The 230,888-nt window shown below is 35.0% G+C and overlaps 24 protein-coding genes, 2 non-coding genes and 1 pseudogene across 39 annotated transcripts; 14 read left to right on the forward strand and 13 right to left on the reverse strand.

Moving 5' to 3' along the window:
* The first annotated feature begins 8,588 nt into the window (after nt 1-8,588).
* Nucleotides 8,589-23,706, forward strand: Alpha-man-ia (alpha-Mannosidase class I a). Its single transcript, XM_071711462.1, has 6 exons — nt 8,589-8,764; nt 14,397-14,610; nt 17,986-18,210; nt 18,590-18,795; nt 19,212-19,406; nt 19,858-23,706. Exons 1-6 carry the CDS (start codon nt 8,624-8,626, stop codon nt 19,978-19,980), a joined length of 1,104 nt encoding a protein of 367 aa, XP_071567563.1. The 5' UTR covers nt 8,589-8,623; the 3' UTR covers nt 19,981-23,706.
* A 1,079-nt stretch (nt 23,707-24,785) lies between these two features.
* LOC139775465 (xaa-Pro aminopeptidase 1) lies at nt 24,786-58,294 on the forward strand. Of its 5 annotated transcripts, XM_071711478.1 has the most exons (13): nt 24,786-25,422; nt 51,038-51,255; nt 51,732-51,773; nt 52,305-52,484; nt 54,812-54,929; nt 55,233-55,611; nt 55,900-56,020; nt 56,396-56,759; nt 56,983-57,216; nt 57,313-57,476; nt 57,598-57,693; nt 57,793-58,021; nt 58,102-58,294. In XM_071711478.1, the coding sequence occupies exons 1-13, from the start codon at nt 25,377-25,379 to the stop codon at nt 58,122-58,124; spliced, it is 2,214 nt and encodes a 737-aa protein (XP_071567579.1). In that variant the 5' UTR covers nt 24,786-25,376; the 3' UTR covers nt 58,125-58,294. The 5 variants fall into 5 exon arrangements, 4 of the variants coding, with proteins under 4 accessions (XP_071567579.1, XP_071567578.1, XP_071567581.1 ...); XM_071711477.1 differs by lacking the exon at nt 58,102-58,294 and having other exon boundaries at nt 57,793-58,081; XR_011718832.1 differs by lacking the exons at nt 57,793-58,021; nt 58,102-58,294 and having other exon boundaries at nt 57,293-57,476.
* Trnaa-agc (transfer RNA alanine (anticodon AGC)) lies at nt 50,694-50,766 on the forward strand. The gene has a single exon. It is a non-coding gene; the product is annotated as a tRNA-Ala (tRNA).
* LOC139775510 (small nucleolar RNA U3) lies at nt 53,849-54,064 on the forward strand. The gene has a single exon (XR_011718841.1). It is a non-coding gene; the product is annotated as a small nucleolar RNA U3 (small nucleolar RNA).
* Nucleotides 57,695-59,586, reverse strand: LOC139775466 (NADH dehydrogenase [ubiquinone] 1 alpha subcomplex assembly factor 4). 3 transcript variants are annotated; one of them, XM_071711484.1, is made up of 6 exons: nt 59,536-59,586; nt 59,166-59,322; nt 58,940-59,031; nt 58,595-58,823; nt 58,309-58,488; nt 57,695-58,071 (listed from the first exon to the last, which is right to left on the reverse strand). In XM_071711484.1, exons 2-5 carry the CDS (start codon nt 59,308-59,310, stop codon nt 58,319-58,321), a joined length of 636 nt encoding a protein of 211 aa, XP_071567585.1. In that variant the 5' UTR covers nt 59,311-59,322; nt 59,536-59,586; the 3' UTR covers nt 57,695-58,071; nt 58,309-58,318. The 3 variants fall into 3 exon arrangements, with proteins under 3 accessions (XP_071567585.1, XP_071567583.1, XP_071567584.1); XM_071711482.1 differs by having other exon boundaries at nt 59,423-59,581; XM_071711483.1 differs by having other exon boundaries at nt 59,166-59,337; nt 59,423-59,574.
* A 947-nt stretch (nt 59,587-60,533) lies between these two features.
* Nucleotides 60,534-67,488, forward strand: Vtd (RAD21 cohesin complex component verthandi). Of its 2 annotated transcripts, none has more exons than XM_071711535.1 (13): nt 60,534-60,694; nt 61,100-61,269; nt 61,472-61,701; nt 61,788-61,971; nt 62,350-62,509; nt 62,582-62,774; nt 63,112-63,335; nt 63,418-63,638; nt 63,723-63,908; nt 64,025-64,390; nt 64,568-64,702; nt 64,869-65,024; nt 65,116-67,488. In XM_071711535.1, the coding sequence occupies exons 2-13, from the start codon at nt 61,126-61,128 to the stop codon at nt 65,239-65,241; spliced, it is 2,325 nt and encodes a 774-aa protein (XP_071567636.1). In that variant the 5' UTR covers nt 60,534-60,694; nt 61,100-61,125; the 3' UTR covers nt 65,242-67,488. The 2 variants fall into 2 exon arrangements, with proteins under 2 accessions (XP_071567636.1, XP_071567637.1); XM_071711536.1 differs by having other exon boundaries at nt 60,546-60,704.
* Nucleotides 67,279-71,347, reverse strand: Cct1 (chaperonin containing TCP1 subunit 1). Its single transcript, XM_071711538.1, has 10 exons — nt 71,118-71,347; nt 70,181-70,266; nt 69,971-70,099; nt 69,789-69,886; nt 69,505-69,615; nt 68,999-69,404; nt 68,718-68,920; nt 68,023-68,215; nt 67,782-67,945; nt 67,279-67,701 (listed from the first exon to the last, which is right to left on the reverse strand). The coding sequence occupies exons 1-10, from the start codon at nt 71,188-71,190 to the stop codon at nt 67,491-67,493; spliced, it is 1,674 nt and encodes a 557-aa protein (XP_071567639.1). The 5' UTR covers nt 71,191-71,347; the 3' UTR covers nt 67,279-67,490.
* A 408-nt stretch (nt 71,348-71,755) lies between these two features.
* Mys45a (SDA1 domain containing protein Mys45A) lies at nt 71,756-77,870 on the reverse strand. The gene is made up of 10 exons (XM_071711500.1): nt 77,653-77,870; nt 77,412-77,507; nt 76,701-76,805; nt 74,513-74,611; nt 73,909-74,424; nt 73,591-73,825; nt 73,204-73,339; nt 72,801-73,116; nt 72,152-72,721; nt 71,756-72,077 (listed from the first exon to the last, which is right to left on the reverse strand). The coding sequence occupies exons 2-10, from the start codon at nt 77,496-77,498 to the stop codon at nt 71,877-71,879; spliced, it is 2,265 nt and encodes a 754-aa protein (XP_071567601.1). The 5' UTR covers nt 77,499-77,507; nt 77,653-77,870; the 3' UTR covers nt 71,756-71,876.
* Orc5 (origin recognition complex subunit 5) lies at nt 74,886-76,705 on the reverse strand. The gene has a single exon (XM_071711501.1). It carries the CDS (start codon nt 76,486-76,488, stop codon nt 75,175-75,177), a length of 1,314 nt encoding a protein of 437 aa, XP_071567602.1. The 5' UTR covers nt 76,489-76,705; the 3' UTR covers nt 74,886-75,174.
* A 497-nt stretch (nt 77,871-78,367) lies between the features above and the next one.
* Nucleotides 78,368-83,125, forward strand: Atf6 (bZIP_ATF6 domain-containing protein ATf6). The gene is made up of 9 exons (XM_071711529.1): nt 78,368-78,531; nt 78,648-78,840; nt 79,611-79,799; nt 79,866-80,041; nt 80,127-80,346; nt 80,676-81,229; nt 81,334-81,503; nt 81,816-82,432; nt 82,520-83,125. Exons 2-9 carry the CDS (start codon nt 78,756-78,758, stop codon nt 82,774-82,776), a joined length of 2,268 nt encoding a protein of 755 aa, XP_071567630.1. The 5' UTR covers nt 78,368-78,531; nt 78,648-78,755; the 3' UTR covers nt 82,777-83,125.
* Nucleotides 83,126-83,360: 235 nt separating this feature from the next.
* LOC139775507 (sulfiredoxin-1-like) lies at nt 83,361-84,770 on the reverse strand. 2 transcript variants are annotated; one of them, XM_071711533.1, is made up of 3 exons: nt 84,657-84,770; nt 84,020-84,324; nt 83,361-83,840 (listed from the first exon to the last, which is right to left on the reverse strand). In XM_071711533.1, the coding sequence occupies exons 2-3, from the start codon at nt 84,228-84,230 to the stop codon at nt 83,692-83,694; spliced, it is 360 nt and encodes a 119-aa protein (XP_071567634.1). In that variant the 5' UTR covers nt 84,231-84,324; nt 84,657-84,770; the 3' UTR covers nt 83,361-83,691. The 2 variants fall into 2 exon arrangements, with proteins under 2 accessions (XP_071567634.1, XP_071567635.1); XM_071711534.1 differs by lacking the exon at nt 84,657-84,770 and adding an exon at nt 84,400-84,593.
* Nucleotides 84,771-84,945: 175 nt separating this feature from the next.
* Nucleotides 84,946-88,873, reverse strand: LOC139775505 (uncharacterized). The gene is made up of 4 exons (XM_071711532.1): nt 87,400-88,873; nt 86,993-87,332; nt 85,834-86,138; nt 84,946-85,731 (listed from the first exon to the last, which is right to left on the reverse strand). The coding sequence occupies exons 2-4, from the start codon at nt 87,099-87,101 to the stop codon at nt 85,471-85,473; spliced, it is 675 nt and encodes a 224-aa protein (XP_071567633.1). The 5' UTR covers nt 87,102-87,332; nt 87,400-88,873; the 3' UTR covers nt 84,946-85,470.
* Nucleotides 88,874-89,008: 135 nt separating this feature from the next.
* On the reverse strand, nt 89,009-91,645 carry Tfam (mitochondrial transcription factor A). 3 transcript variants are annotated; one of them, XM_071711531.1, is made up of 6 exons: nt 91,365-91,644; nt 90,595-90,964; nt 90,411-90,509; nt 90,080-90,218; nt 89,536-89,762; nt 89,009-89,177 (listed from the first exon to the last, which is right to left on the reverse strand). In XM_071711531.1, the coding sequence occupies exons 1-6, from the start codon at nt 91,439-91,441 to the stop codon at nt 89,166-89,168; spliced, it is 924 nt and encodes a 307-aa protein (XP_071567632.1). In that variant the 5' UTR covers nt 91,442-91,644; the 3' UTR covers nt 89,009-89,165. The 3 variants fall into 3 exon arrangements, 2 of the variants coding, with proteins under 2 accessions (XP_071567632.1, XP_071567631.1); XM_071711530.1 differs by lacking the exon at nt 89,009-89,177 and having other exon boundaries at nt 89,333-89,762; nt 91,365-91,645; XR_011718840.1 differs by lacking the exon at nt 89,009-89,177 and having other exon boundaries at nt 89,623-89,762; nt 89,858-90,218; nt 91,365-91,643.
* Nucleotides 91,646-93,940: 2,295 nt separating this feature from the next.
* LOC139775486 (uncharacterized) lies at nt 93,941-104,030 on the forward strand. 2 transcript variants are annotated; one of them, XM_071711513.1, is made up of 10 exons: nt 93,941-94,397; nt 95,297-95,666; nt 96,108-96,292; nt 101,550-101,660; nt 102,087-102,189; nt 102,264-102,329; nt 102,483-102,596; nt 102,856-103,117; nt 103,216-103,384; nt 103,480-104,030. In XM_071711513.1, the coding sequence occupies exons 2-10, from the start codon at nt 95,323-95,325 to the stop codon at nt 103,494-103,496; spliced, it is 1,371 nt and encodes a 456-aa protein (XP_071567614.1). In that variant the 5' UTR covers nt 93,941-94,397; nt 95,297-95,322; the 3' UTR covers nt 103,497-104,030. The 2 variants fall into 2 exon arrangements, with proteins under 2 accessions (XP_071567614.1, XP_071567615.1); XM_071711514.1 differs by lacking the exon at nt 102,483-102,596.
* Nucleotides 104,031-105,563: 1,533 nt separating this feature from the next.
* Nucleotides 105,564-110,627, forward strand: LOC139775488 (uncharacterized). Its single transcript, XM_071711515.1, has 8 exons — nt 105,564-106,078; nt 106,509-106,699; nt 108,112-108,222; nt 108,636-108,738; nt 108,813-108,877; nt 109,011-109,149; nt 109,360-109,762; nt 109,863-110,627. The coding sequence occupies exons 1-8, from the start codon at nt 105,735-105,737 to the stop codon at nt 110,034-110,036; spliced, it is 1,530 nt and encodes a 509-aa protein (XP_071567616.1). The 5' UTR covers nt 105,564-105,734; the 3' UTR covers nt 110,037-110,627.
* A 1,156-nt stretch (nt 110,628-111,783) lies between these two features.
* Nucleotides 111,784-114,126, forward strand: Josd (Josephin domain containing). The gene is made up of 5 exons (XM_071711474.1): nt 111,784-112,058; nt 112,141-112,267; nt 112,479-112,693; nt 112,781-112,961; nt 113,054-114,126. The coding sequence occupies exons 2-5, from the start codon at nt 112,214-112,216 to the stop codon at nt 113,306-113,308; spliced, it is 705 nt and encodes a 234-aa protein (XP_071567575.1). The 5' UTR covers nt 111,784-112,058; nt 112,141-112,213; the 3' UTR covers nt 113,309-114,126.
* On the reverse strand, nt 114,060-116,824 carry LOC139775457 (probable cytosolic Fe-S cluster assembly factor AGAP009023). Of its 2 annotated transcripts, none has more exons than XM_071711470.1 (9): nt 116,591-116,824; nt 116,422-116,490; nt 116,224-116,332; nt 116,056-116,151; nt 115,823-115,975; nt 115,316-115,586; nt 114,994-115,242; nt 114,526-114,903; nt 114,060-114,451 (listed from the first exon to the last, which is right to left on the reverse strand). In XM_071711470.1, exons 3-9 carry the CDS (start codon nt 116,287-116,289, stop codon nt 114,210-114,212), a joined length of 1,455 nt encoding a protein of 484 aa, XP_071567571.1. In that variant the 5' UTR covers nt 116,290-116,332; nt 116,422-116,490; nt 116,591-116,824; the 3' UTR covers nt 114,060-114,209. The 2 variants fall into 2 exon arrangements, with proteins under 2 accessions (XP_071567571.1, XP_071567570.1); XM_071711469.1 differs by having other exon boundaries at nt 114,060-114,127; nt 114,209-114,451; nt 116,422-116,824.
* Nucleotides 116,819-118,444, forward strand: LOC139775463 (dynein axonemal light chain 4). Its single transcript, XM_071711475.1, has 2 exons — nt 116,819-116,976; nt 117,449-118,444. Exons 1-2 carry the CDS (start codon nt 116,917-116,919, stop codon nt 117,695-117,697), a joined length of 309 nt encoding a protein of 102 aa, XP_071567576.1. The 5' UTR covers nt 116,819-116,916; the 3' UTR covers nt 117,698-118,444.
* A 1,079-nt stretch (nt 118,445-119,523) lies between these two features.
* LOC139775458 (protein phosphatase methylesterase 1) lies at nt 119,524-122,468 on the forward strand. Its single transcript, XM_071711471.1, has 8 exons — nt 119,524-119,881; nt 120,005-120,197; nt 120,265-120,374; nt 121,104-121,337; nt 121,534-121,599; nt 121,688-122,016; nt 122,110-122,242; nt 122,394-122,468. Exons 1-8 carry the CDS (start codon nt 119,805-119,807, stop codon nt 122,410-122,412), a joined length of 1,161 nt encoding a protein of 386 aa, XP_071567572.1. The 5' UTR covers nt 119,524-119,804; the 3' UTR covers nt 122,413-122,468.
* Nucleotides 122,469-122,762: 294 nt separating this feature from the next.
* Nucleotides 122,763-126,902, reverse strand: LOC139775455 (kelch-like protein 5; annotated as a pseudogene).
* Nucleotides 126,903-127,570: 668 nt separating this feature from the next.
* On the forward strand, nt 127,571-133,141 carry LOC139775464 (kelch-like protein 5). The gene is made up of 10 exons (XM_071711476.1): nt 127,571-128,185; nt 128,599-128,760; nt 128,918-129,231; nt 131,013-131,108; nt 131,182-131,371; nt 131,523-131,789; nt 131,889-132,051; nt 132,224-132,436; nt 132,505-132,676; nt 132,766-133,141. The coding sequence occupies exons 1-10, from the start codon at nt 127,747-127,749 to the stop codon at nt 132,817-132,819; spliced, it is 2,070 nt and encodes a 689-aa protein (XP_071567577.1). The 5' UTR covers nt 127,571-127,746; the 3' UTR covers nt 132,820-133,141.
* A 527-nt stretch (nt 133,142-133,668) lies between these two features.
* On the reverse strand, nt 133,669-137,489 carry LOC139775456 (kelch-like protein 5). Its single transcript, XM_071711468.1, has 10 exons — nt 137,030-137,489; nt 136,466-136,627; nt 136,002-136,315; nt 135,689-135,784; nt 135,429-135,618; nt 135,020-135,277; nt 134,758-134,920; nt 134,374-134,586; nt 134,134-134,305; nt 133,669-134,042 (listed from the first exon to the last, which is right to left on the reverse strand). Exons 1-10 carry the CDS (start codon nt 137,130-137,132, stop codon nt 133,974-133,976), a joined length of 1,740 nt encoding a protein of 579 aa, XP_071567569.1. The 5' UTR covers nt 137,133-137,489; the 3' UTR covers nt 133,669-133,973.
* A 490-nt stretch (nt 137,490-137,979) lies between these two features.
* Nucleotides 137,980-142,316, reverse strand: LOC139775454 (kelch-like protein 5). Its single transcript, XM_071711466.1, has 10 exons — nt 141,269-142,316; nt 140,704-140,865; nt 140,238-140,551; nt 139,945-140,040; nt 139,682-139,871; nt 139,306-139,530; nt 139,044-139,206; nt 138,685-138,897; nt 138,445-138,616; nt 137,980-138,353 (listed from the first exon to the last, which is right to left on the reverse strand). The coding sequence occupies exons 1-10, from the start codon at nt 141,513-141,515 to the stop codon at nt 138,285-138,287; spliced, it is 1,851 nt and encodes a 616-aa protein (XP_071567567.1). The 5' UTR covers nt 141,516-142,316; the 3' UTR covers nt 137,980-138,284.
* Nucleotides 142,317-142,434: 118 nt separating this feature from the next.
* Nucleotides 142,435-148,443, reverse strand: LOC139775453 (mucolipin-3). The gene is made up of 4 exons (XM_071711465.1): nt 148,292-148,443; nt 147,910-148,215; nt 145,630-145,915; nt 142,435-145,316 (listed from the first exon to the last, which is right to left on the reverse strand). Exons 2-4 carry the CDS (start codon nt 148,050-148,052, stop codon nt 143,859-143,861), a joined length of 1,887 nt encoding a protein of 628 aa, XP_071567566.1. The 5' UTR covers nt 148,053-148,215; nt 148,292-148,443; the 3' UTR covers nt 142,435-143,858.
* Nucleotides 148,444-148,580: 137 nt separating this feature from the next.
* LOC139775451 (kelch-like protein 5) lies at nt 148,581-218,625 on the forward strand. Of its 2 annotated transcripts, XM_071711463.1 has the most exons (13): nt 148,581-149,349; nt 150,160-150,202; nt 165,487-165,707; nt 214,511-214,677; nt 215,803-215,964; nt 216,125-216,438; nt 216,656-216,751; nt 216,822-217,011; nt 217,163-217,423; nt 217,523-217,685; nt 217,858-218,082; nt 218,151-218,322; nt 218,414-218,625. In XM_071711463.1, exons 1-13 carry the CDS (start codon nt 149,345-149,347, stop codon nt 218,483-218,485), a joined length of 2,091 nt encoding a protein of 696 aa, XP_071567564.1. In that variant the 5' UTR covers nt 148,581-149,344; the 3' UTR covers nt 218,486-218,625. The 2 variants fall into 2 exon arrangements, with proteins under 2 accessions (XP_071567564.1, XP_071567565.1); XM_071711464.1 differs by lacking the exons at nt 148,581-149,349; nt 150,160-150,202; nt 165,487-165,707 and adding an exon at nt 207,131-207,612.
* On the forward strand, nt 153,012-159,681 carry Ktl (BTB/POZ domain-containing protein Ktl). The gene has a single exon (XM_071711473.1). The coding sequence runs from the start codon at nt 153,727-153,729 to the stop codon at nt 154,462-154,464; it is 738 nt and encodes a 245-aa protein (XP_071567574.1). The 5' UTR covers nt 153,012-153,726; the 3' UTR covers nt 154,465-159,681.
* Nucleotides 188,797-193,799, reverse strand: LOC139775459 (DNA damage-regulated autophagy modulator protein 2-like). The gene is made up of 7 exons (XM_071711472.1): nt 193,413-193,799; nt 191,067-191,399; nt 190,750-190,871; nt 190,127-190,353; nt 189,708-189,846; nt 189,482-189,633; nt 188,797-188,935 (listed from the first exon to the last, which is right to left on the reverse strand). Exons 2-7 carry the CDS (start codon nt 191,147-191,149, stop codon nt 188,831-188,833), a joined length of 828 nt encoding a protein of 275 aa, XP_071567573.1. The 5' UTR covers nt 191,150-191,399; nt 193,413-193,799; the 3' UTR covers nt 188,797-188,830.
* Nucleotides 218,626-230,888: the final 12,263 nt, after the last annotated feature.

The raw sequence follows: 230,888 nt of genomic DNA on the forward strand, positions 1-230,888 counted from the left end.
ATTATGCACGTTTATGCATTGTGACAACACATAACGCGATTAACCGTCTCGATTGCTTTAGTTTGTGAAGTCCTATTGTAAATCCTGATTTTAATCTTGATAAGCGTAGATGCTTGAGCAGACTCCTTTGACATCGTGTGTTGCCACGCGATATGTCTTATCTAAACTGCGAATGTAATGTCTCTATTCCACGAGTAGCTTCTAACTGGGAGCACTATCGGCATCGCTTATAAGTACGAAGAACGCATGCAACTCGTCGCGCACAAATCTCCTCGAGCGTACCAAGGCAGAAATTAGCGCGTCCCGCATCGTATTTCACAGCTGTCGGCTAGTAGTCGACTACTTTGTCTAATAACACATTCAATTCGCACAATTCTGATTCGAGCGTAATAAAGAGCTCCACTTTTTATGCGTTCTTATTTCACTTGAAACCCATTTGCATACATTCGCCCGTAAATTCGAATTAAGGCTTAAAAGTTAAAAATAACATTAGAAAATCAAATATTACTTTTTGTATATAATATATGTAAAGTATATGTAAAAAGTCAGCTCATAAAAATTGTTATTAATTACAACTGGGTTTGATTATGATAAACATCGCGTTTAATATTAACAAATTTAAAGCAGTCGTATATGTATAATGGTAAAATATGAAGAAATATAAACATAAATATGTATATATATTTGTACTCTAAAAGGCATAAAAATATGTCTTCATCTATTATCTTTTATTTAGCCTTCTTTCTCGCAAATGTCGATTGTTATTATCGAGAATAATCTGTGAATAATGGGAGAAAGGTCATCTCTCTTTCGATCTCCGTAACTCTCCCCTTCGAGAGATCTACGATCTTTTAGTGCATTCTCCACTGGCCTCGTTAAATACGCTCTCTTCCACCGAAAACCTCCTTCGTCTTACCCTCGGTGTAACAAATGTGCGGTAGTACTGTGAAGAATAGAACTGTCGGACGTAGAGCGTACATAATGCGTTAAGATCCTCCTCAGTTTAGTGTTCGATAGGGATATTAGCTAATGATTTTTTAATCGCGAACTATTATTAAAAAAATTGTACAATTGCAGTTACATTAATGAAGAGAATTTTTAACTTGAGTTTTTAGCTACTCGAATTTCTTGCCATTTTGTTGATTCATTGTACCGTTTGACACGTTAGAGAAGGAAAACGGAAAGGAGATCCCAAAAGGGGGGTTTTTGTTACACTTCGAAAGCCATCCCCTCGTCAACATGGCGATGCAACGCGCGGCATTATCGCATGGGTATAACACTTTTTCTTCCCCGCGGCAGTTTCCTAAGATAAGCGAATTCCTTCCCTAGGAAAATTCCTTTGTTACCTCACGTCAACTGGCCTAGGAGGGCAAACTATCGTACGGGGCTCCGACAAAAGTGGAGCGTGTATAAAGGCGTGTCGAAACTTGTTACTCGCGCGAGTGCTTTCGTGACTATCTGCCGAGCTGTGCAGTCTTGTACAAGTTGCCTTTACAAGTGGCGCAAAAGCATGCGAGAGCTTCTTGCAATCGAGTTTATAACGTGTCCCGCCTAATATAGCCGTGTAACCACGGCCGATGATTACGTTCAAGTTTTGTGTCCCTCTCGGGCAACTTTTTCATGAGAAAAACTCATAAAATGCCACGGTTAAAACGCGGAGGATCTAATAACGAAGATATTAACAGTTCAGAAATATATTAAGAGTGCGAAGAAGATTATAGATGTTACGATACTCTAATACTCTTGATAATTAGATAGCAATTATCATGTTCAGGATTAATTTAAAGGCTTTTTTAATCAAGCATAGTTATCTTCGAAAAACGTTAAATTGTATATCATAATATATACTTATAATAGTTAAAATTTTATCCAATTCAGTATTTTATATGATACAAATGAAATATTAAAATAGGCATGTATTAAATAATATATTAAAATAGGAATTGGTAACAGATCACAGTTTGTTCTATATAATGCGATATTGAAAAATGCTGAATATTTAATTTAAATCAATTAATCAATTTCGAAAAAATAATATATCACTATTTAATCGATATAAACAGAAAAAGTCAGAATAGAAACAGCACAAAAAGATGAACAAATGAATGATACAGAACAAGATGATAAAATGAATGAATCAAAACAAGATAAAGATAACGAATGAGCAGGAATTATCGCACTTTGGAAATATATTTGGTCTCCTCTTTGTTTACGCACTCTTGTTACTCTCCGCAATGTAATTTCATCCTATCTATGAAAGTCGCAGAACTTCTACAAGCGACGCGGTTGCAAGGCCAAACAGTGACCTATGCTTAAGGCCATGTTACATTTACGAGACTTTATGTTACCAAACTTATGTGGCTCGTTTTAGTGAGTGTAAACGGAGTTACGACGAAACCGCAACCAGTTCAACTATTGTCGGCTTTATTTTCGCTCATCTCTTTAATTGCACGTCCGATATTTTGTTCCCGCGAATCGTTATATATGAGTTTTGTATCATTTATATAAACTGTTTAGTCTTTTTTTAAGGACGAGTAAACTATTGCAATAAACTAACAATTTTCCTACGTTGGAGATTGCGATAAGTATTTTTGCAAAACCCATGTATCTTCCTACTTCCGTACTTTTTCCTGATTTTCGAGTGATCAATTTTGGCGCAGATAATGCCAAACAAACAAGTCTTAGGCTGCGTTCCGATATTCACTGGAAGTACTGAAAATCTATAGTTTACGTAACGTACACTATAGATTTTCAGTACTGACAGTGAATATCCGAACACATGCAGCCTTAGTAGACCGCTATTTACGCAATATTTAATTACAGTTTGTGTAATAATCATTTAGAGCATCGCAATTTTATGATATTTAGAAATGATCGACTCTGTCTCTCTTTCTCTCTCTTTTATGCAACTTTTTGAAAACCTTACTCAACGTATAATATAATAATTTAATAATTCACAGAAAAAAGTAAAATTATAGTTGTTTTAGGACCAAAGACGTTGCCAAGATCAGACAAAGATCAGACCATTCTTAAAATGTTCCAAAAATTTCAATTTCCCATAAGGCTTATGAAACGATTCCCAGAGATCGCATCGACACCTGTGATCCACTCGCGTGTCCAACCGTGACTCCATTATCTGTTAAAGAGCCCTCTTCGAACAATTGACTTCGCTCCTCACAATGCTTTTCACTTGAGTTGCCTCGGCACATTTCCGTTTACGACAGCCATACTCGAAAACGACGATATAATCATAACTTTCGCGTTCTCCGACAACGGTATCGGCTATACGGCTTTTTTGTAGAATGTATTTGTAATTGAAAACGTTTATTTTTACAAGTCAATAGGAAATTACCGCGTACATTGCGATTTCATGGCGTCCGACAGCCGACGTTCTCTTCTCGGCATAGGAAGATGAACGAGCAACAATTTACGGGGCCACGATATTACGTTTCGCACCGAAATGCCCGCAGCCTATTGGCCATTGTGCGCAAAGAGATACGCGAAACGATAAGGAGGATCTTATATAGAACTGACAACGCGTCTGCAAGGCGGCGGCGAGGACGTAGAGTGAGATTAGGAGGGACGAGGGTGCCCGACGTAGCGCTGAGCTAGTGGAAAATAGCGTGACGCCTAGCAGCCGGGGCTTCTTGTCTGGCTTTATTTCAACCGACGACTCCACCCCCGGAATCAGCGAGATGGGAATCGGATCGGAGAGCCGTGAAATAACAGTCCTGCGACGGGAAAACGTTTTTTTTTACAAATCCACTCTCAGCCAACAATTTTCTCGTTTATAACAAATAGAATATAGAATATTTTGCCGAGATTATATCGAATATGCTGCCACAAGTTGCGTGAAAAATATATCAGTCTCTCTCTGTATACGAGTCTTTTTAAACTCCCTTTCGAACCTTTAGATCACACAGAATTTTTAGACATTAACTCGAAGAAAAATCCAGTCAAGCATCTTTAGAACCTAGATTTCTTTTATGCAAAATCTACAGTGGTTTCCTACATGTCAAATTACACATATGTTCTAGAAAAGGAAACCTTTTACGAATCTGTTATTGCACTCTGACAGAATTTGTCAGACAGATGAATGAAAGAAAGAAGTAAAGCTTATCCAGTACTAATCGCCGACGGAATTTTAAGGTCGTTCGACACGCTACACGTTTCAAGCACCTGAATTGAAGCGGAACAGTGTGAATAATCAAAGAGATTCGCGTGCAAAATACCAACAGTTCATCGGATCCGTGCACTACGGCACGCACGTTCATGAATTCAAGAGAGGCAAGCCTGGATTGTATCGCATGCACACGTTACTACGAATATCAATGCGACCATGCGACGTTTGCTATGTGTATATGTGTGTGTGTGTGTGTGTGTGTGTGTGTGAGTAACGTTTTCATTAAAACTTACTACTGTTATTAGTAACTATACTATAACTATATGGAGCAAAATATTACCGCAAACAGGGGCTACCGTAAAAATAAAGTAGTATAGAGAAAAAAGAAAAAGAATAATAGATAAGTAAACAGAAAAAAGAAAAGATAGAAATAGAAAAGGCAAAAAGGCAAAAAAAGTAAAAAGAGATAAAGACTGTCACATCCACGAGTAGATGACACATATATATACATATATCTTGCTCTTTGAGAGCAAGAATGCGGATGAAATATTCAAACGTAAAATTAGACAATGACACTTTTTTGTGCATATATATATATATATATATATATATATATATATATCGCAAATTTGTCTAATTTTACATCTTAATATTTTATTATCGAGAATAAAATCTGATTGTGTTACTCAAGTACCTGTTCTTTGATGAAGAGCGGCCTTAATAAAGAATGTATCGTCATCAAGTTTTAGGTAAACGAGTCAATCAGCCACGCCTGACGAACCAGGAATAATGACATAACACGCATGATAGCCAATAACGTTGTCTCCATCTTTCTAATTGTAAGTCAATAACCTCATAAACCAGAGAAATATGTTAATATATGAATCACATAAATTCTATAAAAGGAAGTTGAGGTATTTCAAGGAATACCGAATAAAAATTCTTCAATAAATTCTTCTTTAAATCTGCATTCTTCGAAAATTTTTAGTGTATTAATATTCTATTAAATAATTGGCTAATATTTATTTGACTATAGATAAATACATATCGCATTGTAGTAAATCGATAAATAGAATTTGGATGGAATTTAGACAATCTTTTTGCATAGTAAAAGTATATTTCTAATTGTCGTCCTATTCAAAAATTTTTTATTAAATTGTTAAATTAATTTAAATTAAATTGGTAAAAAATGTATATAACATATATATTTATGTCAATTTTATATATCATTTTGTATTAACATTTTTAAATACTACAACTATTTCTATAGAAAATGATATCTACCAAATTACATTTTATAAAACATAAAAAGCTATTTAATTACATAATTACATATGACGTGATAGCCAAATTGGGTTTGCTAGAAAATCTATCTAAAGTGTAATTTAGAGTTGATAAGAAGTCTTTAGTCCCAGAGTATAATCGACGCGAAAATGTATCGCTTACGAACTTCCCACGGTACTTCCTATCGCAACGTGCATCATAAATGTCAATTAGCGCCACAATACCTCGCAAACGTGAGAACAACGCCAATTTACTTGCTTTCATGCGCCACACGTCATTATCTCTACGGTTCTGCGTCAGAGCGTTTTCAGATTCTCCTAATTATAAAGTAACTACTGAATGTTTAACGAATATACGACTACTATTTCGGGCGAAGAATTTATTTTACTGATGTAACAATATTTGGTAATAGCAGTCTTTATTCAATTTCAAAAAGAGTATATTGACAATATGATTTCAAATGCAAGCCTATAAATACATAATAGAAATAACATTTTCCAAAAACTCAATTCTCGTTTGATATAATTTTCAATATTTCGAACGGTTTTAGTTTATACAAAACTTGTTATATTTTTTAATTCAATTTTGAAGCCAATTCTGTGCTCACATATTTGATCCCTATGCTATTCTCGTGAGTTGAAAAGCAAAATTTGGTCCAAATGTAGAAATGTCAACCTTTTCGTCTGGCTAATTAGTGAGGAACCTAGCACGAATTATGCGGATATTTAAATGGCGATGAAAGCTTTGATTATGCATGATATGGTTGTCTGTGTCTCATTTTTAGCTGGATTAACATTCAGACTAGAACATTAACATTTATAGAATACGTGTACCATCGCCTTTGTTCTGCTATAAAATTTTTATACGACACTTATAAAAATTGCATTTGCAGAATCTGTATGTCTGAATTATCAGATTGTATCTTACATATTTTTATTATCATCGATTGCATTCACTGCACTCATTTAAATTTTGCAAGCTACGTAATACATATCAATCTTTTTATAATTCGCTACGACGTTTTTAAGAACACGAAATTTTATCATATCGTGTACAATGCATTTAAAAATATGCAGCAACATTTATGTACAAATGTCATTAAACATGACAACGAAGGGATTATATGAATAAATTAATTTCCAGGTTGTTGTTTATCATTGCACATTCGAAGGTGTCTAAACTATAACAGTTTCTGTGCAAAAGGAGGAAGAGACTATGGAACTACTTTAATCACCAAGTGGTCAATCGTTTATCAATCTAGCGTGTCATGAGGGTGAATGTATAATGTAATTATGACCGGAACATATACAACAACGCCTCTGACTATCATCCGCGTGGAATCACGCTCACGCAAATGCGACTGTCGCGATGCGTATCTTGATGCATCGACATTCGCTCTAAATATGTTTCGTGTACGTAACTAGATGATACTAAAGAGAGGTCTAATTATGTGTAATTCTTGAAAACCCGAAAAATGTGAATAATATAAAAATAGAAAAAAGGAGAGATTTTATATTCTTCTGTGACACATGATGCACAACCAACGATCGCTTCTTCCCATTTTGCGGCTGCTATAATACCACCAAGCTATCGCTTAGATTTATGCCACAGATCTGTCATCTCATTGATGACAATTTAACAGAATTATCACCGATGAGTGATCCGTTATGATCTATTACATATCAAGAAATATCACTATTTTTTCAAGCAGATATTATTTTATATCACGACATTTAAGTTATTGAAATAATAAAACTAATTGTAGCGTTGAATTTATAAATATTAAAAACCGTCGAATCGTAATATAATTTCGTTATCGAAAAATCATTTATTTGAATGTAAACTGTGAAGAAACATTTTATTTATTTTTCTTTCAAATATTACTGTTTCAGGTTACTGATAACTGTGTACAGAACGCTTGCTACATGAATAGTGCAATCCATGTATTTACATCGCGTAGATGACGCAGATTGAGTTTCTACACGATGAATGAAACTGCAATGCCACAAATCTTAGGCATAACACATACACGTGTACAAATACTCTCCTCATCTCCATTTCTATCTATTCAAACACAATATTTCATTGGATTTTGCCAAATAATTATATTTATTTGGAATACTTATATACGTATATATTGCGTATCGTTGCATTTTTTTGGTTCTCATGTCATAATTATTATAATTTTCAAAGATTAAATCATACAACACTATCTTACTAACACAATGATTTAGCATCGCGTTTTATTAATTTGTTTCTCTTTAATATATTATTTTTAAATTTTTATTAAAAACTGTTATTAGAAAAAGCAAAATGTTTATTTAATAATTGATTGTTTATTATCCCCCAAATGAGAAATAGTTACAAATGTCTCTAGTGCAAAGAATATTTACGAAACTTTATTTGTAATTAATCAAATTTAAAAGTAGAGCATTTAAAAATTGTTCACATATTATTCACCTAATTCTTTCATTCCTAAATTATTGAACAATTCAAAAAATATTTGTTTGTATTTTTTTGTACATTTTACATGACAAATAAAAACATTTCATAAAAACATTTTGACACTTTGATAACGTATAAGGATTTTTTTATACGTATTTTTTTATTACAGCTATGTACAGTAATTCGCACTGCAAAGTTAGACATAAAAATATTTTTTTTTTACCTTTGGTAAATGCACCTAAAATATGTTTAAAAAATTATAATTCCATAAGTTATAATTCTTATTGTAATAATTCTATTGTACTTATAATAACTTTAATCACCTAATCATAACGGTGCTAAATGAAAAACGAGAATGTGCTCTATATGTTAATATAAGAAGTTTTAAATACATATTAAAATACGTACGTAAAGTCTTTCGGGTCATCTATTATCCATAAGGCTAATGGGACCTAATATATATCTACTGCAGATATGAAAATATAAACCGCAGTAATATTTTATTTCATAATTCATAATACGTAGCCACATGGCTGCAATGTGAACGGAAAGGTTAATAAACGTATGTACCTATATATCCACTGTAATAATCGATTATATGAGAAGATGACGGATGCGTGTATGTATGTGTATGTGCGCGACCCGCGATATTATATACCACGATAATTCTTCCATCCGCGATTAAACGGCCAACGCGTTATTAATCCGAACGTTTTGCTCGTTTTGTTTCAGAACTCCGAAATATCGCTGTTTGAGACGAATATTCGTTTCATGGGAAGCCTGCTTGCCTGTTACGCTCTCACGGGAGACGTGATGTTCCGGGATAAGGCGGCGCAGCTCGGCGAACGGATGCTGCCTGCCTTCCAGACGGAAACCGGAATTCCTCATTCCCTCATCAACCTCCATACCGGGGTAAGTGCGGCTTTTCGTTGCCATAACCCGCTAGTGCCTCGCATCAACGCGCCGAGATGGGTTCGATGTACTTCGATATTACATTAACTTCGTTTCTCTCCCCGAAAAAAGAGCCTACTCATTAACTGGCATCGTGGTAAAAGAATAAAACAAGAAATCACGGATATGTAATATTATAAATTTATATAGGTTGTGTCAAAATCATATGTATATTTTAATGGGATTGAAATTAAAAGTCTGGGAGTCAAATCGAAAGAAAAACTTCTCGAGATAGTTCCTTTATTACCAAGATATTTAATATTGAAAGTTAAAAATTGTGATAAAACTTGATAATTAAAGTTGATAATAATTAAACTTCCAGTAAAGAAAGATTTTCAAGTTATATATAAAGCGAGATTATCTAGATAATGCATTTAAATAACGCAAATCTAAAGATTACTCTACAGATCACTCCATATCTAAATTGCTGATTACTGAAGATATAATGATTTGAGTTTTTGTGAAACTCTACTCTTTAATTTAATCTCGATATTTTATTTTTAATGAAATGTATTCTTGATGTATCGCATTCCTTGTTTATAGCAAACAAAGTTCTTGAAATATTATATTATTACTAAATTTTGTTAAATTGCTTAATAAATCTATGTATAATATATCACTTTTTTAATCAGGAAACTGTCATAAAATAATGAGTAATATATCTTATATATGTTTTTGTAAATCTGCTTGCTACAATTTTCGGCAGCGAGCAATCCGTTGATCTGTTAATGAATGAAACACGCAGTATAAATACAAAACACAAACACCTTGTTCACATGGCCATAACTTAAAAAAGCTACTCCAGGGCGTGGTGTTTCCGTTCTTGCGCACTTCTTATTAAGCATCGTATGTGGCAATGATGTTGCGCTTTAATTGAAACGATTCCATCAAGTCTGTCGAAATAGCGGCGCGCGATTAATATGCAAATTCTTAATTGGATGGATAATGAGGCCACAGGAGGCGGATACGGCCTTTGGCTTCCTCTATACGATGGACGATATGTCCGTTCATATATGTTACTGTCTCTTTTTTTATATCCGTTTATATCAATAATTTCGGAGACAAAATTACGTCAAACGATTGTCTAGAATTATTTATAAATAAAGAGAAATTCTCACACACATACAGAGAATTTCCCGTAAAAGAGCGGCCGATTAATTTCAATAAAAGAAAAACTGTTATTATTACTCTATTATTTCATTTGAAAAGAACATGTTCATTGACGAAAATAGCAGTCGTAAACAAAATAAATAATTTTTTATGATCAGCCTGAAGAAGAGAAAAACGTTATAATTAAAGTGCTTTTATAAATTGTTTCATATATTTTAGTTAAATAATTCATAACTGGAAATTGAAAGCAAATAGCGTGTAGTAATAATCGAATCTGATATGCAGTCTTATCGAAGGAATTAATTCGCGCGCACACACATGCTGAGAGTGCGAGGAATGGAAAGGACTCTGATTTAATTACGACGCGACGATAGATATGCCGATTGACTCTAACCCCTTAATGACTTCATAATTCGTATTAGCGTTTTTAATGAGCGCGACTAATTACCGAGTGTCTGTCTCCGCACCATAACATTATAATTTTCCATTAATTTGGAATGGCGTGAAAGAAAGGAATGATGAAAAATGTTTGTTGGTTCCAAAAATTTCATATATTTTATTATCCTGTCTGGCCGTTTTACTCGAAGCGCATTCTCTTCCTATCCGTTTCCTTTCATACATGAAAAAAATAACACGCAGTGGTATTTTTTCAATGCTCTTGCTGCTATCAATTTAAATATCTAATCGCATATATAAAGCAATAAAAATTGCAAAAATGTGTCGCTTATTACGCATGTTACAATTATATACGTAACATTTTTTTCATAATACATTTAACTACTTGCTACGAGTGCTACGTGTACTTGTAGCAATGAGAAATTTCAATTCTCTCTTTCCCTTTAACAACAGAAGACATGCAAACGCTACGTCGCACGCACACACTCGTCTATCTTACCGCGATGAAATTATAGCGGGCAGGAGTTAATTGGTTAGATTAAATTATAAAGCGATTATGCTTTTCCCACCCGAACTCCATCTATCCAAATCCTCGTTACAGTATTCGTCGGGCGATATCCGACGAACAGATTGCCTCTTCGTTTCTTTAGACGCTTCAACAATGGCTTTTGATTACTTAAAACCGCATCGGATTTCATTCTGCAAATTTTCCGTATTATTCTTTTAATATCATGATCCTACTCATAAAGAATTAGCATACTCTGCCTGCTCTCGTGGATTATACCGTTTGCATTGCGATCTATTTGCTTTTCATAAGTTCTAAAGAAATGGATAGTCAAATAAATTCCCTTTGCAAAATCTAAATTAGAACTGCATTCCAGATTTCTCTAATACGTTAGACTTATTATGAGAATTAATATGTGCAAATTTTAAATTTGCATACTTTCAAGAAACATCGAAGAAAAAATTTAGTGGATCAGAAACTTGCACATTACTTCCTCGTCATTTTATTTCCCTCATAAAGCTTCCTCTACGAGGAAGCCATACTATTTTATGTTAATAATTATGTTGCTCTACTTTAAAAACAAACTTGAATAGGAACAATGCTAAAAATCTTCAATAATTATGAGGAAGCAATGTGCAAGTTTCTAACTTGCACACTTTTAAAAAATATTTATTTTCTTGTTCGATTAAGATAGCTGACCCACGTATCTGATGTATTGCACTTCGGTGTCACAAATGCCTTAACATAGAAAGTTATACTATAATTCTAGGTATCGAGACTTGCATGTTGTATTTAAATTTTTACAAATAATTCAGAGAAATAACGCATTATTAAGAGAATGAAAGAAAAAGATCGCGCGTGTATGTATGTCATGGTGATCATAAGTTTGCTCATTTTAATATAGATGGCAAAAGATTTTGCAACAAATAAAATTTTCTAAATTATATACAGCAATATTTCGAGTGATGTTTGGAATTCTTATTTATACCACTTACCTTAATTATATTGTCCTGAGATAGTTTACCAATTCATAAGAAGCTAAGTGTTATCGCAGTTCAAACTATTAAACTTAAAGTTTTAAAAATTCTTAAAATTTTTAATTAATGCCAATTCTTAATTCATAACATTCTGATATTTTATCTATTTCTGAAAGCTCAAATTTTACAAATTTTGTCAAATAATATGGAAGGTTGAGAAAATTTTTAATGTCAGTAATTATTTAATAATTTTGTTTAATTATCGACATTTGGTAAAGTATAAACGACATTTTAAATTTATCAACTTTTGAAAAAAATTTCTTGCATCTCTCAGTATTTACCGTCAAAGTCGGAAAAGATTTTGGGTATGTGGCATGGGGCCACGGCCCCATTCAGATATCACTATCACTGGCAGTGAATGCGCGTAACCTTGTGTAATAAAAAGTTAATCCTCGGCAGAGGATTATAAATTATAAAAAAATATTTGCTAGATAAAGAGAGAATTTATCCATTTCAAGGCAATAGATTCTAATTAGTTCATTTGTAATATATTTTTATATTCTTATTAATCTTTAATGTTTTAATTTTTTCCGTGATAACTGTATAGGAATGAATAATATACTCGGATATTTCATTAAATTAAGTAATACAGAACACTTCACCGCTACATTAATTATCATTTTAAATAAAAATTTCGATGTAATGTCTAATAATTATGAAAAAGACTATTCGTGATTCTCTTATATCTCATTTCTCATATAGATACATTTTATTTACGTCTGTAATATAATTTTTACAAATCCATTGCCTCTCGATATCGAAATAAAAAATCACTCACCGGCCGATGCGCAACAACGGAGTTGTAAGTTGTAACCCTGCGTTGATCTGTAACATAGAAATATTTTTACATTAAAGCAAGTGTCCAAGATAATCAATACATAAAGCAAATAATTACGACCGTAATAAGAGAGGCACGACGTTCACGATCGACGTAACGTCTCTTTTCGCATATGTACCGAAGATCGAACTCCGTAATTGCGAAATTGCGCCGGAGTTAAACCTCGAACGGTATCGTACGAGTAATGAGTGTATCATGGTAATGGGCGAATCAAGTTGCGCTTGAGAAAGTAGCGGATTCCGCCGCAGGACTGACAAGAGTGACAGGACGAATAACAATTCAACTACTCACCCCACGGTCGCTCCGCCGTCGCCCGATGCCCCCCAGGCCCCCTCCTCCTCTCCTCGATCCTCCAGGTCCTTCTCCGTTGATCCGTTGTCGCATCTCCGTCCGGCCTCCATCGGCGCGCTCACTCGCGACTCACGACGCGACGCGGCGACGTTCACATCAACGATATCGTCGTTTATGATCGCGCGATATTTTCAACACTTTGCACGGCACTCCCGGTATATTAATCTCGCGACGCGACTTAATTACACGGCAACGGAATTACGGCGGAAAAGCTACGATTCGCCTTGACACCCGTGACGTCCCGCAGGTAGATGCGACGAGTGAGCGAGGGTGAGTCGAACATGGCGGAGAGAATTTCGTAAATCGCGCGACCAACTTCACTCGGCACTGCTCGCGCCACTCGTCAAACGCCAGGAGCAACTGTCGCGTAGACGCTACACTTGCTGCTCCCACCACCTGTACTTTTCGCACTTTGAACAAACGAATATAATGTCGAAATTACGTATACTTTTACGTATTGCAATATAAGCGACGTAAGAGTGCGTAAGACGAATAAATGATGTATGAATCAAGGTCAAAGAGAAATATCCGCGGGACATGCCGACCGAAAAGAACACGATCGCTGCTTTACTGATTGCGAGAGGCGATTATTTTGATTAACTGCAATTAAATCATCGATTTATGAACGCTGTGTCTATCCGCCACGATCGCCAAATATCAAAACATGATTAAATACGAGGTTAAACGCAATAAACACGTCGCGGCGTCACTCGATTTAGGGTCCGCTCGTATCCTTTTTATCCGTGTTTCGAAAACGACGGCGACTTTTCATACTTCATTCTAAAGCCGCGCGACACGACGCGACGCGAGACGCGACTGAGGGCGACGTCCCATGTTTTATACCGTTTTTTCTCTCTTGTTGTAACAAAATGTCTCATATTACTTTATTACTGTCTAAATATTGTAATTTTCTAGAATGTTATTTGAATGTTAGTACACGTAGAGAATTTTTCGTAATATTTTACCGTTAAATTCACTACAAACTTGGGAACCGATCAAATATTATCGGTAACAATAGGAATTTTTGAAATATACAAAAGACATTTTACAAACAACGTAATAAAAATTATTGAAATTTTACTATATATTTTAGTAAAATTAATCAAACATATCTTATATTTTATTGTAATAGATATTAATATTTTTTATTACGGTAGATATTAATCAGAGTAGCTCGCATAAAATTCTTCGTGATACACATGTTGTCCCAGGACTACCATGATTTTCAGGGTAAATTCTGCGAGAAAATTCTCTCTGTGTAATGTTACACATACTTGACCTATCCGTTTATTACTTTCAACATTTTATATCTCGCAATGTGTGTGTTCTAGCTAGAAACTTGCGCTTATTTTTCAGGCCAGCAAGAATTACGGTTGGGCGAGCAGCGGCTGCAGTATTTTATCCGAAATCGGGACGATGCATCTTGAGTTTACCTACCTGAGCGATATAACGAATAATCCAGTGTTCAAGAGCAAAGTTGAGAACGTAAGGAAGGTCCTCAAGAGTCTAGACAAACCGAAGGGTCTATATCCGAATTATATCCATCCGAGGACAGGAAAATGGGGTCAACGTAAGTGGAATCTCAACAATCTGCGTTATATTCATATATTTACCTCCTATATTTTTTTATTAACATTCGTGAACATATCGCTCCGCTCCAATTTCCTACAACCACAACGCAACTTAAAAATTGTCATTTTTTCGTTGTTTGCAAAAGAGTGATGAGAATTCAATGCACTGACTAAAGAGTTAATATATAGGTACTTTTGTTCCTTTACAGTCAGTTATTACACCACAAATTGCGTTTAAAATTAATATTGCAAAATTTTAATGATTCAAAACATTTAAACTCTCATTTTCTGGAAAACTTTCGTTTCTGAGTTATGTCATTGTTGCAGCAAACGAGTGATACATGCATACCCGAGCGTGTAAACGTAATTTTTGCTCAGCAAATTATTTACGAATCCTTTAATCATTTAATGGAAAGAAATACATTTTGAAAATGTAAAAAATTGCTTTTCTGTTATCCCTACGCTTTGTACATCCGTTTCTACATCACAGAATAACAGAATTAATTGTTTTATCCTCATTATTATTATTTTCACACAGACATCTGGGAGCAACATTTTCACGTTCATATGAATTCACGGATCAAAGTCTCCAAAAAGAAAATCGTTGAATGTCTTCGGCTGGGAAATTTCGAATCAATATAAATATATTATAAATGTAATATCTGGTGACTTATTACTATAATTTTACATTTAATAAATCTTCGGGCGCGTATTTGCACGAAACATTGCACGAGATAGATTTTTAATCCGACGGCTATCGATTACACCGCTACAATAGTTTTCGCACAGTCGCGAAGTGGAGAATCCGCGCGATTTCGATCACTTCGTTTTTTTTTTGTTTTTTTTTTACCATTTCACATCGCAAGCCTCGGCTCATGTCGCCTCGCGAAAAGATGCTCCGCGGCGTCGGCGCGGGTGTCGGCGCCGTCTTCGATCTTGAATATCGCATTTATCATCCTCTGCCTCGGGTCCTAAATCCCCCGCGCCTGCGTACCTTCTCATTGCACGTACGACGAGATCCTCGGGGATATATATCATCCAAACCGTTCGGTATCTAGCCTCATCGCACATATCCTTCCCACATTTTTCACGATTTCGCTCTAGCCCCGTACCAGTACTCCAGTAGTCCAAATAAGTACACCAAAAGAAAAAAAGCATTGCTCGAATGAAGAAAACTGACGTTTCGATGTTGCCAAAACGTATTTAAATAAATATACAGGATGTCTGATAATTACCGTCTCTTGTCGCTGAATTGGATGCTCATTCGCGGATCTTTATTAATTAATAACAGAACAAGAAGTTTGAGTCGCCAGTAGATAATTAAAAAATGTCTAAATTTTACCACCGCTCTGCTATGTCATGTTACAAACATTTCACGAAATATACCGTTCAACGAATTTGTTATTACTTAGATTCCGACGCACAAATATCTTTTAGATTCGGTGTAGTTAGGGCATTATGCTTGACTAATCGACATTTGTGAGTTTTGTATACACGCTTGAAAAGGACCGGATCCTCGGTCGAAACGTAGCGTTTTTCGATTAATAAATTTGGCCAGTTGGGTCGATTACAACATCTTTAGTAATTTTTTATTAATTAATTTCTCGTTAATTACTGAGAAACTCATAAAACGATAAAGGGACTTTTCTATTCAGTTTAATCCACTCTATCTGCCCACGAGAGGTGGCACTGTTCATTATCAGACACTCTGTATAATGAACCGAACAATTCATATAATTCATATAATTAATACGACAAGTATTGTACTACGTACTACTATAATAATTGTCATTATTTAATGCGACTTTACTGGCAAAATTTATTATCACATTAATACACAATTTGTTTGGCGAAACCTTTATATCTTTCTGAATGAGAACATCATCAATCTTGTTCGTTCGAGCACTTCTTTTTCTGAATGTATAACAATAAAAATCAATATATTATTGACTCTTTTTACAAGAAGATATAACGTGTTGTCTCTTTGCGAATAAAAATCAGTGTTCAAAATGTACACAAAAAAAGAAGTGTTAAATCAAGACTCATGTTCTTGTATAGGTATACGCAAGAATCTATAATCTTCTTAGAGATAGATAGAGATTATAAGAATTTTTATTTCAACTTTTTTTCTTGATTAAATTATGTAAATACCTTCATTCAAACAAGTTTTCTTTGTTTAACGTAATTTATATCTCATTTCAAGATTATAGATTCTTGCTTATATAAAGAATATGAGTCTTGATTTAACACTTGTTCTTTTTCGGTGTAATTTGTCATCTTCAAATTATAATTAACATTCGTTATTAAGCTCATGTGACTGGACCTTCGTGCATTTTTGCACGATAACATTCTTACCATGTTCCCGAGGAAATAGTGATCAGAGAGATAAAGCAAATCCGTACGTCCTTTCATCGCAAAACCTCACATAAAATGGAAACCGTGCTCTTAGCTAGCCCAAGGCACCTAGGAATTAACCCGGTAGATATCAAGAAATGTGCCCTTTGTTTCGCCCGCCTCAAACGTGATCGAAGTAGACCTGCAGAGCGCGGAGAACAAACCCCTCTTTTCCGCGGGGAAAAGATTCTTCCAGCATTCCGTTATCTCGTAGCGATTACCGTTGCTATCCGTTTTAAAGCGGTATCTCTTTTAAGGCAGTCGAACAGCCGTTTTATCTTGCAAAACGAGTCGTCCGCAAGCCTTTAATTTCGCTTCAACATGAAAGGAATGGAAAATAAGAGCAATTGGTGCACTAGAGATTTTTGAATGGGGGAAAGCAAATCTTATTTGTATTCTAAAACTTCCTTTGATATAACGCGTGCTAAAGTACGCTCGTTTTTAATCTTTTAATATTTACATGAATCATATTGATTATCTCAACTGTTATGCAGGATAAATTAATTTATGGATAATTTACTTCACCAAATATATCGATACTAATACAAATTATTATACCGATTACATAAATTTATTTAATTGTCAATTAACTTTGATATTTCAAAAGATATATGCACAGCATTTCTTTCTTTAATCTGAAGAGGATATAATAAGACGATATAATACACTTTAGATTCTCCATATTTTCCTTTCATTCCTTTATTCTTTAATCAAATCTAACAATAAGTAAAGTTTCTCTTTTATCAACTTAAAAACCTCTTAATCTCTAATTGCGCATAATGCAAAAGCTTTTAGCGGCCTAACATATTCATCCAGAAATTACATCAGAAACTAAATTTGTTAAAGAATTTATATAATATGAAAAAGAGATATATAGCGGGCCTGGCTTAATGATTTCCAGAGAAATATATGTGTCGTGAACCCTCTTGGAATTCGCATGGAATTTATTTACGACAGAAATATTTTCGTGGGAATTGCAGATCATATGTCGCTCGGTGGACTCGGTGACAGTTTCTATGAGTACCTACTGAAAGCTTGGATCCAGTCGGGCAAGGACGACGTCGAGGCACGTGAAATGTACGACGATGCTGTATCCGCTATAACTCAGCACATGATCAAAACATCACCTGGCAAACTTGTGTACGTGTCGGATTTAAAATACGACAGGCTTGAGCACAAAATGGGTCATTTAGCTTGCTTCGCCGGTAAGTTTTTAACGTAATTATTTTTACATCGTAATCGTCAAGCTCGAGCGATGTCGATACTCGAATACACGCCGCTAAATAATCTAATTATAAATACTCCGTTACTCGACTAACCGTTCAAGTTTATGATATTAATTATAAAATGCTTCCGGACATTTTCTACTAGTATGACTTCTCGACATTTTGGAACATTCTAAATCTATTTCCATCAAAATTTCGAAACAAATTTTTTTTACCATCACAAAGCTTCCTCTATAAGGAAGCAAAATTATTTTATTATCGCAAGAGTTATTTTATTTCTTTATCTCTCGATGTAAAAAGCGACCGATTCAACAAAAAAAGACAGAAATTTGTCAATAACGTTATCATGGCTTTGTAGGCGGTATGTTTGCTCTGGGCGCTAAAACTCTGGAAAACGAGTTGTCTGACAAATACATGAACATCGCCGCTGGTTTGACCAACACGTGTCACGAATCATATGACAGAAGCGCTACGAAACTCGGCCCTGAAGCTTTCCACTTTATCGAAGGCAACGAGGCCAGAAGCTTAAAGAATGGCGAAAAATATTACATTCTACGACCGGAGGTAAGTCACCCGCGTTTTCATTTGAAAGCAAAACTAGCGCGAATTGATAAAGCGTTTCTATCACAACTACATTCCTTCGAGAGAGAGAGAGAGAGAGAGAGAGAGAGAGAGAGAGAGAGAGAGAGAGAGAGAGAGAGAGTTTGTCACACTAAAAAATTATTTTACTATTTGAAATTGTTTTTAACCGCGAAGAGATAATGTACCTATATAGATTTAACTACTTCATATTTATGCAAATTAGGTATGGCATATTTTTTTAAATTATTAAGTATTAAATTTAATTATTTTAGTTATTAAGTTTGTAAAACAACAGAAATTATAAAATACATATAAAACTAATTTCTTAGCCTCCATTTTTTTTGTAAGAATCGGTAAAATTTACTGGATGAGATAAAACGAGATATACTTTCCCGCAGACCTTCGAATCCTACTTCGTAATGTGGCGGTTAACAAAGGATCCAAAATATCGCGAGTGGGGTTGGGAGGCGGTTCAAGCATTGGAAAAGCATTGTCGGGTTCCCGGAGGATTCACGGGGCTTAACAATGTTTACCTAGTCGACTCGGCGAAAGACGACGTCCAACAAAGTTACTTCTTTGCTGAAACATTAAAGGTAAGGGGAAACGAAGCATCGTTTCGACTTGGTTTACGCTACTTCTCGCTAAAGACCGAAAGAACTTAAACGTTTAATATTTACAGCTTTCCGACAACAGCGGTATCTCGCAAATTTACATTTAACATATGAAACATAATAAGATTTGATTGACTATATTTTACAATTAACTACAATTCTTTTTTATTTCTTATCCAATTTATATATTTTTTTCTGCAAACTAATTTTTATGATATAACGATATTTTTTTTAATAAGCATTGTAGAGACAAAAAAGAAATAGATATGATATTCAATAAGGAAACATTCCAATAAAGAATATTATTTAAGATTTAATCGTGACGCGAGAAGAAGAGAAGAGAGTTAACAAAAATATACGTATATTATGAAATATAATAATATGTATATAGGTATAAAAATATAAAATGTGAAAATATTTTATCTTTTTCCAGTATCTCTATTTGCTCTTCAGCGACGACGATCTCATAAGTCTAGACGACTGGGTATTTAACTCCGAGGCTCATGTGCTTCCTATCAAGGGCAATCCTCTGTACCGCCCAGCTCCCTCTTTATAAGCCAGACAAGTTCACAACAGATTGAATGATACTGACAATTCTCGTTTGGCAGTGATGGAACCGACAGAGATATATATATATATAATACGACGATACACAGTGGATCAGAATTAAATAGTGACAGAAGACTGAAGAAATTCACTTCGAATTATAACGAGGCGCTCTTTCCGTCAATTCTTTCTATACGTAATATTATATCGATTGCGAAAAAATTTATGCGACGAAACAAAAATGCAACTGCATTTTTGTTCCTCTATTCGTCCTTTATTCGTTATCCTAAAAGCGTTAACTTGACGATAATAAAGATGTTATTTGTATAAACAGCGTTACGCGATCTATTCCGATTTTGACCCATTGTGTAACACAATAAAAACTGCGAATTAATGAAGAGGACGAAGAAGAATTAGTCTGCCCTTCGAGTCGCGCTTAAAGTGAATCGAATACATTTTAAATTAAAATAATTATTTTAGGTAAACGAAAGAGAGAGAAAAAGTCAGAGAGTAAGAGAGAGAGAGTGAGAGAGAAAGAAAGAGCGCGAGGAGAATGAGAGAGAAAAAGCAGAATGAAAATGTTAACGAATGTTATTTAAGCCACACGTTTGTAAATAGCAAAAATAAGGAAAGTGAGAGTGAGAGAACGAGCGAGAAAGAGAGAGAGCTATGAAAATAGGAAAACATGTTGCGAGAATGTGAACGCTTCGCCCATTTCTTTTCCCAGCCACAGCGCAAAGCGATCTACTTTACACTTAAATGTATATTCGTAACGTTAACATTTTTAACATTCTCTAAAGATCACGGCAGGGTAGTCGGTGACAGCCGCGTTCCTTTCTTTTTCATCAATAGTTACTCTGGACGCACATGTAACTCTACCGGAAAGAAACGTTATTAAGACTGGAAATTTTATCACATATAAAATATGTGATACATTACATAGATTAGAAAAAAAAACATGATTGAATTAATAAATCAAATTGTTGTTAATGTTCGTTTATGTACAATTGTACAATATTAAGTATCTCTGTCAATATCCTTTCGAGCGTTAAATTTTGACGAGTTACACTGCGTACGAATTCAATGGATTGTCGTTGTTAATTGAAACTATGCGTGAATTGCTTTCATATAATATGACGAATGAGGATAAGTTTTACGTCGACAGCGAGCATCGATATAAACTTGTTTTGTAAAACTTCGGAAATGAAACTGTCAGTCAATCAAAAAAAAAAAAAAAAAGAAATAAAAGAAAAAAAAAGAAAAGAGGAAAATAGCGATAAATTGTCGAACCACCGTTTTAAAGAGAAAAAACATCCCAACAACGTTTTGTAACACTAACATTTAACACGCGTCTCTTTCCCCGTTTTTTATCGATGTCCCTCAAAAAGATTTTGACTATCCAACAATTTTGCTATCCTCGAGTCCCAATCTCTCCCAATTTCATCTCTCCAGAATTTTTTAACAAAGGAAAAGAGGAGAAAGTACACAAACCAAACTGTCATTCTCACGATTGCGGTGCGAGCGTGCGTGCTTTTTGTATGGCGAGCTAATCGAAATAGAATGAAATAAAGAGGAAACCCGGAGAGGGTGTGCACAGACCGAATATACGAATGCGGTCGCGCGTTCGCAACGATGGCGATCATCATTGCAAGTCAGTCGAATATCGTAGTTGTAAAGCGGTTAACTAGCGGGCGATTAACTAGCAAAGTCTATAATGAAAGGTAGAGACGTGTATATAAGGATTACAAGAAAGTCATATTCTATACGAGGAGTGCGAGGTATAGAGTGGGATTGTAGAAGCAACACCATATAATTGTATAGCGCTTATACCGAATGTAAAAATCGATTCGTCCAAATTGGATTCTACAATATCCAGCGACAAACAATTAGAAGCAGTAGCATATATCTCAAAGAGAACACGCGTTCTCGCGGTGTTCAGGGTCGAACTTACGATTGTAATTACACTTGCAGGAGATCTTTTCGGTGATAATCATGACGACCATTTTTATCGCAAGAAGACTCCGATTTTTTACGAATCCATCTCGTGAATGAGCTTTTGTAAAGCATATTCTCCTCCCAGTAAATTTGACCCTGCATGGTGTCTCTTAATGAATTTCCGAACAATCAGCATCGCACTCGTCGATGGTAAGAACGGCCGGAAAGTTACTTAATGTATACATATAGTGCAGAGTTATCGCGCTACGTTTTCCGGTAAGATGACGTTCCAAAGGCGAGACTTCGAAACATCATCTTCAAGCGCGAAATAGAAAATACACACACACACACACACACACACACACATAACACAAATAGACAGACAAATAGGATTTATATTATAACATATACACGCGCACAAACGCGTGTAACCATTCAGCGTGTGTAAACATTCACCCCGCGTCCGAATGAAGAGAAATGGTTAGCGAAATGATTTGCGCGATTATATGCGTTGAATTTCAAAGCGTGACAGTTGATAATAATCATGTTGTCGTTTTCGTTTTACGTCGAACCTCCAAGAGGTTCTATCATGATGCTTGTTAGATGTCAATGCAATTTTAGCAAGCATCTATGTTAAGAGAATCTAGAGAAGAGTTGCACCAAATTGGTCAACATCAATCGTTGCCGATTAAACCTTTATTTTCTAATTGTATCATAACATATAAGAATATGATTCAGAAAGGGATAAAATCCGAAACATCAAATGACATTACATTTAAAATAGTATCTTTATATATTCTATGCGCAGACTATTTTCTGCATACTGACTACCGTAGATGAATTACGATTAGTTAACCATCGGTGTAACTCGCTCGAGATAATTCACAAAACGATGTACAATATCTCATCCGAGAGGAATCTCATCAGCGAGAAAATTCATTTCGTAACACAAGATCCATTTGGTATCACAGATAATCATCCGTTGTTAATAACTGGAATGAATTATCAAAAATTAATCAGATTTTATGATGAACTTTTATAGTGTCGATGGTTACTTGTGATAAAGTATACCGTGGATATTTATAGCGATTTACAGATGACTGTCATCTCGATACTCCACGATTATTAAAATTCACCATAAAATCTCGCAAACTTCCAGCCCCCACATTGATAACACACAAGTACAGTAAGCCCTAGGCGGTGTGTATGTAAAAAATAGTGATAATGACATCGAGAATAACGGCGAGAATGGCAGTGTCCGGCGACGATGATGATAGTAATAATGATAGCCTATACATACATTTGTGAATAGATATTTAATAATTTATTGTTAACTAGAGTATTTTACTTGGACTACTTCACTGAACGGGGTTTTGGGTACAATAATCTTTTCTTATGGCGCTTACAGTTTGTTTAGTTGAGTGATAAACGAGAGAGAGGGAAAGAGAACAAAAACGAAACCTTAGCTTTACTCGCCTGATCTTTGTACGATGAGCGAGGATTACGCGCCACGGAAGAAATACATATATACATATTGAATCCGATATATATAAATATATATATATATATACTTATATATATATATACACACACATATATATATAGATATATAGATATATATATATATTAAAGAAAAGAAAAAATATGTCACATAAAAGGTTTTGTCAGAGAGAGAGATGCAAACTATACTTGTAAATATATAATATATACTCTAGTGATAACGGGGTTTTACTTTTAACAGCTTTACGTAATTATTACTTTGTCATGATCAGTGAAATAAATAAATATTGATAATACGTTATATTGCACATTTCAATATTAATTTCCATTCTCCAGAAGTTTACTTCAATTTTGAGAATCAGTATTGACTGACGGCAGATATAATTAAATGTATACAATAGTTTTATAAGCATGATGTAAAAACTTCACGAGTTTCGTTTACGTTTTAAAATAAGAAGCGTAATTTTAGATATAATAAAAAATCATATCTTGGAAGATTATCACCGATTGCGTTATTTATAGCAATGCTGCATCAGGATTTATTTATCGATCGTGAAATAATACACAGGCCAGCATTCATAGTCAGATCTTATATTTAAGATCGTCTTAAGTTTATCTTTATATAGATACTGAACGACTCGTTTCATTGGCTACGGAATATCTAAAGATAAACTTAAGACGATCTTATAGGTATACAAGATCTGTGTGTGTGAGACTGTGAATATCGGGCATAATCTCCTAAGTTACCATCCTTTAACGAATTCTCATAATAATACCTTATTAAGTAGATTCTTATTAATCAAATGATTACTCGGAAAACTTAAGATCGACTGTAAATTTAGAATGACTCCATTTTTACTGATTAATTTCAAAATGTATTTAAAAAATTATTTTCAAAGCATTGAATCGCTATCAATTCATCTCATTCTGCGCAATATGTCACTGGTCAATAATTAAAATGTATATTGTTTATATTGAATTAAAGTAAGATCCACATTTTTGATAACGCGAATTGTAACAAAGCAACAATTTTGCTTCACTGTAGCTGTGCAATCTATAAAATTTTTCATTTTTTTGATAAATGTATGGCAGCTATAACTGTACGGTATAGTGTAAATAAGAAATTGAAATTTAATTAACCACTGCAGCATTTATAAAATTTGTGAATTCTCTATTTCACTTATTTATCTTCGAGATACATTTTATTAATATCTTTCCGTCAGTAATACTGCTTTCCACTTTATGTTATAATCCTGCGGAAGCATATAAAAAATACTTTGAATTTTCAAGGAGGCACTACCACCTCCGTAGCTGTACTTGGCGGTCTAGCGGGAAGAAGTGAGGAGGAGGAAGAGACAGAAAATTAGAGTCGGGCGCGATCAGTCTCCCTCGTGTCGCGCATCGCTTCGACAGCGTCATTCGGTAATCGCGGCACGGATGATGTCTAATCGCGAATGTTTCTGTATTAATCACTTCGAATCAATTTGACTTTTCATTGTGATCAAGAGATTTCCCGCTCGAAAACACTTCACGCGGCAAGAACGGCGTTTTTCGTGTCAATTTCGTGAAAAACTAACAGACCGATGGAAATGATCTCAGTGATCCAGTTTAATTTATATAAAATATAAAGTACAATAAAAGAAAATTCGCCGGAAAAGAATAATTTAAGAATTGGATTAAGAATTGCCTGCGATTTTGGCTGCAAAATTGGCTCCCGATTGCATGGCATACAGCTGATATAACGAGACCGGAAGAGTACACCATTGCTTCGGTGTGCCGCGGCAAACAGTCTTCACTGTTCTCCAGCACCGGTCTTCCTCGGTACAACCGACGCTATTACTGAAGTGCGGTCTAAATATAGATAAGAACGCGTGTTTTTGACGTGTTTAATCGCGTCGCTCTTTTTATCCCGATTCAACGTGCCGCCGAGATCGAGGTTTACCCACCAGCGCTATCGGAGATTTTCATACCATGAAGAAGTTCGTCTGCCGAATTCTTCTTACGTCTTGCATTCTAGGTAAGTCTCTGCTAACTGATTTCGTACAGTTGCGCCAACAGTTTCGCTCGAATAAATTAGTAAATTTTAAATACATTTTGCTGTTTGAAGAAAAAAACATAAACAAAGCTAAACATTACATTCGGGACCTCTGAACAAATTTAGAAGTCGACACTTCTTTCGAAAGCGTTAGGTCCTAAAATTTACAGTGCAACGCCAACAAAAACATTTGCTAGACAGGCATGTGTAAAATTGCACGACTGCAATAAGAAAACGTGGCGGCGGGCGTACCATATCATGTTTCAAAATTAGCTTAATTATATTTAATGATTTATTTTTTGCTTATTTTTTTAAGTTAACGCTTTTCATAAAGTGTTATAATTGATCACCTTGTGGCTTTTCGACTCGTTACTTACTGATTGCACCGCATGACCCTCATGCACACACTTCATTTAATATTATGTAGATCCATCCTTCGTAATCCGTCACAGTCTACATAAAAATTTGACACGTGGCGAGTTGTAACAGGAAATTACCGCGAGACAGTCTCGCGAATCTGTTAACTAATTTATCCCTCCGTCTCTTCCGAGTTATTTTAATCTATATGAAACAAAGATTATTGTTTCCACGTGACAGTATAATAGTCGATGACAGAATTCATTATCATGTTTTAATATCACTGTTAACTATTAAAGGATGAAATTTGAACCAGTACCTTAAGTTAAATAACATTTTGTTATTTTTAACTACCATGTATGTCGAAATTTATTATTTTAACACACAAAACAATATTATTTTAACTCCATCTTAGTTAAATTTGTTCTAGTTAAACAACGACATACTGAGTAGAAGCAGTAGCGATCTATAGGAATGGTTAAAAAGCGACTCAAATTGAATATAATTTGACACTACGAATTTAACAGTGATGTATCGAAAAAAAATGTACCATATACCGCCTAAGGAAACAATCTCTTATTATATTAGCGAGTGAAGTAATTAATTTCATACGAATTACATACGTAACTATCTAGTTTTCTAATCGAACATCTGTGTTTATATTTACAATTAATTGTTACACTGTAATAAGAAATTTAAATTGTCGACTGTGCAATGCACGATAATTCGATTATAATAATCGAGATATCGATAGAATTAAAATAATATGTAATTTTTAACAGTAAAGTTTTTATTCGTTATTTAACACATATATATTTTGCAAAAAAATGCCATTGCGAGACCTATTATAACACGTTAGCTATTTTGTACGACGCGGCGACGTGTGTTTACGCTCATTTCAATCACGACCGGAAGTTATTAACGAGTTAAGTTCAATGTCGTATCCTTTATGAGTGTCATAAACGGCTGCAACACTCCCTAACTTCCCTTGAGGCCGGCATAATAATATTTTATGATCATGTCGTTTAACGTCACTATTGTTTTATTACTTCCGGATTCATTAACAGTAACATTACATATCACATGCATAATTTGTGCTCTTTGCGTTAGTAATATGAATAATTTATCATAATACATAAAAGATTATGACTTTAAGAATAAAAATGTAAAAATAAATCTCCCAATGCGATTGTTTTACTAATATTCTATAAACGAATCAGAATACAAGCGTATAGACTTAGCAAAAATGTCGCGTAACTATCCCGTCACTAGTTTATATTTATACACGTCGTCGTCATCTATCTAGAAAAAGCTTCTCCAATGAAGCACAGATACAGATCATCTCCCACGTCATTGCCAAAATTTTAAATAAACCATGATACATCGATGATAAGATTTCTAAAAAGGGTCACGCTTCAGCAAAATAATCTTTCCCATATAAATATAACTCTCTTTTTTACTCTAATGGAAAGCTTTTACGTCATATAAAATACAATAATTTGTTTTACGCAATATAGAAAAGAGTTTTTTTGCATCGTATGGAAATTATTTGAAAAAAATCGCGAAAAATTAGTGATACGATGCCAAGATTACAGATGAAATCCTCGCGACGATATCCTCCTGACTGTCCTGCGAAATTCAAATCAAAATATCGGATATCGCGTTTACGGTATCCAAAAATGTAATTTCGTCGGCGTCGATACGCGGCCCACATGCGTGAATAGATTCAGTAGCGCGAATTTCTTCGCATAACATATAGCACCTAACCGCACGCGTCGCGTAACATAATAAACGCTGGAATCTGGCTGCGGTGAACGTACCCCAGACGAGAACTCAGGTTGGCCTATAAATAACGAAACTTTGCGGTCGCGCCGGCGCTTGAAGTTTTAGTCGTTCGAAAATTGCCGGGTCGGCCGTAAAACCCATCACACCCGCGACTTTTCCCGCCGTTTATCCCACCGCGAACGAAACAATTATCCGCGCAGATAAACAGCCCGTAAAAGTCCGTATTAATTGCCCCGGGATAAAAAATGTATTTCCCACGTGACTTTTGCCTCGAGAACGCACATCAAGCCGAGCTGTCGCGTTAAGCGCGGAGGTCGGATTATCAATGATCTACCCGTTTTGAACGCAATTAAAGTTACATAGTAACGGCTCTGTGTCTTTCGGTATAGATGTACGCGCCTAGGTTCCTTCTAGGTTGAATTCGCCAATATAATCGTGTTATTTAACTAAACTCGAGCCGAGCAAGACCAAAGCGTCGTTTCATCCACGATTTTTTCCCACCGCTTCTCTTAAATCTCCTTTCTACGGTTTCCACGGTTTCCATTAGAAACGAGCGCGCGATCGTACAAAGTTCGGTCCATCTCAATCGGTTTGGAGGAAGAGCGCGAGCGAGGCGATGCAAGTTGGAGCGGAAATTGATGCGATCGCCGATACTTCCGGATACTTCCGGATCGTAAAGTAACGATTTCGTCTCTCGCCGCGCCGCGTCGGTTGAACGGAGCCTGTTTACGCGCGCGGATACCTCGCTCGCTCCGCGAATATATACGATGGTGGCTAACTGCGAGCGAGCTGCAAACTCCGTGCCAAACTATGCGGAGTCGGCGTACCAGAGATTCCTCTCGCAAACGCGAAAGATAAAGGTCGATAATTTCGACGCTTCCCAAGCACTTCTAAATTATGTTTGCGAATTCCGCGCCTCGGACCCAGAAATTTAGCTCCAATTCTCCTTAAATAAAGTCGGGAAAAAAGGGAAAGGTAAAATCCGAGGTAAAATCACGGAGTCTTTCCGCGCTACTCGAATTTTTTAAATTATATAATGCGACAATTTAACATTTCACTCACCGATACGATGCCCGGTCTTTTCGTCGTCCTCCTCCTCCTCCTCCTCCTCCTCTTCTGTAGCTCCTCGTCGCTGCACTCGCTGCTTCGTTGCTGCTCGTTTATAGCACTCACACAGTATATGACGTGACACTCACGAAAATACGATTAACTATGATTATTCGCGCACCAATTACCGAAATATGTCAAACACGCGGCATTTTCCCGGCCGCGGCGTTTGAATTTTCGGGCGATTGAACAGGTGCGCGAATTGTGAAGTGGAAATTTAAAAATCCACGGAATGTAATCCGGAAATGCGGCCGCGCGGCCGACCGCTTCGTACAGCGACAGATTTCGATCGAGCAAACTTCACGCATTACGCATTTTAAACAAATCACTGACGTGAAAACGCCGAATTTATGTTATGCGATTGACGAATATTAAAAATATTGAAAATTCGAAAATGGTATCGGCAACTTTACTTTGGGCCAATTCCTTAGCGACACAAGTCGACACAAACATCGTTCTATCCTTCTTGGCATTCAATGAATAACAAAGACAGAACGACACTTGTGTCGACTTGTGTCACTAAAAGGAATTGGCCTTTTGATATCGCGTGATACGGTGCAATTAATAAGAACGATTTAATGATTTATTAAGACGCGATGGACTGTCCAAAAATACACAAGCATTCAAAATTCAATAATATATATATTGCACGCATACTGTACATATTAAATCCCGTGAGATACACATATTATTAACAAACGGTCAACATACACGGCTTTTCTTTTTTCGATCGCTCGACCCAGGGAGATTCGTATCGTCTGTCAATCAGAAAATAGCGATCAAATTACATTTAAATCAACAGAACGTCGAGAGATTTCGAGTTCCTTTAAATACTGAATGAACAAATATATAAGTCTTGTCTATACGCTCGCGATTCGTTAATTCTATATAGGGACTAATTAATTCGCAGACTAATTTTAATTAACTATTTATGGAAAATGATTCCATTTCGGAAGAGTAACGATAATGTGACGAGGAGCGGCTCCCACCATACTTGCTTTCCCGAGCCTCGCTAAGCGAATGACAACGAACGTACGAATAATAGCGCGGCGACCTTGTGTATTAAACACAACACGCCGTACGCGCGCGCGTCGTCCAAGGCCTCACGCAGAGCGGTTCATTACTTTCCCGTTTGAATCTCGCTGCACGAATAATGATCTTATCTTTGGTTTTTCCACGTCCGCGTTGAAACGCGTTACGACATGTGTCATAGTGCGCATCTCCGCGTGTTCAATCAATCAAAGGCCTGCTTCTTCGACACATTCTATGACACGTTGTAGCTTTGAAATTAAAAAATTTTAATTATTTTAAACGCGCGTTACACAGTAACGCATCGTGCTACGGCTTATCGAATCTAATATCGGGAATAAAGAAACATGTCACTAAATGATAATATTAATTCTGTATATTATTTAATTACGTTACTCGTGTGGGGTGTAAAATACACTCCAGCCTTAGAAGTTTACTCACAGAGTTAAACTTTTCGTCAACCAAATGCTACACGAATAGTTTCACGATTAAAAGAACCTTTGCACTTATCTTTACCTCTGTATACAGAATATTATCAATCTCTATTTAATTGCAAATCGTCAAAGAGACACGTACGCTATAACGCACGACAATGTGCGAATGGAAGCTGAAAGCGAACCATTAATGACTATTTACTTGTTAGAAGTAACGTTGTAATAAGGAACAAATATAATATCGAGCTTGCTAACCGCTCGCCCAAGTCTCGTCACGCGAATGACGAAGGCACGCAGCGAGCCTGCGTATATATGTAACGCACCGCTGTAATCAAAACAACGTCAAGGCCGTACCAGTCGATTGTTCAGTTCATCTCGAAATATTAAAATGTTTTATAAAACAGATTTATCCCGAATTTTATGTTCTCTGCGTTAATCGTCATCGAACGTTCGACGCAATTATGGCCAATTTCCGTAATCTTCGCGATTCATATATGTTACTCCGCACTTTCGAAAGACAAACTAATTAGATTTGACTCGGCGGAAAGTTTGAAGCGCATTGCTAGATTATATTCTAAACAATTCCAACAATTACTGCCCGCAAATATCGCAATGGAACAATCATTCGTAATTCTTTTTCTCTGGCGTTTCGATTTGAATAAATAAATTGCGCGAAATTCCTTTCGAAATACCGTCGTTTTAATACAAATTGTCAATCGCGGAAATTAGGTAATAAATAAATTGATATTTTTGTTAAGGGAATTAGCGTGTTCGTACTCTTCTGAGTACTTCTCGCGATCATGCGAAAGTTTTTAAACGCGATGCAAAGATAAATTTGAATGCAACCATCGTTAAAATGATCTATCGATAAGTATAATAACTGATAAGTATAAATACATACTTCAGCGACCTAATTTAATTATTTCGATGGTGCAACGAAATTATTTTTAGATCTGTATCTAGCTAAATTTTTAGATACTTGAGCAAAACCGTTCTTTCCGTGTATCACAATTTATAAATCTAATTAATGTATCTTTTTATTCTTTGAGAAAAAGAAAGGAAAGATCGTAACTCGACTGATATTGATGAAAAGTCGATCATAAGTGACGCAACGAATCACACTTGCTTTTTATTTGAAGATTTTCGGGACTTTACGAATTTCATTCGTAATTATTAACTTTGCGCGGTTAACACACTTCGTAATCATAAGCCTGCACATTTTTGTAAGTTATTTGCTGTGAAAAATTACTGATTGTACCGTTTCACAAAACGCACAATAAGAAAAGCATGTTGAATTATCTAAACAACAAGTGTAAAAATCATACGATTCATGATAGAATATATAGGTACATTTTCGTTAATCGTGCATGATTTTTGAACCTGTTGTTCGTGTAATACTGTAATTAGATATATATTCCCTTTTATTAGCGCGCGAGAGAAACATTTATATGTCTTCCTCGTCCGGAAGTTAAGAAGACGGAGACGCCTGTCCTTCTCGCAAACGCGTTTTCTACCGTTCGACACTCCGTCTCCACTCGTCATGCGGTCCAGTTTTATGTTAATGAGTGGCAAATTATCGGAAAAGAGGCTGCCTGATGTAGCAGGCTACCATACTGCGATGGAGGTTGGCAGGACCTCTCACTCTCTCCCTCCTTTCGGCTTTCCTCGTCTCCGTTTCTCGCAATCGCAACGGTACTTTTGTCTCTTTTCGCTCCGCAGTGCTATCTCACTCGGAATCCGATGAATGAGCGTGTATCCAACATCTGTCGGGGCGTGCTTATGGTTATCGCGGGACGTGCCGCCGAACGCGGACGCCGCGAAACGGCGGTGACATCGACTATCGGCGATCAATGCGAAATTGACGAGCGCTGCGGCTCCCGATCGAACGGCTTCCTCCTTCCGCGGCTTTCCGTTCCTTCCCATGATCCACATTCTTCATTTATCGTATTATGTAGAATAAACGATTTCGCACTAACAATCATTTATATGCATGTTGCTTTAATAGCTTTATGATAACAAAATTCATGCTACTTGGTAAGCATTACGTATGTTCGACTTTTTTCGGAAGCAAGCATAAAAATCCGTGTAAGGATAAAAAATCTTACACTTAATCAATATTTTCTTTAAAATCTTAATTTCAAACTTAATGAAGTTTAAAGTAGATTCTTAAACATTAAAAACTGGCAATCATAATACTTAAATACTATAGAAACAAGTCTATAAATATTACAATAATTTCATATCCAAATTATCTGAAATAATTATTATCCGATTATTCAAATCTAGATATTCAAATTACTTGAATAATTTAAATTTTAACATAGAAAGAGTCGAATCTGCGAATTCGTAAACTCAAATATGAGCTAAAAAATTCGAAAATATTTTGTATGTACTTATCAATAATCAATATTGTATCCAAATTTTTAAAAAATTGGATAGAAAATTACTTCTCAGATAAATCTTTATTAATACGAATATCAATTTTTATGTCAACCTTTTGTGTTTTAAAAAGAAATCTTTAAAAAAGAGAAATTTTTATAAAATGGTACAGATTACTACTATAAATGATTGTTAATAACGTTATCGATAAGTAACTGAAGAAGAATAAAAGTCATTTTAATAAAATTAATATACTGCACATCACAATAATGTAATGTATAATGAAATAATAACACAATTGAATCAGTACTTATTTTATATTTTATTAGTCGTTCTAATTTATAATAATTACACATGTCAATACAGTTCTAAGGTCTTATAACATCCCGAAGTTGCTTCTCGACGGAGAAGCTCAAATAGTGGAGCGTTCGCATATAGAGCTTACTCAGCATACTAGAGATACTGAAATTGATATTCGACATTCCACAAAATTACTCTTATATTTTGTCAGTTGAAGTACAATAGAGCTTTAATCCATTTTTTTAACTTTAAATTTCACGATTGACTAAATTAAATTTATATCAACCTTTTACTCTTATTTTTCAAAAGTGACTTAACAATTAAACTCTTTAATTGTGAATTTAAGCCTCTCTTCAGAAAATACAATATGACTTCGAAGTTGTAATTGATGAAAAATAAAAGTGTCTACTTCTTTTCATTCTTATATATAAAAGTATTTTTTTATTGATAAATTATAAAGAACAAGAAAAAGAGAAGAAAAGCCACAAATTAATTTTTCGATGATATTAGCTCAAACTACAATAAAACAATGTTTGATTTGAATCAATATATGATAGATTTGACAATATAGTGATTATTAAAAATGTTGTCAAACTTCAGTCATAGCAAATAAAAACTTATATATCAAATTTTAGAAAAATTATAAGTAATCTAGTATATAATATTCTCATCCCTTCTAAAATTGTTTTCAATTATACGAATCTTATACAGCTGCTATATAATATACATGAAAAACAGCATGTACAAAAATAAAACCTTGTCTTACTACCTTTCTCATAACTTCTTATCTAGTTTTTGAAATCTACTACTTTCTATATTTTGATATTATCAAATATTACACATATATGTACGCAATATAAAATTTTATATTATATCTCCTGAATATTAAAAAAAAAATCGGACAAAAAGGGATTCATTTCTCGCGGAGCAGACGATTGCAGCATTCATTAGCCATGCACGCACCGTTAAGCTCGATCTCTCCTTGAGGGGGAAAAAGAGAGAGACCTTGCACTGCCTCTCCATATACGAAGACCCGTCGCGTTGCGTCGCATCGCATCGCATCGCGTCGCGGCAGGTATAGCATTTAGACATTCTACCGCGCTGGCCTAAGCTCGCTTAGCTCCTCTAGCCACCTTCTCGACTAGTCTGTTCCCCGGCTGATTCTAAACCGTGATTTACCAATGCGTGCCAGATAAACTGATGCTGGTTCACGGTCTACGCGCTACTCCTAATCCGCCTTTCTAATCTACATGCACAGCCGAAGTGTTCGACACGTAGTCGTGCGTCTGTGTAGATATGGCTATTTGCGCGTGTATATGTGTATAGTTTCCATGTGTCTCAGATCTCCTCACGCTCTTCGGCTCTTTCGTTCCAGCATCATTGCTGGACTGTCCAGGTTTATGTTGGATTTAATACCCGACTGAATTATCAATCTTTATATCTATTGAATGTAACAATTTTTCTTTAAGAGTTTTTTCAACTTTTCAATTTATTTATTATTCAACTGTGTTTGTTGTTAGTAACGTGTTGATTTTCTACTTGACTCTGCGATAATATTGTTAACTCTGTATTCTTCATTTTAAAAATGATACATAACGTCTCTTTAATCTTCAAGTTTACCTAAAATTATACTCTCTTCAATTAAATTTATTATTGCAACAAACAACTTGAATAAAGTTCAATGTCTAAACGCAGGAACGCAATGGTAATTTTATTATCCTGCTGATCTTCTTATACCGTATATCGATACTATTTAATGCGACTTATATGACTTCTTTATTTAATTATCCCTTTATGATTAAATGTAGATTAGAAATATAAAACAATGTCAAAAATAGTTTGATGTAAACTGAAATAACAGACTTTGAGATAATATAAACTGGATAAATGTCTGTATAGATTCTAAGCAAGATAAAGAAAGAATAACCGATGGCATTAGGAAAAGAAAATGTGTAAAATTTTTAATAAACGCACTTATACATCGTTTCGCATTTTTAATCAACAGAAATTGTTGAACTGGTTTTGCTAAGTGAAATCTTCGTAACGTAAACGAAGAAATCGGAATACGTTACGGAATTCGGCTTTACGTTAGCAGTCTTTCGCGTCGCCATATTCCGAAACATGTTTCAACCCCCGAAAGTTGGCCCACTGTCCCCTAAAGAGGTCAATGAAAGAAACGCCCGCGTATATAGGCCTATGTCGTTCAACCCCTCGCGCCTCGTGTTCTCCTGTTGCTCTGCATGTTTTTTCTTTGTTCAGCGCTTCAGCATTTACCAAGTATTATTATTGCGAACGTGCCCGTGATGCGTGCGACGCGACGGACGCGGACGTGCCGCATGAACGAGCGAAGTCGCGTCGCGCGTATCCGTACGTACATACGTACATACATATGTGCATGAATCAGGTACGGTGGAAGGAAGCGTGACACATCCTGCAACCCTAATAATGCGTGTGTGCATACGGTGACGTAATACGTCTGGCACGCGCAGCGGCTACGTATACAGAACCTCGAGAATAACGTAACGTCGTCAGTAGCCACCAGTCTTTTGAGCATAGATGCGTTGCTGTAATTAATAACAACAACACAAAAGCTTTTTCATATTAATAAGTTATTCAAAATAAATTCCTGCTAAAACAAAAATGTAATTATTCTCTGGTATTCTTATTTTTTTATTTTAATGTGTCTAATAGCCGTATTCATCCTTCCTTGAGGATAAGGATTCCTTGTTCCTTATTCTACATTTCATAAACCTTCTTTGACCGATCAAGAAACTTTAAGATTTATGAAATATAGATTGAGGAACAAGGAATCCTTATCCTCAAGGAAGGACTATGAATACGGCTATAAGTCACTCTAAGCTCAATGGTCAATCAAAAACTTAACAAATTTCATAATAACTGTTGAGAGTTAATTCAGAAATGAATAAAGCTATGCTTAACAGATAAATTGAAAACATTCTCTGGTTCGAATAAATAATTTCAATTTACTTGTCTGAATGACTGTGTGTGTAAAAGTAATAAGAAGAAGAATTAAAAAATAATTAAAAGGATAATTTTTGCATTGTTTTCTGTATAAAAAAGTAAAGTTTGAAGAAATGAAAAAAAAAATTGCTCATATATATAACTACATATAAATATAATAATAGTACATAAAATGTGATTATATATGATTATATATGCAATATCTCTTTGTATAATAAAATCGCAATTTTATTTTTTGTAAAAAACAATGCAAAAATTATTTTTCTAATTATTTTCCAATTATTCTTTTTATTACTTTTCTTATACATACAAACAGATATTATACAATAGAAAGAAAATATATACGAACATATTTCATACGTGTAATCATATATGAAAAATGTTTTATTCTCGAATAGATTATCGCTTCTTCAGCTGTTACACATATATTATATTTATTCCGGTTTATCACAAGCGTCCTACTTCCGACAGGCTCGATAAAGAGTATCGCGAAACAGATAACAACGAAAGCGTTACCTTCGTCGTTCTCGGCGCCTCGGATTCGCGTATGCGCCGACTACGCGCGCGAAGCATCTCGAGGATGCTGGTTGTTTATGCGTCCCGTGCACAGTTGGACCGCAGTCAGGCTTCGGCCTCGGTCCAAAAAGGAATAAAGGAGGAGCTGAAGGAGCGCGAGGCGGAGATCATGCTTCCCCGATAACCGATGTACGCGCAGTAGTGCGTAAAGCGAAGCAGTTTTCGCGCGAGCGTGTTGTGCCTATGGCCTATGGGGGAAACGCGTGCCCGCGTGCGTGCGTGCGTTACGTACGTGCTTACATACGCGCCGGCCGGCATGGGCGGCACGGCTATGCATGCGCGATGCCAGGCCGCTGCATACGACGAGGAGGAATCCTCGGGCCCTTCGAACACTCCCTGTAGGGGCTGATGCCTTGGTAAGGCCACGCATCGCCCCCCAGGCCCTTTATACCCTTTACATCAACGTCCTTGCGTCAATGTAAGACAAAGCGGTCGCGAATACCTTCTAAATTCACTTACGAGCAAACGGGAGTAGATTATATTTTATTTTATTGATCGCGCGTTGCCGTCTGCCCGTTTCCATTGTATTGATAAAGTCGTTGCGGAAGCACTTGAATATCCCAAAAAAACTCGACAAGAATTAAATACAATATTTATTAGCAGCATTGTCTCCTAAAATTCAGAAGAGATGATAAAATAAAACTGAAATTTGTGACACATGAGTTCTCGAAATATCTTCGAATCAATATCACAGTTAAAATTGGGGCCATACTCTATTTTTGTGAAAGGCCGAGGTCCATCTTCCTCGGCTTTACCTTGATTCTTATGAAACGTTCGTAGAGATATCAAAGAATAGCGCGTGGAACTCGCTACGAAAAGATCAACAAATGATGCATCAAGTAACATTTCGCGTGACGATGGGCTCGCGTGGGCGAGCGTGCCACAATGTGCAAACGTTACGTAACATCGCTTACGTAAATTACTATTAGGGGTCTCAATGTACGAGCGTTTCGCGAATGTGCCGATAAATCACGCGAGCACTCTTGTGAGCATCGAACGAACACGTATGTTATTAACCCGCGCATAAACACACTTGTAAATCTTACACAATCCATATTGCCGTCTCGTCGCGTTTTCACGTTTGCCAAGTTCCGTTACCCTCGAATTCGCGCGTTGACGCTGAAAATCAATCGCGAGAGAATCTTGCGAACACGTACGTATGATCGTACTGTTAGCTTTCTACAACAACTATTGTTAGAAACGTAGCCATCAAGTTTGACGACTAATTATATACAATTACACCTCTCTATTACATTCACTAGGAGAAATTCCTAAAAAATATAGACAAAAATCTTCATCGAGAAATCCGTCATTAAAATCCCCCGTGATAAAAAATGAAGTGACTTGCTCAAAGACACTTCATTTGCAGAACCTTGCTCATCAATGTATTCTTAGCTTAAATGAAAAAAAGCTAAAAGTAAGAACGGTTAATTGTATCGAAGTGTGAATAAGCCTGCGTGTCTCTTTCATAGTTTCTCTTTTTTTTTACGCGAAAGACACGAGATACGTTTCTCTCGCCGAGACTCGGCGGTTTCGCTGGGCCCGAGCGTCGGCGACGATACTATACTCCCACACCTCCGACCTCCTGTGCGCTATGCGACCCTGGTAAAAATTCTTGTTCTCTATTGTTCCACCCTAATTAATGTCCCCACTCGCGCTCGAGCGCGAACGACACTGGAGCGAACGCTCCTCCTTCTGTCCGGGACGCGATCCCCCTTGCGCGTTCATACGGCCCTGCTACGTCGCGCTGTCACTTATCCAATATCTGTAAACAAAAAATGGTCAGCTCGTCGGTGGGAGTAAGATGAATGACTCGTACCCGACGCATACGTGCAAACGTAAATGCACTGTGAATTTATACAAGTGTGCCAGAATGTATTTTTGGCGCACGCAAATCAGCACGTGTGTAACATCGACCGGTGAAGAGTCCCTTGTCATCTAATTAATCTGTAATTCCCCCTTGTGACAGTGACGTCATGAAGCAACATAATACTGAGAAAGCATTAAATAAAGCATAAGAAAACATTACCGATATTAACATACGTATCTTGCAAAGAGAACAAGTTTTTCTCTTTCCCCTAAGGATAAAAATAGTACATATTGATGTATTTTTAAACGGTAATTTCATATTTCAAGCAAGCCTTAGAATCCTCGATCTTAAGTTTAATGACGGATTCTTTAACCAGGCGGGAGTCGATTTTTTTAAATCAAAATATCGCGATACAAGTTTATGAGTGATAAACAGTTAAAAATCGAAACCTTCGCGCAACTCAACGAAAAACGAGGTAGATATAATGAATAAATAAGATAATCTTATAATTGGTTTAATTTCAATTCAGCTGGTTTCATCGTGAACGTCGTAATACGAACGCGATTGTTTGCCAGCCGATTGACTTACAAGCCGATATCGCGATAGAAATTCGCGCGCAATGGCCGCAGGTCGCGTTTTTTTAACACAAAATGTCGCATCGTGTACCAGGTTACTATGTCGGGCGCCGAGTTCCGTTTACAAATGTAACGCGACCGGGTTTTCGCCAATGCGCCTTCGTTGCAGCTTCTGTTTTCCTGTGTAATTGCAAACTATCGCTTGTTTACAGCAAATTGTTGCTACCCCTCCGTGCCGTTGTAACGGCAATTAAAAAAATTTTTTTTTCGACGGTCGCGCACGAGCGCGACTCGCGCGCGCTTCGCCCGTAATTTTGCAAGATGTCTTCCCCTCCCGACTGAAGATTGTTCCGTCGTTCTGTTTAGCTTTGCAATTTGCAAATTTAAAAGAAATACTATAATATTACTATTTTACAGATACAGATACAGATACAGATACAGAGATATTATAAATCAAATAGTAAAACTATTTTAAGATACCTCGCAAAATACAACTTACACGCGATTCAACGGCTTTTACGGTTTAATTTCTTTTAACGTTTAAGAATATGTCCGTCGTTATTTTTTACAAATGTTGCCAATTTGTTGCATCTGCATTACCATTAGAGATACATTATTATATAAATATAATAAATAAGATAAATAATAAAATATTACCGGTGTCGCTCGCGTTGCCTTTTTCGATACATTTCACTCGTCTTTAACACGCAGGGAAAATGCAGAATATTTTTATCAACAACGTTATATTGTTGCAATTACGCGCGACAATTACATATACGACGACGTATATACAGACGCACCGGGCGGGCGGCGCGAGCCGGAGAAACCAATATTATCTTCCTACACTCCTAATACTCGAGTGTCTCGTCTGTTCTAACCCATTTCTTCCTATGAATGACTTCGTCTCGGTTTGGCTTTTCCCCACGTGGGTCCCGCAACGAAATTCCGCCTGCGCATTCCACGACGCTGGTAAATCGCGTAGTCCAAGCTGGTAGTACCAATTTTCTCTCAACACGGCAGGTGGATCAAGTCGACATAGACTCCCGCAATGTTGATACTCCTCTAATATCGCGGTAACGAGCGCAGACCACCTCCTCGTTGTCGCGTCGTGTTAATCTCCTTGATAAAATCGAGTTCATAATGTTGCAACAGTAATCGCACGTTGTTTACAATCCTTCCAGCCGGGCTATACCTTTATAATATCTTACGTGTACGATACATCACGTAAGGTTATCGCACATTTTCGGAATAGTTACGAAATATAAAATAAAGGAGTTTTTTTATTGTTCAATCTTCAATGCATCGCCATCGTCATATAATAATAGTCACTCTATTAAAATTTTATTTTATTTTTATTATATTTTTTTTTATATGCCAGCTTTAATATGATTGCTCACGAAAATATTCACATTTATTAGGATTAATGCTCAGTCACAATGAGAAAAATAAGGAATAAGATAAAGAAATAAGGAATAAGACATGTTGCATCTCACTTTAATGTACATGTACTGAAGTGAGATGCGACATTCCCTTATTCCTTATTCCTTTATCTTATTCCTTATTTTTCTCATTGTGACTGAGCCCTTATAAATATATTATCATATATTTACATTTACGAGACACATCGCATTAATACGATTAATAAAAGAAAATTGTATATCGAATAAGTCTGCGTGCCATAATAGTATAAATATAAATATAAACGTATAAAATAATAATAAAATAATCATTTTACGATGTACATATCGGGTTTGTAACTGGAAGTAACAACAGTTTTATTAGTTTTTGTCGACATTGTTTGCATAAATGCATTAACGGTCGATATATAGGAAATAAATCATGTTGCTGCATTGTAGGCATTGAACTTTTTCATATTTCCTCTACTTAAATCAAAGCAAGTACAAATTCACGTTTTGGAAAGAAGGAGACGAGTAAAGACAATTAGACGAATGAAGAAAATTAGATTAAGGCAGAAGTTTACGGTTGAAACTTCTTAGACGTTTAAATATGACAGCGGTATGGAATATCAAATTATAGTCTCTTGATAGCCCGTTACGTTCGATTCAATGATTATTATTGGGAATGTAACGAATGATGTAAATCATTCGACGGTTTCACCGGTGATGGTTACAGCTGGAGGCCCTTCTGGTTGCAAGGGGGTACCGCGAACATCTGTCTCGGGCCGGCCCGAGATCGTCGGGGGCAACGAGACAATCCCCCCCTCGAGATGCCGATGACTGCGCCGTGCCATAGCGTTCCGGTAACCAACTGACTGCGTGAAACGCGCTACCCCCCTACGGGGGCGGTGCCTGAAAATTCACTCCCTGTACCCTCGTGTTACCCTGCTACCGAACCGCCCTTGTTTTCCAATAAATACAAAGCATTTCCGCCGCGATCGTCGCGGTCACGGCCGAAAAGAAATTCGAGCGCATATCCGACTTCCGATGCCCGCGCTCATCCCTACCTGCGCCCTGCGCCCGCGGCATCCTCGCGGATCCGCACCCCCGCGAGGGCTGCACTTATCTCGGGAAACCCGCGGGACGCCTAAAAACCTACCGTCGCCTGATGGCGGCCTATTCCGTTTCCGGTCGAGTTCCCATCGGACCGCGCCGCCACTTGGCGCGACTCGGCCTTCCACAATTTATCGATCTCCGTCTGTCACTGTCACGCCGCGGCGAGCGCGGTCACGGAACGAGTAAAATGTCACCTCTAACTCCGTATGCCATCCCGCTCCGCACGCCAATCGAGAATTCCTATTCCGATTCGATATTCCCATTCACTCGTCATTCACTCGTCATCGCGAGCCGTCGGTTCGTCTCTATAAAGTCGCGTCTCGGTGTCATCTCGTTTTATTCCGCCGACGACAGCCTCTCGATGCCGCAGTAACTTCCCACTTTAATCGCGCGGATGCTCAATAAACGCAAATTCAGTAGAGTAGAGCATCAATCATGATTATTATTGACAATCTCAACCTTCTTTTTTTTTTACAATCGCAATTATGTATTGCAAGCAATTTATACGATGCTGTAATTTACAAACTTTGTATAATATATCATGTTACCTATATATCACCTGCTTCTTTTAATGTTCATGATAGACGCGAAAGAAACATCTCGAATATTTTTTAGTTACGATTTCTTTACGGCCTAGTATATATTCGCTTTAAAAAAATAGAACAATCAGGGTAAATAATCTTAACTATTTATCAAGTAATACTAACAAGATTGGCAACGAGAGCCAGAGGTAATTAATGCGCTATATTATTTAATAGACTAATCAAATAATCTATCTAGAACAATCAAATAAGTTTCGATCCTTTTTTGGGTCATCCTCAGCGCATAAAATTAGTAGATAAACGTGCAGTCAATCATTTATCAGTTTGTAGATCGTCATTAACTTATGTCATCGTCTCTCACAAAACGAAGTAAAGGCGAAGTAGGCTCCGAAGCACATTCAAGTATTTTCGAGATGTTAAGTATATTTATTATCAACCTGTAATCATTTATTATTAATCATATTTTTACTACCTTCTTTCATTCTGTATTCCTGTGTAACAGGTAAGTCGAGTAGCAAACCTGTTGTCGCACATTCCTTTCGATTCTCTTCGACTGCGTCATCCTTCTGTCATTCAGATTTATATGCAACTAGCTGGTTACCCGGGCTTCGCCCGGGAGTCGTTTTTCTTAAAACGACTTCATTTATGTTTCAATATCCTTATTGTGAACAAACATAAAGAGTGTTCATGGATTAAACATGTCGTAACCAATCTTTTCCTACTCGGTCAATTATTTCCAGAAAAATTGAAAAAATTTCTGATACCGGTTTCCAAAAAGATCGATAACGAAAAATTATACACTTTATGGCACTCCCCGGGAAATTCTACTCCTGTTTTATATACAATTCTTTAAGATTCGGTCAATTATTTCCCAAAAAATTAGAAAAATTTCGGATACCGGTTCCCAAAAAGATCGGTAACGAAAAACTATACAGTTTATAGCACTCCCCGGGAAATTCTACCCGTTTTATATACAATTTTTTAAGATTCAGTCAATTATTTCCCGAAAAATTGAAAAAATTTCGGATACCGGTTTCCAAAAAGATCGGTAACGAAAAACTATACACTCTATAGCACTCCCCGGAAAATTCTACCCCTATTTTATATATTTTTGGTAAAAATTCGGTCGAATAGTTTAAGAGTGTATAAAGAACATACATACATACATACATACATACATATATACAGACATTCTATTTTATATATATAGAAGATTATGTACCAGATATTTTCTAAATAAATCACACTCGTGATCTGTAAAATATCGCGAAATGGAGAAAAATACATACTAGTAATATCTATTTATCGTGTATCTATTCGTCAATTCGTATAAAGTATCATCTATACAGGGTGTCACTGAAGAAATCAATTTTTTGACAACTGATGCAATAATTTTTAACCCATCGGTGCAAAGAGATGTCTAAATAATTTCCACTTACCCGCGTTTGGACGTCAATCGGAGCAACCGAACGCTCGAAATCCTCGTTACGGATGCTGTTGCCCGTACACGTGCCGTCGACACGTGTCGTCACGTTATCTATCAAGGCCGCACGCGCCGGCGGAAGCCGACCAATCGGCTCCCTCCCTCTAATTCCGCGCGCATCCATTGCAGCGGATCGGCGGCGCGCCATTGCCATTGCGTCGCGGCGCGGCGCGGCGACAACCTCCGGTTGCACGCGCACACCCCGGGACACCGCGCTGAACACCCCTTCACCCCGAGTGCGCATTCCGGGGGTATATCCCGGATATAGGGATGCACCTCCGCCGCGGGATGCTACCCTGGCAGGGTGGCGGGCACCGGCGACGCTTCGTCCGTCGGAAGGAGCCGCTAAAAACCTGGGGCCTGGGCGACGCATCTTTTTCGCGGCGCGACTTTTGGCCGGCGAACGCCTGGAGACGAGGTCTGCGGCCTTGGCGGCAGCCCGTGGCGAGCCACTTAAGCAGGCGACCATCTCACTACGGCCAGGGCCGTATAGCGCGCGAGGCGGTCGGTGGCGGGAAAACCGTTCGAATTTCCGTAGGGTGGAAAGAGAGTAACGACTCGACGGTCGATGGACACGGGGACGGCGGTGGAGAGGGTGGAACGAGGACGCACGGTCGGACGCGGCGGGGGGGATACACGGCCGGGAGCGATTTATGATGTCTTTTTACCCGTCCGTCTCCGTCTTCCTTTTTTTGCCCCCTCCCTCCCCCCCGTTCTTTTCCCGTCCGCCCTTCCATTCCGCCGCCCCCCCTCCCGCCCTCCCCCTTCTCCGTCGACCGGTGTGCACCACGCACACCAATTCCCCCGGGTTATCGATCTCCGCCGATGACGCCTGACGGCGCCAGCGCACCGTACGTCCGCTCTCTCGTCGCCCTTGTCGCCCGCGTGTTCATGTATGTACCCCGCGCATATCCGTGTGCATCAAACACGCGCGATGGATGCAGCTGCGTGGAAAGCGCGATGGGGGGATGGTCCGAACGGATACGCGAACGCGTATGCGCGCCGCAAATGGAATATTTTGTGCCCCTCCCCTTGCCCTCTCGGTTTCCCCCGTTTGTAGCAACGGGAACTGCAACGGGGGGTGCGCATATATATAGACGCATCGATATCGTTACGATAACGTTACACGGTCGTTTCTGTATTCCTCTTCCAATTAAAGTGGCATAGCAAGTCGACTGATGTATGCACTTTTGCATCTTAAAAGATAAGAGAGTGTGCAGATAACGACAAGAATCTATCTAATTGATTGTACTTTTTGTACTTGCGGAAGAGCTGCTTAAATTAATCTTTATTTTATTTTATTATTTATATAGTTTTTTGTTTTATTTATTATTCATATAGTTGGTCTAACATCTTTTGAAGGGAGCGTTTAAGCTTTTTAATCGCATTCGAAAAGATGTGTCTACTATTGCTAATAATTAAGAAATAAGAATTTTAATATGTCTATTGACATTTACTGTTTTTAACTTCAAGTTTTAATTCAAGTTTATCGTCATTAATGTAACGAGAACTTTTCGCATAGCCTCATATATTAAAAATATTTAATTTTTTTCACTCTCTATTAAGGAAACTCGATATTTTCGCGCTCTACTTTCACGCTTCTCATACATTTTATACTTATATACGTTTAAACTTGCCACAACGATGTTTGCCATGCGAAAAAGTTGATACAATAGAATCACCCTCGTATGAACGCCAACCCTGCTTCTACTACCCTGTTGCAAAAAGCCTCGAGCCATCCCAAATCGAAGCCGTATCGCGCGGCCTTCGAAGATGAACTCCTGATAGTTAAGCAAAGAGGAACGTTTGACCAGCTTTTCGACTTTCCGACTTTTTCAACATTCACACTATCTTGGCTGCATGAATCCCTGATCTGATTTACCCACGTCGCACTTCGCGACGCGAAACTTATACAAATTATAAGAACAAATCGATAACGCGACGTGAGACGTCGCGAGACAGAAACAGAAGCATAAGTAGCGAATAACGTCGAGAGACGCTCAAGATTACTGAAAGAGATCCAGGGGTGATAGGAGTCGCTAATAATTGTTTTACGAAAGGGAACGGATGAGGAAGATAATTGAAAACGAGGATTTAAACTGACACAACTATTAAGAGATGCAAATATCGTAAATTGTCTAACTTCTTACGGCCTATGTAATCCTGATCAATAGATACTGAACATCATCTCGAGACATCGCGCAACTAGTTCACAGATTCACCGTCTGTGTTAGCTCCTTATGCTTTTATGGTAGATAAATAGATAGTTTCCTGTAGAGGGACGGTTTTCATCACATTCTTCCGTAGGAGAGAAAGAGAGAAAATAACTTATATACGAGAGAAAATTACTTCAGGAAAATTAAACAATTTTCAGATTTTATTAACTTTAAATTTATTAGAAACATCAAATTAGAAAGCTTTTATAAATATTTCGAGGGACATTTGAATAGTATCGAAGCACATTTGTACCGAATTACATCGTAAGTATAAAACTGCTTATATAGGCTTATAATGTTCTTTTTATATTTGCATCATGCATTTAGCATAATTGTCTAAAGTTAGCTCTCGCTCTTTCTCTTACAACTTTTCCGTACAAAGATATTATTTAAATACAATAGTGATTGTATTAGCAATAGGACAAGAATACAAGCCGTTGTATATTTTTATTGTTATTGCTGTATACATATTTTAATATCATGTTTAATTCATGTGGCATTACATGATCCTTTCTTTCGCCCCACAAGCTTCATGTTGATACAGGTCACTTTGAAGTTGTGACTTGTAGAAATTATACATGTATGTATATGAATTTTCCGTCTGTTATCTCACCAACATATTTTTTGTTGATGATTAACGAAACAGCATGACATAATTTTTGTCATTAATTTTTACCGTTAAATCTATTTTGACTGCCAATCAACTGTCACGCTATGTTGGAGGCTCCCTCGGCCAGAACAGGAACTCAACACGTGTGCAATTGATATCCGTCGTGCGATATCCTAATCGAATCTCTGCTGCCAGACTGCTGGCATACTGCTAACAGCACTGCTAACATTTTGCTTACTAGGGGAGTAGCGACGTAAGAAAGAGAACTGGCGCTGTGAACCGCGAGTGCGGCAAACTGGTCCACAGACACCGAGATGAAATCACGAGTAGGTTTCTGCGGATCATGCGAGCCTGTTCGGTACATGCTAAAGATCATCTCAAGAAACAATCCAGTCCGCCAGCATCTTGATCATTTCTCCTCCTGCTCCTGTCATTCGATATTGCGCGCGCTATTTGCAATGAGGTATCTATGGCAGAAAGCCAAAATGTCACTTGAAAAGAAAAAAACATACGAAGATTCAGTTCGCATTCTCGCAAACGTCATTATTACTGCACAATAAATATTAGATCATTCATAAATGTATTGGTATAACCGATGAATTTAATCTCAAGCACAGTCAGTTCTGTGAAATACACGTTCTCATTATACGCATATCCAAGATTATTAAATTCATTATTAAATGATTCGTTATTTATTTACACAGTCGCACTTCTATCAAGCAGGACTAATAATTTTACATTTGCAGTAATACCCAACGTTAGACGTTGGCCTACTGAGTCGGCATGATATGAAAGTAACGCGACGTGTACTCGAAATGTCACAAGCGACGGTCATTGCGCCACGGGAGTGGCGCGCCGCGGCAATGGAACCGGCTTTAACTCTTCGTCATGCTGCCAGCCGGATCGGTCTGAAGCACGAAAGTGAGTGGTGAACAAATGGTAGATCGACAGCGGCAACGTGGTACCAACTAAGAAGGCGAATCGCTTCGGCCTCGTCGAGTTCACCCTCCGTGATGTCCCGTGAAAATGCCTTTTCTCCGGACACTCCTCGATATCGATTCTCGTGCCATTCGCTTCTCGTGTCGTTTCTCGAGGCTTGCGCCTTGTATCCTGCGTATTGGAGAATAACCGGAGATTTATGGTAGCCTGATATTTTTAGGAAAGAGACTCTACTGCTCGTCGATTCAGAGCGAGGCCGAGAAGAGCATCCTCCAAATTGGATTTAAAGCAGCAAAGGATAAATACCGCGCTTCACACGGAATAACTTGCAGTAACGTTATACAAGTAGCATTGTTACTTGTGTAATCCTTATAAATAGTTTCGTCATATGGAGCCAGGATTACATTATGCTTATAGAATTGAGAAACGTTTGTATTTTTATCGTTTAAGGAGGGTCCACATTATCGAGCAGAACCGCGAGCCGAACTTCGCCGCGAACCGACCATGCGTCCACATTATCGAGCCGAACTTTGTCGGCTCGATAATTTCGGTTCGCGGCGAAGTTCGGCTCGCGGTTCGGCTCGATAATGTGGACCCTCCTTTATTAGAATAAAAACTCACAGGATGGTGTTATAATCCAATATAAAACGTGCAAAAATCATGTACCTATTGTAAAATATATTATTTGTTACCTTTGTACAAGAAGTTATCTCGACACGTGCGGAGAATATAATTAAGAAGACATTTTTTTCTCATATGCGTCTCGAGTCTCCGTCATTCGGTATCGTTCCTTGAGCCTATATCCTTGCTCTACGTTCGAGAATAATCAGAAATTCATGGTAGCCTGATATCTCGGGAAAGCGAACTCTCCTCTCTATTGATTGCGAACAAAGGTGGGACAAAAAGAGCGCCCTTAAAATTGGTTTTAAAAGGATGGTCGTCGCGCTTGATACGGAACATATCTAATTTATAAGTAGCATTGTACAAGTAACATCATACTCGTATAAATAATGTCGTTATCTGAAGTGAAAAAGTAGAATATATTACGCTTATAGAAATAAAACGCTTGTATTTTTATCGCTAGATAACTGCACAGAATGGTGTTAATAAGGCATTAATATAATGCGCTAATATCTTATATTATAAAATATTATTTGTTACTTTTTTACGAGACATTGTTTTGACATACGAGAAGAATGTAGTGGTTGAAAATAATATATTTATACATTTATTTTTATCATCTTTATTCTTTTATTATTATATTTTAATTGTTATAGATATATTATACATTCTTGTGGCTATTACTTAAAATATTTTTTAAATATTTATTATTAATTGCATTTTTACATTTATCACATTATGTGTTGTGGTTTAATACTTCGACGTAGCTTAGAAAAGATTGCAAAGCTATACAAATAAATAGATTTATGTTTATATTTATCGCATAATTAATCGACAGTTATAAAACACGCAATCTGTGAAACATTTTACCATTTACGAAAAAGTTATAAATAACTTTAGTTACATTTATGATTATCATAAATATCATGTTAAATCCATTTTAATTTAAATCATTTGCTTTCTTTTGTCTCCAATGAGAAATAATGCGACACAATGCTTCACCATGAGACAATATTCTTCTTCATTCCTTCCATATAATCAAAAGCCTGTTATAGAAAAAAAAAAATGTTATCCTACATTTGAAATTATTTTATTGACGATATATATAAGCTCCACGTGCAATATATCCAATTGTGCGCAACACAACGGAATTTCTTTTCTTCGACGGCAGTTGTCTTCGAACAACTAGAAGAAATAAGGGATAAGGAGAGTTTCGCGAATGCCTAATGGGACGAAAGGGGTGAGGCGGCGTGACCTTTACAGTACACGGGAAAATTACAGGGAAAATTACCTGAGCTGAAAATTGTAAGGTTACATCGGAGTAAAACTTTCCTACTGCACGCTCCTACTTCCCTAGTAATATATTTAATATTACTTGATGTTTACGTTAAATTATTAAATTAAACAATACGCTGACCCGGTTACGATGCATTAATGATAAAATGCACGAGGGGGTGGGTACATGATCCTGGCCCGAATTATATTCGATCCGTTCTCCACACACACACACACATTCGCCCACGAAATTGATCTTCCATCGCGAACGGCGAAACGCGACGGCATCCTTTCAACCGCGTTTTGCCCAGGTAGACGGACTCTCGATGACGCGAGAAAAAAAAAGATAAATGAAAGGAAGGAGAAAAAGGCACGAGCGTGTTTAATCGATTGGTCGTATATACTACTTGGAAGACGCCGGCGAAGGTTCAGTATACACGTAACGATCAAAACGTGCGTTTCGGGACGATCAAGCTCCAAGTTCGATATGCTTTCCTGGTATACGAGCACCACTTAGCACACCCTCTGGATTCCCATGGGACGTGTACTACACGTAATGGAAATCAAACTAGTTTCCGGTTCAATGAAGTCACGTCACGTTGCTCGTTGTCCATTGTATAGAGTCGTAAGACTCTAAAAACGTCGTGCATCATGAATATATTGCTGAAACGTTTAAGTATACGAGAATCTTCAGTTTGCCAGATACTCGCATTTATCAATCGTTTCTCTCATGGATTATCAATTCAATTTTCTCGACTTGGTGAATTTCTGCATTGCTCTAGATGCGAACTGCTATAATTAATTCCTGATTAGGATTCCGAAATAACGGCTTGTGTTTTATTTTGTTTTGTTCCAACTGAATGCTTTGGTACGCGCATTTAATGCATAAAATCCATTTTAAACAATATATAATTCCTGTCAGGATTCACACACACAATAGAATTCTATTTATAATTTTATGCGACGTGTAATGCAGAAAAATTTAAAGAATCAGAATGCAAAAATATATAAAAAGTAACAAGTATCTCACACATATACCTAATTCAAATGTACGGCATGTAGGGCATGTACAATTATGAATAGAGTTCTAGTTCCAAAATCTAATGTAAATTATAGATTGTCTAAAGTACACTTCGAAATACATATGTATGTATTACGATTAATTTCGACGAAGGTGCATCCCTAATTTCCAGACTTGACAGACGAAAAATCCTCATAAGTCTCCATTTTGTTGAATCATGATATAATATACTGTAGCTACACAAAGCTGTTATAACAAAGTCATTAATTTAGAGACTTCTGTCAAACAAATCATTTACTTTTACTTAAATCTTATTATTTAATAGAACATTTTTATCAATAGATACACTTGCATGTGTATGTACGCTTTATCTGGAGTAACTCTCTTTTTTACACAATCAGATAAAAATTCTTCAAAAATCTATTTCGGTGAATTTACAATGACTAAATGTGATTTATGATAATTATTTCGTGTTCTAAATTATATATTATCTCGTCGTTTATACATATGTAAGGCTTGCACTTATATTTTGTAAATAAGTTTTGGACAAAAATAAATAATGTGATATACATAGTATAAATATATAGATACGCGAATATTTAATAATAACAATAATAGCAATATATACATATATACATATACATATATAGGTATATATGATGGGATAGATCAGTACTAATTAGAAATAGCCTTATAGATGGGGGCGTAGCTCAGATGGTAGAGCGCTCGCTTAGCATGCGAGAGGTACCGGGATCGATACCCGGCGCCTCCAACTCTTTTTTTTTTTAATTTGCTATTTTATTATATTAAAATTGTAACAGATTTACAGTATAAATGTTACTCTGTACAGTTTTTTATTATTTAAATTTATTATTTGTTAATTAAGATATATCTCTAAATTCTTACTCTAAAGTATACAAGTTACATTTCTTTACACCTTTCTTCCATCCTTCTTTAATATCTGTTATATCTATTTCCCGTTTTGCAGTTCAACTTCTTTTTATTAAAAATGTCAGTTGAGGAATGAAACGCATTTGCTGCAGGATTAACGAAAGCCGATACCAGCACACTGCCGGAGCATAATTATAATGGGGCCGAGAGATTATATTGTCCAGTGAACGCTTATGCCGAGAATCAACCGGTCAATCGACACGACAGTTCTCTGCGACTGAGACAACTGAGATCCGAGATGGTTCGGGTGGCGGCAGTTCAAGGACCACCTCTCGATGGTTACATCGTCACGTCGGACGACGAGCATCAAGTGAGTTATACCGTCGAAATTAACTCCACTCGATATTGACGATCATGACTTATCTGTCCAAAAGTCTATTCGTATCTTGATAATTGGCGTATCATTGGCGTATTGGTAGATTAGTCTCAATTATAAAAAAAGGCATTGCAATGGATATCACGATATCATGATCTGGTTTGCGTTCTTCATTTATCATTAAGATACGAAAGAATGTAAAGATGTAAAGAATAAAAAAATGTAAAGAAAATCAATGTATAAGTATTATTGAAATTGTGTAATCACTTCTCGAGAAACAAATAATTTACTATCGATTATTTCGCTACTATCTCGCTACTAATTAACTACTTGCATTATAAGAGATTAAGTTTGTAATTTTATTTTCATTAAATTATCTAGCCGATTGATAGCGACGTTGATATGTCCGCATTAATCTAAATCAATTTATCCTCAATGTTGTTCCTCTCATTATATGCTTAAATTTTCAGACAGTGAGCTTCGTTTCTCATGGCCGCGATGGCCCTTTAGAGGTATATTCGCGTGGTGTAGCATATTTGAAAGCTTCTCTTAGTATAAAAAATAACATTTTGCATAATTACTTTGGCTGATACGCTATAAACGGCCATTCCGTATTTACTAAATTTTTTTTAATGAGTTTTATTCTTTATTTTGAGTGCAGTGTCCAGTCTTTTGACTCCATGTTTCCCAACGTTTCACTAATTTAATAAACATTTCACTAATTTTAAAATTTAACAAAACAAGAAAAATATTTTTAGGTGTATCGAACAATAAAATTTAAAACTTAAAAATACACTTTACATATATACCTGTTAATTACTTTTAATTTTCGACGGTGAAGTGATTGGGGGACATCGATTTCAGTTGAAACATTATAGCTTTAGCATATTTTAATGCTCATTGAGCATGAAAATTCTTTTTCGAACTACTTCAATTAATATAAATAATAAATTGATATTAATATTAATAGCCCCCGGTTGTTAATATTAATATCAATTTATTATTCTTTTATTAATAAAACAAATCGTTTTCTTTTCACATAGAGCGAGGCCGTGGATCCACACGATATGAGAAGAGAATTCCTTACTGGATTCTATGGAAGTGCTGGAGAAGCTATAGTAACTATTGATAAGGCAGTACTTTGGACTGATGGTCGATACCATATTCAAGCAAACCATCAGCTGGATTGCAACTGGATTTTAATGAAGCGAGGTGAACGCGACGTGCGTAAATTGATTCAAATATTTTCATTATCTCGTATCGAACAAAGTCTATTCTATATCAAATTTACATGCTTGATCATCGTTTATTATTTATATACTTATTATTTTTGCAGTATACGTTATATTTTCTGTCTCTATAAGTCGTTAATGAAATAATCTAAATTGCCCATCACAATAGATGCCCAACTTCTTTCTAGTTAAATCTAAATAAATTCGTCTTTAATGCTCTTATTATTCATAACAACGATTTATACAATCCATTAATAAGATCTGAAGACAATAATAAAATTCAGAATAATAATAAATATAATATAGTTAGAGTAAATATATGTAGCATATTTACTCAAAATTTTATTAGAACTTTTTAATAATTACACCATTAAAAATAAGAGCATAAAAATAAATTAAATAATTTTTTTTATCCAACAAATTCAATTTGTACTAATATTAACAACCTGGTAAAAAAATTTATATAAAAATATCTATAAATATATATATATAATATGTTCAATATATCTATGTTTTCTCTCTTTTGCATAGTCTCTCCGTATATAGGAAAAATAATAGAAAGAATAATTTAAAAAATAATTTTTGCATTATTTTTTTTACAAAAATTAAAATTGAGAGATTAAATTATACAGTATTCTATATATAATCATACTTAACATTTATATATAATGAATAATTTTTTCTCATTTCCTCAACCTTTACTTTTTATAAAAAACACAATGCTATTAATTATTTTTTAAATTACTTTTTAATAGTTTTTAATTCTTCTTGTTATTAGTATTTTTCCTGTATATACGAATAGAGATTATATAAGAAAAAGAAAACACCTATATATGGGTATGTATAATTATATATAATTATATATAATTATACACGAAAAAAAAATGAAGTTGCTTCAATTAAACGTCGACGTCACTGGCTGCCACAAGCGTACATAGTTAATTCAATTGGATATTATTGGACCGAATATTTAAATTATTAAAACAATTATCTGATGTTTTTTGTTCATTAATATTGATGTTGCATCAATAAATTTTATCTCAATAACACTGATGCTGTTGATACATTATTTTTTTCCGTGTATATACATATTTATATGTAATATGTATAAATCTTTATATGAAAAATTGTTTACCGAGAATGCTTTCTGCTACATCGTTTATTCTCGATAGGTAACCTCATCGGTCCCCAGATGGCGATACCGTCTGGATTTAGAGCCAGACTGTTACGACTATCGCTCTCTCGCAAATTTAACTGCTCTGCAGTCTACTAGAGGGCTACGTTAAAGATCATTTTCTCGTATTTAAAATTCTGCACAACTGCTATATCTAGCCATGCTTGAGCGGTGAAACTTTAAGATCATACTTCACAGGATCAGTTCTGTAGGAGTTGATCTCATTCTCCCTCCCTAACATGGGAGTTGATGTAACCATGAAGATGAGGAATAGTCCTCTTCTCTGAGCGTGAGAACGACACGAATTCCCGACTCGTTTCGAGAATTCTGTCATCGATGATCGTTCGCCCTTCGCACCTAGTGCGAAGGGGGTGGGAAGAAGGACTTTCTGAGTGGTTACCTTTTTAAATAATAACAAAAATAATAAGTTTATTCTATATTGCCGTCTGGTAAACAATATACCAGGGTTGCGTGGTCCGATATTCACCGCCAGTAGTGAAAATCTGTAATATACGTAACATAAACTATAAATTTTAGCCTAAACAGAACATAACTTCTTGCGCTGGAATAAACAACGTGCGTAGCACAATCGATTGATATTTATTTCGAACGTAGGAATGATGCGTATATTAGCATGTCGTCTGTTTTGCTACAGTTTTATATACATTGTGTTATTAGTAAGTAAATACAAATTATATAAATAAAATAAATTAATTTTTTTATAAAGTATTTATTTATTAATGTGGTTATATACTTGTATTGTACAAAACAGTCTGTTTAAATTTTTTAAAGATATAATTTCAAGTAAAATAATATAAAATAATAATAATAATATATAAATTAGTATTTTGCAAATTGTTTTGGATGGATTGGGCATACACATCTGTGAATTATCAGCGCAAGAGATCAAAACAAAGCTCAACTAAAATCAGATTTACGATTAAAAAGGAGAAAAACATTATTTAATATAAATGGTGAAAAGATTCTATTTAACATTACGAATATTTTAAAAGGATCTATCGCCAGCAACGTTAATGAGAATTTATAAACAAACACTTAATAAAAAATTGCACATGTATTTTGTAATATTTTTAATATCGCAACATTCTTAACGTTTACTTAACTATTTCTGTTTAATGTTTAGGTGCCAACGATAACAGAATGGTTAATACAAGAGTTCGAAAATCGATCGGAAGTACGTATTGGTGCCAATCCGAAATTAATACCCGCATTTACGTGGGAGATATGGGAGAACGAATTGGGTAACGAGAAACATTATATCGAGCATTTCTTTATCGCGATATTATTTAAATATAAATCTTACACATTTTTATTGTCAAAGAAGATAGCTTGTACATAAATATAAAAATCTATATATTTTTATTATGTACGAGAATTTTGCTCTAATTAATTATAAAATGAATACTTTTCGGCTCAAGTTTCACTTTCAAGTCTCGAAACAAGTCCTATCAAAGTAGTATCGTTCTGTGCGAGGCCGAGGTGAGGCCGAGGAAGCCGAATCCGACCTTCTTTCACTTTCGACTAACAATCCTATTCGTGTTCAGCGAATTTGCCCGTAAGATTGGTCGGGGTCCGTAACGACCTGGTGGACTTGATCTGGCAGGTGGGCCGGCCTGAGTACAATCCGCACGCGGCCTATCCGCTTGCGGACGAGTACTCCGGCAAACCGTGGCAGGAGAAGGTCCGGAGTATCCGGCTGGAAATGGAGCTCACGTCGGCCGACGCGCTCGTCGTCACCGCCCTGGACGAGATAGCGTGGCTCTTCAACGTCCGCGGCTACGATCTGCCGCACACGCCCGTCCTCCGGGCATACGCGATCGTCACCCACGGTGATCTGCATCTCTACGCGCCGCGTCACAAGATCCTGCGGTCCGTCGACATACATTTGAAAGTCGACTCCTGCTCCCACGCGAACTGCGTCAAGTGAGTGATGAGTAGAGCCCCGGAAATTATGTCGGTGTCGAGAGAGAAACTCCTGGCAAATTAAGATAAAGGAGATGGGACACGATATAGACCAAGCGGGACTTCTATTACAGAAGTAGAACTCGCAGGATTCGGTTTCACTTTGAATTTTCAAGAAAGTAAAAGAGCTTAGTTTCAAACAGTTGTACAAACTCCAGATATTTCTGAGTTCTAAATTGTATAAGAATTGATATAACGGCTAACAAGACCAAGCAGACTTGCATAATGACCGGCTTTTTATCGTTGCAGATGGCACAATTACACGGACATTTGGTACGATTTGAAGACCATGTCGCAAGTTTGGAATACAGTTTGGCTCCCGTCGCCGTGCGGCTACTCGCCGGGTGCGTCCAAAGAAATATACAATTCCGTAAGTGTGACCGCGGAGATGACAGTCTTGCGGATATTTGGAACTTGAGAATACGTATAATACGTGATCTTCCTCCGAATAAGCGATTCTTCAGCATAATTATCCTACCTCAAGTTTGTTATCGAGCTTGAGCTGTCTAGATTGATATTATTTTTAGTCCAAAACCTTCCGAATATAAGAAACCGCTTTCTCTTACAAACAATGATTGTAAAGACTATAATTAGCCTTAATTTATTGTCTAATTCGATATTGTATAAATCAATAAAAGAAATGATATGTCAACGGATTAATTTTTTGAGAAAATGAATGGGAAATCGAATCGAGTGAAAATATCTGGATAAATACAGCTAACACGTAAGAATCTTTTTTTTACAGATTCCACCGGAGAAGAGGCTGGCTAAGGCCTCGCCTATAATCGATTTAAGAGCAAAGAAAAACAAAGTCGAAGCGGCAGGTATGAGAAGATCTCATCTGCGGGACGCGATCGCCATGTGTGATTTCCTGGCTTACATGGAAGAGCAGTACAAATTCGACTCCGAAGGATGGGACGAAATGCAAGTGGCGAGGGTGATTAATGAAATTCGTTATGAGCAGGGTGACAATAGGGGTATCGCTTTCCCGACGATCGCGGGATACGGGCCGCACGCCGCTATGCCGCATTACGAGCCGAATAACTTGACGAACATTAAAATCGGGACCACGTCCACATTAATGATCGACTCTGGAGGACAATACTTGGGTATAAAACTTCGAATCTTTTCACTCCGCTTTCTTAGAAAGTAACTAGTCGAATTAGACAGTACAAGAACTGATTTTAAATTCAAAATTAATTTTATAAAAAGACCTGAATCTCGCCCTTTTATTTTTACTTTGTTCGATTGCTCTTTTTTTCCCTCGCTTCCTCCAATTCTTCGCCAATCAAGTAACCGAGACCTGAGAAGCATGATGAAACTATTTGACAGATGGTACCACAGACGTGACCAGAACTCTTCATTTTGGAGTGCCGACCGACGAGCAGAGAAAAGCCTACACGAGAGTGCTGATCGGTTCGATCGAGTTATCGTCTTTGATTTTTCCCAGTGATCTGACGGTAGATCAATTGGACGCTGTCGCGCGGAGGCCGTTGTGGAGCACCGGTTACGATTACATGCACGGGACTGGTCACGGAATCGGTCACTTCTCTTCAGTTCACGAACGTTCGTAATCTGCAGTTTCCTGTAAAATAGTTGCGTCACGAGAATATGGAATTACAATTGATGAAAGCCATTCTAGTGGAACAATACGCGTTGCAGCGCCTATCAGCTTGTCGTATTTCGGATACAAAAATTCAATCGCAGGATGCTCCGTCAAGTTAAAGCCAGGATTCTTTCTCTCAAACGAACCGGGGTATTACAAAGAAAATGATTTTGGAGTTCGTTTGGAGAATGTCCTTGAAGTAATTCCGGCTGACAAATTGGTACATCTTGATACATTATTATCTGTATACTTTATGATTACATATAACTAACAGCCGCGCTACTATTTCATATTAGCAATTTAATTACTAGCTTTTAATTGTTAGCTGATAATTGTTTCAGGCTCATAATGAACGAAGATTTCTCAAATTCAGAGACGTCACTCTAGTCCCTTACGAACCGAAACTTATCGATGTCAATATGTTAACGCCGCTGCACGTAAGTTTTAAATCCATTACTCCACAGCTGTTGAATTTAATTATTATAACTACAGAAAATCACAGGTTCTTGCAATATTAATGTATCTATATCACATAGCGGCGTTGGCTAAATAATTACAATAAACGTATACGAGAAGAAGTCGGCGCAGAGTTGAAAAAAAATTTAAAAATGAAAGCATTTTACTGGATGATGGTGAAGACTACGTCCATTCCAGAAACAGGTTCAGGTGGCCACTTTTTTCCTGACTACTCTCAAGCGATACCGTCTACCAGTAGACAATTCCATGTTTTAGTTGTGATCGTTGCCATTTATCACGTTGTAGCAAGTAAGAGATATTCAAACAATTTATGCTTTCGTACGATTTATTCGTTGAGCCTAGAATAATAATGCCAATTTTAATTGCAGATTTCATGAGAATAAGCGACTAAACTGGGAAACCCGTCGATCACGTTACTCGCCGAGTATTCTAATACGCATTGTGAAACTTTTTTTATCATAAAATGTACATTATTTCCAAAGGTTGATATAGGGTATCATATAATTACATTTAGGCAGGAAAAACATAGAAACAAACTTTAATAAATTATTTTTCTATATACATGTCTGTATTACTTTTTCTTTTTCACGTCTCCTCTTCCTTTTTCATGTCTTCCTTCTTTTTGATCTTTTTGCTCTTTTCGATCTTCATCCTGTTTTGGTCGATTACTTCTTGAATTGGATCTGTTATTGGTTGTGGACTCTTTGCCCCGACAGCGACAGTCACATAAAGTTTAAAATATTTCAATATATCGTCTAAAAAATAAAAACATGTAAATCTATAAATGTTAAGATGTAAAGCAAATACAATTATGTTAAGTCTCAAGTTGATTTTACTGAAGAAACAGATGAAACTACATACCTACTACTTTCTTATCTATTTTATATTCGGAAGCTATATTTTCACTACTATGTGTTACTGGATCCTGTTTATGTTGCAAAAGAAATGTGAGAGCCTGTTTCAATGAGCACTTTCCCTCGGGGATCACTGTAGATTCGTAAGGCTCATACATAAATTTATTCTCCCCGATGTATCTATTCCGAGGTAAAGGCTTGGATTCTTTCGTCTCTTCTTTTGGCTCTTTTATCTCCTATACAATATCCCAAAGCTTTACATCTCGATAATTTCGATAATCAAATGTATTCGTATTCAAAAATTCTATTAAATAGGATTAGTATCTAAAAGTAGAAATTTAAAATGTCATACCTGTGGGTCTTTTGACGTAACGAAAACATCTTTCAGTCGTTGATCCAGTTGTATGTTTTTCTTGTAATGCTCTTCCAGGAAGTGTGGATTTACTGAGAAAGGAACAGAAAAAGGATTACGTGACTAAATTGAAAGTACGAATAAAGCTGATATCTCGGACATCATTTTTTAATTATGGCCACGTAATTACAATTTGGAATAGACATTATACTGACGACTCAATTACCTTCGTCCGTAAGCTTCCTTTGCTTTTCCGCGGCTGCATATTGAGGCGCGGGTATCGGCTTTTCTCGGGAAATGATTTTCTCCGCGCGATTTGCGATATTAAACGTGCGGATGGGTCGTGTAAACACCGAGTAAAAGTTTCCCATGGCTCGAGTGACCTGCCGCAAAACAGACTATTCGTTATCATGATGAAGATGAATACTAATAATGAATACAAATCATGACATAAGGTTATTGTTAATTTCAGCTGTGATATACCTCCTGCAGTCAAAGAACGCAGGGGTTCGTGTTTGTACAACGTGCTTGGACAACAATTGTAAAACATGCGATTGAAAAACAATCACATTTTACAAGAGAAGGTATATCTTAACCTTTCCGCGCCTTTCTGCTCCGGCTGCGTTCCGAAACTCACCAAGAAAATGGAGTTGCAGGAGCTCCCTGCCACGTCTGCGTTCCAAAACGCCCTAAAGAAGGGACATCCGAGTTTCTCGCCAAAAGAGAAAAAATAAACTATGGGCGCGTTCACCAGACCAAGCCGTTGAGTAGCAGTCGAACGTGATTGGCTCTTACCAAAGACGAACTCAACAGTTGTTTCTGCTGAACGCGGCCTATGCAAGAAGTTCAGCTAAAATAAACAGGGAGTCGATTACGGTTCTTGAAACATCTTGAAACGAGGTAAAAATTACAAAAGTGAACAGATTCACTCGATTTCAACCAATGAAATTATAGATACGCTAGTGAATTTCCTCACTTTTGTAATTTTTACCTCGTTTCAAGAATCGTAATCGACCCGGCTTAAGGGCCCGGACACACACTTTTTCGTAACAGTAACAGTAGGATTTCGACCAATCGCGTTGCTCGATTCGAGAACGTACGGCCGTACGTTTCCGAATCGAGTAACGCGATTGGTCGAAATCCTACTGTTACTGTTACGAAAAAGTGTGTGTGGCCAGCTTAAGGGCCCGGACACACACTTTTTCGTAACGGTAACAGTAAAGTTTCGACCAATCGCGTTGCTCGATTCGGGAACGTACGGCCGTATGTTTCCGAATCGAGTAACGCGATTGGTCGAAATCCTACTGTTACGTTCTACGGAAAGTGTGTGTGGCCAGCTTAAATCTTTATTCGGACAACCGATTGACACGTTCGAGAGGAGCGGGACTCAAATTGACCACGTCGCCAATTGGCTGATTTAAAATAAAAATATCTGATTGGCTGTGAGTGGCTGCGGTCAATCGCAACGTCAAACGGGACACTCGACACTCCCATGGCGCGCATGAGTATGAGATAGGTCACGCGAGGACGGGTTTCGGAACGGCGGTTAACGGTGGATTGCTGTTGCCATGTTGGTGCGAGTGGTCGCGCGCAATCGTGATGAGCACTGCGAGCAATGGTGAGTTTCGGGTAGTACGCGTCGGGGCGAGAGCGTACCGTATGCACCGATGATCTGAGAGACTCTCGCGACTGTGGTTTTTTTCTGTACGAGATATGTCGCGGCTCTGCGCGGCCTAACGACGGGACGGTATTTCGGTGAGTCTTTGTGCGTATCATAACGGAGAACTGGTATCAGGAGTTTCACGTTACACCGTAACCGCCAAAACTGTAGACGGAAACGCCATCTTGTGCATTGATGTTTATATTTTTCACAAATCGAACGACGTCCGCTGTGGATTTTTCACTTTTTCAGATACATTCAATTTAGACCGCGTGCCGATTGACACATTCAACATTGATCGAGAATCTAATGTTGAATTTGTTTCACATTATCTCAGACCAAATGTAACGTTTTATTGCCAGAAAAGGAATGTTTCATTGATGTGTTGGGTTTAGGCAGGATGGCGTTTACTAAACGTTTCCCTTTTTCTAACTACGCTTCTTTTGCTTTTGAACTTAAATTTCTGATGGTATTAATTCACTTATTTCATCTTTTTACAGATCAGTGCTAGGAAAATTCAAGAACCATGTTTTACGCACATTTTGTGTTGGCCAAGAAAGGGCCCTTGGCCCGTATATGGCTGGCCGCTCATTGGGACAAGAAATTAACAAAGGCGCACGTATTTGAGACAAACATAGAAAAATCGGTGGATGGTATATTACAACCGAAGGTAAACGTCTTGGTGATCAGTAAAGTCTCACAAGAGGCCTGTTTATTTTTGCTGCACTTCTGAACTAGTGCAATAAATTAGAATGATACAAATATATTTTCTTTTATTCTATTTATTGCACTAGCTCAGAAGTGCAGCAAAAACAAACAGGCCTAAGATGCCTTGACATATCGTTAAATCTTACATATGATATTTATAACAGGTTAAGATGGCTTTGAGAACATCCGGCCACTTATTACTGGGAGTAGTACGAATCTATTCAAGGAAAGCCAAATACTTACTGGCCGATTGCAATGAAGCCTTCGTGAAGATCAAAATGGCCTTCAGGCCTGGAATGGTAGATCTGCCTGAAGAACACAGAGAGGCAGCTGTGACGGCCATCACTTTGCCAGAAGTGTTTCATGATTTCGACACTGCTATGCCTGAACTTAAGTAAGATAATGTGCCATTAAGCTTTTGTCCAAGAACTGTATACGTATAGTATTTTTAAATATTTGTTAAATAAATTTTCTTTTCAGAGACGTTGACATTGAAGCACAGTTTAGTTTGAATCAATCTAGAGCAGAAGAAATAACAATGAGGGAAGATTATGGTAGTTTATCTTTGGTTACGCACGATCAGGGCTTTGGTGATATGAGTTTTGACGCTGAGCCACCAGAGTTGCTACGACATGGCAGTGGCATGGAACCTTCATTAGATCAGGTATTTATTTTACTTTGTGTTCTTATTTTTATTTATTTAACACCTCTGATTATTATATAGTAATGAGTAAAATTGAATGTGCTTTATAAGGTTTCTCAAAAGTAATTATACATTTTAAAGTAATATTACATGTGCATAATAGCAAAACAGTCTAAATATAATATTAATATTTTAAAAAATTATACAAGTTTTTGTGAAAATGTTTATAGAATGTGTTCTCAGTTTTGTTTATTACCGTGTATATAACGTGAACAAATACTTGTAAACATTTTCTAAAGATGTCATTTTTGTTAAATAAGCAACAAAACTAACAATTTTTATTACTTTTTTTTTAATAATGAACATTTTAAGATATTAATTATACTGATTTGATTTTAGAGTCACATGTTGTTCAGCGATGGCCCAGGAATAGAAACAGCATTAGAACAAAAAGAGAAAGAGCCAGTTGCAGGAACGTCCGCTACAGCACAACCCATGGACATCGATACACCCATCAGAGATGATGGTTTTGGTGGTCATCTTGGCCAGGATATCATATGTACGATAAAAATAATTAGTATTCTACTTGCAACTGGATCCGATAATTGTTTATAATTATTACGTGTTTTAGCGGGAGGTCTCTTTGAAGGTGGTTTATTTGATGAGGCTCCAATGGGTGAAGTACCCGTTCCTGAGGTCAGTTCGATAAATGAGCAACCGGAAGCAGGCGCGGCTCCTGGAACTGCTGCTTCCGTGCACGATGACTCTGACGAAGATATGGGTGATCATTTTGGTGGTCCAGCTTCTCCGATGGGAGGCATGAGGTATTCATCATTTCCCAAAAATTATAAGATTCTAAAATATGCAATTTAAAAAAGAAAAATTAAGTAATAATAGCCAAAGCATGGTAGGGCACAAAGAAATATTTGTGTAATCGGTCTATTCAATGATCGAACTTTATTCAATAAACAAACATATCCAATCTTGGATCAAAATGTACGTTTGTTAACAAAAGTGTTTATCAGATAGACCGGTCAATTACACTTTGATCTTTATTGCCTAATTTTCCTTTCTTGATTTATTGTTGATCTCGTTCTTTGCGTATTTTACTATATATGAAATGTCGATATTATACTAACGAATTGAATACGTTATGTATAGCTCTGACGGCTCGAGACCAGCTACGCCAGCTGCAGCTGGAGAGGAAATTGAAGGAAGAATAAGCGTTGCTAGTCGACGTTTTACACCAGCTCCGCCAGTTATACCAGAAGAACATGCCATTGACAATATAGAAGAACCACCACCTTTACAAGATCAAACCACATTATTACATGATGAGGAAGAAAGCTTCGCGCTAGCTCCAATTGACGCATCCGCTTTGAAGGGTAAATTTTTTTATTCTAACATTGATGTACGTAATATGTTGTAATTAATTTATAATTAACAAAAAGTCATCGGTTTTCTTAGGATTCACAAAAGCCAAGCGCAAGCGTAAACTCATTGTCGATGAAGTAAAAAATATTTCTGGCGAGGAAATGAAGGCACAGCTATCCGATACTAGCGATATTATCACAACGTTGGACTTGGCACCACCTACGAAAAGACTAATGCACTGGAAGGAAACGGGCGGCGTAGAGAAGCTCTTCGCTCTGCCAGGAAGGCCTATTCCGGCTCGTGTTCTATTTAAAGTAATAATATTTCATATTATACGATTGTTTGAATAACAAACTTCGAAAACCTATGTAATTATTTTATCTTCGTTACCAAAACAGAATTATCAAAGGCATTTGACGAGCAAGTCTTACGATCATGAAGATTTCGGGCGACTTGGAAATGAAGAAGATGGAATGTCTTTGGAACAAATGAGAGATGCTCCAGAAGCAGAAGTGTCCTCTTTCGAACAAAGTATTCTCAGTAAGCGTACAGGACGAAAACGGAAAGCACCACTGGATGATGAGGTCAGTCATAAAAATAACAATAAAAGAAAAATCTTTTTTCTTTAAAGAAAATAAAAAATCAGTCAATTTTAATGGCGTATTATAATTAATATTAATGTAAATATCGTTATGTTTAGATAAGGCAACCTCCTCAACCAGCCCAACCAACTCCAGACATCAGTCAATCGAATGAAGCAGACATTCCAAACATAATTGCACAACAGAATCTATCTTCAGAATCAGCTATACCACCCGAAGTATCTTTACCAGCAGAACCATCGGTTTCCGATATAAGCAGCATTGTGCCTTCTGGGGAACCATCGGAGGTTTTACCACCAATTACCGAAACGCCTTTGCTCGGCTCGGAAATGCCACAAATCGCGCCAGGTGAGGTCAGCGCACACGAAGAGCCCCAAGTACCATCAACGTCGGCACAGGAAGACGGGGCCACCACCGTACAAACATCCGATATGCCGCAGATGGAAAATATGGGTTACGATCAAGTGAGTTAAAAAAACTTTCATTCTGTGACAGATGCATGAAAAATATAGAATTAATTTATATTTCCCTAAGTCTTTGATTGTATCATTTGCGTTGTAACTATTGCTTCCTTAAACATTACATCTAGAAAACACACATTTTATATAGAAATTCTTATCAATGCTGCATAATTTCGATAGGCGCAACCGCAGGTTTCGTACATGGGCTATGACGAACAGCATCCCCCAGCACATACGCCTGGTGCAATTTCCGAAAGAGGACCCGCTACACCATGGAACCATGAGGATTACGAGTTTCCGCCATCCGTGGGACCTGTAATACTATACTTAATATTATTCATAAACTTATATTTTCGTTATATATTTCTATAAACAGTATAAATAGTTTTCTATTTTACATTTATTTATTTATCACAAGTTTTGATGGAAAATTTAAAAAAATCTATAACATTAATTGCTTATAATATGTTGCATTTTTCAGCAAGAGGAACAACAAATGGATGAAACTTATGAGCAGTTTGAAGAACGTGTTCTTAACAAAAGAGCAGCGCATATGTATCATGTTATTAAGAGCAAACTAGATACCAAAGATAAATTAACACTATCGGAGATGGCATTCAAAAACAATCGCAAACAGGTTGGTACTTTATTAAATCCATTATCCAATATCCAATATGTTCGTCTATACGAGATTTTTATATTGATAAAAAAATACTCTGTCTTTGCAGGTTGCACAGAAATTTTATACGCTGTTAGTTCTGAAAAAGTTCCAAGTATTAGAACTCAATCAAGAATATTCATATGCTGAGATTATAGTGACAAAAGGACCAAAATTCGAAAATCCTGCGTTGTAAAGGTTTATGCTCTCAATTACAAAACTGCGCGTATCAAGGAAGGACGTTGACACCTATCTTTACACAAATATCAAAATAACATTCACATTTTTTTATAAATCCTAAATTAAGATAGTAGGATTTTTATTGTTTTTCAACACTGAATGATTTGTGAGAAATGAAATATCTGATTTTTTTTATTCCCTGTCTTGGAAAGATGCATAATGATATTATTGTGTAATCATTTTAATCGCATTGCGTTCCTTTTTTCATACGTATATATATAAAAAATATTATTACTTTTTACTTAAATAAATTCTTATTAATCTTGTTAAATATTTACTCCTAACTTGTACTCCTTATTTTCCAAAATAGATTTTGTCTTGCATTATTCATCAATCCGAACAGGGTTTGTATATAAATATAGCAATAGTTGAAAAATATTTTATGACATATGTATCATCAATGACTTTTTAAGTCTATATATTGCAAAAAGGTCCAAAACTACAGGTACACTCTTGACATTAATCAATTTTGAAAATATTTTGTAATAAAATATTAATGCAGTTAAAGGTTTCTATATTTTCAATTTATAAAATTCAGAAACTAAAAAATTCGGGAATTTATTTATAGTACTTATATACATATTTAGTTGTACTGTAAACAGTTATTAATGGAAGAGTTAATTTAATTGTTTGTGAATAATAATTTTATGTATTATTGTCAGAAAGAATATATTTTCGATTCCTATCTATACGAAAATAATAAAAGATACAAGAAACTAAACATTAATTACGGAATTTGTGTAAACTTTTTGTTATATGCTTTACTTTTATCAATTGAGATCATATTAATATTGCGAAAATCATAATTATCACTTTTTTTCTTTGAAAATATCTACTTAAAAAGTTAATAAAAAAATAATTAACAAATTAATAAATAAGTTAACAAAATTTGATTATGGTGCTGTTTTTGGAAAGAATATTTTCTTTAGTATACTATATTTATCAAAGAAAATTGTATGTTTAATGATTTATTGTTGTATTTGTATGTCTGTCTCATGATGCATAAGAATAATACAAAAAAATGACAATATATTTTAACGGATTAAATGTTCGTCATTCAAATTTTGCAATAAAGTTATAAGTTTACACTGTAAATAAATACATATATAACATCAAGGTAACAAATCGTTAAAATATAATCGTAAGAAATAATTTAGTAATGTGTCATTAAGTTTAAAATCAGTTAACTGCCATGTAACAAATATATTGTAAATAACATCTATTTAACGAACCAGGTTTACTGAGAAAATAAATATCGTTTATGTATAATGTTATTTATAAACGATATTGAACCTACTGTGAGCATACATATCATATAATACTTAAAACTGTTATTCTCCATTATTTTCCATTAATGAACTGTTACACTAGATATATATTAGATAATAATTTATTTAGTTAGTAGAAGAGTTTCTTTTTATAATTAAGTTATCTTTCACATGCGCGATGTAATAGGAAAATATCATCTGAACTCAAAACTTATTTTAATATTTTACGACAAAATATTCATTCTTCATTATTACTGCATGTGGGATTTGTATGTTAAACACAATTTTATGACGAGTAACATACACATACACACACATTTAATATTAATTATTTATATAGTAGTATATTATTATATAATATTCAGTAATTTAATTTTATATTATTTTTATCCGAAGTAAAATATATTACATGCGTGCGTAATGTCATATTATTTAAGTCATATTCATTGTTAAATAATTACATAGACATTTGGATAAAATTGGTATAATTAGCATAAACAATATGAAATACATTTTCGATATACTGTAAATACCGTGATTATATTAACTACAAAATTCCCTTAAACATAGAAGTTTATTCATATAAATCAAAGAAATGTAAGTTTAAGAACATCCCTAGTTTTTAGTAATAAACACAAAATTAAATATTTCTCCTACATATTCTTTTTTATACAGATGTTAAATATCGTATTCTGTGGTATTAATGCAATCAAATAAGTATAACATTATGTTATAAAACAGCTTTATTTTAGCAGCATTTTACGCACGCGGACAATATACGAGTAGCAAGTTGTAATTAAATCTTTATTATCGCGTGTGATATTTGTATGCGCAGTGGAACATTTACAAATCTTTTACATTTTTCTCGTATAAACGCAGTGTATTCAATATAATATGTAAATATGTATCCAACATAATATATAAATGCATTTTGACATTACTCTTCCAATTCACCAGCGTCCATAGCGTCTTGATAAGACTTGGTCTTCGAGTGCTCAGGATCTAATCTAATCATATCATCGATTCGAAGAATGGTTATAGCTGCTTCAGTAGCAAATTTCAAAGATTTAATTTTTGAAATGGCTGGTTCTAACACGCCTGCTTTTTTGTTATCTCTTATAGTTCCCATGAGTAAATCAAGACCCACCCTGTAAAAGAATAAACATAATTCATATTATTTTATATGACAAACCATGACAAACTATGAGAAAGGCCAATGGAAACTTACCACTTCAAGTCGACAAGATCTGGTTTTGTTATACTGGAATTATGATAGGCTCGGAGCTTGGCGACAAGATCGGTTGCGTCTTGTGCAGCGTTTACGGCTAATGTTTTTGGTATAACTAATAAAGATCGAGCAAATTCCGCTATAGCCAGTTGTTCTCGGGAGCTCTGTAACATAGAAGCGTGTAAATATCTCATGCCAGGGAAAGAAAAATTGATAGTAAAGATGCAGAATTGAATTATACCAATGATGTCGCAAAGTTTTCCAAGTATATTGAGAGTGCGGCTTCTACGCAACCTCCTCCCGCGACGACGTTTTTACTTTCCAAGACTCTCTTGACAACGCATAACGCATCATGTATGGAACGTTCCATTTCATCGCAGTAATAATCGTTTGGTCCGCGTAAAATGATAGAGCTCGCTGTGCGTGCCTTAGGCCTTGAAATTTGAAAAAAAATCATCGATAAATAACAGTGCCTTTATTGCTATTTTTCATAATACTAATTGCGTTATGTGTGGTGACGCGTGGCTCATTATAAAAACGACCGACTGATAAACGGGGGGTCCCAAGTTCGAGTCCCGATCGTCACCTCGCATGCCTCGCAAAAGATACAGATCCTGCTTTACATTTTTTAAGCCTAAGGATCTGGAGGATCTGGAAGAATGACGAGCGGTCTCATAAACCTGGTGCAGAATACCGGCCAGGGATCGACAACTCAACCTCGAAAGCGGGGAAGTCACTTTTTAAATCTAAGTGACACTAGGAAACTAATTAGTCCCACCCGCTATTATTACTACTGCTACTAATTATGTTATACGAGAATTCTAGAAATATATTTCAGCAGATATATGTGAGACGGCAAACGTGTATAACTGACATAAGAACTATTCTTCTTTTCATGGAGCTTTACCGACATCTTATTAATAGCAAAATATATACCCTTTAATCAAAATAAGTTCGTCATCGCATATCATCTCTTGCACTACTTCGGCAGCCTCCCCCAAGAAACTGGCCTCGAAGCTCTCCTCTCCTTCCATGTTGGTCAGGGAAGTTACAAATTGCGCGCCTGTAGCTTTAGCGATTCTTTTCATATCAGCTTTCTTGCATCTGCGCACTACTATGGTCTTAGCTTCCACAAAATACTGTGGAAAGATAAAAAATTGAATATTGCGCTCACATCTGGAATCCATTACTAGAAATTAGAAATGTTACGACTGTACCTTTAAGCATAAATCGTCAATGCCGCCGGATAAAAGAACGACATTGGTCCCAGCAGCAAGAATCTTCTGAATGCGTTCCTTGGTGATATCCGCTTCGCGTTGACGAACAGCTTCGAGTTTCTCGGGATCTGTAATAAGTACTTCGACGCCCAACTTCATCTTTGCTTTCTGCAACGAGAAGTCTAGACACGCGATTTTCGCGTTCGCTATCCTTTTCGGCATTGCTTGAGAAGCGACGGTACAATTTAGCGCATATCCTTGAACTAAAACCGATTCTCGAACGCTCTTTCCGTGTGCCTTCAAAACATTGACTGCTTTTATAGGATATAAAAATCCTCCCTTGCCGTCATTGATTTTTACCGCGTTAGCAGCGTCGACCACCATGTTGCCAAAGAAATTGGCATCACTAATTATTAGTTATAGAAAATATTTCATACATTGCTTCTACCAAATATCGAAAAACAAACTGCAAACGATGAGATTATAAGTAACATCAAAAAGGATACGCTCCAATAATTTTGCTTGACATAGATGTTTTTGCAACATTAACCAAGCAATCCCTTCCGAGTTCGTCCACGCTGACAGTAAGGTGTTCCTGAATATACTTGCATGCTTCTCTAAAATTGATTTCATGTAAAATTGTATCAACTAAAATGTCTTTTTTTTTATTCGATAAATATGAAATACACTTTTATTCATTAATAATTTAGCTAATTAACATTAATCAATAATTCAATTGATTTCATATTAAAGGTAAAATGATTAATAAAGTGAATCATTGAATACTTACTTGCAGGCGAGTCTGTAGCCACTAATGACTGAAGTCGGATGTATCTTTTGTTTCACAAGCTCATCTGCATTTTTCAAAAGCTCGGCTGCTATTATGACCTTCAAAATATAAAATAGCATTTTATTAAATATATATTTAATTAAAAATTTTATTAAATGTACAAATATAATTGGATCACTTACCACTGAAGTAGTACCATCTCCAACTTCCTCATCTTGTAACTGGGCTAATTCAACTAGAACTCGCGAAGCTGGGTGTTCAACTTCTAACAAGCGTAAGATAGTCGCACCATCATTGGTAATAGTGACATCCTGAAAACGTCGTAATTAATATTAATGTTTTGTTCCAAATTCTTATGTTTATATTAAAAGCTATAAGAGCTAGATACATACACCAATGTCATCGACCAACATTTTGTCCAATCCAACCGGACCCAAGGAGCTTTTAACTATATTAGCGATAGCACAGGCAGCCATAACTGGAAGAGATATAAATAAATAATATATTTATATCATACATTTGCATGTACAACTCACATATTAAATTTTAACTATGTACAATTCAAAGATTATATATAAGCTATTTTCATTTTAAATAAAAATTATCAAAATATAGGCATGAAGTATTTATTAATTGTTCATATAATTAACCCTAGTAGTACAAATATGGGTATTCCATGTCCGATTGACTTCTATCCATGAAAAATTCTCGAAATTTCAAAGAGTCCCCAATTATACACTTATTTTTTTTCCAGAATAGAGTGCCGATATTTATTCCAGAAACTTGAAAGTATGTTCATGAATTTTTAGAGATTTTTTTAAATTACTTTAAATATGTGAAAAAGTGGTTGGACACGTTGATATCCATGTTTGTACGAATAAAGTGCCGTTTTTCACATTGTACTGTAAGAGAGTTAATTTTTTACACAATATACCAAGTTGCTTTGTACTCCTAAGAAAGCATTATTTTTATATTATTTGTCGAAGTTTATCGCACATTTATTTTTAAGCAAAATAAACCCAACTACTATTTGACACAGTCAACAAGTATGTACATGTGCGGAATCTATTTTACGTTAGGGCTAGTCGTCTATTTCCCGGTTGCAGGCCTCGATTGCCAACCGTGATTTCGTGTTATACGTAAAACGGGAGTAACAATATATTCAAGCGTCGAAGACCGCTTCTAATATCTACCGATTCCGTTTCATGGATTTCACGGATTTCTCGGTAGAAAAACGGCAATCGATACGAACGGCACGAATAAGGACGCGGAGTCCTCGAGGCCGCGCGGGACGCGATATAACCAAACTCCGCGGATTGATGCTCATACCATTTTGCGTTCGCACCGGGGCTCCCGACTGTCGGACGCCTCCGATGGCTAAAGCACTCGCTACCGTCGACATTGCGAGGGACTCGATGTTATTTCAGCACGACACAGAAACCACGTTGCTCGGTAACGACGCCGAGAAATCGGAGAAAGAGTCTTGAGTCTTGACGAGTCCAAGGAAGCCGCGTGCGACTTGGATGCTTGATGCGACTACGAATAATAATGATTATAATGACGATCAGCGCCAGCGCCCAACTTCGCCTCCTACTTCCTTTTACGGTCAAGTGCGACGTTAGCGGCTATTGGCCACGTCGCGTTTCATCTTCAAACGTGATTGGCGACGAGTTGGACCAAAAAGTAGCGCGTCTTCTACCAATTTCTTATTTATTTGATTTGATTTATTTTATTTTCTGACTGCGGAGTTTCTTGTTACGCTTATATTTTTTTAATTTTTAAAATTCTTCCTCGTGATTTTGTTATTAATTAATGAATTTTGCAAATTTTTCCCATATATTATTACCTAAGTTGTCGGCATATTCTTAATAAAATTATGACAATTATACAAAAGAAGGAGAGTATAACATAAAAGAGAAGGAGAATATAACTTAAAGGAAAGCACTATGTGCCTACAACAATATACGTACAGTTTTCAGTTTTTTAATTAGAATATAATGTATTTAAAATCATTGTACATTGTATGTACAGGCAAACAAATTTACTATTATTAAGAAAAATGCATAAAAGTTAATTACAATACACTAATTATTTCATTTTCCTTTGCTTTATCAGATGATTTTTAAGAGCTATTTGTTTCTCTCTGAAAGATCGTTTTACTTTCGTTTTCAATTTCTGCTTCAGCATCGAGAATGCCTTTCCTTTTCTCTTCTCACGATTTGTTGTACTGCACAACGGATTTTGTCGTCGATCTTTAAAACCGAATTTGTCCCGTGCTTCTTGTCCCTTCTGCAAATTCAATGAATGTCTAAGCTAATATTCTATTCCGTATATCAGACGGGAATACAACAGTATATACATACCTTCACAGATTTCTGTCGAGCAGCCTTATCATGCTTGCGTTTCTTATATATGTTTTCTATATCGCTAAGTTTTACCAATTCTCCACCTTGATTCGTCTCGATTTGATCACGCGGCCTCTTAACAGCACGCTTAACGTACGTTATGTCTTGCTTTGCTAACGCGACGTCAATTTTCCTGAAGTCTTTGTCCGTGAGTAATCGTTCGGTGGATATTACAGACGCTTTTGTCTTTCTCTCAGCCGTTAATTCTTCGTTCTTCTCGGACTCGTGTTTCGCCTTCTTCTCTAATTTCTGCGCCCTCCTCAGTTGTTTCGTTAAAACGTTTTTCTTTCGCAAAACTTTATCTGTTTTTTGTTCTCCGCTATTCGCTTCACAAGTATTCTGTGCACTGTTGTTTTCGCCATGCGATAACGTTGAAGTGTTATTATCCTCATTTTCGCTAGTGGAAGATCTCGCCGTTTCATCCAAATCAGCTGTCGACTCGTTCTCGCTTACTTCCTCCTCGCCGATTTCCTCCTCGCCGATTTCTTCCTCGCTGCTTTCACTTACGTCGATCCATTCGTCATCATCCTATATTTGAATAGATTTTTTAAATATAATTTTACGAAAGATAAGTAATTGAGAAAGCAATTTGGATATTTTCACTTACTTCTTCGTCACTATCATTAGTCTCTTCAGTATTCTCAGCAGATTGATTATATAAAACTTCTGCTCCTGGTACAAACTCGCTAGCCCGAATTTCGCCGTATTTGGACGACTTTATCATAACATTGGTTTCTGTAGGACGGCCTCTGTCTTTTTTACGCAATAAATCGGGCATTAAACGTCTAAATGTGCCAATTAAAGAATGCGCTGCCATCATGACGGAACGTTCCTTGTATTGCTTGTATTGTGTTAAATCCTCAAGCAAATCCTCACTCATGGCCAATGGACATCGTGTACATATCTCACGTACAGTATTTAAACTGTAAATATATATTATAAATAAATAACGATATAAACAACACGTGTATTCGTAACAAATAATTATTAAAAAATAGATATTTACATACCCAATAGCCATTACATCCGCAGAATTTCTTTCCGTTATGAAATTGTTTGCCAATGTCTTCAAAACGGGTTCTAACACCTCGGGTGGTACTAATTCATGTGAAGCCTGAGCTATAAACTGCAAAAGTTTGGTAACCTCTGGAAAAAACAAAAACGATATGTATAACATCTAAATAAAAAGTTAGGTGGGAGCTACATGCTCTTTGTATGGCTCAAAACTTAAAAAAAAATTAATAAAGTTTATATAACAATTAAATTAATAGTAATCAACTATGTAGAATAGATACTTAAAAAAAATTAAATAAAGGAAGATATTTAGTTAAAAGTCTAAATGTTAAGGAACTAGAGAATATTCGAATAATAACTTAATAATGCGTTATTAATCTCACCTCGTTGATGGGGCTGAAGGAACCTTTGTATATACGGATAAAAATTCAAGAGAAATAAACTATGCAGGCCAATAAGTCTAGAGACAACATCCAGAGTCATGAGCTTTACTTCAAATCTATCATTATTTTTTTCTATCTGCTTGAACAATCTTTCAGCAAAATCCTGAGGGTCGTGAATTAAATGCAACGCCGAAAAATTATATTGCGGCGCCTTAGATTTCTTCTTTTTGGCTTTCTGGAAGATACATTAAAATTAGAAGTTATAATTTACATTTCCTATAAATATTATGATAAATTCCATAAAATTAAACCACTTACTACGAATGACTGTTTAGCTTTCTTTAACTGCTTCTCTCGTTTCTTCGTTTTCTTGTTTACTTTATTGGCCAACATGATTTCCTTCATACTTGGCTCATCATCCGAATCACTATCGTCACTTCCTTTTTCCTCCGGGTCGGTTCCCAAAAAGAATTTCAAACTAGCGACCGCTACTTTTGTTATTTTCGAAAAGCAACCCGTTGCTATAACGTTAACAGTCTTGACGTCGTTCCAGACATTTTTATTGTACAATTCTATCATAATGTCCACAGACATCTTCGCGGCTCTGACATTGGGATCTTTTAGCATAGAGAACATAAAATTTTGTAATACTGTATTGACCTTCGCATTTTTATGCTTTGCATTAATATTTTTTATATCTGTAACTATATGCGTTTGGAGAAACTGCCTTAAGACCTTATCCTGACATTTTAAAAGTTCAAAAAATAAACTGAGAAGTGCAGTAGGTTCTAAAAGGGATTTGTTGCGTAGCTGGATCAACGCTTTACAAAACGTCTGTAAAGAATATAATTATAATGTAGTTGGTAATAATCACGCGCAATATTTTATAGCATAATTTAACTTCCATGCATACAATGCTTACCAATCGCATTCCATTGTCTAGTAGGACGTTATGAGTTTGTAATATATCGACAATCTCTTGGGGATATGTCTTCAAATCACCTGGATAGCAATGGGCTACCTGTAATAATACGCAAAAAGGTAGAGAAGCTTGTTCAGCACATGCATCATTTTATCGAGTGATTTTTAAAATGATAAAAATAGTAATTATGCAGTTCATACAAATTATTATCTATACTGTTATATACATTACTTATGCACGCACAATCGATAACTGTATTTAACTTTAATTTAAATATTTAAACATTAATGTTGTAAAATATTTCATATTTAATTTAATTCAAATTTAAATATTAATGTTATGAGATAGGAAATGTTTAAATAAATACAGTATATGTATTTGCAAAACTTTTAATAAAAAGAAAATCAAATTATCACATCAATTTACACACAAAATTATATTTCTCATATGCCAAACTTATTTTATGCATTACAAATTGTTACATACTAAATATATAAAAATAAAATCTTATTCTAATATAAATATAGGAATACGTGAATTGATTTTAAATACTTAAGAAATCTTCATACAATAAAGCGTTAGGTAAAGCTGTTAGAAACAAGCACACATATGAAACTGTAACTAAAGATGAACATAATGAATTATGTATATGAAGTATATTTTCAATTCATGTTCGTGCTCAAGTAATTCTTTACTTCAAAGCCAATCGTCTTAGCTACGACGATAATAAAGTCTTGGCTTGCGCAGCACTTGAATTTCGTTTCATCCAACTGCGTGACGTTATCCCCGACGATAGATAGTAGACCAAGCTGGCACATGGTAGATATTTGAGCTAGCAAATTGGCATTGATGTCTACCTTTTCGTCGAGAATAGCGCAGAAGATCGCGAGCATCCTCGAGATGGTGAAGACGCGAGATTTCTTTGGCGCATCTTCTCCCGTTTTCCTAATCGACCGCATCTTCTTTCGTTTCTTACTACGCTTCATAAAAATATGTTTGTCGTACTTCGCGGGATTGTACGAAGCTAGATACGCTGCGATTAGCATGTACTTCGCGTAAAACGGTAGTTCAAAACTCAAAGCTAGCTTCGTCGTCGACTCAATCTCCCGAGACATTTGATGATCGGGTTGCAAGAAATCGCCCGTAGAAACCCTAAGATAAATGATTTCCAAATTGGATCTCAGGGTGGCAGAAATGTTTCGCCACAGTGCACCAACGTTGTCCGGCTCAATTCGCTTACTCTCTATGGGTTCTATGTATTTAGCAAAGTTTATTTTGGCCATGTGCCGAAGCTCGTTTAGATCTCTACAAAATCGGAAGAATACAGAAAGAAAGAGATTCAAATAATTCTTATAAAAATCCGCTTCGTAATTCGCTGGCTTGTCTAATAACAGCAATTGGGCCAATTCGTCCTTCGTGTACTGGGGAAAATAAATCTTTATAGGCTTCAATGCGCCTATCTTAGTGTTAAATTTATCCCACACGATCTCGCTTATCAAAATCGTACATATATTAACACCGGATAATTCTCTGAGTCTTAAGATCGATGGCAAAAAGGTCGCGTCGAAGTGTCTTATCTTATGACATTTATCAAATACCAGCACGATCGGACGTTCATCGTTGTGGGAAATCTTTTTAAGCGCGAGTATAAAATCCATAATATTGTCGCAGCTGTATTTCAATTGTGTATCTGCGCTCAATTCTCTCGTAGATGCGGCTAAATCGTCCAGGATATAATTATATATGTGTTTGCTACCTAAATGCTCTATACAATTAACATAGCTGACGTTATACTTTAAGTGATTGAGCAGACTTTGGATAATTAACGACTTTCCAGTAGCCATATGACCATAAACGAATATGCTTTCTGGCATTGGTTCGTCCACTACGCCGATCAAGGAATACAGCCGTGCTATAATTTTCTCGCGGCATACAATGTTATCCTTTCTTGTCATCTTTTTTAAATATTTTTCCATGATTACGCCTTAAAATTACTCAAGAGATAAAACTGAGATACAATCAATTTTTAGTTTTTGTTGCTTATACCGTGTCACACTTATTTGAGAAAGGTAAACGACAGCTTTGGCAAAGCGCTCTTATAATGGATTTATGATAATACTTAAACTTAGGCAAATCGCATGTATATTTTCATCGCTTCTATAACTTAAGCATGTGTGTGTGCGCTAACCTGAGCCAAGAAGGTTATCAGCTCATCGAGACTTTTGTTAAATTGCGTGGGCTCCAAACGAAAAACTTCTAAAGTAGACTTGTAATGCTGATGTTGTTGAAGAAACTGTAAACAAACATATTACTTGAAACTTTTGAAATAACCACATGGTTATCCTTATTTATATGCAATTAACAAACAAGGATACACAGGAATGGCTCCTAGACTATATTAGTACAATATGCAGCAATATAAAATCATATTGTAACTAGTAACTCATAAATGCATGTTATAGATTTATATACATGTACAATCAATAAGGTAGCCAATATGTCAACAAAGAAAGAATAAAATATGATACAAAGATAAAAGGGTGAAGCATGGCTGTGTGAGACTGCTCAATTCATAGTTAGTGAGTCTCAGATTAGTCCCAACCCTCATCTCACGTATGCTTTGATTTTATATAAGAAAGCCTGTTCTTTTTAGCTGAACTTCTTGCATGGTTCATCTTTCCTCTTTTTCTTTTCACGTTGGAGAGAAAAAGAGAAAAGATGAACCGTGCAAGCTCAGCTTGCTCAGCTAAAAAGATCAGGCCTAGAGATTGATCGGAGAGTTGAAATAAAGGAGTATATGAAGCAAATATGGTAGTCCGTTTCGCAAACCTATATTCCATTTATATATGAAACATATAATGTAAAAAAATAAAACATACAGTAAAGATACAGAGCTTACCTCTTCTTTGTAAGACTCTGGATCACGTTTGATAAGATTCTGCAGTTGTGGAAGATTATCCGGTAATTGATTGTTATGTCTTACCATGTTTAAAACCTATATGAATAAACGACTGTGATCATTACGGGAAATACGCAATGGATTTTAGCGAAATACGGAAACTAACGCGGGGAAAAAGCGTCTTACCGTGAAAATAAGATCGAGCATGAAAATAATAATGTAGTGTCGTTATCATACTTACGTTCTACGCGGCTTCGAAAATAATTGAGCCTTATAAATCGTTTTCGGTCCAGTTTCGCGGTGAAACACTGCAATCTTATCCCATACGCCGTATGTTAAACATTAAATCAGCAAATTCCTTAAGCTTTAACAATTTTCCTTACATAAAATATCGTAACTTTAAATATCAAACACCGTTCTCTCATACTCCACGTGCAGGTGGAGAATAGGGAGGATTGAGGAGAATGAAGAATGAAGAAATACAAAGATAAGACAGTTGGTTGAATTTACAGAGTGCATTCAGTACTGCAATTGCTCACCGAGCGGCTACGTAGCAATTAAGTGTGATTGGTTGGATCCAAAGGTAAAAACCAATCACATTCAATTGCTACTTAGCGGCTCAGGCTGCATCCCCATGAGAAAGAAATAGCGGAAGGGAAATAAAACGGAATTACTCTGATTGGCTAATATCCCACCTGGAGAGAGCCCCCATCTGGAAATTAGCCAATCAGAGTAATTCCATTTTAATTCCGTTCCGCTTTTCCATAGCAGTCTGTGCATCCCCATGAAGAAAGAAATAGCGGAACGGAATTAAAACAGAATTCCTTTGATTGGCTAATATCCCATCTCTTGAGAGCCCCCATCTGGAGATTAGCCAATCAGAGTAATTCCGTTCCGTTATATCTCTCTCCATGGGGATGCAGCCTAAAGCTGTCAAGTGTCAAGGTAGTCACGTGACAGGAGTGATGGCCAACGTGGTGGGCAATGGGCATTTTCTCAGGAAACTGTCAGAATCTTGACGCTTATGACGCTGTCAACTTTTACGTCGAATGCTACGCTTATCACTTGAGATATAAATATACTTGTATCTCGGTGACGCCTATAGCCACTAATCGCAACGGTAAAATGTCACCACGAATATAAACATACGTTTAATGTGTATAATATATTTATGTTTTGTACGGTATACATGTTTACATTTTTTTTTCCGGTCCGTATACAATGAAATTCGCATAGCTCTCGATATATTATTAATTCGAGGTTAAATTTTTTCACCGTGAGTGTGTTCCAATATATAAAAAAGTCCGAGTTTACCATCGAGACACGCTTCGTTGGGCGGAAACAATGCCGAGCATCGAGTTTGGACAACGGAGCAGCGGCGGCATCGCGGCGTCGGAGGCACAGATGTTTTCAGAATTCGAATTTTTAGGTTAAGTATTGTATAGTATTTTTAGATTAAATGTTATTATATATTGATTATCTATGTGCAAAACGTTCAAGTATGTAATGTCATAATTTCACGCAATGTTTTGCACATAGATAACGGGATCTCTCTTGTTTACTTTTGTATATTGTCATCTCGCAATCTATTAACTCTTCGTAGTCCCACATGGGTCCATTGGACCCACACTCATTTGGATCTAAATATCAGCTAAATGCCTAGCTTAAAATGGGGCTTGGTCCACCATCTACAAGAGTTTGAAGTATCCTCTATAGGTAGAGACTGTTAATCATGTACTCGTTCACGATTTTTTTTTTCAACATGTTGCCATTTGATTTCTCACAAAACCACAGTTGTTTTATATTCTAGAATGTTCAAGGTATGTTCCAGAATTATTTGAACCCGATCGGACCGATACCATTAAAATGGCAACCATTCAAAATCGACTGGGTCTATATGACCCAGTATGACTAACACGGGATTCTAGAGAAGTGTGACTACGAAGGATTAATGCGCATTTTCCAACAAGGGACACAGATGACACAGTGTAACACAGTGAATCAATCCATCCTTGTTGTTTGCAAATGTTAAACAAGAATGAAGTGATTCACTGTCATCCGTGTCGCTTGCTGGAAAACGCCCATTATAACATTACAACATACAAGGAGTAAAATAAAATAAAATAGAATATCTGAGCTCGCATTGTTATGCAACAATTAGCCAGTAATTATCAATTTATCAGAATGTTCCTTTTGCAGAAGGAAGCAGTCAGTTTATTTCTGATGACCTTTTTCAATCATGGAGTTCCGAATTAGGGATACCTATCGTGCCAGAGGAAGATACAATCTTGGATTACGATAAAGATACGAATGAAGGGGTGAATAACATATTCGACTTATGGACCCCCTTTAAACAGCTCGACTTTGTTGGTGCACAAAGTAACTCAGGTACGTGTCAAAGTAACCAGCTTTTAAAACTTAATCAATTCTTTACCAACTGGATATTTTTTATAGGATTGGAAGAAATAGAGATACTAAATAAAATTAAGTTTGAACCTGAAAGCCCAAGTGCACTATTCCCATTATCGCCCAGTAGCCTCAATCATTCAGAATCTAGTGATTCAGATAGACAAGTGAGATGTTCGATGCAAGAATTGTCAAACTGTGAGATGCAAAATGTAAAAACAGAGGTATATGCTGCAGCATGTGTGTAGTTTCGACGAAAGATACAAAAGTCTGAACCATACTTAATAACTGAATTTTTTTTTCTTTCAGTTTACTTTAGAGACGCCGTTAATTTCTTCTCCGCAATGCGTATCTCCATTATCGCAATCATCTCAATCGTCTTCAGGTACATCAAGTGTAATGCAACAAGTTAAATTCATACCTGTTAACGAGGAAGACATAGAGCCTACAAAGTACATTCTCACAAAAGCGGATTCTGCGAAACGCGCTCATGTCCAACCCATAAATATTGCACAACATATAAAATATGGTAAAGATAGATTACTTTTTTATGTAAATATAAAACGATTCTCTAGTAACATGTTATTATCAAAAAATTTGTACTATCTTGGAAATTACTTAATTCAAGTACATAACTTACTATTAAATATCAGAATTATTGAAAGATTAACTCAGGTATGTTTCTTTTTATCTTAAAGAAACAGTTTTTATCATTATGAACAATTGATTATTTTCAATGTCATCAGTGAAGCTTGTAGTACTCAACGTATTTCATACTTATTGTTTTCAATAAACATAACTAGAGAATCATCTTTTATATGCATATATGTGAAGTATTCATATTTTTAATATCTACAGAAGAGCCTCAAAATACTATTTTCCTTCAAGACATCGCCACATTCGCACAGAATGCAAATTCACAGCACGTATTGTATCCCTCAAAACTTCGGATATTACCGAATAAACAAAAAAATTCATTGAATATCAGCACAAATGATAAAAAAACGAAAACCGCATCCTTTACATTACCGCAAAACGTAAAAATAATCAATACTGTATCAAACATTTGCCCAACAAATACTACCGAGTCAATAGACGCTTCTACTATTTTAAACAATGGATCTGTGAAATGTAACGACATTGTTGCAAACAAAACCATGAGTTATACGCCATTTCAAGTAATGCGGAATAGAATAAACTCCAATTCATTAATTGTACAGAATGAAGCAATTGATCTCATGAATTCGCCAAAAAATAATCAGGAATATAAATTGAAGGCATTAAAAAGACAACAAAGAATGATAAAAAATAGAGAATCTGCTTGCCTCTCACGAAAGAAGAAAAAAGAATATGTATCTTCTTTGGAGAAACAAATATCTGAGTTGAAAGAAGAGAATAAACAACTAAAATCGGTAAACAATCTATGTTTTATGCATGTGTAGATATATACATTACATTTTTATAAATTTGTAATAAAAAGTATAAATTATTTTTCAATAATATTACATTTTTTTAGGAAAATGCCGCCTTAAAACAGAGACTATCAAAAATGGAAAACAATATAATAGATAATAATAACGTACATAAAAATTTAAGTTTTAAGCCTTTGAAAAAGAAAGCAAAGGGAGGCATGTATCTTTGTCTTGGTATAATTTTTCTGATATCTTTCAACATTAATGGTTTTAAGTAAGTACTACAATGCAATCTTTTTGAAGAAATAGGTTTAGAGAGAGCTTAATTCAATTTTAACATTAACGTAATTGTTTTATATTTTTACAATATCTCTATACAATAAAATCTGAATATATTAGATATCTATTATTTTTCATGACACATAAATAAAAGAAGAAAAGTTTTTTCTTAAAATTTGAAATATTCTTTAAAGTCAATAGAAATAATTTGAGATTTTTTTGAGTTAAGCAAATTATTGTATATTTTACACAGATTATATTTTACACATGACACATAAAAATAAAACATCTTTTATTTCTGTTTAAGGGAACCGCTTTCACAAAATGTACATTTTAAAACTGAATCTGACAGTTTATCGATACCTATAGCAGAGGATAAACATAATAGAAGATTGTTCTGGTCGGTTGATGATAACAATATGGAAGATCAAATTGAAGAAACTTTTAATAAAAGTGTACCGATACACCACCAACCAATATGTCCGATGTATATTAATCAGAGTGAGTCGATACGTTTAGATAGCGAGTTGAGACGCTGGATCGTTGGTGAATCTGATCGAGATAATCAGACTGCTCCAAGGAAAACGAAGTTACAAACAGATTCGTTAAATGTGTCGTTGTCAAGGTCGCCACTGGTAGAAAAAGCAAGAAGAAAAGTGTATTTATCACGAGATAGGAAAATAAAAACTATGCACAAAATGATCGATATTCCTACCGTTGCTCAATATCCAGATAATAACGCGATTGAAATCTTTTCTCCGATATTGAGTGAACATGCGTCTTTATTTGAAGCTTTAGGAAGAAAAGACGATACATTTTATGTTGTCTGGTTTAGTGGCGAACATTTATTATTGCCGGCTTCCCGGAAAAATAACACAGCTAGACCTAAAATGTCTTTAGTTCTACCCACTGTGTCTATAAATGGTAAAGTAATGTTAATTTTATATGAATATACATACGACAATACGTAGCAACAATACACAGTATTACAATAACGTCTTTCTCTTTCAGGTACATTTTCGACGCCACCTAATCATATAACAATGATGCAAATTGATTGTGAAGTAACCAATACACAACTGCTACATTTACAACAGTCCATCATACCTGTCCATTTGCGAAACAGTAAACCTACAAGTCAATCAAATCAATCTAATTCTGTTGAGGATATAGACAATCCATCCACAGATAATACCACTAGAAATTATAAACCGTACTTTTTGAAAGAAACAAATCGAAAACAACGATATAGAAAGCACTTGCAATGATTATAAAGATTATAAAGGTAAAGAAATTTTGTTAGAAATTTTGAGGTTTTATGTAGATAATAAAAATACTTAAGCATATAAGTATGTTCCTAGTCCTAATGCGAAAAATATGAAAGATATTAATAATATACATTATAACGATAATATATCGTACTTGTTTATGCAATAATGCAATTATATTGTAATTATTATACTGTAGTTACACAATAATATATAATTATACTTCGAATCATAATGTATTTGCACCATTCTCTTCACGATTAACTTTTTCAAACTTTTCTCACTTATCGTTTTTAGAAGAAATGTTATGAAATTTATCGAGAAAAATATAAATATATTATTGTTTTTACATACTTATTATTTTATACGTCCCCCATTATGAGATAGGCTCCTAATATGCGACAGCGAAGTTTCTGCTAATGGGTTCTATCTATTTGTTCCATCATGAACTTATTGCCCTTAGAGTAAAACCTATTTAGTAGAAAATTCATTATTCGATCGTGCGTGCACTCGCCTCCTACAGTTTTCAATTCTGCACATAAACTTTCGGCAATTATAATAATAGCAAATTAATAACAAGTATAGTTTGCATAAAAATGGTTTTATTCCAAGTTAATTTGATCACCTAGCTTTCCAATCTTCATTACAAAAAATTATATTATTTGTAGAAATATATTTGACGCTGTAAATATAGCTTTTTTCTCAAATAATATGCGCAGCAATGTTACTATAAAATAAACTTAACTTTATTATTGCACATTAATTATTATTTTTCTTCAAATTATATTATGCAATGTGTATAATATAATAGTACGTAGTGAAAATATATATATTAAACATTTTTGCATGCTGTTCATATAGCAATGCAATTTAAGTCACATGCGCGCAGTTCATCTATAAATAATGTGTTTAGAATCACTTCAAGTCTGGAGTAGAATTTCCCAGATAACATCGTAAATCCGTCAAGGTTGACTGAATTATTTTGGCTTTAATGGACATTTTACCTAATCGTTGATGGGCGGTATAACGATGACAGCCACCAAAAGAGTAATAATAGTCGCCACCTAAAACACAATATGATAATTTTAATCGTCTCTCCTAGATCTACATGCTTCGCAATAGTCTAATCTCGTTTGTTTAAAAGTTTCAAGATTAGTTTCACGATAAACAATAATTCATAAATTCAATAAGAATTATAAGAACTATATACATTTCGCGCATAACTACTTTGACAACTTCCCACCTTCGGTCCCTTTAATCCACAATACGTCGATGGGCGGTACCGTGTGCTCAGTCTCGACGTTTTTCAACGCGCCCATCAAACTTTCGACCTTTTCCTCGTTCACCGCGGGGGGGAAAGGTCTGATAATTACGTCCATCGGAATGTCGTGCACCTCTGCGCGAGGACTCGAATGAATCGAGCTGGCTACTTGACACATACTCCTTCGTATCATTTTATATTATTTGACGCTTAGACGATCTCGCGATGATCTCACGTGGTCACGTGTGCATTGATGATTGTGCAAATAAACGATCAATCTACGGGGACTTCATAAAATCATATTATTAACTTGCGCTCTCGAGGAAAAAAACGGATTTATACTGAGCGATCGATTTTACTACCGCATCAGAAATTGAGGATGTTATATAACGAACAGGTTGAAAACACCTCAACTTCCGCACCAACCGGTGGGAAAGCAACAAAAAAAGAAATCAGAAATTAGGCCTGTTCTGTTTAGCTGAAACTTGTTGCACAGTTCATATTTTCTCTTTTTTTCTCCAACGTGAAAAGAAAGAGAGGAAAGGTGAATCGTGCAAGACGTTCAGCTAAACTGAACAGGCCTATTTACATCATATGTATATATACATACTATACATACACATGCACCGTGCACCGATAAGATACCTCCAGGTACCTCGGTGCTATGCTATCGAATGTCTCTTCTCGGTAGTAATCTCGGTTACAAATCAATACTATCAATATATAGATACGGTTGTATCTCGCGCCAACTTTCAAAAATAAAGAAGAAGTATACCCAAAAGAAATTATTTTGAAGAAATTTCAAACTAAATTAGAAAGCTATCATATACGTTTGTATATAATATCTTGCTTATTGTATTTTTTATTTATAGATTAGGATTATATAAGATTGTAATAAGATTGTAAAATTAGGTTTATCTCAGTTTTTTACTCATCTTTTTTTGTATTTACATATATATTTTCATAAAATAGAGAGAGAATATTGATTACATAATAATCCTTAATCAGTTGCACTTTGTGTTTACATGATCCCATCAAAGCGCTTAAAAATAAAGATAACTCTAGTAACCGTAGAAAAGAACAAGAAGAGATCTTAAAAACGTTGCGAATTTACAGCATCGACATAAATATGAGTTACAAAGAGTAATTACATTTATGTACAAAATCTATTTTAAAATTATATTTATTATAATTACATGTATTCTAGAGGAAAATTAATGTGTTTTTATACGATACTTGTACATGCTTATTCAGTCACGACATAATGAAGATGCAAAAAAATCTGATACAACTGTATGTTTTTAAATAATGCAATTTATAGAAATTTATATTCTTTTAAGAACTCTTGTCTTTTTAATATTGTACAAAATTTCCAACAATAAATAATTCCACTTTATTTCTGCTCACTCAATTATCAAACATAAATTATGCATTTATTGGTACTGTAGCATCGTGAGAGAGCAATAATGAATAATGACATAGCGCATCAATACAAAACTAAACATATATAAACCGAAATCATTGAGCACTATGGTAAATAACGTGAGTGATACTTTAAATATATAAATTAATCTAGGTTTGACATTGCACAATATCAAAGCAGCAACTAATAGATTGCCGTCTTGTGCCTCGTATAATGTCGTACAGCTGTACAGACGTCCTACCATCAGTAACAAATAAGGTATAATAACTGTCTGTAAGTATTAACAATACATGTAATAAGTTATTGACATGGATATCACAATGAAATATAAAGTAAGATTATATATATATATATATACACAATATATGCATACCTTCCCAAATAAATTGTCATATTTCAGCACTAGAAAAATATTGACGATCCCAGCTAGCAGGACAAGATTGATACGATTGAGTAATAATGTATATAATATAAATTTCGACTTAGATATTTGTCGTGATGAATGTATATTTTTATCTCTGGTATCATTTGAAAAGCCTTCATGTTCGTCGTCGAATCTTGTACAATCTTGCGGTTTCGTATTGCCACTGATATTGGATATAAGACCGTTTCTGATATTGTCCTCCTCAAAATTCGATTCCGCTTTAAGACTGTCCCTTTCCACTCGTGGATCGTTATCTGCAAAACATTCTTAAACTGCATCTGTGCAAGTATCAAATATCTACATACATTAGAAAGATATATAGTGAGGATAAATATTGTTCGTACAAAATATTTGAAGAAACCGCAACAAGAATAGATAAAAAAAAGTTTTCTTTCTATGCTATAACATGTTGCTCTAAAATGTTGTCCACGTTATACCGGGATAGGGTGTTTTATTAACATTTAAGCTTAGAATGCTCATTGTCAAGGATTGAAACCAATGTAATTTTGGTGGGCCTAGATTAATCTAAAATTAAATTCAGCAAAATAGTAATGGTTTGAATTCCTGGTTAATACATCAATGTTTTCTTTTTAGTTGCTATACGACGTAAGCATATGGCATCTTGTAACAGCTATTCCGAATTACGTTTGTTTCTTTCTACAACTTGACAAAATAATCCACATTGAGAAGACAGAAGGACAGATATGTAGATTAAAATAGGATGCGGTATGTACAATGGTTGGCAGAATGCTGTCAGAAACATAGTAAAGTTTATTAACAAAATAATGACGGCAGATTGATAACGGAAATCAAGCAGACTTTGATGTACCTGCTACATATACTTAATGTAGGGTCTGTTTTCTATTGCTGAACGGGGGACTGCACTAGTTCGGCAATAGAAAACAGACTCTTTGATCTTTTTCACTCCACATTGGAAAGAAGAAAATAAACTCTGAACTAGTGCAGCCAGGGTGTGTTTATCAAGATCTTTTGCGTTTAAAGTACCATTAGATTTTCGCAAAACTTGAATTGTGTATTTACTCCCGTGCGCCTCGTATTAAATCTGATTTCAAACACGTTCTTGCTTCGACGTGTTGGTTATATTTACCCTTGATTTCGCCCGGACTGATTCTCCCTGTAATTTTGCGTAGACGACTTTCTGAGTTTTCTAATATCCGTCGCCTCCTCGCTTCCCTCCTGGCTTCGGTCTCGGCCATCGTCGTGTTTAACAATTAAATTGAGTAGGTAGTTTAAATACGCGTCGACAGCTAATACGCGAGTCCACGGGGTCCACATGAGCTTTTTGCAACATATACCACATATGCCAAACTGCGCATCAATCGAGGAGGTTAGCGAAGCAAGGCATTTGTTCACGATACGAATGACGTGGAAGAAAACATGGTTTTGCCGTTCTTCTTTTTCTCCTTCTTCTTGATAGTAGATCTATTCTGTCAATATCAGATATTTGCAAGATCAAAAGATGATTTGAGGTTAGGTTGAATTGACTATATTCACCTTATCACAGCCTATCAGCGTTTTTACTTGAGCGATTTGAACAAGATGAATTCTCATGACCAAAGTTTCATTTGAAAATGTGTATTCCAGTGATTTCGAGTAGAGATTTTGCTCGAGACTTGTGTAGATTTGTCGTGGAATGCTTGCACAGCATTATTTAACGTTTTTCTAAAATATATTTCTAATTAACAACGGGCAATATCATGTATATTTAATTTCATTTAACACATGCTTATATATACATATCGCTGTATGCATCATCTTCATCTACGTACGGTTTAAAAATATGAAGCATTCAAGCACAGAACTAAAAATTAGACAATATGTATCAGAACTTGGATCTAACTCAAATTAATTTAATCGGCGCTCTGCATCGTTCTATTAATTATTTGGATAGAATGGCATTAATTTTTTTGTCATCTATTGAAACGAAGAAAAACTTAATTAGGGACAATAATTAATGAATGGAACAGAAATTTTGCCGCAAGGAATTCCGTCGGTTGGATTGATTTCTGATTAAGTTAATTGAAGTTTGATCAAAGTCATTTTTATATTAAACTAGAGAAAAAAATAGATATTTTTTTTGTCTTTGTGTTGCACAAAATAAATGCAACGCATTTGACTTGATACCGCTCAATTTCAAATGTGAAGCATATGTGACACTGTACTCAATACAATCGAATCTCCCTATTCTTATCTTGGATCAAACAATTTCTCTATCCTTAATCTTATCTTCTGTCTTTAATTCGCTTGTCATTCTACGCGCGGTCATGTAATCGAGCAACAGACGTGAAATAGAAGCAACGCAGGGAATAGTGTTAAGGATACGAAAATTCAGATTGTGAAGAATATAGAGAGGAGATAAGAACAAATGTTTAAAACGGGACAGTTCACTGTAGTCAATTTGATTGATCACGTTTGTTTTCTGGACGCTCTCTCTTTTCAAATGAACTGCACCTATATTCTGTCTATCAAACGCAATAAGCACATGTGTAGAACCAAAAGAAATTACAAAATAAAAATAAGAAGCTAGAAATAAGAAGTTAATTTCAATATATGAAGAACGCTTCTCAGTTCACAAAAAAAAAAAGAAATAAAGAATTGAGCTATAGTACAGTTTTTCCACATGTTGAATCTTTTATTCCATACATTTATATCCCTTCTTAAAATAGAGAAATTCGACTATTGATGTTGTAGATGTGAGAGCGCCGTGATATTTTGATTTCATGCTTTTCGAATATAAGTGGAGATCTCGAGGAAGAAACTCCGAAATAGGTTTGTTCAATTCCGAGTCAAAATTAGGAAAGTCGAATGTAAACTATGTAACATGGATATGGACGGTGATAAGGATGATATTGATATTATCTAAACTGAAAAAATATTGTGATTATATATGTAGAAAAGTATATTATGGTTTTTAGTTACTATATGGATTGTAAACATATTTATAATTCACAAACATATTATAAAATTGTACATACGCATATGAAAAAGAAATAGTAAGATGAAAAATAACTCATGTTATTTCAAGATAAATTTCACAATCCTTAATGATGTAAATATAATGAACATACAAATTGTACATACGCATTTGAAAAAGAAGAAATAGTAAGATGAAAAATAACTCATATTATTTCAAGATAAATTTCACAATCATTAATGATGTAAATATAATGAACATACAATATACATATATAAAATGTTGACAGTATAAACCATCATATGCATCTGCTGCTGCCATCATCATAATAGTCACCTCATTTGGGTTAGTATAATTTCTATAAAAAGCAAGAGGAAAGATAAGCTCGTTAGTATATGCACCTAAAAAATGAAACTTAAAGTATTGATATTTGATATTAATTTCTATATATTATGTGCAAAGGATTTATTAAAACTATTTAACATAATAATCAAGGAATATTTTACACAGAAATGACGGTTACATAAATTTATTACGGAAATAAAATATATTATATTGTACGTTACAAAGTGTGCATAATGTATAAAAATAAAATACAAGTTAGGTATCTAATAGGTTTCGGTATACAGGAACGGTGCTTACTTATACATAAGATCAAAAACGCAAAATATTGATATCAGAATACCAACCATGCCAATAAATATGTAGTCTCTTACCGTCTTCCAGTTTTCAAAAATCTCTTTTAGAACTGTCAAAACTCTTTTCCACGTAGAGACAAAATATGTATATATCTGTGTACGTATATGTGTATCATGAGGTTGTATAGTTGTCTTTTTAACATCGTTTATTGATGTATCCATTGCCGTATTCCGTTTCATCGCAGTTTGTAAACCATGTTTGCTAATGTAAAGTTCCAAGCCCTCTGCAGACCCGTGTCGTTGATCTAAATCGAACGTAAATGTTTTATTATTTAACAGCATAACTATAATTTAACTACATAAATATAATCTTTTCTAGTTAATGCAATCTTCTTATTACCAATGTTAGTATCGGGATCATTTCCAAATGTACACTGTGCGGTATCAGTGCCCCAACCTATTTTAATATTCTCTTTGTTTTTTATTCTAATATTGGAGAAATGTGCAGCAATGGACTCAGCGATGGGCATACTACATTGGTTGGGGCACTCCGAATCCTATTTTTCACGTTTACGAGTCTCGAGTTCACGTTTAACATTGGATTTTACAAAATTATAATGACCTGCTTTAATCATATCTTCCTCCCATTTTTTCCTCTCAATCTTATATCTTTCTAATAAATCTTTTGCTTCTGCGTTATACTTATTTTTATCTTCCGTCGTCATATTTCTCCATTCTTCAGTCACATTATTTATCCAATCCTAGAAATATGTAGAAAGAAGTTATTTAAAACATCCTTAATCCTTAAAAATAATCTCGAAAATTTTAGATACCCATCTTGTTATATGTGTAAAATTTTTATATGTGTAAAAAAATGTGCAAAAATAGAATAATATCTAAAAAAATTTATGTTAAAATAAGGCACAGACTTAAAAATCATGTAATTAACTTACTTTGTATAGTTCTTGTGGCTCTTTGGTAATCCTTTTATTTTGCAAGAATAACATAAAGGCAGATAATGGTCGTTTTGGTTTTCCAAGTTCTGTAAGTTTCTGCCAAAAAAATGAGAATATGTCGCATAATTTAGAAATATTTGTATATACGTATAAGTAATAAACATTATCTTAATATAAATACTTGTTTAACTTCGCCCTTGTTCAAAGCATATCCTTTCTTCAATAATTCTTGTACTATTTCCGTCTTCTGTTCATCGGTTAAAGAATTCTCATAATCCTTTAATTTCTGCTTGTACGCAGAACTTTGTTCAAAATATTGCTTCTGAAAGTCCTGCTTCTTCGTTGGGTCAATTTCCGCCCATTTCTCTGACGCCTTTTTCATGAGTTCTTTTGATTTACAATCGGGATACTCTTTTTGCAACTCATTTCTCACAGCGTTATAATATAACAGAAATACATTTGGAGGTTTTTTTGGTTTTGGTGGTAAGGAATCTTTTTCTATCCCGTGTTTCGATTCAGATGTAGTAAAATCTTGTGCAGAAGCAAATTCCCTGATAAAAAATTTTAGAATTTTATTTATTGTAATTTTCAAGATATCAAGTAGTCTTTTACATTGTATTTTATTTATATATAACTTGAAAATAGACCAAGTTGAAAAATATTACGCAAATGTGTTTTATCTGTTATCTTAATATCACATATTTTTCATGTATATTAATCTATCAAAATGTACTGTGGGGTCTTGACCTAACCACAAAAATTAAATTATCACATGGTAATCTCCATATAATTAAAAATCGCTACAACGATTTCCATGCTACCGGAAAAGTTTTGCTTGTTCTCATTTCATGAAATATTATAAATATACTGCCCCCGTAATTTATAAACATTTGAAAACTGTTATATAGATTTAGATTATCGACTATAGAAAAGAGAAATAATTTTCTTTACCTAATACAAAAGAAATTTAGCGGATTAAGCTGTTTCCTATTAAGAGGAAACAGTAACCTGCAGGTTGCCGTAATCATGATACACGTGATTTCGGTCAGACAATCAGGCAATCAGGCAATCTGAAACAACTTCGAACTACTCTTCCAGAGATACTTATTTCAATATTTCGCCAAGAAACGGATTAGAAGTGGTCAGAAGTGGTTACAACACGAGACCAAACGAAATTTAACGAGGTTAAGGTTTCCTCCTTAAATTCCGGTCTACAATAGGTGTTTTCCATAGATTGGAAATAGAAAGATAGAGCGCTGGGTCATGTTCCAAAACTCACTCTAGCTAAAATGCTATAGTGTACGTGACGTAAACTATAGATTTTAGTTACCCAGAGTGAGTTTTGGAACATGACCCTGGGGGTCGATTCTCTTGGGACGAGGTGAAAATTACAAAAGTGAGGAAATTCACTAGAGAATCTACAATTTTATTTGTCGAAATCTAGTAAATCTGTTCACTTTTGTAATTTTCACCTCGTCTCAAAATACAGAATCCTGGGGGTCGATTACGGTTCTTGAAACGAGGTGAAAATTACAAAAGTGAACAGATTTATGCGGGGTCTACAATGCGAGTCGCAAAGTCGTGAGTCGCAAGAATTGACCAATCACAATCGAATTTGAGGAGAATAATCGACTGTGATTGGTCAATTCTTGCGACTCACGACTTTGCGACTCCCATTGTAGACCCCGCATTACTAGATTCGACCAATAAAATCATAGACTAAGTTTACACGGCGCCGTTAATCGGGTTTAATAACATCGGTAGTTCTTAGACTAGCCAATCACACTCATTCTTCAGAAGAAGGGAATAGCTGTGATTTGCTAGCCTTAAGGCTGATTTATAGAGGCCGTTACCGTTAATTTAAGCCGTAATCTTTAAGAAATTGACCAATTACAGTCGATTGTTCTTCTCACATTCGACTGTGATTGGTCAATTTCTTGAAGATTACGGCTTAAATCAACGGTTACGGCCTCTATAAATCAGCCTTAAGAACTACCGATGTTATTAAACCCGATTAAGGGTGGCGTGTAACAGCGGTCATAGATACCCGAGTGACAATAGGCGATAGCGACAGCGATAATAGTTGCCGACAAAGGCTGCGGTCCACTTGATGCTACGAATGCTTCGAAGCATTCCTCTTTTCCTTTCTTTCAATAAAGACAGAAGGAGAAGAAGAACGCTTCAAAGCATTTGTAGCGTCAAGTGGACCGCAGCCAAAGCTATACCTTTGGGTGCGTCCCATTGGCTGCGGTCAGCCGAACCTCTGCTTCGCTAAGCGCAAAGTAGCATTTAAGTGTAATTGGTTGGATCCAAAGGTAAGAACCAATCACATTCAATTGCTACCTAGCGGTTTAGCTAGCGGAGGTTCGGCTGGACACGGCCATTGCTCGCAACGCTCGTGGAATCATTTTATCCTTGTTGTTTGTCAAATGTTAAATAAGGACGAAATGATGCTCGCGAGCATTGTGAGCGATAAATGGAACGCAGCATTTTATTAGAGATATTAGAGAAAAGGCCTCCGCACGATGAAAAATATAAGGAACAAGTACTACTCCTGCTGCCATTTACTACGTTTACGCGAGCGTTACTTCTGTAGTAATTTACGATATATCACTCGTTTACGCGGAGTAAATTATCGCAAGTTACTACAAAATCCCGTTTACGCGAAGGAAAATCCCGTTTACGCGAAGGAATTATCGTAAGTTACTACAAAAGTAATGCTGAATCCTCAATGCGAGTCGCAAAGTCGTGAGTCGCAAGAATTGACCAATCACAGTCGAATTTGAGGAGAATAATCGACTGTGATTGGTCAATTCTTGCGACTCACGACTTTGCGACTCGCATTGTAGACCCAGCATAAAGCCCGTATCAGACTACGGATTGGGATTGAGATTGGATTGAAATTTAATCAATCAGAACAGAGAAAACTGATCTCAAGTTTAGTAAACTTTGCTCTGATTGGTCAAATTTCAATCCAATCTTAATCCCAATCCGTAGTCTGATACGGGCATAACGCTCGCGTAAACGTAGTAATTGTAGACGACGCTTTACGCGACTTCTGTAGTAACTTACGATAATTCCTTCGCGTAAACGGGATTTTGTAGTAACTTACGATAATTTACTCCGCGTAAACGAGCGAATTATCGTAAGTTACTACAGAAGTAACGCTCGCGTAAACGTAGTAGTAGTACTTGTTCCTTATATTTTTCATTGTGCGGAGGCCTTTTCTCTAATCTCATTTATCGTACGATAAAGGCTGCGGTCCACTTGACGCTACAAATGCTTCGGAGCGTTCTTCTTCTCCTTCTTTCTTCATTGAAAGAAAAGAGAAGAGAAATGCTTCAAAGCATTTGTAGCATCAAGTGGACCGCAGTCAAATTAACTCGTAGATAAAATTCTTCAAGCATATTGGCCGCGAGATAGAGAATTTCTGGATACCCGAGAACCTCTCTATCCTACAGCCAATCAACAGGTCTGATACTTGGAAACTTTGTCAACACAAAGGGGGAAGGGAGGTCCGGTCAGTCCGGTGACTTGTTTGTCAGTTGGAATATGGCGAACCTGTTAAGTGTTACGTGAAAGTTCTGACAAGATATTAAGTGAATCTTTCCTATTATCTGGACGCTTTAGAAAATATTAGTGCTAATCATGAGCTAATATCCGGAGCTATGCCTATTTTGGACTCTTAAATATTCGAATCCATTATCTCTTGCACGGTTTTTCGTAGTAAGATTTAAAATTCCCATCAGCTTCTCTCAAGATGCACGAAGCTTGAATAGTTATTGGTAAAAATCTTCAGCTACTCCATTCTATCGAAGAGCCCATCTCCTTCGTAGCCTATTTACAATTTTGCTTGGCGAGTTTTGAAATTGGCTTATTGTCGCACTGGTGACAGAACCAGACGATTTTCTTAAATCGCTGTGCGAAGACTCAACAACCATTCCGGCCGGAATCTACTTTCCGCTTGCCTGCAAAGTTTTAACGGTAAGTATTTCTTTTCTTCAAATGAATGAAGTACGCCAAAATGGCTTACATAAGCCATTCCCAAGAGAAAACCAGTTTCATTTTCTGGAAAACTTAATCTTGTTTACTCTAACATTATGATATTACGGGTCTGTTTTCTATTGTTGAACTGACTGCGCTAGTTCTGAGTTTATCTTTTTTATTCCACATTGGAAGAAAAAAGATAAACTCTGAACTAGTGCAGCCAGTTCAGCGACAGAAAACAGACTTTACATAGGCTGCGTTCTCCAATATTTACTGCTAGCGCTGAGAATTTAGTTTACGTTACTACAGATTTTCAGTGTTGGCAGTGAATAAGAGAAAATTAATTGAGAAAAAAGAGTGATAAAAAAGAAAATACGTAATACTTTTATGCTGTATAAGTATGTGATAAAATAAAGAGAAAGAAATGTATGGTACGTAATCTTATCATATTTTATACATTAAACATGTAACTACATGATTCATATATTTTATGCAATTATGCAAATTTGTGTAGAAAAACTTTAATGCAACTGCTAATTTCTAAATGCATCATTGAACTCAAAGTAAAGAAATCTTATTTTGCATGCATTTATAAATCCCTATATAAATATCAAGCTTGGATATTCTTGTATTTTCTATATAACTATACTGTAATCGAAAAGCCCAGCTTTATTCCGAATGTACTGTTTCCGAGATGATGTGTTTATTTTAAATTGTTGAAGACGTGTAAGTTCAGAATTTTTTATCAGAATCACAATTTATATGTATATTAAATATAAAAATGCTTAACCATAAAATTCAATTTGTTATTAACTTTATAATAAAGAAGATGACGAGAAATATTTCCTGCATTAATTAAAATCTGATTTTTTGATAATAAATTTAATATATTTCAGCAGCACTTTGCTTAGTATTTCCGACAATGAATCCAATACGTTCGACAACTTTCCGGGGCGATGAGGAGTCAAGATCAACACGTAGTGAAGATCACAATACTTGTTCAGTTTTACGTTCAAGAACCGAAGACGAAAAGCAGAGACGTAGACGAGAATGGCAACGCCAGCAAGAACGAGAGAGACAACATGAAAAATTGAAACAGCAAAAGATTTTAGAATATGAAAAGAAACGTGCACAAGCTTTAAAATATGCTGAGGGAAAATCCTCGCGTCATAGTCGAAGCAAAAGCGGTAGTGAGTCTCCCTCGCATCTTCGGTATAGAGGTAGATCTACGTCAACTGCTTCCAAATCTGGTAGTTTGCATGAAAAGTGAGTTTACAACATACATATAACTATATGCCCCTATATCTTTATTTTGACTTGATAGAGATAAGGTGACCAAAACTTTCAAATATCTGAAAAAGATATTTCAATAAAATAAATTAGTATAAAATAATTTATTGATAGAGAAAATTGCTTACGAGTTGAGATATGTAAATAAATTCAGCTTAGCTTGTTAGTAGGGCTCGTTAACAGAAAACTATAATTTCAATGCCAGATCAGAATAAGGCGCAAGATGTACAGAGATAAATGTATGTTTTTTTCACTTTTAAAAGAATTTTTTTTAATTGTCTCACTATATTCATTATGTAAATATAGAATATAGAAATAGGACTATTTTCCTGGAATATTATATCTGGTTATTTTAATACAAAGAGTATATATAAGAATTACGATTAATTTAAAATATTATGATTAAATTCTCTTTAGATTAGATGAGCCTACAAGTGGAACAGTACCTTTGTTTAGAGGTCCTCAGAATGCACAGGTTAATACTATGGAACTACGTCGAATTAAAGTTGATATTCACAGGAATATTCCTGTACAAGGACCTGTTCCCGAATTACAGCGAGATATACTTAATCCTGAAGATGTGATCGTCAAGAGAAGAGAGGGTAAAATGTTACATTTTTCTAAAATCTTTGTTTCTCTAAATCCTTATTCTTTCCAGAAACTTAATTATTATCTAGCATTGCAATGAGTGCTGGAAGAGTTGTATTACAATCAAAGCATTGGCAGTAGTCTACAATAATATGTCTATTATACCAATAGCACAAAAGTTTTGTTATATTGGCACTAGGTTGATGCATCATAGGTTTATTCCTTACATCTATGAAGAGTTTATTATAAAGAGTCGATATAGAAAGCTCCATGAAGATAACATCGAGCAAGAGAAATACTTGTAATAATGAATAACATTTGCAAATCTAGTTTAAGAAATTTTTCAACATGGGAAGAGTGTTTTGTCTACTATATTTGATCTGTGGTTTTTTCTATAAGATATATAAAACAAATGTCAATTTAATTTAAAACGTCTCCTGAGAGAATGATATGCTGCAGATCCAACAGTTTAAAGGCCATTGTACGTAACAAAGTTTTAGTTATAATCGTAAGGCCATAAGAAAATAGATCAATCACACTAGATTATTCTTCGAGCGCGAGGAGAATAATCAACTGTGATTGGTTTATTTTCTTACGGCCTTACGATTATGGCTAAATCTTTGTTACGTGTAATGGCCTTAAGTATTTAAAAAATATTTAAAGAGTATCCAAATAATGTATTGTATATTTTATGTACTCTAGCTTAACGCATGTAAAAATTGCAAATATTATACATATATTACTTTGTCTAAACCATAACTAATTTTATTTAGATTTTTATACTTATTTTTTTTAAATAAACACCTAATTGTCTTATATTTGTACGAGAATTTATTTAACTTAAAGTTTTCTCATTGAAAGAAACTTGATGTAAATATAAGAAAATGCAAAGAACCTAACTTTATTGAAATTAGTTTAAAAAGATTAATCATTTCTTAAATAAATTTTTAATTTAAAGTAATAAATATTATCTAAACAAATATTTTATTGGTAGTAACATTATCAGAGAAGAGTATTACCAAAGAATTTATAGATAAGGATTATATATAATAGATTTCCTTAATATTTTTGGTATCATCTTTTCTTTTTTAAAATTTCCTTTTAATTTATTATTGCATGCATTTAATTCAACATTAATAAAACATAAAATTAGTCGCTTTTCGTATTTTTGCAAATTAAATTAATACGTTCATTTATATACAACATATATATAATGTACAATAATAATGAATATACAATACAATTAGGAATAGAACATGTGCAATATAGATACAAATAAGATTATGTATGTATTTTATTAGCAATATAAATATAATTATATTGTTAATTATGCATTGTCACATAAAGAAAATTATGTGAGTTTCTAGATATTTTAAAAATAATTCTATATTTATTTTTTAACATATTTTTATGCTATTAATATGTTTTTATGCTAATATGACATATATAATCGGAAAATCCTACTTCACAGAAAATATAATTATATTAGTGCTACAAAAATGATGAAATAAATGATCATCAAAGAAAGCCTACAATGAAGATGAGATTAAACTTTTCATGATTCACTAGGATGAGCAAAAGATGGAAAAAGATATGCAGAAACAGGTAGGGAAACATTTTCTCTTTTAGTAAATTGTTTTTAAAATTGATTTAATATAGTGAGAAAACAATACATTTTTAAGATTTTTCTATATCAAGAAAAATTTGAAAAAATTGCAATTCTCATTATTATATAGAATTTAGAATAATGTAATATTGTTGTATTAATAATTAATCTTTTTTACAAAATATTTATTTTAATTTAATAAATTTAAGCTTATTACATTTATGATTAAAATGTAAAACAAAAGATTTAATATGCATATGAAAAAGAAATTTTATGGAAGAGCTTCATGGAAGATATATCAGCGATAAAAGTAATAAAATTGAAGAAGCCTGCAATAAATATAAGATTAGATTGGATTTTTCATGAACAATACTAAAAAGAGATGATACATCGAATGTGAATGAAGAAGCTATTCGGAAACGGATATTCTACATTATGGAAGATATTCTACTTCACGGAAAACATTATGTCAACGCTAAAAAAGGAATGATACAAAGATGGTTGAAGAAAATCTACAATGAAGATAAACCTATCTTTTTTACAAAATATTTATTTTAATTTAATAAATTTAAGCTTATTACATTTATGATTAAAATGTAAAACAAAAGATTTAATATTAGAGTTTTATCGCTTTTTTACATTAAATTTTATATTAAATTAATAAATCTATTTAATACAACAATGTGTAAATAAATGTTGTCTATATATCTAATTTAATCATAATAAAAATATATTCCTGCTTACATTATAAGTCCTATGTATATTCCAAAAAAGCCATGTTTGTTTTCTCAGAAATTTTAAAAATAATTATGTAGTCTAATTATTTTTAAAAGTACACTGGGGAGCACAAATGGGTTTCCTTTCAGTGTAGATGAGTGCACCATTTCTAGGTTCGCAATTGGCTGGAAAGTAGAAATAATGCGCTCAGCTACACCGAAAAAGGAACATTTTTACTTTTAACAGTACATGGATATATGCATATGAAAAAGAAATTTCATGGAAGAGCTTCATGGAAGATATATCAGCGATAAAAGTAATAAAATTGAAGAAGCCTGCAATAAATATAAGATTAGATTGGATTTTTCATGAACAATACTAAAAAGAGATGATACATCGAATGTGAATGAAGAAGCTATTCGGAAACGGATATTCTACATTATGGAAGATATTCTACTTCACGGAAAACATTATGTCAATGCTACAAAAGAAATTATACAAAGATGGTTGAAGAAAATCTACAATGAAGATAAACCTATCTTTTTTACAAAATATTTCTTTTAATTTAATAAATTTAAGCTTATTATATTTATCATTAAAATGTAAAACAAAAGATTTAATATTACAGTTTTATCGTTTTTTTACATTAAATTTTATATTAAATTAATAAATCTGTGTAATACAACAGTGTAAATAAATGTTGTCTATATATCTAATTTAATCATAATAAAAATATATTCCTGCTTACATTACATGTTCTATTTATATTTCAAAAAAGCTACGTTTGTTTTCTCAGAAATTTTAAAAATAATTATGTAGTCTAATTATTTTTAAAAGTACATGGATATATGCATATGAAAAAGAAATTTCATGGAAGAGCTTCATGGAAGATATTCTACTTCACGGAAGACATTATGTCAATGCTACAAAAGAAATTATACAAAGATGGTTGAAGAAAATCTACAATGAAGATAAACCTAAACTTTTTACAATTAATTTGAGGATGAACAATGAATGGAGAATACTTGGGACAGGTATGATAATATCTACTTTTTATAACAATTTGTTAAAATTGATTAAATACAATGAGAAAAAGATATATATATATATATATATATATATATATATATAGTCCTTTTCAGATCTTTTTCATTAATGTAAAAATTTTAAAAATAATAATTTTATTCTGTATACTGATAATATATAACAACATACAATGACGTAATTAGGTATATGTTTATTTTTATGATTAATTTTTATCATATATCAATGTCTAATAGTTATAACACTCAGAACTTTTACGTCATGAATCTAATGATATTAATAGAATTTTAAACATAGTTAAAATTAATTAATCAGCCTTTATATAGAAATAGAAGAAGAATGTTACAATAAAAATTAGAGAAATTCATGGAAGATTTTACAATCTGATAGATTAAAAAATAAATTAGTAAATAGCGTATGACAAACTATTAAATGTTTTTCCATTATTTTTATTTAAATCTATTGGTTGTTTCATAGGAAATTTTGAGGATTTTACATTTATATGTTTTTATAAAACAAATATTTTCTGATGATAAAATATTGCATATTATTTTAAAATGTGATTATAAAAATGTGATTCAATATTGAGATATATAGATAGGATATCTATGTAAATATAAAAATGTATTTAATAATTAATTTTTTACAACTGTTTCACGGTATTATTTTTAGAAATATACATGTATTATGTAAAATTTTGCTTCACAGAATATATTATTAATACAGGATGATATAAACATGATTGAAGAAAGTCTGCAATGAAGATATGGGGATAATGTTAGTTCCGGGGCCCCTCAATTTGATAGGTGTATTTGATAGATCTTTCGCTGAGAAAAAGAATGCTGCAAACCACAATGCGCTACGATGCATAGTTTTTGAGATATCGATTTTTAAACGTAATAATAGCAATATTGTTGTATGGTATATATGGGGTTTGCAATTTATCACGTGTGGAAAGTTCACGCATGTACTTTGCAAGGCACACTACGTGTCTAGTTTAACAGTAGTGGAGCCCCCCGTAAGAATTTAAATTCTTAATTATTAAAACATAAGTTTCAAAGTATTGAGAAATATATTAATTTCACGATTGTAAGATATTCCAATATCACCAACGATTTACCAACAACAGAAGACAATATTTTTTGGAAGATAATTAATATATTTTTTCACTGGAAGATGGTTTTCTATTTACCATGGAAGTTACTGTTTCCTCTTCTCTTCACTCATGATTTTATAATCTATTACATTACTAAATATGAGCAAAATACATATTTATTAAAATATATATTTTAACATCTTGAAATATATAGATATACATATTTTAAAATGTGTTTAAAGATCATCGAAATTACAACGGCATTTCATATGCAATAATCTAATAATTCTCTCTGCCAATGTAATTTTTATTTTTGATTTATAATATAAATTCATAAGTACCTAATCATAAAATAATTTATAATATTAATAAGCGAAAAATATTCTACTAACTATCGTTTCCAATGTTTTAATAAATACAAATTATACTCATTGCACACTTTTGATGTAATATTTTACATCGAAATATTATACAACTTTTTATCGTGTTTTGCATTTGAGTCTTTCCATATCTGTTATTTAAATCAGCATACTTCAAAGTTGTAAAATATTGCTTTGTCCATAAGCCTAGCGAATACTAATTTTATTTTCCAATGTAATTTTTATTAATATTTTTACTTGCATACGGTGTCTATACCATTACTGTTGGCATAATAATAATCAATAAAAACAAAATATAATTTAAAGCGTGTATAAATCTGAGAAATTTAATTTAGATGAGAAAGATCTAAATTATTACCTGTATTTCTTTTTCACTTATGCATACATCTTATTAATTATATTATTAAACAATGTAATGAACTATATAGGAGAAGGATGTAAACCAATATTCGACAGGGAAGAAATAAAAAAGGCTACAATCAAAACTAACGAAATAGAAGAACGACGCACAGTTGTAGCTATAGATAAAGAACAATCGGGTATGTATTATATAAATAATTTTATTATATAATTATTTATTATTAATTCTTAAATTATACCAATTAAACTTGAATTAATGAACATATAAAATTACATTAGATAATTTTCGAAATACTCGAAATTCTTTGAATAAGAAAAGTACAACGTACATGAAATTATTCTATATACATTTATGATATATATAAAAATACATATAGAGAACTTAGTCATTGAATATAGAATATACATATAATGTGACTAATTTATGGTTATATATTTTATTTATAGATTATATCTTTAATTTAAAAAACAAATTATTTTATATATGTCAAGAAATAGATAAATATTTTAGTTTTCGGTGTTTGAGGCTCCATAATGAATAATACAACATAGCATTCTTTAAAAAAACATAGTATATACATATAACACTACATATAATATTACAGCCTCGACAAACAAATCACGTACTTCAAGGAGACGATCTTTATCCTTGAGTCCAATTAGGAATCATATTTATAGTTCCGGATATCCACCGTCTTATCAACCTAGGTTCGTTTCTCTCATGATGACAATATTCTTTATACTAGATATATATTCTTTAATGTATTTACTTATGATCTTAGACACCGCAAAGATTTGAAGCATCAGGATAACAAGACAGAAAATTGTGATATTCGTAAAAATGATGGGTAAAGCTAGCTTTAGTTGTAATTTATATATTGATGAAAAGAAATTCAACCTTGTTTTTAAAATAATCAAAAGCAAATAAGTATTATATAATTAAAAACAGTTAAATAGCTTTGGTATTTCTGAAAAGTATGTTCTCTTTCTATATTTTGTAGAGCAAGCGGTTTAGAGAAACGTAGAGAATATAAAGAGAAATACACAGAAAGAGATCTAAATAAACATGATGCTAATCGATCTCGTTCTAGAGAACTGCACAACTCATATTCGAGGTATGGAGTAAAATCATTAATATAGAATTTATAGATTGTTATTTAAAATAAATTAATATTAAAATAATATGGAATAATATAAAAATTAAATTAATATAAAATTAATTTCATTATTATAAATATTTAAATTATTTTTAATTTGTTACGATTTAGAGATATTACCAGGCTTGATTAATTTATTTGTAAAATGAAAAAAGGATGCCAATTAAACCATTTTTTAATAGTTATGAATAATCATTTCTAATCATTATCTTTACAGGCCGTTTATGGAAGAGAAATCTTATCGCGACAGATATCGTGAGAGATCAAATGAACGTTCCCATGAAAGAAAGGATAGAGATAGGGATAGGGACAGAGACAGAGACAGGGATAGAGAAAGGGAAAGGGAGAGGGAGAGGGAGAGGGAAAGAGATAGAGATAGAGACAGGGACAGAAACAAAGATAGAGATAGATCCAGAGAACGAAGGGATATAGCACCGCATTATATCGAATCACCAATACCCGTGCCTATCTATTATGGCGTAAGTAAAATGTATACAAACTATTGATCTAATGAATGTTCTTAATGAGAATTTGTTGGATTTCTAATTTATTTATTTCTTGGTAATATACTTTTTAGAGTCCCTTTCCTCCGAGACCAATTGTAGTGAGCCCTATGGTCCCATTAAGAGGACAGATTCCTCCTATGGGAAGAGGCAGACACCCTGCTTTAATGGCACCAGTCAGACCATTTCCACCACGATTTCCTCCAGATATGTACAGATTGGGACATCCACCCCCAAATCCAAGTAAATACATATATATGCATTACAAATAGCAGTACAACTGTATATGTATTGTACAATATTCTGTATACATATATATATACAAAATTCTTTCACAGGATTCGGACCATTTTAAAACAACGGACCATATTTCATACTTAAATAGCAATGAAAATAATGGTTTATCTTGGATACGCAATCAAGGTTTTATTATATTATAGAATGTAGTATTTTAAAATGAATTATAATGCTTGAGTGAATTAAATATATTATATATGTAAAGTCTGCATGAAATATAAATGGAGGAGTAAAAGCCATAGTGGTGTAACTCAAATTTTTTAAGATATTGACTCGTGTGGATAGATGCAATCTATACAGTATATAAATTGCACCTATGCACACGAGTCAATATTTTAAAAAAATTTGACCACTATGGCTTTTACCCCTCCAAATAATACAATTTATATATATTATATAATATAAAGTAATATAAAGTAATAATGCATATATAACTTATATATACTAATAGAACATATAACTTATATATAAAATATTTTCTATGTAATGTAGAGCATTTATACACGTGCATATACACATATTGTTCTTATTTTTCAATAATTTATAATTAGCGCTATGTATTCTGTAAATAAAATTGAAATGTTAATTTGTACGTAAGACTTAGGCATTAATTTTCTTTAAGAAGATCTATCCTATCCCTGAGATACAGTTACAATCTTTCCTCTTTCTTGTATTTTAGACCTTGAAACACAATAAACGCTTCAATACGTTTCAAATTCGCGCACTTTTTGGATGTGCATGTAATAGCCATGGACCACGGGGTCGGGGGTACATACGTTCATGTTGTTGCATCTCGTCGGTATGACGGGTTTCATAACCTCAATAGTCGTCAACTTTAACGATTGGCCGCAGAAGGAAGTGATCCGCGCAGTTCCTTGGGCCTTGGGCCCTACGAACTTACGGCTTCAACCTGAGTTCAAGAGTATTCAAGACACCGCAGACATACACATTACACATACAATTACACATACGCACATACATATACACTTTGGCTCGCTGACGAGAGGCGGGTGACTTCTTCTTCTTCTTCCTATGTAATGGCCTTCAAGCAGTGCTGCTCTAAAAACGGCCAGGGCGAACCACTAGTCTTATAAGCCGCAAGCGGCGTAATTACAAAGGTTGTAGGCCTCGAAAGGCGCCGATACAAGGTACTGATAGTTAAACAATGCAGACAAGTAACAGTCGCAATACTTTGAAAAAAATTTGCTTCCGGACAAAACACGTCCGAACACGATCGAGCTCGCCAACCGACTCTGAGAGGCGGGTGAAGGGTCTGCAGGAGACCCAGGCAAACTCAGGTGCACTCAGGTGCACTTTATGCACTAAGTGCACGTTAAACTGCACTTTAACTCCGTATTTTATTTATTATAAATTTTTAAGAGCAAAAATGCAAAATCGGGCTCTGTAGCGGACTGCATTATTATATAAAGAGTATATAAAAAAAAAAATTCACGAATCTATGTAACTTATTTTATGAGAAATCTTGTTATTACGAATCCGTAATTCGTAATATCTTTTTTTTTAGGCTTCAAATCTTACTTCTAATTGCACGATATTATTCCTGACAGTTTTTTGTAGAGGGCTGCATCACTATTTTCTATAGAAAAACTGCAGAATTTTTGTATAAAGCAAATATTGTCGTCAGGTAAAGACAATATTTATAAAAATAAAATTTTTGTTTAGTTTATCAGAAAAAATCATGTACAGCCCTCTACATTTTTGTGCGTACTTTAATCGTGTAAAAGGATTTTCCATTCTGTTCAGCCAATTCAAAGATATTGCTTAGACCGATTATGCCTTGTCGCTGTCACTCCAGGATCCCCTTAAGAAGAAGATGAGCTGTTGAGAATAGATGCGCTATATAACCCAAAGACAGGGTTGAAGGCGCTTCCGCTCCTAACCTAAAAGGAGCAAATAAAAAACTTTAACGATTAATATTAAATATCCCGCTTCGCGGGGCAGAGCAGGGCAGAGCGACACTTTTTTATGCCAGATTCTTTAGTTTCACGCAAAAACACGTCATTGAGCATAATTTCACCGATATTAGAGGTGAGGCCCCTAAAACTGTATAATTAACCATGAAATGATATGTAGAATAACCTTTATATATGTATTAAATGTAAAACGCTGAACATTACGATCTGAAATTGAATCATAAGATTCAGTTTGTTATTAACATTAACTGCAATGTATAATAAAGAAGATGACAAGAAATATTTCCTGTATTAATTAAAATCTGAATTTTTGATAATAAATTTCATATATTTCAGCAGCACCTTGCTTAGTATTTCTGACAATGAATTCAATATGGTCGACAACTTTCCGGGGCGATGAGGAGTCAAGATCAACACGTAGTGAAGATCACAATACTTTTTCAGTTTTACGTTCAAGAACCGAAGACGAAAAGCAGAGACGTAGACGAGAATGGCAACGCCAGCAAGAACGAGAGAGACAATGTGAAAAATTGAAACAGCAAAAGATTTTAGAATATGAAAGGAAACGTGCACGAGCTTTAAAATATGCTGAGGAAAAATCCTCGCGTCATAGTCGAAGCAAAAGAGGTAGTGAGTCTCCCTCGCATCTTCGGCATAGAAGGAGATCTACGTCAACTGATTCCAAATCTGGTAGTCTGCATGAAAAGTGAGTTTACAACATACATATAATTATATGCCCCTATATCTTTATTTTGACTGAATAGAGATAAGGTGACCAAAACTTTCAAATATCTGAAAAAGATATTTCAATAAAATAAATTAGTATAAAACAATTTATTGATAGGGAAAATTGCTTACGAGTTGAGATATGTAAATAAATTCAGCTTAGCTTGTTAGTAGGGCTCGTTAATAGAAAACTATAATTTCAATGCCAGATCAGAATAAGGCGCAAGATGTACAGAGATAAATGTATGTTTTTTTCACTTTTAAAAGGATTTTTTTTAATTGTCTCACTATACTCATTATGTAAATATAGAAATAGGACTATTTTCCTGGAAAAGGATATCTGGTTATTTTAATACAAAGAATATAAGAAATACGATTAATTTAAAATATTATGATTGAATTCTGTTTAGATTAGATGAGCCTACAAGTGGAACAGTACCTTTGTTTAGAGGTCCTCAGAATGCACAGGTTAATACTATGGAACTACGTCGAATTAAAGTTGATATTCACAGGAATATTCCTGTACAAGGACCTGTTCTCGAATTACAGCGAGATATACTTAATCCTGATGATGTGAGAATATGTGTCAAGAGAAGAGAGGGTAAAATGTTACATTCTCTAAAGCTTTATGTTTCTCTAAATTCTCTCTTCTCCATAGAAATTCAGTTGTTTTCAACATTGTAATGTGACAAAAAAATGAGATGTTTACTGAAAACAAATGCTCACGCTTAATAAAACAAATATTGCAATATTGTTACATGCAAATAATAGTGTTTTTGACTGGGCCGGGTTTGCTCGCTCTGGGAGCGATTAATGACGTTACTTCGGCAAATCGACCAATGTTATTGCTCGATTTCGACGTCCAGTCGAAAACGCTATAAGAAATTATACAGATGGTTACACGTGATTTTGTAACTGCAGTTGTTTATAGACTAGAAATCCTCATAAAAACGATAGAGATATTCGCTATATAATTATTGTTAATTCCATACTTGTTAACATATAGGAATTCAAACAAAGTAAAGAATATAGAAAATAGGAAGTGATCTAAAAAAAAATTTCGTACAAATTCAACACATATTTCGTATTTTAAAGTATCTTTGAAAGTAATATAGTTATTTTAAGTAAATTTAAAAAAAGTTTATATTTCTGCATTGATTGCCTGCATATAAAGAAATATCTATAGTGTTCAAGTGGCATTATATTACGATTTGATGAAAATTACTAATAGCTTTAAAGCTACAATTGCAATTTAAAGAAAGCAACGAAGATTTTATCCTACAAGACCAATTAGTTTTATCTATTTATAATAACATTTTTTTTATTTGCAGCGTATCTTTATATATTTACATAAAATTGTACTTATCGTAGAATCATCATGGAAGATACCTGCATTTTAGAATTTTCATCTGGAAGATCTTATCAAGATTTTGTTTCTAATACATATGTACAACATTTTAATGCAGTCGAGTAGTTCTTTCTTTTATTCTAATTTAATATATGTAATTTAACATAAAAATAATGGGTTAATAATTATTTAACAAATTATATGGAATTACAATCTTAATTTTATTTAAAATACAGAACCAATTATTTCTTAAAAATATTATGATTAAAAAATAATGACATTTTAATAACTTTTAATTTTATGTTATACAAATGAACAGTTATTTTATATCTCTTAATTTTGGAATGCAGTTTACTTCAAAGAGCTTTATGTAAATTTCATACAACTTACAAGATACTCTGGAGATTCTTGTTCTAGATCTTGGAAGACAACATATCAAGAGATATTAAGAGAATGGTGGCTAAAAAAATATTAATGTGGAAAGAATAATAGTATAATTAACTTTCGGCTTTTGTTAAAAAAAAAATGTTTATATCGTACACAAAATTCTTTCTTCTTCTTTCAAAGATGAAATTTTTCTTTTGACTAATGCATTAGACTTATCAGAACTGTGTCAATAAGAAATCACTAAAAGACTAATAAAATGAATAAAATAAATCATATAGGAGAAGGATGTAAACCAATATTCGACAGGGAAGAAATAAAAAAGGCTACAATCAAAACTAACGAAATAGAAGAACGACGCACAGTTGTAGCTATAGATAAAGAACAATCGGGTATGTATTATATAAACTAATTTTATTATTATTTATTATTAATTCGTACATTATACCGATTAAACTTGAATTAACGAATATATAAAATTACATTAGATATTTTTCGAAATACTCGAAATTCTTTGAATAAGAAAAGTACAACGTACATGAAATTATTGTATACATTTATGATATATATAAAATACATATATAGAACTTAGTCATTGAATATAGAATATACATATACATATGTGACTAATTTATGGTTATATTTATAGATCACATCTTTAATTTAAAAAACAAATTATTTTATATATGTCAAGAAATAGATAAATAGTTTAGTTTTCGGTGTTTGAGACTGCATAATGAATAATATAACATAGCATTCTTTAAAAACATAGTATATACATATAACACTACATATAATATTACAGCCTCGACAAACAAATCACGTACTTCAAGGAGACGATCTTTATCCTTGAGTCCAATTAGGAATCACATTTATAGTTCCGGATATCCACCGTCTTATCAACCTAGGTTCGTTTCTCTCACGATGACAATATTCTTTATACTAGATATATATTCTTTAATGTATTTACTTATGATCTTAGACACCGCATAGATTTGAAGCATCAGGATAACAAGACAGAAAATTGTGATATTTGTAAAAATGATGGTTAAAGCTAGCTTTAGTTGTAATTTATTTATTGATGAAAAGAAATTCAACACCTTGTTTTTAAAATAATCAAAAGCAAATAAGTATTATATAATTAAAAACAGTTAAATAGCTGTTTTATATTTCTGAAAAGTATATTCTCTTTCTATATTTTGTAGGGCAAGCAGTTTAGAGAAACGTAGAGAATATAAAGAGAAGTACACAGAAAGAGATGCAAATAAACATGATGCTAATCGATCCCGTTCTAGAGAACTGCACAACTCATATTCGAGGTATGGAGTAAAATCATTAATATAGAATTTATAGATTATTTTAAATAAATTAATACTTTTATTATTATAAATATTTAAATTATTTTTAATTTGTTATGATTTAGAGATATTACCAGGCTTGATTAATTTATTTGTAAAATGAAAAAATGGTGCCAATTAAACCATTCTTTAATACTTATGAATAGTCATTTCTAATCATTATCCTTACAGGCCGTTTATAGAAGAGAAATCTTATCGCGACAGATATCGTGAGAGATCAAATGAACGTTCCCATGAAAGAAGAGATAGGGATAGGGATAGAGACAGAGACAGAGACAGGGATAGAGAAAGTGAAAGGAAGAGGCAGAGGGAAAGAGATAGAGAAAGGAAGAGGGAGAGGGAAGAGCAATCTTACCGCGACAGATATCGTGAGAGATCAAATGAACGTTCCCATGAAAGAAGGGATAGAGATAGGGATAGGGACAGAGACAGCTACAGGGATAGGGAAAGGGAGAGGGAGAGGGAAAGAGATAGAGACAGGGACAGAAACAAAGATAGAGATAGATCCAGAGAACGAAGGGATATAGCACCGCATTATATTGAATCACCAATACCCGTGCCTATCTATTATGGCGTAAGTAAAATGTATACAAACTATTGATCTCTAATGAATGTTCTTAATGAGAATTTGTTGAATTTCTAATTTATTTATTTCTTGGTAATATACTTTTTAGAGTCCCTTTCCTCCGAGACCAATTGTAGTGAGCCCTATGGTCCCATTAAGAGGACAGATTCCTCCTATGGGAAGAGGCAGACACCCTGCTTTAATGGCACCAGTCAGACTATTTCCACCACGATTTCCTCCGCATATGTACAGATTGGGACATCCACCCCCAAATCCATTTTAAAACAACGGAACATATTTCATACTTAGTCAATAGCAATGAAAACAATGGTTCATCTTGTATGCGCAATCAAGGTTTTATTATATTATAGAACGTAGTATTAAAATGAATGATAATGCTTGAGTGAATTAAATATATTATATATGTAAAGAATTAGATTAGAATTAGGATTAGCTCTACACTGTTTAATCAAGAAAACAAAATTATACTACATATAGCTATCTGACATACATCTTTAAAACAATAAGTATCGAACGATCAAGTTTGTTAGACAAGAAATGTGTAGCGAAGAGATATAGTAGGTAACTGTTCGAGAGAAAATTAACGAGTGGCGTTGAAAATCAGGATTTTGTACTCGTTATTTGAGAATATTTTCGAGCCTTTGCGCCTCTGAAAACATTTCGGACAGAAGCAAATAGCTGATGAATCGGGCGAGTGGCCGATCACATAAATTTTTTGGCTGTACCATTTGAGACAAAGAAAAACAGTGGTCAACTGTTAGGCATGTATCGTTAGCTCAAGAAATATTTAGAAATTGTTAGAAATTTTTTAAAGGATGGAGACAAGCTTTCGTAATAAATTTCGTACGATTAATTTTGAAAAAGATTAATTGATCTGACCTACCAACCTGCACTGGATAGCGTAGTAGATTAACGGCAAAATACCCTGCAGGGTAAAGACCTATACGTCCAGCAGTAGTGAATGCAATCCGATGGATAGGTTGATGAAGAAATTGATTTGATTGATTCATTTACTATTCAGTACTAAACGAGTGTTAAACTCATCTTTTAATAAAAGTATGATTGTTCGAATCATTAATTATCCGAATTATTTTTATTATTATTGTCATATGAAAAGTGAGAGAACGCGAAATTCTTCAATAATTTTTATTATGTTTTCAAAATCGGTTAAGTAAATCAAAAACTCTGTTCATTATAACTGAATGTTTTGCATTTTTCTGTTTTTTTTTCTTTCCGATATCTAAATTCTATGCCTATTTCATTTTGAATGCGGAAAGTCTAATGTAAAGCAGCTATAAAGAACAGACTTAAAGATATATAACATTAAATATTATAATTATATTTAATTGATTTTATAATTATAATAATCAAAGTTTTGCTATTGCATAGTTTTAATCAAAATTATATAATTTTTCTCTTTATTATCTTTTTCGTAGAGAGAGAAGTTGCTTTTCATACCATATTATACCTTCCACACTGAAAATGAAAAGTATAAGGTACTAAAAATGTACAGTTTTTGTCATATATATTAATAGATTTTCTCTAAGTGTATATTGAAACAGAAGAAAAATCTGTAATAAAATACAAATAATTAATAAAAAATTTCTCTATACACAGATCACATTTGATCCAATACATTGAACTTGAGACAATTATATTAAAACGTAAGAATTTAATGAAATCTAATGTAACATAGCAAATGCCGGAAAAACAGAAAAGAAACAAATTATCATATTTTATATTATTCAAAGTTTTAAATCTTTCCGCAAACTGTTATATATATCAGAAAAGAATCTCTTAGGAAAAGAACCAAAAAATCGTCAACATAGCACGGAAGAGAACCACACAATTGTGGACGTTACCACAAAATCGATATAGCGCGGAAAAGAACCACAAAATCGTGGACATTACCTACGGGATTCATGTTTCATGGATATTGGCTACGTAGTTCGATGTCCACATTTTATGGACATAGAGGCGCTTCAAAATAAAGTAACAGCTGAATTGGGCTAAATCGCATCGCCCCCATGACCGCTCTCAAGACTTCTCTGATTCTCTTTGCTTCTGCACTTCTGCGTGCTTTCGAGTTTTCGTAACTACAACCGTGTGGCCGTATCAATCGAGTCTTTTGACACGCAGAATTTGTGGTCACTGCTTCCCTGCATTCCTGCGATTGTCGTCGCTGTCAGCTGTCGTCAGTCGTATGCGCTTTTCGTCAAATCCGGATGACATGTATCGCACGTTCGGCGAGCATTGATCAATTTACAAATAGCTGGGGATGGTCGTGAGTTGTTGAAGTGCCGTTGACGGTTCAAGCCCGGCGGCCTGCTGATGATCATTCGCTATTAAATTACACTTTCCTAAAGGTTTCCTCGAAAAGCACCGGCAGATTGATCACGCTTTCATACAGACGGGTGGGAAAGGAACTATGTAGTTGCGATGGTTGCGAGCACGACGACTGATATGACTGGATCTATATATCATGAACGACAAGTAACTTGTTAATGTTGTTGCATCCTTTCCGTAGATTGTCTTTAGGTTGCACATATATTGCGTAGAAAATTCCGTCACCGTAAACAATGCGAAGTAATTGTCAAATAGAATATTGATGGTTGAAAATATCTGCACTATTTTGAAAGGAGATGCTTTTTCTTTTTTTGAATTTATTTTGCACCCTTCACCAAAATTACAAACTGAATTGTAGGTGAAGGAGCTGTGTGCGTTACACGCGTTGAACAACTTGTTTCAAGAGCGTGGCTTTAGCAAACAGGAATTAGATCAGATCTGCTATAGTTTAAGTCCCGATGTGTGGATCAATCCTCATAAATCGCTACTAGGACTCGGCAACTATGACATTAACGTTATTATGGCCGCTCTCCAGAGAAGAGGACGTGAGGCTGTATGGTTCGACAAACGTAGGTCCGTACGTTCATAGGTATCGTGAAAAATATGAGCACGCAATTTATAATATTGTATATGTTCATTACATTATTCCTTCTATTTCAGGGATCCCAAGTGTCTTTGTTTAGACAACATCGAGGGTTTTATACTGAATGTCCCAACTGAATATAAACTAGGTTTTGTGCTACTTCCTTTGAAGCGACGTCATTGGATTGCTCTGAAAAAGATACACGGTGCCTTTTATAATCTTGATTCAAAACTGGACTCGCCGCAGTTAATAGGAAAGGTTATTACAATACAATGAAATATGCCGAAAGCATATAAAGGTATTTCCATATATTTTACACGTCATATTAATTGTGTCTTTTCTGACATCAGGACAACGACTTACTCATATATCTAAAGGATCAGATAGATAGCAAGGAGAAGGAACTATTCCTTGTTGTTTCTAGAGAGATCGATAGCAATCAAGGATGGTTAATAGATACATGTGAAAATAAAGATGACAATAACATGGATCATGATTCTATTAGATATATTGAGGACGGATATCCGGATATAGATTTGAAAAAGTCCGAGTCTAAGGAAATGAATGAAAACGAGGAATTCCTAGATAACAAAAATTCCAGATAATTGGGGCCACATACACCACGCTCCACTTGATTATTTATTTATTTATTCGCTTGTTGCAAATTTAAGGAAGGATGATTATAATTGTCGCGAGAAAAGACTTGGAATTATACAGGAACAAAAGAGAACGAAAGATAGAGCAGATAACGGAAATTACACATAATAAATGTTTCACTGAGCATTTCACTATAATGCTTTCATTTATATCTATGTGTTAACACAAGTGGTATTTTTATTTATTTATTTATTTTACTAGAGAATCATTCTCGTATATTATGTATATTACATACTACTTGTGACGTATGCGTAACAACGCATTTTAAGAAATAACGTATGTAAGATATATAGTGTTGTATTTAAAATGAAAATATTGCTTTTATTAAAAGTTAACGTGCATAAGAAGAGAACTCGTATTTAAACAATAGCTACTCATATGAATTGAAAGGTTATTAATGTGTATATCTATATTCTATCGTGATATTATTTATATGTGATAATCATATCTGTCATTTTAAAAAGCTTGTATAAATAAACACACTTGTAATATGAAATTGTTACAATACATTTTAGGTACAATCTCACGATTCTTTTTACACAATAAATATACTTGTAATTTGTTTCATAATGTAATTTATCCTGTATATATAGGACAGTATTAAGTAGACATTATTATTTATATTATAAGAGCGTAAAATTTATTTATATCACGTGCTGGCATATATTTAAGTTGTGGCTTTAAGTAAGCATCAAATAATTGACTAGTGATAATTTATTTATTTTTATTGTGTACCGCAAAAAAATAAAGTTAATCAGCCAATGAACCTATTGTACAAAACATACATATATATCATACAAGTAATAACGTCATTGTTATAGCAGTAGATATAACGTCGTTATTATTACATCACCACTTTATTGCGAGCGCTGTATTCATTTTTTGTATTTCGTGGTATTGTGTATTGAAATACGCGCTAACTTTGTCTGTATCCTCTCCTCCCAGCCAAGTTTTGTATAGATTCTGCACCACTTTGTTTTCTTCAGGCTTGCTTAGCGGAAGTTTACGATACATATTTTCTAATGTTGTTGCGAGTTCTCGGGGTTGAATGTTTCCGTCGGGTCTCACTTGTGCTCCTCCGTTTAAGCAACCTGATAATAATAATAATCATATTAAAATTTACTTACAACATTAGTGCATTATTTTAAGCAAAACAATAAATTACCACACGGGCATGCCATAATTTCGACGTAGTCGTAAACGCATTTGCCCCTTTTCATTTTCTGAACTATATTCTGTATATTCCTGAATCCATTAATAATAGCAAATTTTAATAACACTTGATCGTTTCTTTTCAATTCGGCTTCCTGGAAGTCGGGATTTCTAAGACTTTTGACATCTACTGTAACATTGTCTTCGTCAAAAAGATTCTTCGCCGCGTAACGAAAGATGAAGTCCGCGTAACCACCTGACCCCGAGCCACTATGACCCCACAATCTACTCGCAATTTCTTCACTGTAGAAGCCAAATGGTTGTTTAACTTCACCTTCGTCGATTTCGTTCAATACTAAACCGTCTTCACTCAGCATCTGTTCCAATTCGACTGAAAGACACAAAGTTGATACCGTAACTTACACCTCAATTTTAATAATTCTAAATATAGTTATATAGAAATATGAATATATGTATATACTTGATGTTATGACACAGTCTACGTCTCTCGTCTTTCTTTGCTGATTGTAAAAGTCTTCTCTGGAAGCTTCCAACTTCTTGTCATAGCAGGGCATTACAGTTACATGGTACATCTGTTCTGGTGACAGACCCATAGTTTCAGCTAAATGGTACTTTACTAATGATCCCATAATTTGTTGGGGTGATTTTGTAACACTTATATGTGGCAATATAAAATTTCCGTGAGTTTTTTCGGCATAACATACCCAACCTGTCACGGAAATAAGAATATTACAAATTTCTTGAATCGATCATTCATTTTCATAAACAAATATTCGTCTTACCTGGACACGAAGAGGACAACATTGGTAACTGATTTTTTATGCCTTCTTTACTGGCTTTATAACGTTCGACGAATTCTTTGGCAGCTTCTAATAAAACAAAATCGTCAGCCACCGTCATATCTAATACCGCATCAGCTCCCAATCGATAGAAAAATCCTGCGAGTTTACAGAGAGTTTGCTCGGGAGTAAGTTCATAACGCTGTGCCAGTGACAACACAGGTTGCACCGATAGACTTACTACTATATATTTGGAATCTGTATTTCCTACGTTCTACAAAAGTACAAAAAGTATTATGGTTAAGAAATCAAATAAATGAAGAATATATCTTGTAATTTTGTATATCTCACTATCAAAGATAAATATCAATCTGTAAAAGAATTAATAATTAACACCGCATATCTTCAATTCTCTAAGTATCGTTACAAATATCTGAATCATATAAAATCTCTTTACTTTTATATATAAATTAGAAACCTTTATATATTGTAGTAACATTTATTCTTTACCTGTTGAGCTACTTTCTCCTGGAACACCCTGAGCAGTTCTTCTTGACTTTGTTGCGTAACTAGCACGCTCTCAGCAGATGTGATACATCCACTGCACGCTAAACAGTCGGCAAGTGTGATCTCAACTTTTTGTAATTTTTCCGGTTGCCCAGTCTGCACGATAAAGCAAACTTTAGCGGAACGTTTTAAGCTAGAAATATATTTCAGCAAATAAATATTGTATAGACACTTACTTCATTCAGCGCCAAATGGGCATTATCCGCTTGTATTTTTATCTTCGCACCCGTCTTGCTCTTGCTCGCCTGCATTTCTATAGGTTTAATGCATTCCTGTAACAAATGTAATTAAGAGCAGCGCATGGAGATCTGGATCTAATCCAGAATGACATCGATCATCCATACCTGCGATGGAGTGATGAAATCATCCAGATTTGTAATCTGCAATGCTCCACTGAATCTTGATGCCATTTTTTTTCAAATGTTACTTCTTGCGTTCAGCTCCAGATATTTTCTGTAAACATACATTATATAAAAGAAACTTACGTACAAAATAATCTGTTTTCTCTCATAAATACAAGTGTCATTCAATTAAATAAATACCTCTTATTTTTTAAAGGAGATATTAGGAATGCTCCTACAGTCGTAGATTATCCTTTACAATTTACAGTTCTTCGTGAAATGATACAGCAACATTAATACAACAGTAAAAATGAAATTCTCAGCATTGATAAATATTAATGTCAACGTTGGAATAATTTAATGTGTTAACCTCTTCACTGCCTTTGGAACATAAATGGCTCACTGAATTTCGATTTTTCTGTAAATGAATTCTCCGTATCGCGCAGTTCTACGCTAAAACCAAAATTAACGGTTAAAAAGACATGCAGGAGGTGAGAGATATTTTCATGAAACTAGCGCAACACAATTTCTTTGTTGACAAGTAGGTAATTTATGAAATCATGACAATGTGCTCCCCTGTCACAAATGACTCACTGACCTGCGCCTGAGACACCGCAACCGTTCCACCGTGCACTGTGCAGGAGTAGTCGTGTTAGCATTGTCAGAGGGGCGCGATTTGCTTATAAAATTGCAACAATGACGGAAGTGAGGAAGGACGATGTTGTAAAAATTCTTCACACCTACCCGTTTTGCAGAGTGAGTAAAATACGCTGCCGTATTTCGTTGTGATTTATCGTACGGATTTGCGCTGCGTAAGTATATGCGAATGTGACGTTTGATCAATACGGAAAGCGTGCGTTTCACTACGCGTTCATTGCAATCGACGCCGCTGATTTAAAAATTAAAATCACGCGCATTTTTTATTTCAAATGAATGCCGATTTGTTGTCGAATTTGGTTTAGCATCCTGTTTATATCCGTTCTATTTATGAATAATTATTCCCTCATATTGCTTTGTATAAAAGCCTAATATTTCAATAATTTGATTTAGCATATATGTAGTAATACCTAAAAATTATTTTATGTAAAATGTACGAAACCTTTGAGAAAAATTATATTTGCTATTGCAAAAATTATCCAACTCGAAATAAATATACATTTATATAATACGCGAGTTGTTTACATTTTTTATTGGAATTCTTTTAATAATTTTCAATATCCATTTGCAGAAATGTGATATGTCTGATGAGATGAAGCAAGAGGCGATGGAATTATGTGTGACTGCGGCAGAAAAGTACGCGGACAACTATGAAAGCGTGTCTCGGATGATCAAGGAGACAATGGATAAGAAATTCGGTGCGTCGTGGCACACGGTCGTTGGCGAGGGCTACGGCTTTGAAATAACTTATCAATTGAAGCACCTCCTGTACATGTACTGTGCCGGCAATTTGGCAATATGCATATGGAAATCGGCATAGTACGGTTCGCTTGGCACCTATTTATTTATTTTTTATGTATTTATTTATGTACTAATATACATGCATATATATATGCGTTCGACTGTATATGTAAAATCATTTTTATGTACGTGTGCGAAGCGTGTATGCAAACTGTTACGAGAAAAGAGAAAGAACGTTTGTAACATCTCATAAGTGTGGGTCCAATCTGTGTTTAATTGTAAGAGTCAAATATCTTTGTTTATCATAATTAAATACATTCACATATTTGAAACAAAACTAATGATGATAATCCGATTCAGATATATCGAATAAAATACAATTAATGGAAATACTTTTCGGTGCAGATTATTGAATTATTTCCCTTACAGAAATTTAATACTGTAAGTGATTATTTGGCTAGTGATTAATTACTTATTTTGAGTATTAAAAGTACTGTTTTTAATGATTTTAATACTCAAAATAAGTAATTAATTACTAGCCAAATAATCACTTACAGTATTAAATTTCTATAAGGGTTATAAATAATATATTATTTAAGGAGCAATTTGATATACAGCATTATATAAGAATATGTAAGATCCAACCGTAAAATGTACTCCTTTGTAAGAAGACAGTGATATATAATATATATTTAGAAAATTCATATACATGACAGTATTTGAAAGTACATATTTATCTTTTTACACGTAAAATTCATCAAAAACCTGTAACCGTCCTCCATACAAGAACTGCTATGTTACCTCCAATAAACATATATAACAGTGATTTTTCTTGATATGTAGTTGCACACGCGTAAGCTTCCCCGACGACCACTTGGAACGGAGGCCCAAATTTTTTATCCAGATTATCCTTGATCATGCGAGCTGCGTGCTCGTAATTCTCTGAATATTTTTCCACAGCGGTGACACAGGTCTCCATGGCTTCCTGCTTCATATCCTCCGGCATGTCACTGTACTAGAGAGAATCTCTGTCGTAATTAAAATTGATATATCTTAATTCGAACATAAATATTATAAATTAGATCAATTTACCTTACATAATGGATATGTATGAACCATCAAAGCTGCAACATCCTTCCTTACCTCCCCAGCCCACATTTTACAGAAGTGTCTCAATTATTTTATCGTACGTTGCATATAACAGCAAAACTATGTTATTTGTGTTTTTAATATCCGACAAGATTCATATATTCAGTATATATATTTGGTTACATTAAATGTACATTTAAACAAATGAACGTATGACACTATACATTGAAATTTTCAAGTGTACACAGAGTACTGCATGAATTGAACAATATATAACTTTATATATATATTACATGTGTATATTAAAATTTTAATTTAGCTTAATTTTTCCCAACCGCTATACGAATTGTTATTGATTTTTAAAATTTGTATAATTGCCCCAGAGAGTGAGAAATTTGATCAAGATATGTTAACTGCTAAATGTCAAACTTTCATAGCCTGATAACAGTATTAATAGAAAATAAATTAATTAATCTTGAGGACTTGTATGTAACAAAGAGAATGATCTCAAACATATATAAAAATTGTTTATTTTCTTTCTTTCTCGCAGGTAGAAAGGTTATAAACACTTCTCTGCTCGGACCTCGACGAGTTTCGGATCGTATCGTACTGAAACGCGGGATTTTTACGGCGTTCCAAAACTCATCGGAAAAAGTCTTCGTCTACTAATGTATATTGTGTGTATTGACGTTTATTCAAGAAATAATTTAAGAAAGCTCGGTGATGCTGTTGCTCGAGGTAAAATCAGTTTTACCGAGTCGTAGGATCGAGTGTAACATTTAGGAGAAATAAGGAAAAGGGGGAGAAAGAATAGAAAAAAAAACTCGTTTCCGCCAATTCCGCCATTTGTGTTCCGTTCGCGTCGATGTGCGTCGTGCGATAGTGTTGAGTCTCGCGTCCTCGACGTTCCTTTCACCGGCGGGCCCGTTAACGTCGTACGTCGTACGCTTCTCACGCTTCTTTCTTCTCCCTCTCGTACATACGCGCGACCGTGCATCGCGAAGTGCTCCTTCCTTTGCATATATGACTGCGACCGAAGGCGAGTGCGAGAAGCGTTCCCGACACGACGGCATCACCGACGTCCGCGACACGTTAACATGTCTGCCCTTCAAAAGTCAATTTTGAAATCCAAATTACCACCGTCGACGGTCAACTTCTCGGCGTTGAACTCCAGGTTCGTGTGACCGCCCTCCATGAAAAAAAATCATCATGGGATTTTAGATTGATAAGTCGAAGGAAGTTGCTGTGAAATCAATACACAAAAATGTCTTTTCTCTCTCTCTCTCTTTTTTTTAAGACTTGGTAAGTCGAGGGGAGCCCAACGTAGGAGGGACTACGAGCCGGTGCAGTGGAATTCGTACTTCGATCATTCCAAGGATGTGCCGGTGGGAGAGAATGTTTTTCACGTTTACATCAAGGGCACTGAGGGGCCGTTATTAGTTTTGTTGCACGGTGGTGGTTTCAGTGGTTTAACATGGGCAGAACTTACAGTGAGTATCGTCTACGATTGCCAATAAACATGCTGGGAAAGAGATTTACACGCGTTATGAATTTTAGAAATCGATTATGACAATGGTGTTATGCAGAGTCATGGCTATTGATCTTAGGGGTCACGGAGACACTCATACCACAGAGGATGAGGACTTGTCGGCAGATACTTTAGCATCGTAAGTAAAATGTACATTTTAATTTTTTTTGCACCTTGATTATACATTTCAGATCGTATTTCAACCCCTAAGGTGCCTTTTCACGTTGACACTCGATCGGCTCGACGCTCATTTTCAGTGAGCAAAAATCTTCAGAAATAATATTTATATATATATATATATATATATATATTTGTAAAATATTACTACTTGAAAATAATTAATATTTTACGTATTTCGAAGTCTATTATATATATATATATATATATATATATTATTTTTGAAGATTTTTGCTCGCTGAAAATAAGCGTCGAGCGTCAATGTAAAATGGCACCTTTAAATGCACAGCTTTGCATATATGGGAAGCAATTTTTTGCTGGTTTGTGTACTTTTCCTTATGAAGTTCAAACATGTGGCTTTGTATATCTGTAAATGATCTTTTTTGACCCTTTTTTCCCTTTCCTTGAGAGGGTTCAACTCAGTAAAGAATTTTTAAAATATCTTTTTTAGAATTCCTTAATCAGTCATTATTTATTTAAAAAATAGAGTTCTACAAAAAATTGTGTATTTAAGGATTAATCTTAATCATAAATTTGTTAAAAACTTTCTGTAAATATATAAAAAAGTTTGTAAGGTTGTACATATCTATAACGGCTTATAAAAATTTTTCATTTTTTAAGTATATCATTTGATAAGTTGATATAAAATCTTATATCTTTGCCACCTTTGATAAATTTTTTTCTCATCCAGGGATGTTGCAGCTGTTATAGATTCAATTGCACATGATGTTCCAATAATTCTTGTCGGTCATAGCATGGGTGGTGCGATAGCTGTAAGAGCAGCTCCGCTAATTCCAAATTTATATGGATTAGGAGTTATAGACGTCGTAGAAGGCACGGCAATGGATGCATTAGCCTCTATGCAAAGTTTCTTAAGATCCCGGCCGTCTAGTTTTAGCACCATACCTCAGGCTATAGAGTGGTGGTTAGTATTCCTTATGCTTTTAATACATTTATTATTGTATCGTAACAAGTGTGCTTTTTAAACAATTTTTTTGTTACTTGAAAGTAACTTAATTTGATTCTTAATGATAATTTAGTTCTTTAGGCACTTCATTTTTATATATGGACAAAATAAAGTTTCCAAATAGAATTAAACAAGTTTTAATTAATGTTTTCAGCGTTCGTGGCGGACAAATTCGGAATCTACAATCGGCAAAGGTTTCGGTTCCTGGGCAGATAAAGAAGTTAGTGAGTTCTTAAGGATACTTAGGCTTTTATAATACTTTTATATTGATATTAAAATAAATCGAGTCATGCAACGTGCCATTTCAGCATTGAAACTGGCAAATTAGCTACTCATGATATTGACTCAGTGCCAACCCAATACAACACTGAATCTAATCCAGAACCAGTTATACCGCGAGATGATATTATCCAAGAGGAAGAGTCAGCCAGCATGCCACCGCCGCCACCTGCGTCTTCTGCTGTCACTACTAATAGAAAGTATGTCTGGAGAATAGATTTGGCAAAAACGGAACAGCATTGGTTCAGCTGGTTTAAGGGTTTATCGACGGCATTCTTGAATGTCTCTGCACCGAAAATGTTGTTGTTAGCTGGAGTCGATAGATTAGATCGCGAACTCACTGTAGGACAAATGCAAGGTATATAATTTTCAATGCTGACGATGTCTTGACGATGCATAATTTTTGTGTAATATTTTAATAAAATAATTACTTGCTTCCCCACGAAAATAGGTAAATTTCAAATGCAAGTATTGCCCGCTTGTGGGCACGCTGTTCATGAAGACGTCCCGGATAAAGTAGCGGAAGCTATTGCTACGTTTATGGTCAGGCACAAGTTTGCAGAACCAGCGTCAGATTTTCCACGGTAAGCTAAAGTATGCTCCTCTATCTTCGCATTCACAATTTCATCGATATCGACATTGTAATGTTTGTAAGATTCAGTTTCTATATTTATCATGATTTTACGATTTTTGTTTCTAATTTTGTGAAAACTATATAATTTATGATTGTTTCAGGACTTTTCTGGCTTGTTAAGAAGAGAATTAAACAGTTGTAATGTAAACGAATAAAATAATGTGGTTTTCTTTTAATTAGTTAATAATAATTTTATTTATTTCAAGAGATTATAACCACCAAATATAGAAATATATATCATACATGTGTAAATAAAGATATTTATCTTGATGAGAAAAATAAATTTGTTCTTATGTATGTATATATTCTTCCTTTATCAAACTTCAAGTTTATTAAATTTTGATTTTTATTGTCAGTATAATCTCACGCACAGACATCGCGATCACTCGAAGTATTTATATCTACAATATTAATTTTTTTCCTGTTTCTAGCACTCTTGGTTTATATCATTCATTTTTAATAGAACTGGATACAATTTATTACATATGATTTATTATACAAAATAATATAGACATTTATGAAAAACAATGTTACTTTTATGAGGAAACATGTTTATATGTATGTATATGTATATCTATATTTTATTAAAAATTGTACGTATATTCTATAAGTACTCTGTCCAATGAGAGAATACGGATGGATCGAAAACTCGTCCGTTTCGCGCAGATCTCCGTCCACCACAAATGTCTACTTCATTAACAACAGACATCTGTGGATTAATATGATGGACAAATTTCAACATTGTCATTTATTCATTACACTAAAAATTTATATAAAATCGAGGTATTATGTACAAATAAAGGTGGCAGTGAGTCTATTGGTAAAGCGCCAGATTGTAATCATAAAAATCTGGGCTTGATTCCACTCTGATCATGGGAATTTTAATATTCTAAACTGCCCTTTCGCACGAGAAATTAACGAAGGGGGGGGGGCTTTCAGAAAGACATTAAACCTTTGGTCCAAAAGATAGCTAAAAATTGATAGGTGTATCTCCTATTTGTCACCATGCCAAGGTGCTGTGAGCTAATCACCCCGTACATCTGAATTTAAAGCGATTACTGAAACCTCATAGGAGACCTCATGTTCCACTTAGGACTTAAAGGAACTAATCATTATCATCATGTACAAATAAGTGCCAAATATAATGTTTGATAGTTACAATGGTTGAAATGTTTTCAATACACCTAAATCATATGTAATTACAAATATAAATTGCATAATTAGCAAGTCCAATTACTGATCGTTTAGTAAGAATAATCTACATGTTATTGGTCAAATTTTTTACAACAACACAGGGTCCCGTACGGCCAGCGTTAAGAGGAGCAACCTACAAACATAAACATGTTGAAGTTTACGAAATACATTTACAATTATTTCTATTTACCATATTCAATTACAGGAATAGTTTATACACTCACAGGTTCCCATTCGTTGAGATGTGGATCGTAGGCTTCCACTAGTGTGAGATATTGTTGGCCGTCGTATCCTCCCACAGCCATAAGTCGGTCACCTAATATGCACACACCAACTGCATCCCGGGGCACACTCATTGGCGCAACCATAGTCCACGTATCGGTTTTAGGATCATATCTATATTGTTACATTGCATTATATATAACTTGAAAGCTTTAACATATAATGTAACAGCGGCTTTATAACTTTCTACACAGTCCAATATGTTAACATTGAGATTGCTAAGTGAAAAATCGTAACCACCGAGTGCATAAAGACAACCATTCACTACTCCTACGCCTACGTCGATTCGTCTCTTCGACATAGGTGCGCACGGTGTCCATTTGTTCGTGTGCGGATCGTAACATTCTACCGTATTTAAGCAGGAACTGATATATCTTCCTCCTACGGCATACAATCTAAAACATCATAAAAAATTTAATATCAAATTTATTTAAAAAAATTTAATATTTAATAAGATTTAAAGTTAATAAAACAATATTTATACGAAGACACGTACTAAAAAGGAACTTAAAATGACTGAAAACAGATATGACATATAAATTTAATAATTTATCTGTAAAGACTTACTTATCATTTAACACAGCTACACCGATTCCAGATCTTTGTACGGACATAGGACATGTTGAAATCCACTGACTTGTTCCCGGATCCCAATCTCTCTACCGCATTAAGAAAACAACGACCGTCGTAACCACCAACAGCATATAAAAGTCCACCTAAGACTGCTACTCCTGAGAAAGAATATTATAACGTATTTGCCAGGGTTTGATTATGAATAAATGAAATAAATTGCACATTAATTTTGCAAATTCTCATGCATTTGCACATACCTAATTTTTGTCGAGGAACATTCATACGCGGTAGACAGCTCCGCTTAAGAGTGGAGAAATCGAAGCATTCTACTGTGTTCAATGTTTTTGACCAGTCTCTACCGCCCGCGACAATCAATTTTTTATCGACTACTACTGCGCCAAAGTGTAATCTACGGCTTATGAGTGATACAGATGACCAGGGTTTATCGCAAAATTCATCTAGAGGTCTCCAGGCATTATCGCGTAATGAAAATCTCTCTATAGATGGATAGACATCTAGAAAGAACGTTGCAAATTATTTCGCTTGGAAAAACTAAAATAGTGCGACAATATTGGCATAATATATTGTCTTTACATTAATCGTGATCAATTAATTACCAGTTATCCGATTAATATTACATAATTCATTTTGGATATAATAAATTACCTTTATCGGCGTTCAATGTGTTCATCCTTCCGATAGCTAACAACGTATCCACAGTGGCTTTTCTGGGTTTCGTTCTGCCTGTTTGAAGCAAAGGTCTTCGCTCAGGCAACAAATGATACTTCAATGCTTCCATTACTAATTCCTGCGCCATTCTTTGGTCTTTGAACATTTCGTTACTCTCAATATTGTCAGCTATAAACTGTTTTGATTTATTAGTTGAACTAATGCACAAGTTCTGTCGAATAAAAAAATTGAGCTGTCGATGAACTTACCGCGGGTGATAGCAATGGTAATTTGACTAAACCTAATAATTTACTGGCATCTTTGCTCCTGTTTTCTGGATCATGTTCCAGCCAAGTCACTAGAGCCTGAAACAATAATGATAATAACGATTCTATTTATTTCTGTATCTCAGCTTAGAAATTTTAATTGCATTTGTATGAAATATTTGGTTAAGCAATTATAGAAATATATTTATGATCAATAGTATAAAAAACTTATAGCTATGATAACATCTCCTTAATATTTCATATAAATCGGTTCGCTCAACAAACAGTTGTCTTACATGAAAGATAGTTTCTTCCGAGGGGACATTAAGATCCTCAGATTCAAGTAACTTCGCAACTTCATTGGCAGATAGCAGTAAGAATTCTTGATTTTTTGTAACTTCCATGAAATGTTTGGTAGTGTATGCGTGTGCGTATTCAAGCAATTCCGAACAACCCTGCGTATCGGCGAACATCCGTATGCCCAGACAGTTACTTGGGTGAAGTTGTTTGACGAGAAACTGACAGCACGCTTTAATGACTGGATTCAATTGTAACTTACATGCTGTTGCAAGTAGAGTCTCTACGCTATCTTCCTGCAATTCTATGCAACCTGCAAGTATACAAAAAAACATGTTATTAAGAATTGACAAGAAATTCAAAAATTAACAAAAACGGCTTAAAAAAAATATCTGTAAATGCCTTTATCGTAACGTTAATATTCGTGAAATGTTTTCTTACATGAAACATATCTTCTCAAGCAGAATTACCTGTATAACAACAAAGAACCAAAGCCCATAAAGCATCTCCATCAACATCCATTAATTCTATTTCATTTTGTGCCGACTCTCGCAGAGGGTTTGTGAACATGGCAGCAAAATATTCAGAGCCAGCACTGAGTACTAATCGATGAGCTGGGACACGCTTATTTCCTAAGAAAAGCACAGAACAAAGAAAAAAAATTTGAGAAATGGCATGTCACAAGTTCGAGTGCGAAGAATATTTCCAATATGTTGTGCACAAAATATACTCTCTCTTCAATTTTTACTGGTTAAAAACTTTGAATAACAACTTTTAATAATAAAAAGAATTTCTCTTTGAATCTTGATATTATACATAAAAATATACATAAAAATATATATGAAAATGCACATATTTTATGAAAACATATTGGGATAAAATAATAACTCTCCTCGTTTTTATTAATTAAAACATTTGATTAACCATTATCATTAGAATCATTACAAGTCCAATTGACAGTTGACACATAGGTGCGTGGTTATCAAAACAAAAAGCATCCCGGAGCCCGGTAAAGGGCGGGTACACTCACCCGCGATCAGCGTGACGTCCGTCAGCTGTTGCTTGTGCAGATAACTCTCCATAATTCGGAGGCTACTTTCCGCGTGCTTCGGCAAGATAGACACGCATGACATTGTGGGGGTAATTATTTAGAATACGCGCTGCACCTCGAATATCAATAAAATTATGCTCATTCGACGAGTTTTTGATGAATGGTATGGTTTTTATAATTTAGTACGCCGTATGTTGCAAGGAAGAAACTAATTTATTATTATAATGAGACACAAAATAATGGCGAAGAAACGGCGAAAAAGAACAGAGAATACATAACTAACAGATAGTACGCTCTGCTGAAAAACATAAGACTTCTCTCTAAAGCTAAAGCCGCATTCTCATATCACGAGTGAAACCTTTATTGGCTTACAACCAATAGTTTTGACACGAAACGAAAGAATCTGGCAGAAAAATGCGGCGGTCTGCCCTACGAAGCAAGATATTTAGCGTTAAAGTTGACGACTCTCAGGTTAGGAATCCTGTCATACCGACGTGATGCAGCGACCATGAACATGCCCCGTGATGCCCCGCGGCCACATGTGCTGGCGATGCTCTGTGGCCACATGCGCATGCTCCGTGGCCGCACGCGCATGCAAAAGTACGCGAATTTGAAACGTAAGTATGCATTGGTCCAAAATATAGCTGAAAATTGAAGGTGTATCTCCTATTTGTCACTATGCCAGGGTGCTGTAGTAGGCTAATCACCCCGTATACATCTGAATTTAAAGCGATTACTGAAACCTTATAGGAGAAGTCAATATATCGATGAAATTGTGAATGCGAAGATAGAGGAGCATACTTTAGCTTACCCCGTGGAAAATCTGACGCTGGTTCTGCAAACTTGTGCCTGACCATAAACGTAGCAATAGCTTAATTCCGCTACTTTATCCGGGACGTCTTCATGAACAGCGTGCCCACAAGCCGGGCAATACTTGCATTTAGAATTTACCTATTTCCGTGGGAAAGCAAGTAGTTATTTTATTAAAATATTACACAAAAATTATGCATCGTCAATTACATCGTCAGCATTCAAATTATATACCTTGCATTTGTCCTACAGTGAGTTCGCGATCTAATCTATCGACTCCAGCTAACAAGAACATTTTCGTTGCATCAGGTTATGAAACCTGTCATACCGACAAGATGTAGCGACTACGAACATGCCCCGCGGCCACATGCGCATGCTCCGTGGCCGCAAGCGTATGCAATAGTAAGCGAATTTGAAACGTACTTTTTTCTGCCAGATTCGGTCGTTTTGTGCAAAAACGCATCGATTAAGCCTAAGTTCAACGAAATCGGTGAGGAGGCCACTATTCTTCAGATTTACCCAGTTTTCCTTTGTCTCTACTTCGGATATTCACGAGGTTTAGTTGTAAGAATAAAGTTTATTAAGTATACACAATCTTTTCAGTCAACCTCGCATCCAGAACAAACAGCTTTTCAAGTAGTGTCCACAATGTCATGCGTGTCCATCTCGCCGAACCACGCGGAAAGTAGCCTCCGAATTATGGAGAGTTATCTGCACAAGCAACAGCTGACAGACGTCACGCTGATCGCGGGTGAGTGTACCCGTCCTTTACCCGTACCGGGCTCCGGGGTGCTTTTTGTTTCGATAACAACGCATCTATGTGTCAACTGTCAATTGGACTTGTAATGATTCAGATGATAATGGTTAATCAAATGTTTTAATATTTTAATTAATAAAAACGAGGAGAGTTATTATTTTATACCGATATTTTTACATAAAATGTGCATTTTCATATATATTTTTATGTATCTATATTTTTATGTATAATATCAAGATTCAAAGAGAAATTCTTTTTATTATTAAAAGTTATTCAAAGTTTTTAACCAGTAAGAATTGAAGAGAGAGTATATTTGGTACACAACATATTGGAAATATTCTTCGCACTCGATAAACTTGTGACATCCTATTTCTCATATTTTCTTTCTCTGTTCTGTGCTTTTTTAGGAAATAAGCGTGTCGCAGTTCATCGATTAGTACTCAGTGCTGGCTCTGAATATTTTGCTGCCATGTTCACAAGCCCTCTGCAAGAGTCGGCACAAAATGAAATACAATTAATGAATGTTGACGGAGATGCTTTATGGGCTTTGGTTCTTTATTGTTATACAGGTAATTCTGCTTGAGAAGATATGTTTCATGTAAGAAAACATTTCACGAATATTAACGTTACGATAAAGGCATTTGCAGAAATTTTTTTTACGCCGTTCTTGTTAATTTTTGGATTTCTTGTCAATTTTTAATAACATGTTTTTTTGTATACTTGCAGGTTGCATAAAATTGCAGGAAGATAGCGTAGAGGCTCTACTTGCAACAGCATGTTTGTTACAATTTAATCCAGTTATTAAAGCGTGTTGTCAGTTTCTCGTCAAACAACTTCACCCAAGCAACTGTCTGGGCATACGGATGTTCGCCGATACGCAGGGTTGTTCGGAATTGGTTGAATACGCACACGCATACACTACCAAACATTTCGTGGAAGTTACAAAAAATCAAGAATTCTTACTGCTATCTGCCAATGAAGTTGCCAAGTTACTGGAATCTGAGGATCTTAATGTTCCCTCGGAAGAAACTATCTTTCATGTAAGACAACTGTTTGTTGAGCGAACCCATTTATATGAAATATTAAGAAAGAGATGTTATTGTGGCTATAAGTTTTTTATACTATTGATCATAAATATATTTCTATAATTGCTTAAGCAAGTATTTTAGTCCGGTCAACTTAGCCCAAAAAATAGGGGTAAGGTTACAATAATTCCGATAGAGCTGAAAATTCGTACGAATGTTCGGAACATCATTATAAATGAACTGTGAAAAGTCCCCATACATCCCGTGCCTGGAAAAAATTGTATTCAAGGTCAAAGGTGGCAAAAATGGGTTTTTTGTGTTTTTCAGCCGAATGGTAAGTTTTATCATAAAAATAGCTTAGACAATAATTGTAGATCGTGCAATTATCTATAATAATTGTCTCTATACTTTTTTCTGTAAGAGTCACCGTTTCCGAGATATAATCATTCAAAAAGTTGAAAAAACGGTGTTCTTCATAATATGCATAAGTACGCCGCGTACATACATCACTGGAAGAACACCGTTTTTGCTTCCTCATGGAGGAAGCTTTGTTTTCGTAAATTCGTATATGAACCTTTGATTGCGTATAAAGTTGGATCTAGTCAACCAAATTTAAAAAAATTATATAGGGATAGAAGAAACCAAAGAAAAGATTGGTTTTTTAGTTTTTTTTGCCAATATGTTCATATTGTTGTAAAACGTCGAAATATCGCCTAAAAAAAAATGTCGGTATGTATGTATGTGTGTGTTTATGTCTGTGCCAAATTTACCGAAATTTCTGTAACTCCAGAACTAATCAACCAAATCTTAACCAGATATATATGAAATGGGGGTAGAAAAGACTGAAGAATATAATAGAATTATTAAAAATTGTTAATAATAAAGGGATTACCGATTTTTGTTAAAAAAAGAAACAACCAAGTTTACTGAAATTTTTATATAAAAATTGTTAATAATAAAGGGGTTACTGATTTCTGTTAAAAAAAACAACCAAATTTACTGAAATTTTAAAAAATCCGTTCCCCGTTTCTCTTACTATCACGATAAAACTGTCTACAAAACGCATTTAATAAAACACGATAGAGGCAACCTATTCTCTCAAAAAGTCCAAAGTATGAGCGCAGAATACTCGCAGAATGCTCGTAAGAAACTTACGAATTATTACGATCTCTTAATCCTTTATTTCTTTTTTACTGTACGAAATTATGCGCAATTTTAAATTCCATCGATCAAAAATTTAGTCTATAAAAAAGACAACTTCATAAGTTGATAGTTTCACATATCAGAGTAGAAACCTTCGTTCACAAAGCTTTCTCTATGAGGAAGCCAAAAAAAATACTAATAATTACTTCTACTTGCACACTTAAGAACTATGAGGAAGCAATGTGCAAGTTTCTACTTGCACACTTTTTCAACTTTTTGAATGATTATATCTCGGAAACGGTGACTCTTACAGAAAAAAGTATAGAGACAATTATTATAGATAATTGCACGATCTACAATTATTGTCTAAGCTATTTTTATGATAAAACTTACCATTCGGCTGAAAAACACGAAAAACCCATTTTTGCCACCTTTGACCTTGAATAAAATTTTTTCCAGGCACAGGATGTATGGGGACTTTTCACAGTTCATTTATAATGGTGTTCCGAACATTCGTACAAATTTTCAGCTCTATCGGAATTATTGTAACCTTGAATGTCTACTTTGACCGGACTATTTCATACAAATGCAATTAAAATTTCTAAGCTGAGATACAGAAATAAATAGAATCGTTATTATCATTATTGTTTCAGGCTCTAGTTACTTGGCTGGAACACGATCCAGAAAACAGGAGCAAAGATGCCAGTAAATTATTAGGTTTAGTCAAATTACCATTGCTATCACCCGCGGTAAGTTCATCGACAGCTCAATTTTTTCACTCGACAGAACTTGTGAATTAGCTCAACTAATAAATCAAAACAGTTTATAGCTGACAATATTGAGAGTAACGAAATGTTCAAAGACCAAAGAATGGCGCAGGAATTAGTAATGGAAGCATTTAAGTATCATTTGCTGCCTGAGCGAAGACCTTTGCTTCAAACAGGCAGAACGAAACCCAGAAAAGCCACTGTGGGTACGTTGTTAGCTATCGGAATGAAGAACGCCTATCAAAGTAATTTATTATATTCAAAATGAATTATTTAATATTAATCGCATAACTGATAATTAATCGATCACGATTAATGTAAAGAAAATATGTTATGCCAATATTGTCGCACTATTTTAGTTTTTCCAAGCGAAATAATTTGCAACGTACTTTCTAGGTGCACCATCTGTAGAGGCATTTTCATTACGCGATAATGCCTGGAGATCTCTAGAATTTTGCGATAAATCCTGGTCATCTGTATCATTTGCTGTATCACTTATAAGCCGTGGAAGATTTCAATTTGGCGCAGTAGTAGTCGATAAAAAATTGATTGTCGCGGGCGGTAAAAGCGGTTTTAGGATATTGAACACAGTACAATGCGTCGATTTCTCCACTCTTACGTCGAGCACTCTACCACCTATGAATGTTCGTCGACAAGGATTAGGTATGTGCAAATGTGTAAGAATTTGCAAAATTAATGTGCAATTTATTTCATTTATTCATAATCAAATCCTGGCAAATACGTTATAATATTCTTTCTCAGGAGTGGCAGTCTTAGGTGGACTTTTATATGCTGTTGGTGGTTACGACGGTGATTATCTTCTTAATGCAGTAGAGAGATGGGATCCGGGAACATGTCAGTGGAGTTCAATATGTCCTATGTCCATACAAAGAACTGAAGTCGGTGTAGCTGTGTTAAATGATAAGCAAGTCTTTACAGATAAATTATTAAATTTATATGTCATATCTGTTTTCAATCATTTTAATTTCCTTTTTAGTACGTGTCTTCGTATAAATATTATTTTATTAACTTTAAATCTTATTAAATATTGAATTTTTTAAAATAAATTTGATATTAAATTTTTTATGATGTTTTAGATTGTATGCCGTAGGAGGAAGAGATATCAGTTCCTGCTTAAATACAGTAGAATGTTACGATCCGCACAAGAACAAATGGACACCGTGCGCACCTATGTCGAAGAGACGAGGCGGCGTAGGCGTAGGAGTAGTGAATAGTTGTCTTTATGCACTCGGTGGTTACGACGTTCCAGCTAACAATCCCAATGCTAGCATATTGGACTGTGTAGAAAGGTATAAAGCCGCTGTTACATTATATGTTAAAGCTTTCAAGTTATATATAATGCGATGTAACAATATAGATATGATCCTAAAACCGATACGTGGACTATGGTTGCGCCAATGAGTGTGCCCCGGAGTGCAGTTGGTGTGTGCGTATTAGGTGACCGACTTATGGCCGTGGGAGGATACGACGGCCAACAATATCTCACACTAGTGGAAGCCTACGATCCACATCTCAACGAATGGGAACCTGTGAGTGTAAACTATTCCTGTAATCGAATATGGTAAATAGAAATAATTGTAAATGTATTTCGTAAACTTAAACATGTTTATGTTTGTAGGTTGCTCCTCTTAAGGCTGGCCGTGCGGGAACCTGCGTTGTTGTAAAAAATTAACCAATAACATGTAGATTATTTTTACTAAACAATCAGTAATTGGACTTGATAATTATGCAATTTATATGTGTAATTACATACGATTTAGGTGTTTCAGAAATAAGACAGAATCTGCTCTCTTGTGATATTGCATGCATGTTAAAATAGTCACATTGTTATTATTCTGAAACAATTTTAGATTATTTTACATTTAAATAAGTATTATATTTCTTCTTAGCTTGTAACAATTTTTGTAGGATTTTTACACATTTTCGTACTGTATTGAAAAAATTTCAACCATTGTAACTGTCAAACATTATATTTGGCACTTGTTTGTACATGATGATAATGATTAGTTCCTTTAAATCCCAAGTAGAACATAAGGTTTCCTATGACGTTTCAGTAATCGCTTTAAATTCAGATGTATGTACGGGGTGATTAGCTCACAGCACCCTGGCATGGTGACCAACAGGAGATACACCTATCAATTTTCAGTTATATACCTTGCATTTGTCCTACAGTGAGTTCGCGATCTAATCTATCGACTCCAGCTAACAAGAACATTTTCGTTGCATCAGGTTATGAAACCTGTCGTACCGACAAGATGTAGCGATTACGAAATGCCCCGCGGCCACATGCGCATACTCCGTGGCCGCACGCGCATGCAAAAGTGCGCAAATTTGAAATATAAGTATGCATTGGTCCAAAATATAGCTGAAAATTGATAGGTGTATCTCCTATTTGTCACCATGCCAGGGTGCTGTGGGCTAATCACCCTGTACATCTGAATTCAAAGTGATTACTGAAACCTTATAGGTGACCTTATGTTCCACTTGGGATTTAAAGGAACTACTAATCATTATCATCATGTAAATACAAACAAGTGCCAAATATAATGTTTGATAGTTACAATGGTTGAAATTTTTTCAATACAGTACGAAAATGTAAAAATCCTATAAAAATTGTTACATGCTAAGAAGAAATATAATACTTATTTAAATGTAAAATTATCTAAAATTGTTTCAGAAAAATAACAATGTGATTAATTTAATATGCATGCAATATCACAAGAGAGCAGATTCTGCCATATTTCTGAAACACCTAAATCATATGTAATTACAAATATAAATTGCATAATTAGCAAGTGCAGTTACTGATCGTTTAGTAAAAATAATCTACATGTTATTGGTCAAATTTTTTACAACAACGCAGGGTCCCGCACGGCCAGCCTTAAGAGGAGCAACCTACAAACATATAAATGTTTAAGTTTGCAAAATACATTTACAATTATTTCTATTTACCATATTCAATTACAGGAATAGTTTATACACTCACAGGTTCCCATTCGTTGAGATGTGGATCGTAGGCTTCCACTAGTGTGAGATATTGTTGGCCGTCGCATCCTCCCACGGCCATAAGTCGGTCACCTAATACGCACACACCAACTGAACTCCGGGGCACACTCATTGGCGCAACCATAGTCCACGTATCGGTTTTAGGATCATATCTATATTGTTACATCGTATTATATATAACTTGAAAGCTTTAACATATAATGTAACAGCGGCTTTATACCTTTCTACACAGTCGAATCTGCTAGCATTGGGATTGCTAGTTGGAGTCTCGACACCACCGAGTGTATAAATACAACCATTCACTACTCCTACGCCTGCGCCGCCTCGTCTCTTCGACATAGGTGCGCACGGTGTCCATTTGTTCGTGTGCGGATCGTAACATTCTACTGTATTTAAGCAGGAACTGATATCTCTTCCTCCTACGGCATACAATCTAAAACATCATCAAAATTTAATATCAAATTTATTTAAAAAAATTTAATATTTAATAAGATTTAAAGTTAATAAAATAATATTTATACGAAGACACGTACTAAAAAAGAAATTAAAATGGTTGAAAACAGATATGACATATAAATTTAATAATTTATCTGTAAAGACTTACTTATCATTTAACACAGCTACACCGACTGCAGATCTTTGTACGGACATAGGACATATTGAACTCCACTGACCTGTTCCCGGATCCCATCTCTCTACCGCATTAAGAAAACAACGACCATCGTGACCACCAACAGCATATAAAAGTCCACCTAAGACTGCCACTCCTGAGAAAGAATATTATAACGTATTTGCCAGGATTTGATTATGAATAAATGAAATAAATTGCACATTAATTTTGCAAATTCTCATGCATTTGCACATACCTAATCCTTGTCGAGGAACATTCATACGCGGTAGACAGCTCCGCTTAAGAGTGGAGAAATCGAAGCATTCTACTGTGTTCAATGTTTTTGAACCGTCTCTATTAAAACCGCCCGCGACAATCAATTTTTTATCGAATACTACTGCGCCACATTGTAATCTACGGGTTATGAGTGATACAGATGACCAGAAATTATCGCCAAATTCATCTAGAGATCTCCAGGCATTATCGCGTAATGAAAATGCCTCTATAGGTAGACCTAGAAAGTACGTTGCAAATTATTTCGCTTGGAAAAACTAAAATAGTGCGACAATATTGGCATAACATCTTTTCTTTACATTAATCGTGATCGATTAATTATCAGTTATGCGATTAATATTAAATAATTCATTTTAGATATAATAAATTACCTTCCTTGGCGACCATCCTTCCGATAGCTAACAACGTACCCACAGTGGCTTTTCTGGGTTTCGTTCTGCCTGTTTGAAGCAAAGGTCTTCGCTCAGGCAACAAATGATACTCAAATGCTTCCATTACTAATTCCTGCACCATTCTTTGGTTTTTGAACATTTCGTTACTCTTAATATTGTCAGCTATAAACTGTTTTGATTTATTAGTGCTAATGCACAAGTTCTGTCGAGTGAAAAAATTGAGCTGTCGATAAACTTACCGCGGGTGACAACAATGGTAATTTGACTAAACCTAATAATTTACTGGCATCTTTGCTCCTGTTTTCTGGATCATGTTCCAGCCAAGTCACTAGAGCCTGAAATAATAATAAAACAATAACGATTCTATTTATTCTGTATCTCAATCTCAGCTAAGGTATTTTAATTGCATTTGTATGAAATATTTGCTCAAGCAATTATAGAAATACATATTTGTATATTCATGATCAATAGTATAAAAAACTTATAGCTATGATAACATCTCCTTCTGAATATTTCATATAAATTGGTTCGCTCAACAAACAGTTGTCTTACATGAAAGATAGTTTCTTCCGAGGGAACATTAAGATCCTCAGATTCAAGCAACTTTGCAACTTCATTGGCAGATAGCAGTAAGAATTCTTGACTTTTTGTAACTTCCATGAAATGTTTGGTAGTGTATGCATGTGCGTATTCAACCAATTCCGAACAACCCTGCGTATCGGCGAACATCCGTATGCCCAGACAGTTGCTTGGGTGAAGTTGTTCGATGAGAAACTGACAGCACGCTTTAATAACTGGATTCAATTGTAACTTACATGCTGTTGCAAGTAGAGTCTCTACGCTATCTTCCTGCAATACTATGCAACCTGCAAGTATACAAAAACATTAAGAATTGACAAGAAATCCAAAAATTAACAAGAACGGCTTAAAAAATATATCTGTAAATGCCTTTATCGTAACGTTAATATTCGTGAAATGTTTTCTTACATGAAACATATCTTCTCAAGCAGAATTACCTGTATAACAATAAAGAACCAAAGCCCATAAAGCATCTCCATCAACATCCATTAATTCTATTTCATTTTGTGCCGACTCTCGCAGAGAGCTTGTGAACATGGCAGCAAAATATTCAGAGCCAGCACTGAGTACTATTCGATGAGCTGGGACACGCTTATTTCCTAAGAAAAGCACAGAACAGAGAAAAAAAAATATGAGAAATGGGATGTCACAAGTTCATCGAGTGCAAAGAATATTTCCAATATGTTGTGTACAAAATATATTCTCTCTTCAATTTTTACTGGTTAAAAACTTTGAATAACTTTTAATAATAAAAAGAATTTTTCTTTGAATCTTGATATTATACATGAAAATATACATAAAAATATATATGAAAATGCACATTTTTTATGTAAACATATTGGGATAAAATAATAACTCTCCTCTCATTTTTATTAATTAAAACATTTGATTAACCATTATCATCTGAATCATTACAAGTCCAATTGACAGTAGTTGACACATAGATGTTGTTATCAAAACAAAAAGCATCCCGGAGCCCGGTAAAGGGCGAGTACACTCACCCGCGATCAGCGTGACGTCTGTCAGCTGTTGCTTGTGCAGATAACTCTCCATAATTTGGAGACTACTTTCCGCGTGCTTCGGCGAGATAGACACGCATGACATTGTGGGTATTTAGAATACGCGCTGCACCCTGCACCTCGAATATCAATAAAATTATGCTCATTCGACGAGTTTTGACACGAAACGAAAGAATCTGGCAGAAAAATGCAGCGGTCTGCCCTGCGAAGCGAGATATTTAGCGTTAAAGTTGACGACTCTCAGGTTAAACAAATTTTCCTTCCGGACAAAACACGTCCGAACTGGTCCGCGAACGTTGAGCGAATTGCCCCGCGACAACATGTGCATGCTCTAAAGCCGTGAGCCGTGAGCACACACTTCTGCACAACGCATAATGCGTAAGCATAAGAAAACTGATTGGTCCATATACATGTGCATAAGAAAATAGACCAATCAATTTTCTTATGCTTACGCATTATGCGTTGTGCAGAAGTGTGTGCTCCCCGCTTAAAGGCCATCGCACACAAAATGCATAGCTTAGCATAAGCGTAGCATAAGACCGCTAAACCAACGAGCATCCAGCATAAAGTCGCCATATTGATTTACATAAGATGCTCATTGGTCCAGCGGACTTATGCTATGCTTATATGCAACCTGTTTCCTTCCACCATGATGCAGCCTATGCAATTTTGTGTGCGATGGCCTTTAGCTCTGTGGCCACATGCGCATGCTCCGTGGCCGCACGCGCATGCAAAAGTGCGCGAATTTGAAACGTATGCATTGGTCCAAAATACAGCTGAAAATTGATAGGTGTATCTCCTATTTGTCACCATGCCAGGGAGCTGTGGGCTAATCACCTCGTACATCTGAACTTAAAGCGATTACTGAAACCTTATAGGAGACCTTATGTTCCACTTGGGATTTAAAGGAACTACTAATCATTATCATCATGTATATACAAACAAGTGCCAAATATAATGTTTGATAGTTACAATGGTTGAAATATTTTCAATACAGTACGAAAATGTAAAAATCCTATAAAAATTGTTACATGCTAAGAAGAAATATAATACTTATTTAAATGTAAAATTATCTAAAATTGTTTCAGAAAAATAACAATGTGATTAATTTAACATGCATGCAATATCACAAGAGAGCAGATTCTGTCATATTTCTGAAACACCTAAATCATATGTAATTACAAATATAAATTGCATAATTAGCAAATCCAATTACTGATCGTTTAGTAAAAATAATCTACATGTTATTGGTTAAATTTTTTACAACAACACACGGTCCCGCACGGCCAGCCTTAAGAGGAGCAACCTGCAAACATAAACATGTTTAAGTTTACAAAATACATTTACAATTATTTCTATTTACCATATTCAATTACAGGAATAGTTTATACACTCACAGGTTCCCATTCGTTGAGATGTGGATCGTAGGCTTCCACTAGTGTGAGATATTGTTGGCCGTCGTATCCTCCCACGGCCATAAGTCGGTCACCTAATATGCACACACCAACTGCATCCCGGGGCACACTCATTGGCGCAACCATAGTCCACGTATCGGTTTTAGGATCATATCTATATTGTTACATCGCATTATATATAACTTGAAAGTTTTAACATATAATGTAACAGCGGCTTTATACCTTTCTACACAGTCGAATCTGCTAGCATTTGGATTGCTAGCTGGAGCGTCGTGACCACCGAGTGCATAAAGACAACCATTCACTACTCCTACGCCTACGCCGCCTCGTCGCTTCGACATAGGTGCGCACGGTGTCCATTTGTTCGTGTGCGGATCGTAACATTCTACCGTATTTAAGCAGGAACTGATATCTCTTCCTCCTACGGCATACAATCTAAAACATTATAAAAAATTTAATATTTAATCAAATTTAAAGTTAATAAAATAATATTTATACGAAGACACGTACGAAAAAGGAAATTAAAATGGTTGAAAAAAGATATGACATATAAATTTAATAATTTATCTGTAAAGACTTACTTATCATTTAACACAGCTACACCGACTGTAGATCTTTGTATAGACATAGGACATATTGAACTCCACTGACGTGTTGCCGGATCCCATCTCTCTACCGCATCAAGAAAACTCCAACCGTCGTGACCACCAACAGCATATAAAGGTCCACCTAAGACTGCTACTCCTGAGAAAGAATATTATAACGTATTTGCCAGGGTTTGATTATGAATAAATGAAATAAATTGCACATTAATTTTGCAAATTCTCATGCATTTGCACATACCTAATCCGTGTCGATGAACATTCATAGGTGGTAGAGTGCTCCACGTAAGAGTGGAGAAGTCGAAGCATTCGACTGTGTTCAATGTTTTTAAACCGTCTCTACCGCCTGCGACAATCAATTTTTTATCGACTACCACTGCGCCAAATTGTAATCTTCTACTGCTCATGGCTGCTAAAGATCTCCAGGCATTATCGCGTAATGAAAATGCATCTATAGATGTTGCACCTAGAAAGTACGTTGCAAATTATTTTGCTTGCAAAAAGTAAAATAGTGCGACAATATTGGCATAATATTTTTTCCTTACATTAATCGTGATAGATTAATTATCAGTTATGCGATTAATATTAAATAATTCATTTTGGATATAATAAATTACCTTTATTGGCGTCCATCCCTCCGACAGCTAACAACGTACCCACAGTGGCTTTTCTGGGTTTTGTTCTGCCTGTTTGAAGCAAAGGTCTTCGCTCAGGCAGCAAATGATACTTCAATGCTTCCATTACTAATTCCTGCGCCATTCTTTGGTCTTTGAACATTTCGTTACTCTCAATATTGTCAGCTATAAACTGTTTTGATTTATTAGTTGAACTAATGCACAAGTTCTGTCGAATAAAAAAATTGAGCTGTCGATGAACTTACCGCGGGTGATAGCAATGGTAATTTGACTAAACCTAATAATTTACTGGCATCTTTGCTCCTGTTTTCTGGATCGTGTTCCAGCCAAGTCACTAGAGCCTGAAACAATAATGATAATAACGATTCTATTTATTTCTGTATCTCAGCTTAGAAATTTTAATTGCATTTGTATGAAATATTTGGTTAAGCAATTATAGAAATATATTTATGATCAATAGTATAAAAAACTTATAGCTATGATAACATCTCCTTAATATTTCATATAAATTGGTTCGCTCAACAAACAGTTGTCTTACATGAAAGATAGTTTCTTCCGAGGGGACATTAAGATCCTCAGATTCAAGTAACTTCGCAACTTCATTGGCAGATAGCAGTAAGAATTCTTGATTTTTTGTAACTTCCATGAAATGTTTGGTAGTATATGCGTGTGCGTATTCAAGCAATTCCGAACAACCCTGCGTATCGGCGAACATCCGTATGCCCAGACAGTTGCTTGGGTGAAGTTGTTTGACGAGAAACTGACAGCACGCTTTAATAACTGGATTCAATTGTAACAAACATGCTGTTGCAAGTAGAGTCTCTACGCTATCTTCCTGCAATTCTATGCAACCTGCAAGTATACAAAAACATTAAGAATTGATAAGAAATCCAAAAATTAACAAGAACGGCTTAAGAAAAAAATATCTGCAAATGCCTTTATCGTAACGTTAATATTTGCGAAATGTTTTCTTACATGAAACATATTTTCTCAAGCAGAATTACCTGTATAACAATAAAGAACCAAAGCCCATAAAGCATCTCCATCAACATCCATTAATTCTATTTCATTTTGTGCCGACTCTCGCAGAGAGCTTGTGAACATGGCAGCAAAATATTCAGAGCCAGCACTGAGTACTAATCGATGAGCTGGGACACGCTTGTTTCCTAAGAAAAGCACAGAACAGAGAAAAAAAATATGAGAAATGGGATGTCACAAGTTTATCGAGTGCGAAGAATATTTTCAATATGTTGTGTACAAAATATACTCTCTCTTCAATTTTTACTGGTTAAAAACTTTGAATAACAACTTTTAATAATAAAAAGAATTTCTCTTTGAATCTTGATATTATACATAAAAATATACATAAAAATATATATGAAAATGCACATATTTTTTAAAAACATATTGGGATAAAATAATAACTCTCCTCTCATTTTTATTAATTAAAACATTTGATTAACCATTATCATCTGAATCATTATAAGTCCAATTGACAGTTGACACATAGGTGCGTTGTTATCAAAACAAAAAGCATCCCGGAGCCCGGTAAAGGGCGGGTACACTCACCCGCGATCAGCGTGACGTCTGTCAGCTGTTGCTTGTGCAGATAACTCTCCATAATTCGGAGGCTACTTTCCGCGTGCTTCGGCGAGATGGACACGCATGACATCATGCTGGAGATGCTGTGCTCGCTGGCGTCTTTATCCAGGCCCAGCGGGAATTCCTGCTGCTGCTGCTGCTGTTGCTGTTGCTGTTGCTGCTGCTCGCCTTTGTTCGCCGCTCTCGCGGGAGAGCTTCCCGCTGCTCTCGACATGTTCACTCGCGGCCGCGTTGCGGTCCTTTGTTGCGGCGAGATCGCCAACGAGGAGACGGCGCCCGGCGCGAGTTCTTCAGGATGCGCCGAGATGCGCGCCGATGTAAACAATGGATCGCGTTCAACCGCGGTCAACGACCATCGCTACCCGTCCAGCCTGTCCTACGGGTCAGCGCACTCGGCACTCGGCAGTCTCGGCACTGACTACTGCCGTTCCTGCCAGCCCCAGCCGCATCGAGTCTCCCGTTGTTCGCTGCGCGACGCCCGTACGTCATACGGAGGATAAACAAAGAGCCAGGCGCATATACACAGCCGCCAAAGCGTGGTGGTAGCGAAAGCCCATGGAGCTGCATTAGCTGCATATACTTGCTCCTTTTTTTCACTTTGACACCTACTCTCTCCTTTTCACACGCCACACACGTGCATGCATATCTGCGTGTGTTACATATCTGTACACACTACAGATACTTTGCGTTGGAAGGTAGAATGTATTGGGAACGGGGCCGTTCATTTATTAAACATGAGTTTACGCAAATGTTCATCGGACTTGAAACTAGATTTGTTGATTTTTATTGTTCAAAACATGATGCCGACTAGTTTAAACTGCATTCTCTTTGTCACTGCACTGGAAACCTTGAAAGATCATTTCTGGTCACCTGATTCCTTTTTTTATATAGACTGCGAGTCACAGTTTTTAGTCACCCTTTTCTTACAAGTGAAAAAGATTTTAAGCGTGACTAATGCTGATCAAAGTTGATCACATTGACCTGTTAAAATAAATAATTCTTACATTTATTAATATATGTAATCCGATGGAGCACAATATTTCTCGCTTTAAAAAATTAAATAAAAGTATTTTCCTAATTTTATATCTAAAAGACATAAATACAGATACAAAAGTAGAGACGTTTACAACAGATATTAGAAAAAATGACGTTTATTGTACTTCAATGTAAATATAAATATATTTCTATGCATAAAGTTACTTTTGTGCAAGTTTATCTTACGCTTGATACAAAGATTTTTAATACAGTACACACACATATACATCAGAACTATGGCCATTATAATCATGTAATTTATTAATTGGATAATTTATAATATTCGATATTACTATGACATCAATTTTATGTGGAATAAGCTTATAGTTGTGCTTGATATACATGTGTATGTGTATGTGTGTACGTATATATGTACATATACATACACACAGTTTAATCACTTGGGTAATTTTTACTTAAATTATATATTCCATATTCTTTTTATAACTTTGGTATATAACACTGAATTGGTCTACGTAACAATTAAGCTGCAACTCTTGTATGAGATTTCTAATCACCTACTTTACTTTTTTCAAGACTATTATTTATTAATATTATATCTATCGCAAGAGCAATGTATGTTACATAAATTCTACATGGGTTCTGAAAGTGTAAGACATATTTACGGTTACGAAGTACAATAATAAATATGTAATCATATCATACATGCAAATGTACAAGAATTTTTTCGATGAAATACTGTACACAAATTTTTGGCCTTACTTTCCATCGGTTAACAATTTAGAGGTTCCGCTCAACGCTCTTTTCTTGTCGCGTTTGTTTATGCTTTGCGACACTTATTTTACGTATTTTTAACATGTTGAAAAAATGACTCAGTCAACGTGTTGGAAGTTAATGAACTGTTAGGAAGCATTCAGTAGAAAATTATCTAATTTTGCTTTTTCTGTAGCAATCAATTATTTTATATCTATAAAAAATCGAAATAAAAGGGGAACCTAATATAATCGTTTATATATAATAAATGTTTTTGTAAAATATTACATAAATTAAACTTAGATGGCAGTAACAGAAATGTCTCGCGTTGCATAAATGTGTCGCGATTGTCGAATAAATTTACTACCAATATTATAAATGTTCATGAAAATACTTCATCGATCCGATTGCACCAACATTCAATTACAACCAACTTTCTTCCTGAATGTTACTCGATAATTTATGTTTTAATACTTAAGAAAGATCGAAATTACATTAACAATAAAAAATATTCATTTTTACTTTGTAAAAGAGAACCTTCTTATTTTTAAAGAATTTTTAAAGAGTGTTACATTTTTTTCTAGTAATTATAATTTTCTTTATAAAGATACAATCTGTACCAATTACATAAAAAAAAGCCGAGTATAGTGTAACGAAATATTGTATACAATTAACTTTTCTTTATTGAAATTCAAATCAAGGCAAGAAATTGTAAAATGACTAAACTGAGGATATTGATGCAACCGACTTAATGTCGTACCGCGTATCCATAGCACCGTAACACTTCCAGGTGCTCTTCGTTAACGCGCTAGACGCAGATGGCTCCGCCGCATACTTGCTCGGATTTAGTTGAGGAGTCCGACTCTGAAAAGGATCCGTAAAAGGGCCTTTTCCGACAACAACAGAACCGATCAAACAACTCTGTCAAGTTGCTTCTCTCGGAGTCGTCCCTGAAGATCCCGCTTGATGCCTCATCTGTGCATGGAGCTATAAACGTCTGCAGGTCGTTCTTCGGGAAACCTTCGCGATAATAGATCTTGATCGTGTCGTACGCGTCCATTATCACAGAAATAAACAGACTTAGGACAACGTAAATGTACAGGGAGATGAACGAATATAAATAGATTCTAGAGTACCACCATAACACAGCCGATTTGGAAGACGTGATGGAAAACGTGGCGAACATGTCATCGCCGTTGATTAACGCAAACAAGCACTCAGAGGTGGTCGCGAGGGAGCGAAACTTCATGTTATATGGACCGAGCACCAGCCAGCCGCAGAATGTGAAACCGGCGTAAATAAGAATCGCGCATATCAAGAATCTTGCCACCTTCGGTGTCGCTTTCTTCAGAGTTAGGATGACAACGTTGTACGTCTTGAAGAAGCCAAGATAGCGCAACACACCGAACCACACAAGCAGGTTTCCGGTTCCGAGAAATATGCTGCAAATATTCCAGTGATCACTCTCGGAGTGCTTCCGTTCGATTTGTTCCTTTATGACGGTACCGATGATGATAAGTAGATCGTTGATAATGATCATGATGTACCAGAGGTTCAAGAATTCCAGTCGACCTTCGAGGCTTAGCGTTGTGCCGTACGTTTTCTTGAAGAAGTTAATAGTCTCGAACTTCAGTAACTGTGCTCTGTATATCGCTCGCGAGCACAACAGTAGAGAAATCGTACAGATCAGTATGACAAGTAAATTTAGCAGAGTCCTTAGCGCCGATTCGATGCGATTGTCCGTGATGTAACGGGTATCACCTTTGCATTGCAACTTCCTAGCCTCAGCGTCTAACGAGAGCAGCATCTGTCCATCGAAATCACGGTTGTCAAAGATGATCTTGATGTTGAAACGGTAACAATCGGGTGGTGTCATTGGTCCGGCCGCTTTCAGATTTACAGTCTTTAGAGTAAATTTGAGATGGGCGCGTACCAGCGCGGAGAAATTGACGTCAATATTTCTGTCCTGCAGAAGATTGTGCGACGAGTTAAACGTGTTGAAGGTCTCGAGACTGACGTTCATGCATGTTTCCACAATCTCGCTGTCAAACACGTAGCTCTCATTGAAACCGAATATGATGCCCTCCTTATACTGATAAAGACATAGGGCTACAGGACCGACCGAATTGTCTTCGGCAATGTAGGAGTACGAGCCGATAGCGTCGTCAACGTTGTAATAACCGTGTAGAGCGTAATCGATAGCATCGTAAAAATCGCTTCGCTTGTAGATAGCCAACGGTCCTGTCGCAGGTGGATATGCAGGTACCTGAAGCATTTACGAGCGCCATAAGTTTACATTTACATGCTTATTTTTATTTGATATAATAAAAAAGAAAGAAAAATATCAATTCAAATGGGATAATTTCTTATTACGCCATAATCTATCTAGGCGTTACGAATTAAGACACAAAGTGGTGAAAATATAGTGATTATTTAAACTTCTAAAACTATTCCGAGTTATATGATAAATTATATTATTGAAGTATCTTTCATGTTATTCTCATCTTCTGTTAGAGAGCATTGAAGAATAAACATCTAGATCTATGAATATATGAATGAAATGCAATCAAATTGCATACCTCTTGAGCAGATTCCCATCCCATTAAAAAAAGATGGGAGAACGTGATTCGGTTGTCCCAAGTGTAATTTACGTGCATATAATTGCTGTGTGCGAATAAACAGAGCTGTACGGTTACAAGGATGATCTTGATAACCTGGACGATAAACTTGTAAGGGAAACGTCGTTTCGCTTGCCACTTTTCGACCGGATTCATAAAGAAGAATCGCAGTTTGCGCCGCATTTTATCCTCCGCAAACGTCACAATTGGGCAAGTCTTGCATTCCAGTGGCGTAGAATGATTTTGCCTACAATACATAAAATGCATTTTACATTTATTATTTCTTATAGCATTTCCATGAAACTTTCTAAATATAATATCAGAGCTTATTATATTAAATCATGAGTAAAATTCTGTTATAATAAATATTGTTTTCTAATAATCTGTAATTTTCTGTTATAATAATAATTTTTTTTTGTAAAAAGATGTAATGCTTTTCGTCAAAGAGAATTTTTAATTATATTTAATCTTAGTAATAATATCATACATTAGTTTAGATATTTATTTATATTATTTTGCTATATTACTAATTTCCACTAGTTGTTACTGGCTTCTTTTTTCCTTCTTCATCCGCCTTACATTTTTGTAACTGATATACAGGAATAAATAAAAAGATTTTTTTCTATTCACAGAAAATTCAATCAATCTCGTATGCAAAGCTAAGGCACTCTTGATTAAAATATCTAGTTTGTGATAATGACGACATTTCCGAGTATGGTAAGAATGGTATAATATAATACTTGAAAATGTGATAACATGTATTTAAGCAGAGATTATAGGTATTCACGTAGGCGCAGCGTGGTAAAACATATGTCAGTTATTGTAGATAGTGACTTTTTGTTGATTGATCATAAATTACTTTAAATAAAAAAAAGTGCATATCTGGTACTTATCTTATCTGTGAGAATACGTCGACTAGTGAATTAGAAGTTAAATAGATTACATACAAGCAAGAAGTTATTAATAATACTATAATAACTTCTACTGAATGTTAATGCATAATTATGGCATTATGTCATATAAGAAATTACTCTTAATTTCTCGAATTATGATTAATTTGTACTAACAAAAATTATTTTTATCACATTCAATATTAACAGTAATGTTAAATGTATTTGCATAAAAATGCAGAAAAAATGCAAAATTAAACAATATAAGTTGGATTCATAAGAGTTGATTATAATAATGAATCAATGAAATTAGCACAGTAATATTACTGATTGAAAAACAATGTGTTTTTAACGATAATAATGTCAAATAGACGAATTTTGCAACATACCTCATTTCGATAGCATAAATATGAAATATCTAATACATTTATATTTGGTATAAGAATCAAAATACATATAAAGACTTGTATGATATTAAACGTGCATTGTATTCAATGCCAAGATTCGTGTTTATTTTTTCAACACAATTGTTGTTAAGAAAATATATGTAAAAGAAAATAGAGACGATATTATATACTTTGTGGTAAAAAATGATGCAATTTATAAATTCTCATTTATGTTTTTCGTTGACGATTATGTGGCAGATAAGCAAGTTTTTTTTTACATGGTCTGCTCATATATTCTCCGAACAGTCTCTAATACATGAAGTAGAATTGGTTGTGATTTCTTCCAAGCTATTGCTTAGGAATTTTATCGCGGAATATTCGCGCATTTGGATTGTAGAAACAAAAATGTCGAAAAAACTGAATAAAGCAACGTTTATTTTGGGAGCTTTCCAACAAGCGACACAAGTTGACACAAACGTCGTTCTATCTTTCTTTTTTGGCAATGAGTAACAAAGACAAAACGACACTTGCGTCAACTTGTGTCGCAACTGATATAAACGTTGCTTTGTTTACATATTAGGTGCTTTCCATTTACATCAAAACTCAGATAATTCTCACTTGTGACGTCGTTCTATCCTTTTTGGCAATTAATGAGTAATAAAGACAGAATGATGTCACAAGTGAGAATTATCTGAGTTTTGATGTAAATGGAAAGCATCTAATATCAACTTATATTATGACTTTATGTTATCAACGTTTATATGATCCACGTTTATATTATAAAATAACAGAGCAGAGTCCACTCGGTTGTGAGACAAAGAAATGCAATAATACCAAGTCTATTATATGCCATCAACCTAATTATCAATGTAATTTAATAGCGCTCGTGATAAGTGGCGAATACGATTACAACAGTCTTCGGCTCCGACTGATAATTTTGATAAGCACTCTCGCGTTACACGAACCTCTGCTCGCTGGTCTCGTTCAGCAATGTGTTCTCGCTGGCGATCTCTTCCTCCTCGCTGTCGTTACCGTAGCTCCAGGTGCGGTTCTGCAGCTTGTTCCCGACCGAGGTGTCCTCGTGCTGGGTCCTCTTGCGCGCCTCCATCCTCCGTGAAACTCCGATGTACGATCGAAGAGTGAGTCAACGACGAGCGTACGCACACGTGGAAGTGTCAACAAGCGAGCGGGTCCTATCCCGCGGAGTCCTCGTCGTCGTCGCTCCACCCTCCAACTGACGATGAAACATCCAGCTGTTCACATGCGTGGATCTGCGCGGACAATTTCAGTTCGGAATGAGTACCGCGTATTTGACGTCATCGCGCCGATAGATCAAACAATGCGTACCTGAGCGCGACGAGTATTTAGCAGCAGACGCAGCGACGTCGAATCACCAGCCATCGCACGCCACCCACCTCGATGCAACGACCGAGCTCGACTCAGCTCAACTCAGCTTGACTGCGCGCAGTGCGCGCTCTAGTGAGCGACGCCGCGCGCCATTGGCTCGAGGCGACGCCGCTGATTGGTTGCGCGCGCGGCGGAGGGAAGGCGAGGATGTGACGCAAGACTCGCAACTCGCAACTCTCGCAAGTCGCACTTCTCGTTCTTCCTAGAGACTCTCAAGGACTCGAGTACTTTTAGTTCTTCCGTTGCATTTAATATCGTGTTGTCACGGAACGTTATTATAGTTCGAAGAATCAATGATTATTGGCTGAGAACAGTAAGAACAATAGGTAGTACTATTCTTCGTCAGATGTACTACACTGTTCTAACGGGTGTCTCTTTTGCATGAAACGTTCAGCTGATAACATTTGTTCTACTGTAGGCTGCGCTCAGTCGAAAAAGCTCAGTAAGCATTCAGGGATTCTTGATTATTATATTGGTTTCTATATTTAGATCCGACAAAGAATTAAAGGCAAGAACAAGAACCATGAATTTCGCAAAAGTTTTCTACTCCTGTCTTTAATACGAGGTATAGAATAATCGGCACGAGTTTATTGTTTTTTTTTTCAATGCGCGTAAGGTGCACGGAAAGTGCAGCCACGAGCAACAGGTGTAGCATTGGCGCGCGGCAGGTTGTCCGTAATACGTGAAGTTGGCCGCGCGACTTACGAATTCCCTCCGTCGCCATATTATACGACGCCGATGTGGCGAGCGGACTGTGTAACTTCGTGCGTACGTGATCGCTACCTTATTCCCGCGTTATTCTTCCGTCGTGGTATAATAAAATGCGCGGCGCGTAAGATTAACGTCGGTAGTGCCGCGTGATGTGTCGCGCGTCCGCGATTAACCGTGTTTTCGCGAGCGAATGCGGTGCGCGTGCCACGAAGAAGGAGCAACGGGGACAGCCAAGGGAGGAGGAGGAGGCCGGGGAAGGCATCGGGCGACGCCGAAGCAATCATGGGGTAATTGTTACTTATCACTTTACCATATTAAGTGGCGGTTTTAAGGCCCCGACTCGATTCAATCCTACAATAATATAGTTGCTTTCCATTTACATCAAAGCTCAGATAATTCTCACCTGTGACGTCATAATTCGGTTAAACGCACGTTCTTTTTGCATGCTGGCAAGTGAGATTCAACTGAGTTTTTATCCACAATCGAGACCATGTGCTTTAATGAATCTAAAATAAATTCACATTAAAAGTGGGGCTATATGGATCTGTATTATTATGCGATAGCTTTGTCACCAAAATAAGCGGGTAAATACAAAATGACATGTCTCTACCTGAGTATAAAATACTCACATAACTGGAGTGACTCAGATCGTAAGTGGAAAGCAACTAATATATTGACGCACGCATTTACAATGTCTTTTGAGCGCGCGTATAGGCGCTTAAAGAAAAATCTGCCATTAAATACAGTATATAATATCGATAGAACGCGAATATGCGACAATACAGTCAAGTAAACTCCGTGTGACAGTATCGTTATTATCACACGTAGTACATCATGTCAATGCAAAGATGTAACAGTTTCGTGCGACTGTTATATTTCTCACAGATTGCTTTTATGTGAACGAGTCAATTAAAATGTGCAATAATGATAAGCGGTAATTATTTTTTGCATATCAGCATATCATTCAATTAAATATCTGTTTAGAAGACGAATAAAAAGTTTGAAACATGAGGAACAATTATTTTTTAAAATATTATCGACTACAATATTTAATTTTGAACACTGCTTTAATTTGAATATATTTGTATGTTATACAGATCAAGTGCTACAATTTCGCTGCTGTGTATCTCTCTCTTACCGGTGAGTGTTAAAGTATTTTTTACTTCAATCTTCTGCGCGCGCGGGCTCGATAGCAATATACAAATAAATATACATAAATAAGTCAGAGTACAAGCCTTTTTTACTCTTATTGACGTTTACCGTGCCATTTCACTTAGTAATTAATTTCACTTAATAATTAATTGAAATGTTCAATTTATTAGAAATTTTTTATCTGGTTTTATCTACACGCACGCATACATACGTGTAAATTGAATATTTCTTGGCATAAATCAATTTTTTGGTCCTGAAATTTGTCATATTTAAACGTTCGATTCTATTTAAAGAAACTAAATTTTGAAGCGAAAAATGTTTTTGCAAAGATAAATGTTTTTAGAATTGATAGTACGTTAGATAGGTAATCGGCGTATCTTTGTTAGATAAAGGAAGTCTATCCTTAGCTAACTATCGCACTTGCATAGCCTTGACTGAGCAAAATAAAAGCTTGCGCGTTCCAGTTTGGTATTGAATTCAGTGCAGTCTTCTCTATGATGTCATCATATGGTAGCGCTTGCGCGGGTCATTTAATCGCTATGACGTCATTTTCTTAATAATATTATTTAATATTAATATTATTTGTATGATGATTTATTTTGTTCTTTAACATTATGTTTATAAATTTTTACAAATTTTTACAAACTGTCACAGTCACAGTTCTAACTCATGAAAATATATATATTAAATGAATTTGTTGTGTGTATATGTATACACACACCGCAATGAATTTGATTTGGATGTATTTAACTGTGGACGCGAAGACATATAACGCTGAGTGTATAAATTTACGTCTACTCCAACTTTATTGCATTGCTTCTAATGTTTCTTTTAATTGCAATTTAATCTACTTCGCAATCGAATTGTGCAAATTAATTACAGATAGAAAAGTATTGCCTTTTAGTAATTGATTTTATTTATTGAATGAGAGAGATAATTGTATGGCTTTGAATGAAAGGAAATCAAGCTATGAGAAGAATATTATATTCGTTTTCGTAAAAAAATTTTGAGATTGCTTTTGAAAGGATTTATTTCTTATTAGGTCATGTGGCGAAACTTGCATCGTGGATTTAGATTTTATATAAGTTCTTTTGAAAATTTATACTATCCAAGTGTAATATACACTTTAAGAAATAATATTTTTCCAAGAAAATACGATATTACGCAATAAAATAAAGTAGCGTAACAAAATAAGGATTTATGTTTTATATACAGTTTTATATTACAGTTTTATTACTCACTTACACGCGCGAGCAAGCACACACATACACTGCATGTGCGCAATTTTTCTAAGCTTTCTATCCGTTTACTTTTGATCTCCTTTGAGATAAACAATTGCTATGTTTGTGTATGAGAAAATTACAATTTCATAAGACAAATATAGTTTCTTAACGAATGTCTAGATTGTCTAGAATTACGAAAAAGTAAATGAACAAATATTAATTGTATGAATAATTATAATACTTTCCAAATTTTAATTTATAAATCATATATAGTTTTATATTTTATCTCGTAGAAATATATTTTTCCTGACACATGATCTATATAAAAATCTTCATTTTTTCTGCTACTTTTATTTTATTACGTAATATTATACATTTTCTGAGAAACATATTATTTCTTAACAAATGTATATTACAAGATTGTATAAATTTATTGAAGAGAACTTATTATATCAAATCAAAGATATTTACGATGCAACTTTTCGCTGTAAGAATTGTAAAAAATAAATAATTGAATCTTAAAAAAGAACTTTGAAATCTTTTTATAAAAACGAATATAATTCTCTTCTCATAGCTTGATTCTCTGTCGTCGCAAGAACCATTCAGGCTGATTTTTTTCAATGCCATATATCAATATCGAAAATTACAACAGTTTGCAGTTTAGAAATTTGCAATATAACTAGACTAAACGTGATACACTTTATGAGAACTGAGCAATCGTGAGAGAAAAGTGAACAAAATATATTTGTAATAGTACTTATTAATATATATTGTTGTATTCATTTGTAATTATTTACATTTAAAAAAACAAGACAATATTTTCTCTTTTCGATTTATAAAAAAAAAGGAAAATTAGGATCTGCAATCAATGTCGAATGAAAACCGTGTTCTTTAAAAAATTTTGTCTATTTGTAATCAAAAAAAAAAATCTTGGAGAGTATCAACTAGACTAAAACGAGCATGCACTTATGTCAGTAATGTATAACTGTCTACGTGTGATAAATTAATCGCTTTGCATATTGACATTGTTACGTGTTCAATATTTGCAGATATTGAACGGATGAGAGATACAGTGTAATATAAGCATACATGTTATAATAGAACAATATCGAAATCTGCGAACGAGAGGATATCCGGTTTTTTTAGAGTGCACATTTTTCATCACACTTGTAGTTAGTGATTTCCTTCCGGAAAAAAAATATATACAATCACGAATCTCTCTCACGATTTGGGTGAGGTTCAAGCATCAGTAACTTGAGTCGCGTCAACTTGCTAGAGTATGACGGAATAAATCGGAGTAACCCAGATTACGGCAGAAGGACGCGACGAAAGATACGTCGAAATATGTCGGAACGAATCGCGGAGGATTTAGCTTGCGTAATCAGGATAGACAAACCAGAGTTAGTCAGGGTAGGCTGGAGATAAGCGCACCCTAGAGGAGTCCTGATCGTGACTAGCCTCGTCCGAGGGTGAGAATCGAATGGTTGACTCTTGGGGGGGTGGTGCGCGCGCGTTGTCGCGCGATAGCGGTGGCTGCGCGTTGACACGACGCGCGTACTCGCTGCGCCGGCAGCGCAGCATTACGTCCGCGTTACCCTCGCGACACGGAAGAGCGAGCGGAGCGGAGAGTGCGTCCTGACGCGCGCGCCAACCACTTAGGCGAGGAAGCGCGCATCAGCCAAGAGACCCGAGCGAGACAAGCTCCGGTCCTCGACGTCGCTCTGACGTGGGCGCAGTCGGTCGCTCCTCGCCGTTACGATCACTTCTGCGAGTAGCGGATATTAATTCGTGTGCGAGTCGCGCGCGAATAAATAACGTGTGTCGGAGCCGAGACCGGAATCCGATCAGCCCGGCTTTTCAACGAGCACCGCCGAAAACGTGTCATCACGTGCGTACACGACGAAGTTGGTCCTAGGAGCAGTCTGTTTTTCCTCATCGGTCAGAATCCCGAAGAGCGATCATCTTCCGCACTAGTCTGTCGCGATCGACTCCGGGATTTCCTAGGTCGTCGACCTGTGGTCTTCCTGCCTCTCGTCGTCCTGCGCGAGTGTCGCGTAACGTTTCACCGAGCAAAGTGCAGTTCTGTGTCGTCTTTTGTCGCGTGATCCTTTGTCATCTTTAATCCTCCTGGGAATTTCTCAGCTGTGAGCCTTCCACTTGTGGTGTCTGATCGTTTCGTCAGCGTCGACGAGTAGTTTCGTCGGTCCACGCGACCAGCTGCTACCGTCTTTCTCTGTCGCCCTCTTCCTCTCTCTCTCTCTCTCTCTCTTACGTCGCGCCAGTCGCAGCATGGGGGACCAGGAGCAACAGGAAACGAAGCCGAGCGTGGTAGAGTTGAACGTGGGCGGCGTCTTCTACACCACTGCTTTGACTACGCTGACCCGCGAGAGCGATTCTCACTTGGCTGCGCTCTTCACTGGCAAATCCGCTGTGGAAAAGGATGCCAAGGGCAAATATTTTCTGGACCGCGACGGCGTGCTTTTCCGTTACGTATTGGACTTCCTGCGTAATCAGGCGCTCGTTTTACCCGAGGGCTTTCGCGAGCGTGAAAGGCTCAAACAGGAGGCGAACTTCTACGGCCTGCCCGGTTTAGAGAAGGCAATTTTGGAGAATTCCGGCGGACAAGCCGGCGGCGCGACTTGCAAACGCGCGCCAGGATACATCACCATCGGCTATCGGGGCAGCTTTGCCTTCGGTCGCGAGGGCCTAGCCGACGTCAAGTTCCGCAAGCTCTCGAGGATCCTCGTATGCGGCCGCGTGGCACTCTGCCGGGACGTCTTCGGCGAAACGCTTAACGAAAGTCGCGATCCCGACCACGGCATGTCCGATCGCTACACATCGCGCTTTTTCCTGAAGCACAGCGTCATCGAACAGGCCTTCGATATGCTGCAGGAGCAGGGCTTCCGGCTAGCGGGTAGCTGCGGCTCCGGCACCGCCGGGAGCAACTCCGAGCAGCTAAAGCCCGGAGTGGATTCTGAGGAGAATCGTTGGAATCATTATAACGAGTTCGTCTTCGTGCGCGATTAAAAAGTTTCGCGAGCGAGTGAGATGTACTTTGGCTAAGCATCGTTGACGGCTCGCATTTTGCAAAAGTACGCGAGTGCAATTGCCGCGTAAAAGAAGACTTCTTCGGTTATTTGAAGCGATTCAGGCGGAAGTGGAAACATTCGCGAAAACACGTGTGCCAAGCGTGCGAGCGGATAACAAGATAAATACGGAACTCTCGTTTATAGCTTACTCCATGATACATAATGAGGTTGATGTGCAATATCAAGTTCAACAGGAACTTCGTACGAAAGCATCGGACGAAACATCGTTCCTATAAGTAATTTCGTCTCGTAAGAAAATTTCCCGAAGTCACCGCTATCATCAATCAACGTTGACGTAAAAGGAATTTGGGACACTTCGACGTTCGAGAATATTAACATCATCAGCTTTCCGAAACATTATATTCTGGAATTTTTTTTTCACTTTAATCGATTCTTTTACCGGAATGAGAAAATGGATAAGACATGACGAAGATAGATATCCGAGAACGGTCGCCTTTCAGAACCCTCGTCTAAAACATTGACAGCGCTGAAATAACGAGGAATTGGATTTTTGTATTAAGGAGAACCACGAACTCGTCGAGCGTGATCACGTTGGATCTACGGATACCATTTGCTTAATTCAAGATGTAACATAGAGAATTATGAGCGGCAAGTCAATGTCGAACTTAAAATTAGTCAATGTCGAAGATAATAATCCAGGGAACGTAACAGTCGTGTTGAAACCAAAGACGTTTCGTTAAATTCGTGATTATATGTTATTTTATGTGTTAACTTTATGTGTAGATATTTAACTGTAAATGAGTTTGATTCACAACTGTACAAAACAGAATCTAAAACTTTTCCGAATGCGGCGCGTTAGGATCTTCCGTAATCGAAACGTGCCGACGGCAGTAAGAAAATTGCCATTTCCGACAAAAATCTGACGTGCCCCTATCAGGGGCCGTTGCGAGGGAGAAACGTTTATTAAAAAGCAGTCTCGCGTGAATCCACGAGATGAAAGACGCCAATATCGGGCGTTTTTCATTGCCAGTGGACGCAAAGTAAGACGGTGAATGAAACGTGCGCAAGAAAAGCGGATCGGGGTGAAGGGATGATGTTGAAATATCTACGGGCGAAACGCGACTTGGCCACTTAAAGAGGTAACAATGTCAGATACGTCAGTGATAAATGTCGCTGGATGCAACGGGCGAGAAAATGTAAGGGAACACGTAAATGCAAAATGGACTTGACGTGGAATACAAGTATCGGCTGCTATTTAAAATCAGATTGAACGAATGACGCAATAACGTTTGCGTGTGTGTTTTATTCGCGTCTGACGCGCAAGAGGAAATTAAAGGTGATGAAAAATTTCAATTATTGTCTGATAACGAGACCATTATTTAAAGAAAGTCTCCGGTGTTAGTACGCCGAGTAGTTAGTACTGGTAAATGGTCGGGCCGAGTAGTCACTGCTAGATAACGGTCAGACCGAGTAGTTACTACTGATCGCTAGTCGGACCAAGTAGTTAGCGGTACGCTAGAATCGGATCTTTTCTTTAAGTAGAAAATACGCGGTGAAAGAACGGCGGCGAGAGTGATGTAGATATCGCATACCTATGCGTGAATTACCCTTTCTGTATAAATTCGGCTTAAATTAGGTGACTAGCACCATCCTCGAGATGGGCGGAGCGGCTTGTCGAATGCGTGTACTTACAACCCGACACGATGTCAAACGCGCTATATTCGAAAGACGGAACGCCCGAATAAACGTGATCTCTTCTAATGATTTCTTGTCAGTGTTTTTTTAAAAAACGAGTCTGAGTCGAATGCTTTTCTTTTTCGTTCTAAATTCTTTTCTCTGGAAAGCGGAACGTAAATATGGCAAGCAATTCATAACTTTCGATCTGTTGACTCGCGGAAATATCGGAACTCGGAACACGACGGAAAGCGAAATATTGTTGTAAATTTACAGTTTCGAGTTTCTCGTCGTAAATCAATGTATTTGTGAAAACATCTAGATAACCGAGATATCTTTTTCCTTCGTTATAATACATGTTGTGTTTTACGGAATATACTTGAAAAAAGTTTTAAACAATTTTTCAAATGAAAACAGAGTTACAAATTATAAAGAGTCGGCCACTTTTATTATTTCTTTTATTATTTTTTAAAATTTTTATTATCACAATTTTATTTCATACTAATACTTATTTATTGTTACTTTTAACGGATATTTCTTCGCATATTTTGAAGTTTAATTTATCTTACATACCTTTTTAATTTTTTTATTATACTATAGAATTAAAATATAAAGGAGCAGATTTTTATTTCAGACTTTCCAATTATTTCATGGTGAGATATTGTTTATCTATCTAGTTATTAACATTATTAATAATTGTTGGCATATTCAGAATGATGAAAGAATCGAAAAATTCATCGCGATTATAATCTTGTTGCAACAGGTTATCATGTAACAGACAATGTTTAGCGATTGTTCCGAAGAGTGCCGACGGCGTTGAACAGACGAGACAGGTATCGAGTTTCGCGTTAGCTGCTCGTTATCGTAGTACGCGTATAATGTCGAAGATTTTCTTAAAAATAACGGAGGTAATAAATCTTGTATCGTAGCAATGTCTCATATATCATTATCATTATGACACTTAATATGGCGATCGATGAATGTGTAGAATCACAATGAATAGAGTTATCTCAACTTTCAATGCACACATTTAACTTTTCGTAACTTGTTAGCGGAATCAAAATTATATATTCGCGAAAGATTTATTGCTACGAAAATTAAGACGAAAAATTTCACAGTTGGGTGCTTGCTCTTTATAATTTCGATATGCATTACGGTAATCCGAAAAAAGAAAAACAACTTCGGAGCGATGATGCGAATCAACCGTTATTGTTGGTGCATGGTTCGCTGTTCGATGAACGCGACGCATCTGCATTCGCAATGGATTGATTTATAATGACGTTATATGTTCGGCTTGTTGTGCGAGTTATGCGTGTCAATGCGAGGTGTTACATGTAACTGAGAGTGGACATGATAGCCCAATGGTGCGCTCGAGAAAATTTAATTTGTCTATACTGCGTGGCCCGCCACCGAAACTTCTAATTTCTCGCAATTGTGACATTTCATGAAAACTGATGCTGGTTGCTAAAAATCTATAAGACGACGTCCCGTTTACTAACAATAAGAGAAAACGTTATTATTGCGCAACATAACTCAAGTGAAACGCGAGTGAGCGACGTTTTCCAAGTTTGTGTCTCGTGAGATATCAGCTTTCAGATATGATCTGCAATTAATCATGATTACGACGATTGCGTTGAGCAACGCGTCAAATCTTGTTGGGAGCTTCTATTGATTAATGTGGAGCAGTGTGGCATCGTAATCGTTACGCGATTACAATTAGTAAATTGCCTACTTCCATTTACTCTGTACAAATGAAAGACATTCAGGTAAATCAAACTTGTAAGATAGTAGACGTTAATTGCACGACGTTAATGCAAAGAGTCTCACGTACGTAGGACGACTATAAACTTCGATTTGCTTTACAATAGTACAAATTTTAATCTTTACCAACAGATATGTGTCATTCAGACATTTGTTTTTTATGTATTAAAATTAATATTTGATACTTTTGGAATAATCATTTATTGAATTTTACGATTTTATTTGACGAAGTTCTATGTTAAATTACAACTAAATTACTTGCACAGCATATGCGAATATGTAAAATTGGGCCCACATAAATATTCATGCGGTAAATTCAGCGCGTTGGAGTTATTAATTATTGATATCTCATTTCGAGTCTCCGCAGTTGTTAAAATATCAATGACTGATTTTAGTCTACCATACGCGTTTATCTGTATAATGTCAAATAGAATTAAAATATATTTTCTGACCCTTTATTTCTCAGATATTTGGGACGATAAAAACGATTTTCATTCTGAAATATAGCAAAAAGACATGTAAACATTTTATATTTTGTTTATTTAAATATTAATATATTGGATTTTTAGAATTATGAGAATATATATTTATAACTTTTTGTTTAATTATATTCTGGTTTTGACAAAATTTTTTAGTTTTAGGTGGAAACAAATGTTGTATAAAATGCACTTTGGTTGTAAGTTTTAGAAGATATAAATTGTCTTTACACATCCGAGTGTACGCAATATTGTTTATTTATTTGTAGCGATATATTATATGTGTGCGTGGAGAACGATAGAGAATTGAGATTGATGATAAGATTCGTGATATAGAGGCTCTATTTCATAGATTAAAAGCAGTATTACGACTCGCTGCGAAAGAAAGCGAGTCACGAGCGAATATAAATTTGACAGAACTCAATTTTTTGAGTTTCATCGAATTTTAAAGAATTCGAATTTCATCAAAATTTATTGATTATTAAAATCTTTGTTTAATATTATAACTTTTGATAATTGAGAAACAACTATCCTATCGAATATTCTCTTTACTCTTTTTCCAGTTCAAATCTTTGTTCTGTTTCAGAAAGTTCAATATTTGATGGAATTCGAATTTCGCGAAGTTTGATTAAATTTTCTCTTAGCTATTTTTAATCAAATAAGCTTCTTATGAACTCCACCAAACTTCTTTCTTTGATGTAAAGTTTCTGTAAGTATCGCTGAAGTTTAGAGTTTGGTGTTGGCATTCTAAATTTTATTTGTAAGATATGATAGAAAACATAGGAACCAGAGTAGGAAAATAATGTAATTGACGATGTGATCGGATCATTTTTCAAATTATAACAATGATATACTGAAAGACATCTTTGCTATCTATAACGACAAAATGGTTTGCTAAAGTATTTTTTTAAATCTAATTAGAAGACATCTTGACCAATTGAATTTAGAAATATATAAAATATCTTTATATATCATTTAAAATGCGTACTTAATACTTATATTTATTGATACAAATCAGATGAAGGAACGAGTTTTTTTTCGCGCGCATTGCGTGCGATTTGACATTTTTTGAGAAATAGTCCGACCAGAAATTGCAACGCGCATCGTGGAAACGTTTTGATTCCCATATTCGAGACTCAGAATTTATTAAAAAGGATCCAACGAGTAGAAACAAAACTGTGTTAGGTAGCGTGTAAGACTGCGACGATATAAAATTATTGTACATGTATATACGTATGTCTAAGTAAAAAGAAGAGAAATAAAAGATTGAGATGATACGAGAATGAGCCTGATTAAGATGATCCTTGATCCATGTTTTTTCGTGACTTTTGATATTTTCCGGTCTTCAGATTAAGCTCCCGTCACTGCTTTTTCTTTTTAAATTCAGGTCAGGCAAATAGGAACAAAAAGTTACACGTAATATACAATTATGTAAATGTTTCAAAAGGTAAATTACGGCTGAATTTATAAAGCATAGTTAACATGCAGTAAATTATGTTTTTAAATTATTTCTCTAATGGAGACCGATGTTAAATTTTTAAAATGTCATAGTTAAAATTTTTTTACTATATGTGATTTGATTTTCTACAACTCGATTTTTATTTTTCTTTAAAAAGATGTTACATTTGCCTGTTTTTAATATTGGGTCGTAGTGTTTAGAATATGTCTTATTTAAATCAAAATTAACTTGAAATATTTGATTCTAAATGATACAGCAAACATGAAAAAATATATAAAATTTTAAACAGGAAAGATATATGTATTTTTAATGAAATGCTTTTATAATATTAATAGCACTTTATAATCATGCTTTTTAATATGAAAAATATAGAATATTGCACAATTTCCATTCTTTACGGAAAATTTAAATGCATGGTTGTAACTTGTTTTTAATACAGATTTTTGATACTTGTAGTTGAGACCGTTTATTATATGCTTTATGCATTTGGCGATATCCAGTCGAATTGAATAATAAATAAAATTAAAAATATGTCGGGTTACTTTTGAAGATAAGTAGAAGATAAAAGAAATACATGTTTTCTATCTTGAGTTAGAATATAATTGAAATTTATTGAAATCCAACAGAAACTGTAGCGAACGTTTCCCTTTAAACTTTCCATTATGGAGAGAAGTAATGATATTACTTCAAAGTAGTTTTTCAACCATATAGGTGTATGAATTAGAGAAGTGAATAATTTTTATATTACTGAAATTATAGGTATAGGTATAATCTGTGAGATAAAAAAATTAGGTGTTTGGGATTAAAACCTAAAAATTGAGATAATTAATTTACCTTCCGATAATAAAAGAGTTAAGCATGCACACACACACACACACACACACACACACACACACACACATTCACACGTACGTATATAATCTCCAATCTGTAGTAACACTGTACGTCCTATATATTTTTCTAAAGCGATAAGAAATTAATTTTTACAAAATTAATTATAAATCTCGCTTTTTGAGATAGATTAGAATAGATTAGAATTCTTCAAATTTGAATGTCATTGAGAGACAAATAAATTTAATTTATAAATCTCGCGCGTATTTGAGAGCCAAAAGATAGGGCTAATATAAGGTTGCTCTTCCACAATATAACATTATAACATCTTATTATTCTCTTTGAAACTTCTGATGGGGAATATATAAATTTTTATTCAGTCTGACGGGAATATCGGAAAAAAATCATAATGGCTGCACGCAACATCAAATTAATCGCAGCAAGAAGGGATCGTTTCGCCGCCAAACGGGAGAAGGAAGAGCCGATTCTCCTTGTACGATAGTTCTCCTGTCGAAGAGGAGATTGCGCGTTAACGAACGAAGCGCCCGCGCCGGAAGGTGGTGGATGCAAACTCGATTGCCTGTTTGAATGAACTGTCACACTTACACGGAAGCGAACGCCCAGCTCGTTGGATATAGCGAGGCTGCGTTGCACAGGGGAGCAATCTGTTGCTGAGTTTTCATCCGTCAGCGAGAAAGAGAGAAGAAAAAGAGGAAAGGAATGAGAAAGAAAGAATACGCGTCATCAGCGAGACGTAAGAAAAATCGAGTTTCTTTTTGACAACGCTTCATCATCGCGTCGTTGAAAATGCGAATAATATGACATTGTTTACTTTCGCTGTTAACGTTTCTCTTTGAAGCTTCTGATGATGATGTAAATATGTAAAATTTTATGAAGAAAATGATTTTTCTTGTGAAAGATAATATTACCACTTATGTACAGCTAAAGAGAGCTTTAGAAATGTGCTTTACGTATATACTCTTTATACACTTTAATGATTTTAATGGGAACAAGGAAGACTTTATGCTATTTTTCTTTTAGAATCGTTTATGAGATATTTGAGATAAAAACAGATAGATTTTGCAAATAATACCTAATGAAAAAATTAGTTAAAATAATAAGAAAAGAAACTCGCTAAAATTAAAAGCAAATTGAGAATATATACATTTCGGTCAGAACTTTAATTTTTTCTCATTTAATTTGAAACTAGATTAGTAATAAATTAATTAGTAATAATTAAAAATAAACTCCTGCCTTGTTTTTATTATTTTTAGTTTTTTTAAAGATAGATTACACACACATAGTCATCACAGAAAATAATATAAAAAAAGAATATGTATATTTATATATCAATACGTTGATTTTTTTCGAAACTTGTGAGCGAAAAATGGTTGAAGTCCTCCAGACCCCAGTGTGGCTTACACGTATGCAAAAAATAAGCCTGCGAGAGTTAAAAAAAATAGTATTAAATGTTTATAATATTACTCATTAAATAATACATTTAATAATATTTAATAATATTGATTAACATTATAACAAGTATAATATTACCAAATGGATATGTATTATATTTTTAAAATAGTCTTTTTAAGTGTAAGTATTAAAAAATATAAAAAATATATATATTGGTTAGATATAGGTGGGTTAAAAAGCGACCAAGAGGAGTCTTCCATTAGAAAATTTCGTCGAGGGCGTTTCTCTTTATCGCGAGATTTTGCCCATAACGTTAGTCTGGCAGGAAATATCGATTATTGGTTAGGTATCTCTCTTTTTCGCGTGCAATCTATAAATATTGTATGGGTTCTAAAAGTGTCTGTTCATTCTCGCGAAAATATGTGCCGGGGTATCTCGATGTATGCACGATGCATAGGTAGAATTTTAGGATTAATATGTTTTTAAAAAAGGTTACCGTATATATAAAATGCGTCTAGTAAAATAATTTTTTTGGTGTATGAATTTTCTTATTAAAATTGCATAGTTGTAAGTGTTGTAACATATTGATTTCATAAAATGCAAGTTAATATTCTTATATTTAAAAAAATGTTATTGCAAGACAAAAAAATGCAAATATAATTGAGAAATATATTTAAGAAACGTAGAATATAGGATAAACTCGGGTAAGATGGCCATAGAGGAAAGATGGCCAACCTATGTTCTTTCAATCTAGCTCGCCATGAAACATCGAATGAACATGGGTTGGCCATCTTTCCTCTATGGCCATCTTACCCGAGTTTATCCCTATATTATGTTTTAATTTATTTTATCCAAATTATATACGAAAGAAAAACATTTAGAAGAGAATTGTTATAGATTCGAGAATCAAATATTTTGTAACTTTGTAAGATAGGACTGTAAAAATATTAGATAATAACATTCGATGAACTTAAATTTTCGCACTATTATATTTTCGAAAATTTTTATCACAAGTTTTATATGTACATATGTATGTATGTGCACATGTTTAAATAAAAATCGGCTAATCTATTGAATGCACTCAGGCATTTTTTGGCTAAAAGAAAATTTGGCACTGATGCAAGCAGTAAAAAGAGAAGCGCAACAGAATGCAACGTAGTGACGTGCATTACGTCAATATATGTTTTTTTTAAATAAGATATTTGTTTAACTCATATTTGTTTAACTCATATAATCTTCCACTAAACTTTCTCCTCGATTTCATTGAGTTTTCTTAGCAAAGTGAATGTCTTAAGCGTTTCCTTGGTTTCTTCAAGTATCAAATTATATACGTATAGAAAGTCGATTCTGCCAATATTAGTTAATAATTGGGACATATTATTTGCACATTATGAATTCACGGTTTGTCATGTCATATCATTATCGAGACATGTGTTGTAACAAGTATGCAGAATTTATATTAATTATACAAATTGTGCATAATTACTGATAACAATGCACATTATGTAATTTATCTATATCTTGTATAATTGTTATATTACGGATTTATTCAAAAATATGATACAACAATATAAAAAGTAAAAACTTTAAAAATTATAAATATCTATATAATGTATATATATATCTATATATATTTATATTTGTAATTTGTAATCGTTTAATGGATATCTTGGATAAGATAATTTATTTAAAATATTTTTTATTACATTTAATACTGATATATGTGACGTTAATGTTAAACATTGTGATATTATTTTTTGCTTCCAGCAATTAAATAATATATTTTAGAAATTTTACATGATATTATATGTATCGTTAAACAACTAGATTATGCAATCAATAGCTTATATTGTATCTATGGCAAAATATTTTAAAATTAAATGAAATATACGGAAATAAATTGGGGTAATTAAAAATAACAACATTAAAAATAAGATTTAAAAATCTTATTTTTAATGTTGTTATTTTGGCATATAAAATATAATGGTGTATTAAATATAATTTTATGTATCTAATATTATCTATTACATGAAATAATAGATGAATTATTATTATTGATTTTGCTACATTACGTTTTCTATTCTTAATGCTATGTTTACGCATGTGATATTTATTATATCATTTATTTATCCGACAGATGCATGCCAGAGACAGCAAGTAAAAAAGTAACATAAACGCAAACAAAAGAATTTCTATCGGGTATTATATTACAATGAAAGAACGCTAATGAGAAATATCATGCGAGAAATGTCAGGTCTAAATTTAGTTTCATACGGTAACGAGTATTTTTAAGTAAAAAGTGGGCGATTTGTGCGAATCGCAAAATGTATTAAGTTGTATAGATATATGTAATGTTTTTGTCAAGGGTGAAAAATCGATCTTTAATTTGACCTTCATCTAAAAGTGTGTACCAATAGAAATTAAAACAAAAAAATACCGAGTCCAAAACAAGCAAACCGCAAACTCAGTGTCAAATAAAAACCTTGATAGCTCGCTGATTAAATATTTTCGTTTCCAACAGTAGATTGCTGTTTCGTGTATTGGGTTTATTGCGTGATGAAAGTAAATCAATAAATACTTTGAATGATGAATAAAGTGTCGAGCACAAGAAGTAGTGCGTGTCAGTTAACGTATAGTGATTGTAATCAATCGGGTTTCTTCAACATCCGTAATCTGTTGGTCAATTTTATACGGTTGGACGTATTGTTATACTGCAATTCAGAGCTGCGTGAATAAAAATTGTAGATAATTATTAATTATTTCGTCATATTATAGAAAATTTTTCTATTTCACGGAAATAATAGCTCTTACACAGTGTCATATTTTTTGTGATATATTGGAATTTAGCTCCCGTTTTAAGATAAAATGAAACGTAGAAGTAATATAAATCTGTCTAGAACCTTAGTATATATATTTTTTATATTTAAAACTATTTTAGTTTTGATGTTAGGTAAAGTATTTTCTAAATAATTTTAATCCCCTTCAGGTTTTTTAGATTTATGCAACTAAAATGTAAAAACACAAACAAATGTGAAAATTTAGCAAATAATTATAAACTTTGACAATATACAAAGAACAATGAAAGGTTTAAATGAATAAATAAAGCACAAGCGCGCTAAAAGGATTACATGAAAAATATTTGACGGTTAAAACCTGAATGCACCAGTTACAGCATTTTTCCAGGTTGCTTTGTATTCAGCCCTTCGCTTCGTCGGTTTATCAATTTTTCGGGCCATTTGTCGCGTCGTTCTAGTGCAAATAAAGCGACGGCGACGGACGCTCCCGTATAAAGCCGCCCGTTTATTCGAATTTCCATTTACCGCGCATATTATCATTGCCGTACAAATTTTCTCCGATTAACTCGTAATTATCCCTCTCGACCTAGGTCCCTGCCGTTTATTCCCCTGCGTCCCTCGTCCTCGCATCGATCGAATCGGATAATTATAACACTGCGGCCGGTGCTGCGGTTCGAAGGACGACGACGATGACGACGGCGATGAGGAGTGGTGTGGCGGCCGGAGTGAGAATTTCAATCTCGTGCTCGTTGGCGAATTTCGGATACTCGAGGTGCCAGCAATTTCCCCCGACGACAAATACAATTTCCAGGTAGGTACTCGCATTGAATACTGTTTAGGTGGGGTTACGAGAACCTACGGGGTCATCTTGTGGAAACTATTAATGAAGCTGCGGGAGAACATTCATCCTGGCACGTACGTGTCGATGTTATTGTCTCTCTCTCTCTCTCTCTCTCTCTCTCTCTCTCTCTCTCTCTCTCTCTCTCTCTCCTCTCTCTCTCTCTCTCTCTCTCTCTCTCTCTCTTGCTCTCTCTGTCTCTCTGTCTGTCTCTCTCTCTCTCTCTCTCCTTCTCTCTCTCTCTCTCTCTCTCTCTCTTTGTTTTTTTCTTGTTTTAGAATACATATTTTAAATATTTTAAATATGTAATATATCATTACGTAATATCTATTATTTTTAATAGAATATGTTTTGGAAGTTTGGATAATATTATAACTGGTAAAGAAACACGTGCTTTTATTCGGGTCTTTTATAAAATTTGAAGAGTTCTACTTAACAAAGTAGTTCGTTCAACTTTACCAACAATATATTGCTCTTGAGATTTGAAAATTATTTTTTGAAACGTCGATAAGTGTAATTTTTTACTTAAATAGGTTTCTAAGTTATATTGAAGTTGTTTGACAGTTGTGGAACGAAAAAAATTTGAAAATTTAGTAGTTGTCAAGAAAGCGAATTTCTTCCAGTTTTAGATTAAATCAACGTTATAGCATTTCACAAGGCTTCGAAGCCATTAAAGTTCAATGGAAGTGCTAAAGAAACCCTTTTTTGTGTTTTGAGTTATTTCAGTTTAATATAATAAGGTGTAATATATATGCTCGTCCCCGTTTATATTAAAAATAAAGAAGATAGGAGAAGAGAATGTATTGCGGGAAATCTGTTGGAAAATATTTGAATGTAATTTCAAACACGTAAGGTGCGCTTACGATCCTCTAAAGATAATAAACGATGCTCATCAGGTGCGATATAATAGCGATATATCTGCATAATGGTATTTGGATACACGGGCTATTTGATTCATATTAGCAAGACATGACTTTCCCGGCCAGGGAGAGCAAATTTGTATTTAATTAGACGACGATTAATAAGCGCGTCGTGTCGATGGGAGGTCTTTCGAAGGCAATTAGAGATTACGAGAAAATTAAACACAATTCAAATAATGTCCTTGTGCCGGATTTATCATATCGCGCGCTCCTACGTATTCTTCATATATATATTAGTCCGCCTCGCATTAATAACTCCCCCGCGCGGATAAGCGGATGTCAGAGAGAGATAATTTCCAAGTAGAACGCCCAGGAGAAAACAGATTTGCGACTAATTTTAGAGTACAAGTATAATCGGACTAAAATCAGACTTGATAACAAAATCCTTATCATGGAAATGAGAAATATGTTTTTTCCTAAGAAACATAGCGATGACGATTAAGTTTTAGATTTATTTCATACCTTTTTCTTTTTTTTTATCGCATAAAATTTTTGTGATAATAAATTTTTCCAGATAACATTACATATTGGATAAGATAAAATTATTTTAACAATTTTTTTTTAAGTTATTGTGTCAAAATAATAAGCTTACTATTTGTATTTGCTTGATATTATAAATTATGTGGAATATGTAACAGTTTGGAATTTTTCCAAACATTTTCTATATTTGAATATTTTTCATTGTAAAGCTTAATGCAAGCCAATTTTATTCTAAAGCCAAATGACAAACTTTGAGCATGATTTTGTTTGATCTTATTATGCGAAGTATGTATAGGCTTAGAATTTTTCTGAAAATCTTGCATTTGAATATTTTTTATTGTAAGGCCTAATGGCAAGATAAGAAATTTGAGAGAATTAAAATTGACTGTACAAATTGCTTCTTGAATTTCGCTGCATGGACAAATATCGATATCTAATGTATATGTATGTACCTCTGAAATCACTCTATTCGAATATCTACGTCATAAGGGATGATCGCTCTATCGCGATGTGCGCGTAATGGTATTTCGCATTCGAGAGTCGTTGGATGCGGATTCCGCGGACGTCAACGACGTCGCTCACGACGACCGCATTTCCTCGGTAAGTAATCGGAATTGAGTTACGACAGTTACGTCATTGCGTTAGCAATCGTGAGTATAGCCACGAGTGATCCCGGGAAATCTCTAATAAACTGGAAACAATTAAAAAACTTTTCCTTTTGAGACATTTGTTTTGCTCGTCTTTAGACGTCAGAATGAATTTTTTCTTCATCTTCTACGGCATTTTTCATCCACGCCTCTTTGCAATTAGGTCTTAACTCTAACAATATTCAAGTATTCTTATAACAGAGCAAGTCCTAACTTTTCTCAATTCGTTTTTTAGCTGTTGAGTTTGTACAAGAATATTTGTGTTATAAAATATAAATGAAAAATTATTGTACTATTTATATAAATTATTACCTATATTGGCTATATTACATTGAAAATAATCATATTATCATTATTTCCCACATATATAAAAGAACTTTTTAATATGTTATATAGAAATGGGTGAAAAAGCAGATATACATCTATATTAATGTTAAGGTTCGTGTCGTAGAATCAACAGTTTAGAAAAGTATATAGAGACTTGCTCAGATAAAATCGAGCACTGCTTAAGATAAATACACGGTTGCATTTAGTGCTTGAATGTTGACTCAACATTCTGAACATTATGTTGCTTTGGTTGTACATAATATATTTATTAATCAATCAAGCTCATTAAATTTAGAATTATAGTCACTCACTGTTTAGAGTTAAATATGCAGCAAATAAATAAAAACGTATTTTTTGCAAAGAATTGTGTAAAAATACCCTTTGAAAACATGATTGCTAATTTAATCAAGGATATAATGCAAAATGCAATATTATTGAGCGCAAAGTGTTTGACGAATGCAATTAATTTCATCATAGCACTCATCGGGTGTTATAAACTAACAAATTATTTATGTCTAGATAAAAAATATATATAGATATAATAAGATTTTTTGACGAATATTTTAGAAATAATTATAATTTATGAATAAATGCCTGACTGCCACTATTAGATCACAGATAAATTGCGCATTTCTAGTAGATTGCTCTCGAAGGTTAATCAGATTAATAGTTTTCGATCAGATTAATAGTTTTCTCATTCAAGTTAATATCATCAACAAATATTCTCAAAAGCCAAATTTTAAGTCAAACAGTCAGTTTGAATGATATTTCCTTATATATAATATTAGCTCATAACTAAAAAAATGTTAATGATCTATTTTAATGATCTGTTGTTAATGATCAATTGTTCTGTTTCTCTTTTTCTATCTCTCTCTCTTTAACTTATATATTTATCTTATTAGAATGAAATAAAAATAAAGAAGATGAGTACATATATTCTTTGAATTTGTGTCGAAAACTATTTTCTGTACTGTAAAAAGTAGGTAAAGCTATTTCTCTACGGTGAAAGAAAGGAAAATAAAGATACGGGATATACGAATATCCTGATCATAAGATCGTAAGACAAACTGATCTTATAGGGGACATTCGATCACAGTTCAGGATCGATACAGATGTATCGTAATCGTATTTAGGATTCGCAGATCTGTCTGGTTCGATTGGTCGAACCGAACTGAATGCTCTCGTAGTTTGATCAATACAAGTAGCGCGCAGGCGTTCTCGGCATGGCAAATGGAAACACGAGGCTCTCTCCTTTTCCTATTCACGTCTGATCAGAAACAGGTATAGACGGTAAGAAAGGTGTACCGGGGAAAACGTGTAAGAAGATACATAGCTGAAAGACAGTTGATTTTTTTCTCGCCACAGCACACTTTAATCCGCTATTATCGAGAGAAGAAAGAAATAATCTGCAAATTAAAAACATATACTTTTTCGTTCTCAACATACAAGTTAATTGTTTTAAGAATAATTTAAAATTTTTTTTATTATCAAGGGTAGTAAAGAAATTATTGCAAATTAATTTTTTGGATATGATAATTATTTGTCTAAAATTAAAATACGATAGAAAACCCATTTTTAAGTAATTTTATTATCCCTTTTGATAGAAGGGTTAAATTGAAAGATAGGATATTTTTGATATATCAGAGAAATGAAGGAATGACGTATTTGTCAAATGCACTTATCAATTGGGCCAATCATATTGGTGTCAGCGAGGAAACCCCCAATCATGGCATTTCAAGATGATAAACCTTCTCTCATCATTGAGACTACGATTGATTTACGATGTCCTCGGGATATCAATTACCGGCTTGAGATAACATTTTGTTTTGTCAATGTTTCTCCCACACAGCTATAACCGTCGTGCAAATTTTCCGCTTCGTCTCGTCGATATCGCGTGTTGCGTTTACTCAGTCCCATGAGAAATGATACAAACAGAATTTCTCGATGGCACAACTCATAAATCCCCAATTGTATCTTTTACCATAAATTTTATTATTAGGAAACGTATTTTGGGGATCGTATCGTTGTTCGTGAGATGATGGTAATGGAGAGCAGTATGGTTGGACAGATGTCTGTTGACCGCCACACATATAATAAATGTTTATATAAATTATTTTCAATTTTATCAGATTATATTATATTTTATTTGCGATCTTAATTGTAATGACAGATTCCTCTTCTCCGACTAACTTGAAATTGACTTTCTTTCAGCGAAAATATTGAGAGAAATTAATATATTTTTTTGTAATTTTTAAATTTTCGATATTGCATATTCTCTTTTGTGATTAGATTTAACAATTATTATTCTGTTAAAGTACAATTTGAAAGTAATTTTATCTGTTTTAAAGTAATTCAAAAATATGATTTTGTTATCTGTAATTTGTGCGACATTAAGAAGCTTCTCTTGCAATTTGCAACTCAGAAAAACTGTTGGTGTCTTAGCACCTTCGCTAAGAAAAATTTTACTTTTAATGAAATAATTAAAAATTCTTATTAAAATTAAAATCGAGTTGTGTAAATTAAATATGTGCTAAATAAGCACGTTTATTGTGACGCATATATTTTGATGGTGTCTTTCTCCATATTATCTTTTATTTTACTCCGTATTTTCGTGTATTTCGATTTGTAACCTATATAAGAATCCACAAATCACTCACGTAGTGTCAAAGTGACGGTTATTTTCCGTGTTATGTTATCTCAAACAAACGTATTTCGGCGCGATCAAGCGTACAAAGTTTAATCTCGCGTTATTCGTTCTCCACGCTGTTGACCCTTTGGGTAATCCTGCGCTCTGCTGAAACGGGTTTGAAAGGACTAGCTTCGATCTCGGAGTAACAGAAATTTCAGGATATTTACCCATCCGGTGTCTCGATTGCTTTTCGATATTAAAACTTCAGTTTATACGAGCAATCCGGAAAGCTGTATTGATTTTGAGAATATGTATATTAAAAAGAAATTTAATATGTATATACAACTTGAACAAATATTTACATATAATGTCCTAGATTTCCTGTACCATGTTTAGTTATTAAAACGTTCAAAAATTTATTTTACATTTTGTTGATCAATTTAAAATTTATTTGTAATAGTTTTTGAGTTCTCTCTAGGTTTTTGAAAATCGAGAAATTTTTAGGAATTAATTTAAAATGACGAATAATAAAATGCTATATGTATCTTTAAATATGTAGATTATAACATGTACGAAATGATGAATTAATTTCAGATTTTATTACTAATATATTTTGTTTTAAATACCTATTGAAATGCAGAGAAAGATGTTTTATATTTCGAATTTTCGTCGGGAAGTTGAGCTTAGATTAGTCAAAGAATCTCGTGAACCATGAATATAAAATTATGTAATGCTCACTGCATTTCTTACTCCGCTTTGTTGAACTTAATAATTTATTCACTTAGAACGTTACATACACGAGAATTTTAACGATGTAATTTTGCAGCTATTCCGGTGTACTTTTAATCGGCTTAATTTGTACTTCACAGAGATTTTGATTAAAGCTAATCGTATCGCGAATGCTTGCGCAGTTAAATCGATCGTAATTGAGAATTCAATAAATTTGTGTAATGTGCAAAGGCACCTGATTTACCTTTGCGCTTTATAGTAATTAGAAACATTTTATTGGTGTCCACCATTTGACTACTTCGCGTTCGTAGGAATATACCTAATCCTTGAGATATATGTGTATAAAAAGATGATAACCTCGTGTTATACACACCCTCGACCTTTAAACCACCGTTGCGCTCCAACGAAGCAAGACATGTTACCCGCGATTTTCAATAACGTGCGTTTTATATGTATTTTTATATTCTGAAATAGAGTTACCGTCGACATATTCACAAGATTGAATCATTTCAATCCATTACAGACTTATCACAATATTCTTCTTTTCGTGCCGTTATTACGTTATTGATTCATATTGAGTGTTGTAAATAAGATTAAAATCTCTTAAGCATAGGGTATTGGAAGATGACAAAAATATTCAGTTATACATAAAACATGTATAAAATATATTAGCATAAAATCCCAGATTGAACCTAGAGAGATTCCTGAGAGTTATCTCGAATAGTTTTATTACAAGGCTAAAATAGTTCAAAGAAAAAGAAATGAGGCCAACAGACGTTAATAAATTCACTTTATTGTCCGCCAAGCAAATTTGTCCAAGTCAGGCACGATAGAACGTGACGTTGAGTTTCGCATATTTTTCACGATAATGACCCTAAGCATATATATTATATGGCCATGAAGCAACATAATTGCACGTGTGCGAAAAATTAATAACATACTATTTATATTATGCTAAGCGCACATTCGTGCATTAGAAGATAACAAACTTATCTTAATTGAGTCTCTTGTCTCTTGTCGTAATTTGAAAAACTCGCGTCTCCTCCACGTGTCATATTCGCGTGGTCACATTTTTTCCATGTCACACGTTGAATCAGATATTTTTCTTATAGTTACACGCTGTAAGTAGAAAATCACGCAGTACTGTATCACGGGCAAGGAACGTTGCAGTTTTGATTGATAAATAGGCGGATAAGACATGTCTGTGTCATGTTAATGTTTTATGCATGACACATCCATGTTGTATTATATAACATGTTTTCATTTCATGAAATTTGATAAACATTTGCAAGCGCAATGAAAAAAGAAAAGTAATGCTAATTTACTTTTATGGTCATAAAGTTAAATTAAGTTACAAAGCGGGTTTTAACTTTATTTCAAAATATTCAAAATATTCTTTATCTTAAAATATTATTTAAAAAATTAAAATTAAGGTTGTTCTTACAAGATGAAATTGGTAGTATTATTTGAAGTTTAATTGTAAATCTGACACAATAAAGGAAGATATGAGGGATTTCATTAGGTATTATAATAAAAATTCTAAAGAAAAAATATTGCAATAAGAATTATATAAATATAAGAATATTTAATAAAAAATTAAATTAAATTTTTACAAGTCTTTTTTAAAGTAATATTTCTTTAAGACAGATTATTTATAATATAGAAAATAGTTATGGTAAAAAATAATCAGATTTATACATAAATATATTTAGATACATACATAAATACGTTAATTAAGTATATTTAGGGTTTTATGCGTTAACGTTTACATTTTATTCGTGATGCTCAATGTTAAAAAGACGATGAAAGGTAATTCCGTGTACAACCTTGATCAAGCCGGAACAAGCACGTACTGGAAAATCAATTTCAGTATAATTACGAACAGGAGTGCCTCTCGTTTGTTTTGAAACGGTACTCGCCCGGTTACGAGCTATCCTCTGTTCTATTGTAAAAGAACATACGATGATAATTTAAATAGTCGGAAGAAAAATGCTGGACCTGCAAAACCATGGTAAAGGTGAAATGCAATTTTAACGTTGTTTTATATACAAAACAAACTCTGATTGTGCATTGTATGGCAATGCGCGATCTTTTAGTAGTAGTAAATCATGCGTGTGTCGTATTCTTGGTAGATATATAGATACGAAAACACAATGTTGCGTGGGCCGTAGCATTCTTCGATGCGCATAGCGGAAAAAAATAATGGGAACTTTTAAAAGCAGGCATTTGTGATGACCTACTTTAGTATACGAGTGTTATATGTAAACGCGCGATGCATTTTCCAATTACCTTCGGTATATTCGGAAACGTGCTTGCCTCTTACTTATGACCTACATTGATCAATAAATCTCTGGGAGGGTCTTCATCCGGGAAATCCATGGATGCAAAAACATAAGATAGAGTGCGATCGATGAGCACGGTGATCCAGAAAAGATGTAGATACTTGTGCTGTTGAGGCATATTTATGTTATATATTTTTTAAAATATAAAATAAGATATATGTGAGATGTGTAGAATCCTTTGAGCTTTTCATTGTTATTTCATTGCCGGTAAAAATAATATTTCAGACAAAGAAATGTTCAATAATTACATTACTCACGTTTGACATTGTATAATCATTAAGTATTTAATAAAATGAATAATTTGATAAGAAATTTATTGAAATGGGATAAAATATTATTAAATTTAGAAACAATGAAATAAACTGACTTTAGAAACAAATAATTTTTTGGTCAAATAAAGTAATATATGTATAATACAATTACATAATTCAGATATAATTTTCTAATGGAATAAGAGATATTATATGACCTATTATTTTCAAAAATGGTTTTATTTAGATTAAGGGCTGATATGAAGTTACATTTTTAGAAATGATGTTATCTTTGTAACCAGTTAATATCAGCGTAGAGCCAATCAGTGTACGATTGTGTGATTTTCCGATATTTTGCGGATAAACTGGAAAAGGGGTTAGTAGATAGCTGACGCGAACACAGAGTGGCTAAATTAACGCGACATTTTTATTGCAATGTCATCGGATATATTCGTACATTGGGTGTAATTAAAAATATTTTTTAACGTACGTTATTGCTGTTTGTTCATTTGCGAGTGCAGTAATGTTTGAAATTTTACGATGCATTTGTAAGCGAGTATTATTGCATATGTTGCTTCAAACGTCAATTTTCACCAAATTTTATTACAATTCAAAATAAGAAAATATGAAGGAATATGAAATCTATTATTGCGAATAAAGTATTACTACAAATTTTAATATAAATAATCAATTATAAAAAAGCATTTTTAAAGATACATATATTTTATCATATTTTAAGTGTACATATATACATATACATATATGTACGTATTGTATATACATTTTATTATTTTATTGCATAATACATTATTTTAATTATTACGCAGTTAATTTGAAAGTATAATTATTGCATAATTATTTTATAATAGGGAAATGGGCGATACGAGTTTGTTCTCTTGACTTTTGACTTTTACCCTATATCTGTGTGAACATTTTTGAAGTTTTACTACATAATTGAATCATTTACTGCAATCGCTAGTATCATTAAAATATGGGCCATAATTATTAGTTTATAGAATTATCTATATATATTTTATATTATGGATCGTTTATTTCACATATTCTGGATGTAATCAGATGAAAGAGATTGATTTAATTACGAAAATGCCATTGTTTAACCACTCAATCCGCTAAATCTATCTGCAATCTATTTAGTTTCTTCGCATTTATTATCGAATTTTTCCGTTCACTTGATCTTATCTATTTTAGAGATTCTTCTTTAGTAACCTCTTTTGTTCTCCGTAAAGTGCATCTCCGAAGTTCGACGTGTAATACACGTTGATCCTTCTTTCTGATATATATATATATAGAAGGAGACTTTAAAAAGTCACTCCAGACTTATGAAATCTAATATAAAATAACAATGTAAAATTTCTAACACTGTGAAAGATGGTAGAAAAAAGATAATACTAGTTTAAAGAAAGAGAATACTTTAAAATATAGCTGCGAAATTTTGCGAACTCAACATTCCGCCATTTTTATCATCCTTGGCTGTACTTTACGTGTCTTTTCTCATTACGGGTATATGCTGAGAATAATTGTGAAACTTGGTCAAACTCTGTAGTAGTATTCTGGCGTTTTTCAAGATATTTTATTCGTACCTTCGCCGCATTTCTTTCATTGTTATAATACTAGTATTTAATTTAGGTAGAAACGTTGAACATCTGGAATTTTAGTAACATTAATAAAAGTATTTCAAAGAGTATTTCAAAAAGCTGTTAAGTATTGGTATATAAATGAGCCGAATCTACCGCCGAATATTATTTTTGTAGAAACGTCTTACTTTATCTTTCCGATTTCATTTTTACTTAACGTGGTCCGGATTGTATGTCGTTTACCATCTGGCAGCTCCGATCTCTGGTTTATCCTCTTGGTAAGTTCCGCTTCTGTATAAATTATCTATTTGATCTAACCGTACGTGTACTGCAGTAGGAACAGTTTCCTCGAATTACTCGCTGAAGTTTTAACTTACTTTTTTCAATTTTTAATACTTTCTCCATAATAAACTTTCACTTATTGTTAGTAAAATTTTCATAAAAGACTTGTAATACTCTCTTGCAACTTGAGAATCTTAATTAAATTTTTATAAAAGCAAAATCGACTGCAAGTTGAATAGTTTTTGCACAAAATTAAGCAAGTCGAATCTATTCTAAAAATAAGCATTAGATTTTTAAGATAGGAGGAAAGATTTCTAAATTGTCAAACGCTATCTTTGGAATGGTTGGCGAATCTTGCATTAGTGTGTTCTATTCGAGACCGGTCTTATTGGTCTATTCTATCGTGTAAAGGGACGTACTTTTGCAGACAGTTCCAACAGACCAATGCAACGCCGGCGCGGGCGTTGTTCCATTACCGCTCGTGCATTACTCTCTTTGTGTCGGGCGCCTTGTTCACGCACTCTTATTTGTCGTTGTCTCACGTAAGGGGAAAGAATGTGATCGGCCGTCCGGCGTAGAAGAGATATTTTATGTTGCTAAATTTCTGGAATTTTGGGGAACGCGATTTAACATAGCCTACTAGGAGAAGGCCGTTCTCTGGCAGCGGGGTGCACGGTCTAATAAGTATTTCAGGAAATGCACTTGTCTGTGAGGAGCACGACGGCGAGAACGAGGAAAGGACGAATGCATTTTCGCACAAGACGTACTGTAGGTGGATGTATTCGCAAAATAATGCACGGCTTTTTTTATATTTTATATCACTGAACGTGAACCGCTCGCGATACGAGTTTCCTTACATGGCTCGAAAACAGTTGTAGATAAATAACAGCGTAATGGCAGTCACAAAACGCCGAGGCTATATTTTATCTTGATATAGAATGCGAAATAGCTAAGCGGAAGGACATGAAAGAGGTAGAAACGGAAGTAGCGATATAACAGTGTACGAGGTAGAGAAGCAGAATTATAATTACTCTCGGCATAGCATATGATACAGAATATGCACAGTTTTATTTAATAGAATTATATGTGTAGTAGGTGTCACATTTTATTATAATAAAAACATTTACGAGAAATCGTTTACTTTTAATTACTTATAACTTGAAGGCTGATAAATTCTCGGCATATTTATTGGAAAAAAAATCTATTGTCGACATTGATCAATTCAATCAAATCATCAATTATCAATCAAAAGCTACTCGTCAGTATTATTCAGAATATATTATAGATCTCGGGAATGTTATCTGATATTTCACAAGGGTGAAGCTATTAAATTTCGTGTTTCTATTGTATAATTGTTTCGTACGACGATATTAATAGCAAATAGTTATATTTAAAGAATACATAATTTTTTAAAGAATCGAATTGTCTATATTTGACACACAGCAGTTACGCTCTTCATCAACCATAAAATCTCTAAACATCACTTGTTGAACAAAGCCATTACTTCTCAAATCGATGAAGTGTCATGATATTTATTTCATATATTTATACAAGGTTAATATGAGTTTTTTATTTCTCAAGAAAATGAGATATCTCCATTATTTTTTAACTTTCTTTTTGTATTTGTAGTCTAATGAAAAATTTGTAATGTAATTAACAGTTAATTTCTAAGTATTCCTGAAAAATTAAATAAAAAAAAAAATTGATTTTATGGATAAACATGTTACCTGTTGAATAACTTGTTTTTATACAAATCAATATACATTTTAATTTCGCTATGTGCAAAGTAAATTGCGTTATGCGCAGAGTAAATTGTGAACGCATTGTTTCTCTTTATCTAAAAGGACAATCTATCTATAAATGTCTCTACAAATGAATTAATAGCATTGCAAAACATTATCATGATTAAATGGACTCGAAATTGAACGGTTCTATGTTCGACGTTATCTGTTGAAACAATATAAAAGCAATTTTAGTTCTATAAACGCTCCAATAAAGCACGATCAATAACGCCGCAATTTCAATGTTTCTAATTTTGAACTTTGATTTATTAATTATCTATTTGCTACGACAATAGACCAAATTATTTACGTTTCACGCTGATACGTGAGGCAATATAATTAAACGAGTTCAAGGTAAATTCGAGTGTGTATTCAAGGGGAAGCATTTGCGTGCTCGTTGCTAATTGCAAGGGCAAGATAAAATATTTTAAGATACGTTTGATATAAAAAGCGTGAAGTTCGAACATTTCCTCGACAAAATGTTGTCCCGATTTTATATATTCTTGGAGGAACGATTGCGTCATTGTCTATTACTGATCCATTTCCATTAGCGAGCTCGCGCTCTCGGCATCTTTCGTCTCACTTTTATTTCGTCGCGTCCTAATGGATGCACTCCTTCCTTTTAGATTTGTTATCAAACTTGCGTTAACTTTCATTCTTCAAAGCATTGCGAGATATTCCACCTCGCCGGACATTCATCAAGGAAAAGTTTTTCTTAGATATAGTCAAGAATGAGAGAGAGAGAGAGAGAGAGAGAGAGAGAGAGAGAGAGAGAGAGAGAGAGAGAGAGAGAGAGAGAGAGAGAGAGAGAGAGAGAGAGAGAGAGAGAGAGAGAGAGAGAGAGAGAGAGAGAGAGAAGTTTCAGTAGAAAGTTGCGCCAAGAAACTTGCGACTTTACGAATATTAATGCAGCAAGGTCGCATATAATCTTTGAATAAACGACAGTAATTTTCAGAGTTTTAATTTTTCATTTCATTTGATCGTCACTGAAATTTCATATTCCCTTTTGATAAATACCGATGGATTTAATTGGATGGATGGAATCGGCAAATTTAACTTATTTATTAACACCGGATAAAATTTTCACTCCGTTGACGCGAGCAACTAAATTTATCGGATCTCCAATTTCGAGCCGCGTTGCATTTCATACATTTCTCATTTTCATTGCGCATCGAATTTTAACGAGTCGCATTGTATAAAGTCGATTCTATTCTACCAGGGTTATATTACTTCTCCTTGATGCCCGAGCTATATTAGTTTCAATTTCCGTCGATTGTGTTGCTACGCGCGTGTCGGCAAATTTGAAATTCGTCCAATATCCAGGAGGAATGTAACGAATTTTCAGTTACTCTCGCCGCTTCGGCGATCACATGCGCTTCAAATACATTTTTGATGATCGAACAAAACGCCATCACAATGCACGGGATTTCCGATACATTCCGCGTATATATTATTAAATTTCGTTCAAATGCATTTCCTCAACCTGTTTATATAGATCGTCATATATGTATGTGTCCTAACATATATACATCTTAAATTTTCACAATATGGCGCAAACGCATCAGAATATGGTGTGATATATTATGAAGTTACTTCATCTAATTGTAATATATATTGCTAAATATATTTATTTTCTCAATATTTATTTTCCTATTATCTTTTATTACAATTTTATAATTCGTAAGCTATATATATAGTATCACTCTTAATTTAGCCAAATTCTCTTCAGATAATATTTCTTATCTTATGATATACAATTTTTTAATTAAATAAATAGTACAGCGAATGCAATAATATTGCCTGGAGCTATCTCTGGTTAATTACATTTTTCTTTTTTTTCTATATTACGTTTATTTGAATAGAGCTTCGCTATTTCTCTTTATTAAAATATAAATAACATAAAAGAGAAGAGAAGAGAGAGAAAATCTCTTGTGCTTTCTATTTTTTCTTATTTTGCGTTTATTTTGAATATGTCACATACAGAAACTAAAAGATATCTGTACATTTTCAATATTTTTTAAATATAAAACATAATAGAATTTGCTTATATGAAATTATAATACACTGATGGACATGGAAAAAAGGACACTATAAAAAGCTGATATATTATTTACTACTATAACGTATCTGTATAAGGTACTCCCAATAAAGATTTCCATATGTACGATCTTGTCTTTTTTATCATGCACCGTGCTCGACCGTACGAATGAATTAACACAGCGTTATCGGGTATCGTATAGGGATAAGGTGTTCTTGATGTTCTTTTTTCCATGTTCACCAGTGTATAAAGATATAAAGAGACAGCAAATTGCAAAATCTGCACTTTTACGATAACGAAATTCCAACTGTACAACTAGGCCATAATTTGCCTATCGATTTGGTATGTTATTAAGAGTTCATCGATTTTCGGTCTGATTTACTTCTCTAACTATGTCGGCTTTATTTCTGGAAGTTTTCCGGAGATGACGTTAATATTTCAAGCACTTCGTAAACGTTTAACCACGCGATTGGCAATATGAGCGACATGCAATCGATCAGTCTACAACTCTATTGGTTTTTGGCAAAGTAGACGGTTTTCGAAGTACGTCGCACGATAAAGACTTTAGATTCTCTCTTTTCTGAAATGAGATATGGAAATCGGATCCTTGCTACTGGATATTCTGGGCATATCGATATCAAAGCCTGCTAAATTACACAAATACAATCGATTCTTATAAAAGACAAACTAACTTTGTTACATTATCACGGCCTTTTTTCATTAAAAATAATCATGTTACATTATCGGAAAATCTTCATCATTTAAACAAGCGACTTTTCAAAGTAAATACAATTTACAGGAATATAAGATTAATATTTGAACTCTAAATCAAGCGATTGTATCGCGAAAAACGTATATAATAATATCGGTTAAAAACGGAGAGATCGTGATTACATGTCGTTAAAATAACGAACTTTACGAACTTATTGCGTTGAAAATTTGATTATAAAAATCTCGATTATGAGATTAAAAATCTCGTTTTATCTTTGTTATTATTTTTAAAATAAAATAACAATTGCGCGCTTTAATTAAGTGGAATTCTGAAACGTTTTGTTGAACAAGTCGTAGCTGTAGGACAGAATGTTATTATAAATGAGGTTTTGTCCTTTGCAAGAACTGCACCATGCATACGTATATACATACGGAAGTGTATTCATTATCGTCATAGTAGTTGGTGCAGTGCATGAATGTGCATGAGTGTCCCAAGAGTATCCCAGGAGTAATGCACGTATCACGCTGTCACATTGACGCAAAGCGACGATCCTATTCGTCACGTTTGCGGTAATTGGAACAGGTAATTGGAAAAAGTTTCGGAGATTCATTAGCAAGCGATTGTTGGCGCGATTGAATGTGCGTCGCTGGAAATCAGATTACACACTCGACTATTTATTTTAATCGTACTACGTGTTTTCCTCTCTCTCTCTCTCTCTCTCTCTCTCTCTCTCTCTCTCTCTCTCTCTCTCTCTCTCTCTCCCTATTTTGTGCACGCTCTTGAAAATTTATATTATAATCAAAATTCCGAAATGACTGCAGCCGGCAAATTGATTTATGCAACTATGCAGAAAATTTCAATTTTCTGCGGTAGTGGTTGCTACAGCGTTTCTATAATCGTTGATTATTTAATTATTTGTATTCGCTATGTAATGAATTATTATCAATTTTATTATATGTTTTATTTTTATTTTATACGTTATACATGCGTATATGCGCGCGCACACGCGCTCGCGTGTGTGTGATTTCTTTCTAGATTTTCTCAATAGAATTTTTATTTTTAATTTATTTGGTATGATAATAGAATCTGACCGTCTTCTTTGTTCGCATTTACCATTTTATAATAGGCTATTAACTTACCTTCTTGTACTTCGCTGTATCAAACATTTGTAAATCCATTGAATGGTACTTACATCAATAATCCTGAGAGACGTTTCTTTAAATAAAAATCTTTCTGCTAGAAAAAAAAGAAACTTTTTAAGTATCGAACAATATAATTGCGGAAGCGTGTCCGCGAGTTTATCAAAATTAAATTTCAGATTGTAACGACAACGCGATGATCGATACGCCCATTTCGATTTGGCTTGTAAACACGTTTTTAATCTAGTAACGTACTTGCAAAAAAGAAAATTCAATTCCACGGTGATTGATGAAAATTTGTTGGAAGATTTTCGTTATTACTTTACGGCGCGGGCGGCGAGCGGCGAGTCAGGTGCGCGAGAAAAAAAATGAACTGGGAAGTTTATAGCGTGATAAAAATTAGACGATGTTCTTAGCGTGAGCAACGAAGAAAATGAAATAACTGAGAACGAACCGCCGTCGCGTCGCTCATCGTCATCTACCGTGATCCACCGAGGATTATCGCGAGCTATGGACACCCCTGGCGCGGTTCAGCGCTTAAACTTTGCTCTTATTCGAAACGATTTTTCTCTCTATTAACTTTTAAGCGAATTCTGTGGCGCAGCCTCTGCAATCTAGTTTCTTATAAATTGCTTAACGTTGTCATTTTTAACCGGAGCATATGGCAGACATAATAAAAATTTATAAGCGTATGTAAGACTGGTGCAGCTAACGGCGTATATTAAGTGTTTGTTATTTTCGTTAAATCAACGATTTTCTGTACGTTTGTTAGGAAAATATTTTTAATTAGAAGTCTCTTGAATTATGACAAATTTTAGTGGAAATGATAAATATGCAGTTATGACAATATGTAACTGTATGATCTATTTTCGAGCAGAGCTTCTGAACTGTGTTAATTATTATAACGAAAATTATTTGAGATAAAAATTAATAAAAGAAAAGGAAGATTTTGATTATCATCTTTGCAAAACATACTTGAAATGTTTTCCCTGAGTCTCAAGCTTTCAAGCTTTCATTACATAGTTCGTTGAATAAATTTAAAAGTTACTGGAATTACGCGAATTCTAGTGCTTTAAGTAGTTAGATACAATCTCTACATATTTTGGCTTTTTTTAACTAAAAGCTGCAGACGTGCAAAAGAGTACTGGAACTATTATTAAACTCTTATTATGCTGCGTTCTATTATCTGTAGTAATGTAACACATAACACGGGAATATGGAATGCTTTGATGTTATTAGCTAAAATTGGAAAAGGAGTGTGTTAATTTTACATTTTATTATGTATAAAGTTTCCTCAAAGTTAATGCCTCGTCTTTGTTCGCGCAACTCCCAAGATTGATCTTAGAATTTATCGATATTATGAAAATTTTAGTGTGCATGATTTTCACGGCAATATGCTTTAGGTCGGATAAGACGTGTCCCGTCTCTGCTTCGCGATGTTGCGAAGCGCGTGACGCATAGCAACTGCATAGATGCGCCTCGTCTCTCTGGCGTGTTATTATATTTTATTCAGTCCCTCATGTCGTCAGTAACAAAGCGGAAAACGAGACGAACAAGATCATCAGTTACGCGCGCGTTTCGTCAAAGGATCGCCGAGAAAGTTGAAAGGCGCTTTTGACTTGAAATAAAACACTAAATAACGTGAGTTATTTAAAGTAAATTAATTTTATTGGTTATAGATAAAAAGTCTTCTCTTTGGGAATATAAATCACATAAAAATTGGCTGAGTCACATAAAGTACGAGCTGACAAAGTACATAATATTTTGCGTGTGCTATATTTAATGTCTTGCAATACCTGCATTTTGCAAATCAAAGCTTTGGTTAATTAAAAACCTTTGTTGATTAATGATTGAAGTTGAACTTTCTATTTCATATAAATTTTACAATATTTTTAAAAAGTGGATAACATGTTTATTGCAACATACTCACAATGAGTATGTCGGTCAGTAACTACGTTATTTAGATATAGTGGCTATAAAGGAGAGTTATAGTTAGGAACTATTTCCTAGTAGAATTAGAACTATTGTATTAATTCCGTTTTGTTCTAAACGCGAGATATCCACATCATTCTGAAAGCTTTTATTTGTACTAACTTTACTGGTATTTTGCCTATAGTATGAAGTTTATGCAAGCGTGTACAATCGAAGAATAGTTGAAGTACTCTTTGTCTCTCTGTCGAGATAGGAACGTATAATTATAATATGGCAGTGTTCGCCAGAACTACGGAAGAATTGAAATACAGTCTGATAAAAGCATTAGCGTAGTAATAACGTGTTCTGCTATAGTCTTTTGTGATTTCTGTCTGCATAAAGCGCAATGATTGATATCCACAAGAAATATGACGTATCTTCAAGGGATCATAGAAAGTGCTGAAGGACATTTGTGGAATTTAAGTCTCTCGGTGGAGGGGACAAGAGCGTTTTTCTCTTGTGCGGAATAGATTTAACCGGGAGTTCGATTTCATTTTCACATGAGAGTATATTTTAGTATTAAGTCTCGGAAGACCCGACCGAGCCTGACTCTCCATCTTCGTAATGGCGTTTTTATGTCAGTATTGGCTAGCTAGGTGAAGGAGCTTTCGTATAGAGGAGAGTGCGAGCGACGTCGTTTCTGAACGATTGATATACTCGAAAGAGAACTTACCTGATCGCGCTATCTATTTGCATTTATTGTAGAGTGGTAAAACGTCGTAGTAATAATAACATTGTTATACGTATTTTTCTTAGCGATAATTTAATTTTCTTTTTTTATTTAAGATGTCCTCCTGCATACGCGAGATTTATCTAAATTGCAAGAAAATCAATAATAGGCGTATAAATCAAATATATATAGGAATACGTGCAAATGAGATACGAAGGATTTCGGATATTGTGCCCCTATTATGTCTTATATTTACATAAATGACATGAAATTTCACGATTATTGACAGTTTTTCCAATCTTATAACGCTTTTTATATTCGATTCTGTAGAATAATAACATCATTTTCATATATATTGGTTTTATTAACACCGCGCTGAAAAAAAAATCTGGTTGAATTAATTGGACGTCTGAAAAATGAACGAACCAAATTCTTCTAATTAATGCAATCAGAATTCTAGTTATGCAACCAGAATTCCTATTAATTCAACCAGATTCCGGTAAGTAGGTTTAACCAGTATTTTATGGTGGAAAATGAACGAACGAGATTTGTTTGTTCAGTGCGATATATTGTTTGTCATTGAGATCGACAGCACGCGAACGAACAAGGAAGTAACTATCTGCAGAGAAAGCTTTGCAAAAGATAGCCTTGACTTGGAAACTTAAGACTTCGTTCAACTGATAGTAAGATGAGAAACTCGGAATTGAGGGAACATTTCGGAACAGTTCGGTGTCACGTTACTATGTCGTCCCTTCGACCTTAGTTGATGTACGATAAGCATGAAACATCGATCCGAATTCCACCCTTGCTCCTCGCATATACTATTTTGCGCGCGAAATGTACATTGGAGCTTATAAATCATTTTGTACTGATTTATAATCAGGTGGACGAAGATCGATGGCGAGAGGAACGACGAGATTGTTGAATCCGTGAAGTAATGATCGATGATTGTAATTCGTAAATTATCATGGAAATATTGATTTATTGCTGTTCAGCTGTGATTTATTTGCTGAAAAAAAATAGAAATAACATTGTTTTCTTTTTATCGCCAACAGTAAAATAAAAAATAATGAATAATAAGAGAAATAAGACCGTTGTGATATAGTATATACAATCAAATTAGAATAAAATGCCATTTACGGTCTGAGCTTAGATCTTTAGTAGCCTAATATTAATATACACTGCAGAAATTAATATTAGGCTACTAAAAATCTAAGCTCAGACCGTAAATGACATTTTATTCTAATTTAATAAAAAATAATGATTTATCTTCGTTTTATTATTTAATCGTATTATGCATGTTACATAAAAAAATAAAATTTAAAAATTTTGAATCTTATGATATATACTTATAGGTATAAAAATATAATTCCAGATTATCTTCATTTTACCTTAATACATATAAATGACAATTTATAATAGAATTCTATCGATCCTACTGAGTTTATTTTAATTTCTTTCAAATCAAGCACTTGAAAAGCCCAATATTACCATTTCCAGATTTACGTTCATTGAATTGTAAAAGAAGAGGATGGATGAAGCAGGGAAAAGCGACTTACGTTTTTTACGTTTCAAGCATTTCGTCTTCTCGCTTAGCTTTATTTTCTCTCAATGCTCTTACAATTTGAAAAAAGAGATTTATGTAGGTAGACGTAAATAGCGTTCTTATAGTGTATCATGTATTACACCTCTCGTATGTGATACGCGATGGGTTTCAGGCACTTTTGAACGTAAGTATATACGTAATACTAAAACACCGTTCACACGCTTAGCCCATATTCAGCACCATCGAGTTATCCAGATTTATCATGCACTATTGTATTTCGTTTCGTTGTGTCTGTCTGTCTTTTAATCTTATCTTTTAAAGAGAGAAAGAGAAATTGTCAAGATTAACTCGTTCGTCATATAATCACGTTCACAGCACGCTATTCTTACAAGTCCCTTAAAATCAGTTTCAATTCTCGTCAACAAGATGAACTTCGTCAATCTCGGTATTTTGGAAGCAGGAGTTAATCAGTTAACGCGAGTTTCGCCGAGAATCCTAAGCATAACGTTTATCACAGATATCGTATAATTCTTAAACGATTACGAGGTTTATTGGTGACATGATTAATTGTCGTTAAGCATCACTTAAGTATCCACCGATGGTGTTCACCGAGATGGTGTATAACCGAGACATTCGCTGCATTGTCAGACGTCTATCTTACAGTTTACTGCAGCAATCCGCTTCTGTCGTAACTGACTGACCTAAAGGCATCCTCGACAAGGTCCGTCAAGCACCTGACCGCTTGCAGAAGGGCCGCGAGAAGCAATGACAAGGAGAGTGAGATCAGTTTGCTGGGTACCAGAGCGTTTTCCGCGGTACCTTGATTTTTCCCCGACGTTTTCTTCCGCCTTCGCTTGTCGCAACCGGTACTTTTACCGGCGCCGTTATCCCTGTCCTGCGCCTTAGCCGCGCTCGTCGCGATCGCGCGTTTCGATTTCGTGGGCGATTTATCTCTCGATCGTGACATCGCGTTGTCCGAGACCTCCTTGGCTAATTTTTGCGTCGTCCTCTTCTGCCTGTGCAGAATGAATCGTCGCTGCGACGCGAAACTCTCGAGTTTTTTCCGAAAGTCCGCCGCCGTTGCTTCGACGGCCTGTAGAAGTTTCTCCTCGTGAGATCCTCTTCTGTCGTGTCGTTTTTTCGGGATGTCAGCTTGCAGGGTGCCCTCCGACAACGCTTTCGCGTTGGCCGCTAAGCGACGAGATCCCGTGGCCATAAGGAAGACGTCCTGCAACGAGAGCTTGTCGTTCTCTTGCTTATCACCGAGCTCCGAATTCTGGAAGATCGAGTTCTCGTCCAACGAGCTCGCCCTGCTGTGCCACTTGTCGCGGAAGAGGGACTTCTTCTCGGCGCACGCGCTGTTCAAATTGTAATCGATCGTAATCGCGGGCTCTTCCGGTTCCGACGAGCACAGCCTAATATTTTCTTTAACCTCATCCAGAGCGATTTTCCTTGGTAAAGTTTTGCCAAGACTATTGAGCACAAAGTTTTTCTTCGAATACATCTGAGAGTTCGAGTCTTTTTCCTCTTCGCGTAGGACGTTTGATTCGTCGGTCCAATCGGCACAGTGATCATCCGCCGATCTCGAAGAATTACGTTCGTCAGCGTTGACCGCGTCCGAGCATTCCTCGTTCGAGCCGTTTACGAAAGGTGCACCTGCATCTCCATCTTCATCCTCGTTATCCTTGATCGTTATATTTTGGCCTACCCATACTTCCTCTTCCTCTACTTCTTCCTCCTTCTCGTTCTCCTCCGCCTCCTCTTCGTCCGAATCGAGAGACATGGATTTATTCCTGGGGATGACCGGAACAATACCATCGGCATAGAGGAGATCCTGTACCTCGTAAAGGCTTCGTTCGATACTCGGACTCTTGTAGAGCAGATTACGTAGCTCCGGAATATCGAGGTCTTGAACGTGAAGGAGATTCTGTTCGATATTCAAAAGACTTTCTTCGATTTGTACTAAACATTGCTCGATATCGCAGGCCGCCTCCGAGTCTGGCTCGTTTTTCTTTTCCGATTGATTCGTGTTCGCCTCATATTTCTCATTGTCTTGCCTTTTTGCGGTATTATCCGTAGATTCTTCCGACGTAACGTGAGACTGTCCGCGGTGATTTTCCGACCACAATTCCGGGGACCAGGGAGGCACCATACCTTGATGTTGCGTCTGACTGTCGTAGAACACGCGATAATTGCTGTGACTGTTCGCTATCTCGTAATTCATGTCCGCTGGCCTAGTATCCCAGGTGAGATTGTCGTTTTTCGAGCCCTCCCTGTAACCTCTGTCCCGTATATCCGCCGCAGAATTGCCGTGCTCGCCGTGGCTGTTTGCTACTGCGTACGACGTCGCGTCAAAGCTGCGAGCCATTTCGAAATTAATTTTGGCGCTCCGGTGTGCCGAGTACAGTTCCGTATATTTGCTGTGACTGCTTGAGTCCTGATAGGCATTCCCGTGACTATTCGCGAGTGGATACGTCGCGCCGAAATCGAAATCAGTCCGGTATGGTTTCCAACTACTTTTCTTCGATCGACTGCATGTCGGCCACTCGTGTCTGCCATGACTGCCAGTATCTTCGTCTTGGTTACCGTCGTCGTCGTCGTCGTCGTCATTGTCATCGTATTCGGTGACGTCCTCGGGATACGGCAGTTCCTTACCGTCAATCTCGGGGACTGAAGGACCGAGGTTCCTGTCGTCGATTAAGATATAACCGTCCAGCACATTGTCGTCGAGATCGATCCATCGCTTGGAATTGTCCTCGACGGTTCTTCGGTGTCGCTTCTCGGCGTAATGGTTTACGGGACGTCGTCGTCGTTCGCGTATTGTGGGATCGTGCACGTGTATTTCCACCGGGCAGAGAACGTCGGGACGCCTCTCGGCATTGTCGTGCAACGCTGGCGGCGTCGTGGCAACCAACGGCGCTGCTTCGTCCAACAAGTTGTCTCTAGATTCGCGGTACCGATAGCCGGGACAGGGCGTGTTGACCGGCGAATGCGAGAGAAGATTGACGTAGCCGCCGGCGCCTCTGCCTATGAGCGATCAGGTACTGGTTGATGGATTCACCTGATCGTGAACCACGACGGCGTCTTGGCTCTCGTTCAATATTTCGTTATTCGATCTCAGACGGTGCATGTTACATATCACCTGTTGACAAAAACAAAATACGCGTAAAATAAATACGTATAAAATAAAAATATGTTTATAATTATAGAAGGTGACGAACACACATATTCTATTTTTTAGAAAATGAATACGGACAACTAACATTTTTTGCTGCGAGAGCTAATTAATTTTGTAATAATAGCAAAACCTTTTGCTGCAATAGCAAAGCTCAGCAAAACTGTTTGCTACTGCAACAAAATGTTTTGCTATTATTGCAAAATTAATTAGCTCTCGCAGCAAAAAATGTTAGTTGTCCCATATTTAACAAATAGATTTGCTGTTGCAGCAAAACCTTTTTTTTCCGTGAAGAAGAAGATTTAAAATCTTCAATAAGTTTTCTAAAATTTTCTATACCGCTGCAATATATTATAATAATTAATGAGCGTAATATAGGTATGCATAATATCAAATATTACGTCCTTCGATAAAATGTTACAATATATTTGTATATCAATCCGAAAGAATTAAGTCTTTATTATAGAACACAAAGAACTGTCTGTTATAAAATGCATTATCCACAAGAATTACCTTTGGAGGACTTATTCTGACATCTCTAAACTCGTCCGTGAATGTCAAGATATAAGCGCAAAACGCTACCGCGCAAAGCCATTCGGTTATCGTGCTAGCCACGTGCAACTCCCAACCGCCATCCTCCTTGTACCATTTCCGGGGATTCGTTCCTATAGAGTATATTTTAAATATTAATGCACTGTAATATGCGATGAAAACAATAATTAAAAATCAACGAACCAACCCTTATAGGCCAGGCGGGCCAATATGCCTGTGATGAGGATCACGAAGAAGCATACAGTACAGAAAGTTGATAACGCCGTGCGAAGATGCGCGAGTCGTAACGAGCATCCTGAGGGATGCAAGTAAAAGGAACATACGGCCTGCAATAAAAATAAATTCGATTCATTTTTTGTATAGATACGTATTAGTCACAATCAGTTATCATAGTAATTCGTTGTTATAGCAATGATTTTATTCTTATATCTGTACGTAAGTTTATATAAAGTACTTGTTATGTTCTCTAAATATTTTTTATTTACGAACAGCTAAATTAAGTTTTTATTTATTTCTTTATCTTATATTAAATTTTTATACCAATAAACATTTAATATGCATCATTACTATTATACTTTATTGAACATATGACTTTTTCGTATGTACCTGGGTCCAAAAATACGCGGTACCACCTCCGAAGCAGAGTATCGCACCGATGAGATGAACTACTATTACTGACGTTTCTTGAAAGTTTGCGACGATTGATAGGCCGGCGGTTGATAGGAGGCCGAAAATTAAGGCCCAATGATTCCATTTCGGCAAAGAAGTTGGCGAACCGAAAGCTCTGATGCACTCCTTAACTTGGGAATATCTTATATAGATCATAAAACCCACTGCAATATAAAGTGATGAAGTTGCAATTAGCTTTAATGACGCATAAAATTTATATATTATAATGTCTATTAATGATCACATCTTCATTGCAATTTTTGCAATTTCTATAATTTTTGTTTAACGTACTATCGCTTTTTACACTTTAAATGATAAAAGTAGTAGAATAAGTAAAAAGCTTTAAATAAATAATAAAAGCATATTAAAGTTTTCTTGTTTTTGATACAAAAATATTATTGTTGTAGACAATAATATAATTATAATCGGTGCAGATATTCAAACTGCAGTTTTCTCAATATTAGAAGAAAGATCATTAATATGATATAAAATATATGTGAGATATTTATAGAAGATATATTACTGTTTATAGAAAACGTCGGATTATATATTCTACTTACTGAGAATAGCGATTAGGTTGACAACTTGAGAGAAAATGCAACTTTCTGGCGCGTAAGTCGCTGCATCAGAAATGTAAGGAAAACCAGCTTCCACATGTCCTAGTAAGACTGCGATTACGTATCTGCGGATTACAAAATAAGTTTTTTTGAATCTGCTCTAATTAAAATGACAGAAGATGATTTTAAGTGCGCGCACATATTCCGCCCCCCCCCCCCACGTACACAAGATACTAATAGATGCAATAATATACATATTAATAAATTAATATATTATAAACATTTAATCCCTTAATAGTTTACAAATTGTTCGGACTCACGTTAAAATAAAAACCGTAGGCAAGGAGATAAAGACGGCGATTGGTAGATAATGTAGATTTGCAACAAATTCCTGCTTCTCCATGATTTCGATGTGTAATCGTTGTTAGAGCCGGTGATAATGATGATGACGTCAATCGCCGACGTCTGCGATCGACGCTGCTATCGGGGGGAATCTTGCGTCGATGCAGCCGCCGACGAGTCACGATCATTCATACTCTTCGATGGCTATTCATAGGCCTTCTAATTCTCTCTTCGTTAAGTATCAATCTTCGCAATTGACGAACCAAGGGCAATATCGCAATTCAAATGCCATCAACGTTCTCTGAATAGTTCTGTAAGAGAGATAATTGTTGTTACCTTTACACATGCGTGAACAATATTTTATATAATATTGCAATTAATTTTATCAATGTGTGTGATATAGGTCGCGCGCTTTTGTGTCATCACAATTATTTTCATCAACTATTGTAAATGAAGTCCTTTTACAATTTTTAATACATATTTTATAAAGAACACGTAACATTGCATTTTCTATATCATTATTATCGAAATATTATAATAACAAATTATAATAGTAATTTTATATTTTTGCGTGTGTGTAAATAATTTTGCGCAACATTTTGCTAATTACAGCTTTTGATAATTGACGGATTTAATATACAAAACAATATTTCTTGTTAAAAATATAATTGATTTTTTTCAAAATATGTGCTTTGGCAAGAAAGTAATTAATTCTCGAACACACGCCTCTTGAACGCATGTCTATATACATCTTAATGTATATATGCAAAGTAAATTCATCATTGATATTCTTCATTGTGTTCTCTATTATTATTAATGAATAGTGATCAACTATAGAGAGAAAGAAAAAGAGTAAAATGATTGTTAGGTGAAATTATTCTGCAACTTGTGAACAAACATCAGATTAAGAAAATAATTACATATTGTTATTATTGCATTTAATATGATTAAAAAAGGAATTTTGATAAATTAATTTATGGAGATATAAATATAAATATAAAAATCTTTGTTTTCTCTTATCATAAAAATCTTATTTTTGATTTTTAATTTCAAACAAATTTTAATTAAAAACTTTATTTTCCTCTCAATTAATTGGAGAAATTTTATTGTAAAACTTAATTTAATATAAAAATTGTAAAAATTGTAGGAAGAGATGACTAAGAAAAGATATCAGTAGAAAAAATGACTTAAATTTTTTGACAAATATCATCGTATCCATCGAATGTATGCAATCTATAAAACTCTATTTATTGCCATAATTCTTTATATTATTTATGATTATATTATTTTATTCTTACACCTAAGAATCCTCTTTATCTCTTTTCGAGGAATGTAATCATAATAGCCGAGAGTGATATATTTTAATTGATATCGCTTTGTGAAAATAAAGCTCGCAAACGTCTTAGATTAGAATTATATTTCAACGTTGAAATTCTATCCCAAGCCATGGAATATTATTACGTATTATATGTCGGGGGGGGGGGGGGGGGGGGTATCATATGTCATTAAAAGAAATTATTTGCATTGTATGATTCCGTGTCTTTTTCCATTTTCGAGATTAAAACCTATTTTATTGAAAACTTTTAATACTAGTATTAGTAGCGTGAGTAATTATTATTAAAAATAAACGTATGTTAAATAGTAAAAGTAAAGTGTAATCAGTATAAAAAAGTAATAAATTTAAGTAAACAAAACTCAAAAACTCTATCCAAGCATCAATATATTAGTCTCAAGAGAAAAGATAAGAATGTAACACATAGACAATGTGAATAACAATTTAGCATAGGTGGCAATAAATAGAATTTATATATTCTTATAACTATGAACACACATCTTAATAAATTTGGTAACACTGATAATTTATTTGATATGGGCGCGTCAAAGATTCGTATCGAGTTTGTCTGATTGTGAGATATATCGAGGAAGTTACATTTGCATTTATGTAAATAATACCACGCTAATAAAACCATTCGCGACACGTTATGCTTAATGAACGCGCAGACTGTCACACGGGCGTTATCTGCATGAAAACGTAAAACATGCAATTCAGCAAAGGCCATGAGGCGGAAGCGGATATGATAAGCTAGAAATTCCCCGTTGAATAATCATTTCTCTTTTTTGTTTGGTTTATTATAAAATAAAAATAAATAAGAACGGAAGGAAATCTATAGTATTTTGGTACGATGATGTTCATAATACAGCGTGTACTAAAAATAATACCCTTTTGTTTATTTTTACGTTGCACAAGATTGCAGAATGTTCGTCACAAGAAATTGCCAATCGATTCTCTATTATTATTCGTCATTTGTAGAATTAAGTCATACCAAAACCGCAACGAGCCACAGTTGACAACGCATCGGGTGGCGTTACACAAAAAACTTTCACCCCGAAAGCGGTGGTCCCTCCTCGGTTTCGTTCATGGGGTTGCTCGGATTATCAGTCGGAGCTCTTCGTGGTCTTCATTTTTCGGAGCACACGCCGGGAATCGTAGTGGACGATGTCGCGTACGATTGGAAATTTAGGCGCGAGGTATAGAATGGTTAGCCGATCTGGCTCAAATTCTGTCGGACGGCAAAACTCCGCGGGGTCACGACGAAACTCGTTGGGAAATGCAAAGGTTATAGCCCGTGAAGGTGCGCGATCGATGTTGCGTCAGTGAAAACGACGTTCTGCGCCGCGCCGGCCCGCCGTCCTTGCTACCGTCGCGTCGGCGTCGTTACTGTCCGATCAACACGTTCGCCAAAGACTATGTATCCTATATTACTCTGTGAGCACGGTCTTAGTTGCTTCCCGTCGCTATGACGTGTCTTGAGATTAATAGCGACGACTGTACGCGAAAGACAAAATTGGAAAGCTGCCAAACGATTGTTAAGCTCGGTTTCAAGCTAGAATAACACGAATAATTGGATATTTAGGTGCGAGATAAAAATTTAATGAAATCTGCCATTCAAATCCCATTTAATAAAGAAATTATATTAAGCGTAGGTGTTGAGATAGCGATCCGATCTTTAAAAATAGTTGAATTAAACTGGATATTTCTTTGATTTATCATATTATATAAGTTATTACATTTATATATTGATAATTATTTTTGCAAGATACATAGATTTTGAATTTGACAAATGTTTAGGATTGCTTCGTAAGGAATCTTCAGAAATTTCAATACAAGTCAAGGTTATTACGGTATCATTTTACTTATTTCAGAATAATATATTGCTTCGATGACAAAATTAAATATATTCTTTATGGCCCTATGATTAGACTTGAATTAAAATATTACGTATATAATATTATGTATAAATAGTTTTAAGATGCAAATTATAGAAATTTTTAAATTAAATAATTTTAATATTATTATTATTACCCGGGTGGAAATTACAACCTGGCGCTGTATGGGCTCCGGCTAGTTTTCCACGAGTTAATGTGGGCGCTATGATGGAAGGCTAGCCTGGGGTTGTACTGGGTGGTAACGGCAATAATGGTCAGCTCCAATATTGGAAAACTATCTAGGCCCTGGCTCGCGGAGCAATGTTGCTCCAAGACAACACTGATTGCCATATCATACTCGCGGCGTGTTGCTTTCGTGCCGCGGTCGTTACCTTCGGCGCCGCTCGAGCAAAAAGCTTTTTAAATCCCCTCGCGGCGTGTTGCTTTCGCGCGGTTGTTACCTCCGGCGCCGCTCGAGCAAAAAGCTTTCTAAATCCCCTCGCGGCGTGTTGCTTTCGCGCGATTGTTACCTCCGGCGCCGCTCGAGCAAAAAGCTTTCTAAGTCCCCTCGCGACGTGTTGCTTTCGTGCCGCGGTCGTTACCTCCGGCGCCGCTTGAGCAAAAAGTTTTCTAAGTCCCCTCGCGGCGTGTTGCTTTCGCGCGGTTGTTACCTCCGGCGCCGCTCGAGCGAAAATTTTCTAAGTCGACCCAATATATTCCCAGTACTGAGCCGACTCTCGGCCGTAGATCAATATCATTTCTGGCCTTATACACGGTCAGTACTGAGACAAGACTCGCCTCGGAACAGAATATGGTTGCATGGGGGTACTGGTCACCGAGACTGGCACAATACTAATCTAGCGGTTTATCCGTACTGGGGCAGTACCACCCACACACATCAAGTCTTGGCAGCCAATATTGTGCCACTTCTGGGCCATGCGGACAACTCTGGCAGAAGTCCGACATTCGCACATGGGTTATAATCCTGCCTCACTGGCCGGGCGCTAGCTAGCCCCCGGCTGGATTTCCCATCTTGGCACCCCCGCACAATTCTGTCTAGCGCCTAGATGAAATACTAGGCAGCGCCTGGCTAGATTTCCGATACGGGCGTGCCACGACATTCCCCACGGGGCCCAAAATAGAAACTTGGATCGCCCAGACACATTTCCACCCGGGTATTTGAGAAACAAAGAAAACTAAGAATTTTGGAGAGCTTATTCTTTTTCTCTTGGAACAGTCAAAATAAAAAAGTATGACATACTGTCAAATTGTCTTTTTCTTTTTTAGATTTTTTGTTTTTAAATTAACGTCACTATTGGAAGTAAAAGGAACAAGTCATCTTGCTTTATTTTCAGTAACTTTAAATTTAAAATTAAATTTTTTAAAATAAATTACAGATTATTTGTAAAATACAAATTTGTATATTTGAGAAATCTGAGAAACTCAGGAAAGATAAAAAATAAACAATATTAATGTAAAACATATAAGAATGAGAAATAATTGAAACAAATGATATTATTGTATGTAGTCAATAGTTGCTATCGGTAATTTACTCTCACTCGATAGATACGATTCCCTTTTTACGAGAGGGAATGTATCATATATGATACAAAAATGCGGAGTACGCATTTTACTACTTATCATTAGCTACTTATGGATTTTTCAATTATTAAAAGAAGTTTAGTGAATCATATTAAATGGAATACTAAAACATGTAAATACAGTTTCAAAGTAAACAAGATTTCAAAATAAATATACATATGTTAAGACGATCTTTTATATATATGTATGGGGCGTTCCACGCCAAATCGGACACCATTTGGCTTTTGCATCTCCGATTTTTTTGAAAATTTTTTATGTTATAGTATTGGTTAAAAGAGGCCTCCATGATTTTTTTCAAATTTTTTTGTCGAACCGTTTTCAAAATATCGATTTTTGAAAAATTACGTTACTTTTTTTTTAAACGCCCATAACTTTACGAAAAATGGGCCAAATGGGACGTTTTTTTTTCAAAATTTTTCTTTTTAAACACACTTTTGATAAAAAATATCAAAAAAAATTTTCAAACTGTATTTCTATAAGATTTTCAAATTTTTGACACAAATTGTTGATTTACAAAAAACACGTACTGATCGATTTTCTCCAAAATTTTTTGTAAAAAACTATCATCGATTCCACAACTTTTAAGCCTAAATTTATAATGGGATAATGACGGGATCTATTTTTTTTCGATTTTTTAATTTCCATCTTTTATTTATCCGTGCTGAAAAATATATATAAATCTTTTTTTCAGGCTTATCGGCAACAGTCATTGTTATTTATTAAAAAAAACATATATCTTCATCGTTTAATAAACAAATGATCGATAATTTTTATTTGAATATACTACAATATATGATTAGTGCTTTAATATGTATTTGATTATTTTTTAGTCAATATTTGAAGGACAAAGTCCATTTTAAAAGAATTTGGTTGTATAAATACAACAATACATTTTGGTTGTAGTATATTCAAATAAAAATTATCGATCATTTGTTTATTAAATGATGAAGATATATGTTTTTTTAAATAAATAACAATGACTGTTGCCGATAAGCCTGAAAAAAAGATTTATATATAAATCTATTTATATATAAAGAATTTGGTTAATGTATTTATACAACCAAATTCTTTTAAAATGGACTTTGTCCTTCAAATATTGACTAAAAAATAATCAAATACATATTAAAGCACTAATCATATATTGTAGTATATTCAAATAAAAATTATCGATCATTTGTTTATTAAACGATGAAGATATATGTTTTTTTTAATAAATAACAATGACTGTTGCCGATAAGCCTGAAAAAAAGATTTATATATATTTTTCAGCACGGATAAATAAAAGATGGAAATTAAAAAATCGAAAAAAAATAGATCCCGTCATTATCCCATTATAAATTTAGGCTTAAAAGTTGTGGAATCGATGATAGTTTTTTACAAAAAATTTTGGAGAAAATCGATCAGTACGTGTTTTTTGTAAATCAACAATTTGTGTCAAAAATTTGAAAATCTTATAGAAATACAGTTTGAAAATTTTTTTTGATATTTTTTATCAAAAGTGTGTTTAAAAAGAAAAATTTTGAAAAAAAAACGTCCCATTTGGCCCATTTTTCGTAAAGTTATGGGCGTTTAAAAAAAAAGTAACGTAATTTTTCAAAAATCGATATTTTGAAAACGGTTCGACAAAAAAATTTGAAAAAAATCATGGAGGCCTCTTTTAACCAATACTATAACATAAAAAATTTTCAAAAAAATCGGAGATGCAAAAGCCAAATGGTGTCCGATTTGGCGTGGAACGCCCCATACATATATATAAAAGATCGTCTTAACATATGTATATTTATTTTGAAATCTTGTTTACTTTGAAACTGTATTTACATGTTTTAGTATTCCATTTAATATGATTCACTAAACTTCTTTTAATAATTGAAAAATCCATAAGTAGCTAATGATAAGTAGTAAAATGCGTACTCCGCATTTTTGTATCATATATGATACATTCCCTCTCGTAAAAAGGGAATCGTATCTATCGAGTGAGAGTAAATTACCGATAGCAACTATTGACTACATACAATAATATCATTTGTTTCAATTATTTCTCATTCTTATATGTTTTACATTAATATTGTTTATTTTTTATCTTTCCTGAGTTTCTCAGATTTCTCAAATATACAAATTTGTATTTTACAAATAATCTGTAATTTATTTTAAAAAATTTAATTTTAAATTTAAAGTTAATATAAAAATGTCAATGTTACAATAATTTTGAATATCTAAGCGAAAGTTTCAACGCCAAGTTTTTTACATTAAATATTTTTAATTTCAATTAAATATTATACATATACATTTAAATATCTTCTATTATCTGATACGCTCGTCTCGTGAATTAGAGCACCGCCGAGAAGTCTTCTCGTCGAACTAATTGAACAAATCAGAAGAAGGATCGATTGCACGGATTGTTGACGAGACGAAGAAAATTGAACTTGGGATTGTATGTACGATGAAAAAATATAAAGTAGGTAAATGACAGATATGATAAAAATTAAGCTTGAGCACCTATTATAAAACTGTTCAAAATGGACCTTTAATCGGAATTATTTTGTTTTTCCTAGAAAATACAATAAAAAAATTTAGGAAATGCACCTAACTTTCTTTTTTCACGGTTTTTACACGATTTTTCTAAATAACGCGGTTTTTCGAAAAAAATTTGTAATCTTTCGTGTATATGTGTTTAAAATGTAATGAAATTCGCGGAGAGATTGTGTATTAGTCGACATCTGTGGTAGTAGTTGATGTATTAATAGCGGTACGGTGGTGCTGTCACAGATGGCGGCGGTGGTACCGTTATCAATAGAGTCCCTCTAATAAGAGTCGCGACACGTAGCAGCAACTTTTGATTGGTTCGCATTTTCGGCAAAAGTACGTGAAACAGAAACAGAAAGAGATATAAGAGAGAAAGAGAAAGCGATATACAAGTAACATACATTCATATCGCTTTCTCTTTCTCTCTTATTTTGCCGAAACTCAAGATGTCGCGACTCTTATTAGAGGGACTCTACGTTATCAACTTCTTCTTCTTCTTCTTCTCGAGACCCAATGGATTTCTGACTCACTTGAGTCAAAGTACAACGGAACTTAATTTCCTAGAGGAGCCTCTAGTTGGGTCGGAAGCGCCCTCTCGGTGGTTCAATATTCCAATGCAACTTGATCTCAAGTTACCCTCTGAGTACTCTAAGGTTTGCTAGCACAACTATATTTTAATGTTTAAACTATTAATAAACGATATGATTAATCTAATCACTTTCATATTCAAGTTTCCGATCAAGTATTCCACAGAGAATGGTGCAAATAAATGTTCCTTTAACAATCCTTCGATTAATAATGATCTTTCTTCATTATATAACAAACACGACCAAAAAATATGATTAATGTCCTGAGTTTCATATCCGCATATACACGCCGAAGAGTCTACCCAACCAAACTTATATTTCGTAGTACCAACTAGTGGGTATCCTGTAATTAAGCGTATCAAAGCACATAGATCGGAACGAAAATGTAATATATTCCAGATCCCACATTAATGTCATTGAGAAATTGGATATCTAAATTCTCGTACAAACGTAGATTACAAGCGAGTGCATCCTTGAACGAGATCTTATTACCAATAAAGGACCCCTCAACTGAGGCCTCCTTGGCTGCCCTATCCGCTATTTCATTCCCCTGGATCCCTTTATGGGATGGGCACCAGGTAAATCTAATAACCCTGTTTTCACAAGCCGCCAAAGAAAGCTTCATTTTCAAATCCGGGATAAGTGGAGAAAGTTTATAATTATGTTTCGGGTTCTTTAATGCCTGAATAATACTAAGAGAGTCCGTGCATATGTTAACGAAATTCCATGATTGGGTCCATATTAGGTCAATAGCCCTGGCAATCGCAACACCTTCCGCCGTAAACGAGCTCGACATATCACTCAATTTATATTTAAATAAAAGATCGTATTGAGGGACCCAAACAGAACAACCGACAAGACTTCCGTCAGCTGACTCCGACCTAGAGCCATCTGTATACACCATGACCTCCTGAGGAGAGGCCCTATTAAAAGACATAAGACTGCTAAATGCCTGATTAGGGGAGGCATTATCCTTTGTCAACGCACCGGATTCTGTGTCAAACGAAGTAGATGATAGGTCGAACTTAAATGGATAAGAAAAAGCAGGATGAAAGTTCCAGATGTATAAATTGTATCTAAAAGGACTAACCATCGGCCATCTTTTAACTATAAACGGAATATTGCTGGGAGCCGCGTTATATATATATATATAGAGTAGACAAATTAAAGAGTTTATCAATCCTATTTATAAGTGTATTATTTTTCAACTGAATTGCCTTCAATAAAAATTTATCACACTTGTACGCAACTCTTCTTCTAAAAGATTTCTGCTCCCCGAAAAGCCAGCATACCCTATTAGGGGACGATTTAGGTAACCCCAACGCTATCTTAAAGGCTGAACACAAAAGGCTCTCCACCACAGACACGTATGTATCAGCTGCACTAAGATACCATATTGCACCCCATTCAAGTTGTGCTCCGATAGTGGAGTTGACAAAGTTAATAGCCTTATGGGGATCAATACTCCATGCGCGACCCGATAGCCACTTCAATATGTTAGAAAAACACATGGTTCTGGTACGTAGGAATCTAATATGGTCTCTCCACCTGAGGCCCACGTCCATATTCATACCCAAGTATTTGATTGTATTAAGAAAAGGAAGTATTCCATTAGCATCTCCAAATTATCCATGATAACAATCGATCTTTTTCTATGAAATATAGTGAATTGTGTCTTAGGAAATGAGATACTAAGGCCCAAGTCCCACAACCATCTCTCAACTATATCGAAAGTACTTTTTAAAGTTGACAAAATTATATCCAGATTCGAGTCGGAGCACAAAAAGGCCACATCATCGGCAAATTGTACTACTTTAACATTATGCGGGATAATCCGAAGAATGTCCTTCAAATAGAGCTTGAAAAGGTCGGGGCTAAGAACAGAGCCCTGCGGAAGACCATTCTGGAGGAGATGGCTTCTATAGAATCTACCCGATTCATAAAAATTTACATTTCTTGGACCAATCATGTTTCCAAGAAACCTCTTATAGCCCTTAGGGATTTTGAGTCCATTAATCATCTTGAACAGAATCTGAGGATTGACATTGTCATAAGCTCCCTTGATATCCAGAAAAATTTCCCCAGTCATTTGATGTTGGATAAAGGATTTATATATTTCCAGGTTAATAAAAGCAAGGCAGTCCTCGCATGATTTACCTTTTCTAAATCCAAATTGGCAATTAGGAATTATATAATCCAATTCAAGATATTTCTCCAATCTTACCTTAACCAACCTTTCCAAAATCTTCAAGGTACAAGAGGCCAGCGAAATCGGTCTGAATTCATTCCTACCAGGCTTCGGAATCAACGAGACATCAAAAAACCTCCAACTGTCAGGAAATGACTCATCCTCCATAATCAGGTTAAAAATTTCAAGTAATTTATTTAAAGCCGTTTCAGGTACCAATCGTACCAATTGATTGCTAATAAAGTCCGGTCCGGGAGTGCTTTTAGTTTTTAAGGATGAAATGATGGATTTAAGCTCGTCTATCGAAAATTTATCATCAAAAATGGACGACGAAGGAGAGTCAATAGCCTCCTCAAAGGAATCCGAAACCCAAGGAGGGGACAAACCATCAATCGATCTGTCAATAGCCAGGAATCTACTCTCAGAGGGAGGATTTGGTCTATTAAAATAAACGCTTCTCTTAAATGCCCCAATAGTATCCCAAAATGTTTTTACATTCCAGTTTATTAATATCGTTAATAAAGTTATGAAAATTTACTTTTTTCCTACGACTGATGGTCTTTCTGCATTCATTAGACGCAGCTTTATACTTCGCTTGATTCTCTGTAGAGAAATTCGACAAATACCTCTTAAAAGCCTCCTTCCTATTATCCTTAGCCTCTTGACATTCCTCGTCCCACCAAGGCGGGTTAACTCTTTTCCTTGAGGATTTCACCGGGTGACTTTTACAAGTCCCCGAAGAGTGATCGAATACTATTATCTCCTTAGAATCCACAATTTTAGCACCAGCACGCAGGGCACAATCAATTATTTTTTCGTTTCAGAGTTCATAAAGTCTACCAGCAGAACCCAAGGTTATCGAAATATCACTCATACCATCATCCACTAAGCTACAAAACAGAGTTTTGTCCAGGTTAGAAATATTGAGTATTTTCTTACCCGGCTCGGTAGCCGGTTCTTCGAATTGATTAAAGTAAAACTGAATAACGATTGGGTAGTGATCACTGCCCATAGGTTCTTCAAGCGTATGCCAAGAATAATTTCGACAAATATCTTCTGACACCAAGGTAAGATCCGGAGCGCTAATCTGTTCTCTATTATCATTATCAGAGACTCTCGTGGAACAACCATCATTCAAATATAAGAAACGATTAACGACCAAAGCCTCCGCTAAGGCTTTTCTATCCTGGTTTGATCGGGACGAACCCCATGATGCATGTTGGGCGTTAAAATCCCCACAGATTATGACCCCCTTCGTATTCATGCAGAGATGTGTTTATTGAATTGAAAAAAGCGGACCAACCAGCTTCATTTATATGAAGATGAGGAGGTCTGTACAGAGAGATAATAACTGTCCTATCTGGAGATAAACTATTACATTTAATAGAAATTATGGAACATTCAATTCCCAGAAATCCAGTGAGATTTATATTAACAGAGACAGGATCTAACTCCTTCCTACAAAGAATAGCTGTACCTCCGCCCAAATGGTCTCTGTCATTTCTGAATGTAATAAACTCCTTAAAGAAAAGTAACTCTGACCTTGAAGCCAAGTTTTCTGTAAACACACAATATCATATTCCCTAATTAAGTTTGAAAATTCAGGTTGTTTATTACACTTCTAACATTCCATTGCAAAATCTTTAACGATTTATTGAATGTTAAAATAATCGATTCTAAATATTAGTAAATGTAAAGTAAAATTATATTATATTATATTATACTATTTTATATTAATATTAATTATGTTGGGATTTTGAATATTATCTTTAATTTTTATTATTAAATTAATCAAAAATAGTATATACAATGATAGTATTTACAAAATTTACATTTAATTAGTATCAATAAGCTCTTCGTCAAATAGCAATCTTAAATAATCCATAACAGCAAAGGCTTTGTCCTTATTATTTAAATTAGAACGATAGAAATTCCTAAGGTCATGTAAGATGACACCGGGACGTGGAAATTTTTTAGAAAGTCGATCAACATCCTTAGATATAGTAGGGACCTCCAAAACTTCAGGGCTAGCCTTCAATGTTTCATCCTGATTAGTCGAAGAATCCGTATCTGACACACTTTTCCTTGCAGAATTTCTAACCCGCTTAAGCGGAGGAAATCCGTCCCGGGAGAGACGGAACGGGGTACGCCCCGATTCCCCCTCCGAACCGGTAACGACACCCAAAGCCCCAAAGTTCCAGGCATCGAATGCTGCAGATCTGAACAGTTTTTCAGCCTGTTTACAGGAGGTAATCCTTTTTGAAAGAATTAAATTCTTAGCCCTAAATTGAGAGACATTAGCTAATGCCATTACTGTATTAATCAACTTAAATTTCATATAAATAGGGCATTGAACGTCGAACGAAAAGTGATCTCCCCTACAATTAATACACGATTGATTCAGGTTCGATTTATCACACAAATCCGAAGAATGGTTTTCTCCGCAGTAACCACAAGTCAATTCACCTCTACAAAAGGCCGAAGAATGGCCCCACTTGGAGCAATTGCCACATCTACGAACTCTATTAATAAAAGGGTATATCTTACATTTAACTTTATAACAGAGGACCGAATCCGGAAGTAAGTTAGCCTCAAAAATGATTTTAACAGAGAAAGAGTCCTTAAGCTTATTATTATCTTTTTTATCTCGAAATTTCAATCTTTCATCGGAGTGAATTTTGATAGAGTCCCTAGAAGAGGAAAGATTCTCCAATATTTCTTTCTCTGAAAAAGAAGGACTAATGCCTCGAACCACACCGGATCTGAATATTTTATAATTGGGAATATATGCCACCCAAAGAGGAGGTAATATACCTCTCGATATAACCATTGGCATATACTATTGGCATCCAAGAAATTATTAAATTCTATACAAATTATATTTCTCCCCAACTTCCTAACAACATCAATATTATGAAACTTTTCACATATAATTTTCCCAATACTCGTGGGATGTAAATTGCCAATGTTACCAATGTTAGATGTCGACGTTGGATCCGAGGCAATAGATTCAATATGAATCGAAAAAGGAGCCACGCTAAAATTATTATATCTATTGCCCCTCTGCAAAGCAATAAACTAGGTTCTTTTCTGAATCGGCGAAGAAGGAGCGTCCTCAGCCGGGCGAATAGGAGAAGCCGATGTATTTGACATATCAATCTCCATGTTAACATTTGATTCAATATTCTTGCTACTATTTTCCAAGGAAACATTCCGCGAGGTCTTATCATATCGAGGCTTTTTATTCCCCTCCCTCCGAGAATTCGGGGATTTATCCTCAAAAGAGTTATTCTTTTTATCGTTCTTAGGCATAATGACGAAATATCGAGATAAATAAGTTAGTTATGTATCGTATTAATTATCACTATATATATATATATAAGGACATAAATAGAACAATAAACCTGAACCTATTATATTTAATTTAAGAGGAACATTTCTCAAGGAACTTTACGATATTCAACTGAACTAAGATACTAGTACCAATATTCAGAAGAGTAAATAGCTTCATAACTAATGTAAATAAATGCTAGGTGAATATTGTGAAAACAAGTTGAGTACCAAGGTAACATTAATATTTATATGGCGGGACAAACGTACGAATCCGCCACGTGACAATCACGATCTAATAATTAATAGTAAATAAAATCTCATTCAAGGATTGCACACCGTAATTACTCACAGATAACGTATCTCGCAAATGTATATATAAACGAGGTTCAAACTCGCATCAATAACTAATAGTTATTGCAACACTTAACAACTTAAATAACGCGAGAATAGAAACGAGGTTCAAATCTCGCATCCAAAAACTTCGCCAATTAAGACTTTAATGTGTATGTATTATACAGAACGCTCGCTATTAAATTCGACAAAATATAATACACCCGGAATATGAATCCGAAAAACGCAAACACCGTGACTACGGAGCGCACGCAACGGGTGCGTGATCAACACGTAAACGCCACGACTCCAAGTCGAAATATGTAGTGATTAAACAAAAGTTAGTATTCAAGAGTTTGTCTATATATATTCCGAAAGACAACATATAAACGGAATTAGGTCTCGCATCAAAATAATTAACTGATTTTCCAATGTAATACTTAAAAACTTAAGACACACATTATTAAAGTTCAATAACTACTCGCATATACTATATACCGAATAACGAAAAATCATGAAACCCGGAACGCACGCGAACTGCTCTTAAACATCTAGCAATATCCGTTTATCATTTGACTAAACTCTCGCATACAAAAACTTCGCCAAATAACACTTTAGAGTGTATGCAATATAAACGCGCTATTAACTTCGACAAAACACAATACACCCGGAATATGTTCCCGAAGAACGCCAACACCATGAAGGGCGCGTGATCGACACGTGAACGCCACAACTCCGAGTCGTAATATGCAGTGATTAAACGAAATTATTAATATTTATATTCCAGGGTATGTATATATATTCCAAAAGACAAACATATAAGCGAAATTCGGTTTCGTATCGAAATAATTTAATTAACTGATTTTCCATTGCAATACTTAATAACTTTGTAAAACGCACATTATTATAGATCAAAAACTACTCATAATATGTAACCGAATAACGCAGAAACCGTGATTACGGGATGCACTCGAAACGCTCTTATACTACAATAATATAGTGTGTATGCAATACAAAACGCGCGCTAATAACTTCGACAAAACATAATCCATCCGGAATATGTTCCCGAAGAACGCAAACACCGTGAAGGGCGCGTGATCAACACGTGAACGCCACGACTCCGATTCGAAATATGTAGTGATTAAACGAAAGTTAATATTCAAGGGTATGCATATATGTATATTCCAAAAGACAAACGACATTCGGTCTCGTATCAAGTTAATTTAATTAACTGATGATTTTCCATTGCAATAATTAACTTTGAAAAACGCACATTATTAGAGATAAAAAACTACTCCTATAATATGAAACCGAATAACGCAAAAACAGAACCACGGAACGCACGCGAACCGCTTTTATACTCAAACAATATCCGTTTATAAGTAATATAATATCAATAAATATGATCACATGAAGGTATATAATCTGGAGTACGTGAACACCACGATTCAAAATCGAAATAAATAGTATAATGATAGAAAACTAATCCATAAAAGTATATCATAAAGAGAAGGAACATTTATTAATTGCATAATTTTATTTTAATGATGACTTTTACAACCGATAGTTTAAATAAATTAGTGATTTGTGATTTCAATATAAATCGGAAAAAGCTAGCAAACCCCATGAGGGGACTCACCACCTGCAAATTCGTTGAGATATTGACTACATGAGATTTCAACCAAAAATTCCAATAATTCCAATGAGTAGTATATTCTGCTCCGCCAATATAATGCTCTCCCGCCGAACGTCCTCACGCTACGACGGCTCACTGCGGAGTCGACGTTATCAACTTCATATGCGATATTGTGTAATCTTGCGCGCGCTGCGCCGACCGCGTTGCGCCCCAGAGACGGATCACATCGCAGCGGAGTGATACAGCGCATTCGTGAGCGTGCACGGAAAAAATTATGAGTGGCCTGCTGCACTTTGCATGGTAAAGCTGCTCTCACATCACAGTTGAGTGGACTGCCGACTCGAATTTGGGCGATTAACTGTCCCAAACATTGCAGAGAGCAACTTTCCCGAATCACGGGGAGACATCTGACGCGCGAAATGTCGGTAATGTTCTTAAATTGTACATGTGTGTACCCAATGGTAAAGACAGTGCTGTCTCTTGTACGAAAGTATCTGCATTACCAACGCTTTCAGATCGCAGTCGTCGCAGTTTGGGAGAGCAGCTGTCCCAAAAAAAGAGAGCATTGTTTCGAATCGTGAACGCGAAACTCATCTCCGGTTTGCGCTGCAACAATCGCAATTGCGTCAGCTACTGCCCCAAAATTTTTTCCGTGTGCCGGTACGTGCGTGCACTGGCGTGCAGCTCGCCGAGCGGGCATTCATCGTTCGTTCGTCGTAACAGATAGTCGTGTTTCATTACTGCTTCCTTTCGAGAAGATTCGTTACTTGAGTTGAGAATTGATACGCGATTGCAATCGTTACTATATTCGAGTCATTATACAAGAACCGCGAGTTGTCAATATTGTCGAGCAAGGCTGTTGCGGTATTGTTAAGAGGAACGACACCCGAATACCCACGTTCCGAGCTACGTGAAAGGAAGGACGAGCGTCGCCATTGCGACGTCGTTTCAAGGACAAGGGAAGCTCCCGCCATTACAGCTTCAGATTATCGCTCGAAGGGAAAGAGCGGCCATTACAACCCAGAAAGAGGACATCCTTGAGATCTACACGAGGAACGATTAAATTCGTTATATCTATCCAGCCAAGTGCTTCTATCGGAAGCATATCAGCGGTAAAGGTAAAAGTCGGATTTCTGATCAAACCAAAGAACACCACGGAGTTTACGCTAGATATCGTCTAGTGGGAGAACGAGTAAATATCGTTTACTCACATTATCGTTCTTGGTTGCAGAGATCTCGCGACAGGAAGAGAGAGAAGTCAGTCGCGCTAACACACGTTATCACTGAATAAACTGATGCCTGTTAAGTTAGTACCCCCCCCCACCCCACAAAAAATCGGAATAACACATACAGAAATTAACCCTATTCACTCCAACGTTTTTTCCGCCCTTTTAATCCTCCAACCATGCACTTTCGAGTCCCACGTGTTTTTTATAATGTTAATAGCTTTGAAAAATTCCCCAAACATTATTATAATATCTTTATACCTTCGACTAAAAATCAATGTAAATAAAATTTGGAAATCATTTATTTAAATATTTTTTTACAAGAATTGAATGTTGAACAACTCACGTTACGACATGTTTTATTTAAAAAATTATAACTCACGAACAAATTGACGAAATTTAATGGTTCAAAGCGCAAATTAAAGCTAAAAGTAGTGCGAATGAGAAAAAAAAATGAGATAATTATTAATTAAATATGAATACTTAATTTTGTCGCCGCAAATTTGATAATTTTTAAATGGTACAGAAGGATTTTAAGGACTTAGAGAATGCTAGAAAAAGAATTTCTGAATAAGAAAAAACGAATTTGAAGTGTGACAGATAATTTTTATGTAAAAAAATTAATTTTTTTTATAATCGTAGCTCCTCCCCACCTCTTCCACCTGCCTCTGAGCCATAATAGTCCTCTGTGGAATGTCAAATTTTTTTTAACGACAAAAATATTTTAAATACGCTTAAATTATACACAAAAATACATTTTTATCGAAAAAAAATTCTCACTTACCTTTCACACAACACTGACGTAATCCTTCAACCATGCACTTTCGTGTCCCACCGAGATTTTGATTGTTCGCCGTTTCGAGAGTAAATGAGCTAGGACTTTGAAATTTCTACCTAATGTTCCCTACTATAACAACTTTTTTTAGGGGGGGGGGATTATCTGACGATCGTTTGTTTTCCGGAACAAACGACTGTTAGAAACTCGTGGGACACGAAAGGGCATGGTTGGAGTGAATAGGGTTAAGTGCTCTTTATGTGCTAATTATGTGCTCTATTCGCGATTTTTGTGCTCGAGCGGTTTCGCGGAAAATCGCAATTGAAAGTGGGGGTGCTGGCTTAACGTAAGCTAGCACCCCCACTCATTAAAATTACATATAAAATAAAAAACTCAATATGCTAGAATTATGTGCTTTTTATGTGCTTTCAAATGCCTCAAACGAAATTAGTCTATCTGTAATAGTTTAAAAATAGTTATTTGTGCAACAAGTGTGGGAAGATGGAAATTCACGGGTGCGAAGTGGACGCACGAGCCGAAGGCGAGTGCGATCACCGCACCCGTGAATTTTCAACTCCACGCACTTGTTGCACACCCTATTTTATATTACAAGTGCGTGGAAAGTGGCCCATCACGCGCGCGTCGCGTGCGGAATGGGCCACTTTCCATGCACATGTGATATAAAGATCTATATACTACTGATATAAGAGTAAAGTATCAGTTAAAATACAGAAAGCAAAATAATTCTTGTTTTAAAATGTTTCTCGATTAATGTGTTCTCGAAATATGCACAATGAAATTTTCATGCTCATCCCCTTCCACCGACCCGAACGTGAGCACCCCATACGTACAAGAGTAAAGTACCAGTTCAAATACAGATAGCGAATTGGTTTTAGTCTTAAAATATTCCTTAATTTATGTGCTTTCAAAATATGTAGAATAAAAGTTTTGTGCTTATCCCCTTCAGCCGACAAACCTCCTTGAAAGTGAGCACCCCTTGCGTACAAGAATAAAGTACCAGTTAAAATACAGATAGCGAATTAGTTTTAGTCTTAAAATGTTCCTTAATTTATGTGCTTTCAAAATATGTAGAATAAAAGTTTTGTGCTTATCCCCTTCAGCCGACAAACCGCCTTGAAAGTGAGCACCCCATGCGTACAAGAGTAAAGTACCAGTTAAAATACAGATAGCGAATTGGTTTTAGTCTTAAAATGTTCCTTAATTTATGTGCTTTCAAAATATGTAGAATAAATGTTTTGTGCTTATCCCCTTCAGCCGACAAACCGCCTTGAAAGTGAGCACCCCATACGTACAAGAGTAAAGTATCAGTGCACGAAAATCTCATTGTGCATATTTTGAAAGCACATAAATTAAGGAACATTTTAAGACTAAACCCAATTCGCTATCTGTATTTCAACTGGTACTTTACTCTTGTACGTATGGGGTGCTCACTTTCAAGGCGGTTTGTCGGCTGAAGGGGATAAGCACAAAACTTTTATTGTACATATTCTGAAAGCACATAAATTAAGGAACATTTTAAGACTAAAACCAATTCGCTATCTGTATTTTAACTGGTACTTTACTCTTCTACGTATGGGGTGCTCACTTTCAAGGAGGTTTGTCGGCTGAAGGGAATAAGCACAAAACTTTTATTCTACATATTTTGAAAGCACATCAATTAAGGAACATTTTAAGACTACAACCAATTCGCTATCTGTATTTGAACTGGTACTTTACTCTTGTACGTATGGGGTGCTCACGTTCGGGTCGGTGGAAGGGGATGAGCACGAAAATTTCATTGTGCATATTTCGAGAATGCATTAATCGAGAAACATTTTAAAACATGAATTATTTTGCTTTCTGTATTTTAACTGATACTTTACTCTTATATCAGTAGTATATAGATCTTTTTTTGTGTATATCTTTTAAACTATTACAGATAGACTAATTTCGTTTGAGGCATTTGAAAGCACATAAAAAGCACATAATTCTAGCATATTGAGTTTTTTATTTTATATGTAATTTTAATGAGTGGGGGTGCTAGCTTACGTTAAGCCAGCACCCCCACTTTCAATTGCGATTTCCCGCGAAACCGCTCGAGCATAAAAATCGTGAATAGAGCACATAATTAGCACATAAAGAGCACTTAATTTCTGTATATGTGTTATTCCGATTTTTTGTGGGGGGCGGGGGGGGGGGTACTAACTTAACAGACATAATAAACTGAGCTCAGTGTAATTACTTCTCGTTAATTTCTTGTGGTTGCAACCCGCGGGTAAAATCATTTATTCTTGCTGTAAAATAACTTACATTATCAAGACACATTAACGAAAGAAAAACATGATTCTTATATTCTCGTGAATAAGGCATTATACTTGCGTATATTGTGGTTCAATCCCGCTGATATTGAACATTACTTGCCTTTTAAGATAGAACGTATTATCTGCGTATGATTACTTAAGTGAATTCTCTATTCATTCTTTACTGAGTTTTATTATAATTCGCTATATTACTTATTCGATAACTTGCTTTATGACTGAAGTTACTGTGTCAATTAATATTGAAAAGTGCATTACATTCGATTTGTAGAAACGTGCATAACAGGTTATTTTAGCGTAATCCTTTATCTCTTTCAGAATAGTTATTGTTCTTTTGAGTAGAAATTATTTATATTCTTTAGTCAGGAAGAAAAGAGCAATTGAGCCGCAATAGGATGTAAGTGTTGAAAACTATATTATAAATAATTGACAAACGTTTCGGCCCTTCATGGGACCATCTTCAGTGTCGATACATATTCTTAGAAACTAACACGACAGAACTTAACGTAACTAATCCGCAACAGTGTTGATTGCAAAGAGGACCACTGCAAAGATAGTGATATATATGTGAAAAAAATTACAAAAGGTATTATAGAGAGAGTATCAAATACGTACATTAAAAATATGTTTCCTTATATTGCGGAGTCATTTCGATGCTGATGTGTTACAATAGAGTTAAACCAACAAATTACTCAGCGACGAGAAATCGGGCTCATATATATATACAAAAGGGAGGAGCGGGAGGGAAAAATCTTTAACTCGTTTCATCAGAGACTACAGTTTACCTTGGAAATCAGTGTAAATAACACACTTAATTTTCTTGATGTCACTGTGATGGTGAGAGAGAACAAATTCATTTTCGATTGGTACCACAAGCCCACCTTCTCCGGTAGGTACCTTAATTACCACTCACACCATCCAATTTCACATAAAATGTGATATACGGTCTGGTGGACAAGATAGTGTTGATCTCACATCCTCAGTTCCACAGAAAAAACTTCAATTTAATTATTCAAGTACTTTTAGACAACGGTTACCCGTTACCGTTTATTTTTTCCACAATATTAAACAGGTTGAGACAAGTTTTTCTGCGTAAAAACAGAGGTGGGGATACTTTATCATTAACTAGTGAGACGAAATACTTTACAGTCCCTTACGTGAAGTATACGTCTGACAGATTTAAAAACATTGCGAAAGACCTATATCTGGATATGGCATTTTCTGTCGCGCACCCTCTAAAAAAATTCATCAAAACAGGCAAGGATAATTTGGACAAACTTGCACATAGCAACGTAGTGTATAAAATTCCTTGCAGAGAGTGTGAAGCGACTTATGTGGGACAAACTAAGAGACAGTTGAAAACTCGTGTCAAGGAACACAGATCAGACCTTAACAAAAACTCAGGTTCCCCTTCGGTTATTTCTTGCCATCGTTTAGAAACCGATCATGATTTTGATTGGGATAATGTGGAGATTTTGGACACTGAGCCATCTCTTCGCAAGAGACTTATCTCCGAGATGTTATATATAAAACGACAGACATCTCCTTTGAATAAACAGAAGGACACGGAATCTCTATCGGCAGAATATCTCCCTGTTCTTAGTTTGTTCCCGCCCAGGTAATTTCGTACTTCCCCTTCCTTTCCGTTTTTCCCTCCCGCTCCTCCCTTTTGTATATATATATATGAGCCCGATTTCTCGTCGCTGAGTAATTTGTTGGTTTAACTCTATTGTAACACATCAGCTCGAAATGACTCCGCAATATAACGAAACATATTCCTAATGTACGTATTTGATACTCTCTCTATAATACCTTTTGTAATTTTTTTCACATATATATCACTATCTTTGCAGTGGTCCTCTTTTTGCAATCAACACTGTTGCGGATTAGTTACGTTAAGTTCTGTCGCGTTAGTTTCTAAGAATATGTATCGACACTGAAGATGGTCCCATAAAGGGCCGAAACGTTTGTCAATTATTTATAATATAGTTTTCAACACTTACATCCTGTTGCGGCTCAATTGCTCTTTTCTTCCTGACTGATTTAATCGTATGAGCTTATTGACTTATATTATATTCTTTAATTACTTCATTTTAGAAAGATTATTTCCTGATTATTAGCTAATTGACACATTCCTTCATTTATGATTATTCCTTGTATATTTATTGCTATTTGGACGTTCTCCGGCTCCAGTCGTGCTCAACTTGTATTCGTGCTTAAAAAGATGTTTATATACAAAATATTACACATAATAAACATCTAAAAAATAAGAAGTTAACTTCACGCGTGAGAACTCATGCGGCGTTGCCAAGTAACTGATGCCTCTCCTCTTCTGTCACTCTGAACCGAGCGAAAAATTCATCAAATCGCGTACTTTACACAAGTATTTCTCGAAAACGAGTACCGCAAGGGTATTGACACTTAATTGCATATTTTTCTATTTTTATGGAGCATCATATACTAATTTTTCAAAAAAATCTAGAGACAACTTTTTTCACAATTCATTAAAATGTTTCTTTTACAACAGCTCGGAATAGGAATTACATGTTAAAAGTTGAAACTTTGAAACTCAATATCTCGATTTTTAATACCGCAAGAGGTATTGAATTTTACACCATCGCATAAAGCATACCTAAATTAACGTATATTCACAGTTTCAAGAAAATCTAGATAAAATCGATTTTCCGGAGAACGTCCTTGAGATAGTTTAATTCTGGAATGCATTTGACTATATCAACATTCTCGAGAAACAGGCATATTTGATACCTATTTTCCTCAGAAGACTTCTATCATTTAATACTTGATTACAAGATTGAATTCTCCACAAGAAAGGATTATTCTCTAATGATTATTCTTTTTCTTTGTATTTTATGCAGCTGATTATTTTGTACAATACTTTATTATGCCACTTATGTATATCTATTATGAGACAATCTTAAAATGGAATAAGAGTTAAATTAAAAATACACAATCTCTTTGCATACGACATCACGAGTAGAGAGTGTAGTTTCCTATTCAATAAATCTAGAGGCCAGGCTCCTGCGCGAGCTTGTTCTTAACAATATGTGTACTTAAATTTTAATTTCTTACAATAAATTAATAAAAATTTTTCAATCGGACACGCCCATATATTATTATGTTAAAAGAGCGTCTGATACCCTAGACAAATTATATTTTTCAATCATATTTCAACAGCTCGATTGTCATTGTCAATCACGATTCGATTATCATTTATACGTCGTTGGCCTTTATTTTGTTCAAACTCAGTCACGGTTTTCGAAATAACGCTTTTTTTTGCAAACGCAATTTCTTTTTACGCGGAACATATCTACCGCGTAAAAAGAGAATTGGGTATAACTAAACAATTCCGATTGAAATCCATTCCGAGAAGTTCTATAATTCACGTTCGGAATAAAGAAACAAGCGAGCAAAGAGCCGACCGCGCGAAAACTCGCGTTACTATTCTTTATTTGAATTAAGTATTTTCTGTAAATCGTTTCTTCCTCAGATCGAAATATTATACGTTAAAAAACGAAATATTAATACGTTAAAAATGCCAACTTTGAGATTTAATATCTCAAAAACTAGACGTCAAATCTTTTCAAAATTGCAAATTTAAGTGTATTTAGGTTTTCTTTATAACATTTTTAATTCAGATTTTTTTCTTTGACATGCTCTGATGGCCAAACCACCTTAGGTATACCCAATCTTTTGATTCAACCTCGCATCCAGAGCGAACAGCTTTTGAAGTAGTGTCCACAATGTCATGCGTGTCCATCTCGCCGAACCACGCGGAAAGTAGCCTCCGAATTATGGAGAGTTATCTGCACAAGCAACAGCTGACAGACGTCACGCTGATCGCGGGTGAGTGTACCCGTCCTTTACCGGTCTCCGGGATGCTTTTTATTTTGATAACCACGCATCTATGTGTCAACTGTCAATTGGACTTGTAATGATTCAGTAGCCCAGTCGATAGAGACATTTAAATGGAATTAATTCCGGGAAGCGATTTTTTTGACTGTTTTGGAGGGTCATGGGTAGTCTAAAACCGGATTTTCGGGATTCTAACCTTGGAGCGTTAGCCGCCATTTTGATTAGAAGGGTGATTTTGTAAATATCTCGCTTATTTTCAACTTTAGAGTTAAAGTGGTAATAACCAAACTTGTAGAAAATTTAATACTCTACAATTTTGGTCTTTATCATTTTTCACCTAGGATCGATATTTTGGGTCTTAGACTCGAAAGTGGGAGGTAAAATTTATTTATTTTTTTTTATTTTTTGAATTTACTTGGTATAATGAAAAACATCTTTTCCACACTACCACGGGGGTAGAGTTTATGGCGCGTTTATTCAAAAAATAAAAAATAAATAAAAAAATTTTACCCCCCACTTTCGAGTCTAAGACCCAAAATATCGATTCTAGGTGAAAAATGATAAGGACCAAAATTGTAGAGTATTAAATTTTCTACAAGTTTGGTTATTATTACTTTCACTCTAAAGTTGAAAATAAGCGAGATATTTACAAAATCATCCTTCTAATCAAAATGGTGGCTAACGCTCCAGGGTTAGAATACCGAAAATCCGGTTTTAGACTACCCATGACCCTCCGAAACAGTAAAAAAAAAATTGCTTCCCGGAATTAATTCCATTTTAGCGGCTTTTTCGGGCTCTATCGACTGGGCTATCAGATGATAATGGTTAATCAAATGTTTTAATTAATACAAACGAGGAGAGATATTATTTTATACCAATATGTTTACATAAAATGTGCATTTTCTAATATAATTTTATGTATATTTTTATGTATAATATCAAGATTCAAAGAGAAATTCTTTTTATTATTAAAGGTTGTTATTCAAAGTTTTTAACCAGTAAAAATTGAACAGAGAGTATATTTTGTACACAACATATTGAAAATATTCTTCACACTCGATGAACTTGTGACGTTCCATTTCTCATATTTCCTTTCTCTGTTCTGTGCTTTTTTAGGAAATAAGCGTGTCCCAGCTCACCGATTAGTACTCAGTGCTGGCTCTGAATATTTTGCTACCATGTTCACAACCTCTCTGCGAGAGTCGGCACAAAATGAAATAGAATTAATAGATGTTGATGGAGATGCTTTATGGGCTTTGGTTCTTTATTGTTATACAGGTAATTTTGCTTGAGAAGATATGTTTCATGTAAGAAAACATTTCACGAATATTAACGTTACGATAAAGGCATTTGCAAATATTTTTTTTAAGCCGTTCTTGTTAATTTTTGGATTTTTTGTCAATTCTAATTAATAACATGTTTTTTTGTATACTTGCAGGTTGTATAAAATTGCAGGAAGATAGCGTAGAGACTCTACTTGCAACAGCATGTTTGTTGCAATTTAATCCAGTTATTAAAGCGTGCTGTCAGTTTCTCGTCAAACAACTTCACCCAAGCAACTGTCTGGGCATACGGATGTTCGCCGATACGCAGGGTTGTTTGGAATTGGTTGAATACGCACACGCATACACTACCAAACATTTCATGGAAGTTACAAAAAATCAAGAATTCTTACTGCTATCTGCCAATGAAGTTGCGAAGTTACTTGAATCTGAGGATCTTAATGTTCCCTCGGAAGAAACTATTTTTCATGTAAGACAACTGTTTGTTGAGCGAACCAATTTATATGAAATATTAAGAAGGAGATGTTATCATAGCGATAAGTTTTTTATAGCTATACTATTGATCATAAATATACAAATATGTATTTATATAATTGCTTAAGCAAATATTTCATACAAATGCAATTAAAATACCTAAGCTGAGATACAGAATAAATAGAATCGTTATTGTTTTATTATTATTTCAGGCTCTAGTGACTTGGCTGGAACACGATCCAGAAAACAGGAGCAAAGATGCCAGTAAATTATTAGGTTTAGTCAAATTACCATTGCTATCACCCGCGGTAAGTTTATCGACAGCTCAATTTTTTCACTCGACAGAACTTGTGCATTAGCACTAATAAATCAAAACAGTTTATAGCTGACAATATTGAGAGTAACGAAATGTTCAAAGACCAAAGAATGGCGCAGGAATTAGTAATGGAAGCATTGAAGTATCATTTGCTGCCTGAGCGAAGACCTTTGCTTCAAACAGGCAGAACGAAACCCAGAAAAGCCACTGTGGGTACGTTGTTAGCTATCGGAACCATGATCACCGATGAAGGTAATTTATTATATCCAAAATGAATTATTAAATATTAATCGCATAACTGATAATTAATCGATCACGATTAATGTAAAGAAAATATATTATACCAATACTGTCGCACTATTTTAGTTTTTCCAAGCGAAATAATTTGCAACGTACTTTCTAGGTGTCTGTCCACCATCTATGGAGACATTTTCATTACGTGATAATGCCTGGAGATCTCTAGATGAATTTTGCGATAAACCCTGGTCATCTGTATCACTCATAAGCCGTAGATTACACTTTGGCGCAGTAGTAGTCGATAAAAAATTGATTTTCGCGGGCGGTAGAGACAGTTTTAATATATTAAACACAGTAGAATGCTTTGATTTCTCCACTCTTACGTCGAGCACTCTACCACCTATGAATGTTCCTCGACAAGGATTAGGTATGTGCAAATGCATGAGAATTTGCAAAATTAATGTGCAATTTCTTTCATTTATTCATAATCAAATCCTGGCAAATACGTTATAATATTCTTTCTCAGGAGTGGCAGTCTTAGGTGGACTTTTATATGCTGTTGGTGGTCACGACGGTCGTTGTTTTCTTAATGCGGTAGAGAGATGGGATCCGGGAACAGGTCACTGGAGTTCAATATGTCCTATGTCCGTACAAAGAGCTGGAGTCGGTGTAGCTGTGTTAAATGATAAGTAAGTCTGTACAGATAAATTATTAAATTTATATGTCATATCTGTTTTCAATCATTTTAATTTCCTTTTTAGTACGTGTCTTCGTATAAATATTATTTTATTAACTTTAAATCTTATTAAATATTAAATTTTTTAAAATAAATTTGATATTAAATTTTTTATGATGTTTTAGATTGTATGCCGTAGGAGGATTATCAGGAGATATTCCTATCTGTTTCTGCTTAAATACTGTAGAATGTTACGATCCGCACACGAACAAATGGACACCGTGCGCACCTATGTCGAAGCAACGAGGCGGCGTAGGCGTAGGAGTAGTGAATGGTTGTCTTTATGCACTCGGTGGTCACGACGTTCCAGCTAACAATCCCAATGCTAGCAGATTGGACTGTGTAGAAAGGTATAAAGCCGCTGTTACATTATATGTTAAAACTTTCAAGTTATATATAATGCGATGTAACAATATAGATATGATCCTAAAACCGATACTTGGACTATGGTTGCGCCAATGAGTGTGCCCCGGAGTAGTGTTGGTGTGTGCGTATTAGGTGACCGACTTATGGCCGTGGGAGGATACGACGGCCAACAAGATCTCACACTAGTGGAAGCCTACGATCCACATCTCAACGAATGGGAACCTGTGAGTGTATAAACTATTTCTGTAATCGAATATGGTAAATAGAAATAATTGTAAATGTATTTTGTAAACTTAAACGTTTTTATGTTTGTAGGTTGCTCCTCTTAAGGCTGGCCGTGCGGGACTCTGTGTTGCTGTTGTAAAAAATTTAACCAATAACATGTAGATTATTTTTACTAAACGATCAGTAATTGGACTTGCTAATTATGCAAATTTATCATTAAGATTAATCCTTAAATACATAATTTTTTGGAGAACATTTTTTTAGTAAATAATGATTGATTAAAGAATTCTATATAAAAGAGATATTTAAAAAATTCTTTACTGAGTTGAACCCTCTCAAGGAAAGGGAAAAAGGGCCAAAAAAGATCCTTTACAGATATACAAAGCCACGTGTTTGAACTTCATAAGGAAAAGTACACAAAGCAGCAAAAAATTGCTTTAAATATATGCAAAGCTGTGCTTTTTGAAAGGTGCCATTTCACGTTGACGCTCGACGGTTATTTTCAACGAGCAAAAATAATCAAAAATAATATATTTTCGTAAATCTGAAGGTTTTATAATGTAACTTTTCATTCGATTATGTATCAATTTATCTACTGATAAATGTAAACAGTTCAAGATTTGACTTCAGTTGACATTCGTACAAGAGAAATGTCGCGACATTGCATAATCTCTTCGCTGTAGGCAGCTATCATGCCAGTGCCATGCGTTCGTGTGAGGTTATGTATTGTGTTTACGTTGAAAAATAATAGAAGGTAACAAACAATTTCGATAATAAGAGATTTGCTTGCAAAAGAATAGTGCTGTGGAAAGAAAATACTACACGGCGCGGCGTTGCCACATGCTCACGTCGCGTACAGCTGATCGAAAGGCCGACAAGAAACGCGACAATTCATCAACTTTTGATTGAATTTTTGGCCTTATTACACGTCAACGTCGTTTTGTCTTATACTTAACAAGTGCTAGAAGAATCAAATAATGTTATTTTCACTTTTTTGAACTTGTTTATTCTTTACAGACAGTGAGTGAAATTCTCGAAAAATGTATGTTTTCGGTACAATTTCCCATAAAACCTATGTTAAAAATGCCAACTTTGAGATTTAATATCTCAAAAACTAGACGTTAGATCTTCTCAAAATTGCAAATTTAAACGTATTTAGGTTTTCTTTATAACATATTTTTAATTCGGATTTTTTTCTTTGACATGCTCTGATGGCCCAATCACCGGCAACAAAGCTTTTCAGGCAAAAGCTGCTTAGAAACGGTTTTTTCCAAATTTTAGCCAAATTAATTAACGAATTTCATTAAACTTATGCTCGTTTTAATCAGTAAGATCAGCCGCAACCGGATACATAGCCGGATCTTCCATTTTGGCTCTTAAAAAATTTATAATAAATAAAATACGGACTCGCAGCTAAGCAACCCGACAGAGGTCGGTAGTGTTACTCCTGTCGACCCTTAAGCCCCTTGCACAATGCCAGGCAACAGGCAATAGGAACAGGAAATAACCAAAAAATCGTTAATTACAACCTAAAAAATTCGAATACTATGATTGGTTGGCAACAGGCAATAGGCACAGAATTTCCAACGTGATGGAAACTCTGTGTCTATTGCCTGTGTCACTGTTTATTCTGCATTTATACATGATTTCTGATTTCTATTCCCTGTTCCTATTGCCTGTTGCCTGGCATTGTGCAAGGGGCTTTAACCGTCACCGTCTGATTATCCTGTTTGGGGCTTGCGCGACCGTCTGATTTTCGTCGTTCGCGCAGTTCGGGGCGGCGATTCACGAACGTGGCCGAAGCCGAAGCGCTGGTCGTTCGCGGCGATTCACGAACATGGCCGAAGCGCTGGTCGTTAGAGGCCTAGCTAGGCCTCTACTGGTCGTTGATGGACGGCACGCGCCACGCGCCTCGCGCGGTTTACAGGAAAACAGGAATCGGAGTGAGAGGTGAATACTGAATTAATGTACGTCGAATATTCCGTTTCTTTTATATTTCGATGAATGGACTATTATCGTACACAGGAGAGTGAGAAGACGATCGGAGTGCTGGACTAACGTTTCGTCGCGATTTATTTAATGGACGACGATTGTCTCTCAAAGGATCCTCGAACGTATTCCGGTAGATCATTGATTTACCGGATTTGCGACTATAATTTGGCTGCCGCTTTCGTGTTTCGAGAACGCAGCGTATAATCGCGAATCGTCAGATCATCGTGGGATTTAATGTGAACAACAGAGTACGCGAATCGAGTGATTTAGAATAACGAGGCGTAGTGATGCGTGATATACATATGTGTCGACCGTTTAATTGCATTCGCATCTCGCGGAATTTTACGCGCTCGAGCTGTATCGCAAGCGTGACTCGTATATTTTCAAACGGTTTGCTCGTTTCAATTTGGCCGTTGACTCGACTCGCGTCGTAGGTATCCGCGCGGCGTCGGTATGAAGGCTGTCTGCGTTCAGCGGAGAAAGCAGCTCGGTCAGGTCGGTGTGGAAGTGCGCCCGCGCCGTAGTACGTACAGTCGATCGTTTCATCTTGGGAGTGTCTAATAAAGTGTCGCGATTGTATTATTACAGTTACTCGCTGTCGATCGTGGAATATTGGGCAGTGGCCATATGGTTCTGTGCGCGTCCCGTGCCGGTGCGCCGGGAGGCGAGGAGGAGGAGGAGGAGGCCCGACAACCCAGACGTTCTGAGAGGAGGGGGAGGCCTGGCAGAGGCATCGGGCTTCGGTGGAGCAACCTTGGAGTGAGTATTATTTTTCATCTTAAAATTAATAGTTCTTTCCCATTTATATTCGGGTTTTATCTCAGATAAATTAGAAATAATTTGAGAAAGAGAAACCATATAAAATTTCATAAAAGTTTATTCTCGTAAACATTTTTCCGGAAAATATATAATTATATTAGTAAATCTAATTAGTAATCTAATTGAAAGGCGAATTAGACGCTCGTAAAAATTATTTTTTGAAACGTTGATCATTTTGAGCGTCTCTTTAATTTGAATCTTTCATTTTTGTGTTACAGAATCATCGTAGCTACGTGGCTGATAACTCCGCTCGTTGCGCATCGGTCGGTGAGTGACGAATTTTTTTTTTTATAATGGGGTAACAAATCTGTGAACATTAAATTATATATTTATGTATTATTCCCGTCTAGTGATGCTGATAAATATGACTTGTCACAGATCCGTTGCTTTATTGTGCAAGCTTTATTGTGTAAGCTTTATTGTGCTTATGGGAGAATGCTCTCGCGTAATTATATATATATATATATATATATATATATATATATATATATATATATATATATATATATACATAACACGCCGATTTTATCCTAATCTCTTATAGTCCATCTATATCCAGTAACTTGGCTTCATATCAATAAATAAAACAAAATAAAATGACGTGAGATCCAGTGAATATTTGTCGCGGAACGGAATCATTTTTTATGTAAGAATGCCTCAAAGTTGATAATTTTCATATCAATTATATGAAAATGCATAATATAATCTATTTCATATTAAATACATAATTTTAATAACATTTTACAATAAAACGATACTTATTGCATTGATTACAATTAAACTCATTGCTTAGGAAATTGTCGTCCCACTTGGATCTCACGTTATTCATTCTGAATATCTCACTTAATATTTGAAATCAATCAGATAGTCAGAAATTAAAATTAAATCAGAAATTAAAATAATGTTCGCGGTTCGGTTTGCGGTTCGTGATTCGTGGTTGCCGACTCGGATTGTACTAAAAATTATTTGCTTATTCGTTAATTTATTGACCGATTTATCGAGTAATATTTAAATTTTGGTTGTTTCGTGTTTCTACACTATAGTATTCAAATTCAGATATTCGCGATGGAGATATAATCTTGACGATTTTGATTAGAACACGGTTAACATAAAATCTTTACATTCTTTGATGATATAATTTTTTTTTGCTTTCTACCTATCGCTTTAATATATTTTTTGATCAAAAAAGTTAATTGCGCGTGTCGCTGAGAAATTAAAATTAAGTTATATTTAAATTTAATTAATACTTTATTAACAAACGTGATTATTTTTTTATATGATTAACGTGCTCGTGTTAACGATTGTAACGATTCGTAATCGACCATTATAATCACCTGCCGGCGCTGTTAATCAGCCGGCATCTCGAAGGAGGAGTTTGTCTCCTTCTTTGGCTGGTATACAGCCAGAGTGGATTGACCAGAAACAACAGAATAGGTAGGTCTAATGTGGGCATGTATTATGGAACTTTTCCGAATGGATACCGATCGAAATTATTCCGTTTTCCCTAGAAAACACAATAGAAATCTAGGAAGCAACTAAACAATTTCGATCGGAATCCATTCCGAAAAGTTCCATAATACGTACCCTGGCAAAAAAGAACTATTATGCCCTTTTTCACTAACGTCGTTTAACTTGAACTTTAGTTCAATTCACTCTGTTTCTTTCCAACAGTTTCCCTTAGAAACATACAAAGAGTGAATTAAACTTAAGGTTTAAGTTAAACGACGTTGGTGAAAACGGGCATAAGAGAATTACGCTATTACGCATCATATAAAATTATAAGATAAGGTCTACTATATTGACCAAAATGAAATGTATATAAGGTAGGTGCATACTTCTGAGACATAGTATGCAATTATCATATTACGATTGAAAGCTAATTAAATTGCGAGCGTTCGTATCTTTCAAATTATTGCTCGACATTTCTCATATTTTGCATAATTGCGGTTAAATGATCCCGCTAGATTTAACCAACACACAATTAGGGATACGATATAGGTATCCATTGTATATCATCCGTGGTTTTACTTTACATTTGTAGTAAATAAGAATACAGGTAGGTAAGAATACGCGAATAGGTACGCAGAAATAAAAATACGGGTAAGCAGGAAAATATATGAATAGAAATACGGATAGGTAGAAACGCGAAACATAATAACTTAATATTTTAAAAATTATAATGCACAAATTAAATGACATGTAACAAAAAATAAAATTGCGAAGTTAAACTTCATTTTTTAAAATTGGATATAATTAAACTTATACGTAATAAATTACATAATATGTAGCTAAGAATATATGGACATTATAATCCCATATTTGATGACTGAAAAGAGGGATTAAAAATTGAATTAAATTTAAAATTAATTATAAAAATAATTTTACGAAGACCAAAAATTTAAAATTAATTTTAAAATTAATTAATTTTAAATTTTTAGCCTCCGCAGGATTTATTTCTTGTAAAATATACAATTATTCAAAATATACAATTATTCTTTTTGTAATTGACGCAATTTAAAGATTTAATGCATTTTCTTTGAAAAATACGTGTTACTTAGGTTGAATAAGGTAATACAACTTTGTGATATAACAATTTATTTGTTAAGAAAAATTAAAGCTACTACCACTTGTATGTTGTTTAACAACATACACTCATACGTACGTGGCGCCTTTTTTTTAACTTTTTTAAAAAGATAATTCTATACAATTAATTCTGAAATCTCGAAATCTTACTCCATCAAAAGTATTAATAAAATTAGTTTTACAAATCTGTACTAATATTGAAACGTCTACTTGGCGTTATAGTATTGTAATAACATATTAACTTGATAGTAAGAATATTTGTACACATTCAATGTTACAATTTAAAAGATGGGAAAGAGAGAGAAACAAAGAGGGAGAAAGGGAAAAAGAAGAGTTATAATATGTCTTGTGCAAATATATAAATGTTAATTTATTTTAATTAATTGATTCTTATTTTATAAGCGAAAGTCTTTCAACAAGTCTTTCATTCTTAAAATATTCATTAACATTACAGCGTTATTGCTATCCGCGCGTGATGACGCATTAAAAGAACATATGTTAGACCAGGGATTACCGTACATGTGACGTTTAAAACATTTAATTATATCGTGAATATAAGCTATTTACAATTATTCTCTATCACAATATTCAAAAGTGAAAATTTCTTCGACCGTATGCTTTTGATTTTTTGCTTCCCTTATGTTTGAAATAGACATATGTGTGCGTAATCGCGACAACGATCTTGGTCTACCTTAATAGCCTGCCGTTTCGTCCATTCATTTTGAACGTGAAAATTCTAATGCATTTTACAGGTTGTATTACATTTGGTTTCGTAATCCGGAGCCTGTGTTTCCGTTCATCCATTACATATCGTTTTTCATCTTTCAATTTTCAGAAATCTTTGAAACCGACCGCAGAGGTCGGTCACATCGAACATGTCAAAAATCATGCTGGATATTTCAAAATATTTCAAAAGGCAGCTATTTGATGATATCGAATCTCTTTTGTATGAATATCTATATCAAAATATCCAACAATTTTCCTAAAGGCTTCCATTTCTCGTGATGTATGATCGGTACCAGTGCCGGAGAGAAAATGATTTCTCCGTCATGGCGGGGGGGGGGGTTGGGTGGGGGGAGGGCAGCCAATTAGAACGCGCCATTTTCGGGGTAGCTACGTGACGTCATTTGATTTGACATTTCTCTCGACCAATAAGGAATAAGGAAAGAAGTATAAATAGCGGGATCGAGTGCGGAGCTATCATTATCCTTTAGATTTTCGAAGGCTACAGGTCACAGATCAGGAGCAATGGAAGCCTTTAGGAGAATTTTGTCATATTTTGATGTATTTGAAAAGAAATTGGATATCATTAAACAGCTGCCTCGTGAAATATCCAACATGATTTTTGGCATGTTGGACAATCGGTCTCTCCGGTCGGCACACACGGTGTCTGAAGCATGGCAACCAATAGCTATGGACGAACGGAGGCGTAGGCTCCGTCTTGCGAAATTAAATGTAAAACCTGTAAAATGGCAACCTGTAAAATACAATAAAATTTTGACGTTCAAATTCAATGAACGAAACGGTAGGGTTATTAAGGTAGATCCGGTTCAGCCTCGCCGATCACGCATATGCACCTACTTTAGAGATAAGAGATGTAATCTGCGCTTTTGAAGAAAAATAAATGTAAATAAAAAATAAATGTAAATAGCATATGATAGCTTTTGAATAAAAGTAAATGTAAATAAAAAATAAAAAAAAAATAAAAAAAAAAATAAAAAGAAATAAATGGGTTATGTGAAATATGTGAAATAACTTTGTGATATTATATTCTAATAATGATAAGAAATATTTCCTTACTATTACCGTACATAAAAAAAATAGTATCTTAGCTTGGCAATAAAATACGTACGTTTTAAAGTTAACATATTCTAATTTTCTAACTTTTAATCTGTTTCAAGGAATTATTTTTAGGTACATCCTGGACATCCCGCCGTTCTATGATATTATAATTAGTAATAACAGTTTCTTCTGTAGTAAAATACATGCACATACAACGCGATCGTATTTAACAAATTTTGATTTTTATCGACTTAGATAATTTCACGAAAAAGATTTCTACTTTTTTGTTTTAAGAATCTTACTGTAAATACATCATTGTAATTAGAAATGTGCGGTTACAAAAAATTCGAGATAAGTCGAATACCCCCATGTCAGTGGAATATCAACTATTAAAATTTTTGAACGCTACAGAAAAAAAGGAAATTGTTCAATTTTATCTTGATATAGATTTTTCAGTATAAAATAATTTTTTAAAATCCCGCTGTTATCGTGTTCGACTCATATCGAACAATTGGTACCCGAGAAACATTTGTACCCGTACACATATAATAATCTACAATAATGCATGTATTTTATTATTATTAAATATATTCCTTCGTAACCGCAATTCCATAAGAATAATTCTATCTATGCATTTTTAATAAAAGGAGATGATTTTTAATAATAGGAAAACATATTTTTCTGCGTGCGAATTTTTGTTTTGTTGCGAATTTGTGATAAAAATGATAATTGTCATTGACACGTCAAAATCCTTACTACTGAAAATGGTCTGGAAGATTCGGGATTTATTCCTATCTATAGCGGAACCGCTGGCGTTTGATGGACTGTTTAACTTTTCTTTGCGTATGAATCTTGCGGAACTCGATGTAGAATCAAAGCGCGTTGAGCTCGCTTTTCACCACGAAGATTATTCTTTGTGTCGGATACTAACCAGCGTACTACTTGATGGAGGGCTTTTGGTGCTGTCAAATCGTTGGATCAGTTATCCCTGAACGCGAGGAAAATGCAGTCATTTTTCTATTTTTAATCTACTTTCATTTAAGGTTCATAAAGCCTTTAAGGCAACCATTCGTATGCATTTTATTAATAGATCGTTTAGTTCGTATATTAAGTATAGACGCGCTTTCGGAAACAGCGCAAAATGTAGAATTATATTTATTCTTTCAAAGAACAAGTAATTTGCGTTACACTGTCATTTTAAATTTTATGCTTTTTTCGGGAAGTAGTATCGCCACTATCGCCAATCGATTTGTTCATTGCCTTGTCTTGGTCAGTACTAATTTTTTATTGCGGTTTATCTTCTAATTTGATTAATTTCGTCGTTTTATTATTTTAACATTTTTAAACTTTCCGTTTACACTGGCAATCATATTCACGCGAGAGATCTCAATTAACTTTAGCATCGCAGAAGCAAGAAGTACACGTTGTATTTTTGAAATTAGGATAGTATCCACTTTGCACAGTTTTTGTGTACTGGCGTAAACTAATTGTTTCGTTCGTTTTACGATAAATATCTGATTAATACATTTGTGCTTCGACTAGATTTAATAGTCCGATTTAATAATAAGATTTACAATTATGTAAGATTCTATGAGATAAGTCGGATTTAATAAGTTTGGAGGTTTAAATAAATATTGAGTTGTTTAATAAAACATTGCACGCGTATTTAGCGTTTTTTTTAACTTTCTAAAAAGGTAATTTTGTACAATATTAATCCTGAAATCTCGCAATCTTGCTCTATCGAAAGTATTAACAAAATTAGTTTTCGATTTGTACTGAATATTGAAACTTCTGCTCGGCGTTATAACATTATAACTTATTAACCTGATAGTAAGAATATTTGTGCTCACATTCAATGTTGCAATGTAAAAAATAGGAAAAAGAGATAAAGCAACAAAGAGGGAGAGAGAAATGCTATAATATGTTATGTGTAAATATATAAATGTTAATTCATTTTAATTAATTGATTCTTATTTTATAAGTGAAAGTCTATCTCAACAAGTCTTTTATTCTTAAAATATTCATTAACATTATTAACCATCCATGAACACACTAAAAGAACATATGTTAGACCAGGGACTATCGTATAGGTATGCGACATTCAAAACATTTAATTAAATCGCAAATATAAGCTCTCTGTGTGTGTGTTTACAATTATTTTTTATCACAATATTCAAAAGCGAATATTACTTCGCCCGTATGCTTCTGATACTTTGCCTCTCTTATCTTTGAGGTAGCCTATGTGCGTAATCGACGAGGACGATCTAGGTCTACCTTAATAGCCCTGCCGTTTTATTTATTTTGAACGTCAAAATTCTAGTGTATTTTACAGGTTGTATTACGTTTGGTTTCTTAACCCGGAGCCTGCGTCTTAGTTTATCCATATATATATCGTTTTCCGAGGACGAGCGTGGCCTAGTAGACAGCGCACTGGTCTATTGAGCCGAAGGTCCCGGGTTCAATTCCCGGTAGAAGCTAGAAAAATTATATCGTTCTCCTCTCGGAAGGCAATGGCAAACCACCGAGAGTATGTCTTGCCAAGAGAACTTCTCTAAAAAATATAGCCGTTCGGAATCGACGTTAAACTGTAGGTCCCATATACAATGTGTATAATCTACGTGCGTAACACATGTATATGAAGAGAAGTCACCACGCTCGGAAACGAGTAATAGAATGAGGAGGTTCTAATCAAAATTAATAATTTACCATGGCTTTCACATCGTCCTGCTCAATGGTGAGAAATGTTCCGAGCGATCGGAGTACTGAATGTCCGTGCTTAAAATATTTGTATCGCCGACTTTAATTAACGGAGATTTGTCTTTGATCATGATCATTTTAAGCACGGACATTCTATGTCGAAATGTGAGACACTTGGTGGAAGCATGCATATATAAATCTAGAAATAGTATACTACATATCGTTTTCCATCTTTCAGAAATCTTCGAAACCGACCGCAGAGATCGGTCACATCGAACATGTCAAAAATCATGCTGGATATTTCAAAATATTTCAAAAGGCAGCTATTTGATGATATCGAATCTCTTTTGTATGAATATCTATATCAAAATACCCAACAATTTTCCTAAAGGCTTCCATTGCTCGTGATGTATGATCGGTACGAGTGCCGGAGAGAAAATGATTTCTCCGTCATGGCGGGGGGGGGGGGTGGGTGGGGTGGGGGGAGGGCAGCCAATTAGAACGCGCCATTTTCGGGGTAGCCACGTGACGTCATTTGATTTGACATTTCTCTCGACCAATAAGGAATAAGGAAAGAAGTATAAATAGCGGGATCGAGTGCGGAGCTATCATTATCCTTTAGATTTTCGAAGGCTACAGGTCACAGATCAGGAGCAATGGAAGCCTTTAGGAGAATTTTGTCATATTTTGATGTATTTGAAAAGAAATTGGATATCATTAAACAGCTGCCTCGTGAAATATCCAACATGATTTTTGGCATGTTGGACAATCGGTCTCTCCGGTCGGCACACACGGTGTCTGAAGCATGGCAACCAATAGCTATGGACGAACGGAGGCGTAGGCTCCGTCTTGCGAAATTAAATGTAAAACCTGTAAAACGGCAACCTGTAAAATACAATAAAATTTTGACGTTTAAATTCAATGAACGAAACGGTAGGGTTATTAAGGTATATCCGGTTCAGCCTCGCCGATCACGCACATGCACCTACTTTAGAGATAAGAGATGTAATCTGCGCTTTTGAAGAAAAATAAATGTAAATAAAAAATAAATGTAAATAGCATATGATAGCTTTTGAATAAAAGTAAATGTAAATAAAAAATAAAAAAAATAAAAAAAAAAAAATAATTTTAAAATTAATTAATTTTAAATTTTTAGCCTCCGCAGGATTATATTTTGGTAAAATATACAAGTATTCAAAATGTACAATTATTCTCTTTGTAATTGGTGCAATTTAAAGATTTCATGCATTTTCTTTGAAAAATACATGTTACTTAGGTTGAATAAGGTAACACAACTTTGTGATATAACAATTTATTTGTTAAGAAAAGTTAAAGCTACTACCACTTGTGTGTTGTTTAACAACATACACTTATGCGTACGTGAAGCCTTTTTTTAACTTTTTTAAAAAGATAATTCTGTACAATTAATTCAGAAATCTCGAAATCTTACTCCACCAAAAGTATTAAAAAAATTAGTTTTACAAATCTGTACTAATATTGAAACGTCTACTTGGCGTTATAATATTGTAATAACATATTAACTTGATAGTAAGAATATTTGTACACATTCAATGTTACAATTTAAAAGATGGGAAAGAGAGAGAAACAAAGAGGGAGAAAGGGAAAAAGAAGAGTTATAATATGTCATGTGCAAATATATAAATGTTAATTTATTTTAATTAATTGATTCTTATTTTATAAGCGAAAGACTCTCAACAAGTCTTTCATTCTTAAAATATTCATTAACATTACAGCGTTATTGCTATCCGCGCGTGATGACGCATTAAAAGAACATATGTTAGACCAGGGATTACCGTACATGTGACGTTTAAAACATTTAATTATATCGTGAATATAAGTTATTTACAATTATTCTCTATCACAATATTCAAAAGTGAAAATTTCTTCGACCGTATGGTTTTGATTTTTTGCTTCCCTTATGTTTGAAATAGACATATGTGTGCGTAATCGCGAGAACGATCTAGGTCTACCTTAATAGCCCTGCTGTTTCGTTCATTCATTTTGAACGTCAAAATTCTAGTGCATTTTACAGGTTGACGATATTTTACAGGTTTTATTACATTTGGTTTCGTAATCCGGAGCCTGCGTTTCCGTTCATCCATACATATCATTTTTCATCTTTCAGAAATCTTCGAAACCGACCGCAGAGATCGGTCACATCGAACATGTCAAAAATCATGCTGGATATTTCAAAATATTTCAAAAGGCAGCTATTTGATGATATCGAATCTCTTTTGTATGAATATCTATATCAAAATACCCAACAATTTTCCTAAAGGCTTCCATTGCTCGTGATGTATGATCGGTACGAGTGCTGGAGAGAAAATGATTTCTCCGTCATGGCCGGGGGGGGGGTGGGAGGTGGGGGTGGGGTGGGGGAAGGGCAGCCAATTAGAACGCGCCATTTTCGGGGTAGCCACGTCACGTCATTTGATTTTACATTTCTCTCGAACAATAAGGGATAAGGAAAGAAGTATAAATAGCGGGATCGAGTGCGGAGCTATCATTATCCTTTAGATTTTCGAAGGCTACAGGTCACAGATCAGGAGCAATGGAAGCCTTTAGGAGAATTTTGTCATATTTTGATGTATTTGAAAAGAAATTGGATATCATTAAACAGCTGCCTCGTGAAATATCCAACATGATTTTTGGCATGTTGGACAATCGGTCT

This window comes from Temnothorax nylanderi, unplaced genomic scaffold (assembly GCF_030848795.1).
Source record: "Temnothorax nylanderi isolate EJ_2023f unplaced genomic scaffold, tnyl_v1.0 TNYL_tig0099_pilon, whole genome shotgun sequence".
Classification (NCBI taxonomy): Eukaryota; Metazoa; Arthropoda; class Insecta; order Hymenoptera; family Formicidae; genus Temnothorax; species Temnothorax nylanderi.

Bases quoted from the DNA above. Each gene is read 5' to 3' on its own strand.
- Alpha-man-ia (XM_071711462.1), top strand. From the start codon at position 8,624: ATGGGAAGCCTGCTTGCCTGTTACGCTCTCACGGGAGACGTGATGTTC. The intron at 14,611-17,985 runs GTAAGTGGAATC...TGGGAATTGCAG, and splicing joins GACAGGAAAATGGGGTCAAC to ATCATATGTCGCTCGGTGGA. The intron at 18,211-18,589 runs GTAAGTTTTTAA...ATGGCTTTGTAG, and splicing joins TCATTTAGCTTGCTTCGCCG to GCGGTATGTTTGCTCTGGGC.
- LOC139775465 (XM_071711477.1), top strand. From the start codon at position 25,377: ATGAAGAAGTTCGTCTGCCGAATTCTTCTTACGTCTTGCATTCTAG. The intron at 51,256-51,731 runs GTGAGTTATACC...TTAAATTTTCAG, and splicing joins CGTCGGACGACGAGCATCAA to ACAGTGAGCTTCGTTTCTCA. The intron at 57,477-57,597 runs GTACATCTTGAT...TAATTGTTTCAG, and splicing joins TAATTCCGGCTGACAAATTG to GCTCATAATGAACGAAGATT.
- LOC139775466 (XM_071711484.1), bottom strand. From the start codon at position 59,310: ATGGGAAACTTTTACTCGGTGTTTACACGACCCATCCGCACGTTTAAT. The intron at 59,032-59,165 runs GTAATTGAGTCG...TTCCTTTCTCAG, and splicing joins AAGGAAGCTTACGGACGAAG to TAAATCCACACTTCCTGGAA. The intron at 58,824-58,939 runs GTATGACATTTT...GATATTGTATAG, and splicing joins TTACGTCAAAAGACCCACAG to GAGATAAAAGAGCCAAAAGA.
- Vtd (XM_071711535.1), top strand. From the start codon at position 61,126: ATGTTTTACGCACATTTTGTGTTGGCCAAGAAAGGGCCCTTGGCCCGT. The intron at 62,775-63,111 runs GTATTCATCATT...CGTTATGTATAG, and splicing joins TCTCCGATGGGAGGCATGAG to CTCTGACGGCTCGAGACCAG. The intron at 63,336-63,417 runs GTAAATTTTTTT...CGGTTTTCTTAG, and splicing joins TGACGCATCCGCTTTGAAGG to GATTCACAAAAGCCAAGCGC.
- Cct1 (XM_071711538.1), bottom strand. From the start codon at position 71,190: ATGTCGACGGTAGCGAGTGCTTTAGCCATCGGAGGCGTCCGACAGTCG. The intron at 70,100-70,180 runs GTATGTATCTAG...CGACGTTTTCAG, and splicing joins TGTTGGTCGATGACATTGGT to GATGTCACTATTACCAATGA. The intron at 68,921-68,998 runs GTACAGTCGTAA...ATCTTTCCACAG, and splicing joins TTGACGATTTATGCTTAAAG to TATTTTGTGGAAGCTAAGAC.
- Orc5 (XM_071711501.1), bottom strand. From the start codon at position 76,488: ATGGAAAAATATTTAAAAAAGATGACAAGAAAGGATAACATTGTATGC.
- Mys45a (XM_071711500.1), bottom strand. From the start codon at position 77,498: ATGGTAAGACATAACAATCAATTACCGGATAATCTTCCACAACTGCAG. The intron at 73,117-73,203 runs GTATGTAAATAT...ATATATTTACAG, and splicing joins GCGGATGTAATGGCTATTGG to TTTAAATACTGTACGTGAGA. The intron at 72,078-72,151 runs GTATGTATATAC...TTGAATTTGCAG, and splicing joins CTCGACAGAAATCTGTGAAG to AAGGGACAAGAAGCACGGGA.
- Atf6 (XM_071711529.1), top strand. From the start codon at position 78,756: ATGCCGAGCATCGAGTTTGGACAACGGAGCAGCGGCGGCATCGCGGCG. The intron at 78,841-79,610 runs GTTAAGTATTGT...TTCCTTTTGCAG, and splicing joins TTCAGAATTCGAATTTTTAG to AAGGAAGCAGTCAGTTTATT. The intron at 80,042-80,126 runs GTATATGCTGCA...TTTTTCTTTCAG, and splicing joins TGCAAAATGTAAAAACAGAG to TTTACTTTAGAGACGCCGTT.
- LOC139775507 (XM_071711533.1), bottom strand. From the start codon at position 84,230: ATGATACGAAGGAGTATGTGTCAAGTAGCCAGCTCGATTCATTCGAGT. The intron at 83,841-84,019 runs GTGGGAAGTTGT...ATTGTGTTTTAG, and splicing joins GTGGATTAAAGGGACCGAAG to GTGGCGACTATTATTACTCT.
- LOC139775505 (XM_071711532.1), bottom strand. From the start codon at position 87,101: ATGGCCGAGACCGAAGCCAGGAGGGAAGCGAGGAGGCGACGGATATTA. The intron at 86,139-86,992 runs GTAAATATAACC...AATGTTTTGCAG, and splicing joins CAGTCCGGGCGAAATCAAGG to ATAACGATCCACGAGTGGAA. The intron at 85,732-85,833 runs GTATGCATATAT...TAATACTTACAG, and splicing joins ATGACAATTTATTTGGGAAG to ACAGTTATTATACCTTATTT.
- Tfam (XM_071711530.1), bottom strand. From the start codon at position 91,441: ATGATTACGGCAACCTGCAGGTTACTGTTTCCTCTTAATAGGAAACAG. The intron at 90,965-91,364 runs GTAAAGAAAATT...ATTTTTTATCAG, and splicing joins CTAAATTTCTTTTGTATTAG to GGAATTTGCTTCTGCACAAG. The intron at 90,219-90,410 runs GTAAGTTAATTA...ACATATTTCTAG, and splicing joins AGCCACAAGAACTATACAAA to GATTGGATAAATAATGTGAC.
- LOC139775486 (XM_071711513.1), top strand. From the start codon at position 95,323: ATGAATCCAATACGTTCGACAACTTTCCGGGGCGATGAGGAGTCAAGA. The intron at 101,661-102,086 runs GTATGTATTATA...ATAATATTACAG, and splicing joins TATAGATAAAGAACAATCGG to CCTCGACAAACAAATCACGT. The intron at 102,330-102,482 runs GTAAAGCTAGCT...TATATTTTGTAG, and splicing joins GATATTCGTAAAAATGATGG to AGCAAGCGGTTTAGAGAAAC.
- LOC139775488 (XM_071711515.1), top strand. From the start codon at position 105,735: ATGAATTCAATATGGTCGACAACTTTCCGGGGCGATGAGGAGTCAAGA. The intron at 106,700-108,111 runs GTAAAATGTTAC...TAAATCATATAG, and splicing joins ATGTGTCAAGAGAAGAGAGG to GAGAAGGATGTAAACCAATA. The intron at 108,878-109,010 runs GTTAAAGCTAGC...ATTTCTGAAAAG, and splicing joins TGATATTTGTAAAAATGATG to TATATTCTCTTTCTATATTT.
- Josd (XM_071711474.1), top strand. From the start codon at position 112,214: ATGGTTGCGAGCACGACGACTGATATGACTGGATCTATATATCATGAA. The intron at 112,694-112,780 runs GTCCGTACGTTC...CTTCTATTTCAG, and splicing joins GTATGGTTCGACAAACGTAG to GGATCCCAAGTGTCTTTGTT. The intron at 112,962-113,053 runs GTTATTACAATA...TTCTGACATCAG, and splicing joins CGCCGCAGTTAATAGGAAAG to GACAACGACTTACTCATATA.
- LOC139775457 (XM_071711470.1), bottom strand. From the start codon at position 116,289: ATGGCATCAAGATTCAGTGGAGCATTGCAGATTACAAATCTGGATGAT. The intron at 115,587-115,822 runs GTAAAGAATAAA...GTACTTTTGTAG, and splicing joins AGGAGAAAGTAGCTCAACAG to AACGTAGGAAATACAGATTC. The intron at 115,243-115,315 runs GTAAGACGAATA...TTTCCGTGACAG, and splicing joins GTTGTCCTCTTCGTGTCCAG to GTTGGGTATGTTATGCCGAA.
- LOC139775463 (XM_071711475.1), top strand. From the start codon at position 116,917: ATGACGGAAGTGAGGAAGGACGATGTTGTAAAAATTCTTCACACCTAC. The intron at 116,977-117,448 runs GTGAGTAAAATA...ATCCATTTGCAG, and splicing joins ACACCTACCCGTTTTGCAGA to AAATGTGATATGTCTGATGA.
- LOC139775458 (XM_071711471.1), top strand. From the start codon at position 119,805: ATGTCTGCCCTTCAAAAGTCAATTTTGAAATCCAAATTACCACCGTCG. The intron at 121,338-121,533 runs GTTAGTATTCCT...TAATGTTTTCAG, and splicing joins CCTCAGGCTATAGAGTGGTG to CGTTCGTGGCGGACAAATTC. The intron at 122,017-122,109 runs GTATATAATTTT...CCACGAAAATAG, and splicing joins CACTGTAGGACAAATGCAAG to GTAAATTTCAAATGCAAGTA.
- LOC139775464 (XM_071711476.1), top strand. From the start codon at position 127,747: ATGAAACCTGTCATACCGACAAGATGTAGCGACTACGAACATGCCCCG. The intron at 128,761-128,917 runs GTAATTCTGCTT...GTATACTTGCAG, and splicing joins GGTTCTTTATTGTTATACAG to GTTGCATAAAATTGCAGGAA. The intron at 131,109-131,181 runs GTAAGTTCATCG...AAATCAAAACAG, and splicing joins TACCATTGCTATCACCCGCG to TTTATAGCTGACAATATTGA.
- LOC139775456 (XM_071711468.1), bottom strand. From the start codon at position 137,132: ATGTCATGCGTGTCTATCTCGCCGAAGCACGCGGAAAGTAGTCTCCAA. The intron at 135,619-135,688 runs GTAAGTTTATCG...AAATCAAAACAG, and splicing joins TACCATTGTTGTCACCCGCG to TTTATAGCTGACAATATTAA. The intron at 134,306-134,373 runs GTATAAAGCCGC...GTAACAATATAG, and splicing joins AGATTCGACTGTGTAGAAAG to ATATGATCCTAAAACCGATA.
- LOC139775454 (XM_071711466.1), bottom strand. From the start codon at position 141,515: ATGTCGAGAGCAGCGGGAAGCTCTCCCGCGAGAGCGGCGAACAAAGGC. The intron at 139,872-139,944 runs GTAAGTTCATCG...AAATCAAAACAG, and splicing joins TACCATTGCTATCACCCGCG to TTTATAGCTGACAATATTGA. The intron at 138,617-138,684 runs GTATAAAGCCGC...GTAACAATATAG, and splicing joins AGATTCGACTGTGTAGAAAG to ATATGATCCTAAAACCGATA.
- LOC139775453 (XM_071711465.1), bottom strand. From the start codon at position 148,052: ATGGAGGCGCGCAAGAGGACCCAGCACGAGGACACCTCGGTCGGGAAC. The intron at 145,916-147,909 runs GTTCGTGTAACG...TATGTATTGTAG, and splicing joins AACGAGACCAGCGAGCAGAG to GCAAAATCATTCTACGCCAC. The intron at 145,317-145,629 runs GTATGCAATTTG...TAAATGCTTCAG, and splicing joins GATGGGAATCTGCTCAAGAG to GTACCTGCATATCCACCTGC.
- LOC139775451 (XM_071711463.1), top strand. The intron at 150,203-165,486 runs GTGAGTGTTAAA...CTCTCGACCTAG, and splicing joins TGTGTATCTCTCTCTTACCG to GTCCCTGCCGTTTATTCCCC. The intron at 217,012-217,162 runs GTAATTTATTAT...CGTACTTTCTAG, and splicing joins AACCATGATCACCGATGAAG to GTGTCTGTCCACCATCTATG.
- Ktl (XM_071711473.1), top strand. From the start codon at position 153,727: ATGGGGGACCAGGAGCAACAGGAAACGAAGCCGAGCGTGGTAGAGTTG.
- LOC139775459 (XM_071711472.1), bottom strand. From the start codon at position 191,149: ATGGAGAAGCAGGAATTTGTTGCAAATCTACATTATCTACCAATCGCC. The intron at 190,872-191,066 runs GTGAGTCCGAAC...TGTAATCCGCAG, and splicing joins CCTACGGTTTTTATTTTAAC to ATACGTAATCGCAGTCTTAC. The intron at 188,936-189,481 runs GTAATTCTTGTG...TTTTGTCAACAG, and splicing joins TCAGAATAAGTCCTCCAAAG to GTGATATGTAACATGCACCG.